The sequence below is a fragment of the Strix aluco genome, chromosome 26 (genome assembly GCF_031877795.1).
Source record: "Strix aluco isolate bStrAlu1 chromosome 26, bStrAlu1.hap1, whole genome shotgun sequence".
In the NCBI taxonomy this organism is placed as follows: domain Eukaryota; kingdom Metazoa; phylum Chordata; class Aves; order Strigiformes; family Strigidae; genus Strix; species Strix aluco.
Genome location: NC_133956.1, coordinates 8172125 through 8457684, shown reverse-complemented (window position 1 = coordinate 8457684; position 285560 = coordinate 8172125). Strand labels below are relative to the sequence as shown.

Genomic DNA, 285560 nt, shown 5'->3' with positions numbered 1-285560 from the left:
AGCTCAAAATGTTTGAGGAGTAAGTGCTGATCCAAATCCTGAGTCACCCCAGCTGTAGTAAAATAAACAAGCTGAGTAAGTTTGACCTCTGGTAAAACGAACAACCCCTGTAAGGTTGTAGATGATTTTTATGACAATACCCTTCTCAGCTAGATGGTACAAAGGTGCACTCTCCCCACAAAGTATGCACCTAAATTCAAGACAACAATTAATACAGAATTACTGCCTCCTGCTAGAGGAGATATTTCACCTATGACACTTCAAACACTGAGCCTGAACAAACAGGCAACACCGACGACCCAGCGGGTACTATGGCACTCTGGCAAAGAAGTCTGCAGTCCGCAGCTGCCGCTGGGCTGCTTCTGGCACACGCAAAACAACCACACAAAGAGGCCTCTTACACTTACTGCTCACACAACATAAAATGATAAACGGTGCAAACATCAAAACACTGTTAAGAATATATAAAACTATTAAACTATTGCTTATTGATTATGTGGTGTGTCAGCAGCTTCTGTAAAAAGTGCCGCTTTTGGTGGGGGGGGGGCGGGGTGTGCCGAGAGCGCGGCGCCGGTCTCGGCCGCAGGCAGTTAAGAGACTGAAGTCTTTCTCAGCCCACCCATCAGCACTATCATAAGTAATGTTAATGAGAAAACTAAGAAAGTCCCAAGCCCCCCAAGCCTCAGGATTAACATCAATAGCGGCATGTAGTCTAGCAATAATTTTTGGATAGGGCTCCGGGGGCCCCTGTCTTACTCCTGTAAATGCTGGTGCTGCTTTTTCCTCATGTACGGCTAAAATCGTTTTTAAGGCCAATTCTTGGGTTAACTGTAACACTTCTGGTTGAAATCTAACTTGGCAGTCGGGGCTAGCAAAAGGGCCTGCGCCCATCAGCATTTGAGCTTGCACCCTATATAGAGGATCTCCTTGCTGACGGGGTGTGGCTGCTGGGAAGTTGAATTACTGAACCAGTACATGGTGATTTTAACTCATGTTCCCCATATACTAATTCCGTAACCCAGCACATCCCCATCATTTTCCAGTCTCAGGCTTCCCACTCATTGCCTTGGGAGGTTACTGTTACCGGAAACGTCATTGGTCTAAGCTCGTTAAACTGCCCCTCAATTATAGCACCCGAATAACTCCCCGCCATCGGCTTGCCGGATTAGCATTACCACTCGTGCGTCCCAGTGCCCCCCCTCCCATTTGGGCCGACGATGGTAGCGACCCGATAGCCACCGTTTCCCTCTGACCACCCCCCCCCCCTCCCCGTGTCGCGGAGGAAGGGGTTAAAAGGAAGAGGGGGAGGTGGCGGTGCTGTGGGGGTGGGTTGAGCCGCTTGCTGCATTCGGATTTCAAGTTGCTCTAATTTTCTCGTTAGTTCTTGCAAGTGTTGATCTTGTAAATCATAACGAGATTGTTCCTGCACCGACCGGGGTGTCGGGGGCGAGGATGGGGGCAGGGCTGGGTCGGTGCCGTCCTCTGGCGAGGCGGCGGCGGCGGCGGCGGGGGGGTCGGCGGGAGCGGGGCAGGGCCGTGCGCTCCGGTGATTGATCTTTTGGGCTTGAGGGGGGGTGGGGGTGTCGAGGTGTAGTAAACCTGTTGACTTTTGCTCTTGATTTTCCTGCCGCACGGGTTCTGCGCGTGCAGCGTCCCCATCCTTCCTTTTAGGAGCCGCCTTGGGGAACAGGGATCCCGCGAGCGTCCCAGCAGTGACAGAATCCTGAGCGCCAGCGCGTTCTGCCTCTGCTGACCAGGCAGCGAAAGCGGAGGCGGGGGTCTGCCGTTCCGCTTTCAGTTCTGTCAGAGTGTCTAGGACCAATCTCCACACAGTGGAGAGTTTCCTACTGTCTTTAGAACCTGAACTAATGTTGTTCCACAGTGCCGCGCCGATCTTTTCCCAAGTAGCAGGTTCAAAGGCTGCGGTCACTGAGGGGATTAGTCAGTGCTGCCGAGCCCACAACAGCACCCTCCTCAGGTTCCCCTGATAAGATAATCCTCCCTTAGAGAGTATATGTTGGAGGAGCTTAACCACTGCTGCTTAACCACCTTGCCCCGAGGCGGGACACCTGCACGGGACACCCAAGGTCTTGGCTGCCCTTGGCTGAGCAGCTGCCCCTGGGACCTGCTCAGGGGCTTGGGCACAAGGGGCCTCTCCCAGCTCACAGACGCCTTGAGGCTCCATCGCACGCAGATCCCATCCCGGGTGGCTGGAGCTCAGCCTGCGGGACTTCTCTGCCTTCTCCCTGCCCGTAACATCTCACACTTCTCTTTCTTCCTCCCCGCACTAGATGCTGGTACGGCAGCGGACAGGGAAGTGTCAGCAGGCTCCAGGCGTGGCTGTTAGCAGAGGGGCTGCTGGAGTCTTCCCACTCCAGAGTTTCATCTGGTTTCCTGGCCTGTCCTGAGCGAGAATCGTCCCCCAAAGGCATCAGTCTCCAAGGACTCCACTCCACGGGGACCTCTCTCTGCTTGCCTTCAGACTCTTTTGTGCCTCTCAGCTGTGTTTATTGCTGTGCAGTTCTTCTGAAATAAACGGTCGGCCCATGGAGCTGTCAGTCGGGAGTGTGTCGTCTCTCCCAACCCGAGCCCTGGCGGGGCTGCCTCCGGCCCTTGCAGGAGGGCTGGGGCAATGGGCTCGGGGCCGGGGCTGTGGATTCCATTATTCGGGGGGCTGGAGGGTGCTGGGCTGGTGCCACAGCAGCTGGCTGCCTGTGCTGGCTGGGCGTGGAGGCCGGGCTGGAGGCGGGCGGGCCGGGCGCTTGTCCGGGCTGGCGAGGGCCAGGCCCCTGGGGCTCTGTGGCAGGCGGGACAGGTTTCCAGCACAGGCGATGGCTGCTGGTGTCGGGCCCAGCTCTCGGGGTGCCGGGGTGGACGGTCTGGCTGTCCAGGGGCGAGGGACGGCTGCTGGTGTTGGGCTGGGATGAGACTCAGGGTTCTATTGAACCATTTTGTTCAGTTATATCATCTTGCCCTGTTCAGGCTTAAGTAGAAAGGTCACATTTCTTGCCCAGGAATCACCCACCTGCTTAGCTATAATTATCACATAAACGGCGTCATTACCAACGTAAGGTCAGCTTACTCGCCACCATTACACCAGGTGGACATTGTGAGATGGTTATTTCACTCTATTTTCTCATCTAGATGAAGACCCCTCAAGATCTTCTAGATGTTGCATCTCAAGGGAGCCAGGAAAGGAGGAGGAGAATTTCCAGGACTAATCTCTTGCCCCTCCAGCCCACTGCTAAGTGGCTGAGTGCTTTCTAAATCAAGTCTCGCTACCCAGGAAGCCTCACCCGTCACCTTTATATTCCAGTCCCTCTGGATTTTATCACTTTGGTACTGTCATCCTGCAATTAATGACAGAAGCTCTACCATAGCTGAGAGAATGAATAGGAGCCCAGTGTTACACCTTCCTGTTATTTAATGAACTTCAGCTGTCAGCTGACACTGAGAGGAACCAAGGGTCCCTTCCAAGGGTCTGCTGGAGAGTCCCCAGCTCCACATACTCTCATTTACAGCTGTGGCTCCTGCCTTAAGTATTTACAGTACTATTTTCCCTTTCCCAGCATCTGACCTCTCTCATCCTGGCTCGGCAACTTTGCAACTCCTTATTTACTCTTTTTCTGGCATCTGGACCACATTTCATAGAACCATTTAGGTTGGAAAAGACCTTTAAGATCATCGAGTGCAGCTGTAGACCTAGCCCTGCCAAGCCCACCACTGCTTTCCCTGGATGTACGCAGGAACTGCTGCTCAGAAAATCACCTACGGAGTTCAAATGCAGGGAAAGGACAGGGAGGGGGAGTTGGCTTTGCAGTCCCTCCCAGCTAGGCCACCTGCTGCACTTTTCATCCTCAGCCTCCACAGCATTGTATAGACAGAGCAAGAAGAAGCTAAGCCCTCAGGTACACACCGTGCAAAAGAGATTCCAGGCCAAAACAGCCCAAAGGCCCTGTGCAAACCAAGGCGGGCAAGGCCAGCGGCACGAGGCAGGCAGCCCCCGTCCCCTCCACGTTTCACCCACAGCCCGCGTGCACTCACAGCGCAGCCCCGGGGAAGAAAGGGAGACAGGCCGGCACTTTCTCTCTCCGGGAGCAAAGCTTGCTCCCTGCCCGGCTCCGCTGGCGGGGAGAAGGGGCTCCAGCTCCCAGCCCCCGACATGGAAAGTGCTGCAGCCTCCAGGTGCCTCTCGCCCAGCACAAGAGCCCCCACACACTGAGCTCCATCAGTAACCCCCTCCCCAGATCCTCCCCAAAAAAGCAGCTTCTGTGCAGGGACACAGATCCTGCAGGAGGACGAGTGCAACCCCCTGCCCCAGGCACCCCCCTGCCCCAGGCATCCCCTCTCGCACAAGGGATGTCCCCAGCCCCGAGGCGTGGGGCAGGGGGTGTCACCGCCCCCCCCCCCCCCCCCCCGAGCTCCCCTGCAGCCCCGGTCCCTGCTCCGCCCTGCTCCCAGGGACGCGGTGGGGGCAGCTCTGGGACCCCGGGGACAGAGGGGACAGGGATGCTCAGCGCCCAAAGCACCCAGTGAGCACAGCAAGCAGGCCCTGATAAATTTGCTTGCTTACTTCATATAACTTTGACACATTCTTCTACTCCTCACACTGAACAGCCCCAGCTCCTTCAATCTCTCCTCACAGGATTTATTCTCCAGGCCCTTCCCCAGCCTCGTTGCCCTCCTCTGCCCTCGCTCCAGCACCTCGAGATCTCTCTCGTATTGAGGTGCCCAAAACTGGACACAACGCTCCAGGTGTGGCCTCACCAGTGCAGAGCACAGGGGGACTATCACCTCCCTGCTTCTGCTGGTCACACTATTTCTAACACAAGCCAGGATGCCGTTGGCTTTCTTGGCCCCCTGGGCACACTGCTGGCTCATGGTCAGCTGCTTGTCTATTGTAGCCGGCTCTGCATCTTTAAGCCTGCCTATCCACCTGTTGGTGGCGCTCAGGTCGCAGGGCCAGATACCGCAGGGGGTTAAGACCTTCTCGGGGACATCAGTACAGACACCAACGTGGTGGATACAAAATGTCCGTTTATTGAACTGCGCAACTTGCATATATATGCTCGCCAAGCACCTCCTCCGTGGGTGTGCCCTCGGCATTACAGGCCTACCCATTACCTTATTTAGTAACAAAGGAAAGGAGGGGAGGTTGTAACTACTCTTTCCGTACATCGCGAGATCTTCCGAGTGCCATTCCCTACACTTCCCCCCCCCAAGCTTTATAACATTATCTTGTTAATAAAACGTTAACCTTCTTAAACAACTTACGAACCATAGCGCTAATACAGGTAAAAGCAATGCAAATAACAAGGAGTACGCTACATACCCCAATGACTCCCCAAATGAGCCAATCCCAAGTAAACCAACCAGTGAACCAAGCCCACACCTTGTCAAGCTGCCCAAACCATTCCGGTTTCGTAAAGGTAGCTGTTTTCTTGATGTTCTCCAACAGCTGCGTAATTAGTACATTTTCTCTCCCAATTTTATCATAGTCTTTGTCTTGTATGCAACAAAAGGTTACGTTTCTAAACATCACACTTTTACAGCCTCCCTGCGCAGTTATGTCAACCAGCATGTTAATGGTCTCTAAGACATACTGCGTTTTTTGGAAGCGCTCTCGTACATCCTTATGCATGAGTTCGGTTCCATACTTAGATTCAGATATGGGCACTGGCTCTCTAGACCCGTTATGAAAGGCGGCTGTGATGAAGACATAGCAGGATTCCGCTCCCGTATCTAAGGGAATGCAGACGTCTTTGCGGTGACGTGCTCGCGCCCACTCCCTCCAGTGTCCTGCGTGACTCAGCAATGCACAGCCAAGGAGGGTGATTCACCACCAATGCTGTAAAACAAAGCTCCATCTCATGTTAGATCAGGTTTTACACACCGTGCAGGTACCCACTTAATTATACCATCCTTTTCCACTGCCGCGTACCCACGCCCAAGTACTCTCAGCGACCACCCCGTCTCCCAAGTTATCGAGCCTGGTTCCCTGATTTGGACTAAGGGATAGTTTTTCGTCTCCTGCGTTGGCACAAAGTGTTTCCACAGGGGAGGTGTGGATTCCTCACCCCTAACGAAATGATTTAGAGTATACAGGGCGCGTGACAGGAGAGCTTGTTGGCGGTCTACAGGTATTGTTCCTGCGTGGCCTTCCCCCTCCCCAAGCTGTTGGAGTTTCGTTTTTAGGGTGCGATGTGCACGCTCCACTATGGCTTGACCTTGACTATTGTAAGGGAGGCCGTGCACTAACTTGATGTCCCATAACGCGCACCATTCTTTTGTGTGCGCTTAGCAATGAAGCAAGGGCCATTGTCTGTCTTGATTTCCTGTGGTTTTCCTAATAATGCAATAACGCCCTCCCAATGAACAATGACGTGTCTGGCTGTCTGTTTACGACTCATCGTGGCTAGTATTGTGGAACTAAAGGTGTCGATAGTTACTATAAGGTATTTATTTGGCTTTAACAAGTCACATTCCGTTATGTCGGTTTGCCAAATCTGGTTAGAGGAGAGGCCTCGCGGGTTGACGCCTGCCTCCCACAGTGGGCCTTTTTGGCAATAGGGGCAAAGTGCCACTATATTCTTTGCTTGTGACAGGGGAGTCTGGCATGTTTTTGCTAGGGCTTTCGCTCCAAGGTGTAGGAAGGCGTGTAGGTTCTTTGCGGCGTCTCTTGACCACACACCCTGTGCCGCCTGATCCGCCTGATGGTTGCCTTCTATAATTGGACCCGGTAGGGATTGGTGACTGGGTAATAAAGGCCTGTCCTGTGCGTTGTTGTAGAGCCTCATAAAGTAGAGTCGAGGCTTCCGTTTGCACGAACCCTACTGTTGTCATTTTGTGCACGAGCTTATAGACATACAAAGAGTCCGTAACAACATTAATAGGATTTTCTGGCTGCTGTTGGAGTGCCATTTGTACCGCTTTGGCCTCCAGCCACTGTACAGATTTGTCGGTCTGGGTTCACATCCTCTTTTCCCAGCGTCCCTCAGTCTTCCACACAACTGCGGCTGTCTGAGATGGCGACGAGGTGTCTGTAAAATATGTTGTGCCCTGAAGCGGGCGCATTGATAGAGGTAGGGTAAGTTGTAACTGGAGCGTTTTCAGGTGAGTAATCCACTGTAGGCCTTTTCCTGTTGTTATGGAGCCCGGAAAGTCAAAGATGGCACATTGTAAGTCTTCAGAACGAGCAACCATATTTTCCCACATCTGCTGCTTCCAGGGGATGAGGATCATATCAGGTTCCTTTCCAAAGTGTAACAGAGCCATGTTGCGTAAACGTCCTGTGAGGTCTGTTTGCCAGCTTCCGTAGCGGCCGTGAATTCTCTGGGCCGCAGTTGTAACTGAGCCGGCATCGTTGCAAAAGCGCCCCGCCCTAATAGGCGGTCATGGGTAGGCCCATGTAAGGGGTGCTGTTGATCGGTGGCCGCATGGACTACAGCAGTAACTCGGCTTCCCCATGCCTCCTTCCACAGCAAATACATTGCCGGTTTTAACACCGCTTTCGCCAGCTGTCGCATGTCAGAGGGGGTCAGTGGCAATGCCAAAACGGTTTCTAATAGCAAAGTTGTTCCTGGGTGTCCTAAGCCGTGTTCAGCAACTGCCTTAAATAGGGTTTGCACTGCCTTCATGTCAAGCGGATACCACTCCTGCTGCCCTGTGGGGGTAACCCTGACTGGGTAGGCATGTATTGCTGCAGGCTCAAGCTTCACCGCCGACATAATGCACTCCTTGGCTATGAGTTGCCAATCTGTGGGTGTCCTCGGCACAGGGGATGGCGCCAAGCCCCCCCCCACCAGCCGCCTGTTCTCTCTAACTGCAGCGGATAGTTCCTGCACCGCCCTAGCGAGTTCGTTGTCAGCCCTTTCATTCCCTCCGCGGGCGGCTCTAACGGTGGGTGGACCTCCCGCTGGTTGGGCCGCGCCCCCCAACCTCTCTCATGCTTCCATTTTTGGTCATGTTCTGCTTCGTCGCTCTCCGATTCGCCATCCGACCCTATCCGGGTCCTTGGCTCCCGCCAATGAGCGAACGGGTCGCTCAGTTCCCTTATATGGCGAGGCTCTGCCGGCCCCACTGCACTCCATGGCGGGCACGCACGGGGGTTTGAGGAGCGCCCGGCAACCAATCAAGGAGCGGGTCCTGCCCAGGTTGCCCTCCTTGGCCCGGCCCTTGGGCGACTTGCCCCTGCTCTTGTGGCTGCCGGACCGCCCCCATATCCACCCCCGAACGCTGCATGTTCGCGCGCCCCTTTTCTGCTGATTCTTGTTTACACACTCGGTTTCCACCCTCCGCATCTCCTCCCAAGGGTACACGGGGGGGTGCCGGGGGCGCAGACGGGATCGCACCCTTCTTCCCCTGTTCTCCGCCCCCCTCTCCCCCCGATGGCTTGCCTTCTATGGGCCACGCCTCTAGTTCCCTACTATGTCTTCCCCCTCCTCATCGTCGGAGCTCGCCGTGAGCTCCTCCGTTTGGGTGGTCTCCTCCGCGAGACCCCGCAGACCCTTCTTCGCATCCCGCCACGCCTGTTGCTCCTCCTGGGTAGCTATCATCATCGCGTTTGCCTTCCCCCAAGCCACTAAGTGCTCTGGCCTTCCCAGCTTCGCCTGCTCCGTCAGCACCGCCTCTATCTGTGGCCAGAGCTCCGGCTTCATGCAGTCTATTGGCTCCGGCAACACGCCGAGCCCTATCAGTTTTTGTAGCATAGCTTTCAGTGTCTTTGACTTCATAGAAGTCTTATGTTGCTCGCCCCATCTTTTCAGTACCTGAATTATGGCACCCATGGCGCGCCGGGGGGGTCTCCCGTGCTGCGTGGAGCTCCTTCACCCCCTGCTGGGCACCGACGACGGTAACTGTAGATCACGTCGGGGTCACCACTTATTGTAGCCGGCTCTGCATCTTTAAGCCTGCCTATCCACCTGTTGGTGGCGCTCAGGTCGCAGGGCCAGATACCGCAGGGGGTTAAGACCTTCTCGGGGACATCAGTACAGACACCAACGTGGTGGATACAAAATGTCCGTTTATTGAACTGCCCAACTTGCATATATACGCTCGCCAAGCACCTCCTCCGTGGGTGTGCCCTCGGCATTACAGGCCTACCCATTACCTTATTTAGTAACAAAGGAAAGGAGGGGAGGTTGTAACTACTCTTTCCGTACATTGCAAGATCTTCCGAGTGCCATTCCCTACACTTGTCAATTAGAACCCCCAGATCCTTCTCTTCCAGACAGCTCCAGCCACACCTCCCCGAGCCTGTAGCCATGTAGGGGGTTGTTGTGGCCCAAGTGCAGGACCTGGCACTTGCCCTTGTTGAAGCCCATCCCGTTGACGTTGGCCACCGATCCAATCTATCCAAGTCTCTGTGTGGAGCCCATACGCCATATCTGGGGATGTAAGAATTGGTAAGTCTGAGTGGTTTCCTTCAGCGTATGATGGTGCAGGACAGTCATAATTGGCGTGTAGATCGTATGCTTCTAAGTTAAAAGGACACCGGGCAAACGCGATGAATTCATGTAAGAAGCGTTCAGTGCGATTCAGCAACAACGGCTTTAGCTCGTCAGCAAAGGCCTGACTGTCCAGATCATACCTGGTCACGTTACTCACGATAACACGCTGCACAACGTTTGCCAACGATCCTCGGGCACCGAGCTGGACTGTAAGTTCTCGCTTCAACCAAGGAGCCAACCTGTGAAGGCAAGCAGGGTTGCGGTGGAAAAACTCTGCTGAAACGTCTCGATAGCGGCCACCGCCCTGAATGCTACGAATCCGCCCAGCGCTGCGGTACAGAGCTCTGCGGAAGCTGATCATGTCCTCCTCCGGAATCCGCGGCAGAGAGGTGCCCTCTGCGCTCGCCTGCCTCATCCAGGCCAGAGTCCTTAGCATAAGCTGGATCTCTCCGACCCTCTCCCGCACGGGTTGGTCAGACAGCCCGTCAAACAGTACCCCGTTATCTGGTGACAGCGTCCTTGGGGAAGGTGAACTGCCAGCGCGGCGTTCCCCCGCTAAGGCAGAGCTGTTTTCTGACGGGCTGGGTATATACTCTTCAAAGGCATCGTCAGCACGAATCGTATGGAAAATGGAAAGAAAGGGTCGCTTGCAGAGGGGGCATTCTGCTTTGCTGTCTGACCACTCCTGCACACAGCTGAAACAGAACCTGTGCAAGCAGCGATCTAGATAGGCGACATTGTCACATCTGTCCAAGCAGATGGGGCATCTCGAGTCGGGAGATGCATCTGCTGGCAGCTTGCTGGTGCCACCTTTTGGCGAAAAATTGCCCTCTTCTGAAAACTCCTTATCTGCTGAAGCCATGTTCTACGAGAGAAAGACACCAAAGATCATCGCTATCTCAGAGAGACAAAAATGTTACAGTTTAGACACAGGAACCTCTAACAGTCACCTTCAAGGCTGCAGAACCCTGTGTGGGCACCGAGAGAACCGAACAGAGACGCAGCACGACCTGACCGCTCGGCTTGGCTTCTCCTCACGGTGAGATCTGGCTCTTCAGGGTTCAAGTTTTGAACAGAGCGTGACTAATGCCGGTGTGTGTGAAGGGCACAGGCAGGGCTCTGTCTGCCACCCCACTCATAAACAACTGCTTGGATGCAGTGAGTTTATGATTAACACGGTGTCCTTTGAAACACACTTCCAAGGGAGACCAGGGTTTAGATAGGAAAAAGACGAGAGCATATTTTGACAAAAGTCAAACCAAGTAATTGCGCTGGAACTAAACTCTCCAAGCTGTGCTGGCCCTGTCCTGCTCCTGCCCCCTGCCCACGAGCAGCCGCACGAGCCTCTGCCGGGCACTCGTGCTGGACCACATACGGCTCCTTGGGCTGAGCCACCCCCAGGGATGTTTTCCAGCCCAAACGAGTCTTTGTTTTCAGGAGTGAAGCAGAAGCAGCCGGGGGTCCTTCCCACCCCCAGCCTCGGGTACACGCCACCTGTGGATCTAGTCAGGCTGTCGAGCACGATTGGCCAGAAATCCGCCTATTTTGCAGTTATTTCGGGGATCCCCATTCCCTTAAGGCATTCCGCAGCGGAGATCAGTCCCCGCGCTGCTCCCAGACCCGCAGCCAGCTCGGGAGCGCGTCGTACCCGCCCGCCGGACACCGGGCACCGAGTCTGCCGTGCGGGGCAGCGAGACACACGGACAGGGACGGTCGCGCACACCCCGGGGCACACCCGCACGGACACGGGGAGGGGGGGAAAGGGGCTCCCGCCTCCCCGGGGCGACAGCGCCCGCCCGCCGCGGGACGCCGCCCCGCCCAGCGCCCTCCCCCGCGCCTCCCGCCCGCCCCGTCCCGGGCCGCCGGCCCACCCGGAGGGCTCCGGCGCCGCTCCCCGCCCCCAGCTCACCGCTCCCGTCCGGGCCGGGGCCGGGGCCGCGGCCGCCTCCAGCCCGCGGCGCGCCCGGCAGCGTCCGGAGCCGGGAGTGTCCTGCGGCTCCTCCCGAGCGGGCGGCGGCGGCGGCGGCGTTGCCGCGGGACCGACGCCGCGGGAGCCGTTGCCATGGCAGCCGCTGCCCCCCGCTGCCTGCCGGGAGCGGCGCGCGGGCGCCCCGTTGCAGCGTCACTTCCGGCGGCGGCGGCGGCGGCGGCTGGGCCTGGCCGGGGGCCGCGGGCGCTGCCGAGCGGAGGAGGCCGCGGAGGGGCCGTGCCCGGCGCGGCGCGGCGCGGCGCGGCGCGGCTCTGCCGGGGCGGCGGGAGCCGCGCCCGTTCTGCCGCCCGGGGCGTGCCGGGGCCGGCGGGAGCCGCGGCGGGGGCAGGTCCGAGCGCGCCGCCCGGGGCGGGGGGGCGGCGGGCCTGAGGCCGCCCGGCCTGGAGGGCGGGTTTCCCGCCCGCGGGCAGGCGGGGAGCGGGGCCGGGCGTCCCTCTGGGCGGCGGCAGCGGACACCGGGACCTGGCGGGTACCGGGGCGGGTCCCGGGGCTGCCGCCGCCAGCGCGCCGTGTTCTGTCCCGCCGGTGCTGCCGCCGCGGTGCTGCTTTCCTGGGGCCTCCTGCTCACCAGCCGCCCCCCTTGGAGTCGGTTAAACGTGACATCCCCGCACTTCTCCTGGCGTCTGGGGGAGATGCGATCGCTTTGGCTCCCCAGAGGCAGCACCAGGCCCACGGGCTGTGACCTGCAGTCCTGCTTCGCCTGCTGCTGCCGCAACTTGCTCGCTTTACTCACCCCAGTTCCTCCAGTAGCTGCACCCGGGACACACCTACTGGTCCTGTCCCAGCGGCTGGAGCTGAGACCCTCACTGTCACCTGTGCCCTTTGCTGGCACCCAGACCCTAACCCACTCCCACGGCTGGCACGATAGACGGGATCTGATCCAGAACCGTCCCAGCTTGGTGAACTTCCTCACTGCCGTGTGCGTGTGTTGGCTCTTAGGCGAGGTGGGATCCACCGGGAGAGTCCATCTCTGGAACTCCCTGAATCACCGGAATGGGAAGATGGAAGAAGGTGCCCCAGGCTCTTTGCAGGGGGATTTTCACTGATGAGCTGAAAAGAAGCAGTTCTGGAAGTTAAATGGCTCTGTTGTGTCAGTAGATCTCCACACTCGCACTCCTCACCTTTTTTTTCTTTTTCTTACACTTTGTCTCGCTGCTTGCTCCATTGCCTGAAAGGCTATCTTCATTTTTGAGGCAGTCACTGAATTTTGGGGAAGTGTTCCTGCCTCTGGAAAAGGAGGCTGTGAGAAAGAAAACAGGTCGTCACAACAAATGTTCCCAGCCGAGTCCTAACGTGGCTTCTGTAGCGGGGGGACAGACAAAGGAAGGACGCTTATGATTCATTGTGATTTTGCAAACAGTCTTTGAGTTCTAATTTCCATCATGTTTTTACTCTTCCCTTCTTTCCAGGGAGTGAAGCCGATTTCAGCTCTTCAAGAAGCATGTGCAGTATTTTAGCCCCTGAAGTCCACGTGTCCGCTGTTGGAAGCAAAAGATCTTCTTTTTCTCGCAGGTAAGCAAAGCAATTTTTCCTTTTTTGCTCCCCACAGGCCTTCGATGCCATCTCTTGTAACTGCCCAACCGCAGCCAACCCCCAAACCCCCCTGCCTGGACTGGCTCCAGCAGCAGAGACAGACGGGATTTTTGGAAAAAGACTGGTGAGAAAGGGGATGGCTTTCCCAGGACAAGAGGTAAAATCTCTCTCCTCTCTCACCAGCTGTGCCGCCTCCCTGCTGATGTCATAAATGCACCTTCCAGTGATGCGGACTGATGTCACAGGGGGATGCCCCACATCACAGGGGATGTCTCCCCGGTGCCGCAGCCGTGCCAGCACTTCCCAGCAAGGCCTGGGCGCTGCTGGACACTGCTCAAGGGCTCCCCAGCGCTGCCCTTCGGAGCTGCTCCAGAGCCAGCACCAGGGTCGGGAGGCAGCAGGGCTGCACTGGCGGACCCTCACTGACAGGCAAGAGGAGCAGGGGCACATCGGAGAAGAGAGGAGACACTCTCTGAAGAGCATCTTTTTACCGGAGCTGCAGACGAGCAACAAGTGCAATGGAGGGTTGCTGCACCGTGGCTGTCAGCTTTGAGCTGTGCAGCTTGTTCCCCACGCTCCTGCAGCTCTCCCCCGAGGGTAAGGTTTTCAGGAGCTCCTTCCCAAAGGACAGTGGGGCTGTCCACTGTCAAAAGCTGGGGCTGCTGGGTTGTGGGAGTGGCTGGACAGGGCTGGGGGCTGCTGCGAGAGCCCTGCCTGAGGGTCCCACCGGGCTCAGGGGACCATGTGGCAACCAGGACCCACGGTTGGCATGTTCCCCTTGTGAAGGGGGCCATCCAGGGCCAGCTTCCCCTGGGAGCTGGTACCTCTTGGGGTTCTGGCTCTGGGATGAAAAGGGGTCCTGCATTCCAGCTGCGTTAGATGGCCACAGCCCTGGTTCCTCAGCCCTTCTCACATCCCCATTTCTGCTTCAGCCCTGCCCCAGGAGCAGCGTAAGGCTGGCAGTCATAAATTGGGGCACAGCCCAGCTCCGCAGCCACGGCAGCGTTTGTCTGGGCTGGTTTTGGACACCTGCATCTGGCACCCCCTGGGCGAGGACCTTGCCAAGAGGCTGTGAGATGGCTGGCCTGGAGCCTGACACCTCTTTCCTTCCCTTGCTTTGCAGAGGTTGTGGCTACCTGGGATGCCGTGTCTGCATACATCCTGGGACAGCTGAAACTGGACAAGGTGGGCTGGCGTCTTGGTCCCCCTTTTCTCTCCCGATCCCAGGCCCCGGCGAGCAATCCCTCCCTGAGCATCATGGCAGCACACCAAGACAACCCCGTGTGCCCACAGCTGCTTCTTGGTCAGCCAGGAGAGAAAGCAAGTCCAGATCTAGTCTGAGAAAGCATTTGGCACACAGGATGCGGGCTTCCCTTTTCCTGTGATCAGAGCGACGAGACCAAGCAGAGAGAGATGGGATTATGCTGGGTCCATGCCAAGGATAATCCCTGGGAATCAGTCCAAGGGCTATTCCCTGTGCTGGAAATGCCGGGGATCTTCTCTAGCCGAAGGATGTTAGCAAATATCTTGAGGAGGGGAAGACAAGAAATGGAGAACGTGGGCTCTTCCCAAAGCTTTCACTTTTCCCATCTCTGAAGTCTGCACTCATCAGCCTTTTTGTCTTTTTCCTGGGCAGGGTGTCCTGGTCACAGGACTCGGGACCTTCGCTGTGGTCCAAGAGCGATTCAGCGGCGAAGAAGAGGTGTATGTGGTTCGAAGACCAGTCTTCCAGCTGGACATTGACGCGATATGTCTGCAGGAGCTCGCATTCCCCACAGTGGCTATCCCTGGTGAGAAGGCAGTGGCCAACCTCCACTTGCCCCCTCCATGTCTGGGGGCGGGGTGCGTGCTCTCTGCTCTTTGTAAAGGGAGGGGAGAAGTCGAGAATTGCCTCCAAGGGTCAGGGGGTGGCTTGAGCTCCCCCAAAACAAAGCACTCCCCACGAGCTGTTTCTGTAAATGGCCTTTGCTCTGGCAGTTTGTCAGGAACCTGACATGGAAATTTGGCCTGCTGTGGCACTGACGATGTTCCTCCTCCTCGCAGGCAACATTGAGATCAAGACGCTGAACTACGGGTGGCTATCGCAAGCCACCTCCTTCCCGCCGCACGTGGTGCAGGACTGTGTGCAAGAGACCATCTTCCTGTACTCTTTCCAGCTGAGGAACAGGCAGCGCCTGGCCTTCGCCTTCAAGGACATTGGCGTGCTGTCCTGCAGAGATGACGTCCTGTGCATGCGGTTTTATTACGACTGCGTCACGGGGCTGGAGAGCGAGGCCAGCCAGATCGCGCTGCTTCACACTGTAAGTCGCTCAGGTTTTGAGGGCTGCTTCAGCGTCTTCGGGAAGCCTGGTGAAGGGTGAGCCACCCAGTTGTCACTGGCCAGCCTGGACGTGGCAGGCCAGTCCAATGCCTGTCCCTGTGCTCACCCCCACTGAGCTCTCCATGAGCACAGAAAGTTTCTCCCGAGTTTCTGGGTCCTTGCCCAACAAAGAGCCCCGCAGGGTTATTGCGCAGTGTCAGTGTTTGCTGTGCAGCTCCTCCAGAGCAGAGCAAGGGCTAAAGTTCATGGGGGAGGATTTGGGAGAGAGGTTTGGAAAAGTGGCTCTCTTTTGGAGCGGGAGACAGCTCTGCTTTCTCTGGGAGCCGAGAGAAAAACTGCCTTGGAAACCTTCTGACAGCTCCGTGTGGCTTTGCAGAGGCTGTGGATGCCGAGCGGGGCTCTCTCCAGGGGAGCACCCACTGCTCAGGGGATGGAGGCTGCTCCTGCCCACGCGTTCCCCAGGTGAGTGCGTTTCCTCTGCAGCCCTCGGCAGACTGAGCCCGCGGCTTCCCAGCTCCTGCTCCGGAGTTGTCGGGGCTCGACGCTCAGCACCAAGTCAGGGATCAGCCCTGCAGTGACTGGTTTCTGGTTAGCTGGTGCTGAGCTGGGGCGAGGCCTGTGTTCTCCCGGAGTGATCGGGCACGGCGAGTGTTTCTCATGCCCAGCCTGACGTCGTCCACATCAGACAGAACCAACTGCACAGGGTTAAAGCTCCACTTTCTGGTGCTGGGGGGAGGTTGCCAACAGAACCTGTGCATGGCCACCACGGGAAAGGGATGCCATGCCTGGCACGACAGTCAGCATTAGTGCTGGGAAGCTGCAGGGGGTAACGGTCACCCTTCTTCAGGCCTGTGTCATCATTTGCTTTCCAGGTTTCGGTTCATTGTTACAGGCGGAGCAGCGGCCAAGGATTTCTCCACCTGGCACAAGAAGGCTGGAGAAAAGCACAGGCCCAGAAGAAGTACGGGAACGGGTCCGTGCTGTCCAGGGCTGACCACAGCCCAGTTGAAATGCCCTCCCCATGGGGCTGCTCCAGAGAGCTTCCTCCCAGCTGCAGAGGCGTGTCCTGGGAAGCTGCTGCAGAGACGGGTGGCACTTCCCCTGCCTGTGCTGCCAACGCAGGGGCCAGGCACCAGGCAGCAAGACACAGGCAAGAAGCCTTCTGCCAGGTGAGACCCTTGTGGGAAGGGATGAAAGGGATCCCTGCACTCACGCAGGAGAGACATCCCCTTGGGACACTCTGGCTCCAGGGACTCGGGAGGGTCCCTGGCACATGTCCCACGGTTTTTCAGAGCTTGTCTGCCCCATCGCAGGCCCCTCAGTGAGGAAGGCAGGGGATGTTTGTGCACTCTAGCTCCCTTGTCCTTACAACAGAGCGGAGGGGCACTCCTCTCCCACCCATCTAATGGGGCTCAGGAAAGGCTCCCCCCTGCCCTGGGAAATGGCCCCACCTCTCCCGCTGCTTCTGCCAGCCTGGGGAGCTTTGATGCCCAGTGAAAATGGGAGACCAACCTCCCCACGCTCATGCCTACTCCTCCCGGTGTCTCTTTGCAGTGTGCTCCCCCCATGCCCAGGCAGCTCCCCCAGGACAAAGGAGACAGGCCGGCAGGGGCCAGCTTCTCCAGACAGGTCCACCGCTGCGCTCCCGGCATCCGAAGGCTGCAGGAGAGCACTGCAGGTACGTGCCTTGCCGTGACTACCGTGCTGTTTGAGACTTGGCAGAAGCCTCTTTGTGCAGAGAGTCCTCCTGAAAGGATCCCTTGCGTTCCTTGGAACCTGTCTGTCACCTCCTTCAGGTCTTCTTCACAAAAAGGAAGGTGCTGCACACCCTCCCCGCCTGTTATTGCCCCCTGGGTTGTCATGAAACACTTTGCTCTGGCCAGGGGCTATGGAAAATGTACAAGTCCTTTCTAGGGTGTTGGCAGCGGAGATCTTTGGTCACGCAGCTGTGTTTGTCATGAGCTGAGGAGCCTGGCGTGACTCCACGGCCCCTGGCATGTCAAGGGCAAAGCTGAGGCAAGGGGCAGCAACACGGGTCAGACCCGACGGAAGCCCCTCCAGGAGCTGAGACTAATCCTGCCTGCTGCTGCATTTCTGTCCCCTCCAGGAGGTCCGGCAGCTGTCTGCAGAGTGGGAGAAAGGGCAGAACTGGTGGAAGGAGTGGCGAGAGCAAGCAAAGGCAGAATGGGAGGCAAGGGAAGCCTGGTCTGCAGGGGAGCACCGACAGCCACCCCAGGTATGGGCAGTGGTGGGCACTGCGGAGAGCAGCAGTGACTCTCTCTGTCGGGGCACCCAGGGCAGCAGGTCTCCAGGGGATGGGAGCAGGAACTAACACCCAGCTGCAGGGCAGGGCTCTGCCTGCTCATCCCTGTGTGGGAGAGATTGGCAGCAGGATCCAAGGGGCAGGAGCAGCCGTCAGCCATGATGGCAGGCACGCGGTGCTGAGTCTCCTGACTCCAGGTCCTGCTGCAGGCCCCTTTCAAGAGTCTTCTGGGAAGCAGCACCTCTGTTTCCCATCTGTTTGCTGAGACTGTCTCCTCCTTGGCAGGCACTTGGCTCTTGGACTCCTCACCCTCCAGCCCAGCCCAGGAGAAAGGAGGCCAACAAGAGGTGGAGACAGGCTGAAAACCCTCTCCCAGCAGAGCAGATGACAGCAGCAGCCGCCCAGCTGGGAAGACTCCAGACTGAGTAAGTGTGCACCAGCTCTGGACACAGCCTGGGGCAGTCGAGCAGCCGTGACCCCGCAGAGACGGCCAGGTCCTCCATCCCTGCGTCCTGGGGTTCCACAGGAGACCCTCTGATGTCTCCTGACATGGCCGTGACCTGGCTTACCCCCCTCCGGGCCAAGGCCCAAAACTCACCCCAGGGTGAAAGGGTGGGTACACGCGGGACTGGGGGGTGCAGGGGCTGGACGAGGGGAGAGGCAGAGGGGGTCTCTGGCAGAGGCTGAGGGCTGTTGTTCCCTGTTGTTGCAGCCACCTTTCCCTACGAGCGGTCCAGGTCCTCAGAAGGCTGGAGCCGTATCACCAACGGAGGGACATATTCAAGCAGGTCACTGAGAACAACAGGCGGCGTCAAGAGCAGCAGAGGCAGCTCCCCTGGTAACTGTCTCCAAAAAGGGCTGTGCTTCCCCTGGCTGCAAGGCCCATCCCTCCACTGAGGGCAGCCCTGGGGGAAAGAGGGGATTTCTCTGACACCCCTCATGAGGCAGCAGCAGCATCTGGAGGCTGGCTTTGGGCTGGACCAACCCAAGGGGGACTGCCTGGGCACCCAGAAGAGGCTTTCCATGTGGCATGTAAAAGTCCTGGCTGCAGACAGAGGGATCCCTCTGATGGCTGGCTCTCCCCTTTCCAAACCAGAGAGCGTGTCCTTCCCTGGCACAGTCCTGCCCCAAGACACCTTGCCCCGAGGCGGGACACCTGCACGGGACACCCAAGGTCTTGGCTGCCCTTGGCTGAGCAGCTGCCCCTGGGACCTGCTCAGGGGCTTGGGCACAAGGGGCCTCTCCCAGCTCACAGACGCCTTGAGGCTCCATCGCACGCAGATCCCATCCCGGGTGGCTGGAGCTCAGCCTGCGGGACTTCTCTGCCTTCTCCCTGCCCGTAACATCTCACACTTCTCTTTCTTCCTCCCCGCACTAGATGCTGGTACGGCAGCGGACAGGGAAGTGTCAGCAGGCTCCAGGCGTGGCTGTTAGCAGAGGGGCTGCCGACGCGGAAGTCTCGGACACAACTTAGACGACCAATGTGATCAAGTTGATGCCACTTTATTAAAGGCTACACAGCAATTTATCTCAAGCTTCACGCGCCACTATCTTATTGCTAATACGCTAAAGCTACTTGTTCACGCGCCCTTCTGCCCTCGATGATTGGTCCCAGTGTGGTGTCCACGCGCTGCTCTCCCCCCCGGTAGACCCCCTGTTTTCGACATTCCAACATCTTTATCTCTGGGGCAGGAATGTAGTTTCTCAGGCCGTCTCGGCCTTGTTTTTGTCCTTGAACACAGCTGCAGCTTGCTGTTACAGTGAGGCCCCTTGGTCTGGATCGCTCACAACATGTCCGTTGTTCTCCAGCGATGCCACAAATCCCCCTTTTTGTTTTTGAGCGATCCAGACCCCCCTGTGGTCCTGTGCTAAAAACATTGCACCGACAGTCCTCTGCAGGGCCCTTTGCAGAAGGCCTGTAAGGCAAGGCAACGTGGAGAGTACAGTCACTACAATCAAAAGGACTACTCCGACAGTTTTGACTAATGTTATCAACGAACCAGATAATCCCCAACCTTTAAACATCCTTGTCAGCCAGTCCAAGCCATCATCTTCTGTTAAGCGTTTGACTCCATCCTTCAATTGCTGAATGCTTTTAAAAATAGATTCTGAATGATCGGATAGATTCATACAATACATTCCTCCAAATTCAGTACAACCATGTCCTTGCGCTAGAAGCAAAAGTCAATCGCAGCTCTATTTTATAACGTAGCATGTCTGACACTATCAGCATCAGTTAAAAGACCACTTAAAGCCAAAGAAGTAGCATTAGTTTGTTTGCTAAGCCAAAACTGCAGTGGGTTCGGCCATGTATCCACAGGTATTTCTACCAAGCACGTAGAGAACAGATTTTCAGGGCTTGCGGTGGTATTTGGTTGTGAGACCACCCATCCTTCACTTTGAGGCAGGTTCCAATACAGGCCGAATACACCGAGCAGGAACCCAGCGAGAGCCGGCATCTGTGAAAACACAGACATAACCCCTGCTCCAAGTTAATATCTCATTTGGTTTCTGTTTCGTCTTTCTTAACTTCCTTTTTCCAGGGTCGCACCCATCGACTCGGAACCCATCTAGTGCCGGTATCGGTAATAACGCAGGCATAGCCTTGACCCGTCATTGTTAGTTCCACAGGTCCTTTCCACTCTCCTATAGCAACATCTTTGTACTGAGCAAAAGCACCATCTCCACACCGGCTTATATCGGATTTCAGACCCAGACTATGTATTACTACTGGTGGTTCCTCCCTGTCACCTGTGAGCCGTAAGTACTTTAACACATACACCGCTTTTGCAAGTGGTTCTGCAGCAGCCAAGACCTCTCCCCCTTTTTGTTTTTGCAAAAGCGCTTTTAAAGTTTTGATGTGCTCTCTCCACTATAGCTTGCCCCGTGGGGGAATGTGGTATAGCTGTGATATGACGTATACCCCAGAGTTGACAAAAGAGAGCAAATTTTTGAGAGGTATAGGCTGGTCCATTATCAGTTTCACGGGTCAATTGAACTAATTTCCCATATTGCCTGGCATATTCCGCCCTACCGCGATGGTAACTTCTCACAGCTTCGTACTTTTTCACAGCTCAGTGTTGCAGCTGTGCACTGTTTTTCCCTGCCACCTTGGCACAACTCAGCAGTTTCTTATCTATCTTCCAAGGCCTGTTCTTCATCAACCCCTGCAATTGCTTAGAGGCTGTGTAAGGCTGACAGGCCAATGCCTCCCACATCTCCCCTTTCTTTGTTTTGCAGCAGCACCTGCAACACTTATTTCGAGACTTTATGAATTAAGGGTTAGGCAAACTTCAAAAAATGCAGCATACTTAAAACAGTTTCACAGAATGCTAGAAACAATACAGCAGTTACAGTTATTAGGTAAAAAAGAGTAGGCTAATTTCAGTACCCATAACTAAGGGATATGACTAAATACTACAAAAATAAACAGTAAGGAAAATACAGAATAGCACACTTACTTAATGGGGCACTAACATTCAGATCCGCAGTTGCTGGAGAACCCTGGATGCAGCGAGAATTTAGAGTACCCTTCCTCGCAAACCGGAAATCCTACGCGTCCATCCGTAGGTGAGGCATCCAACATCGCTGCAAGCAGGTCCAGCCTCATTTATCTAATTCAGCAGGTCAAAATAACTGGCAATTTTCTTTGAGCGGAAACATCTGATCTCATCCTCCTCTTGGGTTCCACCCAGAGCCTGGCCACCACTCAAGGGGGAAAACCAAGGGAGTTTCTAATAAGGTTAAACACTTGGGGTCCTAATTCTTAATATGGCTAAAGAAAGAAAGTTGAATACACACATTCTTATAGCATTTCATCCTTATTAATAAGTACATTTTGTCTAAGCTACATATTTCACTAGTGACTAGTAAGCCTATATGTTTCATCAAGGAGTTGCAAGTACTGTTAGCATTTTCTCTTAAAAGAGTTGGGAACTGTAGTGTGATTAAGGACAGATATAGTGTATTTTGTCCTATTGCAGTAGCAAGCATTACCCATCCATTCTGCTTAAACGATCAGTTGAAGAGATGGCGAACTGTTGGCACAGGGGTATGTATAGCACCCACTGCTGGCTCCTGAGTGTCCACCAAAAGCTGCCTCTCACGCCTCAGGTGTGATTGCACACAGCTTGCTGGTAACCACCGGGACTGTAACCTGTGAAAACACAAGCATAACCTCTTCCCCAGGTTATTAAAGGATATGGTCCTTCCCAGTTACACTTTCCAGGACTTGAGTCTTGCCCTGGACTTCTTGTTGATCTGGTGTCTGTGATGAGAAGTGCTGCAATATTGACGGCACCTATTTTAACGATCCAAATGCAGCAAAGGGAGTGACGTCGGAGTGACGTCAGATTGCCATAATTCTGAGGAGTGAGTCCCCGAGGGTTGACACCACTGGCTGTTGAAGAGAGAGAGTCCTTCTGGCATTCAGGGCAAGTCACAATGATGTCTTCAGCCTGAGGCCTTGATAAAGAAAACTGGTTTTGTATTGCCTGGGCATTTTGGTGGAAAAATTGCATGTGAAAGCTGTGCTTACTGTGTTTCTGAGATGGCATTAGTTGCACGGTGGAGATCTTGTTTTTGCTTTCTCTGTAAGTACTCTGGGTGATGTGAGTGAAGGATCTCTTCGCAAAATATAAAGCAAGCTATGGAGATCATCATTAGTTAGGCCCAACAACAGCTGTATCCAATTTATGGTTCATAACAGTTTCTGTAAATCATTTAAAGTCTTAACATCAGTTCTAAGTTTAAGGTGTTGGGGGACAATGGTCTGTTCACAAATTCTCCACTCCAGGTACTGCCACGGTGATGATCTCTGTACCTTTTCAGGTGCTATTTGTCACCCCATTTGAGATACTGAGTCTTTGGGTAAAGCAAGAGGCTTTTCCATGATCTCCTGTGTTTCTGCTGCTATAAGGATGTCATCCATATAATGATATATAACAGTCTGGGAGACCTGCATTGTGGGAGTATTCTTTATGCCTTATGGTAAAACAACCCAGTGGTACCGTGTTGCAGGTTCACTAACATTAATACTGGGAACAAAAAAGGGAAATTTAGATGCATCATCCAGATGCAAGGGAATGGAGAAAAAATAAATCTTTCAGATCAATTATTAGAAAATGCCAGTTTAGGGGAATCAATGTGTTGGAGATCATGTAAAAGTCACCATTTACCACTTTTATTTGATATAACAAACACCAGGGGGTTCCAAGGACTGGTAGGTATGATATGTCCTGCACTTAACTGTTCATGAATTAAATCATTCAGGTGGAACAACTTTTCCACTGGCGAGGGCCACTGACCCACCCACACAGGTGATTCTGTTTTCCAAGTTAGTTTCAGGGTGGGTTTCAGGGTGGGTTGTGCTGCAGTGGCAATTAAGACAAATTTGATCTGATTTGAGTTCCCCATTGAGCCATACAGTCACAACCCCATGATGTAGCAGGGGTTTCCAATATAAATGGATGAATATTTGCTACCCAGTTTTCTGGGCCCCTTACCTGAATGAGTTATTTGGTTTGAAACATTACAGCATGACCACCAACCCCGAAAAGCACTCGCGTTACCCGAGCTAACAGCAAATCTGGTCGCAGACATTACAGTCACATCTGCACCAGTATGTAAAATGCCTGTTAGTTCAACGGATTCTTCTGCTTTAGTGAGGTTACATTTTATCAGAGGTCGACTTTGTCTCCCTGTCTGAGCTCAAAATGTTTGAGGAGTAAGTGCTGATCCAAATCCTGAGTCACCCCAGCTGTAGTAAAATAAACAAGCTGAGTAAGTTTGACCTCTGGTAAAACGAACAACCCCTGTAAGGTTGTAGATGATTTTTATGACAATACCCTTCTCAGCTAGATGGTACAAAGGTGCACTCTCCCCACAAAGTATGCACCTAAATTCAAGACAACAATTAATACAGAATTACTGCCTCCTGCTAGAGGAGATATTTCACCTATGACACTTCAAACACTGAGCCTGAACAAACAGGCAACACCGACGACCCAGCGGGTACTATGGCACTCTGGCAAAGAAGTCTGCAGTCCGCAGCTGCCGCTGGGCTGCTTCTGGCACACGCAAAACAACCACACAAAGAGGCCTCTTACACTTACTGCTCACACAACATAAAATGATAAACGGTGCAAACATCAAAACACTGTTAAGAATATATAAAACTATTAAACTATTGCTTATTGATTATGTGGTGTGTCAGCAGCTTCTGTAAAAAGTGCCGCTTTTGGTGGGGGGGGGGCGGGGTGTGCCGAGAGCGCGGCGCCGGTCTCGGCCGCAGGCAGTTAAGAGACTGAAGTCTTTCTCAGCCCACCCATCAGCACTATCATAAGTAATGTTAATGAGAAAACTAAGAAAGTCCCAAGCCCCCCAAGCCTCAGGATTAACATCAATAGCGGCATGTAGTCTAGCAATAATTTTTGGATAGGGCTCCGGGGGCCCCTGTCTTACTCCTGTAAATGCTGGTGCTGCTTTTTCCTCATGTACGGCTAAAATCGTTTTTAAGGCCAATTCTTGGGTTAACTGTAACACTTCTGGTTGAAATCTAACTTGGCAGTCGGGGCTAGCAAAAGGGCCTGCGCCCATCAGCATTTGAGCTTGCACCCTATATAGAGGATCTCCTTGCTGACGGGGTGTGGCTGCTGGGAAGTTGAATTACTGAACCAGTACATGGTGATTTTAACTCATGTTCCCCATATACTAATTCCGTAACCCAGCACATCCCCATCATTTTCCAGTCTCAGGCTTCCCACTCATTGCCTTGGGAGGTTACTGTTACCGGAAACGTCATTGGTCTAAGCTCGTTAAACTGCCCCTCAATTATAGCACCCGAATAACTCCCCGCCATCGGCTTGCCGGATTAGCATTACCACTCGTGCGTCCCAGTGCCCCCCCTCCCATTTGGGCCGACGATGGTAGCGACCCGATAGCCACCGTTTCCCTCTGACCACCCCCCCCCCCTCCCCGTGTCGCGGAGGAAGGGGTTAAAAGGAAGAGGGGGAGGTGGCGGTGCTGTGGGGGTGGGTTGAGCCGCTTGCTGCATTCGGATTTCAAGTTGCTCTAATTTTCTCGTTAGTTCTTGCAAGTGTTGATCTTGTAAATCATAACGAGATTGTTCCTGCACCGACCGGGGTGTCGGGGGCGAGGATGGGGGCAGGGCTGGGTCGGTGCCGTCCTCTGGCGAGGCGGCGGCGGCGGCGGCGGGGGGGTCGGCGGGAGCGGGGCAGGGCCGTGCGCTCCGGTGATTGATCTTTTGGGCTTGAGGGGGGGTGGGGGTGTCGAGGTGTAGTAAACCTGTTGACTTTTGCTCTTGATTTTCCTGCCGCACGGGTTCTGCGCGTGCAGCGTCCCCATCCTTCCTTTTAGGAGCCGCCTTGGGGAACAGGGATCCCGCGAGCGTCCCAGCAGTGACAGAATCCTGAGCGCCAGCGCGTTCTGCCTCTGCTGACCAGGCAGCGAAAGCGGAGGCGGGGGTCTGCCGTTCCGCTTTCAGTTCTGTCAGAGTGTCTAGGACCAATCTCCACACAGTGGAGAGTTTCCTACTGTCTTTAGAACCTGAACTAATGTTGTTCCACAGTGCCGCGCCGATCTTTTCCCAAGTAGCAGGTTCAAAGGCTGCGGTCACTGAGGGGATTAGTCAGTGCTGCCGAGCCCACAACAGCACCCTCCTCAGGTTCCCCTGATAAGATAATCCTCCCTTAGAGAGTATATGTTGGAGGAGCTTAACCACTGCTGCTTAACCACCTTGCCCCGAGGCGGGACACCTGCACGGGACACCCAAGGTCTTGGCTGCCCTTGGCTGAGCAGCTGCCCCTGGGACCTGCTCAGGGGCTTGGGCACAAGGGGCCTCTCCCAGCTCACAGACGCCTTGAGGCTCCATCGCACGCAGATCCCATCCCGGGTGGCTGGAGCTCAGCCTGCGGGACTTCTCTGCCTTCTCCCTGCCCGTAACATCTCACACTTCTCTTTCTTCCTCCCCGCACTAGATGCTGGTACGGCAGCGGACAGGGAAGTGTCAGCAGGCTCCAGGCGTGGCTGTTAGCAGAGGGGCTGCTGGAGTCTTCCCACTCCAGAGTTTCATCTGGTTTCCTGGCCTGTCCTGAGCGAGAATCGTCCCCCAAAGGCATCAGTCTCCAAGGACTCCACTCCACGGGGACCTCTCTCTGCTTGCCTTCAGACTCTTTTGTGCCTCTCAGCTGTGTTTATTGCTGTGCAGTTCTTCTGAAATAAACGGTCGGCCCATGGAGCTGTCAGTCGGGAGTGTGTCGTCTCTCCCAACCCGAGCCCTGGCGGGGCTGCCTCCGGCCCTTGCAGGAGGGCTGGGGCAATGGGCTCGGGGCCGGGGCTGTGGATTCCATTATTCGGGGGGCTGGAGGGTGCTGGGCTGGTGCCACAGCAGCTGGCTGCCTGTGCTGGCTGGGCGTGGAGGCCGGGCTGGAGGCGGGCGGGCCGGGCGCTTGTCCGGGCTGGCGAGGGCCAGGCCCCTGGGGCTCTGTGGCAGGCGGGACAGGTTTCCAGCACAGGCGATGGCTGCTGGTGTCGGGCCCAGCTCTCGGGGTGCCGGGGTGGACGGTCTGGCTGTCCAGGGGCGAGGGACGGCTGCTGGTGTTGGGCTGGGATGAGACTCAGGGTTCTATTGAACCATTTTGTTCAGTTATATCATCTTGCCCTGTTCAGGCTTAAGTAGAAAGGTCACATTTCTTGCCCAGGAATCACCCACCTGCTTAGCTATAATTATCACATAAACGGCGTCATTACCAACGTAAGGTCAGCTTACTCGCCACCATTACACCAGGTGGACATTGTGAGATGGTTATTTCACTCTATTTTCTCATCTAGATGAAGACCCCTCAAGATCTTCTAGATGTTGCATCTCAAGGGAGCCAGGAAAGGAGGAGGAGAATTTCCAGGACTAATCTCTTGCCCCTCCAGCCCACTGCTAAGTGGCTGAGTGCTTTCTAAATCAAGTCTCGCTACCCAGGAAGCCTCACCCGTCACCTTTATATTCCAGTCCCTCTGGATTTTATCACTTTGGTACTGTCATCCTGCAATTAATGACAGAAGCTCTACCATAGCTGAGAGAATGAATAGGAGCCCAGTGTTACACCTTCCTGTTATTTAATGAACTTCAGCTGTCAGCTGACACTGAGAGGAACCAAGGGTCCCTTCCAAGGGTCTGCTGGAGAGTCCCCAGCTCCACATACTCTCATTTACAGCTGTGGCTCCTGCCTTAAGTATTTACAGTACTATTTTCCCTTTCCCAGCATCTGACCTCTCTCATCCTGGCTCGGCAACTTTGCAACTCCTTATTTACTCTTTTTCTGGCATCTGGACCACATTTCATAGAACCATTTAGGTTGGAAAAGACCTTTAAGATCATCGAGTGCAGCTGTAGACCTAGCCCTGCCAAGCCCACCACTGCTTTCCCTGGATGTACGCAGGAACTGCTGCTCAGAAAATCACCTACGGAGTTCAAATGCAGGGAAAGGACAGGGAGGGGGAGTTGGCTTTGCAGTCCCTCCCAGCTAGGCCACCTGCTGCACTTTTCATCCTCAGCCTCCACAGCATTGTATAGACAGAGCAAGAAGAAGCTAAGCCCTCAGGTACACACCGTGCAAAAGAGATTCCAGGCCAAAACAGCCCAAAGGCCCTGTGCAAACCAAGGCGGGCAAGGCCAGCGGCACGAGGCAGGCAGCCCCCGTCCCCTCCACGTTTCACCCACAGCCCGCGTGCACTCACAGCGCAGCCCCGGGGAAGAAAGGGAGACAGGCCGGCACTTTCTCTCTCCGGGAGCAAAGCTTGCTCCCTGCCCGGCTCCGCTGGCGGGGAGAAGGGGCTCCAGCTCCCAGCCCCCGACATGGAAAGTGCTGCAGCCTCCAGGTGCCTCTCGCCCAGCACAAGAGCCCCCACACACTGAGCTCCATCAGTAACCCCCTCCCCAGATCCTCCCCAAAAAAGCAGCTTCTGTGCAGGGACACAGATCCTGCAGGAGGACGAGTGCAACCCCCTGCCCCAGGCACCCCCCTGCCCCAGGCATCCCCTCTCGCACAAGGGATGTCCCCAGCCCCGAGGCGTGGGGCAGGGGGTGTCACCGCCCCCCCCCCCCCCCCCCGAGCTCCCCTGCAGCCCCGGTCCCTGCTCCGCCCTGCTCCCAGGGACGCGGTGGGGGCAGCTCTGGGACCCCGGGGACAGAGGGGACAGGGATGCTCAGCGCCCAAAGCACCCAGTGAGCACAGCAAGCAGGCCCTGATAAATTTGCTTGCTTACTTCATATAACTTTGACACATTCTTCTACTCCTCACACTGAACAGCCCCAGCTCCTTCAATCTCTCCTCACAGGATTTATTCTCCAGGCCCTTCCCCAGCCTCGTTGCCCTCCTCTGCCCTCGCTCCAGCACCTCGAGATCTCTCTCGTATTGAGGTGCCCAAAACTGGACACAACGCTCCAGGTGTGGCCTCACCAGTGCGGAGCACAGGGGGACTATCACCTCCCTGCTTCTGCTGGTCACACTATTTCTAACACAAGCCAGGATGCCGTTGGCTTTCTTGGCCCCCTGGGCACACTGCTGGCTCATGGTCAGCTGCTTGTCAATTACAACCCCCAGATCCTTCTCTTCCAGACAGCTCCAGCCACACCTCCCCGAGCCTGTAGCCATGCAGGGGGTTGTTGTAGCCCAAGTGCAGGACCTGGCACTTGCCCTTGTTGAAGCCCATCCCATTGATGTTGGTCACCGATCCAATCTATCCAAGTCTCTCTGTAGAGCCTCCCTATCCTCGTGCAGATTGACGCTCCCGCTTAACGTGGTGTCATCTGCGAACTCACTGATGATACACTCTGTGTCCTTATCAAGATCATCAGTAAAGATGTTGAACAGAAATGGTCCCAACACCGAGCCCTGAGGAACACCACTTGTGACCGGCTGCCAGCTGGATTTAGCTCCATTGGCCACCACTCTCTGTGACTGTCCATCCAGCCAGTGCTTGACCCAGCAGACTGTTCGCTCATCCAGGTCATGGGCAGCCAGTTTTTCTGAAGGAAACTTGGTAGCAAGTGATGAGGGGAAGACTGAAGTACTTAATGCCTTCTTTGCCTCAGTCTTTAATAACAAGACTAGTTGTATTGAGGGAATCCAGCCCCCTCAGCCAGATGATAGAGACTGGGAGAACGACCCCCCCCTGCATTCCAGGGCACAGTCAGTGACCTGCTACATCACATAGACACACACAAGTCTGTGGGACCGGATGGGATACACCCAAGGAGCTGACTGGGGTGCTCACCAAGCCACTTTCCATCATTTCCCAGCAGTCCTGGCTTACCGGGGAGGTCCCAACAGATTGGAGATTGGCCAATGTGACACCCATCTATAAGATGGGTCGGAAGGATGATCCGGGAAATTACAGGCCTGTCAGCTTGACTTCGGTACTCGGGAAGCTGATGGAGCAGCTCATCCAGAGTACCATCTCACAACACATGCAGGACAATCAGGGGATCAGGCCCAGTCAGCATGGGTTTATGAAAGGCAGGTCCTGCTTGACAAACCTGATCTCCTTCTACGACAGGGCGACCTGCTTATTGGATGAGGGAAAGGCTGTGGATGTAGTTTACCTTGACTTTAGTAAGGCCTTTGACACCATTTCCCACAGCATTCTCCTGGCGAAACTGGCTGCTCGAGGCTTAGATGATCGCACGCTTTGCTGGGTAAAAAACTGGCTGGATGGCCGGGCCCAGAGAGTTGTGGGGAACGGAGTTAAATCCAGTTGGAGGCCGGTCACGAGTGGTGTCCCCCAGGGCTGGGTTTTGGGGTCACTCTTGTTTAACATCTTTATTGATGATCTAGACGAGGGGATCAAATGCACCCTCAGTCAGTTTGCAGATGACACCCAGTTGGGTGGGAGTGTTGATCTGCTTGAGGGTAGGGAGGCTCTGCAGAGAGACCTGGCCAGGCTGGAGCGATGGGCTGAGGCCAACTGGATGAGGTTCAATAAGGCCAAATGCCGGGTGCTGCACTTGGGCCACAACAACCCCCAGCAGCACTACAGGCTTGGGGAGGAGTGGCTGGAGAGCTGCCAGTCAGAGAGGGACCTGGGGGTGTTGATTGACAGCCAGATGAACATGAGCCAGCAGTGTGCCCAGGTGGCCAAGAAGGCCAATGGCATCCTGGCCTGTATCAGCACTAGCGTGGCCAGCAGGGACAGGGAAGGGATCTTGCCCCTGTACTCGGCACTGGTGAGGCCGCCCCTCGATGAGTGGGTTCAGTTTTGGGCCCCTCACTCCAAAAAGGCCCTTGAATGACTCGAGCGTGTCCAGAGAAGGGCAACGGAGCTGGTGCAGGGTCTGGAGCACAGGTCTGATGGGGAGCGGCTGAGGGAACTGGGGGGGTTTAGTCTGGAGAAGAGGAGGCTGAGGGGAGACCTCATGGCCCTCTGCAACTCCCTGAAAGGAGGGTGCAGAGAGCTGGGGATGAGCCTCTTTAACCAAGTAACAAGTGATAGGACAAGAGGGAATGGCCTCAAGTTGCGCCAGGGAAGGTTTAGACTAGATGTCAGGAAGTATTTCTTTACAGAACGGGTTATTAGGCAGTGGAATGGATTGCCCAGGGAGGTGGTGGAGTCCCCATCCCTGGAGGGGTTTAAGAGTAGGGTCGACATAGCGCTGAGAGATATGGTGTAGATGGGAACTGGCAGTGTTAGGTTAATGGTTGGACTAGATGATCTTCAAGGTCCTTTCCAACCTAGTTGATTCTGTGATTCTGTGATTCTATAATTTTATGGGGAACTGTGTTGAATGCTTTTCAAAAGTCTAGGTAGACAATATTGACAGCTTTTCCCTCGTCCAATAGTTGAGTCATCTTGTCATAGAAGGAGATCAGGTTTGTCAGGCAGGACCTGCCTTTCATAAACCCATGCTGACTAGGCCTGATCCCCTGGTTGTCCATTATATGACTTTTAATGGCACTCGAGATGACCTGCTCCATGACCTTCCCTGGCACCGAGGTCAGACTGACAGGTCTATAGTTTCCTGGATCCTCCTTTCTGCTTCTCTTGTACATGAGTGTCACATTTGCCACCCTCCAGTCCAATGGGACCTCCCCAGTCAGCCATGATTTCAGGTAAATCATGGAAAGCAGCTTGGCGAGCCCATCTGCCAACTCTTTCAACACCCTTGGGTGTAACCCATCCGGTCCCACAGACTTGTGTGCATCCAAGTGGTGTAGCAGGTCTCTGACCACCTCCTCTTCAACTGTGCTGACCTCATTCTGCTTCCCCTCCCCATCTCCCAGCTCACGAGGCTGGGTGTCCAGGGAACAGTCAGTTCCACTGCTAAAGACTGAAGCAAAGTAGGCGTTGAGCACCTCAGCCTTTTCCTCATCCTTTGTTACCATGCTTCCCTCTGCATCCAGTAAAGGAGGGAGATTTTCCCTAATCCTCCTTTTGTTGTTAATGAATTTATAGAAACATTTTTTATTATCCTTAACAGCTGTACCCAGGTTGAGCTCTAGCTGCGCTTTGGTTCTCCTAATGTTCTCCCTGCATAGCTTCACTACATCTTTATAGTCTTCATGAGAGACCTGGCCCCTCTTCCACAGGTCATAGATTCTCCTTTAGTTCTTGAGATCCAGCCAAAGGTCCCTGTTTAGCCAGGTCGGTCTCCTTCCCCTCCTGCTTGTTTTCCAGCACATGGGAACAGCCCGCTCCTGTGCCTTTAAGACTTCTTTCTTGAAGTATGTCCAGCCTTTCTGGACTCCCATATCCTTCAGGGCAGCCTCCCAAGGGATTTTGTTAATTAGTCTTTTGAGCAGGTCAAAGTCTGCCCTGCGGAAGTCTAAGGTGGCAGTTTTACTAACCCCCCTCCTTGTTTCTCCAAGGATCGAAAACTCAATCATCTCATGATCACTGCACCCCAGATGGCCTCCAACTTTACCTCCCCCACAAGCTCTTCCCTGTTCACAAGAAGCAGGTCCAGGAGGGCACCTTCCCTGATCGGCTCACTCACCAGCTGTGTGAGGAAGTTATCCTCCACACATTCCAGGAACCTCCTGGATTGTTCCCCCTCTGCTGCGTTGTGATCCCAGCAGATACCCAGGAGCTTAAAGTCCCCCACAAGGACAATGGCAAGTGACCGTGAGATTTCTCCCAACTGTTTATAGAAAGCTTTATCCCCCTCACTGCTTTGGTTGGGGGGTCTATAGCAGACTCCCACAGCAAGATCTGCTTTATTGGCCCTTAACCTAACCCAAACACTCTCCACCCCATTATCACTGTATTTGATTTCTGAGCTGTCACAGCATTCTCTTACATATAGGGCCACTCCACCACCTCTCCTTCCCTGTCTGTCCCTCCTGAAGAGCTTGTAGCCATCGATTGCAGCACTCCAGTCGTGTGAGGCATCCCACCACGTTTCTGTTATAGCTGCTATGTCATAGTTCTCGTGCTGCATCATGGCCTCAAGCTCCCCCTGGTTGTTGCTCATACTGGTGCATTGGTATAGATGCACTTGAGATGAGCTCATGAATCCAACACCTTTTTGTGAGTGTGGGCCCCATTCCCTACCAGACCCTTCTCAGGTGCTTCCACGGTTCCTAAACATCTTTCCCTTCTCTCAAATGAAGTGGCAGAGGGAGAGCCCTCACCAGTCCACCATCCTTCAAGCTTTGGCATGGTTCCCTTGAGCTTATTCCTAACAGGCCTAGTTATCTCTCCGTCCCCCCTCAGATCTAGTTTAAACCCTGTCAATAAGCCCTGCTAACTCCTGCCCCAGAATCCTTTTCCCCCTCTGGGACAGCTGCATCCCACCTGTCTCTTTTGTCACCAGCAGACCAGGTGTCTTATAAACCTTGCCATGATTGAAGAACCCAAAATTCCAATGGTGGCACCAGTCTCTGAGCCATATGTTAATCAGATGTGTTTTCCACCCTCTCTCAGTGGTTTTCCCTTCCACTTGAGGGATTGATGAAAACACGACCTGAGCTCCCGAGCCTTCAATTAGCCACCCAAGTGCCTTGAAGTCCTTTTTGAGTGACTTAAGACTTCTCTCTACCACCTCATCGTTACCTGCCTGGATAGCCAACAAGGGGTAGTAATCAGAGGGCTGCACCAGAGCAGTGACCTTCCTTTTAATGTCTCTGACCCGAGCCCCAGGGAGGCAGCAGACCTCTCTATGGTATGGGTTTGGTCGACATATGGGCCCCTCCATACCCCTCAGAACAGTAATACCTTATGTGCAGCTCCCTCTTGTGCTGTTTATCACCCGTGGGAACTGGGCTAAAGTTATCATATTGTTGTGCTGTGTAACACTGGTTTATGATATGACCAAAAGACTAATCTGGTATTTGTACTTGGCATTGCCATCACCTCTATACTGCAGGAGCCATTTATGGGAAACTATTAATAATTACACCTTTTACCTTCTCTCCTCGGAGACCCCACCTGTGAAGGAGATATCCTCCCAGATCCTCCCCTTCTCCACCAGGTAATTACAATAGTGTTTGGAAAACTGAAAAATTTTTAATATCCTTGACATGTTGAAACCAGCACAGTCCTATCGCTAGTAACCCTGAATGTGGTTCAGGTCCCGTTTAGAGTTAAACATCAGTACAGATGAGAGTGTTGTGTGGCTACTCCAACTCCTGTGACAAGCACTGCAGCTGCTCAAACCGCCGTGACAGGCACTGTGACTACTGAGACCCCAGTGATGGGTGATGCAGCTGAACCAGGGATTCAACCAGTGCCAGTATCGGTCACCCCCATACAGAAGAAACGGACAGAAAAGTCAGCATGTTTATAAAGGGATAAAGATGCTACTCCTAGGAAGGAAAAGGAGGAAGATGAGATGGTAATCAGCACCATCCGATCTCTATCCCTGAGTGAGTTGTGGGATAGACAAAAAGATTTCAGCCATCATCAAGGTGAGCACATTGTCACTTGGCTGCTCAGATGCTGGGTTAACAGGGCCAGTAGCTTGGATATAGAGGGTAAAGAAGCCAGGCAGCTGGGGTCCCTTGCTAAGTAAGGGGGCATTGATAAAGCGATTGGAAAAGGGGCACAAGCCCACAGCCTCTGAAAGTGGCTCTTGTCAGGTGTGAGGGGAAGAAATGCCTTCGAGGGAGAGATTACATGTAATCCAGGCAAGTGGGCCAATACAGAGAGAGGTATCCAGTACCTGAGGGAACTAGCTCTGCTGGAGCTGATTTATTATGACCCAAAAACCACACAGTTACCAGACAACTTCAGTGACATCCCATGCTCACAACCCATATGGTGTACAGAGTACACCATCATTGTATGCCAGCTCATGGCAGTACTGGATTTAGGAGGAGGCGATGAGGCACCAACCGTGAGTGAAGTGGCTACCTGACTCCAGCAATTTGAAGAGAGTCAGTCTTCCTCCCTACATGCCTGCGTCTCAGCTCTGGAGAAACTGCCAGACATCCTGGAGAAACACGTGGAGAAACTGTCCTGAGAGTTCCAGCGATTCAAGTGTAAGTTCTGCCCCACAACCTGCACAGACCAATATCTCAGCTATTAGGAACAAGCACTGCCCCTACTCAAGAGACCCAGTACACACCACAGGGGAAGCTGTGGTTTTGCCTGTGTGACCATGGAGAAGACATGAAATAATGGGATGGAAAACCTAACACAATCCTAGAAGAGTGGGTACGTGAATTGCAAGGAAAAACAATTACAAATGGCATTCTTTCAGGAGAATTGCTGCTCCAGTTTCCAGTAATCAGTTGCCCAAACAGAGTAGAAGGGTTGATTTTACTCCCGATACTATGAAAACTTCTGATTCGTATTCATGAAGAGTAACTAAGATGAGATTGAGAGCCACGCTTACCATGCTAACCCATTTACTGATGCCCGGCATTACACAGAATCACAGAATCACGGAATCATCACGGTTAGAAAGGACCTTGAAGATCATCCAGTCCAACTGTTAACCCAGCACTGCCAGTTCCCAACTACACCAGATCCCTCAGTGCTATGTCGACCCGACTCTTAAACACCTCCAGGGATGGGGACTCCACCACCTCCCTGTGCAGCCCATTCCAACACCTAACAACCCGTTCTGGAAAGAAATGCTTCCTAATATCCAGTCTAAACCTTCCCTGGTGCAACTTGAGGCCATTCCCTCTTGTCTTATCGCTCATTACTTGGTTAAAGAGACTCATCCCCCCTCTCTGCACCCTCCTGTCAGGGAGCTGTAGAGGGCCATGAGGTCTCCCCTCAGCCTCCTCTTCTCCAGACTAAACCCCCCCAGTTCCCTCAGCCACTCCCCATCAGACCTGTGCTCCAGACCCTGCACCAGCTCCGTTGCCCTTCTCTGGACACGCTCGAGTCATTCAAGGGCCTTTTTGGAGTGAGGGGCTCAAAACTGAACCCACTCATCGAGGGGCGGCCTCACCAGTGCCGAGTACAGGGGCAAGATCCCTTCCCTGTCCCTGCTGGCCACGCTAGTGCTGATACAGGCCAGGATGCCATTGGCCTTCTTGGCCACCTGGGCACACTGCTGGCTCATGTTCATCTGGCTGTCAATCAACACCCCCAGGTCCCTCTCTGACTGGCAGCTCTCCAGCCACTCCTCCCCAAGCCTGTAGTGCTGCTGGGGGTTGTTGTGGCCCAAGTGCAGCACCCGGCATTTGGCCTTATTGAACCTCGTACAGTTGGCCTTAGAGGGGCCCTGCCTCCAGCCAGGTGGAGGACAGGGACAACTGAGTTCATTGGACTGTGGATTCGATGGCCTGGCACATCTGACCGCCAGGGGTATGAGGCTCTAGTGGACACTGGTGCCCGATGCACCCTAATGCCATCAAATTATAAAGGGGCAGAAGCCATTTGCATTTCAGGAGTGACGGGGCGGGGGGTCTCAACAGCTGACTGAATTGGAGACCAAAGTGAGCCTGACTGGGAATGAGTGGCAAAAGCAGCCCATTGTGACTGGCCCAGAAGCTCCATGCATTCTTGGTATAGAATATCTCAGGAGAGGGTACTTCAAGAACCCAAAAGTGTACTGGTGGGCTTTTGGTATAGCTGCTTTGGAAATGGAGGAAATCAAAGACCTGTCTGCATTGCCCAGTCTCTCAGAGGACCCTTTAGTTGTGGGGTTGCTGAGGGTTGGAGAACAACCGGTGCTGAGCACTAGTACAACTGTGCACCAACGGCAATACCGCACCGAGACTCCATAATTCCTATACATAAACTGATTAGCTGACTAGAGACCCAAGAGTGATCAGCAAGACTCACTCACCCTTTAACAGCCCCATGTGGCCCGTGTGAAAGTGTAATGGAGAGTGGAGATTGACAGGAGACTATCATGGCCTGAACGAAGTCACACCACCGCTGAGTGCTGCCACACCAGACATGACAGAGCTTCATTACAAACTGGAGTAAAAACCAACCCAGGGGTATCGCCAAGGCCTTTTTCTCAATTCCTTTGACAGCAGAGTGCAGGACTCAAGTTTGCTTTCACTTGAAAAGGCATCAAATACACCTGAATCGACTGCCTCAGGGGTGGAAACACAGCCCCACCATTTGCATGGACTGATCCAGACTGCACTGGAACAGGGTGAAGCCCCAGAACATTTACAGTACATTGATGACATCATCATATGGGGTAATACAGCAGAAGTGTTTGAGAAAGGGAAGAAAATAATCCAAATCCTTCTGAGAGCCAGTTTTGCCATAAAGCAAAGTAAGGTCAAGGGACTGCACAGGAGATTCAGTTTTTAGGAATAAAATGGCAAGTTGGACATCATCAGATTCTGATGGAGGTGATTAATAACAGTTACATCTCCACCAACTAGCAAAAAGGAAACACAAACTTTCTTAGGCATTGTGGGTTTCTGGAGAACGCACATTCCAAATTACAGTCAGATTGTAAGCCCTCTCTATCAAGTGACCCAAAAAAAGAATGATTTTACATGGGGCCCTGAGCAACGACAAGCCTTTGAATAAATTAAATGGGAAATAGTTCATGCAGTAGCCCTTGGACCAGCCCGGGAAGAACAAGATGTTAAAAATGTGCTGTACACCACAGCCAGGGAGAATGACCCTATCCGGACTCTCTAGCAAAAAGCACCATGGGAGACTCAAGGTTGGCCCCTAGAGTTTTAGAGCTGGTTATAGAGGATCTGAAACCCACTATGCCCCAATGGAAGAAGATCTATTAGCAGCGTATGGAGAAAACTCATCAGGCAGCAGCTGTGTCTGGCTGCGTAGGTTTTGAACTAGTCCTGGTGAAAAAGCTGACCAGCAGATTGTCACTGGAGGGTACTCAGGCTGCAAGGGTATAACATCTTCCAGTGTTCACTTACCTGGAGGGAAGTCTGCTTTGACAGCCCGTGTGACCAAATAGTGCAAACTCAGCTGATTGATAAATATGTATTAAACATGCTTGCACGGGGGTTCTCATGTACATATATTCAGAAGTGAATGGTAACTGGCAATATCATGGCCAAAGCCAATAGGGTGTGTAGATTGTAAAAATGAATATGTGAATAGCCGAGAGGTACCTTTATGGGCCAGCAATAAAAAGGGGTTTTTAGCTAGTGTGAATTTCTGCTGCCTTCTCTCTAGTACACACACACAAACTAGAAGAGAAGTAAAATACAAGCAAATCCATTTCAGTAACAGTTTGGTGACACACGTGGGACTCTGCGGGTTCCCGGCCTGGCGAGTGTGGCTACCACATGACACAGCCAGCACCAGGTGAGTTCACCTGATTGTCCTTACAGGACCTGCATTCGCTGGGAAGGCACTAAAACTGGAGGCAGCAGAAGTCACAGGGGGCTCAATAGATAAGGTAAAACAGGGTTCACCGCTGGCGGAAATTCTGGGAAATGAAGAAAGCTGACAGTATGTCAGGACTCAGCAAAGCTCGAGCTATCTGTCAGGATGAGCGGTCAGCTGGGACTCAAGAGGACATGCCCTCTGAGCACTGTCCCCTTGAAGGTTCATTTGATATGAGCAATTGACCTTCTGGTGTCAACACTTGGAGGATCGGAAACCTCAGCAGATGGACTACTGGTTTGTCTTGGATAACTGGGCTTTTAAATGACATGGGGGATACGGGGATGCGGCTGAGGTAAGACAGAAGCTAGTACAACAAATGCAGGGAGGCTCAAGACTAAACGCGACCCCTGCTCTGCTTTACCCTGCGCCTGCGTGTGCTACTCCTCAGATCCTATGCTGTACCCGCTGCTTCCTCCTGAAAATCACACTGCTGCTTTGAAGTTCCTACGATTGGGATGGTGGTGGCTGATCCAGCTGCAGGAATGCCTTTGGCAGCAGGACAGCAACCCCCCTCTCCAGTATTACATCCCTATATTTATCAGCCATGGGCTCCCACAGATTTGACTCAATGGGCACCACACATGTCCCAGGTGTGAGAGGATCCAGAAATGACTGCCCAACTATTCCCTACAATATGAGAAGGACATCACCCTGTTGGGATGAATGTTCAAGCGCTGTTGCAGCACATATTTTGGTTGGGAGATAGAGATCAGATATTGGAAAAAGATAATTATCAAATTGTGATGGAAACAGCCAGCCTTGGCCAGGAACAGACCCAAACTGGGATTATAATAATGCAAACGACTGAGCTGCCTGGTCATGGCAAAATAGGATGCAGAAAAACCCAGTGGTAGCTGGGAAAGAGTTCAGGAAGTGAGGCAAAGATCAGATGAACACCCAAGCGACTTTTGGAATCACTTGTGATGAGCATTATTGTGATATGGAGGAATGACTTGGGATGATTTTAACGATAGATTGGCAGCGAGTGTATTCACTCAACAGACTGCCCCAGTCGTTCATAAATGCTTTGTAAAGCATGCTGCATGCTGGGGGGAATCTACAGACAATACTGCCTCTGGCAGCATATGTATATGATGGCAGGTCAGAGACAGAAAACAAAGAAACGGAATGAAGAATGAGAGAGGAAGTGAATATGTTGGCAGTAGCATTGGGAAGAACTCTGGCGTTGAAAGGCAGAGGAATGAATATGATAGGACAAGGATGAGGAGGAAGGGGTGTGCGAACAGCAGGAGAAACGGGAAGAGGACAATTAGACCCACACTGTTGTGCATACTGTAAGAAAGAAGGCCACTGGAAGACAAGACTGGCCAGTTTGACCACAAATAACCAGAGGATTTGGGAATGCCCCTGTTTGGAAACTGCCAAGCAGAGAAAATGCTGAGGAGCCAGCAGAATTCCCTCAGTATGAATCTCAGTGACAGGAGGTGGGAGAGCCCAGAACACTTGCAGCCTGCAGACTAGTGGTCGGAGATCATGCTTGAATCACGATAGAAGTCCATAACCACACTTCAGCATTTCTGATAGACACGAGTGCGACCTACTCCATGATAAATCAAGTGAATTAAGTCAAGAGAAAGTTTAGATGCTAGGAATTGAGTGGCACCCTGTGACAATGAGGATAACAATCCCTTTATTAGAAGTAGGTTCACATTTATTGTACCATCAGTGTGTGATAAAGAAAGGAAGGCCAAGTAATTTATTTGGATTATGTCATTTTTATTTATTATGTCGTTAGTTAGTAATCATCTCACTTGCTACATTTAAAGCAGTTTTCACCATCCAGTTTCTGAGGTTTCACAAAGACTTCCAGAGCTGTGGTGACAGATGAGGCTGCCTGAAGGAGTGAGAAAGGAGAGCCCCGAGCTCAGGGAAATGTCCCCTCCTGAACACTTACTAGGAGTTTACACAAAGACCCAGGTAGCTGAGTCTGAGACAACCCACCATGAACCCACAAGCAGTGTCCAGGGGGAGGCAGACAGAGGGTATTCTGCTGAACATTTCCCCCATTTCCTGGTGCTATCAAGAGCTGCCTCTGTGGCACTGCAGAGTCATCAATAATGAAAATACAACCCATCAGCCTAGAAGCCAGATGGGTATTGAGGGAAGCAAAAGGAAGAAGGATGAAAGTACGTCAAGGGTGCAGAAAGGACAATGCGTGCTTGTGCAGGTTAAATGCAGCACCTACAGGCAGACCACTGCCATGGCCTCTCCAGAAAGACACCGTCCATTCCACATCCCACCAACCATCAAATTCTCTTGTGTTCACCATATACATTTTTAAGTCAGCTGTGTGGATTCTGGAAAGCTACAGGGGCCCTGGGATGTCTCGAAGCACAATTACAAACCCTCTTACATTTTATATCCAAAGGAACATCCAGGAAGGCTTTGCAGCTCAAGCACGAGACTGGAATGCTGAAAAGCTCAACACCAGGGGACATCAACTGACTGTACTGGTTTCCATCCTTCATACCTACTACTCCAGTCACACGATCAGCTGTTTATCACAGGCAGACAGAAGGGCACAGACAATTGCAAGTTTAGAAACAGTTGTGGAAATGTTCCTCTGGATCTCAGAAAGCCCCCAAATATGTGATGCACAATGGTAGTTTCTTCAGAAGAGGCGTCCAAGCTGGAAATAAATGGTAATCAGAGCTCAGAAGTAGAGCAGAGATATGTCCTCCAAGAGTTTTGCCTTGTTTCTGTCCTGGTTTCCATTCCATTGTCTTTCTACAATTACTTATCTATGATGCCAGATAATGACAGGGATTCACAAATGTGTCAGAGAGGCCAGGATGCTGGAATTACCTCAGTAGTCCAGGGGTATCCTTTCTCCCTTAGGGTGGGGACTGTCCTTCTCCTCCTTGCAATGAGCCAGGGTCCTTTAGTCATATTTATTGAACCATGGCTATGCAGTATCCAATGTAAACTGCATAGATATCTTAAGTTCATACAATTTCATAGTATAAAGACTAATTGGTACAGTTAGTTTCTTTTGACTGTCAGGGTCACACTATATTACACTATTCGTTATTTTAGTCCTAAGTCAAGTGCATAAGGTAATACAGTGCTGTAAGCATATATATATAATTACAAAGCAAAACAAGAGAGTGAATATAACCCCCCAAAACCTTTTAGTTCAGTCCTCTGCCTAAGTCTGGGAGTCAAGAGGTTAAAAACCCAAATAGATTTAGGGTACATCCTTGGTTTACTTCATGTGAAAAAATTTAAAAGAGTCTTTCTCTTCTTTCTATCAGTTTCATTTTTCTGGTTTTCATTTACATAAAAAGCCCAGCAGCTATTCTTCAATAATGCACATACTCTGTCCTGTGCTGCTAAAAGGTACTCTAGGGCTAACAGAGTCTGTATTAACATTTGTGACAATAACTTGATTTCTTCCTGTAGGACTAGAATACTATCTGCTGTTTCACTAATGGCTTTTTCCAATTCTTTTGAAACAGTTGACAAACAGTTCTTTCTAGTTTTGCAACCCCAAATCATGGGCTAAAAGCTGTTACAGATAGGTGGAACTTAGTGCCACATCTTAACACATTTTAACACTTTTTCCTGTAAGTATCAGCAGTTAGAAGCTACAAAGGCAGAAGAGATCCTGGTCCTAACCTGTGTGGATGGTATTAATGCACTTAGAATGCACTTTTCAGCTCAGGTTGAGGGTAAATACTCAAATGTCCTTTCTCCACCTACCCAATATTGCCCTGGTAGTTGTGTAAATAGGGTAGTAAAATCTTCAAGTAAGTCTGTATCATGCAAGGTATTTCCTGTAAAAGGGTTAGCATGTGCCAGATTTGGTTGTTTAGATAAACCAGCAAGGTTCAGACCCAGAGTAGATGACTCAGAGCCATCAGGATCCTACAGGCCTGTAGTGGCAACCACACTTTTAACATGATCTTTAGTTTGATTATGGCTTCCTGCAGAATACCAAGTTAATCTATCTGTGACATTGTCCCAGAGCCTGCAGGGCCTGATAAACTGCATCCAGGGACAAGTTACAGCATGATGGCCTGTTAGAATAGGTTTTATGTCAGAGCTTCTGCAGAGTCTCACGCTCAGAGGCTGTGGTATATAGCAAGGTTTTGGAAGAATGTGTGGAGTAGTACCAACTGCCTTTAGGCTTAGCAACAATCTATGCAACATTCCAGGCATAAGACTCTCCTTTTTACCTGTATAGTCCTAAGATCTGAACTGTCCATTTCCATTCACTCAATTAATTTTAGTATTATCAATTTTTATTCATTTTAATTCTATTAATATATGCTCATTTCCAGTTCCCAGTCCCCACAGAGTCAGTACGTTTGTCAATAGGTTTGCTCTCCAAGCATACCCAGGGTCTCCTTTCAGACTAGTGACAAACCCTTCTTGGTAGAAGGGCGGGATCCTTCCTTTCTTCAGTGAAAATTCCTAATGTATGTGCCCATCCTTGTACCACTGAGAATTCAATGGGACAGATACCCAGGAGACTTGATTTCCAGGAGAGGATGGGCTTCCAGTGCATAGCCAACAGTCAGGCTGCCTCTGCTGCTGTAGTTTGGACTGTTGCTATGGCCGAACTATGGAATGAATATGTATAATCCACCTTCCACCACAGGCTTGTAAGAAAGGCTACAATACTGAGATCTTGGCTTCCAAATCACTGTTAACAGGAAAAACAAGCAGACACAAATAGCAAAAATAACCATCCCTTGGTTGGACTCTTGCTCTGAGTAAGGGTATGGTTGAATCCATGTGCAAGTCATAAGTATCAGATTACTTTCCACTTCCCTGCTGTTGAATTCTTACACATCAGTGGTTTCACAGACAATCCACTGGCTCTGCATAAGTTCCCAGCTGCAGGTGAATCAGTCTCTGCAGTGGTGGATGCTCCCTTAGTGGCAGGAGGGTTTCCTGGTTCTACCTCCAGACTGGCTACAGCTTTTAGGTGGGAGTGATGGATTCGAGTCAATTTTTCTTCCACCTTTACTAATGAGAAAGGTTAGCAATACCAAAAATGGTCCCTCCCATGAAGGACACAAATTATCCTTTCTTTTATATACTTTTACCCAAATGTCATTCCCTAGATTGAAGGGGTGCAGAGTCCCCTCTAGAGGCATTGCTTGTATTAGCTGTGCAAGGGCCTGACTGCATTTTAATAATTGATGAACCTTTAAAATAGACTGGGTCACATTTTAATTTCCTGCTAATAAAATTACATGATCAGGTACATCAGTTCCAGGGAGTTGTGTTAGTCTTTCAAGTAGGATTTCTTAGGGAGAGAGTTTTGTTGTTTGTTGAGGTCTTTGCTAAACATTCATGAAGGCTGAAGGCAGTGCATGCAAGACACAGTTATTTATTTGGCTGCAGCGTAAATTCCTGGCACCAGTCAATTCTTCAGCACTGTCTGGGCTAGTGCAGCAGTCCCAAAATGCCCTAGATGGTGATGCATTTTTGCTATGGCAATCAGGTATTGCTCAAGTATAATAGGAAGGGTTTGGATACCTGCTGTCCATATTCCCTGGGAGTCTTTGGTCACTTGTACATTTTCCAAGAGTCAATTTCTTCAGCAAGAACAAACATCTCTTTCAGGAGCAGGCAACAACAGGCCAAACCACTGGGCTTATAAGCCCAGTGGATGTACGGCGGTTGTGCTGTGGCTTCAGCAGCAATATCTGTCAGACTACTTCTTACTTCTTATTTTGTCCTTCCGCTGGTCTGGGCTGGCTGATGGATGATGATGGGACACTGGCACCTGAGGGGGAAGAAGATGCAGAACAGGGAGTGGAAACTGTTCTTATAACTTCAAGACTTCCATAAGGTTTTATGTTGCTATGGATATTTTGCTAAGCTGAGAAGTTTCCTTCCCTTTCTCCCTCCCTCTGTCCCTTTCTTCAGGTCGCCAGCAAGGCTTCTGCATGATGTGTGTAATGGAAATGCACATCTGCAAGGTCCTGCATTTCTCTGCCAGTGCCATCCAGCCTTGGGCTGTCAGCAGTGTCCTCACACATAAGCCATTTCAGGTGCTTTTCCATGTAAGTCACTTCAGGTGGCTTTATTTTTAGAAAGTGTTTGATTTTCAAAGAGCCCTTTGTGTAAACACCTTTGAGAGTTTAACTTTAAGGAGATCTCTTAGGAAGGAATGATTTCTTCCCTTCTTACCTGCCTGTAATAAACAGATCATGTGTAGTAGGTATGAATGACATAAACTGGCACAGTTGGTTGACTTCCCCTATCGCTGAGCATCTCGATTTGCAGCAGAATCCCACCTGGGCTCTGGCTAGGGTGAGGGGTAGGTGAGGGGTAGGTAGTAGAGCAAGTGCAGACCCCAGTGTTGGTGGTGTAGGGGCTGCCAAGGAAAGGTGACAGTGACCAACAGCTTTCACTCCTGGCCAGTTCTGTGTTTGAGCCTTAGGTGGTGCTGTTTCGTTTTAGACCTGGGCTCTGGTGAGGGTGAGAGGGTTTTTTCACCAACAGCATGACCGTTTCTAACCTCTTTCGGCATTTTCCACACCTTTGGCCCATATAACTTTGTCACAGATTTCTTCCTTTTCACTTTTGTTTTAACGAAGCTTAATACTCTTGAATGTTGTGTTATTAGCTTCTTTCATTACGATCTAACAGTTGAAAAGGCCAAACTTGGGAATATACAGGACATGGACATGGACCTGCCTCCAACATCAACAAAACACCTCGAGTGGCTTCCCTGGAGGAGTCTGAGGCTGCTACCTCTGAAATTCAGCTGTCTCCCAGGAAGCCCAAAACATTCTGGAACTGCCTGGACAGCACCAGAGGAGTTACCAGGCATGGACCTGCCTCTAGTATCAATAAAACTCCTCAGGTAGCTACCTTGAAGATGTCTGGGGCTGCTATCTGGAAATTCAGCTATCTCCAGAGGAGGCCAACACCTCCTCAAGATGGCTAGGAGAACTCCTGCAGACCTACTGGGCACAGACCTTCCCCAAACATACACAATGCTGTTCAGGAATTCCCTGGTCTCCAGAAGAAACAAAAATGCTGCTGGAGATGCCTGCAAGAAGTCCTGGGGTGCCACCAGGCATGGACCTGCCTCCAACATGAACAAAACTCTTAAGGCCTAGGAGTCATATGCGGCTTTTACCCAGGACTTCAGCTGTCTCCAGGCAAGGCAAAAACATTCCAAGAGCTGCCTGGGAGAGCTCCAGAGGAGCTACCGGGCATGGACCTGCCTCTAACATTGACTAAACATCAATAAAGGTTGCTACCTTGGAGGAGTCTGGTACCTGTAGAATTCAGCTGTCTCCAGCAGAGGCCAACACAGTCCTGGAGATGTCTGGGAGAATGTCCAGAGGGCTACGGGACATGGACCTGCCTCCAAAATACACAATGGTCTTTGGTAGCTATCTTAGGATAGCCTGGGGCTGCTGGAATTCACTTGTCTCCAGAAGAAACCAAAATGCTCCTTGACATGCCTGGGAGGAGTCCTGGGGAGCTAATGGGAATGGACCTGCCTCTAACATCAACAAAACCCCTCGGATACCTACTGTGGAGCAGTCTAGGGCTTCTACCTGTGAATTCACCTGCCTCCAGGAGAGGTCAGTGCACTCCTGGATATGCACAGGAGAATTCCTGGGGGCTTGCAGGGCAAGGACCTGCCTCCAACACGAACAAAACTCCTCAGATTGCTACCTTGGAGGAGCTGCTGGGGGTGCTACCTGTGAAATTCAGCTGTCTCCAGGGGAGGTCAACACAGTCCTGGAGATTCCTGGGAGAATTTCCAGAGACCTACTGGTCATGGACTTTCCCCAAACATACACAATGCTTTTTGGGGTTACCTTAGAAGAGTCAGGGACTGCTGCCAGGGAATTCACCTGTCTGCGGGAGAAACCAAAATGCTGCTGGAGATGCCTGTGAGCAGTCCTGGCACGGACCTGCCTCCAACATGAGCAGAACTCTTCAGGTAACTGCCTAGGAGTTGTATGCAGCTTCTACCCAGGACTTCAGCTGTCTCCAGGGAAGGGCAAAACACTGCAGAGCCGCCTGGGAGGACTCCCAGCAAGATGCAGAGAATGGACCTGGCTCCAATATACACAAAACTTCCTAGGTAGCTTCCGTGGAGGAGTCTGTGGCTGCTACCTGGGACTTGAGCTATATCCAGGAAAGGCCAAAACAATCCAAATCTGCCTGATTGGAGTCCAAGAGAGCTACAGGACATGGACCTACCTCCAACATACACAAAACTCCTCAGATGGCTTTCTTGGAGGAGTCTGGGGCTGCTACCTGGGAATTCATTCATCTCCAGAGGAGGCCAAAACACTCCTGAAGATGCCTGGGAGATTTCTTAGAGAGCTACTGCTGGGCACGGACCTTCCTCTAACATACACAATGTTCTTTGGGTAGCTACCTAAAAACATCTGGGACATCTACCTGAGAATTCACCTGGCTCCAGAAGAAACTCAAATTCTCCTGGAGATGCCTCCAAGGAGTCCTAGAGAGCTACAGGGCAGGGACCTAACTTCAACATACACAAAACACCTTGGGTAAATACCTTGGAGAAGTCTGGGCTGCTACCTGAGAAATTCAGCTTTCTCCAGGGAGGTGAAAACATTCTGGAGATGACTGCGAGGAGTCCTGGGTAGCTACTGGGCATAGACCTGCCTCCAGCATGAAGACAGCTCTTCAACTAACTAACTACAAAAAGTATGGTGCTGCTACCTGGGACTTCAGCTGTCTGCAAAGAAAATCAAAACACTCCAGCAGATGAATGGGAAAAGTCCTGAAAACAGGAACGTACCTGGCCCCCAACATACATAATGCTCTTTGGGTAGCTACCTTAAGAGACTTGGGGGCGACTACCTGGGAATCCACCTGTCTCCAGAGGAAACCAGAAGACTTCAGGAAATTCCTTCAAGGAATTCCAGAGAGCTACCAGGCATGGACCCACCTCCAACATACAAAAAAACTCTTCAGGTAGCTCTGGACTGCTAACTGGGACTTCAGCTCCCATCACAGCAGGACAAAACACTTTGTGAGATGCCTGTGAGGAGTCCTGGGGAGCTACAGGGCACTGACCTGCTTCCCATTCTTATTAGCAAACAATGATACAGTATCAATCAATAGTATGGCAGTAGCCAGTATGAGCAGCAATCAACCATATAGCAACAAGCAATCTTTTAGCAATAATCAATAGAACAGCAACAACCAAGGAGGTTACTGCAAACTTATCATTACTGAGCAATCCTATCCTTGATATAGCAGCAGATATTCTTGTGATAGATTATTCATACGGATATATAATACTGGTATAAAGTGAATTAGACAGATTTCAGAAATGGCCAAAGCATCCCAGAGGAGAGGACAAATCCATCCCAGAGGACCCAGCCATCCCAGGCATGGGTGCATGAACCTATCTGACTCCAAAAGTGAGCCCAAAGCGGGATCAACAAAGTAACATATGGAGTGTCACCTCAGATGATCCATGTCACAGAGTCTGGAGTCCCTGGTGGGAGTCTGAGATCCTGCAGAAAGTTCTTGTGGAGAGTTCAATCTGTTTAGGAAAGGAAAAGTTCATGCAGCATGGGATGTTCTCAGAGAGGCTCTATTTTGGATAAAAATTAAGTCCTTTTTATATCATAGTGACATCAGACAACATAGAACATCACCACTTTGAGCAGCCCATAGGTGTTGTTAATTTCAATTTTCCACCAACAGCCAAGAGATGATGCTTCTGTTTATTCAGACCAATTTACATTTCCTAGACTGTTTTCACTTTTTCTGATGATAATGGTCATTAACTTTTCTTGGTTTTCTGATCATTGATGGAATTTCAGGAGGTGTCCTGTTTCTTGGTACCTAACTGTGCTTCACAGAGGCCAGATCCATGTTTCAAGGACGCTTCTGGTCCCCAGGCTCACAGCTCCCCGGATGGCAGGAACATTCTGCTCAGTGATTTTGCCTTCTAACCAGCCACCTTTATGGCTGCTCACACCTGCCCTATCAGCTGCTCAGACACCAGTGACAGCACAAGCATCTGCACAGCAGGAGTGGCTTCACTTCCAACACTCCGTTTTTCACACCTCCACCTCCACCTTTATCTCTCCTCTCCCCCAGGCACCTTTCTCATGCACTCCACAACCTCTCAGTGCCTCTGTCTGCCTTTGTGTGGCAGATGCTACCTCAGTAGCGTTGGCCCAGAGAGGTCACCTGCAGCTCTTTCTCTCCTCCCTTTGCTGTCATCATGACTGCACCAGCTGTCTGATGCACTTTTTGATCTCAGAGGCCCTTCCATCCTGTTTCCCATCTGCTGTTAAATCCTGTTCCTGCAAGAGAAATCACAATCAGTCGGCGTCCCCTCTGTGGCATCTTACCTGCATCTTCCCGAGCTGGATAGCTGGTGGGAACTGTCACCACCAGCCCCAGCTGTGCCTGAAGTCTTCTCCCAGCACAGGCGCAGCTCTGGAGGCACCATGTTTCCTGAAGGAGACCAGCAACACTCAGAAGTTTCTCCTGGGCAAAGTCCTGCTGAGAGATGATTTGAAAGCAGGTTTGATGCAGGTCCCAAGGCTGGTCCAGGGGTTATCCCTGTCCCCCAGCTCGGTCACAGGTCCCACATCTGGCTCCTTCCAGCAGGATTTTGGAAAGCCCATTCCCAGCTGTGAGCACCAGGCCAAGGGCGTGGGGCAGAAACAGGCCCCCAGCCGACCTCTTCTCCAACTACTAAAACTTCCAAACAGACTCTCCCTCTAACTGAATTATATTCAGTTGTAGGAAAAGGAACAACATGCTTATGGATTAGGTAGTGTGACTAAGACTGTTAGAGGGCGAACTGGGCTTCAGCTCCAGAACAACAGAATTTGCATTACAGAATCTCAACCACCACCTCCATGATTGTCATCAGTGATCCACAAATGTTGCGTTGTAACAAAATCTAACATCTAATAAAAACTATCCTCTCTTCCCTCCCAAATCTTTGTTTTTCTCATTCCCTCAGACTACCACAGTAATTATTATACTGTTATCCGTAATTACCACTGATCTGAAACCCCTCCAAAGCATTATTTACTGACATGACTGACAGCACTGCTGATAAGGGAGAACCATCACTAACCACGCACCAACCCATTAGTCTTTTTGCCTCTGTGACTGAGCCATTCCACATGGATATCTCTGCCTGACAGAAGATTGGCCCAAAAAAGGGCCAGTCTTGGCCAATGTCTTGGCTCTAGTGAAAGCAAACAATTTATGACAGTGATACAAATAAGTTTAAGGGAAAGCAGGATAGTAGAAGAGGTGGAAAATGCAATATGTCTCACCCACCTCTATATTTCAGAGGAAGTTTCAAGGGTGGTATTTTGTGTGTGGGTTTGTTTTTTTTTTTTTTAATTTGCACTGCAAAAAAACAGGTATACACCTGTTTTTCAAGGAGAACCAAAAACTACAAGAGTAAAACTACTGAGTCTGTGTAATTACTTTTCTTTGCAGGTACATCTGACATTTTTTTTATGTAAGTTCGGTTATGGAAACAGCAAAACGTCCTCTGCAAATCTTTTAAAAGAACAGTACATAGAAGTAAAACTGTCCATATAAACTGTAAATGACACATTTCTGCTGTCAAATGCTTTATACAATGCTTCTGAGTATCTTTGCTGTCTTCCTCTTGTCTTCACTTTCTTCTGATGACACTACAACTACTGTATCTCAACATAACATTAAATTGTTCAAATGCTCTTGCAAATTACACTAAATCCAAAATGCCCTCACAGATGCCTATTGGGTTTGCTATTACCATCACATTAACGACACAAGAGATCCTGCCAAACCTATAACCTGCAAAACCTGAAGACCAATTTATTATAGAATCACAGAATGGTTTGGGTTTGAGTAGACATTTAAAGGCCACCTAGTCCAGCACCCTGCAATGAGCAGGGATATCTCCAACTAGGTCAGCTTGCTCAGGGCCCCATCCAACCTGACCTTGAATGTTTCTAGGGATGGGCCATCTACAACTTCTTTGAGCAACCTGTTCCAGTGTTTCAGCACCCTCATCATAAAAAATTTTGTCCTTATATCTAGACTGAATCTACCTTCTTTTAGTTTAAAACCATTACCCCTTGTCCTATTTAGTAGGGCTACTGGCCCTACTAAAAAGTCTGTTCCCATCTTTCTTATAAGCCTCCTTTAAATGTAGAAAGGTTGCAATAAGGTCTCCCTGCAGACTCCCTCTTCTCTAGGCTGAACAACCCCAACTCTCTCACAGCCTTTCCTCACAGGAGAGGTGTTCCATCCATCTGATCTTGTTCGTGGCTTCCTCTGGACCCTCTCCAACAGGTCCCTGTCTTTTCTGTAACTGAGGACTCCAGAGCTGGGCACAGCACTGCAGGTGAGGTCTCACCAGAGCGGAGCAGAGGGCCAGAATTACTTCCCTCCACCTTCTGGCCACACTTCTTTTGATGCAGCCCAGGATACAGTTGGCTTTCTGGGCTGTGAGTGCACATTGCCAGCTCATGTCCAGCTTTTCACCCACCAGTACCCCCAAATCCTTCTCTGCAGAGCTGCTCTCAATCCCTTCATCCCTGAGCCCACATTGATACCGGGGGTTGCCCTGACCCAGGTGCAGGACCTTGCACTTCACCTTGTGGAACTCTGTGAGGTTCACATGGGCCCACGTCCTCCAAAGTCCCTCTGAATGGCATCCTGTCCCTCAAACACATCAACCACACCACTCAGCTTGGTGTCATCTGCAAATCTGCTGAGGGTGCACTCAATCCCATTGTCTATGTCATTAATGAAGATGTTAAACAGTACTGGTCCCAATACACACCCCTGAGGGACACCAATCATCACTGATCTCCCTCCAGACCCTGAGCCGATGACCACTACTCTCTGGCTGCAACCAACCAGCCAATTTCTTATCCACCAAATAGTCCATCTACCCAATTAATCTCTCTCCACTTCAGAGAGAAGGATGTTGTGGGAGACTGTGTCAAAGACCTTACAGAAGTCCAGATAGATGACATCCATAGCTCTTCCCACTGATGTAGCCATAGATAGCCACTAGGTTAGTCAGGTAAGACTTGCCCTTGAAAAAAACAAATGGAAAGTGGGAGAAGATAACTTTTTTAAAGTATTATGGCTGCTCCAGGAAAGCAGCCAAGAGCTGCTTGAAGCTTTGTCTTGAATGATTCCACAGCGTAGCAATCCTTGGATTTAATTTACCAGAATGGTTCATCTCAGCTGTTGGAGCTGGTTTTGCTGGAGGAATTGTCACAGGAATATATACAACCAATTCTCCAGAGGCCTGCCACTACATTGCTTCTGACAGCAAAACCAATATAATGGTTGTGGAAAATTGGAAACAATTGGACAAGATAATGCAGTTTTGTTTTATATGTGATTTGGAGGGAGAGAGATTTTTATAAGTATTCTGGAAAAACATACAATCAGACAAGCCTTCTTGAAGTGTCATTGACTAAATACCAGGCTACGCTGTCATGAATGTGGAGAGAATACAAATTGAAGAACTTGAGGGATTTGATTCATACACATTTCTCTCTAGAAAAAGAAAAGACAGCTTTACCCAGCTGAGAGGTTTTTGAAAATTTTTTTTTTTTAATTTGAAAAAAATAAAATATGCAAGACACATTTCAGCACTTCTCACACCTTTCCCCTCCCTTTCCCGTCCAGCTTTCCAGACTGTGGGGGGAGTCCTCTGAGGGACAAGAGAAAGTGCCCCTTGCTGAACCGCCACGATTTCCTCCACCAAAACCACCCCGGGTCAGCACACAAAGACATATGGCAGTGGCAGCAGTTCACTCCCATTCTGCTCCCTGCATACCCCCTTGATGACTTGAATGAAGTCTGCTCCCGGGATCTTCCTCGTGCCCACACCAGCCTCTTTGCAGAAGTCCACCACTGGCCACTTCTATCTGTGCAGGAGGTTATGCAGTTCAACAAGAGCCTGGGACGCACAAAGAAGGCGGGGGGGACAGGTTGAGATACCCTTCCTCCAGGGCTGGCAACTCTCTGGTGGTGAGCACTGGAAAAGGTTAGAAAACACCCTGCGAGCGCCTGTATCCAGAGTCACTGTGCCAGGAGGTGTGACACCAGCTGAGTAAGGCAGCATAACTCTTTCTCTCATCTTCCCCTTCTCCAAGCAAGGAGAGGGAAGAAAGGACTTGGCAAATTGCAGAATAGACAGAACTCAATTAGACAAACAATCATCTTCTCCTAGGACGGAAAGCAAAACACCCCAGAGGAGAACAGTAACAACAGCAATAACAGGGAAGTGGGGCAGGAGTGCTTTCAAGGAAGGTACCTTCTGTCTAGGGGGGCTTGCTTTGGAGAGCAGCAGTCTACAGTTTCCACAATTCAAGGAGGATACCAGACACTCTTCAGTGAGCCAGCAGAGGCTGCTTTGCTAATGCTCACGATCACTGAGCCAGACCCAGCTCACTTGCAGGCAGTCCAGCCTTTGGGACCACCAGGGCCTTGAGGAAGCTGCTGTTGCCTCCCACCACAAAACACTGTCCAGAGCTACTCCTCACTTCAGCCCACCACTGCATGTGGGACATGGATTTTCACTTCTGGCCACGGGAGTATTTCAGTAGGCAACTTCACAGCTAGGAACACTGACCACCTCCAGGGCAGACAATAGCAGGAATAAAATTTTCATGTGAGCTAGTGCCTGCACTTCTCAAAGCTCTTCACAGATTCAAACAGAAGGAAAAAAAAGTACTTGCTTGGAAACAAATACATTATTAGTTTTAGATGATTTGTGTGTAGAGGGAGAGGGGGAAAGCTGTCTCTTGACCGTGTTTCTATATTAAGTCAAAAGATAACTGCTGCTCCAAGACATGGAAAACCTTAACCCAGTATCTATATATATAGATATCTTCTATACTATGAAGATGTCATTCATAATAATCTTATTTGCTGCATTTATAGCCATTTCCACCAGCCAGCTGCTCAGGTTTGTGAATGGCAAGATGCTAACTGCAATATGACTGGCTTACAAGAAAGAATGCTACCTGAGACTACAAGCTTTTACCTCAGGGTCAGTGTGACCTGATGACTCAACCTAAGCCAGCTCTTGGCAACTGAAAACACCCCAGACCAATGACAGAACAACAGAAGATTTACCCTTCAGTGAAACCAGGCATATAACCACAGCCAGAAACACAATTGACCAGAATCCAGGATAACCTCCTCACTTGCACAGGACATCAGTTTAGAACAATAAAGATGAACACACCACTGATGAACTGTACGGCCACACCACCTGCACAGGACAAGCACACACCGATCCTGGGACAAGCACGTACCGATACAAGTGAGCAATAGTGACTGATTAGCCCAACCTTTGAGTGATTTGACTGGTCTACACAACTGACCTGGAACACATATAAACCCTGCTTTTCTCTGTAGCAGGGTCCCCTATGCATTAGGCTGGGGCACCACTATGCACACAGCTCAAGTATTAAAGAATAAATTCCCTTGGTCATTCTATGCTAAGCATCCTTGTCTCGCTCCTTGGTCAGTGAAGGATTGACTGTTACAGGTTTGACAAAGTCTTCCAGAGCTCCATTAACAGATGAGGCATCCTGGGTGAGGAAGAAAGGACAGCAGTAAGTGCCTGCAAACTCAACAGCCCAATAAACACTGGGGTACCAGAGTTTTCTGTGGTGTGGTATTGGGTCTGCGGGGATGGAGTTACCTTTCCCCACAGTGGCCCTCATAGTGTTGTGCTTTGTATTTGTAGCTAGAAAAATGTTGATAACACAGCACTGTTTTGCCTACAGCTAAACAGTGCTCACAGCATCAAGGCTCTCTCCAACCACCCCCCAAAAGGCCAGTAGGCTGGGAGTGGGCAAGAGGCTGGGGGGCACAAGGCCAGGATAGCTGACCCCAACTGACCAAAGAGATATTCCATACCATATGATGTCATGTTCAGCAATAAAAGCTAAGAGGAATGAGGGGGGCATTCATTATTAATGTGTTTGTCTTCTGAAGCAACAGCTGCATGTACTGAGGCCTTACTTCCCAGACTGTGGCCGGACATTACCTACTGATAGGACATTACCTACTGATGGGAAGCAGAGGATAATTTTTTTTTTTTCTTCTACTGCCAGGCACAGCCTTTGCTTTTCTTTATTAAACTGTCTTTATCTTGACCCATGAGTTCCTCATCTTATTTTCTCTACCCTGTCCCGCTGAGGAGGGGAGTGATGGAGCTGCTTGGTGGGCACCTGGGGCCAGCCAAGGACAACCCACTGCATTTTGGAACTAATTTCAAGTAACTTTAAGCTTTCAATAACCGCTGCAAGCATCCTCACCTATCCTTCAGCTGTGCATTCTCTTCTCTACACGAAGATTGTCATCTTTCCCAAGTTGAAAAATAATTTCTCTGAAAATGTTTTCAAGTATTTTGGAATTTCTCTGACCTCTGAAGAATGGCTCCTAACAGTTCAGTCAGTTCACAGTGGTTTTACTTTTTTCAGGCTCACCTAATCTGAATACACTTCATTTTCAGAGATGCTCTGTCGTTTCCTAAGTTTTTCACCTCCTATTGTACAAAGTTTTCCTCTTTTCTTAATATCATTTATTTAGTTAAATGGAGCGCAGTTGTGGTTTTTATTTAGTGGAGCCTGAAACACAATGGCATTAAGCATTTGATTCTTATGGGAACCATATCAATGTTTCACCAGAAATAGCAGACTAACATTAATCCTAAACTCCCTGCAATTAATACACTTACAAAATGATTTCTTGTTCTTGCTGGGCTTTGGGACCTGTGCTCCATCCCATGCTTTTAGCTGATTCTGTGTTTTTATCTGATTTCTTCCTTACTTGTAGCAGTTTCTTCTAAGACCCACCATTAGGAATTTACTTACCTTGCAGTATTTAGCTACTTCCTTCTGCTGTTGAAGCCAACTAAAGCTACAAGAACATTCAGTTTTACATAGATAACCTTCAATTAACTGCTCCCACTCGTACAAAAGCAGTGCAGTGGGGACCACAGGCAAACATGCATCTCACACAGCCCAGGGTGAAATTTCACTTGGCTTCTCAGTCACTGGGGATTAGCAAAAGGTGCTGCATTATTGAGAGGAGAACTGGTTCTGTGTCGGCATCCTTCACAGGACATGGAATACTTCACTGAGATTGGTGAAGAATGGACCAAGGATAAAGCAGCTCTCTGGGCAGACATTTGGGTGCTCTGCCTCCTGTCTCATCCCTACCCCAGGCAAGGAAGCTCTTCAGGCTCTGATCTTACAAATGAGCTATTGACACTGGATGGGGAAGAAATGGTGCAGGACTTCTAATTGAAGGAGTCCCCTCCAGGCACACACCAGAGGCACAGCCCTTCTCATAGCTCCCTTCATCAGGCCTCTGCCTCCTGCAGCGATGGGCAAGGAGAGGCTGCTGGCAGGTCACTCACCACAGTCCCACAGCACAGAGAGCTTTGTCTCCCTGCCTGCCACCCCACACTCTTTGGGTGAGCACCCCCTCTCGCATGATCATCCTTTTGGATCTTCTGCCCAATACTCCTATTCTCTCTTTCCCCTAAAAATATTTGTCTTACATGTCACCCTCACAGCTGAAAAGAACAAAGCTACTTTATAACAAAATGAGAAACAAAAATGGGAAACAAAACACCTTTGAAAACCAGAGAATTTCAGAATTTTTTCTTTCCTACTGATTGTAAGCAAAGGCACAAGAAGGAACATGGAAAATTTGTTAACCTAGGTTCATACTTATTTTAAAGAATAATTTTAAGTAAGAACAGCAGCAAATTGGCTGCAGTACTGCAGCGAAGCAGCACTGGACACACATGCAGCCACCAAAACACTTAGGAGGCCACCACCCTTAGCTCTTGGGCTGGATGTCACAGACAACAGCAGAGACTTTCTTCCAAGGCAACTTTCTTTAAAGCCTCTCACTTCCTATATTAAAAATGACCCTGAGATTCCCCTTCTACTTTCTGATGAGACAGTTCAGTGCCCCAAGGAATTTTAACAGAAGTGACTGTAAAGAGTCCAGGTGCCACTTCCTGGGGGCAGGGATGAAAATGTTTCAGTCTGAGTCTCTCACTCACAAGGAGTGCCCCACAGTTAGCAGGGCAGCAGGATGTTCTTTTCTCATTTCTTTACTCTTGCCTACCCCATCCCAAAGCCCTGTCTGAACTACCAGCTGCCTCCTCCACTTTCCAGACTGAAATGAGACCCATGTCCCGAGGTTTAGTTAGTAGAGTCTGAGGATGGCATGTCTTTGGGAACTGGTGACTAGTTAGCCGGTCACCCTTCTAACCAGGGTCACAACTGTGAGCAGCTGCAGCACAGTATGGGTGTTGGGGCACATCCCATGCTATGGCTGTGGGATGGCTTCTCTCTGTGCAGGGGGAAAAGTCTGTTAGAAACTGCTGTTCTCCTCAGATTCACACACCGAAAGGGACTGATGAAAATACTCCAGAATTATATTTCTGCAAATCAGACATTGTTTCACATGTCCTCTGGGGGCCATCTCCAAAAAGCACAGAAATGTCACCTGCATCATGCTGCCCAGGAGGCAAACCACAGCTTGCCAGTCTAAAGGCCAGTCTAAACAGAGGCACCCAACAAGCTGTGGCCCACACAGTATCAAATCACTGGGGCTAGTTCTGCCTGCTGTCACTCACAAGCTCCAAGTGTCATCTGCAGACCAACCTCTCTCCCAGGGTGCAGTACCAGCCCTGCCCTTACCCACTCCCTTATCCTTTAGGCAGAGTCCAATCCAGCATGCAAAATTTTATAACTACAGTCCAATGACAGCAAGATGTCAGGGTTCACCTGCATCCTGACTTAAGGGGTAACCACATCGTCCTGCCCCTGCCAAAAACCCTAACCCTAACATCAGCACACATCCACCCTTCCAAAAGATAGGAGGACTATGGAAATTTCTGTCTGAAATCACATGCCTGGTAGCACAAAGGGCTTGGATATGTGTGCGTTTCCTGTTCGGGTAAAGATGGCAGTTCCAGCCATCCTTTCACCTGGGTTTGAGCTGAGAAACCCTCTAGGAAGGTCAGCTTTCCCACACCCATCCACAGCCCAGCAAATAGCAAAAGAATATCCCATCTGAGTATGAGTACCATTTAGACGAATCCTTGGCTCTTCAGAGTCTTCCCCACACTGTTCTTCAAATATATCCAATTGCAGTTTCAGGTCCTTTTTCTCCAGTGTTCGCAACTCCTGTCGAGGACATAAGCACACCCAAAAACACACAATGAAAACCGATGGTGTTGCAGTATTGAGAAAGTATCAAGCAGGCTACAGGCTAAGGCCTCTGAAGTGCATTGTTTGAAGATGACAAGGTATCAGAGTTCACAGTAAACCTTTAAGTAACATGGTCTGGATCAGGTATATCGATAATATTCCTACAGGTTTGAATAAGACCCTAGGAAGAGCATATAATCACATAGCTGAGCCCAGGAACAGACCCAGAAGGGAGGGCAAACTGCACATTCACAAGTAGAGATCATCATCCCAGGTTTCCAGTAAAAAGCACTACCACTGTTTAACAAAAACCCATGCTTGAAGCTGAATGTCCCTGCAAGCATGAGCAGCTAGAAAGACACTGAAAGGACTGCAATATGGCATGTCTCATCGCAGCAGCAGATCTCAGATCAGCTTTGCTTTGTGTCTGCTAGAAACACAGTATTTCTAGGTGTTTTCACACTGAAAACAGCTCTGCTACAGTTGTGGGGCCATCATACTCCACGGGTAAACAGGGAAGACAGCATCTCCTTACCTTGAGGATGCGCTGAAGTCCAGAATGCATCAGCTCAGTACAAATCTGAACTCCCAAGTCAAGCTCACCAGCAGGACAGATCATGGTGCATACATGCCACCTGAAAACAAACCACACACACGAGAAAGCTTTTGAGCATGGACTGTGTGGGAATACAACAGAAGATTGGCGAGGAGGATTGCAAATACACTCAAGTGACTTGCAGCTGGGGTGCCGAAAAACAGACATATCACACTAATTGTTGCTTAGCCCCATGTGCTTGATGGGTAGAATGTCTGCGTTTAGATAACACAGGCCTGTGAGAGATTCAGAGGCACCTTATGAAACACCTTTGAGATTCCTGCCCTGCTGTGGGAAAGATTAAAGCACAGTGGAAAAGTATGCCTGCAAAAATCCCTGATATATACAGGCAATAGCAGCAGGTTAGAGATCTTTTTCTCTCTTTGCCTCTTTCTGGCTAGCAAGGAGCAAGCTCCACAGTGCCAGCATCCCCACTTGCATGCCTCTGCCTGGGTGTTGCTGCAGAGATCCCCTGGGTCGTGTGGTAACAGGAATAAATTTACTCTTTGCATTTCATCCATTGTTTTGTGGTTGTTCCTGCGTCCTGCCTGTGCCAGTTCACAGTCTGAGATGAGGCCAGCTCTAAAGAAAAGTCCAATGGGAATATCTCAGGATTGAGAGTGCTCTGAGGAATAACCATGAGAAAACACTTGACCCAAAATCTTGTCCAACTATCTTACCCTTGTTTCTGATGGGACAGAGGAGTGACAAGAAAGGGACTGACACATCTCAAACCACACGCTGCCAGCAAGAGAAAGGCTTTCAGCAACACTTAAGACGCCAGAAGCCACTGAAGGAATGTGTGGACTTGAGAGGAAACAGAGAGTCTCCATTTACCCAAGGAGAGCGGGGAAGAGCACATACAGGGACAAGGAAGTGCCCCAGCTCATTCACAGCGAAGGGAAAACAGGTACCCACTGCACAGGAGTGTACAGGAATAAAAATTAAAACCCCACAGATGCAGAGAAAGAGGAAAAAACACTGAAGCACATCAAGCCCTCATAGATAGGTTAAGAGGCATACTCAGAGAGGAGCAGAGTAAGCCATGGAAGAGGACAGAGCAGCTGAAGTCTCACAGGCCTGGATGAACAGATGTAAAGTATTCTGTAAGTCTCAGAAAAAGTACATGATGTGACAGTAACAGGAAATGTACAGCAGGGGAAAAAGCAGAACAAGCAATGTAATGATAGCAAGGATTTACAAAAGAGCAGGAAACTTCCACCAGCATTTTCCCTGCCCATTCCAACAACTGTCCCAAGACATCTGGGCAGACACCAGGCAGCTGGAGCTGTGGCTTGTGTGAGGTCATCTTCAGACACTGGACAAGGCTTTTGCCTCATTTTTTTTTTTGCCTTCAGGCATCAAATGGTCCCTTGTCTGCCCTGTGTACCATATGAACTGTGAGGAAGAAAATCAGCAAGCTGACAAACTTTTGGAACAAGACACTTCCCCTCTCTCCTCCAGAGAGTGCTCCGATTAGCCTGTGAGAACTTCAGCTCCAACAGTCACACTGAGGTTCCACCTTAACTGACTCTTCCCTCCAAAAGACAGCAGAAAAAGCTGTTTATGCAGGAAACCACCAGACTGAATTCCAATACAGCCAATATTCACACTGCTATCAATTGCTCTGCCTACTCACAAGAATCCCTCAGCTCAGTCCCAAACACCTCCCTTGCCAGCTCCATCTCAGAATAGATCTTTTAAACCCCCAAACAAACAACTGCCTCATCCCCACACGAGAAACATGCCCTGATCCTCCTTCCTTTCCCCTCCTTCCCTGACTGTACCACACTGAATTGACATTTTGTTCCATCCTCACACAATCAGGCCCCATACAGACACAGTAATAATCCTGCCCATGAAAAATGTGTGGTTACCAGGGACCAGTCTTCCCCAGCCTCACCACAGTGTTGCAGTGTGCATCACTGATGTGGTCATGACCCATTTTCCTAACACCCTGGGACAGGATAGCCACTCTGCAGAACACACAGGGAGAACGATCACATGGGAAGGAAAAGGGTTGCCATCAGACCGTGGAAAAGTCCAGGTCTGAACCAGGTTCTCCAGGCGCTACAGTTCTTGGCCTGATCCCAGGAGTAACCAGTCCTGAGGAGCTACGTGGCAAAGTGTAACTACTATCTGGTGGTCAGTTATTGCAGTATGCGTGTTCTGTGTGATTATAGTAGTTAAATTCAAACTCGGTAATATGGAAAGAGACAGGAAGATTAAGAACACCTGAAACAGAGATGGATGCAGAGCTCCACATCTGTGGGCTGTGCTAGGAGAGGCAGGAAAAGCATGGAGCAGCAATAAGCCTTGTGGCTTTTCAGACACTGGCAGACACTCAGCAATGATGCCCCCTCGATCAGCTCCTCACCCTGCAGCATCTTTTTCTCCTCCTGGAGACTCTTAAGATCTCCAGAAAGGCACGAAGCTGTCAGGACCAAAGCTCTGCATGCAGCTGTTGGGAACAGACAAAATCATCAGCACACACAAAAACCCCAAGCAGTTTCACATGCCCCCACCCTCCCTCACCTCTACTCAGCCACAGCGCAGTTCCCAAGGTCAAAGCTCCCAGTTTCTCATTGATAGCCCCAGTTTTGTCCAGAGTCCCACCCTTTCCAGCCTCACCTGACAGGATCGCTGCTCAACCACACTCACAGAGACTCCCAACAGCCCAGCAGCTGCCATGTCCCCTTTCACCTCCTGGACACACATCACCGCTGGCTTCCAGCTCTCTGCCTGGCTAGTGCCCTGCACCGGGGAGGAAGAAAGGTCCTGCATCAGCAAACTGCAGCTGCAGTGCCCGCACACTGGGAGAGAGCTGTAACGAGGATTTTAATGGGCACTAAATACAAGCAACTTGCACATGTTTCAGCCAGTGCCTGCTCCGGGGTCTGTGAGGCAGGCGGTGCTCCGAGGGGCTCTTTACAGGAGCTGTCTGTGGGTTTACACAAGGGTTACCTGAAAGAGGGAGCGGAGCCACGTCTGTCACTGTTTTACAGGACGTCCTCTTTTGCCTCTAGCGTGGCTGTGCTGGTGTCACGCTGCACAGTACAGCACCTTCACACCCTTACTGTAAGCAAAGTATCACTCTGTCCAAAAGACCCATTCTTCTTAACTTTTATATTTAACCATGTGAGGTATTTAAATCACATATGGAAAGGACTATGGTCCTTTTGTAGCTAGAAAAAGGGCTTCATGGTGTGTTCAGAGAAATCAATCTTATATTCTGCTTCCAACAGCTGTGATCTGGGCCAATCTATGGCTTTAGTTAAAAACTAGCACAGCTACATGTCCTAAATTGTCACAGATGCCCAAATCACTCTAATCTTTTCTTTTTTTCTTTTTTTTTTCTCCTGAAAACCACAAAGTACTTTTGATAATAATGAAAGATGTGTAACAATTTCTCTGTCAAGATTAGAAGCCAGTACTTGTCCATCTCCCGGTATTCTTCCAATGAGTTTCTGTTTAACACAAAGGTCTTCCTCAAGTATGAGGAATGATGTCTGTCTCCTTTAAAGGAAGAGAAGTTGCTGCACTATGCCTGCGTGTCTCAGCATTGGCTCTGCATCCCTGAAAGCAAACATGGAAAATCCTTAAGTAATGATGCACTGAACCCCAAACCCTGAAAAAAAGAAAATACATGCTTCTGGAACAGTGAAAGAGAAAAACACCTGCCTACCCGAGATGATACCCAGCATGAGCAGCTACTGAACAGGACCCAAAAGCTGTGACCTGTAATGCAGGAGTCACATTAAGAGACAAAGTCCCAGACAAAGCCCCACTTCCAGCCAGTAACTGAAACCTCTCTCTGACTCCAGACACCATCACCCAAGCCTGGCTGGCAGGCCTTGCTCTGCTTCATGAACTGGTAGCATCAGTCACCTTTGGTGTGAAGCAGCGAGCCCCATGAATGAGATACACAGGGCATTTTGAAAATAGGCTGTGCCAGATCTCCAACCCATGACCCTGAATGGGCTCCTGGGACAAGAACACTAACTAGAGAGCTGCTTGCATGGGCTTTTCTCATCCTGTAGACACTATGAGCCAGAAGCAGCCCTCAGATTGCTCCAGAGCCACTTCAGACCTGGCTATTGATGCAGATGCTGGGGCTAGCAGTAGCTGTGTCAGGTTTAGAAAGGATGTGTTCAACAACATTTCCAACACCCTTGGATAGCTGGAACATGCCACATCCAGCAATGTATTCGTACTCCCTTGCTCCACAAACAGCAAGTTTAGAATCAGCTTTGCCATTTAAGCCTCTGCTTCCTCTTGTGCTCTTCCTCATCCCAGAGAGCTCACCGATAGCAGGGTGTTTGTTCAAGTTTAGCCCAGGCAGCCAGCACGATGAGCCAGGGAGAAGGCACTATGGCACTGACACCAAAAGAACCTACGTGCAGTCATTTTTAAAGCTGGGAAGTCAGGAGCCAGGTCTGCAAAGAAACAATACACAGAAGACAGCCAGGACTCCACTAGCCACGGGGTGAAGTCAGCTCTCGTCCTGCCTCCTCCATAACAGGACAAAACCATACTGCCAAAATTCACTGTTCTGACACATACAGTATTTTCTCCAGTAACACTGCAAAGAGCTCTTGCTTCTACAGGGGCAGGTATCTGCAAGTCCTGCTTCCTGACCCTCACCTCACCCAGCCTTGGCAGCACCTCGCCAAAGCTCACAGCTCCAATTGCATATGCCCTGCACTATGGGAAACTGCCACTAACTTTGCCTGCGTCGCCTTCTGCACTAAGGGAAATCAGAAGCGCCTTCACAGATGAAGGCAGGTGGGCAAAAAACAAAACTGCACAAAATTTTGTGGGCCCTGTGACTTTTTACATGGATCTCAAAGTGAAGAGTCAGAGCTCATATCCTGGAACCTCAATTTCCCTGTCCCACCTTCAGAAACTGGGGGTCCAGAAGTCGGATGGTCAGGTTTAATTAACTGAGCACACTTACACCACAAAAAGACAGGGGTGAGAAGAAAAAAGGTGTGGTGTCTTCATGAACATAGCACCACACTGAAATTGGGAATCTTAGCACCTTCCAGAAATCTTGTGGAGAAAAAATGATGGGATCCCAAGACAGCAAGTCAACCCCAAGAACTGCAGGACAGAGGGATGTGTGACTATCATCAGCTGCCACTAAAAACGAAACAGCCTAAGGGATGGGGTGGCAGAAGCAGCAAGAGGAGAGGAAGCACTTGCAGGAACCAAGATTACACCCAAAGCAGGGACTGTCTGCCGGACTCAAACGCAGGACAAAAGGGCTGAGCTGTAACCTGTTAAAAGAGAGCTTATAAAGGAAGAGAGTAAAGAAGTGAAGAGGGTCAAGAAAGCAGATATTTCATCCAGTAGCATATAAATACTTAGCTCTCAAATGCAACACCTCAATGCAAACTGCTCAGAGAGACTATCAAAAAAACCACCAAGTGAAATTTCAGAGAGGATACACCCAATAGCTTAGAGAATTACACCAGAAATCTTGTTCCAAGACACCTTTTTTTTTCCTCCCCGCCTCTAAAAATGATCTCTGGCTAAAGTTTTGAAAGGGTATCACAGCAGTCAAGGCTTAAACCGGTTTATGGCATAGGATATTTGCATGCAGACAGCAGATGGCTTCACCCAAATGATAACGTGTGCCAGTGGGCTTGTCATCGGACTTTCCATTTCTTTTTTTTTTCTAATATATAAAAGCTACTTAATATCTAAAAAACTTTTAAAATACTGAAATTTGAGTTTCAAGAAACAGAATTAGAAGAACCTGAATTAAATTAGCTTGCTTTTTTTGAGGGGTGCAGGGGTGAAATAGCCAGCAGAACAGAAAGCAATGTTTCCAATGGTGCCTTTAATGTTTCTCCAGGGTAAAGGAAAAGGTTTATCTTCCAGCTACTCCAATGGCTCTCATACACTTATAGAAATATAAACAGGCATTTTATCTACCCATATATATGTGTTCATTTAAACATGCATAACTAACATATACGTCTGAAGGTGTACAACACCTCTGTTACACACACCATAGACATGTAACCGCACACTGCCATCGTCCACCACGCCCGAGCCGTGCAGTGTCTGCCATTCGCCTGCAGGTGTACTCAGATCCCCACTTTTTCCCTCTACGTGTCTTCAGTGCTCTGTTCTGCTGCTGGAGGATGAAATGAAGAGGCTTTCGTCTGCCCCAGTCTCCCTCCAACAGCAGAGCAGAATCAAGACCCGGGGAGAGGGGAGAAGGTTAAAAACACCAGAGAGGAGGGATGGAAAAGAGGCCTTTCTACAAGGATCTGTCCTCTTCCCTTCTTTCCTAGTAGCTGCTGGAGACATACAAGGCTCAAAGCCCTACATACTGGCTCTCAGGTTGGCTCCTCGCTGCAGGCACTCCGTTTAACAGACGTCCTGCACGATAATGCAGCTGGCTGCTCTGCCCCAGTGCCCAGGAGCTGTCGGCATGCAGAGAGCCTGGCAGCAGGCTATGGTGGCCTATGGCTAACAGCGAGTCCCAGGTGCCTGGCAGGCTGCTGTGGTTCTCTCCCAAGCATGGGGTGAGAAAGAAACCAAGGACTAACATTCCCCAGGGACCATCACAAGCCAGCCAGCTCTACCAACTGATCTGATGACCTGGTCACTCTTTATTGACTTTGGATCTGCCATGAGTCGTCCATTCTGGCCTCCTCCCACTGCCAAAAGAGGTGTTGGCATGGACAGTGCAGGCCTGGGAGATGTCCCTTGCCTCTTCCAGCTGAGAGGAAGCACAGCGGGACATGAGCAAGGTCAGAGGGAAGGACGATAACCTCTCTGGCCACGTGCTCACCTTCTTGGGCTCCTGGCCCAGGACCCTTCTCTTAGTTTTCACTCACCTCTCCAAACGTTAAGCGTTCCACTTGCTTTGTACCACAAAGCTATGAGCTGAAATCGTACAACTTGCCTGCAACTAGGGAAAGCTTCCCAAATGGTTCCATGCCAATTCACCCTGGGTCTTCCTGATTTCTCTACTCTTCTCTCTTTCTCATTCGCCTTGCAGAGACTGAGGTGAAGCAGGTAACTCTTACCAGGTGGACAGAGACATGTTTCCCTCTCACTGTTCATGCTCGATTAGGCAGAGTATGGAAAGGAAAAAGAGAGATTCCCATCTCATTGGATGGTAGAAACCCCCAACCATATGCTCGTAAGCAAGCCAGAGATGCCCCTGGCCTAAAAAGGAAATAGCACACCCAAACTAAAACAAAAGGAAAATGTTTCATTTGTTAGTTTTTGGTTGTGGGTTTCTTGTGTTTGGCTTTTTTTTTTTCCCTGCAGAAAGAGCTAGAACTTCACTTCCTCTCCTTCCTAAGCAAGACAAATGAAGGAAGCCAAAACGCCTGTCAGCAGATTTCTGGCCTGGAAGCTCCAGATGACTGTGTGCCATCTCAGCCTCTATTTCTGAGTGGACTTCAGGGATTCCCTCCAATGTCAGATGTGGTAAAAGCAAGCCTTACTAGCACTGATCGCTTCCTGTAAAGTTTCATGACCTCCACTGCTGGCCTTGCCCTCCTGTTTTTCTGCTCTGGCAGGTCAACCTGTCAGCCAGAGAGCTTGGCAACGCACTGCGGAGCTTCCTGGCCCATGGGAGTGCCATCTTATTTCACAGGACATGCTCCAGTTTGCAAGTTCTTTGCAAACATTATTTACCATTCTCCTGGTTCCTGTGTTTGGCTGGGCATCAGACCCTCCAGGACTTTCCTTAACTCACACATGTTCTGCTTTCACCATGCCTTTAAACAAAAGATTAAAACAAGCACAATCTAAGTTAAAAAGTTGACTCTCTAGAGCGTCCATCATTGTTTTTCGGGTAATCTTGCTCTGCAATTAGCTTTATAATACACGGGTACTTAATGGTGCTAGTTCTAGGACCAGCAGCGGGCTGAAAACTTCCAGCCCCTCTCGGTCACCTTCTCCCAAGCGCCGGAGGAACCGGGGCCAACACCCGCCGGGGTGGTGCCACATTTCCGCGCCGCAGCGGGGGCAGTTGGAGCGCCTAGGGAGACGCCCCAGGGCACAGACCAGGCAGAGAGCCAGGCCCAAGCCACGGCCGGGCTCGCCCGCGCCCTGCCCACACCGGCCCGGCTGCCGCCCCGCTCCTCCCCTGCGCTCCCGCCCGCGCAGGACGGCCGGGGCCGGGGCCGGGAGCGCTGAGGCGGCCTCAGGACCGCTGAGGCGGGAGAGGGGCGGCCCCGCCCCCCAGGGCCCCGCGCGCACGCGCCGAGCTCCCGTCGGCAGGAGGCGGCCGCGCGCGGCCCCCGAGGGCGGGTCGCGCGGACAGCGACGCGCGCGCCGTGTCACGTGTGCGTCACGTGACGCCGTCCCGGGACGATGAGGTCAGTGGCTGCGCGTCACGTGATCCTTGCCTACGCGCAGTGGGGCCGGGTGCAGATGGCGGACGCTGAGGCCGAGGCGGCTCCGCGGCCCGAGATGCAGCGGCTCGTGGCGGCGCTCCGGGCCCGCCTCTGGCAGCTGCAGACGGAGCTGCGTGAGCAGGAGGTGTCGGAGGCTTCGTCCCGGGCTTACTGCCGCGGCTTCTGCCAGGTAGGGGCCAGGCAGGGCTGGGCCGCGGCGCGGGGTTGCCAGGCCGGGTTGCTGGGGTGGGCCCGGCGGGCCTCAACCGCCGCGGGGCGCCCCCAGCGCTGCCGGCAGCAAGGGGCTCCCGCTCCGGGGGCTCCGCTCGCTCCTGTGGAGCTGCCGCGGCGCGGGGCTCGCGGCGGTGTGCGCGGCCGTTGAGCGGGGACGTGCGCGCCCTGCCCGAGGGGTGCCCCCGTGGGCGCTCAGCTGCCAGCCGGGGGCCGGGCCCGCTACACCGAGGGGGCCGCTCGTCTTTCGGCTCTGGCAGCGCCTTGGGCCTGGACAGCTGGTAGCCCTTGGGAGGTTTTCTGGGGCAGGCCGGCCCCACCGCGTTTCCTCAGTGAGGACTTGGCTCGGTTCCTAGGCCTCTGCTTTTCTGTTCTTTACCTGCCTTGGGATCAAAGCTGTGTGTTCCGCCTTAATCGAGATCTGCCGTGGAATAAGCAGTGCTTGCTGGATTGTGAAGGCCTGCAGTTCGCTTAAGTCACTGAATGAGCTTCTGTGGCTCAGTGATCTTGTTTGAATACTTGCCTAATGCAGCTCAGGCTAAGGATCAGCAATTCCTGAATCGAGCCACAAACTTCCAGAAGAAGAGCTGAACTTGATTAAAGTTACAGTGATGGGGATAACTTATTTTTAAATAAACTCTTTCAATGGTTAATTAGTTTTTTCCTTCCCCACAGCATCATCAACTGTGAGCTCTAAGCTTGAATAATTGTTGTTAGGTTGCTGGGTTGGAGAGCTGTCCCTGTTGAATCTGAAGAGATTGTGGTCTCTAAAAGAAAAAATAAAAATAAAAAAATCTGGTTTACAAGATAGTTTAACCATACCTCAGCTGTATTTGAATGGTGAATTGAAAAATTGGATGCCAAATGAGACAAAAATTCCTACTGATTCATTATAGATAAATGATATTAGCCTTCACAGTCTTCCATTTTACGTCCACAGGTTGTGTACTTTGCCATACCATTCTGGGAGGATGCTTAGCTCATCACTTACTGAAACAACAGAATTTTATTTGTTAGGTTTCAAAACTCTGGCTTCTCCAACTGCAGGATGCTGCTGGTTCATGCTGTTATGTATGTCCCAAGTTCAGCAGACTGTTAAGATCTGTGACCTTGCATTTACACAGAGCCCAGTGTGATACTTTCCTTCATGTTTCAGGTTTTGCTAAAATTGTTACTAGTGTCATTCATTGCATCAGAACATTGAAACAAATATTAAGGTAACATTTAGTAGAGGTTGTTAAGATGATCAGAATATGTAGATGTCCAGTCACCCAGATTAGTTTGGTGCAGATAAAGCTTTAGAGGTACTTGATCAGAGAAATTTGATGGAAGACTGTTCTGTTGTCTAAAAGCCAAACAAAAAAACCCTCTAAACCCCATCCCACAAAAAATGTAGACCTCTCTAGATCTTTGTGGTGTCATTGAATGGAATTTTGTTTTAGAACACTGTGATAGTACAGATGAAAATGTAGAAGATCTTTCATGGGTTACCATCAGTTTGTGAGACTTGTGATTGTCATGACTGTATACCAAGAGCTACAGTAGAAAACATGAAAGTGCTAGTCTGTCATGCAGCAACTTCAGCGGAGTATGAGTTTGTGATGTCATTGTGCAGGCAAACCACTGGTTAGAATATAATTTTACATCTTGCTTTCTCCTTCTGAATGGGGATGTTTGTGAATGTTACACAGAGTTTGAGTGATAAAACTTAAAAATAATTTAAGGTCTACCCCTAAGTGAAATTTAAGGAGCTCAGCTTAATTTTTTTTATTAACGACTTGGTACCACTGATATCCTGTCACAAGCTTATTAAGCTACAGCAGAACATGCCTAGGAAGAAGCTGAATTTAACTGGCCTTAAATATTGGGAATTGACTGCAATGAAGGTAACTGAAATATTTTAGGGCAGCGCTGGATTTGCCATCCTGTGTGTACATCTGTGACACGGTGCTGAAAGATGCTCTGTTTCGCCGTGAAAGTTGCTGAGGCTGTTGGGACACAACAAACTGTGGACCAAATCAGTAGCTTTCCTGTGCTTTGAGCTGTCTGGATGCTGTGTTTTACTGCATGTAAACTTGTGCTGCTGTGTGGAGCTTTCCAGTAGCTCTTCCTGGAAGTGATGCTGGATGGTGTGATTTCCTTGAAGCTCCCTATTTTTGAGCAGGGGATTAAGATTGGTGTCCAGGATAACACAATAAAGAAATTCATGAAGCCTAAATAGTGGATTGACTCTGCAACTTTATATTGTACAAGTGTGAATGCTTTGCATATTCACCTTAGAAAAAACATGTCTGTTGGGGAGCTTGATATATATGCAAACAGCCAACTGGAATGAACAGTGTGTGTGTGTTTGAGGTTGCGCTGTCGTAAATATGAAGAACAGTCACCAGTGAAGCAGAGGTGGTAGGACATCAGAGCATCCCATCTGCCAATACCCAGCACCTGTTGGCTTCCTGGAATTATTAAAGGTGACACAGTTGAGGATTGTCAATCAAAAAAACTGGAAGATTTTTCTTAGAGAGACTTAAAGCTGTAATAACAGGTCAGGTGACTTGGACATGTTTAAGTTGGTTCTGAGCAAAAAATTGATGCTTCCGAGGAAACGCAGCTAAGCAGGTATTCCAGCATTGCTGCACACGGGAATCTACGCAGTGTTGAGGACTGAGGCTGGTCTGTAGGTTACACAGTAGGTAGATGTGCGTGGCCTCTGCTCTTCTCACCCCGCGCCAGTTAGATGTGTTACTGCAGTCAGAGGAAGGAGGACAGAATAAAGTGTAAATGGATGTGTGTTAACCAGACTAGAAAGATTTGAATAATCTCTTCAGGTAACTAGACTGTAAGGTAGTAATTGCTTATAAAATTGTTACTTGACTGTTTGTTAAGCATGTAGATTACATATTTCTGACAAGTTAAAAATATGTCAAATTTTACCTTGTATATAGACTGCCAGAAAAAGTCTCTAGTGGATACTAAAACTTCTGCGTATATTGCTTGTGAAACAGCAGAAGGGCATTTAAGAGCCTCTGTAATATTGTGTTTTGCTTATTTGTCAGTATGCTAATACTGATAGCATAATAATGTTCAAAAATACATATCTTTTAAATTCAAGTTATTAATAAGTCTCTTGCCTTGAATCTGTCTTATATGCTGAAACCATCATTGCTCATCTATTTGGGGACAAATTTCTGATTAACGGCTGCTTGATGAGTTGTTAGTACTAGCTGAAGGACTTTGATCTCAACGCTAGGATTGCACTCAGGCAAGGGTGCAGTGTTTTCTACTTTTTTTTTTTTAAAGTTAAGATTAAATAAGTTTACTTAATCTTAAGAAATATTCCACCATGTTTTATGGTTTGCACAAACCAGGTAGTTTATCTAAGTGTTTGTCAAAATAATTGAGTACTAAATTTGTCTTTTTAAATAGATTGGTTTTAATAGATATGTTTTTAGAAAAGTTTGGAGATTTGCATGTTTGATCTTCTATTTCTGTAGTCACTATAATGATAGTGTTACTGCTGGGTTTACTAAACAGATGACTTTGATAGTCATCGATTGAGCATCTCCAGGGATTGCAGCTTGACAGCATTTGAATGTAATTTAATGCTTCTAATGCCATATATAACTTGAGTTATGTTCTCAAATCCTTCATTAATCTGTTAGAGAAGCATTTAGACTGGTTAGTCATTCATTGCTTCTGATAATGATCTTTCTGATAATGATCTGCTGTGTTTAAGGATGATTTCTGTAAAATTCCAGTCTTCCCTTCCACACCCCCCTTATGTCTTTATTAATATTGTGTGGTTTTTTGGAGAGTTTGTAACTTTGATTCACCTAGGAGTTACATTACTGATACTGAATTCTGGGAGAATAATCTATGAAATGGTCTTGATTTTTATTGATTCTTAGATGTATTTTTTAATAGATTTTTTTTTTCCCTTAAATATCACACATTGTTGTGCCAGTTTAGTGGATGTCTGCTTTTTTTTTTTCCCTAGGACTAGTATTGTGTAGTTAGATCATTGACATAACACTGGACAGTCCACAAAATAGCGTGTAGCTGGCCACTTATTTCTTGCTGTGTTGGAAGTTAGGCTTCATCTTAAAAGTTTCTGGCCATTATAATGACTGCACTTGGGTTTAGTAAGCTCCTCATAGGGTCTCTTCAGCAGTGTCCTCCTTCCAGTCATAATCTGATATGATTATGTGTTTAAGGTATTAAAATAAATTGGTTGTCTCAGAGTTCCAACTTGAAGTGATTTGAATCCTGATATGATCTGATCATCCTTGTAGGACATTTTGGCTTCTATTGAATTATAGGGTGGGGTGCTCTGAACTTTTTTTCCATACAGTCTTGGCCCTCAGAGTTTCACAAAGCAATCTTTTTCATTGGTTTTTGTTTTCTTCGCAGTGGGCCTTAATCAAGATTGGTACCTTGTTTGGTCTAGGGAGGGTGCAACATGAGAGAGGGATTGTAACTGGTAAGAGCACAAACGTGACTGGTCTGGAGTTGTAGGAGGGCGTGCATACAAAGAAGGGATGTTACTTGTGAAGCAAGCTCTACGTAGAGCTACGGTGTCCTTAGTTCAGTGCCCCGCTTGCTCTCAGTATTACTTTATAACCTGTAGGAAAATAACATGGTAGCGTAGTGAAGTTTTTAAAAGGTTGGGAGATACTACTGTTGTGCCTGTGTTGATTTCTGAAACTTATTTTGATTTCTCTTAAAACTGGCTAGATTTTACTTTGCTTCTGCAGTACTGTGCCTGGATAATGTAGGATTGCTATGGTCAAGTTATAAAATCTAGAGTAATTTTGCATTTGAAAAATGACTGCGTAACGGTCTGATCTGGGTTTTGTAGCCCCTTCTAATACCATCATGTTTGGTGTATGGGTAATGCATGTATCTTTAAAATACTACAGCTGGAATACTGTTCTTAATCTTGAACTTTTTGCCTATTTTCCTGCATTCTCACTAGTAATAAAGATTCCAGTGTTACATATGTGGTTCTGTCTACATGGCAGTTGGACAAAAGAAGCGGAGTGCAGAACTTCTCCCTGAATTTTTAATTTAACAGTTCATGTTTCTGCCAATTGCATCTAGCTTGCTCCCCAGTAGCAATTCTGATAAATTTATCAAAATAATAAAATACATGAAAATATTTTTTAATAAAAGGGAGAACTTCTGTTGAGGAAAAAAGCTATCATTTTTAAATCTCCTTCAGAGTAAAAACTTCTCACTTCCATGGTATATGCTTGATATTGCATATTGATATTTGTTTTTTAGACAAAACTGTGTTATGGGAACTTCTAATGATAATTTATTTTCTTTCAGACGCTACTTCAGTATGCTGGCAGTCGGGGTGCATCGGAACATATTTTACCTTTTTTGGAAGTATATCGAATCTCCATCCAAAGCTTTGCTAATGCACGACCTTACTTGACTACAGAATGTGAAGATGTTCTTTTGGTACTTGGCAGGCTAGTGCTGTAAGTTTTAAGTTGGTACATTAATTTTTTTTTTTAAAAACCCTGTATTTTATAAATGAAACGGCAAGTTGTTGAAATGGTATAATGCTTAATTTGACAACTGTATTGATGATTTATTATCTAGTAAATGTGTTTAGTACTCTTTTAATTATACCACAAAAGTGTACTTGAGCATTTTGTTAATTAATGTGAATAAGCGGTAAGGCTTTGTTCTTCTGTAGTTGGATAATCGTGCAGGTATTGGGAAGGTTCTGTTCTTTCTTAAACATTCTGAAAATTATTATTTTCTGTAGAAGAAGCTTAGTGTGGTCCTCATTAAACAGAAGCTTTAATATTAGATGTTCATGCATGGATTGATAAACATGTATCACTTGCTCTGCAGTTGCTGCTTTGGTGTGTCCTCTCACCTGTAAGTAATGCAAGGTAGTTCTGAACACTCCCTTTCTGAAAAGGATAAGCTGTTTTATATTCATGGCAATCTTTTTTCGTGTGGGCTGTTGCTGTAGGATAGCAAACCAGAGTACTTCAACCTGAGCTCTTTGACAAGCATCTGTAGAGGTGACTTAAAGCACAGCAATTTTTGAACAAAAGAGAGAACTGTTTTATAGTCCATCAGCTAAGTTGGAATAACTTGTAGTTCCTCAAAGTCTGTTTTAAGTGCAAAGCAGCTATTTGTAATTGAAGAGTGAAGCCTGAGGGCTTTCACAGACATTGGAGTATAATCAGTTACTACCCTTAGCCTGAGAAGGATAACTTGATGCGCTGGTCATTCCTTGCTGGTAATGTTTCATTCGAGGGGGAAGGGTGACGATCTAGGTCCTTGAATATGGATATCATCATAGAATAGAAGTAATTCTGTGGCAGTTTTTCAGTGGGCTATTTTTTTATCAGTAGCTTCCTTGCTTTGTGGTTTGGAGTCAAGTGTTCTTTTCGAGAAGGGGTTTGCAATTAAGTCCTTGGTCAGATGCTTTTTTTGTAATGTACTAACTTGCAATGTAAATCAACAGCTCAGAACCAGATATCTCCATGTGATGCCTTGAAATTTTTTTTTTGGATTTGAGAAATATGTGAAGTGACTTTTTTTTTCTTTTTTCTTTTTTTTAACCTTCTGTCAAGAAGGGAAAACATATGACATCAGGAAAAGTCTGTCTTAACTTCTTAATATGGAAACTGAACGCTTAAACTGCTAAATCATTTACCTGGTACATAACACATATATTTTTGGCAAAATATCTTATTTGCTTTTGCAGACTGTCCCTCTATGGATAGAGTATTCTCTTCTTCATTGTATTATCATTAATTAGCTTATGTATTCTGCTGTTTCCTACTCATGTTGCTTAAAAAGTTTGTCTTTCAGTGTCTTTGTATGCAGGTCATCCATACTTGGAGTACTTTCTATATATTTTGCCACTGTTACATACTTCAGGGCAGGAATCCCAATTCTGTGTCAAAATGGCTTTTCTATTGAGAAAAATCAGAATATTCTGCTTCTGCTGTTTTCTTCCATCTTTCAGTGCGAGGAGTTTGTTTGCTGTTGCTTGTATATTCAGAAAACTTTGTGGTGGGACAGTAGAGAGGCTGACTTGCTGCAATCTCCCCTGTTCTTGTTATGATTACATTTGAGAGGTATCTAAAGAATGAGAAAAACAATGAGTGATGTCACAGATAGGATGAGGTAAATAGCATACCTAACTCAATTCTCCCACATTTTTCTTTAACATAAGAGTTTCCAAGGGAGGGAGAGAGAAGTTAGGGAATTAAATATAAAAGTTAAGTTCCATGACGGAGGAGGACTGTATAGGGACATGAAAGTGTACTGTCCCCTGTAACTGTAATTTTTGGGGAGACAGTGGGTTACCCACAGCTGTTGTACATGCTGTGTATTTTCAGACTTGAACCCTGATGAGAACTGAAATAAGCAGTTCCTGTTCTGAAGCAAAAGTGCTCTACTTAGTATTGAAATCCTCCTTCCCTTCCAACATCCCTCCTGGAGAAGGGGCAAAGAATCCTCAGCAGGGTGAGCCAGTAACAGCAAAACTCCATATAGCGTGGCTTTCCCTGCCACCTGAGCAGGTCAGCTGCGTGTTCACAGTACACCTGACATGCCAGAGAAACTGTACCCCCCGTGAGAAACCACTGCAGTGTGAGATCTTGTTGGTTCACTGTCTAGCCTTAGGAAATAAAAGGAAAGCTTGAAGTGATTGCTCTTGCGGTTTACAGATTTGGCAAATGATTGTGGGGGAATGGGGATGTTCTCTCTGGCCATGGCCGTGAAAGGCCATGCCTGCTTTGGTCAAGTAGAACTCAGCACTGCTTGCTTCTACAGGCACAAAGCACAACACGTTCCCCTTACCCTCCAATATTACTATACCAAAGGTGTTGCCTCTATAGAAGAATTCATGAAGAATTAGCCATATCAAAGGTGTCTGTCTTTCACCGAGATTTGGTTAGCTGTCTATCTTCATGAATCTTAGGAAGCCCCTGAAGCTGATTGTTCTATCAAGCTTCTGTGAGTACTCTTTCTCTGAGGATACTGTGTGAGGGGGAAGATGCCATTCATGTTACCATCAGTATGAAGATTTTACTTCCATATGAAAATTGTTTATATGGTCCTAAGATTAAACTTTTAAAAAGTAGCAAGACTTGTTCCTAGTTCACATTGTTTGCCAGTAGCTAATATTTGACTGCTTTCTACTTTTTCCTCTGCTGTAATGGCACTGGTTTGAAAAGGAGTTTACCATTTCTACATCTTGGAGGTGTTCTTATGCTTTTTCAACCATAAAAAGAAAAAGGAGATCTGAATGTCATCTTGTCTAAGTTGCAAAACTGGTTTCAACTGATAAGACCAGTCTATCTTGAACTTCTTGAGCTGTATCTCACTGACTGGTTGTACCTACTGAGTCTAACACATTGCTTTCAGGAAGAGTGCTTGCTTTCTGTAACACCTCTGTGAGGAGGTACATGTGACGATTCACTGCTCTGTCTGAGAAAGCATTTCTCAACCTAATAAGCTGTTGTAGTTTGATTCACTAACTTGCATTTACCACTCTGCTGTCATTAAGAGCTAACTCAATTCTTAACAAATGCAGGGTAATTCCTGGCGACAAGTGAACTATTCCTGTTGATCATCTGATGTATAATTAGTCATCTTTTTAACTCTCAGAAGCTTAAGATAAGTTTTCTAATACAATCTAAAGATTAACACAATTCTTAAAGTTTTTTAAATTTACTTTTTAAAGTTTGTCTTAAAATAAATGAATGAGATATAAAGTGATTACAGAATAATTATATGCAAATAATGTGTTGATTCTTGCCTAGAGTTATTCCTTCCAAAATAAAGAAATTCAAACCTAGGAGGCCTTCTAAAATATATTCTGAAGTTGAGTGTTTTGAGATGAATGGGGTTTTTTTAGTAGTGGAATCATTCAAGCACCCATTACATTTTATTTGCAAAAATTTGGCTAAAATTTGGAATTTAGTTTTGTGTAGGTAGATGTTGTGGTGGTACTGGTAGAGCTGGGTGGAAAGACTTGACTTCATGACGTGATCCTGGTATTTTGATTTGTGGCCTTGGCAATGATACCTAAATTCCATTTAGTTCCATTACAATAAAGAAGGAAATGGGCTTTCAGGGATAGAGGTGCATTTTGATGTATTGTATAATAAGGACCAAAAGGAAGAATTAAGCTAAATGGCCATTCCTCACCCTTGCCAGTAGGGAAGGCTGGCTAGTCTTTATGTAGCTATGTGTTTGAGTCAATTCTTAGAGCAAAAACTTAGGGAAGTAGCTTAGAATTCTAATTATTTTTCTGGCAAGGAAATTGTAATTGGAATATCCTGGATATTAGTTTTGCAGTTGTGCTGTAAGTTGTTTTATGTGGTGGCTTATACACCCAGAGCTCCAGATTTCTTAGGATTTCCAAACTAGAGTGCTTGATGTTAGGATCCCGAGGAAGACTTAAGGACTCACAACAAAAGAATTTTCAGTTCTTGGTTCAGCTCAGTCCTGTGTCACTGCAACAGACAATAACTCTTGAGGCATAAATTCAGCCCTCTTGTCCTCATAGACTGTCATCTCACTCTGTATAAGCAATGCTTTGAAAATCTAATTTCAGATTTTTTTCACTGTCCAAGTAGTACCCCAGGGGTTAAGTACATAAAAATTATTTATGAAACCTTGCTTTGCCATTTTGTTTAAACCTGATATTTTATGTAACCAATATGGCATGTATGAAAAAGTAATATTCTAGAAAAAATATTTCCAGGAATTAAGAGTGGAAGTAGACAGGATTGGTTGACTTCAAGTCTGAAAATGAGGTGTACATTAAAAGACTTTTCAAAAGCACATTGTCCATGAAGTTTGCAAATATTTTCTTTGATGAAAAGAGTCTCTGTATGACATGCATGTAAATTGGACACATACCTAGAGATGTTTTTAGTTGGTGTGGGTTTTGTGGGTTTTTTTATGTTAAAATAGAGTTCAGCTGCTGTGAGCCTTTGTGAAGTTGTTTTTGATAGTCTAGTCAAGACCCAGGTGGTTACTACGTTTGGACTAGGGGATTAATTTGTATTGCCAAGCTTGAGTACAAGGGAAAAGTCCTGATTATTTTATAATATTGTGACCTATGACAGATCTGGTGATCCTATTGCCTGCTTTTTCATGGGCATAGTAATGACTGACATTCTAGTGTCTGATGTGAATAATTACTGAATGACTCAATGAAGGCTATCATATTTTCTGCCTGTCTAATAGAAATCTATTTAAAGGAACAGGTTTGGGCAGTGAAGGCAAACTTCTGAAATGTGAAAAGAATGGCTAGATGTTAATTCAGTATTTGTCCATTTGATCTTGTTTATGCATGTGACTACTGAGTCTGGCTAAAGACTGATTAGGCACAGCATTTTGCAGGTAACTGTTCAATGTATTTGTCAAAAGTCAGGAGGAAGAGGGAAAGGAAAGCCATTCTATTTGGGTACTAAGCAGTTTTGAAACTCAAGTTTGCTTTACGCTCATCTCTTCCTTTTCCCCTTCCCCAAACTCAGCTCTTCTATCTATGACTGCATGTGTTGTCCTGTCGTTCTGCTATTTAATATTCAGGAGTGGAGGTTTTGAAGAAAGAATAGCATGAGGTGGAACTGTGTAACAATGTAGGTGTAGTTTATAGCAATTATTCAGTATATTTATTGTATGTGGAGTCTTAGACCAGTTTTCTTACCTTATATTGTCATGAGAATGTTTTTGCTGTGCATAAATCTTGTGAATATCTAGACAGTGTCACAGTTAACACATTTAGTTTGATTAGGTCAGATTGTTCTGTGCAGCAGTTGTATGTCCTGTACCAGCTTGGATAGCCCCTGCCATTGCTTTGTCTCCTAGAAAACAGTGATTGTTGTTCTTCAAGACTTTTTCCTGAAATTAGATGAAGTGCTAAATACATTCAGTTGTATCCTTTTTGTTTCTGAAAGGGGATAACATTGACCTGATGGTCTAAATGGGGGAATATCAAGTAGGTTTTGCTTTCCCCCCTTTCTGTTTTTGGAATTTGAACTTAACTGATCTGTGCAGTCAAACATGTTTCAATGCTATTGTGATTTCTTATCTGAATGATAAGTAATATGTGCCGCAAATGTTATTTAACGTAACAACAAGAGTGTGTTCAGGTAGCTTGCTTACTTGCCTCTTACTTTTCCAGGAGTTGTTTTGAGCTACTGCTTTCAGTTCCTGAAAGTGAATTGCCGCATGAGGTGTGGTTAGGATTCCATCAGTCCATACAGGTAAGTGTTCTGAATTTCTCTTTTCAATTTACTTTTTTTTTAAACAAAAGCCAAACAAAAAAACCAAAACCAAACTGCTGTTGTGCTCCTCTTCTTCTACCTTCCCCTGAATTGCACCTGTCCTGCATTGCTGTTATCCAGGCAATGAGAGTTTCTGAGCAGCAGAAGGCTGACTGCAACAACAGTATTGGCAGCCTTAGGCCCAGCACAGATTTATAACTACACAACCAATGGCAACTACGGCAAGAGAACTGCAGCAGATCTTGATCTATCTAATGATTTGTGTGAGAGAAAGATTGAGTTAGATGGAGTGGTATAACAGCTCTGAGGTATTACTTTGAAGACAACTAAAAAAGCTTTTGTTGAGATCTGAGTGGCAAGTTAGTGTCTATACCTGATTTGAGGGGGATGAAAATAGTAGGACAGGTCTTTAGTCCAGATGATTCCTAGAAGTGTTTCTTCTGAGTGTGGCATGTGCTTGGTAGTAGAAAGAAGTGCAGTAGGTACAGTTTTGATCCTATGGTCTTAGTGGTGTCAAAGATTTGTCCTTTATTTTGAGTGCTGCTACATAGTCCTGTGAATCCCTTACTGACTCTGGCAGATTATAATGGACATTGCAGCACTCCAGAACCAAGTTTGAAGGTATATCAGTTTATTTTGACAATTCCCAGCTATGCCATCTATTAGACGTAGTCTGTAGCTATTAGTCATGGTGTTGCAGAGGTTAGGTCTATTTTCCCAACCCATTCATTTGTGGGGATGCCCCAAATAAGGGTAGTGAGCCACAGGTTCGTCTTTTGTGTTTGGGCTGATGGAAGAAGTTGAAACGTACAGTTTCCAGGGTAGCCCTTAAATTCATTAACCAGTCATCATTGGATAAAGAGGAGTGACTCATAGAATCCCAGGTTGGAAGCAACCTCAAGTCTGGTCCAACCTTTCTTGGCAAAAGCACGGTCTAGACAAGATGGCCCAGCACCCTGTCCAGCTAAATCTTAGCAGTGCCCAATGTTGGGGAATCCACCACTTCCCTGGGGAATTATTCCAGTGGCTGATTGTTCTCATTGTGAAAAACGTTCCTCTTGTGCCAATTGGAATGTCCCCAGGAGTAACTTGTATTCATTAGCCCTTGTCCTTTCAATGTGACTCCTTGTAAAAAGGGAATCTCCATTTTCTTTGTAGCCACCCTTTAAATACTGAAACATAGTGATAAGCTCTTTCCTCAGCTTTATGAGCTTGTCATACACTAAAAGGCATACAGTAAGTTTGTATCTGAGATGGCCTAGACCTGAAACAAGATGTTCTCTCATATTCAGAGTATGGGAGGGCATATATAGGCTTTTTCCCCTTATAGCAGAGCTATAAAGCAGCTCTAAGAATGACTAGCTTTTCACTGGAGGGATCTGCAAGGAGAATTGTTGTTACCAAGGAGAATCATTTCTGTGATCTAACAAGCATGTGTTTCTAGGTTTCTGAAGCAAGTGATTGAGCTTTGATACTACTGTCAACAGAGCGCAAGTTTTTAGTCAGATGAAATTACTTTATTCAGGCTGAGTATGTTGGAAGGGAACTGTTAAATTCCAGGGGTAGAAGAGTGACACAAGCCCAGATATCTCATGTCAACTTTTAGAACTAAGGGAAAATTCAAGATGATTACTGCACTGTCAGGTGTAGTAATATACTTGGCGTTTTGAAACTGGCATCCAAGTTTAGCATTCATCTAATGCTTCCCATAGTTCAAACATTCAAAGATTTGGGCAAAGCTTATTAAACATGGTAGTACTCTGAAACCTTGCTGAACGGGTTTGTGGACTTTTACAAACAGGTGCTTCTAATGAGATTTTGAAGTAGCACTCTTGCAAAAATACAAGAATGAGAATGTTCGTACCCTGCCCTGGAATACAATAGGAATCCACTCTTCATCAGAGAAGAGGAGGGTAACAGAGGAGGAGTATGCAGTCGTACAGAGGGCAATATAGACCTTTAGACAGGAATCACTTGTAGGCTCTCACGTCAGGACTTGTACATTTAAAGTCTGTGATGATGTTAATGCACCAATCTCCAGGCAAATCCAGTAGCAAAGCACCGCAAAATTATATATTCGCACATGCCCCAGATTGACAGATGTGAGTGTGCTTATTCCTTTCCTAACAAAAGGGGTAAGTGTGGCTGATGAGGAATATAACTCCAAATGTAACTGGTGGTTGCAGCAAATGTGGGACAGAAGTATTTCTTTCAGATCTGCCTGCATTAATCGTTGCTCTGTAACAATCTGCATAGGTAGTGAGAGTCAGTGAAACTTCAAATACCTTTTTCACTCCTGGGGTGAAAATTTGAGGACTTGCATTTCAGAGCAGCAAGGTGTAGGGACTTTTCTGAAACTGAAAATGGAGTGTCACTGACATCAAGCTTATATACAAAATGCTATCAGAAGATTTATTTGGTGTCTGAACCTGTTTGTTCTAACAGTAGTTATACCCTGCAGTCCCCCATGAGTGCAGTTTTCCTTATCTCTAAGCAAGACCAGAGGCAGCCTGTGCAAAATGAAAACAAGTTGTGAGATTGTATGGCAGAAGTCTCAGCACAGATTTTATAGAGTGTCAACACGCAAAAGGATGTGGATGCAGGTGGGGAAGTGCTGTAAAATACGAGTGAAAGGATTGGGGCAGAATTACAATGGGACCCTTGTTACAGGCAAACTCAATTAATCTGGGGGATGAACTCAGTGGAGAGGTACTGTGGGGATGGATGTCATCTGGCCAGTTAAGGAAGATAAAACAGTGCATTCAAAGATTGTTTTAGCGGGGGCAGAGATGTATTGTCATGGGAATTGAATACAGATTATGGAACAGTGTTCCCTTCAAGCCTTACAAAGAGCATAAATGCTTTCTTTAGAGAAGTTATGTATTGAGGATGTGCATAAAACAAAAACTTTTGTGACACTGTAGTAGTTGCTGATTACCAGCATTGAAACATCCTGGTATCTTCAGTAACTGTTCCAAGGATTGTGTTTTCTCTTTAACTTTGTCCATAGGCTCTTACTATATTATCCTTTCCTGACTTCATCTAGAATGAAATGCTTTGTGTCCCTCTCTTAAGGACCTATTTATGGTGTTGTCTTAACTTAATGAGATCTGTATACTTAAATTTTGCATTAGGTTTCTTCAAAGACTTTTGAAGTATTTGTAGTAGATTTTTGTAAATATTTCCATTAATAATCAAAAATTTTCCCTTAATAATTCTTCACCAGGTCCAATAAGAAAAGGTTTAGCTAAGCATCTAGAATAGAAGTGTCTTGTCAGTAGTTAGTTACTTATGCTACATCTGTTGGTGAATTTCATATTTGATATTTCAGTATTGATACCCTCAATCTCAAACACAGTGCTGACCCAGCAAATCAGGTGACATGTATAATAGGCCTCTTTTTTCTCACCTTCTAAAGTTATTCTTTCAGCCCTTAATGCAAAGGTGCTGAAATGTGAACGATCCTCAAAACTGAACTGGGCTCTGCTAGCTCGGTACTGCATCCCAAAGCCCTCACAGCGGGGAAGAGTGGCTGTTGGGAAAACATTATTTACATTGGATGTCTGGATCACTGAATGTCATAATCTGAGGAGTGGCAGTCTTTTCAGTAGTAGTACCTTACCCTTGTCCAAACTTTGATTAATTTTTTTGTCAGCTACTGTTATGACCAGGAGAGTTGTAAAGATTCTGTGATCTGCTCAGGTTAAACTAAGGTGAAACAACACCAGACAAACACTTAAAATGTTTTACTTGTGGTAGAAATAGCTTAAACTTGGATAGTAAGCAATGTCATCTTTTACAAATCTGTAAGAAAAAAAAAGGGGGGAAGAGAAAGGAGAGGAAGAGTCAAATCTGTATCACCACTCCAGGTTCCAGTGTTGTCTCACGTCTGGTAATCTTGAGTAGTGGGTGCACACCCAGCAAAATTTTCTGCAGCCTTCTAAGTTCATCTTATCAGCTGATTAGCATACTAGATCAAGAGAGGCAGGTATTCCATGAACTCCTTTCCATGAGAGACAAGGAAAAAAGGTGGAGCATGGGTTTGGTGGTCATGCTCGCCCTCCTCCCCTTTTTTTTTTCCTCATTTTTTTGCTTAGGTCCATCTGGTGCTGGTTATTTATCTCTTATCAGTCTTTTAGCTCTTCTTCGAGGCTATAGTCGTAAATTAAGGTGCAGACATTAACCCAAACATATGGTTTTACTCCGTCTATGCCTCCCTGCTTCAAGGCTTATCTAAGGAATTTGGCTATAAAACTGCAAGGGAGTGGAGCTGTGCACCCTTCAATACACTCTGCGCTTCCCTAGGCAGATAATTCATTCCTCAGACCAACCACAAAGGCCACAATTTGTCCTTGAGGCTTTTCGTGTTGTTGAATGTTTGACCTGTTAATTCCTTCAGTTCCTCACAGCTATGTCATTCTGTTGGTGGCAGCAGATAAATGGTCTGTTTTGTCTTTCTCTGAGGCAGTGGCTTCTACCTCCTCAGAACATGCAGCTCAGCAGCAGAGGGACTTGGGATAAGTGTCACTAAGAGGCAATGAATCTCAGCCAGTGTAATGTGTGGTCTTTGGCACTTGTTGATTGGCAAGTGCTTGCTGGGGCCAGGATGGGTATAACCCTGTCCTATCAATACAGAGGGTGAATTCATACACGGAGGTGTTTCCCTCTCTCTGCCCTTCAGAACTGCATAGAGCTGAAAATCCTGTTTGTAGTTCAATCTTCTTCACTAATAAATATCTTGAAGTTGCTAGAACAGATATTTGGGTGACACCGCTATATGTAATACCTGCTCAGAGCTCTCTGTGGCTTCCTTAAAGCTCTTGCAGTACTGCAGTACATTTAAGTACAGTAAGGCACTGATAATTTAAGAGGTAATGCTTTGTCTCATGTTTGTTAAATTATTCCTCAACAGTAAGAGCTGGGAATGTCCAAGTTATATGCTTTTATTCAAATGATGCCAGGAAGTGGTATAAATTCTCAAGACTTGCAGTAAGATTGTTAATTTTTTATTGATATTAATGCTTTGTTGAAGCTCTTTGTGAATAATCTGAACATATAAACAGTACCCTCAAAGGAAGTGTAGGCAGATTACCAAAGGTCTTCTGATAACAAGAACTCTTCTGATTCGGCTGTTGTTGTGAGCTCAGTAAAGTTCATTGAGTTCAGTCTTCCAGGTGAAATTCGAAGTCATAGGCTGCTGTTAAATGCTGATGGGTTTTTGGACTTGGTCTTTGACCTGTTCTACACTTGAGACTGATAGAGGTTAAAGCTGTAATGTTAGTATATGGTAGGGGAATGCACAATGGATGTTTTGGCAACTTACTGTGTTGAAAAAACTTAATGTGTGTGCTGTACAGTTGAGAGAGGTCAAAAGTAGGGGATGTCAAAATGGGCTTGTATTTATTTTGTGGGTAAGATACAGTATCCCTTCAACCTGCACACCCGTAACTTGTTTTCTTAATCACCCAAGTCTGAGGATAAAATTACATACATAGACTTTCTATATGATCGTAACTGCCACTTTCAGAAACTCCAGACTGTGTTTACATATTTCATAGATCTAAATTTAGATCAGTTTGTTGTTTCCCACTGACATTTTTAAAGCTGTCCTGAGGCTATAACTTGAGCATCTTTTGGCAGCAGCACTGACTTAAGCATTAAGTCTGTCATTCACCTGCCTGATTCTACTGGCATGCCATTTAGTTCTGTGTAAAGTGGGGAAATTATCATGCTTTAATTTTTAAAAACGAAACAAAAAACTTACACTCCTCCCCTGAGGCTCTTTCTGTTGAATTTAGTTTCCTGATCCAGCTTGCACAGGAAGGAAAGACTTGAGAGGAGGAACAGCTGTGTAAGCATAAGGGTTGCTTAAGTGCTGTTTTCAAATGCTTAAATACAGCCTGAAACCTTTGTGTGTTGTAACTCCTGTGTAGCTCATCATTCTAAGCCTCATACTTGCCTATCTTTGCATCTGCAAATCAGCACCAACTCTTCTACTGATACCAACAACTGATTTTGAGGTGGTCTCACCGATAGCTCACTTGCTAGTTTCACTTTCTTTATAATAATTTTTAGAAGTAGCTTAGTCCTTTAATAATTGATTGTACTTAGCAAGTATGCTAGGAACTAAGAGTTGGAACAGTTACAGCAGTTATCTAAAAATAAAATCACCATTGAGGCAATATTTACAGAAAATCTTGGGCATTGCTAAGGAAGATGAGATGATTGAAGTTATCAAAACTGCTTGCCAGCTATGAGGCTTTCAACTTTAGTGCTCCTTAGAGGGTGGAAGTCTGCACTATAGTTCTGCGTTTGGAAAGAACTCCTAATGTGTGTTCACTTCTGATGTTTGGTTTTGTTCTTGCAGTCAGAGAAGAACTAGTGTAGGGCAGAAGCACTGACTCCCACTAAGTGTGCTTTCAGTATGTCCGGTAATCCTCTGAATATGCAGTCCTCTGACTGCATTGAATATGCAGGCTGTTGTGGAAGAGTCATGAGGTAGCTGGAGCTGGAAGGTAGCTAAAGTTATCTGATCCACCTGTTCACTCAGAGTAAGGGCTATCTTGAATCAGGTTGCTTAGGATCCTGCCCCACCAAGTTTTAAGTGTCTGTAAGAATGGAGATTGCACAAACTTTGGGTAGTCCTTTCAAAGTGAGGGTATTTAAACATTGATACACACACCCCTCCCCCCCCTTACAGAATTTCCCTTTGTGACTTGTCTGTTGACTCACTCACTAGACAGAGAGTCCAGCTCCAACTACCTCCTGGGGAGCATAGCAAAGATAAAGCCAGCTCAGAAATTTTCCTCTTAACCCACTCTTCCTAAGATTGTATAGGCCTTCTGGTGGCCTTTGCTGTACTTGCTCCACTCTGGCAGATGAGCAGTACAGGACAGCCACAACTGAGTGTTGTACCCCAGTGGAGTGTCAACAGTACCAAACAGATGGGAATAAACACTTCACCAACCTCCTGGTTATGTTCTGTTTGAAACCAGCATAGTCTGTCTTGTTTGCAGTAAGGGCTCACTGCTGACCTACACTTAAATTACAGACCCTAGAGGCCTGTTGTGCCGAATTGGTCACCAACCTCTGTTGATACTTGGGGTTGTGCCAGGTGCAGCACTTTGCGTTTGCCTGTGTTGAATTTCAGTGAGTCCCTGTCAGCGATGTTCTGTGACCTGTTGAATGTCTTCCTGAACGGCAGCCCTGCCCTCCAGTGTCAACTGCTTCTTACATTAAAGACTGGTTATAGCTGGAAATCCTGTTTATTTAAGTCAGCACATCATGTTACTTTAATGTCACGACTAGTGTAGGAAGAAGATCAGCCTAGCCTTGGAGTACAGTAATACCAGTTTCTGGAATCAGGAATGCATTTGGTGCTCTTACCAGCTTAAACGGAAACATGCAAAATGTGCTTTACTTTTCCTTGACTTCCTCATGCTTCTTGTAACAGCAACATCTCCTACAGGTACTCAACTCCTGTGTTGCAGAACACCAGCCCATGTTCTTGCTCATTCTCTAAAGTTTCACAATTCATTGTGTGCTACATGAGCAAGCAGGAAGGTGGTTGCTGTAACGAGCTTTGCAGGAGTATATGCATCTTCCTGTGGTCCCCTTTCGATTGTTGGAATCTTCACTTGGTACTTACCTGGGTTCTCACCTCAGTGATAGAATGCCCCAAAGTCATCTGGATGCACAGACTCCTTGAAGAGCCCCATACTCTTTGTTTCCTATTCTAGAGACTGACAGGCTCTCCAGGAGCTGGGTGGATCCCTATAAACTTGCCAATGGACACAGGCTTCAGGGGTAGAGTTTGTTCCATAGAGTGTGCAAGTATGCTGTGGTATACTTGGAGCAGATACATGTAATTGGGGAGTGAGGAGGGAAGGGTGCTGTGTTAGCTATACTTTAATTTGGGATCTACTAAGTAGCATGTCTGGTACTATGGGTTCATAGTTATTCAAGAGGAGTCCTTTAAGAAACTTGAGACTATTACTTATGACAGCTATGGATCAATGTAAATGAACCCTTCCCAGCAAGAATGTAATTTTCCCTTTGTGAATCTTTTGCTGGGAATAAAGCTTCACTCCTTAGAGTGTAGGTGCTTTACCCAAGTTCTCCATGCACAGACTTACGGAGTGCAGTTTGCAGTATTAGAAAGGACATAGTTATATCAAGAAATTGAAGTTGGTCTGAAATTAGCAACTGATACTCAACATCAATATCTGATTTATTAAATGGCATCTAATCATTAAATGCAGAGATGCCTTTTACTGTGAATGGTTAATGGGAAAGTCTTGGGTGCTTTCATAGCAGATTCACTTGAAAAACATGTGTTGCAATGTGGAATGTAGTTTATTGCTGTCTTTTGACAGCTCATGATACAAGGCTGTTTGGTTACTCTGGTATTCCCAGTGGTCATAGCATTAGCCCCATTTAATTCTTATAATTTAGGACATGGAATTGATTCTGATATATATATATATAGAGAGAGAGAGAGAGAGATAGAGATATATATATGGGATACAACAGAGGCTATTGAAAGCAAACCTGAAGTTAATAATAGTGTTAAAAGTACTGCCAACTAAAACACAGCTCATTAGAACTATGGGACATTGTCACATATCAAACTAAGTCTTAAACTTAAGATGTATTGTGACTGAGAAGCATTTTTACTGAATGTGTAGCCACAAATTGCCTACAGTTGGTTGGCCTCTGTGAGCGTTAGGAAATTATGTGCAGTGATATTAATTTTTTTAGTCCAAGTCACCCTAGATTGGTTTTCCTGCTAGGGACATTAAGTGCTGGAATCTGTTTCCAGTTGCTTTTTCTTCTGTGTTAGACTCTAGACTTCTTTCCATGTGTAATCGTTTTCTTCCCTCCTTCACTCAGATTTCCAGAAGTGGTAGGGCCTTTATCACTCTGAGTATTGTGCTATGCATGAAGGTTTTGGTGGATGAACTTCAGCTGGAGACCTGTTTGGTGTGGAGGGTCTCTGGGTCAACCTTCACAGTATCCAGACTCTCAGGACTGGAAATTCCTGGATCTTAGAGTAAATGTACTGGACATGGGTTAGTTTCTAAGGAAATGGTGTATCTGTATCCAGTAGAAGGATACATGTTCATGATCCAGTCTGGACTGTGAGTGTTGTACAGCAGTCTCTACTGTGTGTGTCGTGCTCTGCTTTCTCTTTCTTAAGTTCCCTGAGACTTCTTGCATCTCTAACCACCAGGAAACGTGCATCTTCATATGACCCTAGCCTCACCCTTTTGGTAGATGAGAGGAGTCCTTTCTGAGCCTCTCCTATTGCATTGCTTCTTGTGTAGCTTAAGGATGTTTCCCCCTGCCACTTTCCTCAGACTAGTGGGTCACCACTTTAATAATTCTCAGAGAAGTGAATTGACTGACTCATCTCCCTAGTGTTAACACTAAATGTAAAATTTTACCCTTTTGGCATTTTGTTAATCATTCTGAAAACTATTTAGTCTTCATTCCGGTTTCTTAGATGGCACTAAATGTTTTGATACAGAATAGTCCTTTGTCTTTTATACAATAATTTCTGTAATTTTATTTATATGTACACATGTACATGGAGAAACATAAAAATTGTGGAAAAGTTACAACTGCAGAATAGGCTTTTTGAATTAACTTTCAGTACTTTGAAATTGGGAAGTTTTGCTGTAGGATTAGAGAAGTGAAAGGACATTGTACTGTTAAAATCCCAGTGCAAACATGTCACAACAGTATTAACTTGGAAGAATGGTGAGAAACCATTAGAATACAGTCAAATATTAGAACATATAATGTAAAATTACATTGATTTAATTTTTAGCAAATACTTTTAATGACTCTTTTACATTTTGTAGGATTCACATGATGCTTTATTGGAATTTGGGAATAACAACCTCCAAGTATTGGTGGATATCACAAGGGAAGGAGTATGGAAAAATCCAGTTCTTCTTAAAATTCTATCCCAGCAACCAGTAGAAACTGAGGAAGGTAAGAATATGATTTTAGAGATGGTATGTGGTTATTAAGAAATTACTTGGTGCAGATTTGGTGGGGAACCAGTGATTTGAAGTCAGAAGGGACTTGTATTTTAAATTGCCTTGTGCAGTAGTATTCATGTGTTGCTAAATGATATTTATGATGAAACTGTCTCACTGGCACGCTGAACAATGTGTCCTTGCTAATGCATCTCTTCTTGGGCTATACTATCCATCGGTTTGAATATTTTGAAACTCCATTTTTAAAAGTAATTACTTCATTTCCCATCATAAAAATACAGAAATTTTGCTCCCTGAGGTGATTTGAAACTCTGTTTTTAAATGTTTTCCTGAATGCCTCACAGGGAGGAGTTCTATGTCCACACCTTTCAGAGGCATAAAAGATGCATATGGAGGGGCAACATGAGTGTGGAGGTTTCCTTTTATTAAGTTCTGGGCTGGGAATCTCATTATGGAAATAAGATCTTGAATCAGAAAATGTTGAGAGGTGAGGGGAAAAGGAGTTTTTAGTGTAACTTCATATAATTTTTTTAATGTCTTCTCTTAAACTCTCCTGTACTCGCTGAAATTTTTTCATACCTATTAGTGGTACTATGAAGTACTTGCAGGTATTTCTTTTAAGTCTTCCAACTGTGAGATCACAGTTTATCTTGGTGGTAATCTAAAGTTAAAAATATTATAGAGGGGAAGAAGAGCTTAAAATATTTTTTCTTAAAAATAAAGGAGCACAAAAAGGGATTTTAAATCAAGCTTTCTTCCATAGCAGAATCCTTCTTTCTGGCTTTCAGTAGCCTCTCTTTGAGGTGTGTTAAGTTAGTACTTTTTAATAAACAAGAAAGCACATTAAGGTTATTCAGAGGTGTTGCATTTAAGGTAATGAAATAATTTGGTAAGAGATGAATCCCCTTGCGTTCTAGCCGGTCCTCAGAGATTAGAGGGGCTGGGGGCGGCTGGATTTATCTCTTAATAGCTGTGCCAACTGAGGCCATAACTATAGGCCTGACACCAGCTGCACGAACAGCCCCTATGCTGTAGGTCCGGTTGCATTCAAGGGAAGCAGTCAGGGTCACGAATAGTACAGTTTATTCTTATGCAACATCTACAGATTCTTTAAGATTGCCTACAATAAATGCACAAACTGCAGGCTGGCTCTATAGCACTGCACACAAAAAACCCTCGATTGCAATCACACACACTTAATTCCCAGGTAATCACTTGGCGTAGCCGAGGGCCCAAATCTTACCAAAAGGCGTCCCTTTGCGGCGGGGGGTGAGGAACACAAACCCGTTGGTCTGTCCCTCTGATTTGGTATCAGATTATCGTCCTTCCGAGTTAGATACAAACTCTGGGTAGTGTTTATCTAAGTCTGCATGTGTGTGAGTGGGTGGGACTGTGGTCAACCCATTGTTTGAGTAATGACACAGCACATTCCTTGGTGCAAGGTGTGTGCTGTTTTTCGTGGGAGAAGAGGAAGAGTGAGAGAGAAGGTCTGCAGAGTACTGCAAAACAGCCCTTGAGAGAAGGGGAGGAGCAGGAGATAAATCTGCATAGTCATGTCAAATGTTCCTCGAGATAAGTGGAAGAACTGGACCACGCAGCCTCCACCTCACTTCACATTCCTCGTTGATGCCATGGCAACACAAATCACTGGATCTCCATCCAGTCCTGTGTTTCTTCTGGGCACCATGTGTTAAGGAAATGTGTGTTTTGCAGATTTTTCACTGTTTTGCCTTTCCCACACTTCCAGCAAGAGGATATGTAGCTTCCCTGTGCTAGAAAGCATTAAAAAGAAAAAGGCAGCCAAGGGTGGACTGCAGTCTTTGCTAGCCTTCACTTCAGGTATTCAATAGTATGGCATTTAAATTCCAAACAGCATTTAATCCCATCTCCAACATGTCTTGGAAAGAATTGCATTCCATGCTAAGGTCCTGTCTTGCAGTTGTTTGTTTATAGTATTGTTGGGCCATCCAGTTGCACAGCTGCTGCTCTTAGTGTACTTCTACTCAAGAGGACTTGCATTTCAAAATTGGTCCATATTACTGAAAACCTTCAGCTGTTGAAGTATCCCTTACTCGGACAGTGAGGGCTAGTGGTTAGCTAGCTTTGCAAACTCCCTTTACCTGTCACAAGCCAAGAGTTGTTCTGGAGGACTGGTATGAATTCTAGTAGGAGCAATTTCCTCTTATGTATCTGTGTGGGCTCCATGATAGATTAATTTTCTTCTTACACACATGACTGGTTTTATCAATGGCTATATTACTAAATGCTGCTACACTTGTTCATTCCTATGCAGGAGGACCTTGACGTGGTTCAGACTATCTCTTGACTTCAGCAGTAATAGCATAGAACTAGTTTGTGCACTCCTTTGGCTTTTAATTTGGGTTGAAGTTTCTGTTGAGAAACTGATTGACTGACACATCTCTGACCATGTTGAGTTGGGCTGAGTGTAGGTTCCCGTTTCTGAGGTCACTTGGCAACCCTGAAACTATTGATTTCTTAGTGTTCTTTATTGAGGACATATTTGTCTGTTTAGCCAGATCTGAATACAGGCCCAGAAGAATGTCCTCACTGATCTTTCTTGCATGTGATGCTGTTACCGAAAACTTGGAATAAAGAATTTATCAACACCTATTTGATGGGGATAAGCAAACACTTCTTTATTGACGGCCAGGTGCGTGAGTGAGTGCTCTCACTAACAACGCACCACCAAGCACCAGAATCATACAACTTATATAGAACCTATTCATACATATTCATTAAATATTCATGCATAAACATACTATTTCCTGGAAATCATTAACATATTCTCCTCCTATTTCCAATTCTGTGCGGTAGAACCCAGAAACATCTAGAAATGGGTCTGGGGTGTAATTTGGGTCAGTGGTCAACGAGTCGATGGTCGCGATCTCCCCCTGCCAGAATTACCTTTTGCCTAGTTTCTCTGTTTCTTGGCAGGAACTTACAAGTTGCTTCAGTCAACTTTCCCCAGTTCCCATTAATTCTGGATTCTGACATTTCTATGCATTACTTTAGGTCATAAAATACCTTATAAGTAAACACTATATCCAAATTATCTTGAATCTTAAGCCTCTTATCTAAAGTTCTAAATGTTCCTACTAGGTGATTTTGACCAATTCCTTCGGCCTTGGTACAGGGCTGTACAGGGGATTTCGTAGTAGCATTGGTTGCTGTATAATGTGCAAATGCAGAATAAATGTAAGCATATCATTCCCACTAAATATCTCCTATAATTCTAGTCAATAACAAATCAGTAACAATGCAAGCAGAGGCAACAGGACATTCATTGGAGCTCTTCCGGAAATTTTGTAACTGCTCAAGTGCATTGTCATATAGTCTGGTGTAGTCCACAGGCATACTTCAACAGTCTGAATATGACTTTGGAATCCCTTGTTAGACCACTCTGTCAAAGGAAGGTTTCTCAGGTAAATCATAGGGTAAAGAGTTAGACATTTCAAATAAAGGTCAATTCTAAGAAGCCAAATACCTGCCTAAAGTGTCACTTCTTACCAAGTGTCTTGATTTTTGTGGCAATCTTGGAAATCTTGGTTTGGTGGTTTTGCTTGCTTTCAGGGTATTGAAGAGCAGATAAACTGAGAAAAGTGTCGTCCTTGTGGCCTGTTGACATGCAACATAGTCCCTTAGGCATATCTAAAAAATCTTTCTACCATCTTTCCAAGCTATTTGAATGTGTCATCGTAGCACCTATCAAGATGCTGGTTGAGTGCTTTCAGCTGAGAATGCAGGGAACAGTAGATAGTAGTAGAGCTTGCATGGTATCTGTCAACGTGTAGAAAGACAGTGAGGGCACCACATGAGAGTGCTCTCCTGTTCCTGCTGTTCTGGTTTGCAGCAAATACTGTGAAAGTGGTAAATGAAAGTAGTAGCATTATTAGTAATGGAAATGGGAAAACAGGAAGAGAGGGAATGGGGATATTCAATAGCTACAAATACTATAAAGTAATGCTTCAGTAGTCAAATAATTCTGTATCCTTACAGATGATGAAGGGTTTTTTACTTGGTTGGTTTTGTTCTTGTTAGTGTCTTGGGAGACTAAGAGCATGTTGAACAGGTATTGAAGATTTGCAGGGAATTGTAGGAGAGAACGTAAGGCCGGGAAAGAGGACAAGCATAGGATTCAGTCTCCTGTAATTGTTGCCAGCTATTCAATAACATTTCAAAGAAATCAAAATGATGCATATCGTGAGTCACTGAGTCATAAAACTATAAAATGTTACAGGAAGAGAGAAGTAGATTGAGGGCATATGTAAAGTTTACTCTTTTCTCAGAAGGCAAGATGAATGTGCCAGATTTGTATACTGTACACTGTGGTGCAAGGCACAATGAAAACTTAAAGAAATCATGTTCACCATGCCAACAAATTATGGCATGGAAAATATTTTGACTCCTAAATTTTGCTGCTAATGTAACTGGTTTATCTTCTTGACATCATCAGACAAGTGTAATTCAGTGACTACAGAAGTTACAACTGAAATACCAACTGATCCATGAAGCTGTATTACACCACGTGTTATGATTAGTAAAATCTTGTTATTGTGTTTTACTTTCATTTCTTTGTTCAGTCCCTTCTTTTTTCTGCGCCAGGAAGTCAGATGCTGCTGTAATACTGTTTGGCTTGCAGAAAGTCTGTCTGGATAGCTGGAATTACTCTTTTGGCCTTCTGTAGGACATGGTTGGAGCTAGAATTAAGCAACTATCTCCAGATGTCTATTGGATTAACTTAATTGTTTTTTGCCTTCAGAATCATATCAAGTAAATACTTGTATCAGAGATCTTAAGTCAGTGATTAGTTATCATGTTTGTCTTCCTTCTTGTGTGACTTCTTTGCTCTGTGTCATGTTCTCTTCTGGCTGCTGGGCTCCATTTGATAGAAGTAGCAGGAATCAAAATGCACTTTACAGGTCACAGCAGGGATGACAATTCTACTGTTGGGCATGTTGAGTAAGGGGCTGCAGAAAGAGCTCTAGCTCAATGGTTTTTCAGTTGGTTTAGTTAAACTGCTATTTTATTCTTCAGTACAACAACAGTTTCACAAGGCTATCTTCTGAAGTGTTGTTGTAAATGGATGCTGTTTCAGTTATCTAAAACTTAGTTTCTTGTATGTCATGCTTTTTGGGTCTTCGTGGTGTGTGTCTGAAAAGCATTCGTAGTTCTTGCGCTTGGGGGCCTCTGATAAGCCAGATGTAGAGTAGTTCAACATGCCCAGCTGGAGCTTTGTTTTGTAAACTGGTAGTTCATATTAATGATCATCAGATACTTACCTGAATCAAAGATCCTGAAAATGTGACATGTTCTTTTCTCTTTTGATCAGAGTTCTTAATTATTTTTTTTAACGCACTGGCCCTGAAAAGGAACTGACATCAGCTGTAAATACAGCATACCAAATTTGTTCCAGCAAAAGTTTCATAGCAGCTTAGGTTCTGTCTGCTGCTAGGGTGGTTGTTGCTGTTTTGTACTGTCAGCTGGCTCAAGATGCTTGTTTTGGGCAAGAATATTTGCTTGAGGAAAGGGCCACAAAAAAAATCATTGCTGCTTATACCTAAATGATATGAGTATCCCAAAGTGAACATAATAGATGCTGTTCAGCAGTATGGACCTCCAGCATTTTTCTATGCCTAAGGAAGTGAGTTTTAATACTCTTATTTCAAGATATTTTTTTTTTTTGCCTTAACAAATAGTATCATTCAGGAAGAACAAAGAGGTTAGGGTGAGTGTGCAGCAGATGAATACCAACATCTTGGTATGGCTCTATGGACATGAGCTGGTTTGTAGGAAAGCTGGGAGAACTCTCTACCACACTGCTACTGTAAAATATACAGACCTCAGTGTTGTTTGTGCATACTTAGCGTACTTTACTGCGCTTTAGCAGACTGTTGTTCTGTTCCAGAGGTACTTCCAGTGGAAATGCTCACCTAAGATGCTGTTTCTGTTGAACATTTCTGATAGTGACCGCAGGCTCTTTTCATGCTTTAGAGCCATCCATGCTTCATAAAGGCTGTATTCATAATATTGTGGTATAATTTAAATTCATCTTATACTACAAGTGTTTTGGGTGAGAGGGGAATATCTTATCCTTACTTTTTGGTCCTGAAATAAAAGAGCCCTTCAGATATGTGTAGAGATTTTTTTATAGCAAGCTGTTTTAGTCCTGAGATGCTTGGTAGAACACTGGGATAGAACAGACAACAGCAGGCAGTCTAGGAAGAGAAGGAACAGAAAATCTGTTCTTAGACACGTTTGGAAACATAACAGATCTAGTATTGAGTACAGAATTAGGTTCTGTGAGGGGAAAACAACTGTTCTGAGGAATAGGCAGCAAAATGAGGTTTTGTTCCCTTTTCAGGGAAAGGGCTGTTGTTGCAGGCAGGCTGTTGGAAAGAAATAGACACCTCAGAGGAAAACTAGGTGCTAAGGTAGAAATAAAGCATGAGTCAGGTATCAGACTTTTGCTCCTACCTTCACCACTTACATCTGCATGACAGAGGAGCCCAGTTTGTCATCTACATCCTTTGCAGAGCTTGATCCAGACTTGCTGAGGTGTGGTGGAATCAGCCCAGGAGCACAGACCTTCCCCCCTGGGGGGCCGGGGGCGGGGACGTGCTTACGGGCCACTCCCAGAGATTGCAGCAAGTTGAGACCCTCTTGTTCATACCAGCAGTGAATCCACCTCCTGTATTTCATCAGCAAGTTTCTCTCATCTGGGCTTAAAGATAAAAGTGTGAATGTTAACCTGAAAACATTGAATTTTTCTGGGTGACTGCAGATACTCTTAAAACACTTCCCATGTCTTGACTAACTGGTTCTGATATATTAGTAAAAACTTAATTTGAGCAATTGTGAAGTGCATGTCTATCTGTGTAATAAGGAACAAGAGGAATCTAAATCATTCTTAGAGCAGGTAAATAGAATATCTTTTTTTTTCCTAGTATTTCTCTTACTCTTCTCATGGATCTGAATTTTTTTTTTAATTCTTCTGTGAGCCAAGAGCTGTAGGAACAGGGACTACATAACTGCTTTGACTGCTTGTGGGCACTGAAAACTATTACTGACGTGCCCATGAATGTATGCTTCACCTAGATAGATCACTTTGTTCTGAGTAAGCAAGCCTTCTTAGCATTCTTAACAGGGATCTCTTGGCCACCTTGTTGTGGTAGCAGTCTCTTACATCAAATAGGATGGGTACTGAAGCAGTGTTAAAATTTATCCTTGATAAATTTTCAAGCACAGTGTCATATACAGATGTAATTTTTAAGAAAGAGAGGAGGCTTGTTTCCTAGCAACTGGAGATCTTACCGCAGACTCTCTCTTGGTCAGACAGCTTTTTTTACCTTCTCCACTGAAGTTGCTTTAATGTGAAGTGTCAGTGTCAGCTATGTCAAGAGTTTGCTGCTCAGAGGTTTTTCCTGTGAAAAATGGAAACCAGTACCGTAGACTTGAATCTTAAAATGACCTCTGATGTGCCACTGGGCAAACTTCTGCCGAGTACGAGTCAGTCTCACTACAAGCATGTAGTGTGCACTTGGCCCCCGAAATGAGTGTTCTGTTTAGATGCACATTGTAAGCCTTCTGCCAACTAGTGTAGTGTCTGTTAGAGAATGTTTTTTTCTCTTTGGGTAATAATTTAAGTGCAGAAAGCATGAGAATTTTCTTGTTTTGTATTATGTACAGTCCTCTCTTTCAGAAATTTATATACTATTGGTTTCTTGGCTACCTGTCTCACAGAGTAATAATAAGATATTAACATAGTGAAAATATTTTCATGCAATGGCTCTTCCACTAAGTTGTCATTTGAAAGCAAACTTTCTTTTTTGACTAATCCAGAGTCTCTTGCAGGCTTTACAGGTAGCTGGTTGACTACAGCTGCTGCAGAACACTGGTTCTAATACATGTTTTATCAGAATGTCTCAGGCATTTCCATGATTTCTTCTGCAAATCATCAGACAGTTTGTTCCTTGGTTGATGTGTATTATTGCATGCAGTATAAGAATATATCTACTCCTCTTAATTCTCAAAGGTCTTTTGCAATACATACAGATCTGGAGACTAGTATCAAGCCTTTCTGTAAATGTTTGCTGAGCTGGAAATAGCACCATAGCTGTCTTGAAGCATACTATTTCATCAGCTTAGTCAAAGTGCATGTACCTTTACCAGAGCTTTTGATGCTGTCTCTCACAATATCCCTCTGGATAAGATGTCCACCATTCAGCTGGACAAGTCCATAGGACTCAAAGAATTATGGTAAATGAGGTTACATCAGGCTGGCAGCCAGTCACCAGTGGGGTTCCCCAGGCCTCAATTCTAGGGCCAGTGCTCTTTAATGTTTTTATAAATGATCTGGGTGCAGGCATTGAATATACATTAAGTAAGTTTGCTGATCATACTACATTAGGAGGAGCTGTGGACTCCCTCAAGGATAGAGAGGCCTTACAGAGAGATCTGGATGGACTAGAGACCTGGGCAATCACCAACCATATGAAATTTAACAAGACCAAGTGCTGGATTCTTCACCTGGAACAGGGTAGTCCTAGTTACACGTGCAAATTGGGGGATGAGAGGCTGGAGAGCAGCCCCATGGAAAGAGATCTGGGGGTTTGGGTTGATGGCAAATTGAATATGAGTCAACAGTGTGCCCTGGCAGTGAAAGGGGCCAACCATGTCCTGGGGTGCATCGAGCACAGCGTAGCCAGCGGTCGAGGGGGGGGATTGTCCCACTCTACACTGCCCTGGTGTGGCTCTATCTCAAGTGTTGTGTGCACTTTTGGGCACCTCAATGTAGGACATACAGGACACCTTATATAGGACATATCCATATAGAGGAGGGCGACCAAGATGATGAAATGCCTCGAAGGAGGAATTAGAAGGAGCAGTTGAGGTCACTTGGTTTGTTCAGCTTGGAGAAGAGAAAGCTGAGGGGTGGCTTCATCGCAGTCTACAACTTTCTCAAGGGGGGCAGCAGAGGGAGAGGTGCTGGTCTCTCTCTGGTGACCAGCGACAGAGCGCAAGGACGTGGAATGGAGCTGCATCAGGGGAAGCTCAGATCAGGCATTAGGAATAGGTTCTTCACTGAGAGGGTGGTTGGTCCCTGGAACAGACTCCCCAGGGAAGTGGTCACAGTGCCAAGCCTGTCAGAGTTCAAGGAGCATCTGGATGATGCTCTTAGTCTTATGGCTTAGTTTTAGGTAGCCCTGCAAGGGTCAGGGATTTGGATTCAATGATCCTTATGGGTCCCTTCCAACTTGAGATATTCTGATAAGTATCTGGGGAGAGAGTCAAACTAAATCTGTCAAGTTTTTAACAGATTAAGTAAATTTTGCTAACTGCTTACAAAAATAATCTGAAATTACATTTTTACTGTTGAATTAGTTCATCAAGTCTCATAATGATTAGTTGTATTTGATCTAGAGCATAAACCTAGAATGTCTTAAACACAGTTCTTCCAAAGTACCACAAAGATAACATTTTCACCCTCAATTTCATTTTGTATATTTTGGCATTATGTGGGGTTTTAACAACTTGGGTGGAAAAATCTCAGGTTCAAAAGTATGTAATGCTTTGTTTGAAATATTTTTGGTTCTTTAGAATATGAAGCTACAATTAAAAGTTGAAGACTTTGAATCTCAGCAAGACTACTGGTTTCTCGTTCAATATAGTGCATGGTCAGATGGGTGTCCTTTAGGCACTGCTGTGGCATGCTTATTGCATTGATGGATGCTATCATTTGGTTGTGGGGGGTGTCTGTTTTCTATAGCCCAGTACTCTCTCCCTATATAGTTGGTCTGAATTTGTTTGGGAGAAAATATTCCATTTATTGCTGTCACTTTTTATCACACCTAGAGTTTCCTAAGAAAGCTGACCATACGTACACAAGTTTGTAATAAAATAAAGTGTGAATGCAGTGGGACAATTGCAGTTAACTGTCAGCTGTAAATTGGTGTATTCTCAAAGGCTTTTTTCTTTTCCTAGCTAATAAATTGATTACACGAGAAGGGCCTTCCTTTCTACAGATGCGAATAAAACATTTGATGAAGTCAAACTGCATCCCACAAGCTACTTTCTTGTCAAAATTGTGTGCAGATTCTCCAGAAATTGCAAATGTTTCATCTTTTCGCCAAGCCTACATCACATGTGTGTGTTCTATGCTGCCTAATGAAGACTCCATTAAGGAGGTTAGTAATCTATAGTCCCTTTTTAATGTATATTTATGAAGCATTCTAGAATGTATTTCTGCAGTACTAAGAACTGAAGCTGAAGAGTGAAACTGGTGCAGCAGAGTTCCAAAAGAGAAATTATCTGTTGCAGGCTGCAGTAGGAAAGAACGTTTGTACCAGCTGCTGTTGTAGATGAGTATGTATTATATGCTTGCCTTCAAGGTTAGATGTGTTTGAAAGCTTAAAAGTTGTAACTTCAGTTCCCCTTGTAAGCAAAATATAATTGGAAAGCTGTCTTTTCTGACTGGAATACTAGTACTAGAGCAGTTACTTCTCTGCTAGTTGTTCTGACCTAGGAAAGAAAAATTAAAAACAAAACCAAAACAACCAAAAAGCCACAAAACAAACCAACCCCTTTAGAGTCGTTGCTCCAGAACTCTAAACTCGTTTTTAGCAGTTAGTCTTCCTCTTACAGTAACAATCAGTAACGATTCCACATTGCAATTGTAACAGCAGTCATACAACTCTTGCCTTGATCTCACACATCTTATTTTATCAGTCTCGCTGTTCTTGTTAGAGTTGTATGGGTTTGTAGTTTTAAAAGTGAAACTTGAACATTTTGAGTAAGCCTCTGTGAAACTGGGGGAAGCTTCACATATGAAAAAAAAAAAAGCACCTCTAATGTGTGCCCTTCCTGAGCGAGTGGCAGACTTGTTTGGAGTGTTCTTGTTATACATGTAAACTATTTAAAAAGTGTTCCTTTAAAAATACTTATTTTGAAAAATAAATGTTTGGATAGGCGTACCCTCCAACAGTTCAGTTCTGAGCCAGATTCCCCCCAGTTTGCTGTACTGTAGCAGCAATGAATGCATTCAGCAGCTCACTGCAGGCACGATCTGCGTACTGAAGGCGTTGGGGATATATGGGTAACTTGCAACATGTTCTTTAATGGGATTGACTACTAATGATGAAAGGCATGGAAATCACATTAAATTGTGTTCAGTGTTTAGTTTTGTTTAAGAGTTGTGAAGTGTAGTTTACCTGTTTTACCTAGATACTCAGAAAAATCTTTACTTGCCAGTCAAGTATTAAAACTAGAACATGGATTGATGAATTGAATCAAATTATGGTAATCACTTAATTAAGCCTTTTATGGAAAGATGAATCCACTAAGCATCAAAGCAGTATCTTAAAACAGTATGGTTTATTGGCATAACTAGACCTGTAGCCAACACTGTGAAAAGCATAAAGTCAGTGGTGTTACAGTGCCAGAAGGTTGACACCAATAATTGGCGATAGGAGGATTTGCGTGTAATGTTTCTCTGCATGCTTGGTCACAGGTATTGCGTAGTTGGCACTCTTTACAGAATTGCTGAAATCTGAGACTTCTCAAAGACTTTTGTTTCAACCTTTGTTTTCAGAAGGCAAGGATTGTGTTACATCTTTGTCTTCCTTACCTATGGTCTTCCTTGGGTGGAAAGTTATCAGCTGGAAAGCTTCATTGTCTTTCCCTCTTCCTCTTTTAAACATACAACCCAAGAACAATTCCTTATTCTGTAGGCAGTGTCTGGAGAGGGCCTCCAAAACATGACTGTTCTTCAGCTTCCCAGTTGAATTGTTTTATGAATGGGATAATGGGCATTTGCTTAAATTCAGACTTCAAGTGCTTTACTCTCAGATTTCTGAATGGTCTTTCCCAAAGAAAGTCCAGACTAAAGCAAACCCTACTTTAACAAGTGGGGAAAAGAAATGGAAAAAAGATGAAAGATAAAGAGCTCAAAGAATGGCAGCTGTTAGAATGAGAGGTGGCAATGACCAAAAACCCAGTGGGGTGAAGAGGGAATTAACTATAATAAAAGAAACAAGGGTTAAGTGACGTTTCAGAGGAAGATGGGGTAGATGGAGGAACAGGGCTTAGCTAAGAAAGTAGATGTTACAAAAAGGGTGAATATGAGTAAAGATAGCTTCGGGAGGGTTGGAGGTACAGAATTTGTTTTGGAATATTAGGATATGGTCATCCCTTCCCAGGATGGAAGTGATTGGAATGGCTAGGTCAGGCTTGGAAGTTAGATTGCTGAGCTTCTTAAAGTTAAGGCTGGTGAACTACTTCTCTCTATATCTATAGGCAATAACATACATATATATGTGTGTGTGTATATACATGTACACACAGGCACTATAGATACATGTGAGTATTTGTGGTTATAACTCTGTGTATATACATTATATATAAAGTTGTCTGTTGCATTTCTGGTACCTTCTGATACCTTGGACTGATCCTAAGGCACACATGTAGCAAATAATATGACTGTAATTATTCACCAGAATCTCATGCTGCTCTGTGAGAAACGTAGTAACAGAACTAAGAATTGCTTTCTGGCTTGCTGATTCCAGTGTTTGGCTTGAATTTGCCAATTTTATTGAACCAATTAAAACACTAATTAAAGAGGTTCTCCTACACAGTAGTTAACAAGTAGTTAATGACCCTGTTTACTATTGCAAAAAGCATGAAGCCTCCAGTGTTTCATAATCTAAGATGGCTTTCTCTGCAAGGCAGGTGCTAGCCACATGTAGCAATAAATCGGGGGTTTCAAATGAAATAACCAGTTAAAATTAAAGCCAGATTGTTTCAATTGTAACTGGTCATCTCTGTAGGATGTCAGTGTGATTGTTTGCTAGGTTGCATCTGCGTTCCATATGGCCATCTTTTATCATCAAAGTAAGGGGTTTTTTTTAGTCTGGACTTTCTTTGGGAAAGACCATTCAGAAATCTGAGAGTAAAGCACTTGAAGTCTGAATTTAAGCAAATGCCCATTATCCCATTCATAAAAAAATTCAGCTGGGAAGCTGAAGAACAGTCATGTTTTGGGAGGCCCTCTCCAGACACTGCCTACAGAATAAGGAATTGTTCTTGGGCTGTATGCTTAAGAGCAAGAGGGAATGAAGCTTGTTAAAACAGTGGGGAAGGATAGCTGCTCATCATGAGTTTGCTTGCAAAGATATTCTTAGTTACTGTGTTTCCATTGTGAAGTTAAACCAAGTGTTGTCTTACCCCTGTAATTTCCAATTTGCTTGGAAGATTGCAAGAACTTAGCTTAAGTCTTCCTTGCCCTGCAAACTGTCTATGCTGAATTAAATACTTTTGATATAAAGCATGTTCTTTTATTAAATGTTGAGGCAGCAGCTTCCAAATTCTTGCAGCTGTAGCAGCATTATTTAATGTAAATAATTTAATATGCTGCAGAAGAGTAACCTGCATTTGCAGACGCAAGAGTACGTTGTCCCAACTCGGCTAGGCGGGGATTTACAGTCTCTGAACTGAAACTAAATAGCTTTCAGTCAGTTCATGGTATAGCTCTAGCTCCTGAAAGGAGGGTAAGTCTCCCTAGATAAGCAGATTGGGTGTCCCTTTTTTTATTAACATGATGTCCTACTAAAAAACTGGTAGAAGGCTTAAGTTAGTAGTAGGAAATTTTTATTATGACATAAGAAATCAAATATCTTTGTAATATTAAAACTTTTTCTTCAAACTAAAATGACATGGAAGACAAAGACAAGATAAATACTACGTGGTTATATGTTCCATGGAATAACTTTGAGGGGTAAACTGGCATCCTTCTTGTTAACAGAACGTGAGGAGGATGACAGCATTTTTCAACAATTCTAGTTTAAAATATTTTAGTACTCTTCATTCTGTAGTCCCTGAACTTTCATTCAGCTGTTGGTCCTGTTGGGTTTCTAACAGAATAACAGAAGCACTAGTCAGCATTCCAGATTTAGTAAAGACACTTTCATTTAGCGTCTGGTTTGTCACTTAAGTAAGTGACTGGATATTGTTGGATGATTTCAAGCTGTGCATTTGGACTTTTTGCCTTAAGTGTTATTTTAAACAAAACAAAAAAAAACCCAAGGTCTGAAAAGAGATGGATCATTAACAAAGACTGAAATAAACAGGACTTGAAAACAAATTGCCTTGTTGCTTACTGAGTAGTTAATGTCCTGAATATGAGTGAGTCTGGCCAAAAAGAATCAAATCTTTGTGAGAAGGAGAGCAAATCCACTGTGCTGTGTGACCCCAGGCTGCTCCAAGCGCCAGACATGCCTGTTGCTGGAGCTGTTTGTGCTGTTCTGCTGGTCCAGCGTGTAGCAGAAGTTCCAGGTCTTGTTGCAGTGTGAGTCTGAGTGAGGAGTAACTGATGGCTGTTAGAAATGTGCTTTTTACCATTTTGCAGCCTAAGAAACCTTTGTAAGTTAGGTTTTAAGTTTATGGTTTTTAAAACAGTGGTAGTGTGGTTCAGTGATTTTTTTTTTTTTTCCTTTAATGGAACTGGGAAGCTGAGCATGGTTCCTGTCAAGTGATGCCTGGCCAAGTAGATCACAGATAGGCTGCCATGTTGTCTTCAGGTTTGTGGAGGAAACATATCCCATATTTACATGCACTGACAATTTTTGTTTTTCTAAAAACCAAAACCTGGAAGATCAGGCTTGTATCAAAGCACTGTGTGCAGCCTCTTGCATTATTTAAGAATGTTTGCTGCAGTATTGAGGAGATTATCAAAGGCAAAATTTGGGTCACATAGCTTTGTTTTTCTAATTTGCTTTATAAAACGTGCTGATGGAAATTGTAATCTAAAAAGAATAGGAATAACTGAGTGGGAAGAGGTAGTAGAATACTGAGAGAAGACTGGAGGTGCCCAGCTATCAGACACGTATTCAGCTAAACTTAGCACACAAGCTGAAAGCCTGTGTGCCTGTAGGTACCAAAGGTAGATGAGAACATAAAGGTACTGCTGGCAAAGGATGCTGGAGGGAGATGGTATGCAGCATTATCCTTTTTTTTAAAAAAAAAAAAAAATCTGTAATCTAGAACAGTGGTGTAATCTCCTGTGCAGTGATGAAGACCAGAATTCTTTAATGTGGCCATTGGTTTGGGCTTGCTTTTCCATCTTCCCCAACCTGATGGAGGTGGCACTTGATTTGCAGATATTGTCAGTGCTTATTATCTCTGACATGCAAGGAGCAATGAGGTCTGTCCCCTTAGCAAAGTGTTGTCACTTAAAACAGTTCTGAAGGTTTCTCTCTTGCCAGAGATGAGTTAGGGACAACCCCCACCCCCCCCAAAAATAATCTGCTACATTTTGCTCTTTTTCAAATGCAAAACTGACACATCTGCAAGTACTTAAAGCTTGTGAATTGCTCTAAAAATGTCTGCTGCAGAAGGTCAGTCATGGGTCTCCAGTGGAACACCAACAGTCAGAGGACCCTAGAAAATGTTGACGTTTGCTCAGTGAACTAGTGTCAAGCCTGTATGGAAAACTGGGGTAATGTAGCTGCTTCTGCTTTTCCTGCTGAATGAGATGTCTGTGAAAATTAGTTTGATACATTTTAACTTCCTTTTGTTCTTTCTGTATCATTTTTCATGATTAAGAAGAGACTTGAATTGTTTATAGTAGCAACAGCTGATTAAAATAGATGTTGCTTGAGTACAGCTTGTAAATTGGAATAGATTCAGTGGAAAAATGTAGTCAAAATAGTGTTGTCTTAATAGTAAAAGCACTTCATAATTACTGCTTGTGGTCTAAAATACGTGTCTTATAACCTGTTTTGATGCACAGATAGCCTTTAATAAAGTAGGCTTTCTAGAACTTCCATGGGCTTTGTCTCTCCTCTAAACACTTCTATTTTTTACATCATGCTTTGGAATGTGATTGCTCAAAATCGGCACTTATGGACAAAGAGGACAAGAGACTGGCTTTTTCACATCTCTTGACTTTTTTGGACCTGGGTTTTAATTTTCAAAAGGAGGATGGGGATGCCTGCAAGTGCAGAGAAGGAATGGGAAGTTTTAGATAGACTGTTGCCTGTATGTATTTTGATAAGCTGCCCAAAGTGGAAGATGATCCCAAAGAAAATGAATACTGAAAAGGGATCAGAACTAACATATGTGAATTCTCATGCCATTCTGTAGCTGAAAGGTGTGATATGAACACTGGGTATTAAAACAAGACATAGTGTTTTGTTCATGTGTTTGAGACCCGTTCCTGTGATGCAGTAAACATGCATTTCTTCTGCAAACATGCTGAGAATAAAGTGCCTTTTCGTTTTCTTTTTTTCTTTAAGATTGCAAAGGTGGATTGCAAAGAAGTACTGGACATCATATGTAATCTGGAATCTGAGGGACAAGAAAACACTGCATTTATTCTTTGTACAACATACCTTACTCACCAGCTTCAAACAGCAAATGTGTATTGCTCTTGGTAAGTAATAAGTATTACTGCTACTCTTAACTGTTCCTCACTGGCTTCACTGTAAGACAATTGAGCTAATAGAGTACAAAAATATGTAGAGAAAGAAGATACGTCTTTAAATTGAGAAGTGTATCAGACTGAGGTACTTTCTAGATAATTTGTGAAAAGATAAATAAGGACTCATTACAGCAACAGAGCAGTTGAACAAAAGTAATGTTTAAATCATTTTAAAATGAAGCAGCACTCATATTGTTGGCGTTAACAGTAATGCTTCGACAGTATAGTAGCTCTGTAAGCAGTGCTGGATCAGTGCTGTCTGGGTTGATACTAAACCCCTAAGCTCTGTGGTTCCATGAAGTATGTTGTAATTCAGTTCTTCCCTCTTGAATACTTAAACCCATGAGAGTTTTGTGCCTCTTTTCACTTCTTCCACAGAGATGTAAGTAGTAGGAGTGTGCAGAGACAGCACCCTTTACCTCCCCCCTGCCCCTGAGAACCTTTTTATATTTTTTGTAATTTCTGTAACTGAGAACTGTAGTCCTAGATCTTGGCCAGATTGTGACTATAAAACTTCTCTGCCCTCTTAAGTGGCTGGAGATACAAAGCTTTTTGCATCTCTGTTTCAGCAGTGGCAAACTGGTAGATCCAAAGCAGGGAAGCTCTTTTCTGCCCCTTACAAAATGGATTTGTAGTTTTGGCTTTCAGGTGTAGTTTTCTCCTGTTTAAATGCTGATCTGGATAAAACTTTGTTACCAGACATCTTGAGTATATCATGGGAATATGGATTCTCTCAGCTGTGGCATTGTTCATTTACTCCACATTTTAAAGCCATTAAGTTCTCATAGCACTTAAGTGTCAGCAGGATGATTGATAGTTTAGCCTGGTCAGTGTGTACCAGAAGGCCAGAAGTGTTTACATATTGCTTCTGTTGCAGGCCAGAAATGTCTTTTTGAGCAAAAGCATACCTTGTAGTGAGAAACAAACTTGTGGAAGACTCAAGAGGAGAGAGTCCACCGCACTTGGAAGTTCTAAAGGCTGACTGTTTCTCACTACTGAAATGTGTCATTAGAGCCGTGTCCAAAGAGATACGAGGCTGAAGTCCACCCCATGGTCTCTTTTAAAAGAAAAAACAAAACATACAAAAAAGCAACAACAACAAAAAATCCCCAACAACTAACATTCTTTCAGGGTGAACTCAATGATTTGCTGTTGTCCAAGGAAACTTTATAAGCAGTTCTATCTGAAAGCTGTATCCCTAGGGTGAAAATGAAGAGAGTTGGACTTCATGTGTAGCTGAGACTTTTAAACTATTGGGACTGGAGAACAGACTTCAGTGATGTAGCATTTATTGTTCCAGAATAACACCTCTCTTTTTGTGACAACTGTGGGTAGATTTGTTGCTTGCAGTATGAAGACTGAACTGAAACTAGTTAGAATTTGAATGAAACTTTCAGGTCCTGTAACTTGTGTAACTCGTCTAACCTGCGTTTTCTCCTGACTAGTGAGTCAGGAGAGATCAGTTAGAGCTGTAGGTTTCTCATCCCCATGTCAGTCTCGGCTGTGATGGGGCCTACCTAAGGCTATGTCTACACAAAACATGGTGCAGCTGTAACATGAGTAGGTACTTCCACATCAGCTTTAAAACTGGCTAGTCTAGGTGACAAGCACTGAAGGCTTGAAGATACAAATGTTAGTAGACTCTAGTAACAGGTATTTTCCTACTTAGAGAAGGTGTTAGCAGGTGTGTGTCACTCATGCTGAAGTCACATCTTTATGTCTACACTGCTGTTCATAGTGGTTGTTAGATGGAAGGTGCTGGTTCAAACAGTGCTGCTATGTCTATGCATGCCACAGTTGCCCCCCCTGCTGCTGTCTGGACAAACTCCTCAAGTTCCAGCTGCCTTCCCCCAGGGACGAGACAGGAGAATGAAGTCTTCTGTCTAACACTGAAATTGTATAGGTGTATAAATTCAAATTCTAGTACCGTGCATAGCACTCCTTGTATGACAGAATTGCACACAAAGTGGTCTGTACCCACTGAAGAGCAAAGCTTCCAGGGTGCTGGAGCCCAGATTGAAGTTCGCTTTCTGATGGACTCCTGTCCTGTGAAACTAGTGTAATACTTCTTGACTATCAGATTACTTTCTCCCTTTGAGGCTGTACCTTTAAGTCTGTTTAAAAAGTCCTGTTGCTTGAAAATAAGGATACCTTGCTGGTCTAATGGTGAACTGCTGTTTGATGGAGCAGCCTTTTTATTGACCTGCACTTACTTTCCTTGTGGCAGATGCAGATCTAGTGATTATTTAGCCACAAGGTAGATGAATTCAAGTGGCTGATAATGACATAAAACTTTTAATTTGGAGGATTACTTTTGTTAGATCAGCCAGTTGAACTGATGAGGTGTGAGATTACACATTACAGGTGTAGTGGATACTATGGCTCACAAAAAGGAAGAGGCCTCTGCTCCATACAAACTGTGGTGATTACTGAAATCATTGCAGAGCTGACTTGAATCAGTACCCTGGAAAAGAGATAAGGTAATGTTGCTTTCTCTGCATCAGTAAATTGAGTTCAGTCAAAAGCATGACAAATGTCAGAGCTGGCTGGAAGGCCAGGCAATGTTGAGATGGACTTGCTGCAATATGTGTATTTAGCCTAATCCTACAGCTAAAACTAATGTGGAGGAATCACGTGCTGGAGGTTGCTTGCTAGCCATTATATAGGCTTAAGTACAGCATAAACATACACTTAAAATACTTAGTAAAATTGAATACATAAGCTGTGACATACTCCTTTCTGTGACCAACTGCTGGTTTTAAGGGGCAGCAATTGCTTAATTCACTTCAAAGAAGGTCCTGTCTGGTTCAGAAAGACAGGATTGTAGTTGAAAGGTCATTTTATTCTGCGATGCTTGATCTACTGAGGATTTGGACTCTACTTACAATTTTTCTAGCGATGTCATTAACACCTTTTGGATTTTGATTGTTAATAACAAAATGTAACTTTTTGTTGTGTATTTAATCATAAGCCTGCATAATTATGTTTCAAGTCAATAAATTATTTACATTTTAATGAATTTTCATAGTATACTTCTAATGAGCTATGTAATTTGATAGACCAGAACTGAATGGTGACTAAAACATTTACTAAAGATCTTTGAGAGGAGAGCAGGGAGTAAGAAGATCAGAGACCCTCTGGTACAATGTTGTTTGCAGGTCAGCTTCCCTTTGTGCTGTTAGATTCGGTCCAACAGACAAGCCCTAGCTTCCAAGTACTTGGAAGTGTTCTGCTTATCTGTAGGATCCTTAAATAAAATTGTTTCCTGCAGAATTTTCTGGATCATGTCCTTGATTTTTAGAGTAGCAATACACTGATGAAACATTTTCTGCTAGCCCCTGGCTGGCCTTTAACAGGCACTGTAAGCAAGCAGTGTTGTCTAATGCAGTCCTGCTTGCTGCCAGCCAACCATTCCTATTATTCTGCTCCATACCTTGCTTTTTGCATGACGAGTGAGGCAGTGTAAGTGATCCAGACTGAAAGTATTCTAGTTTAGACAAAGAAAATAACCTGTTAACAGCTGTGAACAGCAGGTGAAAGTGAGGATGCTTTTGAGGCTCTGTTAGCCTGGATGAGTGGCTTACATGAAGATGGAGGTTTAGTGCCATACTCATACTTGAGCCAGTCCTAACAATTTTCTGCTGCCAAAAAGTCGAAGATAAATTCTAGCCATATTGTAGTGCACAAGTCTGCCTTGTCTGTTGTTCTGGCTCTGGGGCCAGCTACCTGTAGTGAACACATTCAGTCTAACCCAGCCAACACTGTGTATAGCTTTCTACAGATTAATGCTTGATTAGTTTACCACGTGGTCAGACAAGTTCTAGCAAAGAAGTGCAACACTGGTGCTTCTGGAAGCTGTAAGCTGTTAAATCTGTTCAGCTGCAACATCACTGTCAGTCTAGAAAGGGAAAATCTACCTCCCTTCCCTCCTGTCCTCACTAGCATCAGGCACATGCCTGATGGCACAGGGCTAATTCTCCAGCACAAACCTGTTATTACTGCATATTTGGAGAGGTTATGCTATTTCATTAGCTTAGCTCAGCTCATCCTGTAGCCTCAAGTCTGTACCTCCAAGAGAAGATTAGTAAACTATATATATATGAGTTAGTGCTCTTGATGTGAAGCTTCATTTCACAGCTGAAGATGAAAGCAAACTTAGGTTTTTATTTTTATTCCTAGTGAAAATAGGAAGATTTTGCAATGATTGTTTTTGGTAATCATAAGATAATGTGTAATAAAGTATTTGCTGTGTTTGGAACTTGATCTAAGAAGTAGTGCTGCTCTGGGCAGTAGTTCTGAGCTAGCCAATTGTCTTAGTCTCCAAGGAGTCAGGCAGTTCATCAATCCATAAAATAATGTAATCTTTAGCATTAACACAAGTGGCATTAAGTATGAATTGTAGCTAGGCACAACTTCAAAAAACTTCTTTCCAGTCTGATACACCAGTAAGATTTTTTTTTTTTACTTCTAAGCATTACTAGATAGATGTCTGTCTGGAGTTCTTTCTGTGCTCTGCACTGCCTCACATCCATTTTGAAATGGAAAATTGCCCAGGTACTGTGAGTTGTCCTTTCTTGCCTTTCACCATCCTTGAGGACCCTTTCTAACAACATACTTCAACTTTGCAGAAAGGAGGAGTGGGATGAGAAAGAGAACAGGGCAAACACAAAAAGCTTTTTGGTCTGCCAAAAACTCTAAGGAATAAGGGATTATCCAGAGTGAAGCCCTTGTCTCACTATTCTTCCAACTCTCATCTATGTAAATGCACTGAATAGATACACAAAATGACTGATGCCTTGATAAACTATTTTTCAAATTTGTTTTGCTTCTGTTGTGATGCTGACTTAAATCTTTTTGTAATACTTTTTTTTATATATATCCTATGCTTTCCTTGCATAAGCTTCCCTTCATACAGTTCTTCCATGTTAGTCATCCTGATGTTCAGTCAAATTTTGCATTTTGTCAGCTTCATGGAACTAAAGGGCAGAAGAAAAAGTTGCTGATATTCTGGGTGTATACCTTTTTTTTTTCCTCTCTAGTTCTGTTTTATGATTTAAAATTAAAACACCTTGAACTATACTGCTTGTACATTAGGTTCTTGTAGGCCTATCTAGCTTTTCAGCTCTCTCTTCCTGACTATGAAAGGCTGTTAATTGAATTTCTAGGCCTTTAAACAAAACAAGCAAAAACCCCCAAACAAACCTCCCCCTCAAAATGTTACCAGGAAATATTGTCCATTTTTGTGCAATAAATTATCCCAGGTCAGATCCATAACAAGGCCTCATTCCCTTTCACTTGGCTTAGGGTTCAAGAGTAGGATTGCAATAATTCAAAGGAAGAACCTTGCCAATATTCAGCGTGAAGTTTGCTTAGGTGTGTTTTTCTTGATTTTTGGTTTTAGAGGTTATGACTGACCTTGCATCTAGAAACCGATATGTATAATTTGATGGACGGGGTGGTTAAGTTAGTAAAGGTGAAGTTTGTTCTACTAAAGGAACAGAAGAAGAACTTTTCTCAAGTGACAAAAAATCCATATCCTGTCACTCTGCTGCTTTTCTGTGTCTGTGGCACTTGTGATGGCAAAGCAATGCAAAGTGACAGATTGCATCATCCAGTGGCTGTGTTGCCTTGGTTATAATAAATTGCTTAACAGCTCTGTGTTCAAATGGTACAAGCAGTAAAGCACGTAACTGTGCAAAGACAGTAGACAAAGCCCTCACCTTACATACCCCTCATGTAACACTTCACAAAGTGTGTTCTGTTACAGGTATCTTAAAGTGCTGAGTGGCAGGTACACCATTTGGATGCAGGTATCAGCACCTAAGCTACTGTGCTATCGGGGGAGAGGTGGCTACTTTACATTACAATCCATCTTACCTATTTTGAATTTCCATATGAAGTTAAGGCTCTGCAAGTGTGGTGTTTTTTTCTTGTCTAGAAAGGAAGTCTGTGCAGCTATAGATGCCCGCTTTAAGCGAGAGAAATCCCATTGCCAGTGTCTTTCCCCATTAAATAACAGGAGATACACTGTGTTTTGGTCCGATGCCTTTTTAGGAATAAGGCACAGTAGCAGTTCTCTTCAGAAACTCTTGGAGGTGGAGACCTGATTGAAGCATGTGCTGGTTTTTAATAACACTTAAATTGTTGTGGTGTCGACTCTGAACTAAAGTATGTAGACTCTGGACATTGTGTATATCTGCAGTGTTCTTACATTCTGCTTTCAACTCTTTGCAGGGAACTGACACTTTTCTGGAGCAAACTGCAGAGAAGAATAGATCCTTCTTTAGATTCCTTTTTGGAGAGATGTCGTCAGTTTGGCATCATTGCCAAGACACTACAGCATTTATTTTTCTTGATAAGAGTCATACAATCTGAAGTAAGTAAGCTGCAGTCCAGAGTCTTCGGACACAGCTAGAACTGTTTACATGAATTTATGCTTTTCTTAATTCTACTGAACTGGTATGAAATATAGCTTGTTTCGATATTCATACTTTCTGATTAGGTGCCTAATAACTTGCTAATAAAAATCTCTGAAAAATGCCTGCCATCGTAAATTTGTGTCAGCTTGACACATTAAAGTGACCTTCAATCAATGTGGAATGGTTTGTTTGTTACTCTGAAAATACAGTATGACAGTATTTTGCAAACAAAGCATAGCTGTGTTTTCATCTGGTGCCTGTTTAGCACTGAGGCACAGCAGCAATTTTCTGCAGCATCTCTAAGAGATGTAGACTTGGCTGAAATGTCTCATGTTTTTGTATTCTGAGAAAATACCTTTTCCTCAAAATATATGATGCAATCACATCTGGACTTCCACCTTCTATTCTGATGTGTATCTTTAGAAAGTTGCAGAAAGGTCCAAGAGATGCTTAACAGTAATTATTATAAATTTATAATCTCTGTTTGGGGAGTAATGGAAAGTCTTTAACTGATCCATCTAGCCAGGAGGTAAATCCAGCATGCTCTTCATAAGCCGAGCAGAAGGGATAGCTGTCGTTAATCTGGGGAGTTGCTCAGTAGGATGTTTCTGTCTTCCTTTGATGGCTACTCTGACACTTGGAATTGGTTAGACTGAAATTTGCTGTCTGGTCACTATATGAGAGTAGATTTGTAGAGGGCAATTATGAATGAAAATCAATCAGGTGCACTTTCATGGAGGAAAAATAAGATAGCTGATAATAACAGGGTTTTAACTGTTTTAGTAATAGTATTACACAGATCACAGACCTTAAATTAGCTACAGGATTTTCTCTTAGGAATGTTGCCATTTCCAAAAGATTTCAGATGTTTCTTCCTGGAAAAACAGCATAGTTCTGCACATGTAGAGCAGAGTTTGCCACATGAACTTGTTTTATGAATGTTTCAATGAATGGTGCCCTCCCAGATTTGCTCATCTTTTTGCATTCTTATATGGACATGAGTCAATTCAGAGTTAAGGCATCAAATGGCTTAAGGATAAAACAGTCGAGGGGCCTTTTCTTAATTAAATTTCTATCCAGCTTCACACTTGTTTGCCTGGGAGTCTCTTTCACTGACTGGAGTTAATCCTGGGAACCACTTTGAGTTATCAAGTGTGATTTAAAAAGAGAAGAGCAAATATCAGCCCTGTTTTAGAGTCAAAGTAGAGATCAGAAAGGCTACATGATTGTCCTTTTTGACAGATCAGAGAGGAGAGTCTGGGACTCTAGTTTGGCAAAGGTGAATTCTGGTAGTGATTGCACAGAGAAATGTTTGATCCTCGTTTCTCTAAAGTTAGCCTATTTCTACTTTTAAAACATGCGTGAATGTGTGCTTTATATATAAAAGCATAGTACATTGTTAATTATATACCGGTTCTTTCTGTGTTTCCCTATTAAAATTTCTTGTGGGAAAATAGCCTTTTTTTATTGCAATCTAGCAAATTAACACTGTTATGAACTAAAGTAGTATTGCATGACTTCCAAGAGGTGGTACACAGTGAGTATAAGAGCTTACTAATTCTTTTAACTTGTTCTTAGTTCTTTTGGATCTTTACCATCTGAGGTGGTGTGGATGGGGTTGTATTAGCCACATTTCACCTCTCTGTGCTACTCAACTGTTACTTCTCTGTACTAATAATGACTAAATAGTTACTTCATGCGTTCAGATTCTTTATGCTGAAAAGTATGCTTTTGGAACAAGGTAACTTTCAATTTGGTCCATGTAGAATTTGGAATATATAATTTTTTTTTAAATCAGCATGTAAATAATATTTGTAGATATCTTCCTGATACTATTGAGCAGCACCTCAAAGTTGCATAGATTCCTCAGAAAATGTTTGGAAGTAAAATGCCAGTTATCTTCATCAGGAATAATTTCTGCTACTGTACTGCTTATGTTGCTGAAGGTTATTTTGTTTCAGGTTATTTAATTTCCTTATTACAGAGTACTGCATGTTCTGAATTAATATCCTGTGTGGATGATGTGGGAGAAATGTATATGGAAGATTTACACCATTTTCTTTTACACATCTGGCTTAGTTACCATCTAGTGCCTCAACTAGTTCGTGTGACTCCTCCCCAGAGTGCACTAAATGTGCAGTGGCTCCCCTCACTTGAGAAGTAGAAGAGGTTCCTCACATAAAATAAGCTACAGCTTCTTAGAATACGCTCAGTGACTCAGGCACTTAACACTCAGAAGCCTGAATATGTTCTGAATGGGCTGTCGTCTATGGGGTGTTCTCATTGCATGTTTTTTTCATAGAATAGTTCTAGAGAGAATATATGTATCAAAGAAAAGTAACATTTGTTTTGTAGCTGTTTGTTTATGTTTGGTTTTTTTTAAACAGGCAGAAGAAGCAGGACTTGCTGTATCTGTTTTGTTATGTGTGAGAGCCCTTCAGATCAGATCAAACGGAAGTGATGAAATGAAGACGTCAGTATGTAAAACAATTGCATGCCTTTTACCAGAAGACCTTGAAGTTAGAAGAGCTTGTCAGCTCACAGAATTCTTACTTGAGCCAACTTTGAGTGGATTTAATGTGTTGGAAGAGCTCTATATGCAACCAGATCAAAAATTTGATGAAGAAAATGCACTGGTTCCAAATTCACTCCGCTGTGAGCTGCTGTTAGCTTTAAAAGCATATTGGCCATTTGATCCTGAATTTTGGGACTGGAAGACTTTAAAGCGACATTGCCTTAAACTGTTAGGGAAAGTAGCTTCTGATTCTGAGGATGATGCAAGTTGTAATATGTCAATCAATGAAACCGACATGTTAGAAACATTCTTTAGTGACTATGATGAGACAAAAGAACATAAATATTATGATGGAAAAGACACAGTGAGCCACCCTAAAGAAAAAGCAAGAGTTAAAAAACCAATTGGTTCGTCAGAAAGATACCAGAGATGGCTTCAGTACAAATTTTTTTGTGTCCTCTGCAAAAGGGAGTGTATAGAGGCTAGAATACTGCATCATTCTAAAATGCATATGGAAGATGGTGTTTATACGTGTCCAGTGTGTACAAAAAAGTTCAAGAGAAAGGAAATTTTTGTACCACATGTAATGGAGCATGTTAAAATGCCACCTAGTAGAACACACAGACCTAAAAAGAAAATAATACTGAAAAAAGAGAGATCACCACAAAAGACAACATCTTCCAGCAGCCCACCCCCAGTGTTTCAGGAAAAGTCACATCAGCCGCAGCTGCCTGAAAGCTTTGAAAATGACACACATGAATATGTCACATTCAGCCAACTGGAAAACTGCCAGCTGCAAGACAGAGACATCTACCCATGTCCTGGAACAGATTGTTCTAGAGTCTTTAAACAGTTTAAATACTTAAGTGTACATCTGAAAGCTGAACATCAAAACAACGATGAGAATGCGAAACACTACTTGGATATGAAAAACAGGAGAGAGAAGTGTGCTTTCTGTCGCCGACACTTCATGACATCCTTTCACCTGCGGGAGCACGAGCGTGTGCACTGTGGACCTCAGCCGTATATGTGTGTGTCGATGGATTGCTATGCCAGGTTTGGGTCAGTTAATGAGCTTCTCAATCACAAACAAACACACGATGATCTTCGTTATAAGTGTGAGTTAAATGGCTGTAATATTGTTTTCAGTGACTTAGGGCAACTTTACCATCACGAGGCACAGCACTTCAGAGATGCGTCATACACCTGCAACTTCTTTGGTTGCAAAAAGTTTTATTATTCAAAAACTGAATTTCAGAATCACCTTGCAGTGCATAATATTGAAGTGTCAAATGGGGAAGTGAAGCAAACGCTAAAACTTGAAGAGTCAGTTTCAAAAGACAAACGCAGTTATCTTCCAGAGTCCCAACTGCGTGAACAATCTGAAAATTCCAATCTGAATAACTTGGATCCCTCAGGCTCTCAGGGAATTCCACAGATTAAGGAAGAAGCTCTCTCTGACAGTGAAGACCTAGACAGTGAAAGTAACTGCAGTCTTCATGGTGGGGACCACAGCGCAGATGCTGCAGTAAACCAAGGCCAGGTGTCTCCTCTACTGATTGAAACAATGGCTCACAATCAGTCTGTTCCAGGCTTTCGCATGTCCCAGGAAGGAGTCTTCCATCCAGCAGATGTGAAACAACAGTGTTCCAATGTGGCAGTTTGCTTCGATGAAAAAAAACTTTCCTGTGGTTTTGAAGGCTGCTGTTCCACACACAAAAATTCCAGAAGTATGCAAAAACACCTTCGCAGGGCCCATCCATATAGCTTTAAAGGTAGAAAAAATATGGAAATGAAAACTAAAGACTTTCTCGATCTGTTGAGTGATGCTCAGGACAGTAAATCCCCTACAGATATTAGTACAGAGTTAGGTCATAATTCAGATACAAATGTTGACTCTCCAGAAAGCTTGTATTGTACTATAGATGCTAAAGGCAGCAATGGCCTGAAGGAAGAAACCTGTCCTTCCTCCCCAGAAACATCATTTCATGATAGTTCTAAAGATTCAAATATTGAAGATAACATGTTGGAACTAATGTTAGGCTTGAAACATCTAAGCTTAAAAAATTCTAACATTCAGAATTCTTCAAGACACAAGCCTTTTTTGGGCTCTTTACAGTCCTATTCATCTAGGGATGCCAAGTGCCCTGAGTCAGTAGATGAAACTACCTCAAAATTTCAGCTTCAAGAGCAAGATAATTTACCCAGCCAGTATCTTACTCAGCTGGCAGCTAAACCATTTTTCTGTGAATGTCAAGGATGTACGTGTGAGTTTGTGACCAGAGAAGCTCTCTTAATGCATTATGTGAAAAAGCATAACTATTCAAAGGAAATGGTTCTTCAGTTAAATATGTTCCAGCATCGGTACTCACCATTTAAGTGTCATATTTGCCAAAGATCATTTACAAGAAAAACACACCTTAGAATTCACTATAGAAACAAACATCAAATTGGCTGTGAGAGGGCAGCTCACAAGGTATGTTCTAATGAAAAATTTGATCATGTAGGTTTATGTACAGATGACATGCATAAAAATAGCACTGTTCCAACACCTGTCTGTGCAACCAACGCTGAATTCAGTGAACATTCAGACCACTCTGAACAGCTGTGTCATCCTAAAAAGGAAGACTGTAGTTCCGAGACAGATTTGGAGTCCAGTGAAGAGACAGACAATAATGTAACAGGAAAAACATCTAACATAGCTTCTCTGGACAGTCATAGGGAAGAACTGGAAGCAAGACAGGGAAGAGGAAGCAAAAGAACAGTTGCGAAAGGAAACTTATGTTATATATTGCATAAGTACCACAAACCATTTCATTGTATACATAAAAGTTGCAACTCAGCATTTACCAACCAGAAAGGTTTGATTCGCCATTATAGGACTGTTCACCAGTATAACAAAGAACAGCTCTGCTTAGAAAAAGACAAGGCAAGAACAAAAAGGGAACTTGTCAAATGTAAAAAAATATTTGCATGCACATACAAGGAGTGTGGTAAGCGTTTTCTATGTTCTAAAGCTCTTGCTAAGCATTGTAGTGACTTCCACAACGAACACTTAGATGATCAAAAACTGCTTTCTGAAGCTGAATCTGCAAGATTTGCTTGTAACCAAGCCCACTGCCCTGCTGTATTTTATACCTTTAATAAGCTTAAACAGCACCTAATAGAAGAACATGCCAATGAAGAAAAAGTAAACAAAGATTTTGAAATCCATTGTGACCTTAATGGCTGTGATCGAATTTTCACAAATTACAGTCACTACTCTCAACATGTATATTTCCGACATAGTGAATATTATGATAGTCTCTTTGGAAATCAGAAAGAGGAGGAAGATAACCAAGATAAAGATAAAAATGAACAAAGTTATGTGAAAGACAGTATTGACATAAGCAAGCAGAATGGGAAGCAGTCAAAAGAAAAACCTAAAAGAATTAGCAGGAGTAGAGAAAAACATTTGATGAATTTCAAAACAAAAGAGGAGGCCCTACAAATGTGCAAAGAGAAGTCTAACCAGACCCAGTACCCTTGCATGGTTCAGGGATGTCTGTCTGTTGTCAAACTGGAAAGCAGCATAGTGAGGCACTACAAGCGCACCCATCAGATGACCAGTATGTACATAGAGCAGCGGCTTCAGAAACTCGTGGTTTGTGTTAAATGTGGCATCATGATTGAAAAACAGTCCTGCTCCGAATCAGCTACAGACTTGAATAAAAAAGGTGTAAAAGTTAAAGAGGATAAATCGGCTAATCCTGAGTCTGTGCAGGAAAGTGAAAAACCTCTTGTTCCAAATACTGACTGTGATCCTCAAGATGTAAGCAATGAAGACCAAAAAAGATGTCCATCGAGTAGTGGGAGTTTTGATGGCAGTGCCTTTATGTATTCAGGCACTTTAAAATATAACCACAGTTCAAAGAACACCTGTTTTGAAGAGCATAGCATCAGGGAGACAGATACGTGTAAAACTGAAGATTTTTCTGAAAATAGTGAAAAAGAGAATAGCTCTTATTTCCCTAGTTTACAATTAGAGTTGCCAAGAGAGAAAGACCCAGAAGGATGTCAACATAGCGCAGTTAGTCAAAATGCAAAAAGAAACGTACTTTGTGCTACGAAAGACAAATTTCAGAAGCCTCCAGTGTCAAAACCATTTGATTTAAAGACATATAAACCAATGGGATTTGAGTCTTCATTTTTAAAATTTATTCAGGAAAGTGAGGGGAAGGATGATGATGACGATGATGATTTTGATGAAGTAGTAGAATGGGAGTCTCCTGAGCAGTTGCCGGTAGATAAAACCTTGCAAAAAGAGGGAGACAGTCAAGGGGATGCACCAGTAAACAACTTTGTAAATGACAAAAATGTAATCATAACCCAAAATAATCACGGGCAGCTAACAGAAATCCAGCCCTTGTTGTCAGAATCGTCATCTGCCCCTTCTTTAGAAAATTTGAGGGCAATCTTGGACAAGGCGCTAACGGACTGTGGAGACCTTGCCTTAAAACAGCTTCATTACTTAAGACCAGTAGTTGTTCTTGAAAGATCCAAGTTTTCCACACCCCTCATAGACTTATTTCCGACAAAAAAGGCAGATGAGCTTTGTGTAGGAAGTACGTAAGTAGTTTTGCTTAGAGCAGATTGCCTCCACTACTGCTATATGGGGAGAACTTCAAATTAGAACAGTAATTGTTACAGTACACACTGTTTAGGTTAGTTTAGACTGTTTAATTCCATGAATGTATAATATCTGTCAAAAGTATTGGCCAAGTTAATTTAGCTCCCCACTTTTTTCAATGGACTATGCTGATTTTGGTGCTATTTAACACATCAGAATTCTGGGGGCTTCCTCTTGAAGGGTAAATGTGCATGATTGTATATGGAACAAGTACTAGGGTACCAGGGTTTGGGGGGCGATGGAGTTATTACTTGACTTGAATGTGCACCCTAGGGTGCTTTGTGTAACATATTGTACACTACAGCATCTTATATTTTTTGAGTTATGAGTTTCAATAAATTACAGTTTTTCACCCATTTGTTTACTGTACAGTAAATCTTTAATGTGGTTTACTTGTAATTGAGTTTGGGACCATTCTGAGTGTGTTGGACAATGTTGCTTAAGTTTTATGCATTTGTAGATAATTTATCAGACTGATGAAACAGTATAGATACAGAAAAGTAAAGTATTACATTTTATTTTATAATATTCTCTGTGCTTTTTTCAGACTTGAAAGGATTATAATTAGTACAGGCAGAAAACACTTGCCAGTTAGAGATGAAAATGTCCTAGTTACCTTTCCCTTTAAAGGAAGAAGGTGCTTCTGAGAGTGTGTGGTACAGCATAAGTGTTGGAAGAGCATTGCCAGACTTCTGAGAGAGTTGTGTCACATGAAAGTGTCAGTGCACATTTTGGGTTCCATGCTTAGCTCTTTTGAGAATGAATAAAACCTAGCTGGAAGATTCACCAGAGGAGTAATCCAATATTTTAATATCTGTTTCTTGTTCTTCTGTGTCTCATTTCTTGCCATACTTCTGGATACATCACGAGGCCCAGAATCTGTTTCCCCTGTGAGTGGCATTTCCCAGTCTCCATGAGGATGTTAATGAGCAAGGAGCAGTCACAGCTGCTTATTGATTGAGGACTTGAGTTTTGTTGGGGTGTTTTGGGTTTTATACTGTGATCTGAAAAGTAGCAGTTGAAATGTAGAAAAGTTGGGGAAATGTTGTTTAAAACAGACCATGAATATTGGCTGGGTGCAGGATTGAAGAAGGCTGTCTAAAAATCTGTCTGGAGAACTGTGTTATGACTAAAACTAGGCAGAAATGGCATCTTCATACTACACTTACAAACATTATTTGGGCATCCTTAAAATAAAAGTTAAATTAAAAGTTGTACACCAAGCAGAAGTTGCATATCCTTCCCTGTCACTTCCTTTCTCTAAACTGTTAAGCTTCTTTTGATGAAAAGAATATGGTGCATGAATATTCTCACTAGCTTTTAAAAATGGAAGCTCGGGTCAAGAGGTTAAATACTGCAACAGGGTCAGACACCTGAAGTAGCCAAAGAGTTATCCAAACTGATTTTTGTCTCTTTAAAAAAAAAAAAAAAGTGTCTTCCTTTAATGTCAGGTTTCAGGTTCAAACATACTTGCATCTTCAGGATCTCAAAACAAAATGAGATTAACTTGTTAATTTAATAAACATGACGACTGCTTCAGGTAAGGTGCCTAGAGAGATACTGGCACACTACTGGGTTTTTTGAGTATCCCACAAAGCAATCTGTCCCCTCCCGTGCCTAGAGAAAGAAAACTGGTCAGCAGGAATATTAAATTCATTGAGGTTTTGAGCCTTCAGTTTTGGGTCAAGCAGCTGTATTTCCACTAAATAACCAGAGCTTCAAATATGACAGTATTAAACAATTCAAGCATTTAAAATACTTATTTTGAATGAGAGAACTTAGATGAGAATTCAGGAATGAAATGAGACAGAAAATATGTATGTATGCCACAGACCAGACGGGGTGAGACAAAGGCAGCGTGCAAGCTTTTGCTTTGTCTGGTCCTAATCTTTTAAAAAGGAGTTTTGATGTCACTGATGGCTTCCTACAACTTAAAATGCTGTGAGTAGAGTCAGGAAAATGGAAATGATTAAATGCACAACTGATGCTTCAGGTGGTGCTAAATTAGCTGAGTCATAAGAGACCAGTAAAGGACTTTCTGCATGGGGAATAGCAGAGAAATGGATTCCACCAAAGCAAGTGTCTACAGACTTAAAAGGTAGGAGGCAGTTTTGTGATGACTCCTGAGGCTAGCTGTGCCCTCTTTGAAGGGAACGGAAGGCTGCGTTCCTGAGAGAATCGCATCGGATCTGATGCTGCCGCTCCCATCCGTGAGCACACGCTGATGGACATTACTCTGTGCAAGGACCTGAAGTTCTCGAGGGGCCCGGGGGCAACTCTGTTTTCATAAGAAATTTGCCAGGTAGTACTTCTACATGTTTATACCAGCCAGAAACCAGAAGAAAACTTAAAAATGGGATTTATTTCCAAGGTGCTGCTTTATGATGTAGATGCAGCTTTTGGTAGATGGGGTATTTAAGGTGGTATGTTGCAAGTAACGTAATCTTAGGGGTTTTTTACAGTAGTTTTGGAGTAGTTACAATGTCTTTGCAAACCTGAAGGCATTTTCATTGGGGTAGTTGACAGTTGCTTAGCTGACAGGTGGAAATTTATTAACTGGGCTAACTGTTGAGTGTGATCTTTCTGCCTACATATACAAGAAAACTTTTCAGAGAAGATTGCATTTATTCTTTTAGACTTCATTCATACATCATTCACTAGATGTTCCTCTAACAAATACTTGAGGCTCTTGGAGAATAGAGACGTTGCTGGTTTTAGAAATGCTACAAACGGCACAGCTCCACCTGCAGCTCTGAGCTGCTCCCCCCATTGCCCATGCTCTATTTTGCACATGCGGTAACCTGAAGCTGGCTGACATTTCCCTTTGACTCCCAGACCAGTTTCCTTCTCTTTACACTTGACTGATACTCAAGTTTGATTGTACTTTAAGAAAGTTTAAGTTGTTTTCTTTCTTTTCTGTTGTTGCTCAATAGGAAGCTATGATCACAGATTCACACCTCATGGAGTTTGTGAGTTAATTATTTTTATAATTAAAAATGTTTTGGGACCACAGAAGTTGTCCAGAAATAAGGAACAAAGGAGTTTCCGCCTGGCATGGGTGAAGCTTTTCTGTGTAAAAGATAAAAACTTCACAGGATTTTGCCTAGGCCTGATGGATAAATTGCCCCATGAATGAAGGTTTATTGCCAATGTCCATCTTCTCCAGTGTCACTCCCAGTGCATCTGCCTGTTCTGACACAAACACAGGACTGGGTTCACTTACCATTGACTGCCAAAAGCAGCAATTCAAAATGCAGGTTGCTTGGAGGTACTGTGTGACCAACAAACAAAATACAGAGTGGTGCAGCTGTGCAGAGCTCTCCCTTTGGAGCGCAGCTTCCACCTTCCTTCTGTCAAGCTCCCAAATTCTGGGTCATTTTAAAACCATGACTTCGTTTGCGTTTCTTGTGTACTGCTCATATAAGCTCTGCTGCAAACTTGCCACCAAAGAACTCTACAAAATACAAAATTACCTTTATGCAATCCTGCTGTGTTTAAGCTGTGTATTAAAGTTCTTCAGTGTTCAGAGAAGAGGGGAGACAAATGAAACCACCTTGCCTTTGTCTGGCCCTGTCACATGTTAAACCTGTTCTCCCCTCAAGTTTACAGCTGGTGCCTTTGAGCCCTTCTGCTCTCCTGACTCCCCACAGCAGTATTCCCCCAATTTTTTTTCCCTATGCCCACATGCATTTGGAGGGGGTGAGGGTGGGATAGGAGAGCTGTTGCTCTTCCTTGAAAATGTCTTAAGATTTATGATTATAGGGCAGGAAGTAGGTAAGGGATTAGTCGGGCTGCAGTGCAGTGCCGGGGGGGGATCTGGCTTGTCCAGCTTCAGTGAATCACTGGAGCTTCCTCTAGGAAAGGAGAACAGTGACAGCTCCCCGAGAGGAGCACTGACTGCCTTGTCGTCTGTGGCAGGTGGAGTATTTCTTATGGGAGGACATAGCAGCTTACAGAAGAGATAAGGCTGGTTTTTCTTTTATTTGACAGGTCATTCTGCTCAATAGTCACAAATGGTCACTGATAGAAAATGAGAAGATTAAGTTGGTGTTATTTTATTAAAAGTCAATGATTAAAAATCCACAGACAAGTTCTGTTATACTTTAGACTGGTAGAAACAAGATGAATGACTGATACTGTTATTTTAAGAATTAGCTAAAAAGAGCATTCCTGAACACCCTTACTGTGTCTCTGTCACGTTAACAGAGCTGTGCTCGGCGGGGTGTGTGTGTCCCCAGTACCGCTGTGGCAAGCTCTGCACATCTCAGCAGCACCTGGGGTGTCTTCACTTAACGTTACAGGTATCAATTTGAAGAGAGTGTTTTGGCTCTATATAAATATCTGTTTCCTTGTAGGGCTCTGTAACTTTATACTTCCCAAAACATTTTTGGTTTATTCTGGTTCAGAAAGGCGACCAGCTTACCTTCAGCATGAACTGGGTTAGGCATAAGAAAGGCTTAAAGTATTTTAACACTGAGTTCTTCAGTCCTTACTACAAAACCACGTAAATGTGTGGGCACAGGAAGGGAGAGGGGGAGAGCAGGGGATTGGTGCTCTGCTTTTGATGGCAGTGCTGATACAAGGCAGCTTCAAATGCTCACAGAGGTGAGTGAGGCAGTAAATGTCTCATGGGTACCTAAAGGAGTCTCTGCTGCTCTGTTCCCAGCTGTGATCCCCTGCTGCTTCCTTTGTGCCAGCTCTGGGGCTTCTGTGAATTTCTTTAACTCTTTGAAATGTTAGAAAACAAACCAAGCAAAACCAGCATACAGTTAAGAACCTTCCTACCATAACAGCGCAAGGAAATAGGGCTGCAACTCGAAGATAGAAGTTACCAATGCTGTTGGGGCTACAGTTAGTGTGAGTTAATGTGATTTGTACCCAGCCCACTGACGCCCTTGCTTCCTTGCTCAGGCCTGCTCTTCACTTGAAGTATCATGGCATCTCGCACCTCGATTTCCCAAACTCCATATCCCAGTCCTCTAAGCAGGCTTCCCCTCTTCTATACTCTGGTCTCTGTACTCCTGTTTTCTTCCTGTGCTGTAATTCACCTCGTCTTCCTTCACTAGAAAACTCAGGCTTCATCTCCTTACGCAGAAGTGCAGGTCCTGCCCTTTGCTTACTCAGTGAGAATGGAATTGCCAAAAAATAGCAGCTCAGACTCTGCAGTCAGAGCCTTCCCGATGTGAACACGCCTGGCTGTGCTCTGCAGTGGTCCCCTCTACCCCCAGTTTCTTCCACTATAAGCTGTCACGGTCTTTCACAGGAGTAAATTACTGTTGTGTGCCAAGTTATTGCTGTCTCCGGGATGGTCTGTAGCGGCTGCTTATCTCAGTGGCAGATCTTGGTGGCTTGGCCAGAAGGGGCAAATTACCTTGAATTCTTCCTTTTTTTAAAAAGAACCCACAGATTTATAGTTCTAGGAGGAACAAAACTAGGCAAAGATGAAACTGTGCAGCTACTATACACCTATCTGTGATGAGCACAAGCTGCTGCACAAGTGTCAGCACTGCCCGGGAGTCCCGGGAGCACCTGAGCAACCAAGTGGTGCCCAACAGTGCAGACAGGGTGGGTTTTCTCTGGGGCCCTGTGCGCCTCCTCCTTCAAAAGGGAGGGTGTTGTGTCGTGTCCCTGCAGCACATACACTGTGCTCCAGTCACTGAGCTCGGCTCTCTCCAAGAGTATAATGATCCTGCTTTTCCCCAGCCTATTTATTTCTTCTGGGCTGCCAAGGTTATACCAGGTCACCTGCTGGATCTTTGGGACTGTGAGAAAACTTGATTAATAAACCTGATTAACGCCTGTGCCCTGATGCCAGGCCCAGAAGTGCCCTTCCAACTATGCTTTCCTTCATGGTCTGGTTAACATTATGTTGATGGATTTCAAGCTGATGCAAAGGGAGTAAGGCACCCTTTCTCTCTGGAGTTCACTTGCCAGATCTCTGAGAATGGGCTCCCCGTGGTCACGGAATCATTTAGGTTGGAAGAGGCCTGTTGAGATCATCTCCCTCGCCCCTACCTGCTGCTCAAGCAGGGTCAGCCAAAGCAGGTTGCCCAGGACCACGTCCAGACAGCTCCTGACTATCTCCAGAGATGGAATATCTCTGCAACCTCTCTGGACAACCTGTCCCAGTATTTGACCACTCTCACAGTAAAAAAGTGTTTTCTTGTGTTCAGATGGAGTTTACTCTTGTCCTGCCAGTGGGCACTGCTGAGAAGAATTTGGCTCCCTCATCTTCATTCTCTCCCATTAGATATTTATACACAGTGATAAGGTCCCCCTGAGCCTTCTCCAGGCTGAACAGTCTCAGCCCTCAGCCTTTCTTCATATGAAAGATGCTCCAGTCCCCTCATCATCTTCATGGCCCTTCACTGGACTCACTCCAGTAGCTCCATCCCCCTCGTACTGGGGAGCCCAGCCCAAGAGGGCCACTCCAGGTGTGGCCCCCCCAGAGGGGAAGGATCACCTCCCTCGACCTGCTGCCAACACAGACCCCTGTAGATGTAACTCTCTCTCGCTGTGGCTGAGCTCGGGATCCCTCCCGTGTACGTGCACTAACAACTCTCCAGACACCAGCTGGCACCACCGGGACTGAGCGATGCACCAGCCGGGATTTCCCCGACACCAGCCCCCTCCCCCTCTGCACCCGGGGAGAGGCCTCTGGGCAGCGCCGGGCCCCACACGACCAGGCTGCCGGGTTCGCTCCTCGCTGCCCCCCGACACCGCCCGCAGCCCCCCGCAGCTCGCCCCCGCCTTGGCCAAGCGCCGCGGGACCAGCGGGGCCGCCCGGGCTACCGCGGGGCCTCTCCTGGCCGGGGCCTCTCCTGGCCGGGCCCCCCCGCCCCGCCCCGCCCCAGCGACCCCAGCAGCGGGCTGGGCCCGGGCCCGCGGCCTTCCGGCGGCGGCGACCGCCTCAGCTCCCTCCCGCCGCTCCCGGGGCGAGGAGGCGGCCCCGGCCGCTTGCCCTGCCCGCGGCGGGGGCTCCGTCCGCCCGGCCCCCCCCGGCCCTCAGCGCCCGCCCCCCTCGCGCGGCTCCTCCAGCCGCCAGGCGGCGCCGCAGCGGGGCCGGAAGCGCGGACGGGCGCGGGCCATGGCGCTGCCCGCGGAGCTGTGGGCAGAGCTGCCGGCCGAGGGGCGCATCTTCTGCTCCGTGCTGCTCTTCTCCTGGGCCGTGTACCTCTGGGAGGCCTTCCTGGCGCACCGGCAGGTCGGCGGGGCGGGCGCCCGGGGACGGCGGCTGGGCCGGGCCAGGCCTCACGCGGCGGGCGGCGGGCCGGGCGCGGAGCGGGGCGGAGCGGCGCGGCCCCAGGGCCGGGGCCGAGCGGCGTGGGGACCGGCTCGGGCTGTCGCCTGCCTGGGGAGGGCTCGGCCCTGTCCCCGAGGCGGCGGGGTCGGGCCGGGCCGTGTCAGCCCCGCTGGCCGCAGCCGACGCGGGGGAGCGCGGTCGGAGCGGGGGAAGGGACTCGCCGTGTCGGTCGGTGCCCCCGCGGGGGCTGGGGGGGTCGGAGCCGGACGGCCGAGCCCGGCAGCTCCGCCGAGCGGGGTCCTGCCCCCCCGGCGCCTGCTCTGCTCACGCTGGGCCCTGCTCCGGGCCGCGGGGGATTGCTGCCACCCGCCGCCCCCCCCGGGTGAGCCCAGGGACCTTCCCGCGGGACACGCGGCGGTGAGTCCGGGAGGGTCTGAAGAGGGCGGGTGCGGCGGGGTAACCGGCAGCCCAGCACCCACCCGCAGCCCGATCGTTCTCTCCCAGGGCAGGTGAGAGAGCAGGAGGAGCAAAAATGAGAAAACTCCTGAGTCAAAGTGAGAACAGTTTAATGAGAGAAGGAAAGGGGAAGAAATACCCGCAAGTGCTGCAGAGGCAGTCGCTCCCCACCTCCCAGGAGCAGGCTGATGCCGGGCCTTGGAAGTCAAACCCTCCCTCCCCTTCCTTTTTTCCTCTATTTCAGTTTTTATTGCCGAGGATAACGTAATACAGCATGGAGTAGCCCTCTGGCCAGCTGAGCTGGCCTGGCTCTGTCCCCTTTTAGCCTCTTGCCCACCACCAGCCTGCTCAGGGGCAGGGAGAGGGAGAAAGCCAGGACACTGGCTAGCGGTAGCCAGAACACCGGTGTGTTATCGGCACTGCCTTGGCTCAAATGCAACGCACACCACCATGCAGACTGCTGTGAAAAAATTAACTCCAGCCCAGGCAGAGCCTGCCCAGCCGGGAGGGCAGGAAGCAATGCTGGAGGCTCCTCAGCCTCAGCTCAGCTCAGCCTGGTACTCCGGTCAGAGGAGGAATGTATTTTGGAGTGACAGAGGGTGGGAGTTTTCCCTTCGAGAAGGGATAAATACACTGAAACAAGATAAGGCAGTGGATGGAATAAGGGCTTTCAGCCTTTAAAAATTTTTAAGTGGTGAGTTCTCCACCAAAAATGAAATAGCAGCTCATTTATGCAGTCACGTCATAGCTATGTTTTGTAGTGAAGTGGCATGGTTTGCAGGGGAGGATCTGGGGTTTAGTTTCAAACTCTGCTTGGTCATTATTGTGCAGTAAGTCACATCCTGTGGAAAAATGAGTTCGAGAAAAATGAGAAAAATGAGAAAAATGAATAAGGCAGCAACCCAGTTTCTGGTTATAACATAATCATTATGCTTCATTTTTATATTTGGAACTTGATAGAAAACAGGAATTTAGGAATATTTGTAATTTTGTGAGTTGGGTTTTGTTGTTTGTTTTTTTTTAACTTTCTGTGGTGGCCCATGGGATCATGTTGTGTGTTATTTTTAAATCTTATTTATCTCCCTAAAAATATTGGAGGTAGACTTTAAGTTTCTTTTTCAATTTTTCAGAGGCGGGTGTATAGAACAACAACGCATGTACCACGGGAGTTGGGACAGATCATGGATTCAGAAACATTTGAAAAATCTCGTCTGTATCAACTGGACAAAAGTACTTTCAGCTTTTGGTCAGGCCTGTATTCAGAGGTTGAGGGCACTGTAAGTACCTGAGCGGCTCTAGCATTCATATGATACTTTTAATATACTTAAAATGTGAAATACTTTGATTCTTAGTGATCCTGTGCAGCTGCACTGTTGGCATTCTGGTGTCTTACACTGAAATTTGGAAGGCCTGGGATTCTGTGTTTCTTGTTTGTGCCTGGATTTGCCATATAAAAAGGAGTAATTATTCAGAGAACACATCATTTCTCTGTGCAGTGCTGAGTCATACTGCACAACTACAATGTATATTATAGTATTATGTTTTAGTGGCACAGCTGACCTATTATGGTTTCCCCTGCCAAATAATTAAGCAATATTATAATTATTTTAAATTATTACAAATACAGACCTTTTTCTGTGTTTGGAGGGATGCAACTACTTTCATTTTTAGATAAAATATAAGTAGAAGGAAAAGCCTGTGAGAACAGGAAGAGTACCAGTGGATACTTCTTAAGTGTAAGAACAATTATACTGGGTGAGTAATGTTTGCGTGTATCAAAAAACAGAGCCATTGAGTTAGAACAGAGTATTGACGTGTGTGATACACAAACAGTTTTACGAGGAACCTTTTCTGCTGAAATGCACAGCTGGGTCAAAAAGGAATCCTGAAATGCCTGGCATTGCAAAATATAATTAGAGTATGATCTACGACATGATGAACTTGAGGAAGCAAAAAGGTCAATTACAAAAGATAATGAAAACAGTATTGTAAAAGAGTGTAAGTCATGTATCTGTACAGCTGTGATGTGAAACCAGCACTTCAGAATTGTGGCCCCTCTTAACTTCCACATTTCCTGATCCCTTTGTGCAGCCTAACCTGTACATTGTTTCATTATGTGTGAACTTATGAAAATGTTGTTATACATGTGTCAGTACAGCTGTTACACTCTTCTTGTTGGGCTTTTTGGTATGCTGAGTAGAACTCAAGACAATTTTTTGTGTGAATTTGAAAAACTTCTGGTTTTGACTGACTTTAGAGGCAGTATTTAATTTGAAAAATGAAGCTGTCCTCCAACGGTGGATTAGTGGACAGAGTGAGATGGTGCCACCTAGCAAGTGCAACAAGTCAAAAGGTTCTGAGGCTTTATCTTGATTCCAAGAGTGTTAGCCAGAACAGCTTCCCTTGTTTTTAAGGGAAATATACACGATTGGAATGAGCCTCTTTTGCCACTGAATTTAGTGCCCTGCTAAACAAAGAGCCATATCAGCAGTCTGTGCTTATCTTCACCCACTATTGTTGTGGTCCCCCATAACATTCTGGGGGCTAAATTGGAAAGATACGGGTATGACAGATAGACTGTTAGATGGATAAAGAACTGCCTGGATGGCTGCGTCCGGGGAGTTACAGCCAATGGCTCAATGTTCAAGTGGAGACCAGTGGTGTCCCTCAGGGGTCCATAGTTGGATTAATACTATTTAATATCTTCATCAACAACAGAGACAGTGGGACTGAGTCCACCCTCAGCAAGTTTGCAGGTGACACCAAGCTCAGTGGTGCAGTTGATACGCAGGAGGGAAGGGATGCTGTCCAGGGTGACCTTGACAGGCTGGAGGAGTGGGCCTGTGCAAACCTCTTGATATTCAACAAGGCCAAGTGCAAGATCCTGCACCCGGGTCAGGGCAATCCCCAGTATCAGTACAGACCTGGGGAGGAATGGACTGAGATCAGCTCTGCAGGGGAGGACTCAGGGGTACTGGTGGACAAAAAATTGGGTATGAGCTGGCAATGTGCACTCACAGCCCAGAAAGCCAACCATATTCTGGGCTGCATCAAGAGAAGTGTGGCCAGCAGGTTGAGGGAGGGGATTCTCCCCCTCTGCTCTCATGAGAGCCCACCTGGAGTACTGTGTCCAGCTTTGGTGTCTCCAGTACAAGAAAGACATGGGCCTGTCAGAGCACGTCCAGAGGAGGCCACAAAAATGGTCAGCGGGCTGGAACACCTCTCCTGTGAAGAAAAACTGAGAGAGTTGGGGTGGTTCAGCCTGGAGAAGAAAAGGCTCTGGGGAGACCTTCTTGTGGCCTTTCAATACTTAAAGGAGGCTTATAAAAAAGATGGAGAGAGACTGTTTACTAAGGCCTGTAACAACAGGACAAGGTGCAATGGTCTCAAACTAAAGAGGGTAGGTTTAGATTGGACATAAGGAAGAAATTTTATACCATGAGGGTGGTGAGACACTGGCACAGGTTGCCCAGAGAAGCTGTGGCTGCCCCCTCCCTGGCAGGGTTCAAGGCCAGGTTGGACGGGGCTTTGGGCAACCTGGGCTAGTGGAAGGTGTCCCTGCCTGGGGCAAGGGGGTTGGACCAGATGATTTTTGAGGGTCCCTTCCAATCAGACCATTCTGTGCTTCTGTGATTGTGCCAGTGTAGGAAAAGCACCGCCTTTGCTTTCTCTTGTGACCTTTTCTTTCTGTTCTGTCCCTGTTACTGTAATAACAGGTCCACAATGATTTTGGCAGCTGATGGATCTGTTAAAGGAGTTAGTGCATCCAGCTGTCTTCCACAAAGAGCTGGATGGGTTTTGTGAGCCACAAAACCCTGGTGCTTCCTAAGCAGCAGTCAAAACCAGTTGCTAAGTCATCTTAGATTGTGTTGTTCCACTGTTTCTGATGGTGATAAACAGCAGGGAAACAGTTGTGTCTCAAGCTGCTGCTGCTGTTACTGAATTGATTGTGGTGTTCTGCTTTTTGTGTGGCAGTGACACTGATGAACAAAAGCCAAGGCAAAAAACATAGAATATGTGAGTTAAAGCTTCCAGCTAATGAATTGAGCATGGGCCTGAAAAAGCACGTCTCAGAGCAGTCAGCTGAGATATTGTATGCCCCATTCTACTGGTATCACCAGTCATTTTCATCTTCTGAAGGAGAAGTTAGTGTCCCTACTTTGACTTGGTGGGTTGTGGTCTTGGGATTCTGTATCCCTGAACTTGTGGAATTTGGGATTGTCCCAGGAGGGTTGCTGATAGGCCTGCAAGCTATTGGACGTCCCAGCTTTGCCTGCGTTCGCAGATTTGCTACAGAGGTTGCAGAGCTTCGTAGAAGCAAGGTAACGCTTGCAAGTCCAGTGGCTCCTACAGCTCATTTCTTCATTATGGCTCCATTAATAAAAGTTTTGCTTAGCTAGAGCTAAATAATCTACAACTATATAGTTTCCCTGATACCCAGTCACCACTGCAGAAGGGTTTCTTCATCAAGTTCTGTAGATCGTTTTACATGACTTCTCTTGGTGCTGGGCATTCGCTGGGCACTTCCTTCTTTGCAGCATTGCCATGGACTTTTGAAAGGCTGACACTTGTATAGTTTTCTTAAGGAATTTTATGCTAAAGTCGCAAAATTTGTGTTTGAACACTCAGGTCCCATTTGGAAGATGTAAGGGAAGTATATCATAGCCAGCTGTGAGCTTTGGAAGCTCTCCACAGCTAGTCCTCTCTGCTGCCCTTGTGTTTAGAACTCCTGTCATTTAAAACTGTGTTCCTTGTTAACACACTTCTTATCTTCCCTTCTCCCTAGGAAAGCACACCCTCAGGTTTCTCTGATTATTTTGTTCCTGCAAAGGGAAAATTACACTTGAATGGAAATTCCAACCCCCCACACCCACCCATTATCATCCCAGGACAAGAGGTTTTCTTGGAAAACTGACAGTTGGAAAACATCCTTATGGTACCTTTTTTTGGTATGTTTTAAAGATCAGAAAAAAAATCTAGGTAATAGCACTTTACAAACTGCACTAACTGGTCTAAAAAAATAGGCAATCTTGGAGGCATATAAAGCTGCTTCTGGTCAGTAATGTCAAGTACACACTGAAAAGCTTGGAATAAAGTTCAGAGCTGAATTAGCAGCTAGAGCACTCGGAGTGATAAAGTAGTCATTACCTTTGGAGTAGCCCAAATGGTAGGGACAGAGAACTAGCGTGATTGTCTTTTGAGATAATAGCTTGTGAAACATTGAGAACTTCCAGCTGTGTACAATGGATTTAGCAGAGACACTGGGTATCCAGCTCACATTAACCTTCTGTCTGCTGCTGCTGGCGACACCTCTAGGCTTGATACACGTCTTCTTGGATTTTGAGAAGTTATTCTCAGTTGTGCTGAATTCTACTGGCTTCACTTCAGACTTGAAAGAGAGCTTGTGTTTCCAAAAAAAGCTGCCTGCTTGTTCCACTTACTGTGATCAACCTAAGAAAAAAAAAAGTCATAAATATACAAACCTTTTCCCGCATCCCCTTATGCTGTCATGGCTGCAGCGTATTTCCGAATAGGGAAAATACCTCCAGTCTGAAGGCTGCAGCAGTGGTATTGTAACTAAGGCCATTATTGCTCATTAGGTTTCGGACAGCTTCTTCGTACCTTCCTCATTCCTGAGGCCAATTGTATGAGGCTCAACAAGGCTCAGGGCTGGGTCCTGCACTTGGGTCACAACAACCCCACACAACGCTACAGGCTTGGGGCAGAGTGGCTGGAAAACTGCCCAGAGGAAAAGGACCGACAGCCGGCTGAATATGAGCCAGCAGTGTGCCCAGGTGGCCAAGAAGGCCAACAGCACCCTGGCTTGTGTCAGGAATAGTGTGGCCAGCAGGACTAGGGCAGGGATCGTCCCCTGTACTCGGCACTGGTGGGGCCGCACCTTGAATTCTCTGCTCAGTTTTGGGCCCCTCACTGCAAGACAGACATTGAGGTGCTGGAGCACGTCCAGAGAAGAGCAGCTGGTGAAGTTGGTGCAGGGTCTGGAGCACAAGTCTTGTGCGGGGCGGCTGAGGGAACTGGGGGGGTTTAGTCTGGAGAAGAGGAGGCTGAGGGGAGACCTTATTGCTCTCTACAGCTAACTGAAAGGAGGTTGTAGTGAGGTGGGTGTTGGTCTCTTCTCCCAAGTAACAATCTATCCAACAACAGGAAATGGCCTCAAGTTGCACCAGGGGAGGTTTAGGTTGGATATTAGGAAAAATTTCATCACTGAAACAGTTGTCAAGCATTGGAACAGGCTGCCCAGGGAAGTGGTTGAGTCGCCATCCCTGGGGGTATTAAAAAGATATGTAGATGTGGCACTTGGGGACATGGTTTAGTGGTGGACTTGGCAGTATTGGGTTAACGGTTGGACTTGATGATCTTAAGGGTCTTTTCTAACCTAAATGATTCTACGATTCTATTGTACAATCAAGCTGATACCCGCCCTGATGTGTAGGGTACTTGCAGCTGCTTCTCTACATATATGTTCTCCTTTCTGTGATGTTGAGCTGTGTCTTTCTGTTTCTCAGAATCTGCCGTGGGTTTATCAGATTACAGCAGAGGTAAAGCGAGGTGGCCTCTGCTGTCTGGGTTTGCCACTTCCATAGAACATAAACTGCATCCTTTATTGGCTTTGGGAACTGCCTGAACTTGAAAGAGGCTGTCATGGCCAAAGCTGATGAAACTGGATGACAGTTTTTCAACATTTTGCTTTTAGTAGGTAGAAGTATGATTCATTAACCTAGCAAGTTAATTGAAGGGGAGATGCTGTGTTAGAATTACTTGTATGCTTTATTTCAGCCATTAATTATGTGGGTTTCTTTTTAACTAGTAAGTTGTATCACCATCATGCTAATAGCTGTCTTGGTTCAGGGATTGGTACTTCTGGGATTTCCAGCTCTGAAACTTACAGGTTACAGCCTGCAAAGGAGAAGCAAGCTTGCTTTGGTCCCTTCCATCTCCTGCTGGCTCTCAAAATGCACCCTAATAGTTATGTTATAACAGTAAGCCTTTTAAAAATAAGTAAGTAAATAAAAACCTGGTACTGTCCCTACTGGAACGCTGCCTACTTGGAAATGATTTTTATATATATAGTGATATATCACTTGCTAAAAAAGTACATGTGAAGCATTTGGAAGTCAAGCTGTTTAACAAACGCTACCAGCCCCTGCCTTGAACTGCAGTTGGCACTTGCTTCAGTAGCTCTGCCTCAAGCGTTTGTGTCCCGACTCGTCTGCAGGTTCCTTGGCAGCCTCTGTGGCAGGAGGCGTTGAGCAGGGCACAGGGAGGAAAGCGTGAAGCTTCTCTTAAAATGGTTGAAGCAGCACTAATACTGAAAGTGAAATTACAGCCTTGTTCTGAACGCCTTTCTTTCAGCAGGGAGTGCAGGCGAGACTGCCCCAGTGCAGTCAAGTTGCTGCATCTTGCATACTCCTCCTAGAGGTGGTATATTACACAAGCATAGGGCAAATGAGTTTTAAGGTCTTCTGAAAAATACACCTTATGTCTGAGTCAATATGGGAGCAAAGTCTGCAGTAAATAGGCTTGGAAACATTCTAGTATTTCCCAGCAAAAAAACCCCAAAACAACCTTGACCTGATCTCTACTTCTGTAAAGTAAAAATGAACCATTGCCAAATAAATATTCCAGGCTTTCTTTTTGCACTGCTAAGATCAGAGTGGGACAAAAATCCTAATCGTAAAACTTTTCTCATTCATCCTTGAAAGGTCCTTACCATGCTGAAATTTTAGTAGAATACGATGACAGTCTGTTTCATGCTGCCTCTGTGGTATGTGTTTTTGTTTTCAAGATGATTCTTCTCTCTGGAGGAATTCCTTTTCTGTGGAATCTGTCTGGTCGGATCTCTGGTCGTGCTGGGTTTGGACCAGAATATGAGGTAAGCAGTCTTGAAATTTTAGTGAAAACAGTTGGTCCACTAACTGTACTGATGTAACAATTTTTATTTTTAAGCTTGCATTTACTTAAATGGGATTTAGCTAGAGGTACAAATAGTAAAACCAACATATTTTCTGGTGAACACATTGGGTGAGTTTGAGAGCTGATAACAGTATGTGACTTTTAAATTAGCTTACTAATGTTAAAACATATGGATTTTAATGTTAAAAACATGCAAGTCTCAAAGCTGCTTGAGTCAAGTGAGGATGTGTGTTAGATTTTGGGGGGGTTTTTGTTTGGTTGTGTTTTTACTAATCCTACATGTGATCTTCCTGCACAGTAGAAGAGCAAGAAATTTGAGGCTACTGTTCAAGTTGTCTTTGTGCTGTGGATGAGGCATCTATCCAAATTCTTGTCCCAAATCTTTAGTTTTTATTTAAATCTGTTTCATCAGTATATTTTTTTCTTTAACATAGTAAACTATTCCAGTGATGGGTAATCTAATCATCACAAGCATGTTATTTCTGCGAATTTATCTAGCTTCATCTTCTAACCAGTTTCAGTTAAACCACTGAAATAAAATCTATTTTTAGCACCCAGAATATTAATGTTAGTACAGGTCAGTAAATATCAGATTATTTTTATATTTTTTTTTTTAGATTGTTCAGTCATTGGTGTTTCTGCTGCTCGCAACACTCTTCAGTGCAGTGACTGGTCTCCCATGGAGTTTATATAACACGTTTGTCATAGAAGAGAAACATGGCTTCAATCAACAGGTATTGCAGATAGCACTTATACTCACCGAGCGTCTTCAGTAGGTTTGGTTGCTTAGATGGACTGGTATGTCCATATCTGTGTCAAAGATCGTTAGTTTTAGGAACATTTCTACTCTCACTGCATAAAAATAAGAGCAGTGACAGTTTGTGACTGTTGCAGAAATACCCGTGCTGCTCCAGACTGTCTCTGCATGAGCCCATGCCTCTGAGCAAAGAGAAGTGTGTATTCTAGCCGTGAAACAAAGAACTCTTCATACCTCAGCTGTTCATTTTTGGATGGACTATTCTTTGCCCTTCATATGCCCTTCATGGGAAGTCTGGATCACTGCTTGACAGAGGCAGTTCTGATTCATGGACACCAAACAGCTGAAACAAACCTGAGAAATTACTTTCCTCCTCATTTTGCTTTGCTTATTGATTTCTCTTCCTAAGTTAGAGGATTCAGCTCTTTCATTTGTACTTCTGGTAGGTACTCACTTAATACCAGCCCTGGCTTTCTTAATTTCTCCACCAACTTAGTTTAACCTGTTTCAGTATCAGTTTCTCATGAGATGAGGTTTTTGTTTTGAGAGGAACCTCAATCTGGGACACATCAGTAGCCATTTCATGCCAGGGCATAAGACTTGTTTTCTGCTTTTGTACCTAGCTAGTGTTGTCTACAGTAGTTTTGGTTCCAAGTCTACTAGGAAGTGATCTTTTTACGGTAGAATGAAATTTGGGTGGGTGGCAGTTGTTGGATAAAGCTGTTTGGCTCATTTTAATAACGGTAGAGATGCTCTGGTATTTGCCAGGTTCATCTTCCAGTTTCTATGGAGGCAGGACCTAAAGAAGTGGAATCAGTTTGTTTCTAAACTCAGTATATTCCTGGTAAATTGATAAATTGATATTTCTTACTCCCTTTTATAAAACAAGTGAGAAAATAAGTGAGAGAAAAGGCTCTGAATGCAGTGATCCAGTGTGCAGCCTCTCTCAGTCTTTTTTCAAACAAACGTGTAGATCCTGACACATCCTGTATTATTTTGGTTCATGTCAATTATTTAGTGGCATACTGTTTTCTTTCCAGGGAAGCCCAACTACGAAAATTCTCACTACACAGTTTTGCCTTGACATCTGTGTGTATTCCTGGAAACTGCAAAGCTTGTTTGGTTCCCTTCCCCCACCCCACCCCGATGTTGTTCTAGTTAGTCATAAGCCTTGAGCTTGTGACCAACTCAGAACTCTTTTTATACTCCATCTAGCTCTCTAGTCTTATAAAAAACCCTTGTGCTTCTAAAAACATGTGTAACTCCTAAAAATCACTTTTTTCTCTCACCAGCAAGTAAATATTTGTGGGAATGATGACACACATGGCTATTCATATCCTAGGTGATTCTGAGCCATAGTCCTGGAGATCCCCTCTCTCCTGCAGACTTTACAGTCATCATACTGGCAAACTAACATCCTGCTCCTATCAAGGGAGGAAGGAATCTTCCCAAGTTTCCAGAGCATGAGTCGACCGACCTTTTCTTCGGGGAAATACCTGTTTGATGTACTTTGTTTGTTCTCTGGATGCCACTTCTGTTCTGTAGTCCTCAAAATTGTAAGGGCTGGCAAAGTCTCAATTCTTGCAATGTGCTTATGCCCTGGTCTGGCCTAGCCATCCTTTTGACATTCATAATTTTTAAATATGCATCAATAGCCATCTTTCAGTGTTTTCTCTCATGTCAATCCTGACTAGTTGCATCAGGCCTGCACCTTGATTGTCCCCCCTGCCTTAGTGAGGAATAAGTTCCATCTTGGTGCCAGATCTGCAAGCCCTTTATGTCCAGGACACAGAACTCCAAAGACTGTCAGTATTGAGACTTGTAAAGCACCAGAATTAGGGCAAACTGGCAGACTAGCTGATGGATGGAGAGCTTGACTTGATCAGGCCCTACCTCTGCAGAAGCAGCAGAGGGTCAAACACTGAACAGCCCAGGCTTCTTTACAACTGTCTTGAAGAGCTTGCAGAATCCATGTGGTTTCTTTGTGGGTTTTAAGGAGGATCCTGGGTATATCCTCTGAACATTTTCTCCTTGGAGCTGTGCTCTCTGGGTGCTTCACTGTTGTCAGTGTAAGCATTGTGCCTAATCAAATGAGAAAAGGAAGGCCTGGCACTGACACCCGTGGGGGGTGTTAAGTGCTTGACGGAGCCATCTGCATGATGTCTCTAACAAGATTTTTTTCACTGCAGTGGTCCTCATGCCAAGAACTGAAGGCTGAGTCCAGATCCAATCCAATTTGAGGTACCAAATGTCTTATGAACACAGTCAAATCTCCATCTTTCATTTCAGAGTGATGGGCTAGGTTCTTTAGTGAATGAGCCAAATTCACACCTGGTTCCAGCCCAGACTTTGGAATTTCCAACGATGATTCTCAGATGATCTTCAGGTACTCTTTTCTTCCATGGGAGTAGCTTGCTGAAAATGAGGATTTCTCTTGAAGTCACATCTGCCTTAGAAAGCAGGAAAGAGGTGGGGCAAAGATGAAAGACACCATGCAGTTTTATAGCTCTACTCCTCCTAGACTGTGGGGCTGGAAGTAAAGAAAGAGTTAAAATGAGAACTTGAACTAAATGGATTGTAGCTGATGTGTTTCAGGAAGTCTGGTGGAAACAGCACTGTCAGCACGCTTCTGTTCTTGTAGGTTGTATTAAGTGACTGTTTCTTCAGCTGTTTACTAAGCTAAAAAATGAAAAAGCTATGCAACGGGCCTTTTGCTGCCTGAGCTATGAAAGTAATAAAGGAAGAACACACCGTTTTGTATTTTGTTTTCTCTCTCTTGGATTGTACCAGTTTAAGAGTCTTGATCAAATGGAAACATTTTTTCCTTTGTCCAGGATGACCCACAGAGTTTTTCATGCTTCTCCGTACCGTTTTCAGGAAAGAAGCACTGCTTAGTGTGAATGAGAGCCACCAGTCTTGCTTTTCTAGTTACAGAACTGTTGGGAATATTAAAGGCAGGCAAGGAACAGGATCTTCTGGAGTGCTCCCTTTGTGTGGGCATGTGTTTATACAGTTGATAAACTGCTGATACTACTGGTCGCTCAGCAGGAAGGAATCACCCGAGCGCTCACTGTGTCATCAGAGTGAATATGGCTACATACAGAATAGTCTAAAATTGTGGGTTTATGTCTGATTTGTGTCTCCAATAGTCATAGAAGTCTGAGGTGCCTATCCAAATTCTTGCCCCAAATCCTTAGTTTTTATTTAAATCTGTTTCACCAGTATTTTTTTTCTTTCCAGATGAGTTCCATATCTTTAACGTAGTATGGGCTTTTTAATACAACCTTGTTGGGAAGGATCTTTACATAATAACCCCCTCACTTCTGTGCCTTGCAGATAGCTGTAAGTACTGAAGTAACAATTCCAGAAAGAGCTAGTTGGGTGTCTGATCATGTTGCAGAGTCACTAGATAAGATTCATTGAGGTAGAGGTTTGAAATTTCTGTTGCTTCTATTAAAGTTATGCTAATTTTAAACCCTGAGACAGCTACATCAGTAGTAACTGTATGTCAGTGAAAGCTTGGACTAAAATGTCTAATTTATATCTAAAAATCTTTAATAGGACTTCTGTATATTTCCAGTGAAGACAATCAGCTTCACTGAAGGTGAAGATGAATGGAGGCAACTGTTCAGAGACAAAATATTTTACAGTAACCATGTTTCTTTAAGAGTTTCCTATTCTCTGAAAATCCCATCAAGTCTAGAATGTAGATTGGCAAAGGAATTAAGGGACAGATAAGCTTAAATTTTTCTTTCCTCCTTTAATGAAGTACCTATGTGTAACACAAAGCAAGGGTTTGGGTCAGATCTTACTAAGGAAGAGTGCATCTGCGTGGGCTTGGAGTCCGTGTGGGTGTAAAGAGCCACAGCTACCAGGAGAGCAGGTGAAAAGGTTCTTCTGCCTTTTCTGAACTGACTCTTGATATCCTGATCATATCGGTCTTGCTGTTTTGCAATTTGTCTTACTTTGTTTCTGTGCATCCACTGAAGGGATCAGTTCATTAACCACTGTGGCACATCAGTATTTATATTGAAAATATCACTGATATCCTTTCTTTACAGACGCTGGGATTTTTTTTTAAGGATGCTATCAAGAAGTTTATCGTGACTCAGTGTATTCTGTTGCCAGTGACATCCCTTCTGCTTTACATTATTAAAATAGGGGGAGACTACTTCTTCATCTATGCCTGGCTCTTCACGTTAGTTGTTTCCTTGGTGAGTATGACAATATGTTTGGGTTTCTTCCAAATGCTAGCTTGCTTGCATGGCTCAGTGTGCTGAGGTTTAAAAACATAACTGAAAGGAAATGGAGAAAAATCTAAATCTCCTGGGAATTTTAGTGTCTACAAACTGTCTTGCTCTCAGTGTACTTGCTCAGGAATTGTCCATATTGTTCATATTAATTGTCCACATTAATGTGATACCTTATATTTTATCTATTTAATACTTGAATATCTTCATCACTTGAAAAATAAGCATTCAAAAAGCTTTAGAATAGATACTGGAAATACAGCAGTATGTGGTGGTAGGTTTTCCTTTTTCTTAAATCTAGAAAGGGCACAAAGACAACTGCCAGCAGTTTGACAAGACAGAACGTGCTTTGGTCAGTAATGTTTCTGTTGGGCTTTTCTTATAGGTTATCAAACACCAGTCCTCATTGCATGGCTTTGTATTGAGTCGAGGAGCAATTTTCCATTTCTGGTTCTGCTTATACAGCTGCTTTTATACACTGAATTGACTGAACTGACACTTTTATACACATTTTTGGGGCTTACATTAAAAGGATCTTTTTTTATGCATCATAAGAATTTGATGTTTTCTATTGTTACGATAAGATCCAAAGTCTATTTTTTTTCTATTTCAACATAGTGCTGTACTGTCTTTTTGCTCAGTATGCTAATTGTTGTTCACCCAAGGAAGAAATTGCAGAAGTACTGTGTATATATTAATTCATTTTTAGATTAAAAGAGCACCTTAACAAGTAAAAGAATTGTTACATTACAGTAATGTAATAAAGCCTGCCACATTAGCTTAACAATAAATTTGGGTCAATCAGTTCCTAATTCTCATGTCAAGTTCAGACTTTCTGGTTGAACTGAAGTGCATCATCAAGACAATTTTTAGGAATACCTGGGTAGGAAATCATGATTGTTTTCTTTCATGTCTTAAGTAAGCATTGCTTTTTATTTTTCTCTTTTCCTTTCCTTCTCCCTAGATTCAGACCACTTTTCTTATTGGACTTTCAATTTGTCAGCTTCCTTGCTAAAGCACAGGCATTGGCTGGCCACATTTGTACAAAAACGCGATCGTAATGCTACATGGGAGGCCATTGCAATTAACGCAGGAAGATCTTATTTCCCTCTTTATTTCCCAGTAGCTGCACTGACTTTCTCAGACATGGCAATGTAGAAGGAATTGCTCAGTTTAAATCATGACTGCAGAGTCTTTCCATGATCCTGTTTTTATGGGATACAGATCTCATTATCTGAGTTGTATTTCTTGCTTACTTGTATTTTTGCTTCATTGATGCCTTACATGTAAGTGAAGTAAAACCTGGTGGGTTAATGGATTTCTCTATGGCCACTAATTCTGGCATAGTGCAGTTACCAGGGATGTGTTTCTGAGGAACTCCATGACAATAGTAGGGGAGCAGAAGTGCCCCATTTAGGTGGTAACTCTAGCTTACAGTTGCTACTTTGGGTTCTTTCAAGCTTTTTTTGTTTGTTGGCTTAATTATACTGTGTCTCCTGTTGTTTTGTAGTGCTGGCTCCTGCTTTCTGTAGTCGAGGCATCCTTATGCTCTGACATCTTCCCTTTTTTTGTCTCTGAATGTATTCTGGAAAATCAAGTGTTAGGTCTCAAAAGTATCAGTTCACGTGTATTGAAATGTCTGTTACAGAAAGATTTGTGCAGACTCTGATCAATACTTCTTAAAAAATTGTTCTTTTTCTTTCAAGCTTTGATCAGGAGTATACTCTTAAATCATATTTCAGCATTTGAGCTACTGCTCTGTCAACCTGAGTGAAACAGTCCATACTTAAAATTATTCTTCTGTAGCCTTATTTGCAAAATTGGGGAGATAGTTCCTCATGTGATATCCAGTTCGTATTTTAAGTCTTTAGTCTGAAAGGCGTTAAAGAATTGCTTTTTCACAGAAGGATTAAGCTGAAATTAAAAAAAAAAAATTGGTAGTTTGATTGAAAAGAATTGAAAAGGATTGAAAGAAGATACAGGATTTTCTGAAATGGCCTGCCCTCATTTGTACACTGAAAGTGGAAAATTTTTTCCTTAGCTTCCTTTATACCAGTCATTGACTGCTTTTATTCCTGCCATCTTTTCTTTGAAATATATATTGTAAAAAAAGTTGTATGATCTCATATGAGAAACTTTCTGAACATCCATTTTATAGTCTTTATCGAGCAAGTTTAGTAGGAAGAAGAGATGTAGGTGAGTAGTACCTGGCACTAAACTTCAAGGTGAGAAGCAGAACATACTCAGCTGATACCACATTCCTTTCTCCGTCACTTTCCTATCATGAACTAGTAGTTCAGTTTTGCTTTGTCTCCCCCTTCCAGCTGAGCTGTCCATGTAGATTTTTCTTCCTGAGATCCTACAGATACTTTAGAAACTGATAAAACAGGGGTTGGCCTATCCTTTACACTGCGTCAGAGCTACAGACTTCTGTACTGAAAGATGATGTAGCAAGACCAAATGGCTCTTTTTGTTTTGTGGGTTTTTTTTTTCCTTCCCCCTCTCCTTTTTTTTTTTTTTTCCTGAGGATTAAGTTCATGCTCAGACAGTTGGTGCTTTTCAGACAATTGGCGTTTTCAGGTGTCTTGCAACCTCATAATGTCGTTGCAGCTTTACAGGGTGCTGATCATGGTTTGAGGCCTTATGTGTGGGTTTGAACAGTCTTTGACATGCAAAATAAACCTTAAGAGGTGTTAGATTTATCATTTAGAGTTTGGTTTAGGGAAAAATTCCAGTTGTAATCACATTCCATAACTCTGTAACTATAGTTAGAGTTGCATCCTTCTACCAGTCTGTTATGCCTGCTAATATCAAGGGTTTACACAAAGATCAGAGATGAAAACTTAAAATTAGTCCACACGTACTGCATGGTCTGAGACGTGTCTGGACCGAGACAGCTGATTTCTGCTCTATAAAATACCCTCTTACACTTGCTGCAAAATATTTGCAGAGGTTTAAACCCTTGTCTTAACAGTTACAGTAACGAAAATAACTTATTTTCTAATGGTGTTTCATATTGATGCCTTCACTTGCTATGACTTTGGAAAAGTCAGTTTCCCTAGTTTCAGATTTTATTGGACTGTTTCAACAGAACAGATACTTTCAAAAGTAAAGGTACTTGTTTTCAGTGGAAAAAAACCTGTCAAGGTAACTTCGAAGTTAATGTTGATGTCCATTTACCTCTTATGTTCTGTTCCTTTTACACTAACCAGAATTTAAACATTTCTTCAGTCCTTTTCTTTAAAATAAATACATAAAAATCATTTTGTGAAGGTTCAGAGTGTGAGGGAAGGGAGTTCAGCTTTCCTTCTCATCACAGTGTTATTCCAGTTCTGACTTTCTTATCTGGGCTGCATCTGCTGCCAGTTTGAAGAGCTGCAGGTGCGTTGTAGTGATTTTTGGGACATGGTTTTTAATTGTTGTGGACCAGAAGCATTGGGCAGTTCCTTAGCCCTGCTTACAACTGTAAGAAGGGGAAGAAAATAGGGGACGTGACATTTCTTGTCTGTTTTAGACTGTGGCTATGCAAGTTTGCAGAAATTTGAAGAAGTGGGACTTACCTCCTGGTCTTCTGCTCATTATGAAACACCTCAGAGCTTTCCAGAACTGGTGAAGTGGGTGGAAGTGACAACCTGTCACTGATAAGACCACTGCTTCTGTGGTTTGATGAACTGTCAGAGCAAAAGCACCATTTACACGAGTTCTGCTGAGGACTGTAGATTGTAGATTAATCTGCCCACACCCCCATCTTGCTGTTGAGTTGCTGACTGTCAACGGAGTAAGTAGTTGTCTTCATAGATGGGATGACCCATAGAGAGCCCTGGTATAGATCACACTTCATACAGGAATCTGCTTTATCAAGTGTTTTTTCTGAAATCATGCTCTTTTTGTACTCATGCTCCACCTTTAGTACTAAACACATTTGTATGCCTTGTTGTTAATATCTGAATGTGTTTGCAGGTGCTTGTTACAATCTATGCAGACTATATTGCACCTTTGTTTGATAAATTCATTCCACTTCCTGAGGGAGAGCTCAAGCAACAAATTGAAACAATGGCAAAGAGCATTGACTTCCCATTGACTAAGGTGTATGTTGTTGAAGGTGAGATTTTTTTAATAACAAGACTTTGTAACTTTGAATTTGTGGATTTTTAGCTTTGACTGTGGGTGCTGTAATAGGGCAGTTGCTTATGTTCCTCAGCTAGTGTAACACTTGTCAATGCCTGTACCATTTTCCTTCTTTTGCCTTGAGGTCAGGAAAGCGAAGGTGAATGTACAGCCTTAACTCAGCATCTTGTTGGAAATGTTGTCTTGGCTCTGTGGGATGGAAATACATAGCACAGTCAGAAATGGAAGCAGCAATCAAGATTCCATGTTTAGAACTTTAAACCAGAGGGAAAAGGGGTTTGTTTTTTTTAATCTGTTCTAGTCTCCGTTTAGCATTAATTGTCTCAAACTCCTCGTCCTCTTCTCTTAGGTCATGGAGTACAACATGGAGCATGCCAGCTGCCATGTCACTTCCTCTCCACTTCCATGTTCATCGAGCACTTTATTGTTTGACATTTCCACTGTTACTCATTTTGCTCCCTTCTGAATTTGATTTCAGGGACCTTCCCACATTTTCTTTTGGTTTTGTGCCCCACCTGTGAGGATCCAAGGTGTTTTTATTGCCTTGGTGGAAGCAGTATGAGATGGCATAAAGAGTTGAAATGGTAGAATTTTGTGGTAAGAGAGGGTGAGGAAGGCTTTATCTAGCTGGAAGCTGTGGCTTTCAAAACTCAGGGCTGGCCAGATCCAGCCAGTGCTCTGCCTCAGTGCAGCCAGGAACTACTACTATTGACATACTTGGGCCCCAAGAAACTCCTCTCTTTCCTAGCGAAGTTGAAGCTTTTCGAGCTTGAGAGGCAGTACAGAGGCTTGCCAAATAGGTAAGTTTTTCCCATATGCGTTGCTGGCTGTATCCTTGCTTTTAACCATGGTGAAAGTCCTGTGAGCCAATTGTTGGTACTCTGGCACCTGTGTAGTGTGCTACTGCACTGGCTTCTTCAGCACTTCTGCCTTTAGTGGCAGTGATCTGCAGTGGAGGGAGGCTGCCAAACCCCCATTTTCTTTCCTGCCATCCTTACGAGTGTTGAGCCAGCACCATTCCCTTCTGACATGGAGGACTGGATGTGTGAACATCTTTTTGCCAGTGTTTTTCTGCACTCTGTCTTGGCTCTTTGCACTCCAGAACTGACTTATTAGTAACTTGTGCAACCAAGTCCTTTTAATTTCAGGGTTCATTCTGTAACAGGCAGATTACAAAGGTTGCTTCTCTACCCACACTTAGTGAAGGATGAAGTTTTTGGATACGCAGATGACAGAGAACATTGCTACCCTGTGGCTGTTCAGATTTCTTCACTGAGAGGGGACTGGATACTGAGGCTTCATACTCTGACCAGCCTCTCCCTCTGTTGGTCTGTCTTGGTTTGGTGCTGAAGGTTGCCATGACCATACCATGGGTTGGCTTCCAGTGGAACAGTGGATATTTTGTGCCCTAAGAAGTTCATGCAGCTCATACATTTATAATGAGAGTTGAAGGCAAATGCCTTCAACTTGAAGTATCTTTCTTTTATTACAAAAACTAAAGAAATCCACCTCTTCTCTCATAGAGACCTCTTTCAGTCCTGATGTTGCAACAGCTCCTGTCCATAGGCAAAAATAGGCAAAGTTTTAACAGCTGCTTTGATCTAGACATATTTTTAATCAACTGTAACAGTCCATGTTCCATGGAAGGAGATGAGTTTCTTGGCCCCAAGTATATTGATAGTGGAAACAGTCCATGATTCACTTGATCTAGATAAAAGTAGCTGTAAAAAATTGCCTATTTCAAACAAAAATAATTTTGAGGGACTGCCTGATATCAGTAGTTCATCTCTTCATCATCTTCTTATCTGTTTCTAACATATTCATCCCTATCTGTTTCAAATCATCTTTGCTGGCACATTAGAAGAATTCTAACCCTATTCATGACAGGTCCTTTGCCAGGAGGGCAGCACATGTTCTATGCAGAATGCTCTTTCCACTCTGAACCTGAAATGGCGGTAGAAATTGCTTTTCTTCTGGATATTAGATGTTCAGTTAACTGCTCTTATGTTTTTAGTGATTTTAGTGATTACATGTTACAGATTGAAAAAATTTGGTATTGGAGTCAGTAAATGAGATCATCATTACTTAGATCATTTTAAAATACGCTTCAACCTGCGAACTCATTTGCGTGAGTTTGTCTACCGTTCATTTGGGGACTTTGAGAATTCCTTTGGAAGAATCTGCTCTGTGTAATATTGGATAGTCTTCAGTGCATGGGGTTATTCAAAACATGGTCTTTTAATGTACATTTTCCCCATCAGGTTCTAAGCGTTCCTCTCACAGCAATGCTTATTTCTATGGATTCTTCAAGAATAAGCGGATAGTACTCTTCGACACCCTCCTGGAAGATTATTCTGCATTGAACAAAGAGCCAGCAGAAGAAGACGGTGAGAATGAAGAGACAAAGTCTAAACCCAAAGTGAGTTTTGTTCATCATCATGTTATTTACATTAACTTCTTTGTGAGATATTCCTTTGTGTTTTCTGAATGTGTTTTAAAGGTCCTGACTGAGATGCTAAAACCCCAAACCTAATGATTTCAGCACAGAAGTATCCCTGAGCTGCTAATTGGAATTTCTGGTGCTGTGTGAGTGGTGCAGATAGCACCAAAGGGACTGTAGAAATCCACAGGGGTTTAGCGAAACATTGGTTCCCTGCACGTAAAACATAGGCCCTCCTTGTAATTGTTTGAATAAGGGATCTGTTCAGGGTTTTAGCTCGTGTTCCTTCTCTTGGGACTGCCACGCTGAAGCTTCCCTTTGAAAGAAATGTTTTGACTATCAGTGTGTCGTTTGTCTGCCTTTTACTACATGCAAGAATTTTGGTGCAAGAGGCACAAGGTGCACACACACGTGTACAGATTCCACATGTGCATCCTCCTCCACCCTGGTCAAGAACAGGGTGATGGCCTTTCATTGTCCTTTCTGTTGATGTGTGGAGAGTCTGCCAATGGCTTTCTGCTCTTGGCTTCAGGAGAGTGTAGGTGTGGTTAAAACTGATGGAATACTTTCTGAAGAGCCTGAAGGAGTAATTCTGAGAAGAAAGACTTGCCTCCTGCAGCCTAGGGTTAGGCCAATGTATAGATTGTTGTTCAGTCCACGTTCTGTTTCTTGTAACCATGTTGGTGGTGGGATTCTTTTCATCCATGGTTGGTGGGTGGGTGATGAGGGGAGGGGATTTTGGGCTCACCTGCTCTAGTCATAATGAGAATCATTTGTTCCATTTCAAGAGGTTCATCAGCTATGTTCTCAGTACACAAGCCCACGTGCTTGCTTCTGACTTGCTAATGTACCTTTGAAGGTACAGCTGTCCATCCTTCCTAAAAATAGCTTTAAGGCTGTCATAGCTTTTGTTGCGGAGGACAGGGACGTTGTTGTTAGTTTTTAAAGGAACAGTAGTGCCTTCAGAGGAAGGCTACGTGCTGAGTGTTGAAGGAAGTAGGGAGAGGACTTTGCTCTCAATTCTCCACTGGAAGTCTGTGGCTCTGAATGTCTGCTTCCATTGTAGTGCCTTTTCTTGAGTAAAGAAACAGGATGAGGTCAAGGGATGGTAGGAGAGAGTTTGGAAGGCAAATCTTCCAGCGTTCTTCCAGGTTTGCGTAGGCATGTCTGCATACATAGAAATAAGAGAGCACCAACTCATGGTAGAAAGCTTGTTGAACTTAAAAGTTTGTGGGTTCTTTTGTTAGTATCTTCTTGAAAAAGGCTTAATAAGAAATTATATGTGTGTAGCTGCTGGTAGAAGGGAACAGCCTGATCTAGGGACACTTAAGTGCCCGAAGGAAAAACAAACTAATAAGAAACATATTCAGTTGTGTTCAGTCATACCTGATACAACTTCTGCTTTGTTATTCCCTCAGAATAAGAAACAAGGATGTAAAAATGAAGAAGTTCTGGCTGTACTTGGTCATGAATTGGGTCACTGGAAACTAGGACACACTGTCAAAAATATTATCATCAGCCAGGTAAGTTATGAGAAACTGGTGTTTTCCTTGACCATTCTGTAATTACTGCTGTTTTTAAATGCCTGCTTCCAGATTTGTAAGTGTACGTTCACACAATATGCTCTGTGACAGGAAGTTGGTTTGATTTTTTTTCTTTGGTGTATCTACAGTGAACACACACTAGTGCCTTCTGTCCCCTCCTTGCTCCATCTGTTTGGTAGAAAGTATGTGTGCTGCCATTTTAATTCATCTCAGCAGCCTTGTGAAGTTGGGACGTATTTTTCTTGCTCTATAACACTACTTCCTTGTCTGAATCTCAGGCTCTTCTCTGAAGGTCCCTGCCTGTGTTAGGGATAGGATTGGATGGATCCTGTCTCCTGGCCTGCGCTGTTTGTCAGTGTCTCTGAGAAAGCTGTGTCTGAGCTTTTCCATCAGTCTTGTTCCTTGGAAAGCTGAGAAGGAGTGTGACTGAGCATTATGAAATCTGACACAGGAGGGCATTCTTACTTATTTAGATTGTATTCTCATACCTTGTGCACTGGTAAATGTGCCGTTCTGGGTACATGCCCAAACAGGGGTGAACATTGAAGCAATCCCTAGAGATTGCCCAACCTTGCCTTTGAAGAAAAGGATCTGGTGGTGTGTTTACTCGTGTATGTGCCTCTGGGTATTGCACAATACAAGGGAATTCCCCCCCCCTGCCCCCCAAACCTCCCACTTCAAATTCTTTTCTTTGCAAGGCACAGCTATGTGCCTTCTGTTAAATTACTGTCAGCAGTCTACTATATGCTTTGGTGTAGATCTGTCTTGTTCCCTGGGTATTGCTCATGTTTCTCTTCTCAAAGTTCCCAGCCCTTATTTTTTGTTGTTTGTTTCTCTTAGCTGCCCTCCTATGCACCATCTGTAACTCCATCACGTCTTTCTTGAGATGTGTGCACCATTCCAGGAATGCTCTTCTGTTCTTTTTTTTAAGGCTATTCACAAGCTTTTCAGGCTGTAAACATCACTGTCAAGCTCCTGTTTAAGAAAATCTCTCTTTCCATTTCCACATTGGCTTTTTCTTACCTATGCAGCTGAACACTTCAGGGAGGTCCATCTCACTTTCTGCTTTAAGGCAGTTACTTTCCAACTTCTGACATCAGTGTTGATCCCTACTAACCAGCAAGTATCATGATGCTTTTGCCACTCTGCTAACTCAAGTAACTTTTGTCTTTGGGTCCACTTTCTAGATACTATTATTTTGCTGGAATAAGTAGATTTTTATCTTCACTTCCAGAAATTTTCACAAATTTTTCTGCAATGCCTTCTACTTTTTCTCTTGTTTGTTTGCAGTTGCAGCCATCCCTCTTTTTTCTGTCTTGTGTGTTTCGATAACAAACAATAATCAGGCACCTTCCACATTACTCTAAAAAGACCAAACAGCCACTTGAATGGGTTGAAAAGTTACTAATCACCTTCTATAGAAAACTTGTAAGGCACCCAGGCAAGCACAGCGACGTACCCAGCGATGCATGGCTTAGATGGAAGGTAGATTGTTTCCAGAAATAGAAGCATGACACAGCACAACACGTTTTGTTTGGTTTTAAACTTTTTGGAACCTATACTTAATTCCAAGGAGATAGATTCTACCCTGTACTCCCTTTTCACTTATCTTACTATTTCATCTTCTTTCACTACTTAGACCTTTTTTTTAGCTCACTGACAGAAAATAGTGTTTCTTTACTGGATGCATTTACAGAGAGCGGGTAAAGGCCAGCTGTTTGTTCCTTTTTGTATATTCGTTCTAAAGTAATCTATTTGGGGTTTTTTAGTGGCATTTCTATGCAAATCTGTAATATGAATAGGCCATGTTTTAGACAAAAAACCTCATCTTAATCACAAATGTTGTTTCCTTTCTCTAGATGAATTCCTTCCTCTGCTTCTTCTTGTTTGCTGTGTTAATTGGTCGAAAAGAACTCTTTGCTGCATTTGGTTTCTATGACACCCAGCCTACCCTGATAGGCTTGATGATTATTTTCCAGTTCATTTTTTCACCTTACAATGAGGTAAACTTTTTTCAAGACATAGATGCTGAAGTATCACCCTATTTAAATGATGATTTTATCCTGACTGGGGGGAAAGTTTGTAGGGGCTCTACTTGGTATCTCATTTTAATAAATAGCCTTAGTGCTCCGTGTTGGGCAAGACTCCCAGTGGAGTGGTGTGGCCTGGATAAACCTTAGTGAGATCATTCTACAGCCACAGTGATGCGTGGATGTGGGAAGGTAGATACAGTAGTATTTACTGATGCTGTAAGGAACTTGCAGAGAGCTGAGTTTTAAAATAATTTTTAATACCTTTCTCTCCACAGGTTCTCTCATTTTGTTTGACTGTATTAAGCCGACGGTTTGAGTTTCAAGCAGATGCATTTGCCAAGGAACTTGGGAAGGCTAAAGACCTATATTCTGCTTTGATCAAGCTAAACAAAGATAATTTAGGATTCCCTGTTTCTGACTGGATATTTTCAATGTGGCATTACTCCCATCCGCCCCTTTTAGAAAGACTTCAGGCCTTGAAAGATGCAAAGCAAGAGTGACAGGAATCATTGCTGGTTCAGAGACAGTGCTTCCATCTCAGAAGCAAAGTTCAGAGCTGCTTTTTAATTTCTTTTTAAAAATGGAGAATGCCAATTAAGTGCGATGTTAACAGCACCACAGATCTGAGAATCCTGAAACAGGTATTAAATTATAAATTACTTTTTTAAACAGAAATAAAACTGTGGAACTTAATTTAGCAAAAGTACTGGGTGAAGACCTTCCCCTCGCCACTGGCTTTTATCTCCATATCATAGTATAGACTTGTAAAGGGAGGAAAACAAAATTACAGACTTCAAAGCACCTATTTCTTCAGTTTGTGTATGCCTTGAACATTGCTTTTGATCCTTTTCCCATTCTCAGCATTCTGTGAACCTTCCCAGTCTCAACCCTCTTCACAGTGAAGAGGGTTTGAGCGACTTGATTTCCTGTATATTAATACTTGTACTCGCCAGTCACTGTTTTGTGTTTTAAAAAGCTGAATGGAAGTACAGGCCTTTCTCCTGGAGCCACGTCTGTCGTAATTGAAAATGTAACTTAATAAAACCTCCTCTCTCTGAAGTGTGGGAAGAAGGATGAATTACAGCTGAGGAAACGTACCATGGCTTCCTTGAAAATGAGCATTTGTCAGTATTTAGAGGCATTGTAGTGGGATTAGGCTCCTCTTCCACTGTGCTGCTGGGCGTGTGGAAGGATGTTATGGAGAATCAGGACAGGACTCACATATTAGAAAGTTGCTAAGTATCTGTTCTTCTCCCTTTTGCCTGTGAGCAGAATGGTTAACAGCTTTTCCACACCTCAGTTCCTCCATTTCTGTTGTGCTTTGGCTAAATTTTTTGTGTGTATGGAAGTGTCCAGTTGCTCAGACAGTGTATCAGAGCCAAACTTTCATTCTGAGGGGGTTTGTCCTCCACTCCATGGAGAGTTTTCCATTAATATGAATCCAGCTGAAATAGCAGTGCTGGAATACTTAGAAAATATTCCTCGTTGTTCTGATATAAATAGCCCAAGACACAGTTTGTTCATATAGGTTAGTGAAGGACAAAGTGAATAATGGCAGCAATGGCTTCTGCACTGATTATCTCAGATGCTTCTGATTAAAGGTGGAATTAAATTTAGTTTTGAGGAAATAAAGATAAAATTGAAATATAAGTTTGTATGTGCCGTACAAATGTTCTGGACCAGGCTGAATGCACATACTTCATATAAAAACCAGATTTTATATCTGCAATAAATTAAAAAGCTCTGTTCAGCTCTGTACAAAAAGAAAAAAATCAAAGTAAATTCTCATTGTTTCAAATGTCAGAGTATTCTCAGAGACTTTACTGTTAGCTTACATTTCCTTTTCTGATCATGGGGAAAAATGCCCTATGAGATGATGTCTCAGGTGCAACAAGACACGTTGCTGGAAGCCCTTTGTATGCCTTATTCTAATTGTGTTTATACTCTAGTGAATACGCAGCTATACTGTAGATATGGACTTAGGAGACAGTTTTACAAAATGGGGAGCCTATATTTGTCATGGTAACTGCATTTCATAAATGGCCCTTAAAAATAAAAGGATTAACTTGAATCTGTCAATTCAGTGGAGTAAATAAATGTGTCAAGTTTTGAGTTTGAGATGTTGGTTGGTGTAAAACTATGGAAAACGTGTTAAATGTGCTCTGAGAGAAACATTTGTCTCACCCATTAGGTAAAACTCAAAAATGAATTTTGTGGCTATTTCAGAAATTTGGCTAAACACAAACAAAAGGAGAATAAAGTGAGATAATGAAGTATATGCCAGTTCCTATGGAAGCATAAAATACTTGGGCTTATGGGTGAAGACAGTGTTGTTATGGCAATTGCCTGTTGCTTCCTTTTCTTCCCTGTCACTGTTTGGAGCTGATCTCCGCAGTTCTCCCAGCTGGATTTCGTCATCTGACTCCTCTGAACAAGAGTTCAGAGTAGGTTCCAGCCTGCTCCAGTCCCTTCTCATCCCTGGCATTGTCAGTGTGTGCTGTGCAGACATCTGGAATGCATCGGCTACGTTTTGCAGACCTCCTACAGCCTCTAGTTGCTACCTCTGTTCCTGAGAATGGTCGAAATCACTGTGCAGCTGCTGCCTTCCCAGGTATCTGAATCCTCCTACAGCATCCACACTGCCGCATGACCAGCAAATACAAACCAGCTTGATGACAAGGTACGTCTAGTAGGATCAGCCACACATCCCTTCTGATTAATGACCAGTTTTGAGGTGAGAGGCAAGAAGATTACCAAGAGTGGGCTTTTGTTTTGTTACCTTTAGCTAATGATGTTCAAATATTCAAGGCAAGGGAACCCAGAGCAAAACATCTGTGGCAGTACGCTCCGCACAGGCGTCCATGGGGCTGGTGGGCACCGATCAGCAGTGTCCTGCCCAACGGCTGAGAGCTCCAGCTTCCCATTCCCTGCCTCACCAGCTTTTTCTGGTGCTGTAAGTAGAAGCTTGAGAGAGGACGGGTGAGGAAAAGCCCTGGACCTTGGAAGGAGACAGTAATAGTACTAAAATGAGAATGATTTATGGAAATTCAGCAGTCTTGGCACATTTCAGGGCACTCTGTGAGTCATGCTGTGGACATACTTGCATGCACACAGGACTGCTATGGCCACAGAGCTCGCTTTTCTTGGTCACAAACAGGGTCTGCCACTTTGGATTAAATGTGTAGGCAGGGAGACTGGGGGAGAGGTGTGTGCACAGGTCAGTTTGTCTGCTGGGCCTTGTTTCAGCTTCCTAAAGTCATCTAAATGGAGACGCTGGGGAGGCCTGCAGGACTCACACATGGGGATGAGCTTGGCCAGGTAACAGGGGCTCCCCTGGAACATGTCTGAGAAGAATTTGTGAACTCAAGGCAACCATTATGTGTAGGAACAGCGCGGGCTGGGGCACGCAGGCACGGCCTCCAGGGAGGCTGAGACACGGCTCTTGTGGCCTCCATCTCTGGGACCCCTGGCACCATCCCAGGAGATGCAGGTTGGAGGTGATCTTGTTACCAAAAACAGTATAAAGAACTTATCAACACCGATGTGATGTAGATAAGCAGACACTCCTTTATTAGCGGCGCTGGGTGCGTAGGGGAGCTGTCTCACCAACAACGCACACCTAATTCGTATAACACGCTGAGTATATAGAATACAGTAATACATATTAATCAAGAGCTCATACATAAACATGTCAATTCCTGTAACTCATTTTAATATCCACACCTCTTTCCGGTCATGCGCACTGGAGTCCTGAAATGAGTCTGGGGCTGCTTTTGTGAGCACCAGAGACTGTGACCCCTCAGAAAAGACCCCCCCATGTCCCTGACTCAAGGACTTTGGCTCACGTTGCAGCTTTAACATGCTTCAAGGCTCTCTTACAATATAGCCCCTAGTCTATCAGACAATAAATCACTTTTACCAAGCAGTCTAACGACAGTACTTTGACAACATAATTATCTAACTAATGATTAGTACCGGGCTGTGCAGCCTTGGTCTGGGGCTTTACAAAGGAGCTCATAGCAGCATAACTGATTGCACGGTTACACAATATTTCCATGGTTACTTAATATACAATTATTCTCTAAGTTTTATAGAACTAATATTCTTATAAACCCCAAAATCAACTTAATAACAAATCAATGACGATCAGTACCAATCTCACAGCCGGTGTCGCTCCGGCGGCCGAGCCGCTCCAGCGGGGCTTCTCCCTCCTCCCGCGGCCGGGGCTCCTCCTCCTCCTCCTCCTCCTCCTCCCGCCGCGCCGGCAGCCGGCCCGCCTCTGGGAGCGGCCCCCGGCGGAGGCGGCCCCGCCCCGGCCGCGCACGCGCGCCGGTGACCCGGAGGTGACGTCCGGAGGCGGCGCTGGCAGCCCCCGGCGCTCTCCTTTGTGCGGGCGGCGCGGCGCGGCCGGGGTGATGCTGGCGGGGGGGAAGAAGGCCGCGGAGGCGGCGGCGGGCGGCGAGGGCGGGCCTGAGGCGCCGGTGCCTCCGCCCGCCGCCGCGGGGGCCCTGGGCCCCTCCGGTGAGAGCGGCGGGGCTGCGGAGCGCACTCCCCGCAAGAAGGAGCCGCCGCGGGCCTCGCCCCCGGGCGGTCTGTCCGAGCCGCCGGCCGCCGGTGCCGCCCCTGCACCCGGCGCCGAAACCACCGGCATCGCCGAGACCCCCGAGGGCCGCAGGACCAGCCGCCGCAAGCGGGCCAAAGTAGGTGCGGGGCGGGGGGGGGTGTGCTCGGGCGGCGGGCCCGGCCCCGCCAGACCCCGCCGGCCTGGAGGCGCGGCCGCGGTGCGGCTCTGGCGGGCGCCGCGGCCTCGGGCGGGACGTGCCCCGGCCGTGGGGCTGCCGGGCCCCGCCCTGCTCCGGGCAGCTCGCGTGGCCCGGGACGGTCCCCTGGGGAGGGGCGGGTGGGGGGCCGGGGCCCCCGGGCCCGCTCCGTGCCTGGGAGACGCCGAGCTGACCGGGCTCTCCGGCCTGAGGGGGCTTTACTGGGCGGCGTTGGCGGGTGCGGGTGCTGCCCCGGGGAGGGGAGTCCCCCCCAGGATAAGGTGCAGATGTGCAGGAGCCAGTGCGGGTCAAGGTGTCGCAGTGTCACCGCTCGCTGCTGTGAGGGCTGCGCAGAACTCGGGCGCTTTCACAAAGGAGAGCGTCTGCAGCGGTCCTTGGAACCGCGCGGGGCTTCCTGGTCAGATACAGAGCAGTAAAAACCCCCAGAAACAGCTTACATTGCATCTCAGTTCTTACCATCCTGTATTTTCATGAGCACGTTCATGTTGTTACTGGGGGTGTGTGGGTGCAGCTTCTCTCGAGGCTGACGCGCCTGGAACGCTGCTGTAGCACAAGGTTAGAAAGCTGATGGCGGCACTTAGTGCTGTTCTTCAGCTCCTCCTTGGAGGGTTGAGCCAACGCTGTGTTAAGGATGAGGTTTAGGAATGAAATCTAAAGGCCTTAAATCTAAAAGGCCTTAAAAAAAAGAGGGACCTGGGAGTGTTGGTTGCCAGCGGCTGAACAGGAGCTAGCAGTGTGCCCAGGTGGCCAAGAAGGCCAATGGCATCCTGGCTTGTATCAGCACTAGCGTGGCCAGCAGGGACAGGGAAGGGATCTGACCCCTGTGCTCGGCACTGGTGAGGCTGCACCTTGATTACTGTGTTCAGTTTTGGGCCCCTCACTCCAAAAAGGCCATTGAATGACTCGAGCGTGTCCAGAGAAGGGCAACGGAGCTGGTGCAGGGTCTGGAGCACAGGTCTGATGGGGAGCGGCTGAGGGAACTGGGGGGGTTTAGTCTGGAGAAGAGGAGGCTGAGGGGAGACCTCATGGCCCTCTACAACTCCCTGAAAGGAGGGTGCAGAGAGGGGGGATGAGTCTCTTGAGCCAAGGAACCAGCGCCAGGACAAGAGGGAATGGCCTCAAGCTGCGCCAGGGCAGGGTCAGACTGGCTCTTAGGAAGGATTTCTTTGCAGAAGGGGTTGTTGGGCGTTGGAATGGGCTGCCCAGGGCAGGGGGGGAGTCCCCATCCCTGGAGGGGTTGAAGAGGCAGATGGACATAGCACTGAGGGATCTGGTGGAGTTGGGATCTGTCAGTGCTGGGTTAACGGTTGGACTGGATGATCTTCAAGGTCCTTTCTAACCTAGATGATTCTGTGATTCTGTGAAACAGCTTCCAGTAATTCAGGACTGTGGTATGTAATGTTATGTTATGTTAATGTTATGTTACATGTTATTTTGAACATCTGAGAACATTACCCTTTTTTTGGTGAAACTTTCTTGGAAATCTTGTTGCAGAAGACTTTGAAGATCTTGGCTGTGCCCAGAGCTGGTTGTGTTTGACACAGAAGCTGAAATTGCCTTTAGGATCTCTGTTGTAGTGTAGCTGTGGCATGGCTCTTCAGAGTCCTTATTTGACGTGATAGCTGGACTTTGTGTGTAGGAGCTGTTGGGTAGGTCAGTCTGGTGCATCTTTTAAACTGAAAGAGGGTAGATTAGATATAAGGAAGAAGTTATTTAATCAGAAGGTGGTGAGGCCCTGGCACAGGTTGCCCAGAGACGCTGTGGCTGCCCCCTCCCTGGAAGGGTTCAAGGCCAGGTTGGACGGGGCTTTGGGCAACCTGGGCTAGTGGAAGGTGTCCCTGCCCAGGGCAGGGGGGTTGGAACTCAATGGTCTTTAAGGTCCCTTCCAGCCCAAACCCTTCTGAGATTCTGCGATCTTCAGAGGCAGCATACCTGGGGTTTACTTGCTTTATAGTGGCCTGTTAACAAGTAGGAGTTAGCGCACTGTCTGTGTGTTGTTTTTCAGTGATGTTTCTCTGCGCTGATGATACCCATTTGCCAGGGGCATTGATGACTTTTAACACAGTATATTGCCGTGGTCAATTCGGGCTAGCACAAGGTCACCTTACTGCAAAATGTGGTGTGAACTCGGTTGGGGAGGGTATCCAGGTTGAAAATAAACTTAGGGAAAAGTTTTCTTTCATTTTTTATTGGACTTGATTGTTCTCTGAAAGTTGTGCAAGCTCAAAGAGGGTGGGAAACTGCAGAGGCCTTAGCGCAGAACGAGTGTGTTTTGGTTTCAAATGCCTGTAATACTGTACTTATGGTGCTGTGGCATCACTGTGACTTGATTCAGAGTGGAAGTTCACAGAAGATCCTGGTGGTGCCATATTTGCTCAAAAGTGTGAAAAACTGAATGTGCTGGACAGGATGGAATGTAAATTTTTTTAAAAGATGGTGGAGTGTGATAGTGTTTTACTGAATTTTAGGCTTTCTTATGCACAGGCTTCCCAATGCTACTTTGAATCATGCCCGTTATTCCCTTTCTTAATGACTGAACTCTGACTGTGGAGGATTTGTCATTCTGTTGATGAGAAGTGCAGAGTTGCTTTTGTCACCTCGTGGTAGAAGCTGACCTGTAGGATGTTGGAGGATCAGTAGCTGCTTTCTTTTTATTTTTCCTGTGGCTGCGTATTGTGAGAAGTGCTTTTTTCCTTTCCAATAGGTAGTGAAGTTTATTAGCAATATACAAAGCTTTCTTACTTTGGAAAAACATTTGGTTTATTAAACAGTATGAGATGCATCCCTTCTAGGTTAGTTCTTGGGATTTCCGTGTTCCTTTAAGTTGGAACGAGTCTTTTTAGCTGGTCATATTATTTATTTTTATTGGAGAACAGAACAAAACATATATGGCAATAAAGATTTACTGGGTTTTTATGTCTTATGTTGAGCCACTAGTGTGACCATCCTGGAGAGGAGGTGAATGTCATCCACTGTACCAGGGCAGGATTTCCAGTAAATGGGAGACTATCTTTGCAAGATACATCTCTGTACAAGGACACGGGTGGGATTTCCTCAGGAGTTCTTGTGTACAGTTCTGGTCACCCTTGTTTGACAGATGAATTCAAGTTGGAACATACGGATTGGACACAGAGGCAATTTGTTATCCCTGAGTTTGACAGGGAGGGGAAGGAAGGGAAGAAAACTAGAGAGGTTAAATGATGATATAACAAATACAAATGAACTGGGCTCGATATGAGTAGAAGGATCCTATTATTGGACGGTTGGGTGCTGAAGACATTTTTTTTTTTTAGTGGAGGTAAAACACGTGGAACTTGTTAGGCTGTTGAAGATTTTATAACATGGTAGCTGTAATAAGACTGTGGACAAGGTAACTCAGGTCTTTTCTCTGAGCTGTAAGCAATTTTATTGCTTGCAATGTTCATTTTAATAGTGACACTTACAGATGTTGTGTTTTTTACAGGTGGAGTATAGAGAGATGGATGAGAGTCTTGCGAACCTGTCAGAAGATGAGTATTACTCTGAAGAAGAGAGAAATGCTAAAGCTGAGAAAGAGAAAAAACTACCACCACCACCTCCACCAGCTCCTGCAGAAGAAGAGAATGAAAGCGAGCCGGAGGAGCCATCTGGTGAGTAAAGAGAGACCTTCTCTGACGCTACTTACCTGTTTTACTGCCAGAAATTAAGCTGGGTCAGGTGCAGCATCATGAATCCTGTGTCTGGTTTTGAATGATTGTTCTACAGTGTTTTCTTTGCTGGCCCCATATGTGGAAGGAGGGGAAAAACACAGAAGAGCAGCCTGATAAAGATGGGAATATGCCAAACCTCTCATACTAGGTTCTCATGATCCTTACTGACTTGTCTTTGGAAGCTCTTAGCTGCCACACCTGCTTGTGTACCAACATTCACTTATTCCTCTGAGAGAAAAGAGGTTAGATGTACTGGGGGGGTTGATGTGCAGGAGAACAGATTTAATCAACTGTCATTCCTTTGGCTTTAAACTATGACTCTAATCTTAAATTCCGGTTGGATACCATTTGCTTAAACTTCAGTGCTTTCCTCGTATATTTGACAGAGTTGTAAAACTTCGCTTTACATTGGGAAGTGTTTTAGTCTTGTTCAGGAAGCAGCTTTTGAAATTTATGGCATTAGCAGTACCCTATTCCTTCTCTACGTCTGCTGTGTTTACAGCTACCACCATTAGTTAGGTCTGGTGTTGGTATCACTCTACTAGCTACACAATCATGCTTTTGCAAAGTTTAGCTGTTGGAGAGATTTCACAAGATGATGTGTGTGCTGGTTGGTTTTAGAGAGTATCTGAAATCTAGTAGTTGAACTCTTGCTGGTTCATCACTGGTGTGAATAACTGTTAGTAGTCAGGTCTACTGCTCTTAATTGGCTTCTTTTTGGCGGACAGGTTTGAGAATGTAGACAACAGGACTGATGTCAGTTTGGGGATACTCACCTTTTATTGCTTAGAATTTGCCCCTGTAATCTCTCTGCAGTTGTGGATGTTGGCTTCTGGCTTGATACAGGAATACTATAGCTCATACACTTGTCTGAAATACTTGCAATGGTAAAAATCCTCCCTGCCCCAATTGTAGCTGATCTATCAAAAATGGAATTTTAATAGTTGTAATTAAGCAAGTATCTTAAGTTTGCTATTTAATTTAGCTTAGACTTTGGATTTAATCCTTGAGACCTAATATTAATACACTTTTTGTATTTCTCATTTTGTGCCTCTAAGATTGATTATTGAAATCAGTTTGAGGCATAATCAGTGAAGTACAGTGTTTTACCCATGAAGGAAGAAACATGGAAGGAAGGCAGTGATAGGCTCATGCTATCCTGTACACACAACAGTCTTTTAAGCAGTTAATTCTGCAAGTAGTGTATTTAGTCCTCTAACTACAAGCAATTTTAAAACAGGCTATATCTAGCTGCCTAGAGATAAGTAGATTTCAGGTCATTATATCCTTTCCCCATTCTTAGAAATCCTGGGATATGCATGAAGCAGTGATGTAGGAAGATGACACATTTCAGTTGTCATTCCATAGCTAGTCTTGCTGTATTTTTAAAGGCTTCTGAAACTGTATGCATTGGTGGATCTCTCTGTCTTTGTCTTTACTAATGCAGGCGTCAAGAGCATCAGGTCATCTTATGCTGGCTGTTAAAATGCATTGAAACTTCTAATTCAAACAACTGTTAGGAGGAAGAGGCATGGAGGCTGCTGTATATAGAAGCAATGTCTATAATTGAGGTTTTCTCTCTCTGTCACTTCTTCGAAGCAAAAATATGTGTTTAATAAATACTAAGTAGGACAATAATACTAGAGCAGGATTGGATATTGAGAATTTAACAAAACACAAAACATTAGCTTGTGTATTTCTGTTCATTTATTCTCATTGCAGACCTTAATAATTTCCTTTGTAAGTTTAAAGCCTGCAAAAACATAGGTAATGCAGTAGAGGTGTAAAGCTGTCATGTTACGACCTTTTGCGTTGGAAAGTCTGGTTGTGCAAACTTAAAAATGTAATAGTGACAATAGCTGGTATTTCACTAGTCTGTCCTCGCAGACAGTTCACAGCAGAAGGAGGCTATTAAGTATTGCAGTTTAGGTGACAGCGAAATGCTGGTCTTATTTGAGGTGGGTTCCATCAACGTGTTCAGCTGTGGGGAATTCCAGATGTTTTGGCTATGCAGATTGTTATAGTCTGGATTTGCAAGACTTACTGCATGTTATTGCAGAGCAATTTTAAAAGGCATAACAGTATTTCATTATTATTTCCTTAAAGTATCTCTCCTCTTTTTTACTTGAAAAATATTGTCTGATAGCAAAACGCTTCCAAACTCACTTTCAGTGCTTTGTGTTCTTGTTTGCCAATATCCCTTTTGAAATTAAGGAGCTTGCTGCTTCTGCTTTTCTCCTCTAAGGATCTTTTTTGTTTGCCCTCACCAAATTGGATTTTCACTTTTATAGCTTCCTGAAGATTTTCTTTACCAGCTCCTGTCTTTTTAGTTTTGTCAGTGCTCTTACTTTCTGGCAATCTTGTTTCTAGCTGCTGTTTTCCAAGGAGGCGAGAGACTGAATATGATCCAGATTAACGTCAGGTCAAACTTAGTGGAGCTCTGTCTCTGTCTTTCATCTGACTTGTCTGTTTTCCTAATTAAACTCAGTACTTAGTGGTAATTGTGTGCTGTTATTCTTTACTTGAAGACAGTGGATGATTGTATGGAGAGGACTCCTTTGTAGACCTTCTTCCTGATTGCAGTTCAGCTTGTGGTCCGTTATTCTGTTGCTTTGAGACTTTCAGCAGAGTCTGCTCCTGCACAGGTTGTGTTCAGCTACAATAATTTGGTGTTAACGTGGATCAGCAGTTAGATTGCTGCTTTGTTCCTTTGCAGCTGGAACACGACTTTCTCATGGGGAAGGAGAGGCAATCTGCACTAGCAGGCCTTGTTTCCACATTTCTGTACAAAGACTGGGTATCGTTTAGAATTGTGTCCAAACACGCAGTAATAGTGATGCTTTTTTTCACCTAACATTGAAAATGGTTTAGCTATTATTATTAGGAGAGGGAAATACTGATTTCTTTTTGTAAGTAAACTGAGAGTGATTTTGTCCCCTCTCCTCATTGTTAGTGCTAATTCAGGGATAATAATGCCACAGCCTGATATGAGCATCTTTTCAATTTCTTAACTTACAGAAGGCACAAGTGTAACTTTTCCTGCAAATTAATGATCTATGCTGGAGTGTAAATGTTCATGTTTGAGTTATGTTAGTTGCTTCCAGAATGGAAGCAGGTCTTGTAATGTTCGCAGCAAAATAATGTATTTACAGTGTAGGTGAAGTGAGGAATTTTCTCTTGCTATTGCAGACACGTATGTTCATATAATCCTGACTTTGGGACTTCTGAGGCCTGTCAAAATGCAGTTTTGTTGTGGTCTCTCTTGTGAGTGTCTGAACTTCCCTGCTGGTAGACTGTATATAAAAGTACTGACTATTGCTCCTCTACTCTAGCTGAGTGAAAATGTCTGTCTTGTTCCAGTTCCTATTTTATCTGTAGATGTGTAGTGTTACAATATTCCAGATGTTATCCAGGTTATTGAAGTATGGAAACATTGGTTCACCTTCTGTGTCTTGCTTTAGGGGTTAAATTTGTAGTTCGGATGAAATTCTTTTTTAAGTTAGTGTATCCTCCAAGAGCCTCAAATTGCATTCTGGCAAAATTGTCCACCCAATCCCAAACTCTAAAGAGTAATCTTAACAATTGTGTGTTCAGCTTCAGGTTAGACCTTACTCTTACGTGTTTGGAGATGACACCTTGAGCGGTTGTGCTCTAGGAAGTGACTGTTCCATTTGCTCCCTTGACCTCAGCAGTTTGTTTCAGTGGGGGGTGGTTTGAACTTTAGAAAGCCAGCAATTTGCTGACTATTGAAGCACTTGGTTGGAAGGAGCCTTGGTACAGGGGCAGCTAGCTGAACAGTGCTTCCTGCTCTCTGGAGGTGACGACTTCAGGCAAACATCTGACAGCGGAAGAATATCGCTTACGAGCTAAACTCAGAGCTAGTGTCTCCTGTGAAGATTAGCAGTGTGTGAGGTGACCTGTGTTAGCTTGGTTCCTGCAGACATCCCAGCTGTACTCATCTCTGGTCTAGAAGCACTCTGTTCCTGGGTGTGTTGTAGTCCTGTCAAGGCTGCTATTTAGGAATTACACGAAGGCTAAGGTAATTTAGAGACTTTTTCAGATCTTTGAGATGAGTGCTTTGCCTTTCCTTATGTTTCCAGCCCTGCGTACATTGAAAGACCAATGTCTTTCAGTGCTGGGTATTGATCACGTTGCTGATCAATGGTATTGACATATACTCAGCTTCAAAGCTGGTCTTAGCGTGTTAGAACAGTTGGTGTATCAAGGGCGCTGTAAGTGGTCTGAGCCTTTCAAAAACAATTTCGTTGTTCAAGGAAGGGTTTATGGCAAAAAAAACCCAAGGAATAGGCTCTCTTGAAAGTAAGATGCTTTTCAGAATGGTTCAAACTGTCGCCTTGCATATGGGGAGACTTGGGACTACCAAGGCCAAGGTTACCAAATTCTTACAGTTTGAGATCCATAGATTCTGATGGTATCCACCTACCAGATCTCAGCAGTAAGAAATGTAATCTTATTCAAATCCTAGCCATTAACGAAGTTGATCATAAGTATTTAGCCAGCAGGAATGCTACATATTGTGTACTTCTTTATTTCCCATAAAGTCTGATGTAAAGCGTTCCAGTAACATGGATAACACTTTAGAAGACCACAGAGTTTGGTGCCCTGAACCTAGGTTCCAGAAGATGGGTTTCTCAGAAAATGGGTTTAGTTAGTTGGTGAAATTTAATACATAAAACGCCAACTGCCGGGCCTTTATGTCCAGTATGGTTTAACGTATGGAGTAAGGTCCCTGAGTTCTCCTCTTTCCTTCCACAGGGCAAGCAGGAGGACTTCAAGACGACAATTCTGGAGGGTATGGAGACGGCCAAGCATCAGGTGAGGGTGGCGTTTGATGCTTGCCACTTAGTAGCAAGAGCCGCCAAGTTAGGGATTGATGCTTGCACGTGCGCATGGGTGTGGTTGTCCAGAATTTAGCAAGGGATACAGGAGTTGTTTACTCACCTGTTGAAAAAGTGAGGGGTATTTTCAAATTTCAGTTGAGGTCTGTACCAGCTGCAGAAAAAGACGCTAACCTATGTTGAAATGCCTCAGGCCGATCTCTCATCCCTCCACTCCTCTCCATGTTCAGAGGAGTCCAAATGTGCAAAAAGATATTTCTTACCTAGCCAGTTTCTACCACCTAGAATGACGCAGAAAGCCCTGGGCTTCAGCACAGTAGACCTTTTTTTCAAATTTGCTGAAGAAACATAGCCTGGAGTACCTTTTTGCTCCTTTGTTTTTTCTTCTGAAAGCGTTTGTGTTTGAGCTGTGTGCCAGTGGTTATCCCAGGAGGTTTATCTGTTGGGGAGATTCATAGTCTGCTTCTCAGTGGACTGGACTGTGAATTGCATTCACCACTTGACCTAAGTACTGGTGCTAGCAGTATGCACTTATTGTGTAATTCACTGGTGTCTTTGCTCTTAAGTACTTAGAGTGCTACTGAAAATCTTCCTCCAACTCTGCCACTTTCACTCTCACTTAAGGATTGAGAATTAGGGTTTTAAGCAAAGGGGTGGAAGGCTCCAGAACCTATTCTGTACCTCCAAGTTGCTCTTTTTGAAGCAAATATAACTTCAAGATATAATCTGAGAGTGCATCCTTGCTGTTCGAAGTAAAGGAGCCTTGTTGTGTTTTGGATCTTACCACTTGCACAGAATTTCTGACTATTATAGATTGTGGGCTTAAGAATGCATTGCCTATTTCATTTTTAGGCAGGCATTGGCTGTTTGGAAATTCTGCATATTTTGCATTTTATATATATATGCTGAGGGTATGTTTTAGCAGTTGTCCAATTCAGCAGCCAAACACTCCTTCAGAGTGTTTTTCATCTGCAGATGTTTCAGTAGGTCTTTAAATGAGCAGCATCCCTCAAGATTTCTTCTGTGGGGAAGAAGATAATCAGAACTTCAGCACATTGTTTGCTGATGCTGAATGTCAGGAAGGGGCAAGTGTGTGTGTGAATGTGTGTGAAGAGGAGATGAGGATCCAGTCTAGGCAGCCCCATTCCTACAGTCATTAAAGAGTTGCCTGCCCCAAGGAAAGGGTGTGTAGTTCTGAACTGGTCCTCCCTTTAATGTGTTGCTTTCATGAACCGCAAGCAGTGTGGGTGTGGGATGGGGGGGATTCAATCAGCCTGAAGTTGATCTGAGTCTGAGCTGTGTAGTTGCAGAAGTAAGTTCAAGGACATTTAGTTCTTACAAGATCTTCTGGTGGTTGGGCCAAATAAAACTATATATTCACTAATAATAGCTAGGCTTCTTCTAAATTCTGGTGTCAAACCCTGTTGTGTTTGTGTTGTTTGGTTTTTTTTCTAAATACCAGTGCTCATCTGGAGCTATTCTAACAGTTTTAAAGTTTGGGTATTGCCATAAAAGACATGTGGCCTTAAAAAACAGCCACAGAAAAACCCACCTTGGGAGCTCTTTCCAAGACTGTTAGGAGCGCCAGTTTCTCTGACTTCTCACTTTGAAGAAATAAATCACAAAGCTTTTCAAGAAACTGGCAAGTTGCCTTAAATCCACATGTCTGAGAGTTTCTTGGTAGTTGATCGCTGCATGACATCAACGCTTTTTGGCAAATATCTGGTGAAGGCACACTCATTTTAGCACAAGCCTGGAAGAGGGAGTCAGGTTCAACATTTCGTATCTTTTAACTGGCCATTCTCTGAGAATTGTACTGCAGAGCTTTTTGCTAACACTTGATGATCTAGAACCTTTATTAAGATTTGTTAACATTAATAAAGTATCAGATAATTGGTAACTTTGGTTTGATTTACATGCACAGTTTTAGAGAGTTCATAGTTTAGTATTTGCATTCATATGTAGATGTTTGCACAGTTGGTCCAGTGTTAGACTGAAGGACAAGGAAAAGGCTGGGGGATGTTTATTGCTGGAGAAGTTGAGGTTCTGGCAGAGCTATGGGGTTCTAATCCGTAGCTAAATATTACTGTCAAGAAGTATTGTGGGTGTGTCAACTTTTCCTATTGTTTATTTCATTTTACTTTCTTGCAGTGCTCTCTGGCCTCTGTTACTAATTTCCTCTTGTTGTAAAATTTCTGTAAATGATTATAGACAGTTTTCTTTACCTTGAGTCATCACACAGTTAGATCTTCTAATCTTTGCTTGTGAATGAATTTTTTTAGCTTCACAACCGTTTCCCTGCTTAAATTTTTTTCTTCACCTTTGGGATGTAAAAATGCTTGGAAGTTAAAGGTGTGTGTGGTTGCACCAGAGTTGAAAGAAGAGAATTCTTCTCTGCAATCCAGTGACATGTGTACCTCTGCACAACTTCAAACTTTCGAACAGTTGTCTTGGTTAAGTGTAACACACTGCAAGCTTATATTTTCTTTGATATTTATTATAATCTTTTGAACAATTCCAGTTTCAGCAAATGATCTTAATCTTGCTGCATTACTTGTGCGGTTTTTTCCCCTTGGGATATATTGGCTTATATCTTTTCAGATTGAATGTCCTCTCCTCTGTCTGTCCTGATCTTAGTCACTTCCTAGGACATACAAGATTTATATTGCTCTTGCTGTATTTCACATCTCAGTATTTCATTTTGCTCGCTGTGCCTGCAAGATTCACTTTCTGCATTGTACTTGTGCTGTAACACTTTAGGCAGCTGTGTCTTGGTTTGTTACTTTATATATAGTGTGACATTCAGGATTGAGGATTGTAGAGTACCTAACTGTATTATTCATTGCCAGTGTTTGAACTGATAGAAGTACAGGTGCCTGTATGAATGAAGTATCTCCATAGAGAAAATGTCTCCTGTGTATGTTCAACATCAGTCTTTTACATGTGGAGCATTTAGAAGGAAAAGTCAGAAATCTGTAGGTATTGATTGTAGGCAGCACTTGGGGAGGGGACACAGGAGAAATGTAAGTAGGATTGTATTTCTTTGTACTGCCTGTTGTGAATATATAAAACCTGCTAAAAGAGAGGTCAAGATGGGTTCCTCTGTCTTGAGGAGTTCAGTACAAATGAAACCTTGAAATACAGGTGAGAGGGAACTGTAGGCATTGTGTATCTTGTAGATCTTTTGGCTTTGAAGGGGTTCCAAAATGTTTTTTCATATTCTGGTAGAAACTGGAAACCACACAAATGAAGGACAGCATCTAAAGCAGTTATGTTTTATTCATATTATGATATATATGTATTATCTAGACTATATATAATATTATATATTAGATTGGTATGTGCCTCTGCCCCCCTTATTTTTCAGTTCCCCCCTGCCCTGTAGTATAGCTTTTTCACTAACCCTAGATGATACCTGTACTTCTAAGAACTGTTGACTTGGGAACCTGCATGTCTTGCAGAAGTAAATAAAGGATTAAATGAAAGCATGACGTGAAATTGGCCACCGTGTCACCTCATGGCTAGATGGACTGGCTAGGAGAAGGGTAGTATTAAAATACTTGTTTAACCGTTCCTTTTGCAGTGCCTGTAGACAACTTGTCTTTTTATTGTAGGTGTGGAGGGTGCAGCTTTCCAGAGTAGACTTCCACATGACCGTATGACATCTCAAGAAGCTGCCTGCTTCCCTGATATAATCAGTGGGCCACAGCAGACTCAGAAGGTGTTTCTGTACATCAGGAACCGCACCGTAAGTTTATTGTAAAAGTATTGATGAAAAAAGGGTAGGACATTTGTATACCTTGCAAAGACTTTTGGCAGTTACCATGTCTAACAGTTGGTAGATTTTTTGTTTGTTTGTTTTTGAGATGGTCGGGTTTCATTTCTGGCATCCTATCATGCTCTGAGTTGCTAAGGAAGGTGTTATCCAGCTCTTGATTGAGGCAATGCTTTGAAGCAGCATAAAGAATCTGTGGTATATTTACAGTATCTAAAACGTAGTCATAGCAGCAATGAAAACTACATGATTCAGCTAATACAGCTTTTAAAAAGTAAAGAGAAAGCTGGTGCAAATGTTCAATTACTTGATCTCAGTTTAAAGAAGTGTCTGTAGAATACTTAAAAATAATAATCAAATACGTTGTTGCTTAAAAAAAAGCAAACCTCTCAGCTTTTATTTTTTTACTTTGCTTATCATTCAGTTGCTGTAATACTGAGACATCAAGCTGGTCGTGTGGCTTATTCTCAGAACAGAATACTTTGCCAGCTTTGATTTCATAAAAGAAATTGTAACACTGAAGAAATGAAACTCTGCTTCTGAATGTTTGTAGCATTTCTGCCCAGTTCAAAAGTTCCGTGCAACTTAAAATCTAGAAAGAAGGGGCAATATTCAAATAATTCATTGGGGAGATCATTCACTTGACTCAGGCAAACGTGCATGAAGTTTAAACCTTAAAAAACCTTAAACCTTTAAACCTTAATAAAACTTAAACAGTAGTACTGTGTTTTGCAGATCATGCTTTTAAACTGTGACAATGCTTTTAGGTTCCTCAGCACACAAACAGGGTTCAGGGCTTCATCCTGTACTTACGAAAGAGTGTTTTAGAAAACTTAAGTCATGTTAGAAAAATTAGCAGTAGGAAAGCAAGATATATTTTGAAAATTGCTTTGTTACCATAGTTAAGAGAGAAAACACCTTATGCACCATTCTTTTCACAGACTGAAGATGATCAAGTGGCATCACAGTGTATTAACCGTGGTAGCATCCAATGCTTAATAACTTAAAGTTATTTGAAATCTATGCATGTTATATATCTTCATGCTAAGAGCATGACTTTTGCTATTCCTGTGAAATCTCCCTCTAATTAACCTAAGTTGTAACTTTTGGGAAGTCATGAGATGTATAAAAACAGAGCAAGGCAAGTCAAAAAGTTTGAAACACAGTTTGCTCAAAACGTATAGTGAGTAATCCTTTTACAAACGCATTGGAAGCAAAAAAAACCTTCCACTGAAACGAAGAAATGACTGGGATTTAAAGGAATGCTTGGAAGGGGTGTTTGCAGGATTGCACTAGAAAAGCTGCATTGCTGGTGTTTGGTCCTTATTCGCTATGGAGGAACTCAGAGCAGTTCCTAAGCAGGAATCCCTCTCTGAGGAAGACTTGAGAGAGGATCTCCTCCAGTCAGGATAGCAGAGGTTCTAGAACAGCAAGGGAAGCAAATAGTAATACAAACCCAGTGCCCAGCAGAGCTGGGGAAGAGCTGTGAACAGCAGTGTGCATCCTCTTACTCAGAGCTGGCACTGTACCAAGGGGTTTGAAAGTACTGAAGAGGGCATGAACACCCAGAGTTCCTGCAGGATAGAGGAGTCAGACTAGTAAGTCTGCTATTTCCAATTTGCCTAGTAACAAACGGAATGAAGAATTGAATGGATGACCTGGTAAGTAAAAATGTGTTTTGGAAGGCTCAAAGTAGCTTTTATAAAGGGAAATCATCATTTACGGTCCATCTGAGTTATTCAAAGGACTGAGAAAGTGAACAAAAGAGATCCACTTCTTGTGGTGAATCCCCTCTACACCAAAACACCCACCCCCCCCCCAACCCACCAACCAATGAAAAGGAAAAACCCAGAACAGTAAAAGCTCTTGTTCAATTACTGTTGGTTAAAGCAGATCATGAACATTTACAAAGCAGAATGTAGGATAAGTGATCTGTTGTGGTAGTGCTGGGCAGTTGTGATTTGAAACCTGTAAAATCTTAAGGCCTGGACTGTTCTGTATATTCATAGAGTGTCTAAAAATCAGGATTTGTAAAGAAATGGTCATTTGCTGCACATGCGAAGTTATTTTAAGTAGTAAAATGAGGACTAGAAACACTGCAAAAGATGAAGACTCTTCTGAGTAACTGGGTGTTAACATAGCAGATTAACTTAATTGTAAGTAAAAGTAAACTAATGTGAATAATGGAAGTAATTGTGTATATATGTACATATGGAGGTTTATATACATACATGGAGATGAACCTTAAGAAGTTCAACAAAGACAAGTGTAAGGTCTTGCACCTGGGAAAACATCATCCAGGAGTGCAGCACAGGCTGGGATCTACCCGGCTGGGGAGCAGCTCTGTGAAAGGGACCTGGGGGTCCTGGTGGACAAGCAGCTCCATGTGAGTGAACAGTGAGCTGCAGCGGCAAAGAAAGCCAACGGGCTGCTGGGTTACATCAACAAGAGCATCACCAGCAGAGATAAAGAAATCATCATCCACTCTACTCAGCGCTTGTCAGGCCACGCCTGGAATACCATGTTCAGTTTTGGTCCCCACTATACAAAAAAGATGTGGGTAGGCTGGAGAGGGCCCAGAGAAGGGTCACAAAGATGATCAAGGGACTGGGAAGCCTGGCATGTGAGGAAAGGCTGAGAGAGTTGGGTTGGTTGAGCCTTGAGAAGAGGAGGCTTAGGAGAGACCTTATCACCATGTTCCAGTATTTGAAGGGTGGCTGTAAAGAAAATGGAGACTCTCCTTTTACAAGGAGTCACATGGAAAAGGTGAGGGGTCATGGGTACAAGTTACCCCTGGGGACATCGTGTTTGGACACAAGAGGACAATTTTTCACAATGAGACCAATCAGCCACTGGAATAATTCCCCAGGGAAGTGGTGGATTCCCCAACATTGGGCACTGCTAAGATTCAGCTGGACAGGGTGCTGGGCCATCTTGTCTAGACCGTGCTTATGCCAAGAAAGGTTGGACCAGATGGCCCTTGATGTCCCTTCCAACCTGGGATTCTATGATCGATATTTATATATAAAAATACAGATTATGGGCTTTGTACTCTTCCACTGGAGAACGGAATCTTAGCGTTACAGTACGTAGTACTACAGAATGGTTAGTTCCACACTCAGAAATGATCAGAAAGAACATTGTTAAAAATTACTTGGAAAACAAGTGGAAGAAAGTACGATGCTAAAGATGAAATCTGCCTCAGATGGCCTCCCAAATTATATGGAAATCCTTAACTTTTCCTATTCATTACACTTGTATGATATCCACTTTAATTTGGTATCTGTGAGGATCTGTGAAGTTCAGTAGTGCAATTGTACAGAAATACCCAAATAAATTACTAATTCTGAAATATAAAATGGTGTGGAGATGCTACGTATGACCTAGATCTAGGCATTGAACAGTAAAATGTTATTTATTAACTATTGCCACCCTTGCCATGAAGCAGGAGTTCTGTTGGGAAAATAGTTGTGATTCTATTACTCTGTGCTTTTTTTTTCTAACATGAAGTGACATAATTATTACTTCACAGGCAGCTCTTCTTGCTTGATTTTTGAACTGTGACTGTCCTCTAAATGTTCTTTCTTGTGTATATGTGGCCAGTGTAGTCCATGGTAGTGTTTTATATCAGTGAGGATGGATTAGGTGATTAGAGGTCTGAGAGAAATAAACTTCACAAGGTGATAAGTACTTCTGTAGCTTTTACAAAAATAACGTGACAAGTGATGCTGAAAAGTCAGATGCTGGCTGCTGTTGCATGCCCAGTGAAAACATCACACACATCACACTTGCCATGCAGGTGGGAGGCAGGCTGTACGAATAAGCATTCTGGCGCTTCCATTTTGTAGCTTTTGTTCTTTCAGTGTATGTTTTCTTCTGTGTGTGAATAGCAGATTGCTAACTCGATGCATTTCTAGTTACTTGAAGTGGTGTGGGAAGTTAAAACTGACTGTATTGCACCTCCCAAGAACACTGGAAGGCAAAGTTCAGTGCTGCTTGGATAGCACTGCCAAAGTTTAACTCGTTAGAGGGTTTCATCATCTAACTGTATTTGGTAACAAACGCACACATGGAAAACACCTCTTTTGTATTGCTTAATGTAATGTGTCTTATTGTTTCTTTAAATACAGCTGCAGCTCTGGTTGGATAACCCAAAGATTCAGTTGACATTTGAGGCAACTATCCAACAGTTAGAAGCACCTTATAATAGTAAGTCAAGTCTTTTACTGTAGGTGTCATTGCTATTAGAAACACCTTATAATAGTAAGTCAAGTCTTTTACTGTAGGTGTCATTGCTGTTCTTTTTCAGTTTTGGTTGGGGAAAAGCTGCTCAGAATCAAGAGAGGGCTTCAGATGGGTCCTTTTGTTAGTGGAGCTCCCTGAGTGTTCGTGCACAGAATGAGATATCGCAGTATGCTCATGTTTCAGGTTTGTTAGGGTTCATTTGTCTGGTAAAGAAATATATCCCTAGCAGAATTCAAAAAAGCTGGTAAAAAGATGGGTTGTTACAGAAGTTTTCTGCAAGTGAATTCACATGCAGCTTTTAAGGTTTGCTACAATTTAATGGTGGTTTGCAGCTGTGAGATTTTCTTAATCATAAGGTTTCTGGGAGACATTAAAAAGTTGTGTAAGACTTGAATAGGTTTGCCTTGATGAAAGAAGGCAGTAAAAGAACGAGGAGTTACTGCTTGCAAATGCAGGCCATTCCACCCCTCTCAAAAAAGATCCTAATAAACCAGAAAAGGGTGGAGGGGAGCCATAAAGAAAAAGTAATTAAAGAAGAAAATAATGGTGAAATGAACACAGATACGCTGTCAAGTATTGCAAAATAGCGAATTATTGTGTTTATATAAATAAAAGTGATGAATCAGTGCTTCAGTAATGGGTTGGCTTAATACTGACAAATCTGTGTAAAGATCTCTGGATTTCTGCAGTCAGTTTCAGAAAAGGTGTTCTTCCACACTAGATAAATAGAAGCATTTAATGTCCTGGTCAGCTTTTCAGGCAGTATTCAAAACTGCAGTATAGCATGGAAAACAGCTTGCAGCTTCCAGAAAACTTTAACCTCAGACTTCTTCAGGAAGATGGGTTCTTCAGCAGGGCAGCTGGGGGGTGCAGAAGGGCACATGTTCAGTGTGACTTTGCTCGGTTGCTGCTGTGATAGGTTTGCTTGTGAAATGTTTTCAGTATGTAGGTGCTATGAACATACTCTGCTACGAAGAATAATTTTAAAACATTACGATTTTTAGGTGATACGGTGCTCGTTCACAGAGTACACAGCTATCTGGAGAGACACGGTCTAATCAACTTTGGTATCTACAAAAGAGTGAAGCCCCTTCCAAGTAAGAAACTTAAAATTGCTGGAGTTTTGTTTTATTGTTCTGTGATTTTTTTTTTTTTAGGATAAATTTTTGAGTGATTTTTTTTTTTTTAGGATTGCAGTGTTGAAAAAATAAAAAAAAAAGGCTGGAAAACCATCTGGCTCTAGATGTTCATGTTTTTTGTTTTGGCAGGGAGAAGCCATGTTTTTAAGTAAATCACCTTAAGAAGGAAAATGTTTGCAAATCTTCTGTAGATAATTCAGTGGTTGTCACTGTTCAATGAGTTATTTTTGTTCCTCATTTGAATAACAAAAGACAGAAACATGATACTGTACTTACATCTGTTACATGCTTATATGGTGCTTAAATTTACAAGTGAACTTGTCTGTCCTTTCTAGGTTTTACTTTTCTGGGGCAGAAAGAAATAAAACTATGATACTTTATCCCACAGTACTTAATAAGAATCAGTTTCTTCTTCAAACAGTTGTCCTTCAGAAGTATTTTTCTTCCTGTTTTCTTCCTTGTCACAGATGCACTACTGGTGTATTTTTCTTGTATGTAACTCATTAAGAAAAATTGTGAAGTGTTTTACTGTTACCGTATTATGCACATAATTACTTCAATTTTCTTTATGTGGCTATTTTTGTTGAAGAGTTTGTTCTGTCAGAACTACCCATGAGAAGGAAGCTGCTTTTTGTTCTTGATATCTCTTAAATGCAACTTTAACGTGACTGTTTCCAATGTATTACACATACAGAGCCTGTAGCTTATTTTTCCCTTTCTTTAGCCAAGAAGACGGGAAAGGTGATCATTATTGGTTCTGGAGTCTCTGGGTTGGCAGCAGCTCGCCAGTTGCAGAGTTTCGGAATGGATGTCACGGTTCTGGAAGCCAGGGTATAAATTTTCATTCTGTTTTACTTCTATACAGAAACTTAAGCAGAAACCACATTCAGTACTAGCATAAGGCGAAGCATCCCAGCAGCATGGCCAAGCTTCTGTGTAGGTAACAGTCAGCTGGGATGTGTTATTGAGTACTAAACCTGTCTCATTAGGAAACAAATGTGTCTGTTCTCACTGGGAGTTGGCCAATGCTTTCTCAGGGTTGGACTGTACAGCAGGTGCTAGTGTCATACACTTACACCAGTGACAACAGGCTGGAATCTTCTTCCTTTCATGATTAGGAGATGATTTTTCACTGGAAAACAGAATGCAAGTCTGTATTTCAAGAACTTGCCCATTAAATAGAATCATTGTTTGGAATTGCCATACAACATCAGGCAGGATATTTTTCTTGCACCTTTTAAGTCCATGTTACTTCTTTCCTTGTTTATTACTGTGTGCTTAACAGAGGCTTTAAACTTACCGAGCTACGTTTTGTGCTGTGTGAACTAGCTGATAGTTCTTCCAGTAATAAGGTATTCTCTTATATCCAGCCCTAAGTAGAATCTTTTTTTAAAAGTTGGAGTTTTTTTCATACAGCTGAGTCAATTGAGAACAGCTTGATGCTCATTGAAAATAAATAAATCCATTGGCCAGTTAAATTGGAATTTATCTTATGTTTTACTTTCTGAATTCCTTTTCTTTGTATATTTACTTCTGACACTTTTCTAGCACAGATTAAAATAATCAGCTTAAGTTTTTTATTAGAGTAATGTATCAAGATGTTAATTTTGCTAACTACTGCTCTCGCTGCGAGGGAGCAATGCTGGCTCTGTGCTTCACGGGTTCCATACCACCAGTGCAAAGGGGCGAACAACAGTCTAATTGTTTAGGAATCTCTTGCTCACCTGAATGTATTGTTGGTTTTTCTTGTTTGTTTGGTTTGGTTTTTTGGTTGTCTTTTTTTTTTTTTTGAAGCTGGAAGAGAGAGATCTGTGCTGTATCCTGGTTTTGTTCTATGCATCTTTGTTATAACCCGTATGTAGATCTGGCAAGAGGCTATTTAAAAATAATGCACAGTATTTTTCAGTCATTGTTCTCTAGACTGCTGCATCTCTTCTTGAGTAGTCTGGGGTTTTTTTATTTTGTAAGGCTGTGTGGTGTTTTCTTGCATTATGATTTCAGTGATTCAGGTGGTAGTTTCTTTGCACCCATTCATTTTCTGTAACTTTAGGCTATTAGTTTACATGCTTCTGAGTTGCTGATTTAATTACTAAAAATTAAACTTTACATTTTTATATGAATTGGTAGCTGTTTGGGATCTTTGCCCAATGTAATTGTTAATTCTATCTGATATCATCTTGCCAGCTGGACTGAGAATAGGGAATGGTGGCTTTTTTTTTTTCCTTACTAAATTTAAAATGGTAGGAAAACAAGTGTCAGCCTTAAGTCAGGAGTATGTGTCAAGAATCAAAAACTTATTCCTGCTTCTAAAATGGACTGTGAACTTGTGGTTTATCTTCTTGATTGATAGCTGGCTCTTCTGTGGAAAATAGATGGGAATAATTGGGTGATGGTTTTTCTAACACTAAAATTTAGTTTTCTCAAGCATAGCTGAATCATTTCCTATAGGGCTATTGGATTTTGTGGTAGGGAGGAGTATATCTAGTGTGTAACTTAATATACCCATGGACGATGAAGGATTGGTTTTTAGACTCACAGTAGATTCTACTGTAGATATATATGTAAATCTGTCCAAATCAGGTTTTTTCTTTTACTTTTTTTTTCTTTTAAATGCAACTTAAATATTTTATTCCTTAACTTAAGCAAATTAATTGAGATCAAGTGTTTGCTTGCAGAGGTTCTTGGAAAATTGTACATTCTATTAATCTGTGGATAAGAGAATACTTACACCACTTTCTGTAGAAGTTTCAGTGATTATATTTAAGTGAGATGTATTGTTGAATGTTACCAGAGGTTTAATATATTGTGCTTTTAAAAGGACCGAGTAGGAGGAAGAGTTGCTACCTTTCGCAAAGGGAACTATGTTGCTGATCTAGGAGCAATGGTGGTAACAGGACTTGGTGAGTTTTTCAAAATAAAAAGGAGTGGGGAAGAAGATTGTGGGACAAGATGTTACAAATCTGAAACCTTATGCTATTTCATGGCCAAAATAATTGGGTATTTTTAACTATTAAAAAACAGATGTTCTATTTCAGCCTCTTGGGCAGTTAGCATTTTTCATCAGTGACTCTTCAGAACAGATGGCAGCCCACACTAAAAGCCAAGATTTTTCTTGGTGCCTGGCTCTCATTGGTCACTGAAGTCATACAGGTGTTTGTTGTGTCATCAAACTGTTGTAGATCCATTTTTTTACAGTTTGCTTGTGCTTAGTGGAATTCTTTGCTCTTCCCTTAGCATGCTGTCCTTTTGTGTGTCTGTTCATTTGCCCAGTTCCTTTAAGGTGGTCTCTGCACTGGGTTCACTGCACTTGCTGAGCAAGTGTTTGTAAAGTTGCTTTACCCAACTGCCAGTGGCCTCTGAGCTCAGGTCTGCAGACTGAATTTCATAGTAACTGTCTTAGTTGTTCCCTTGGATCTTCCAAAGTATACGCTAAAATCGAACATGGAGAAGTAGGAACGTAGTGAGGGGATTAGTTGAGTAGCTAAGAGCAAAGTAAGTAAGAGCAAATAAATAGCAAAGTTATAAGGTGGGAGAGACCCCAAAGAGATGGAATATGTTTTTTCATTTAGATGGGAAAAAAAGGGAGGAGGGGGAATGAAGAGCAGAGCCATTCTAAAGTGAAAAGTCCTCTTAGAGAAGTCAGGATTTAAACCCCAAAAGCCCTTTCCCTTAAGTGATTTCAAAAATAGTTGTAAAAATAATGGCAAACAAGCCCTGTTTCTTCCTATTTAATGCTGGTTTACGGGATGTCATCAGTTATTGATACTGGTTACTCTGCTAAGATGATAGGCAGGTGTTCAGTGTGGAATACCCTTCAGTAATGCAATGAAATGATAAAATATTATAAAACCTGTAATAAAACCTAACTGAGTTTTGCGGACTGCCAAAACTTGGTGTCTGTCTTATGGCTAGTCTTTTATAAAATTGCATTCAGAAGGTGTATGTACTGAAGTTGCACATTCCTGGTAAAACAGATTTAAGGTTGCCTAGTGAAAGACTCTAATATTTTTATACTTAATTCATCATGGGTGTTTCTTTTCCAAAAGAATCTACCCTTTGCCTTGAATGAGGCACCATATGCTATGGAGAAAGGAAGATTCTTGTAGTGAAGAAGATGGTTTGAAGAGCATCCTTCGTATTTCTGAATCTGGAAGAGATGTGAGGAGGGAAGACTACTGAAGGGGTTGAGCTTGTGGTTCGGGACAGTGATGGACCGAAGTTATGGGATCTCTTCTGGTTTTGTTAGTAAACTATGGAAGAACTGAGTCTTTAGTAGGCTGTTGAACTTGAAACATGAACTTATTTAGACCTACTTCAGAACTCTGTTCTGCTTGTTCAGTCACCTCTAAAGACAAGAAGGTATTAGGATGGCTAAACTTCCCCCTCTATTTTGAGCCAAGGCTCTGGGTTTGTTTGGATTGCAGAATCAGAGAACATTGGGAAGCTAAATACGAAAAACTTTTCCCAAAGTTAATTTTGTGGAGGAAGCCCATGTTGCCTCTCCTCTCTGCCATTTTCCATTTCTGCCCCTTCATTTCATTTCCTCTCCTGTACTTCCAGAGAGGCTTTGATGTTTAGTGAATCTGGATGCTCAAAGTTGATGCTCTCTGCCTTTCTTGTGTTTTTATGTGGAATCTCCTAGATTGTGTTCTAATGTGTTTAGTTACATATCTTCCAGGTACAGTTGGTGTACGTGGTTCACCTTCATAGATAGTATTCACTTGTTGGAGTTCCACCAAGTTTTTAGGGACTGAATTCTTTGGGTTCCATCTCCATGTCACCACATTTTCAAAAGCTCCTGAAGTTACTGTGCAGATGTAGGAGCTTTCCTTGACTTTTCAAATACTCTGCTCGCAAACTTTCTGAAGATGTGTTTATAGCTATAAACTCTTAATCATACGGAGGTTTCTGCTGCCCTAGGACTCTGTTTTATAATCAGTTCTATTTACATACTGTCCTTTAAGTGTTGGTGGCAGGCTTTTTTTTTCACCACTTTGTTGCAAGAATTGCAGTACCGCCTTTGGCAGTGTTATAGTACCTCACTGGTATGCATTTTGCACTGCACTTGGTGTTTTTAGTCTCTGAAATAGCTTCAACTGTGGAGTTTTCATTTAATTGCAGACAAATTTGCAGGAGTACTCTGCTAACTGTACAAAATGTTTTCCAGGAGGAAATCCCATGGCTGTGGTCAGCAAACAAGTGAATATGGAATTGGCTAAGATCAAACAAAAATGCCCGCTTTATGAAGCAAATGGACAAGCTGTAAGTCTGATACTGTTTTCTTGAACCTTTTAAAAAAAATAGTATCTCAAATGTTTTTGTTACCAGGCTGTTGGTCTAGCAGGAGATAGCTCTAGGGAGAGGGAGTAATGAAAGTGTGTGTCCATTTTTAGGCAGTGTAGTAATATTGTAGCATATCTGCACTTATTCTTTTAAAACCTGTTCTTTCCACATGAGTTTTTAACTTGGAATTTCAGAGGTTTTATGGAAGCTGAGTTCCTGTTTGTTCTTTCCAAAATCACTTCTGTTTTTCCTTAAACAGTTGTCTGTCTCACTCCTCTTTGAAGCAATTGTCTGCTGTGCTGGTACTCTAGCTTTTGTTGTTGCTGCCACTCCTTTTCCCTGAAATTAGCTCATTCTGGCTGTTCTTCTTACCTGTTGCTTTTTAAAGAATTGATTAACCAGTGCCAGCTGGTTGAATGCATGCAATGGTTCAGCACTAATACACTAGAGCTGGGATTCACAAACTTTAATGAGCTTTACTTCTTTCCACTGTAGTGTCAAGGAGTGCTGTTAGAGGTAGAAGTGATAGATCCTAGTTTAGTGCTGAATCTCACACATGTATTGACTGGAAGTGTTTTTACCTCCTGAATCTTAAAACATGGTACTAAACATAACTTCTGAAAGAAGACACATGAGGATACTGGGCTTGCTAGAGGACTGCAGAAGCGGTCCCTGGCACAAACCTGTTGCAACCTGGCACCTGCAGCTTTTCTTACTGCACACGAGTGAATAGGGTGTTCTAATAAACTTAGGGAAAGCTACTAAGGCATTGTAGGCAGTTCCAGCAGTCAGTCTGCTCTCGTGTTGTGAAGCCAGTCCTGCATGTAACATGCTTGCACCTGCACTGCTGTGTTCCCCCTCTCCCAGCTGTTTTCAGCATCTGCCCAAGTAATGCTTTGCTATCTCGAAGTGGGGCACATGTATCCCTGTGCAATTTGAAGAGACTGCCTCTGTTTACACCACCCAATAAGACACACGGTTCAGCTACTTTGAGCTCTAGACTGTGCTTTTATTGTCTCGGTAAGCACTGTGATACCTGGAGCTTGAGCACGCAGCTTTCCTTTCTGCTCACAGTATGCGGCAACTCGATCGCTTATATCCAGCGAAGCCCCTCAGGCATATGCAGCTCCTGGGGTCTAGGAATTTCTCTTAGCCCATCAGATAGGCACTTAGAGAAGAAGCCAGTGGGAGTGGAGCGTTGGTCTGAAAAGGAATATTCCTTCCAATTACCTTGTAGTGTTTGCTGTATTGCATTCAAATGCTGCTCATCCTATGAGACCCTGTCAGGATGGAAACAGGCAGTGTGGCTGCGTGCTGCCAAGCACTGGGGTGGGGAGGAATCCCTGAGCACAGACAAGGTTCTTGCTGATCCTTTGGCTAACCTGATGGGACAGGTAACATCACCTCCTTGTGTTCAAAGGTGGTTGCTGCAGCAAGAAATCGGTGCTGTTTAGATGTGTGCATTTATTAGTGTAATGACAGGAAGTTTGTAACACTTGTCATATTTTAAAAAGGCACATCACAAAATTTGTCAGCTTACCTGACAAGCTGCAAACAAAGCTTGGTATGTGTAACTGGATATTTTTCCAGACCAAATTTTATCACTTCTTGTGTTCAGTGTTGTCTTGGTGACTACATAATGAATCAGAGTGCTCCTCCTTGGTTTAAAAATAAATAAATAAGATGGCACCTGTGTGCTGCTTGTTTCCTAGATGACTGTCATGTATAGCTTCTGGAACATCTGACTAAACTATCTAATCTGAAGCCATTTAACTATGACAGGTAATTAAGAAAAGAAATGGTGGTGTGAGTAATGATGACCGGTATTTTAATCTTCTACCACCCAGATACCATAAATGCCAATACAGTCTTGATTATGTGACACTCAGTGTCTGTGCGTGTATCTGTGATCATATCTCTGTATTGCCTGTAGCTCATGATCATCTAAACGGTTCAAGGTTGTTACTGTATGTGATAAAGAGTAAGTAAATGAAAATGGAAGCTCTAGAAAGAAAATTTGAATTTGCTTGCTCAGATGTGGTGCGGTTGTACCTGGAAAGCTGTGTGTTTTGACGTGTACTGCTCACTTTAGCTTTCTCTTGTTTTACCTTAATATACTCCATGATGCTGCTTACACCAAGGCAGTTATTTTATTAATCCTTTTTTAATGTTGCCACACTTTGTCCTTTGATTATTAGCACTGTGAAAAATTAAATGCTGATTTTCAATTTCTGCGATGTTTTCACATCTTAGTACTCTGATTTTCACCCCGCTGTGTAGAGCTTATCCTGAACTAGCTGTCAGGCTACTTAGGTTGTATTTCTTTTTGCTGCAGTTGAAAGGACGCTGTCAAGGTACTGCTTTATAAACAGTGAAAAATAAGTTTAGTTTAAGCTGAAGTAACTTTCTACAGGATATCCTTCTTCCAAAGGTGCATTCACATTGGGTTACTAACGAGTATTGGGCAAGTAACTTCTAAGTACCTTCTGGGAGCAGAAGTTTTTCTCACCCTGCCAATAGAAAGTACTAACTTGATAGTGTCCCTTTACCTTTTTCTTTCAGCTTATCCCTGAGCCCAAGTCCATTGGCCCACTCCTCAAAACCTCAAGCTGTGTTCACCATAACAGCCAAGAGCACAGCCTTTCTTGTCTCAGATAAGAGCGCTAATGTTCCACCTCTCCCTCTGGCATTTTGGTAAACATGGTGCTTGACAGAAGGCAAGTTGTAGCTTTTAAATTAGCTAATTCCCCAGCCATCTGAGGAAGTGTAAAAAAAAATCTCCTTGGAAAACATTATACATCAGCTAATTCGGATATCTAAAGCAGGGAATACATCTAGAAGTCTAGGGACAAGTAATAATTGGATGCCCTTCCTACCTTGGATACTGTCTTGACAGCTTTCCACATCTACACAAGTATCTTTTCAAAGGTTAGCTGTTCCTGCCGGTCTGTTTATGCCTTTTTCTCCACTATCTGCATTTTACTGAAGGGCAAAGTACATAAGAGTTATACACTGAGTGTATATCCTCATCTTTAAGCTCTGCACTGAAGGCATAAATCTCTCTTGCTGCTTACAACTGCATGATGACCCAAGACTGAGCAGTTTTATACTTCCAATTACCGTTCCTCTACAGTGTGGTTATTATTTTAGTCTTTGCCATGGTATTACCTAATTAAGAAAGACTTCTCTCTGAACAAGTGAAGATGGAATCAAGTTCTCTGCATATAGGATGGGCTCTTAACGATTGCAAGTTTCAGATTATTCGTGGTGAGTTGGTTTCCTCCAAAAAATTTACTGATTTAGAAGTTCTGAATAGTCTTTGGGAAGTTCTACTGCCTGCACAGCTGCCTAAGCTTGTGAATGGGGCACTGGATGTCAGCTGTGAAAAGGCAGGCAATGTGAATATCAGAATGTCACTTCTCTTCCCTTTCTTTGTGCTACCTTCACGTTGCTGGGAAGCGTGCATTTTCTAATGCTATCTTCAATTTGTTGTCCACCATGATCCTCACATCCTTTTCTTCAGAGCTAATACCCAACAGTCAGTCCTCAGCCAGTTTCAAGGCTTTGCCTTTGAATTTCATGAGGTTTTTGTCAGCCCATTCATAGAATCATGGAATAGCATAGTTTGGGTTGAAAGGGACGTTAAAGATCATCTAATTCCAATCCCCTGCCCCGGGCGGGGACACCTTCCACTAGCCCAGGTTGCCCAAAGCCCCGTCCAACCTGGCCTTGAACCCTTCCAGGGAGGGGGCAGCCACAGCTTCTCTGGGCAACCTGTGCCAGGGCCTCACCACCCTCACAGGGAAGAATTTCTTCCTCATATCTAATCTAAATCTCCCCTCTGTCAGTTTAAAACTGTTACCCCTCATCCTATCCCCACATTCACAGAATCACAGAATCAACTAGGTTGGAAAGGACCTTGAAGATCATCTAGTCCAACCATTAACCTAACACTGCCAGTTCCCATCTACACCATATCTCTCAGCGCTATGTCGACCCTACTCTTAAACCCCTCCAGGGATGGGGACTCCACCACCTCCCTGGGCAATCCATTCCACTGCCTAATAACCCGTTCTGTAAAGAAATACTTCCTGACATCTAGTCTAAACCTTCCCTGGCGCAACTTGAGGCCATTCCCTCTTGTCCTATCACTTGTTACTTGGTTAAAGAGGCTCATCCCCAGTTCTCTGCACCCTCCTTTCAGGGAGTTGTAGAGGGCGATGAGGTCTCCCCTCAGCCTCCTCTTCTCCAGACTAAACCCCCCCAGTTCCCTCAGCCGCTCCCCATCACACCTGTGCTCCAGACCCTTCACCAGCTTCGTTGCCCTTTTCTGGACACGCTCGAGTCATTCAATGGCTTTTTTGTAGTGAGGGGCCCAAAACTGAACACAGTAATCGAGGTGTGGCCTCACCAGTGCCAAGCACAGGGGTCAGATCCCTTCCCTGTCCCTGCTGGCCACGCTAGTGCTGGTACAAGCCAGGATACCATTGGCCGCCTTGGCCACCTGGGCACACTGCTGGCTCCTGTTCATCTGGCTGTCAATCAACCCCCCCAGGTCCCTCTCTGACTGGCAGCTCTCCAGTCACTCCTCCCCAAGCCTGTAGCGCTGCTGGGGGTTGTTGTGGCCCGAGGGCAGCACCCGGCATTTGGCCTTATTGAACCTCATCCAGTTGGCCTCAGCCCATCGCTCCAGCCTGGCCAGGTCTCTCTGCAGAGCCTCCCTACCCTCGAGCAGATCAACACTCCCACCCAACTGGGTGTCATCTGCAAACTGACTGAGGGTGCATTTGATCCCCTCGTCTAGATCATCAATAAAGATGTTAAACAAGAGTGACCCCAAAACCCAGCCCTGGGGGACACCACTCGTGACCGGCCTCCAACTGGATTTAACTCCGTTCCCCACAACTCTCTGGGCCCGGCCATCCAGCCAGTTTTTTACCCAGCAAAGCGTGCGATCATCTAAGCCTCGAGCAGCCAGTTTCGCCAGGAGAATGCTGTGGGAAACGGTGTCAAAGGCCTTACTAAAGTCAAGGTAAACTACATCCACAGCCTTTCCCTCATCCAATAAGCGGGTCACTCTGTTGTAGAAGGAGATCAGGTTTGTCAAGCAGGACCTGCCTTTCATAAACCCATGCTGACTGGGCCTGATCCCCTGATTGTCCTGCATGTGTTGTGAGATGGTACTCTGGATGAGCTGCTCCATCAGCTTCCCGGGTATCGAAGTCAAGCTGACAGGCCTGTAATTTCCTGGATCATCCTTCCGACCCTTCTTATAGATGGGTGTCACATTGGCCAATCTCCAATCTGTCGGGACCTCCCCGGTCAGCCAGGACTGCTGGGAAATGATGGAAAGTGGCTTGGCAAGCACCCCAGTCAGCTCCTTCAGCACTCTTGGGTGTATCCTGATCAAGGTTCCCTCCCCTCCTTTCCTGTAGCCCCTTTCAGTCCTGGGAGGCCACTCTAAGGTCTCCCTGGAGCCTTCTCTTCTCCAGCTGAACCCCCCCAACTCTCTCACCCTGTCCTCACAGGGGGGTGCTCCAGCCCCCCGAGCATCTTCGTGGCCTCCTCTGGCCCCGCTCGAGCAGGTCCGTGTCCTTCTGCTGTTGGTGCCCTCAGAGCTGGACCCAGCACTGCAGGGGGGTCTCACGTGAGCGGAGCAGAGGGGGAGGATCCCCCCCCTCACCCTGCTGCCCACACTGCTCTGGGTGCAGCCCAGCACACGGGTGGCTTTCTGGGCTGCGGGCGGACGTTGACGGCTCACAGTCAGTTTTCCATCCACTGACACCTCCAAGTCCTTCTCCTCAGGGCTGCTCTCAATCCACTCGTCGCCCAGCCTGGATTTGTGCTGGGGATTGCCCCGACCCATGGGCAGGACCTTGCCCTTGGCCTTGTTGAACTGCAGGAGGTTTGCACAGGCCCATCTCTCCAGGCTGTCCAGCTCCCTCTGGATGGCACATCCCTTCCCTCCAGCGTGTGACTGCAGCACACAGCTTGGTGTCGTTGGTGAACTTGCTGAGGGTGCACTTGATCCCACTGTCCATGTCACCAACAAAGCTGTTAAACAGCACCGGTGCCAACACCAACCCCTGAGGGCACCACTCATCACTGCTCTCCACTCGGTCATGGAGCTGTTGACCACAACTCTTTGAGTGTGACCATCCAGCCCATTCCTCATCCACCCAGTGGTCCATCCACCAAATCCACGTCTCTCCAGCTTAGAGACAAGGATGTCAGATGCTTTGCACAAGTCCAGGTAGATGATGTCAGTTGCTCTTCCCTTGTCCTCCAACACTGTAACCCCATCATAGAAGGCCACCAAATTAGTCCGGCACGATTTGCCCTTAGTGAAGCCATGTTGGCTGTCACCAATCACCTCCTTATTCTCCATGTGCCCTAGCATAGTTTCCAGGAGGATCTGCTCCGTGAGGTTGCTGGGCACAGAGGCAAGACTGACTGGCCTGTAGTTCCCCAGGTCCTCCAACTTGTTCAGATTACACTGAGAGGAGAAGAAATTGGTGAGGCCTGAGAGCAGACCTGACCCATAAAGTCTGAGGCAAAGAGGAGTTTAGTGCTTTAGCCTTTTCCATATCCATTACCATAGGTTCAGCAGCAGGTCTGCAGTCTGCATTATCCCTCCTTTTTTGCTGCTGCTGTGCATGTAGAGAGCCCTTCTTGCCCTATTACATCCAGCATCTCAGTTTCAACTCTGGCTGTCTTCTGGTTTTCCTAATGCCATATCTGCATGCTTGGGCAATGCTTATTCATTCATCACAGATGACTTGTGGTGTAATAATAGATGCTCAAGCTGAAACTTGAAAGATGAAAGTTAAATGATAAAAGTGATTACCATCATTTTTTTGGAACTGGCGTGCTAATTTTAATTTTTCAACCTTCAGCAGAGCCATCCTACACCTGTTTATCCAGAAGAGATCTTAAAAATCTGATTGTTCAGTGGAGCCTCTGCTCAGTCTTGAGGCAGTGCTTAGTAATGGCAAGTCCTCAGTTTTCCACTGAGACTTCTAATGAGGACGTGTACCAAGTTCTGTCCCTCTGGAGACGGGGTTTTTACTTAAGCCAGAAGCTGCAGCATCCTGTTCATCCCCAGGGTCTTGTCTTCAGAGGAAGAATCACTTACCCATGGATTGACTGTAAGGAAGTATCCTAGAAACCAAGTCATTTATATCATGCCTTTTCGTTTCCAGCTCTTCCTTTTTCATGATTAAAAAAACTAAAAAAGCACAGTAATATGTACCCATGCTGTTAAAGTAGTTCCTAGTGTGCAGGTGTGGTACAAGAATGCAAAGGTTAAGTCTTTGCATTAAGTGGTGGGCGTTGTCACTGGAATGTGACAAAAAAGTTTGCATTTGGGAAATGCCATTTGAAGCTTTCCTTATGCTTCTGCTATGCTCAGTAGCCTTGTTGAAGCTTTGTGGTACACATAGGAAAATAGTCTCATAATTGTGAAATACGTGTTCTACTTAGTGTAAAATCCAAATATTTTTGATTATCATGGGTACAAATTACGTTGTTACATAGGGACAGGGTTATATAATTGTTATCAGATGTGACTGGCAGCAGCTACTGTAGAGGATGACACAAGAATCTTAAGTACAGATCTGACTAAAGAGGAATAAATTTCAGCGTGTCATTCTGAAGGGGAGCAGTGTCGATCAGGGAAGGTGATACAGGTCTTTGGGACAGATTTTCAATTTTTACATGAATGAGCAGAAATGTAAGCATGCATCTACATCTTGAAATTGTAGGTTGGACAAGACTGGATATAGGGAAAGCTTGAAATACCCTCATATATAGTTAAAAAAATAATAATCTTTAGCTACGTGCTCTAGTCATCATATAATCTGTGTCTTCTCTAGTGCTGTTGTCTATAATATTCCAACCTTTGAGCTGATAGTATCTCAAAACTTTTATTATGTTTTAAAGCACATAACCTTGAGAAATAAATAGTGGATATAGTATAAAATATAGTAGTGTCAAAAATGAGATTATTCACTTTTGAGACCTAATAACCTTGAGTGATAGGAGAATTTCAGTAACAATCAACAAAAAAGGAGAACCTTGCACTGATTGCAGAGTAGGGGGTCGCTAATCTTTGGCAGCTGTGAGGTGGGGGAAGTATCTTCATTCTTCAGATCCTCTCAAAAAGGTAGATCCATCAGAAATAGGGAAATTCGTTTCATGATGCAGTAAGACTCCAGGGAGGTGCCACCTCCAGAACAGTGTGGGATTCTAAGAGATTTCCTGCAAGAACAGTGAAGAATCAGCATCTTAGTATAGGCAGTTGGAAAAGTTGGCTTGTTAAGCTTATGATGTGTACCCAGAGGTGAAGTATGACTATTAACTGTTCCAGTCTGGGAAAATGCCAGACAAGAAATATCTACAGAGCTAAAAGATGACCATTGGCACACGAATAAGTGTCCAGCTGTAAAATGGAAGAGGAATCCTGATTAGAGCAATGAGATACTACAACTTCCTAGTCAACACAGGGTATGCTTTGAGTTAGGGGTGAGTAACAGCTGGAAAAGAGCCATCTGATAAGAGTTACAGGGATAGGTTTAGCACTGTTAACAGCATCTCTCAAGCTACTTTTGTTCTGGTTAGCAGTCATCCAGGAGCTTTCCCAGTCTTTCTGAAGTGTATGCTATTTTCTCCTCCTCCTGCTGATCTTTCCATTATACTCATCAGTGTTTTCTCTCTATCCTTTGATTAACATAGACTGGGTTTAACAGATGTTAATACCATGTGATGCTTGCTCTTCTCAGCACACGCAGCTGTCATCACCTAACAGGTATTTCCACAGTGGCAGCAGCACACACTATTCAAATGAGTATCTTCACTACAGTCAAATGTCACCATTCTGGAAGTGTCCTCCATCATCTTAGAAAAGCTGGATTCGTAGTTCTTAGTCATGCTGACCACTCCAAACGAGAAGTTGTTACCTGTCCACTGAGCTATGCTAAGCCTTCTAAAGCCTTGTGATTGCATAGAGCCATCCTACCCTCAGAGTGGTCTTTTGTCCCATGGCAAGCTTCTGGAGCTTTGATGAACACACCTTCAATAAGGAAGTCCTCATGTGCCCGTAAATGGGCTGACTTTCCTCGTGCGAGAGATGTTGGTTGTCACTGTGATTTGCCAGCTCTTCTTGTGCTCTTTGGCCAGACATCCTGGCAAAGTGACTTTGTATTGTACAGACCTTGGGGTCTGACCATTTGAGAGAGCTAAGGGTATTAAATTTCTTCTTACAAGGGCTGTTCTCAGCAACTTTTTTGTTGTACTCTTGAAGTGGTGACTCTAGTTTAGGGTATGTGATACCTTTTTTTTTTTTGACCAGTGCTGTAAGAATTTATCTGCACCCTGCCTTTCTCATTCCTCTGATTTGGAGAATGGTAGCATTCCGAGTTTGTTACAAGGTGTTGTGAATTTAGACTGCAGTAGAGAAAGTCATCTTTGCTATGGTTTCTTTTAAAATTTTCTCTATGCTACTCGAGTGTCTTGTCTCTGAGACTTTGAAGTTTGGTGACCTATATTTTTTTTCTTTTTATTTATGAAGGGGTTATTAAGAAGAAAGTTTGTTCTTTTGGCTTGTAGGTTCCGAAAGAGAAAGATGAAATGGTGGAGCAAGAATTTAATCGTCTGCTGGAAGCCACATCCTATCTCAGTCATCAGCTGGATTTTAATGTTCTCAATAATAAGCCTGTCTCCCTAGGTCAGGCTCTGGAGGTTGTCATACAGTAAGTGACTTCTTCGTGGTAGACTTTCCTATTTTGTGGAGGATTTTCCAAAAGATACCTGAAACAATTGTGGTGCTCCTAGGGTAAGCATTACCCACTTCATACAGCTGTTTGGTCTCTGTTGAGTTCTCATCTGTCGATGTGTTTCTTGTTTATTGAAGCAAAATATGCTAAAGATGGTTGAAGGAGCAAATATCTTTTCTTAAAAGCCTCATGAAAATCACTGCTACGTAACTGATAGTGGATAATTGACTTAGTAAATTGGTGTACATACAGCCCACTTACGCTACTTGAAAGCTAACGGCATTTGTAATATGCCTTTTAATAATAGTAGCTAACTTCAGACTCATGTTTTAGCAAGTCAAATACCCCTTATTTACAGAAACTTGTATTAGTTTTCTAATTGCCATTTGAGTGTTTACTAAAATATCCCATGACGTGCTTTTATTGCATTACATTAATTAGGTTGCGATAATGAGTTCTCTCAGTAACACAAGGATTTTATGCTGAACTGACTCACTTCTCACCTTTTCCAGATTGCAGGAGAAGCATGTGAAGGATGAGCAGATTGAACACTGGAAAAAAATTGTGAAAACACAGGAGGAATTGAAAGATCTTCTTAACAAGGTTAGATGATGACTTTTAGAACAAGAAGATAGCATTGTGTTCCTCAAAGTGGCAAAATGTATAAAAACTTCCATGGAAAAAGATCAGGAAGTTGCTCGTTAATGCTGTTCTTAAACGTATCTGTTAATTTAAGACCTGCCTAGAAGCACTGTTATGACAAAGGAGTCTCCATTTTTGAGGAGGAACACAGAAGCGATTAGGCAGAAGGCTGTAAAACATAAATATGAGAAAAGAGAGGGAGAGGACAGACATGATACACAATGTTGTGTCATAGCTTCCTTTAGAGATGTTGATAATGTCTGAGACTTTTTGGGGGGTATTTTAAAATGTTTACTTTCTTTACCACAAATCTGATTTGTAGTGTAGAAACAGTGTTTTAGGCCAACTTACAGTGGTTTTGGTTGTGGTAGATGACATCTTTACTTGTCCATGGAAGTTCCTCAAATTAAAAATGTCTAAGTACAGCTCTGGTATCCTAAGTTATTTGCAACATATTTTGTGAGAAATCAATCATGTTGGGTTTAAGCCATGTTGTTTTGGGGTTGGTGGTATTTATTGTGGTTTCTTGAAGGTAGAATTGCATATAAGTAACATCTGCCAAAACCAGGAAATCTCTTTGGTATAATGGCATAGTTCCAGTGCATGAAATCTACCTTCCCTCATATTTTTTTTTTCCCCTTCCTTTTTCCCTTTTCCTGCTCCACCTGAAAAAGATGGTCAATTTAAAAGAAAAGATTAAAGAACTTCATCAACAGTATAAGGAAGCATCAGAAGTGAAGCCACCTCGGGATATTACAGCAGAGTTCCTTGTGAAAAGCAAACACAGAGATCTGACTGCACTTTGCAAGGTAAAGAATGACATATATGCAGCACTTCAGTCAGTGGTTTCTAAGGACTTCAGCAGCCAAATAAAATTAGCCAATATGAATGCTTCCACATATCTCACTCTGATTCAACACTCTCAAGAGAACATGACTGATGGTCACTCTGGGTTGTAATATTGGTAACAGGGCTGCATTAGCACCTTTATTTACCCATCTTTCATGGGTCATGATGGAGAGTATTAACATGTTGAAGGCTCAGTAACAGTGTGCTGGCTCATGTCAGACACCAGTTATGGTTTTGAAGGCTAAATTTTAGGTGAGACTTGGTCTTTACTACTGCCAGGTCTCACTACAGTCTGGAAATAAAATCTGCATTTGAAGAGAGATGCTCTTTCTCTAAGATGAAAAAGGCAGTTTCCTAAATAAAAGACTTCTTTTTATCCAAAGATGATAATTTACAGAGCTCTATCTTGACAAGCTGAGTTCGTTCCCCCCTCTGTATATATCTTGATGAGGAAATATGCCTTAAAAAGGAAACCTTAAAAATTGTTCTTTCTATGACAGCAAAAGACACCTTGCTAAGCCATGTCAGATAGAGCCAAGGGTCATTTTTCAGCTACTTCTTCAACAGAAGATGCATACCTTTATTTGGAAGCTCAGTGTGTTTGTGTATACATAAGTAGTAGCTCTTCTATTTTGTCACCCATGAACAGCTTTCTGCTCTTGTTGCCGTTATTGGACACTCCAAATTATTTTGCCTTAAAGGAACATGATTGTTGCCTTCGTACCTAATTCTACTAATGTTTTTTAAAATAAGAAAAAAAACCCCAAAACCCTCTGAAAGAAGCTTGAATTAGATCATGTCTTTGCCTTTTGCATGACTGCTGCTGCTTTGGAAATCTCTTGTGTTCACTATTAACTATAATCTTTTAAAAGAGAAAGAAGAATTGAAATAACATTTTGTGCAGTATGAAAAAGCTGTCAGTACCGTAGGAACCTTTAAAATACCAGGACTGTAATGGACCTTCATGTTCTTCAGATCTGAGTGTTTAAATTCCTGAAATATTAGCATACTAATCTTTTCTGCAGTGTGGCATATGCTGCTGTATATTCGCAGAAGGGCAAAATATGCTGGATTGAATGTTGAAAAACTAAAGAACTTCATTTAGATTCCACTAAAACCATGAATATTCCACTGATTTCTCTTAAGATTAGGTTTAGTCTGGTGCTACATGATGCCCTTAAGTCCTTTTACATGTAAACTGATTTTAATGTTAGCTTTAATCTTATTAGGAGTATGATGAATTGGCAGAGACACAAGGAAAGCTGGAAGAGAAGTTACAAGAACTTGAAGCCAATCCACCAAGGTAAAGATACAGACTATAAAAATGAATACTCAGGGAAGCAGTATTTTGGGTTTTTTTACTGCTGCTTTTCACTGAGTTTTGAAAATGCTATGGTATGCTTTCTTTTAATTATGGCAGCTCAAGGCATTAGGAAGGTACAAACATGAACTTTGAGCTCCCTCAGCTTTAGAACTTACCTTCCTAGGTTTTAGAGGACAAAATATGGTTCTTAGCTAAGGTGCATTTTGGTAGAAATCCTTACTGTAACCAGTGCCTGATCTCAGGAAGCCTTTGAGATTTGAAATCCCCATGAATAACGATAGCATACCAATGCTGCTTGTTTTGGCAGAATATTATTATTTTGTGCTCTGTGTGATTATGCTAGGCTCTTGGTTGTCATCTTATGCATGTTACTTAAGCCATTGTTTATGTAACTTTTTTCTATTTCTAAAGTTAAGTTTGTAGCTTCACTTAGAATATTTTACATCAACTCTACTTTGACAATGTGAATTTGCTGGGTTTTGATATTCAGCTTTCATGAAGGAGGTTCGAATGTTTGGAACAGAGTTTGCTTGTGTTCTTTTTCAAAGTTTTTTATTTCTCCACTATGGAGCAATGCATTTGCAACATCCTACTCTAGCAAACTAAATGTGTTTGTATTATGTTTGGTTTTTTTTTCTAGTGATGTTTATCTGTCATCAAGAGACAGGCAAATACTCGACTGGCATTTTGCAAACCTAGAATTTGCTAATGCTACACCCCTGTCTACACTTTCACTGAAGCACTGGGACCAGGTAGCTAATTAATGTGTTCATTCAGCAAACTGAAGCTATATTTATTTCATTATTGTGGAAGCTTCTCTATGTTAACAGTTTCTAAACACTTAAGTGCTATCTGCTCTTAGCAGATACTGAGCTCTTACATGATTATTATTTGCTGATGAAATTCCAGACAGCTTTTTGTTAGTGACAAAACAATCTCTAATGATACTGTCTACTGAAAGTTTCTATACTTATTACTTGACTAATAAACAGAAAGGATTTGAAATTCGAGTCACTCTTTGAAAAAAAGATTTTGAACATTTTTTTCTGTTGTGTAGAGTTGCTGTTTATTTTCTGTTGAATTATATGATTTCACTATAATTCATGCTTTTTATGCATCTTCATTTTAGGATGATGACTTTGAATTCACAGGCAGTCACTTGACTGTGAGGAATGGATATTCCTGTGTGCCTGTAGCCTTGGCGGAAGGGTTGGATATTAAATTGAACACAGCAGTTCGACAGGTTCGCTATACGGCATCAGGTAAATGAAGCCACCTGCTCTGGAAAACTGCACTGCGGGAGTATGGTCATAGAGATTAGCTTTCAGTGCTTCTGGAAGCAGCTGTGAAGATTGATCTCGTAAAAACCCTCCCATTATATATTTTGGGTTAGATAAACAGCCACATTTCTTACTGTGATTAATGGTGTAGGAAGCTGTTAGAAATTTATTAATCTCTTAACGGTTTTTGCTTATTGCTGTGACTGCTTTGACACTATCCTTTGTAGTTGTATTTACTGATTCACAAGTTCACATTCATTCTCCCATTTCTTCACTTCATTGATTGAAGTGTTTGGAGTAAGAGGGCTTGCACTGCTGAAGAATTGGTGCCCAGGATCTGGTATTAGAAGTATAAATGAATGTAATATAGACTCACAGGGAAGGAATATCTTTTATTGTTCTTCAAAACGTTGGGCTTGAGAAACTGTCAGCTGGGGGAGCAACTCAATGAGAGGCTCAATCTCTACTTGCTATTTAGTTATGCATATATTTAAATGTAATTTAGTGGCCTAAATGAACCTTTAGGCTTATCCCAATATGGCCTTTTTCAGATGCTGTGTAAAGTACACTTTCTGGAAGCATTCACTTGCATCCAAGTTAAGTAGTTGCTAGTGTAAAGCTGTCTCCGTAAACGAAATGTTTTCTAATGTGGATATGTTTTTATGGTAGTTTCTTTAGTTTCTATTCCAATGCTCTTGCCTCCTGGCCTATTAGATGATTGATTTTTTTTTTTTGCCTTTCTAGGCTGTGAAGTGATAGCTGTAAATACCCGCTCTACTAGTCAGACTTTCATTTACAAATGTGATGCTGTGCTGTGTACTCTCCCCTTGGGAGTGTTGAAGCAGCAGCCTCCAGCGGTGCAGTTTGTGCCGCCTCTTCCTGAGTGGAAAACTTCTGCAGTGCAGCGTATGGGATTTGGCAACCTTAACAAGGTGACTTGGGCACGGGGGGACCTGCAGCAGACCAGGGTTTGCAGGAGGTAGAATCTGAAATGTGTATGGAACAGGTATGGTGGGTGAGAGGAAGAACTTTTTCCACTGCTGTTTTGCTAGATTTCAGTGCTGAAAATTATCGGAAAAGAACTGTAAGGACCTCTTCTCTATTTCCTCCACAATTTTTAATTAGTTAACTTTCAGAAGTAGGTTGACTCAGTGTGTCTGCCGTAGCTCATTAACCAGCAAATCTGTAGACTGAGAGAGCATGCTAACCTATGGAAGGCAGCATGGCGATACACCTTTGTGTTCTGTGTATGCAGTATATATTCACCAGATTTTCCTTTCTGGTGATAAACATTAATGAGTGTAGTTGTCTTTATTTTTTCTGTGCACTGTTCCTAACCTTTGAGTCTTTTTGTTTTAGGTTGTGTTGTGTTTTGATCGTGTCTTCTGGGATCCAAGTGTCAATTTGTTTGGTCATGTTGGTAGCACTACTGCAAGCCGAGGAGAACTTTTCCTGTTTTGGAACCTGTACAAAGGTAGCTGTGGTGCATGTCTACTTTTGCCAGTGTCTTATTTGTATAGTTTCAGATCTAGAAAAGAGCACTTTTTAAGATGCTGTTAGTTAGTTAAGATGCTGTTAGATGGATATGGTAAAAAGATAGTATTTGTAGGAAGACAAATGGAAGCAGAGAGTACCACTGACTTGCAAACAGTTCTGTAGTAAATTAGGGCAGAACATGGGTGAGTATGGGTTTACTAATGCTGAATTCCAGGCTATGTCTGTTAAATTGCATTGCTGCCAATCTGCTGTAACACTTGCATTTTTATAGGCTACTTTATTGTCTTGCACCTTGGTGAAGTTGTCCTGTAATTTAGTGTTACTATGGTTGCTTCTATTAAGCACCTCTTTAGTTGCCACTGGTATTCTGAAAAACTGAACTTTTTTGGTTTTTATTGTGCTGTATTAAGAAAAAAACCACCCAAAACCTGGTCTAACATGTTCATAGTATTTCAAAAATACAGAAAATAATGTGTTCTGTTTGCAAAAGAGCAGTGTTGTCTTAATCTACTTTATCGTAATGTATTGAGTTCTCCAAGGAAAGGGTGATTTATCTCTGCAGCATTTCTGAATTAAAAGCGTTTCTTAGTTCATAAGTCTCTTTGAAATCATGCAGATGGGACTGGCATCCAATTTAGTCTTAGTTTTGAAAACCTCAGCTTCCTGGTGCTTTTGAACTGCCGGTTTGAAGGCAGACCTCTTTCATTGGGCTGTTTAATCTGGAATTATTTGATAACTGTAGATGAGTCCCTTTCATCTGTCATCTTAAATCCTTTCTGGTACAGGTGACTTTTCTGCCCAGGATTTCAAACTTAAGTGTCTAGGAACTAACCAAGATAAATTACATTTTTTTTCAGATGTAAGGGGTGCTGTTGACTTGTGTATTCTCTTATGGGGCTGAGTTGCAGAACTCTATGCTTGCAGGTTATTCTGCTTTGATTTCGCAGGGGGGTGCAGTGCAGCCTTTACAGAGTACTGAACACTCAGGTTCCAGGGGAGCAGCCTGGACTCTTCGTGATAGCTCCATCCCCCTTGCTGAGCATTGCTGTTCCAGCCTGATGAGCTGCAGGCCCGTCCGTATAGTTGCCGTATATATGCAGTGTGCCCTGCAGGAAGGGCAAGATGTGGTGTCTCTGATTTGTTGAATGAACGACTTTGTTTCCTATTTTGAGCATCAAAGCGTCTATGGCTGTAGACTGTGGGTCTCAGACTGACAGGTAACTTTAGAATTCCTCTTTAGAAAATGCTTAAGTAGGCAAAAGGTATTGCTCTGCCTGTTTCTACAGCTGGACTTTGCCATTAGTGGTTTTATCTGCAGCTGGTGTTTGCCACAAGAGGTTGTCAGAAGATACTTTTAGTAATCATACAGGTTTTGTTCATTGCTGTTTATCATACTAAAACCAAAGGTGTATATACAGTGAGCACTACTCAATGAGTTATTCTTCTTGCAGGTGACTGTTTAAAGTACCAGTGGGTTTTCTTCCACTCTATCATGGACAGACTAGGTTTTTCTTTTAACTGGAGAAAATTGCTGCGCAAAGAAGGTGCCTTCCTAGGGCATTTAATTGTTAAAATGTTTGATAAGGCTTGACGGGAGAAATACAAGTAATGAGCCTCGGATAACAAGGCTGTTCATATATCTGCTTTTGTGGCTTTAAGGTGGCTCTGTTACAGACTTAACAAGTAGTGTTGGGGTTTTGATTTAGGTGGAAAGACCGTCTGACATACAAAGGTTTTGCTGCTAGATGCAAAACCTTTCTCATGAAAATAGGCAGAGCACATAGAAATAAAATAGAAAAGCTGTAAAAGCCTATGCTAAAGCACAAGTCAGATGGCTGAAGTAAAAAAATCAGTTACTGTGGTTGTGGATAGTTAGATGGCAGTTAATGAGATTACACTGTGAAATATTAAAGTAGACTGGGCTGAACTTGTGAAGCTGTTGTTCTGTCATATTCTGTATTTCTGTAGCCATAGCATTTTGGTCAGAGACTATTTAAACTGAACAGATTGAAGAGCAATTATTAATCCGGAAACAAAAAAACCTGGAAGTATCACAGCACATGCTGTATGACCTCTGTGGAAGTTCTTTAAAGGTCTTGTGTTGCAGAGGCCAGCTGGTCTCTGACGAGTGTTTAATGGTAAGTGGGTGAATGGAGTGAAACTCAGATGAAAAGGCAGCATGTGTTTGTACTGCTGTTGGGTGACTGCTTGGAGCTCTGACAGGAGTCCCCCCAGTGGTTTAAGTCTAGTTCAGGTTATGATGGCTGAGAAGACCTGTACCCTCCGGAATGCCGTGTGTGTCCCAGAGCAGCTGGCCTGTGCTGTTGGGGCCTCTTGCTCTGCCATGCTGCTGGATTATTGTTGGAGCTGTGTACACTCACTTTAAGATGGAGATACTCCATCAGCACAGGGCAGAGGAATTCCTGGAAGAAACACTCAGGGTTTTCAGGAAGTCCTGTGACACTTAGTCTCTGTTTTCTTGCCTGGCTCTTTTGTTTTTCCTAGAGACATGTGATCAAAAAGATGAGGCCTTTTCTCTGTCATAGTTTTGTGGTTACTCACCGATCTCTGGCTAAACCCTGTTCCCTGCTTGCTGTTTGGTATTAAGGCTCCATAAACATCACTGCCTCAAGGAGAGAACTTTTTGTGGGGCAGTGACACGTGCTCATCATGCAAGAAGCTTTTCTGAGCAGCACTTTGGTATTTGTGTAGCAAAATAGTCACTGTTCTGCTCCAGTCTTCTGGCTTACTGTTACAGCTCTGAATTAATTCAGGTAACTCAATAGCAACACTTTCAAGTCTGGATAAATGCTTACAAAACAGGGTCTCTTGCCTGGAAAGGCAGGATTTTCAGAAAAATATTTTGGGATTGTCTGAATACAGGGTTTCATGACCAAATTTATGGAAGCTGCATTTCAAATATGTAGTTTTTCCATCAAGAAAAAAATACGTTGACTGAATAATTGCTGAAAAGTTCGTTGATCTCAGTTGTCAAGGATGGCAAACTAGGGAAAACTTCGCTGCTGAAATAACCAAAAAATATTTCCCAGTGCCTATGGACGATAGGAAACCAGTTTTTTGTACTTCCTTCAATTGTTTGCAAGACTAGGCTACTCTTTCAGAAAATGGAGTTTAACTAGAGGAGCAATCCTGTATCTTTTTTCTCTAATAAGCTGCTTCTAGTCCCAGAGGTCCTGCATGCTGAAGTGTCTTAATTGTATCTTGAATAGTGTAATTATCTTTGTAGTAATAACAGCCTTACTGGTCTAACTTCTTCAGAATTTTAAAAACTTTTGTTTTTAACTGGAATATATTACTGAGTCTTCCAGCCTGTGTATTGCAACTGAACTTCAGCCAGTTTTATTTAAAGAGCAGTAACTTGATGGGAATGTGTACCAGGAGATCTCCATATATATCAGGACATAAGGAATTCAGTAATCATTTTGGAAACCTGTACGAAAGTTAAAGCCAAATTTTTAACAAGGACTTCATTTCCCATTTCAATATGCTTGACATCTGTTTCTAGCTGTAGTATTTTCTTTGCTAAATTTAGGAGTTCATAAATATCTCCAGGAGGAGAAAGATCAACACAGAGATTTTTTACTAAGTAACTGCCTGGGTCTGAGTCACTTCTTGTAAATGCATGTTTCTTGCCATTGGGTTATTTTGGTAGCTCTTCAATACTTACCTAAGATTTTCCTTGAATTTGTGACTACCAAAAATGTATGTCTTACTATAGCTGGTCAGAGGTAAAATGACCTCATCTATCTGTTTGTATATCCTACAATCACATAAACTTTTCACCACAGCATCACATGGGCAGCTGAGTTATTTGATATTTGTCCATTTGAATTCTTCTCAGAATTGCTGCTTTTCTGGATATTGCTCTACTGTTCCTAGTTTCCATCTCCTCCACTGAGATTGTTCAATGTGAATGTGCATGAAGAGATCTAGATACTTCATATGAGAGAAATACTTATACAGGCAACTTAACTGCTATGCTGATGTTAATCATACCTAAATTAGATTGTTTGGAAGGTACCGAGTTCCCTTAAATGTAACGCAGATGATTGTTAAATCTCAGTGGAACCTCCTATGTCAAACAAGTGATGTCTTCACTAAGGAAAACTTTTTCCTCTTCTGCATGTTGTACTTCCTAATGTGCGTATTTAATTTTTAATACCTCAGGTCTCCTGATAATTTTAAATAGTACTATATTAATTAATTTTCCTTTTGGTAATTTGACAAGATCTTGGAAGATTTCGGACCACTTCTGTTGGGTTTGTTTAGTTTTTAATCTCATGATTTAGCTGCCTATTCAAGTCCAACTTGTCTGATTAAAAAGTTTGATTTCAGTAATTCAGTTGTTTTTTCTCTCTCCTTCCCCACCCCCCCAGCACCAATTTTGTTGGCTTTGGTAGCAGGAGAAGCAGCCGGGATCATGGAAAATATCAGTGATGATGTCATTGTTGGACGGTGCCTTGCTATCCTCAAAGGCATATTTGGTAGCAGCGCGGTGCCCCAGGTTAGTGCAGACGGCATTTTTGGGTAACTTCTCTGCTTTTCAGAAGGCACTGCAATTCTCAGTAGCTTGGCTGCGGTATTGAGCTGTTTGGTATATGCACCACCTTTTGTTCAGGGTTTTTGGGGAGGAGAGGTTCTTTGTGGGTTTGGGTTTTTTGGGGTGGGCTAGGGTGGGGTTTTGGGGGGTTTTCTGGGGGTTTGGGTTTGTGGTGTTTTTTGAGAAGGTTGTTTTAGACTGAATAAAACTCCAGCTTTTCCAGAGTATCAAATACTTCAGTTAATTTTCTACCTTTTACATTTTTCTGGGGTAAATAAATAGCTCTCCTCCAGTGGGATTTCTTTGTAGTAAAGTAATAGAAAAAATACATGGTAACTTTAATATACCAGTCTTCTCTGAACATTTGGCCAGGTGTAAATTGCTGACTTGTTTGCTATTTCATGTGAGGAACAGATTCACCTAATTGTCTTTACTGCAGAATAGTTGTAGAGCTCTTTTTGAACACGGCTTTCTCATCCCCAGTACCCTACAGCTTTGTGTAATGAACAGATCCTCAGAGCTGACTGCAAGCATGGATTTTTAGTTAATGAGTAGATGTCATGTTTTGGAAATGGTCGATTAGTTGGATTTTACGTCTCATACTGGAGAATGCAAGAGAAGGAGACCCCAGGCTTGCCTTTCTCATAAATCCACAGCTCCTTCACTGAACTCTCAGAAGACAATTTCACTTCCTAATGAGAGCTCTCTCTGAGAGGAGCTCTGAGACTCTTCTGTCTACAGGTGCTGTAGAAATCACGTAGTGTGTAGAAATCAGCCTAGAGTGAACCAAGAGCGAAGTGTTGTACTGCGGCTGTCTCTAGTAGGGTTTTGAGGTGAGAAAAACACACACTAGCAAATTGCAGAATCTTGAGAAATATGGATTCTACTGTAGATAAACATCAAATTGAGAGAACTTATTTGAACTTTTAAAATATTTCAGTGCATTAACTAATAATCCCCTGTTATGGAATGACTCCATATCTGGTCAGTCTTTCAAAAGAGAAAGCAGTTCTCAGTTGTGAAGGCAAGATCTCTGAGTGAGTCTCTCTTAATGTACTCACAGTTCACCTGCTTATGTACTATGAGCACTTGATAGTGGAGAGATTTGCTGGGGCTGTCTTCTGGACAGCCGTTATCGGTCTGGATAAACTCCACTCTCATCCCTTGTGCTGGGTGAACAGCTATAGACCAAGTGGGGCTTGCTGTGCAAGTGCCGTTCCCTGGATCTGTCCAGAACAGGGAAGTAGGAAAGTTAAACAAAAGTAACACTTATGTGAGCCATCCTCCTTGTTCCTGTGCTGCTTCTTGTTCCTGTCATATTTTCTTTTTCCAGTTTGGTTTTTCATTTCCTGATGATAGATATAACCACTTTTTCCCCTGCTGTTCTTCAACACATGGAAACTTTCAGCCTTGCTGTACAGCTAACCTCTGCCAGCGTCATGCCCTCTGTAGAGCAGGATCCCAGTTTTGTACCACTTCCAGTGTAGTACATGTTTTGTGCTCTAACCATGCTTCTCCCTGTTCAAAGGGAATCCTAATTACAGTATTTCCTTGTCAGGGTGAAAACAGATGTTGACTCCTGCCCATACGTGGGTGTGTGGGCACGTGAACACCACGGTTGCAGTTTGTACTGGTGCAGTTTCAGTACTGGGGAACTGGTACTTTTGTATCATGCTCCTCAGTTGTGTCTGGGTTAGCCAGACCTTCAAAACTGTCTCAGTGAAGTTAAATTTCTGTCGGGCTTTATTCCCTGTTAGACTGCAATGGTTACAATTAAGAAGTCTATGAAATGCCTCAAAGTTTTCTTTCTCAGACATACATGTGAAAACATAGAGTGCCATCGCAGTGGTCTCCATCCCACAAGGATGAAATGTGAGGTTACTTTTTTCTCAAGAAGCAGTCAGTGTATGAGGGCTGGCTCATTGCCCAGTTTTTTACCTTTTGGAATAAAAAAGTGCTGAAAATTGTGGTGAAGAATTTTCTTAGTTAAGTCATCAGACCATGTAGGGAAATGTGATCTCCAGCCCCCAGTGGTGTCTTACACCTTGGAACATAGCCCCAGTCCTCCTGCCTCAGCAGAAGGCATCAGATATAGCCCAGCTGAAGCCAGCCTCAGAGACATCAGCTCAGATCTGTGGGTGTTGGGGTCCAGGAGACTTCCCGTGCCATGATGGGGTACAGTGCCTGCTGGACTGGTTTCTGGATAACGCCCTTGCTGGACAGAGCCTCTTTCCCTTCCTTTGTGGGAAGGTCTGTTCAATTAGAACCAATTCCATGAAATATCTTCCTGCCCAAGGAGAGGAGATGAGGTTTCTGTCTTGATGTTTGCATTTTTACAGGGTATGATTCCTGTTAAAACTCAGTTACCCATTTGGACAGAGTCGGGGCTGCTTTAAGATTCACACCCATCACTTTTCACTGGCATGTCTGCAAGGTTATGAAGACGTCCCATTTTCTATTGACTGCTGTTATCCCTTAGAGGGATAGTAGTTTGAGCCCTGGTGATGCTCTTACTGTCACATCTTTCAGTGGAATATCTTTCATCATGACTGTTACCTTGGCAAACCAGATGGATTGGAGAAATACAGAGGTGTTTGTGCAGGTGCCCTTCGTGCGGTCCTTTTCCCAGATGAGTTGCAGACCTTATATAAGCCTACATCATAGTCAAATCAGAAGAGATCTTCAGATGAGCTGTTGCTGAAAGTAAAGGAGTACAAAGTGTGTGTTGTCATTATGTTGATAATCAGAGAAGAAACAGAGCAAACAGTACATGGTGTGCAGGTCCAGCTGACCGCAAAGCCGGAGCTCCAGTGCAGGAGTGATGTGCAGTAGGCTCTGGTGATGGAAGGAATTAAGGTATTGCCAGCAAAGACAAGTTACCTACCTTAGTATGTGTTATCGTGGAATATGAACTTGGAGTTCCACCGTTAACGTTAGCCTGAAGACTTTGTGTCTTTTATTCTTGCAATTTGCATCTTTTATATTTTGCACTAACTGTAGAACTTGCACTCTGTCAACAACTGAAGCTTCTGTCTTGTCTCAGCCTAAAGAGACTGTGGTGTCCCGCTGGCGTGCTGACCCGTGGGCCCGGGGATCATACTCCTATGTAGCCGCTGGATCTTCTGGAAATGACTATGACTTGATGGCTCAGCCGATTACTCCAGGGCCAGCCATTCCAGGTGCTCCTCAGGTGAGAGATGTCTTGATTCTTTTTAGAAAAAATGCCAACCAGGATGACTTTTCTAAGTAATTGCATACATATTCAAATGCAAGTTTAGATAACTTGCATCTTCTCATGAATGATTGAAACCTGTAAAATAATTCTGTTTTCCATCCGTGAATTCTGCATTCCCAGGTTTGGTGTCATTTGTTTACTACAAAAAGAGCTCTTTTTATGCAGAAAGTCAATTTGGTAATGTCTGAACAGAGTATTGTAATATTTTACATTTATTGTGTAATATTTCCTCATATTACAAACATGAAACTCTCCTGTCAAATGAAATGTGTATATAAAGATTTTCTTGGTAATTTTTAGGACGGATTACAATATTTTTAATGTGGACTATTTTGTATGCACCACCCTGGTGTTAATGGTGTGATTAGAGGACTTTGTAACATCCTTCTTAAAACATCTGTTTGCTGCAGAATCTGAAAGAAGGTGAACCACCCTTACCAGTGTTCTCTGTTCCCTCAGCCTATTCCTCGCCTGTTTTTTGCGGGAGAACACACAATTCGCAACTACCCTGCAACTGTTCATGGTGCTCTGCTGAGTGGACTGAGAGAAGCGGGTCGCATTGCAGACCAGTTTCTTGGGGCCATGTACACTTTGCCTCGGCAGCCTACGCCTGGGGTCCCCCCACAACAAGCTGCCAGCATGTAAGAAAAGGAGTGACATCAGGAGTGACGAGACCACGGTGCTGCTGTTGTGGACTCTTTGGGATGAAGATACTCACGTAGTCTGGAACAGCATCTGCTGAAAGGACTCAGCCATGAGTTACTGTATAATATTTCCATTAGAATGGCCTTACAAAAACTTACCTAACCTTGGGCTTGGCATCCTTTTACAAGATCTCTTACAGCTACTTGAACTGTCAGTGTACACAGAACCTTTACTGCCAAGCTGGTCAGGGACCTTTTTGACTCCGCAGATACTTTTTGAAAGTCAAGCTTATAGCTGGAGGTTTTTTAGTTGTTTTTTTTCCTACCTATATGTGTATTTACAGTTTGGTAATTGCACAAGGCCCTCTAGAAGCTGGTTGCTACGAATAGTAGCTTAGTGTAGAATTTGTGTAAACTTCCTTGGGTTTTTTTTAATTTTTATTGTTTTGAAGAATATATTTTTCGACCAATTCTATCAGGCATTTGGGAATTTGGTGCAACTGTTTCCCTACCAGTAACAGCAAATCACACCCTTCCAAAATGGTCCATTGGTTGCCACACCATATGCATCCTGTTTTAGAAAGAAAGCTGATATTACCAAGAGTGTGCTAAGAATACTGTTTTATTAAATACTTTCAACAAAAGAAATCATCACAATCGGATATTTTAAAGTTAAAAACTAGAAATATTATTCGTATTCGTTTCTATAGAAACAGAGTTGCCTAGATGGTAAGTTAGCTGACAGACCTAATCTTGACTTCTGCGTGCCGCATTAGGCATTCTGTGTACCTGTTGATTTAATTTCTGCTGGGTTGATGAGGTGATGTTGCAGCTGCTGCTGTTGTGCTCTGAGAATGGCTTTGGTTCGGCTGCTTTTCCAAATATTTTCCTTACTAATCCCGTGCATAGAGCCTTCCTTTCATTGCACAGAGCAGTCTTACTTAAACATTTAGGTCCTTTTTCCCTTTCCTCCTTTCCCCATTTAGCATTAGACTTTTCTTATTTCTTCCAAGTTTTCTCACCCTCCTCTTTCTGCCGTTTATTTCTGTCTTATCAAACCATGGTCTCTGTTCACACTGTTTTTTCTACTTTTCAGTTTCTCTGATCTCACTCTCTCTGAGCCCACATCTGTACATGTGCAGTCTGTCCCAACTTCCCTCTGTCCTGCACCTTCTGCTCTGCTGGAGGATCAGTACCTCCTCTGGCTCCATGCTGATCCCTCTACAATTGCATTGCCCACACTTCTTCCTGAAGAAAACACACACAACTGCAGCCCCTGGTTGTTTATAGCTGTATTGTCTTTGGCCAGAGACTCTCCATCTTCTAACATCGTTGCTTCTGCAGTTTTCTTGTGTCTCTGGAGCTCATTGCTCCTCCTGACTCTGTTGTCTTCTGGTGCCTTTCTCTGTAGATGTTGAAGGCTGTGAGGGGGTATCTCCACGGGCAGTCCTGACAAGCTGTGAGAAAGAGGAGGGCTCTGATGTGGCAGGGGTAACAGTCTGTGAGGGGGCACAGACTTTGTGTCAAGGACTAAGCCCGTTTGAAGCGGCTGGAGTTGGTGCCATGGGGGGGGACCCTCTATCCCAAAACTGTCTAAATTAGCACTACCTTCCCCATATCTCTAACTGCAAATGTTGCTACTTGAGCCATTCGTTGGAAGGGGTAATCCTCAGCAACACTGCTCATCCTCGCTTTCCCTTCTAGGGAACAAGACAGACTACTTTGTGATGGTTGGTCAGAAAACTGCCAGTGAAGTGGGGCAGGAATTGGAAGTCCAGCAGGGCATGGAGGAGGGGTGTCCAGAGGGTGGCTGAGAGTAAATAGTGAGTAATCGGAGACTCAAGACTCCCTGCCTCATGTTCAGGTAAAAGCCTATCGGCACTGCTACCCAGAGAAGTCCCGTTCCAGGATGAGAGGTGTGACAGGCCCTTAAAGTCCAACCACTGATCCAGTCTCTTGGCTAGTCTGGCTGCAGATGGGAAAAGGGTCTGGGAATTGGGGTGCTATGTTCTGCGACCAGGCTTCCAGCCCCTATGGATCTCTGTATTTGGGGTGTGGGTTGCTATGGGGATGGTGCTGTCTCTTGCCATGAGGACTGTCATTGCTCTAGTGAAGTGTCAAAAACTCAGACATTTCTGGCCCACTGGAAAATAAAATAGTCCTCAACCTAACATAGCCAAATGGTGTCTTTTCCAGACAAATAACCAGTCACTTCTGCATCAGCCTGTTAATGTTCTCTTCAGCTGCTTTGTTCTGCTTTATGTTTATTTTGACTGAGACGTAGCAGATTATTCAGCAGACTAATTCTGTCAAGCAGCACGCAATAATTTGTCGAAGACATTCAGATGTAAACAAACTTCCTCTTGCACGTTGCCATTGGTCTGACTGAGCGGGGCTAACCTGTCACCTGACAACCAGACTGCCCTGTTTGCCCTTTCACACAGAGCTGTGGAAGCTCTGGTGACCACTGAAACAAGAAGGTGGAGATGGAGCCCTGACAGTTCCCACCCTTTTTGAAGATGTGCAAGGAGTTGGTGGGTGTTAGCTGGTGCTGGTGTTGGGCATGAGAAAGGACTAGGAATGCCAGGAGATGACGAGAAGGCCCTGTGATTTGATGTAGCCTGTTCGTTGCTTTCTGTGTCTTCGCTGGAGTATCTGTGGCCTGCTGCTCCCTGCCCTCTTCATTATCTCTGGGGGCTCTGGAGCTATTCCTCAGCTGGTCCCTGCTAACAAGCAGGTATTAGTGAACAGCTCAGAGTACTTACAGCTCTTAAGGGTGTTTGAAGCTCAGTGAAGACACAGGTAAGAAGGACAACGAAGCTGGTGAAGGGTCTGGAGCACATGTTGTACGAGGAGCGGCCGAGGGAACTGGGGGGGTTTAGTCTGGAGAAGAGGAGGCTGAGGGGAGACCTCATGGCCCTCTACAACTCCCTGAAAGGAGGGCGCAGAGAGAGGGGATGAGCCTCTTTAACCAAGTAACAAGCGATAGGACGAGAGGGAATGGCCTCAAGTTGCACCAGGGAAGGTTTAGACTGGATATTAGGAAGCGTTTCTTTCCAGAAGGGGTTGTTGGGCATTGGAATGGGCTGCCCAGGGCAGGGGGGGAGTCCCCATCCCTGGAGGGGTTGAAGAGGCGGGTTGACCCAGCGCTGAGGGATCTGGTGGAGTTGGGATCTGTCAGTGCTGGGTTAACGGTTGGACTGGATGATCTTCAAGGTCCCTTCCAACCGAGATGATTCTGTGACTCTGTGGTAAGGCTCAGCTAGTTGCTGAACGCCTCAGAGGCGCTGTGCTGGAGCTCCTGCCCTGCATCGCCCAGTTTCTCATGGTCAGTGGAACTGGTTGCAGAGGGGAGCAGTGGTTGTGTGAAGGTCAGACTATTCCCTTTGTTCTGGTTGTATCCTGTGGAATTGCTGGGATGGAGGGGAGAGCTTGGGGGGAAGCACTTATCATCCCAAGGCCAGCTGGAGCTTGCAGACCTGGAAAAGATGACCTGAGCACGTAGTGATGAGTCAGCTTAGTGTTGGGGTTCAGCTCTGCCAGGCCACACGGTGAAACTTTCATTGTCTACCCAGGAGCAGGATGGTCTCACACTCTTGATCAGGGGGTGTAGGGATAGGACAAGGGGTAACGGGTTTAAACTGACAGAGGGCAGATTTAGATTAGATGTGATGAAGAAATTCTTCCCTGTGAGGGGGGTGAGGCCCTGGCACAGGTTGCCCAGAGAAGCTGTGGCTGCCCCCTCCCTGGAAGGGTTCAAGGCCAGGTTGGACGGGGCTTTGGGCAACCTGGGCTAGTGGAAGGTGTCCCTGCCTGTGGCAGGGGAGTGGGAACTAGATGATCTTTAAGATCCCTTCCAACCCAAACCATCCTGTGATTCTGTGATTCTCCAGGTGCCTGTGTTTTTGTCAGGTGCTAGCGTCTACTTTGCAGTTGTCATGGTTTGAGCTCAGAGGGCAACTGAACACCACACAGCTACTCTTTTTTTTTTTTTTTTTATTATGAATCTTTTAATCCAACTAGGTCTCTTGCTGTATTTCTAAAAAAGTTCAGCTGAGGGTATTATGGTCATCAAGGTGCTCAGAGTTCACCTTGTAGTCTTTAAACTATAAAATGGCTCCATAAAGTGAGGTGACTAAACTTAATTTATTTGTATACTTCAGATTCTTTTTAAAGGTGGTGATAATTCCATGAGCTACTTTTTCAAAAAATGCTTACCAAAAGAGGATTAGATGTTTTCAAGTTTGATGCTCTTACAAATGTTTTTTTGCAATTTCCCATGTGTCTCATTTCTGAAGGTGCAATTTTTTGTTCATTTGGAAGGAATATTGAAATGTAGGAAATGCTTACACTGACATTCTTCCCCAAAGCACACAGATACTACAGAACTATTGGCACGTTTCCAGGCCTTATGTTCTGGGTGTTACCAGCATCAGCTGGATAAATACTCAAAAAACCCACAAGAAGTCACCTTTAGAATGTCAGAGGAGAGTGAAAGCATCCCTTTAATTACCTGTGCATATCAGTCATGGAGTGTGTCCTATCCAAAGAACAAATTATCTTAAAATTAGGTTCTTTTCAGGTTTGCTGATTTGTCTGCTGTAAGCTGTGGCTTCTCTACAAAGTCTGTTGGCAAAGCTCCTCCAGGACTCGTGGAGTCTGTCCATTACTTCCAGGTGCTAACAGGTGTCAAGTCAACGTGGTGTTTAGAAATTCCCTGGGAAACACCAATCACGGAGGCTGAGAAATGCAGTAAAACATCCAATGCAAGTATCCACATCAGGAATGCAGCCCAGGTTTCAGAGTCCTGCACTTCTGTGCGTGCAGTGTCACCACACTCTTACCTATGCACGTAGATACGGGCAGAGTGACTGACCAGACTCTCTGTCACACAGGTCTCTTCCCCATTTCCAGCCAACCAAAGTCTGTGGTGATGTGGTACTGGGAGCTTCCAGTCCGATGAAATGTGACGGTGCTTCAAAGAAACACAAAGCAGACACGTTTTCACTGGAGCTGTAGATTGAACCTTTGTGTCTCTTGCTCCGATGAATCGCTGGCCTTGCCTCAGTGATACTGTTAATGGGCCTGTTCTTGCACTGATATACTCAGAGCAATTTTTGTAGTTTCTAATGCAAATATTGTCTAGTGTAGTAAATGCTTCATGAAATAACATGCAAAAAAATAGCAGCAGTGTGACTTGTTCACAAGCATCCAGAAGTGCTTTAGAGCTGGAGAAATCACTTGTCATATTCATGCTGTATCAGAGTGTTAGAGCTGGACTCAGCTGCACAAGTGCAAACTTCAGACCGCTGCCAAATAAAAGACGTGCAAAGACATTTCATGGAAGATTTTGCAGAAATAATTATGATAATGTTTGAAGTATCTACTTAGGGTGGGGTTTATCTCATTTCCCCTGCGCTAGTTGTCTCCAGCCACACTTCTCTAAAGAAAACTTTATTATGTCCCTCAGTCCAAATAGTTTCAGGACCTTTGAGGCTGTTAATTAGGGCTTTGAGATCTGGTAATGCAGGACCTACACCCAATCTTTAGTATGTGGCCCAGAGTGCCACGCTTGCAGACCGCAGGCGTTGAGAGTGCAGTTACATACTGGCAGCTCAAGGACCTTCTGGAGATGGTTTCCATTTACACTTCCATGTTCCAGACCCAGCTCGCAGCTTCCCACTCACAGAAACCGCTTTGGATACACCCTGTGCTTGGGGGTCACTGTCTCGTGGGGCCAAAATTTTGGATCTCTTGTTTTATTTAAATTGTTTGTGTAGTGTTAATTACACCTCTCCATGAAGGGACTTATCCTATTACTCTTGTTCTCTTTTCTAGACACTATATTACCACACCCCAATAGTTTTAAGGCTATTTCACCTGAATAAGGGTAGATTACGCATTTTTTTACACTTCATGCTTAAAAGACAGAGATATCTTGTCCTGCCAGCCCAGCCTGGATGATAAAGTATCTTTTCCATCTATAGGTTCCTGCCTTTCAGAAGCTCCTGAATGCATTTACCTTGTTTGTGGAGAGGTCCCAGGTACAGGGCTCTGCAGAGACCATCTGTTTGGACAACCACTCGTCGCAGGTTGCAGTTATCTGAGCGTAGTCCCTGTCTGTAAGCGCCTCAGGGCAGGGCACTGTAACCCCTGGTAGTGGTGCTGGGCATGTCCATCCTTCTGCACAGCTTCGGCAGTGTTCTCACACCTGCACCGAATGCTGCTCCTCTGCTCGAGATCTGGTAAGAGGTGCTAGATTTTGCAAACGGTGAAATTACTGTTTGCTTTGCTTCCAAACCACCCCTGGGCAGCTGCACTGATGTGGAATTGTGTTTGGAGTTACCCGAGGTTAGAATAGACACGTGGACCACAACCACCTGAAAATGGAAGTCACTCACCTAGGTGCTGTATGACGTAGGTACTGCACATACTCAGTACTTATGCTGCTTCTTCCTCATAGTCCCACATACCTTTTCTTCAGATTTTTTGTTAAAAAATGTGTGCTCGTGGCGTAACACATGGGGAGGTTCAAATCTCAGCCATGATCCACTTATAGGACAGAAATGTCTCCAATCTCAAGTTCTTGGGCAGCGTCAGAACTGATGTTTGGACAACATGCTCCTGTTCTTAGTAACTTTTCCTCACTCAGAGAATCGTATCCTCACTTCTGAATACCACGTCAAGCTTGTCAAACTCCTCAGTTTTAATGTTTTTTTCTGATTCACTGAGGATACTTCAGCTTGGTGGTCTCAGGTAAGCATGAAAAAATACTACTGCAACTAGCAATGTATGTATCAGACCACTGCATTCCTGTTCGCTACAGAAGCCAACTTTTTCTGTCAGTGATGATGTAATTTAGAACTGAGTGGGACTGGAGTACTCCATGTACTCCACTGGCCTTCACTAAGCCTTATGTCCTACCCAGTGTTTCATGTGTGCCCCTTAGGTCAGAGGGGCTGGAAGTCTCCCCATCTCCTCAGGACTGGAGGCAGTACACTGCTGTGCTCCAGGGTGCGCTTTGGTTTGGGTCAGCACGGGGGGAATGTGCTTTGTGAGTGGACGAGGATTTAGGACATTATTTTACTCGGGCTTCAGGGTATTCTGGTGGGTATGCTCCACCCAGCATTTCCTCGTAGCTGAAGTGTGAAGAGTTTGGGCACTGTGCCTGTTTTTAGCAGCAGTTGAGATGCTGCAGCTTTTGAAGAAAACAAGATTCCCATTTATTGGCAACTCAGCACAGTTCTGGAGGTGGCTGGTCCATTCGAGGAGGCAGGATAGCCCTCCTGCCCCTGGAATTTGGCCTGGGATGGGAAGGGCTGCAGCTGGTAAGATCTTGGTGGGCCTGAAGGCACCTGGAAAAACTCGAGCTGAGAAAACTGAGCTAACGCAGATGTTTCATAAAGGAAACAGTAAGGGATGATCTTGTCCTAGCCTTCACCTCCCTCCGGTTGTCGTATTCAGCCTGCTTGTTTTTATTACATGGCTTACCCTGTACAATCCCAGCTTTGTTGGATGCACCACAGGAGCATCCTGGATGGGAGGCTTGAAGTTAATGGCTTCAGCTTCACGGCTAATCCAGACCTTGTTCTGTCATTGCTCAGAGGATGTTGGTTTATTCTCCACAAGCACCATAACTGGAGTGATTAGCCCCAAGTATCCATGGTGCACCAGAGGAGGGAGGGCAGTGCTGTGCCCTAGCCTGGGTCACTAAGAGTTAATGCCAAGGATGTTCACTGACAGCCAGTGTCAGGGCTTCCTGTGCAGAAGGAAACGGCTTGTGCTGCCAGTAACATGGTGTTTTTTAAAGAAGATCAGAGGAGTCCTGGGTGCCCAAGTAGGGAGTGTCGCTAACGATGAGGGAAGTTTGGCTGTGGCCATCCCGTTAGGTGGCCAGGGGGAAGTGTTTGCCTTCATGGTTGTGGTACAGGGAGGTGATGGGCTCACGGGCTGTGGTAGGAGCCACATGATGCATCCTGGCCTTGAAGTCCTAAGAGAGGCTTAGAGCTGAGCTAGTGCAGATGAGTCCAGGGAGGCCTTGGCCCACGTTGGGTGATTCTCCTCCCAGCTGAGCTGTGCAGTGGCAAAGCCTCAGCCTCCTACTTATTCATTCATTTCCTCCTGACTCGGCTGCACGCTTGTGCCATGACTGCTGCTGCAGGAGGTTCCCTCCACCCCTCTCCCTCCTTGCTTTACCCTGGTCTGACAGATGTTGGCTTGAATCCTCAGCAAGCTGAGGGGAATGAACAGAGACCTTCCCTTTCGTGTGGTGTCTAGGCCACCAAGAGATACAAAATGCAACCGCTTTATCTGGTGGTGGTTTTGAAAGGAAATAGCTGTGGCTGCTGTGCCTGACTTTGTGCCATCTGTGTGCTTGGACAGTGTGTAACAAAATGTCTTCGGGGACTGAAGGGTCTAGGTATCCTTAAACCTCGTTTCCATAACCTGTGACAGCTACACAGAATTCCAGTTCAAGTTGAATGTAGAGAACTTGAAAACAATTGTGTGTGTGCGTCTGTGCAAATGCCAAAAGCAAGGAAGAAAGTCTGGGATTAAGAAGCATGTTAATACGGGTATTAAGAAGGCTAAGCCCAGCGGGAAGCGGAGGGAAGGCAGGCTGTGGGTGGGTGACAGGCAGGCAGCGCGCCCTGTGCCAGGGCAGTGATGGTGCACGCTGGAGGCAGCCGGGGTGAGGGACTGGCTCCAGAGCTGGGTTCCCTCCCTGTCTACAAGGGCATGAGCAGCAGCGCTGTTCCCTCTGCAGGGGCGGTGATGGTGGGTAGCAGATCAGTTTGCAAGGTCAGGAAACACAGGCAAGGGGAGCTGTCAGCTCCCTCTCTAGCCTGGGTAAGTACTGCCTCGGTTGTGACGCCAGAGTTACAACACAAGGTGCTGCTTCGACCTCTGTGAGTGGCTGATTGGGAACCCAGGGAGGAGAAGCAACGCTTGGTCCGGACACGGGCAGCACACACCATCTGGCTCAAAATCTCACCAATAAAGATGATTTAGAGCAGCAACTTTCTCACAAGTACAACTAAAGCAGAAAGATTTGCAGCTGGAGTAATGAGAGTATCCTTGTCTGTGGGCAACACGAGGACTATTTAAACCCACCAAAGCAAGTTGACATGACTGATCATAAAGAATAGAGTGAAAAAAGGCTTCAGAAAAAGGGTGAAGTTTCATGGCTCAGCCGCAGTGCTGTGGTAGGTGGGCCATTAGTACCTGTACTCTAATACCCTCATGTAGCACGTGGGCCTGGACTTGAATCACAAACAAGGCAAAGCAGCACCCTGTGGTACGTGCTGAAGGTGTTGGCAGGGGAGAGACTTCGAGCAGATGGGGAAGCTATGGACAGTAACTCTTCACTTAACACGTTTACAGATCTCTGCTGTCCTCAGCAAGCCAGACTCAGCAGCATTTGTGTTGTAGCTACAGTTATGGTTAAGAGGTGAAGAACCACCTCTTCAGTGATGTTCAGTAGCTGCCTACATGAACTGGGACAGAAAGGGGTCTCAGCCAAGCCAGAAGTCAAGTTTTCTTAGACAATTATTTAAGAGGGAATCTTTGTAGGACCTCACCTCTAGTTAATGAGCTCTACCAGGGAGTAGCAGCTGAAGTGACAGCTAGGGATGGCTCCTAAAATATCAGTCAGTGCTAACAACCCATTTAATAGAGCCTCTGGAAATGCATCCAGTTTTACAAATAGAATAAAGGAAAAGAGCTTTGTCTAATATAAAGTGTGGTGCCTCTTACCCGTCACTGTACTCCTCTCCAAACACCGTGGTTATGTTCACAGGGGCTCACCCTGCATGTGATGGCTGCTAATTGTGCTGGCATGTTGCAGAACGTTGGGAAGTGTGAAGGAGACTTTGCCCCTTGTACTGACCTCTGTATCCTCCAGCTTCTTCCAGGAGCCGTCCATCGGATCTGTGTCCCAGCACAGACTGCACTGGCTGAGTGAAGGAAATCTAATGGAGCGGTGGCTCAGTTCCCCTGTGAGAACGCCCTTCCTCCAACCCGCCCTCACCAGTGACACGGCCGGGCCACTCGGTCTAAGTGGAGAGTGGCCGTGTTCACCCTGATTTGCCATGTTTGCCTGCACTGTCCGTGCCTCGGAGTGGATGTATGAGCTCTGTCTGGATACAGGCAGAGAACTAAGGACGAGGCAGACTCGGCACTAACGCCCAGTGCTGCAGACTGGAGCTGCCTCAGCACCTCACCGAGGGGCGTCAGCTCCTCTGAGAAACGGACACTGCAGGGATTCATCCAGAGCTACAAACACCACATCACAAACATGTAAAAAGAGAAGAGTTTTTATTGGTTATATACTGTAGAGCTGACAGTGTTCAAGTCAGGAGAGACATGCAGATAAAGTGTGTGTTTACATTTGGCATGCAGACTAAGAGCACTGTGTAACTGGAAGGAGGTGAGCACCATCTGTATCCACTGCATGGGCAGCCTGGAGAGGAAAGAGCTGGCTTCCCTCTACTAAGCATGCTGAGACAGGGAGAGTTTTGAGAGGGTGAAACAGTGCTGATAGCTTATTGGACACAAAGTTTGTTTTAGGGAAATAGGCAAATTGGCTTAACTTGGATGAGTCTGTGATTATGAAAAGATTTCTTGTATTATTTGTCTTCTAACTAAGCTGCCCTAGCCCAAATATATGTCTGCAAATACAAAAAAATAGATTTATTCTCTTAAAAATACATTCCATGCAGCCTGGAGTTCTGCTTCCCCAAGGCAGGAGCCTGCACTGCATGCTGGGCAGCCCAGGAACATGATCCTTTGGGTCCTCAGGTCACTGACCAACAATGGCTTCGCGTTCCATCACCTCCAGAGCAGCCCTGGCGCAGCGCCCCGACGCCTGCGGCGGGTGCAAGGGGGGGCAGGGGTGAGGGCTGCTGTATTGGAGGTGACCCCAACGGGACTATTGCTTCGCTCTGTGGCTAGGAAACTGCTCGTGTCAAGTGCCTCTTGAAGCACCAAGGTGCACCACCCTGCCCTGTGCTTCCTGCCCTTCTCCCTCCCTGGAGGCCCTGGCTGCAGGACGGCGGGGGATGGCAGCCCCTGATCCCCTCCTCGGTGGCCCCGGAGCTGCAGCCTGACACGGCCAAGCTCTCACCCTGCCACGCTGCCTGAGCACTGGAGGGTTGCTCTGCGTGCTCAGGGTGTTCTGGACACAAAGGAAGCTGCTCGGTGAAGCAGCAAGCTGCTGGGCCCTCAGGCTCGTGCCAGCCGCTCTGGGGAAAGCTGCTGGCTCTCCGAAAGGGACCAGCATCTCCGTCTCCTTGGGAAAAGTGAGCACTGACACACTTCCTCTGTACAGCAAATACATTTACAACTTTGGGATTACCCGAGTGCTTGATGCACAGCCTCATGGCATCATCAAGCCCACTGAAAAGCCTGTTATATTTATATGCTAAAATTACAAATATTTCTTCAGTGATGGCAATATTTACACATAGACTATTTTACAGCTGTTCAAAAAAAGTGTGCAAGTTGAGTAAAACACATTGTGTTTCCTGAAGTCATTGCTATAAGTTTAATAATACAATCAGCTCCTATTGCACTCATGATTACAGGGCATGGCCCCTTTCAATTTTAAGGAGGGTTTTCTTTCTCAGATTTAATCTCGGTTGTGGTAAAAACAACCCAGTGTACAGTTACTGACTGACATCTGTGTTCATTATTTACAAGCAGTGAGACTGAGTCTAAAGCAAGATTTCAAGGTATGTGCTCTAAAATACTGAACAAAACACTGAGGCAGCTGGAGAAAGGAGAGACGTTGCCTGTGAGAAGCACCTGAGGAGAGCAGACAGTGCCAGGGGAGCTGCACTGCTGGGTCAGTAGCTGGGGCTCCTGCTGTGCGCCGCGAGCTGCCGAGCAGCAGGGTGAAGCCCTCCGGTTGCCCGTGGCTAAGGAAGAGCCTGGTCCTGGCTGGCAGAAGGGTAAAACCAACAGTTCTTGCTGCTGGTGGTTTCTCCCCTGCACTTCAGACATGGGGTTGTGTTATTGAGGTGGGCCGTGGGGTTGACGAGCCGGTGGGTCAGTCAGAGTTTTGTGGGTCGGTAGAGGGAAGCCTGTGTTAACCCAGCGTGTCGTATCGTCGGGACTCGGAGCTTTCCTGGGCAGGACTGAAACCAGTTCCCTTGGAAGGAGCTTTGGGAGCACCACGCTAAGCTGGATCCATGCCAAGAACATGAGGAGAGGGCTGGTGGATGTGTCCGGTGGGGTGTGGGCCGCTGTCCTGCAGCAGACAGGAGGAGCCCCGCAGCGGCTGCTCAAAGCCGTCCTGGGCCCCTCCAGCGCGTGCGCGGGCCGGCTGCTGGGAAAACTCGGCTGCAAGTCCTGGGCAGCAGCGACGTGGGGTGGGGGGGGAGGCTCCCTAAATATGCTGCTGCTCTGTGAGACAAGTGTGAGGCCAAGCAGGTTGTCAGCAGCAGTTCTATATTGTAGAGCTGGAGAGCTGCTTAGCAGCAGGGTTGGGGATGTCAATGGAGGCCAATAACGCCTGTGCTGCCCGCAGAGGCAGGGACACACCGAGAACACCCCCGAGATGCAAATCCCAGGTTAAGCAGCAGGTACTGCAGGAGGCGTTCGGGCCACTCGCTGCAGAGCAGCTGCACTGGCTCGGAGGGGTTTTTGCAACAGCGTCTCCCATGCAACAGATGGAAGAGGCCCTGAGGCAGCATATTTAGTTTTGAAGGCAAATGTTTTCTTTAACATGAAAACAAGGGGCAGAGAGTCAGAGCGCAGCATCCTGAGGCTGGCACAAGCAAGCCAGCCCCTTGAGAGCGCTGCTGAGACGTGGCACTTGCTTCTAGTCAGGCTGCAATTCTGCTTATCAGCTGTGGCAAGCCTGCAAGCTCGCCCAGCCAGGCCAGGGAAGCTGCTGCTGTTCAAACAACCCATCTCGGTAATGTCTTTTTTTGTGTGGTGGTGGGGGTGATCCTGCCAGACAGTTAACCTCTGACAAAGCAGGGTGCTCAGGGTGGATATTGTAATTTCACAGGCTTATTTTTAAAAAAAATAATCTGTTGAGATTTCAGATTGCAAAATACGCACTGATTTTCAATACTTCCTGATAAACATGGGGCAGAGGGAGGCATTTCAGAAATCTGAATTTAACTTCAGAATTTCAGTTTCTTTCACTTTTGGTTTGAATTTCGAGTTTAAAAATATTTTCCCATTATACTTGATCTATTTATCCCATTCTCTATTAACACTACCATGACATGAAATGGTAAGAGATAGCAGTTGATATAATTTATTTTAATATAATTTAATTTAAAGATTGAGCTGCCACTTAGTACTAATTTAAAAGCATTATCTTTTTGTCTTGTTATGCAACTTGACATTTATACATGTCATGAAATACAAAAGAATAAAATGAAGGGTTAAAAATATAAATTTGAGAAACCATCTAAAAATTGCAAAAGGAAACACTTTTTTCAAAAATAATTTTTCCCTTCCTCCAAACAATCTTTATTTTAAAAAAATCATGTTATTGAAACACTTTCCTTTTTATATAAATGCTTTCATAGATATTTTCCAACCAGCTCTGTTTTTTTGATTGGTTTGCCTCTCAGAATTGAGGCATATAATTCCACAGGACAGGGAGGAGGTATGGTGTAGAGCTGTGCATGTATGGATCCTGTGGAAGCTGCTCGCCTGGGAGGGGGGAGGTGGGATGAGTGTGAGGTGCAGCTCTGACACGGCAGCTGCTGGGTTGCAGCTGTTCCCACCGCACCCCCAAAGCAGAGAAGGGACTTGTCCCTCCGCAGAGAGGGGTGTCTGTTCCCAACAGGCAGCAGAAAGCCCTGGGGGAGGTCAGTGGTGGTTGTGTGCAGGGCGGGACAGCCGGGGGGCAGCCCTGCAGCTAAGGAGGGACTGGCCAGGCTCTGGCTGTGCCGTCACTTTGCTCAGGGCAGATGCTCCAACGCCTGAGGACCTCTCGGAGCTGTGGGAGTCGTGTCCCCCCGGCAGCGATGCCGCCTGCGCTCGGTGGGCACCGACAGGGGACCATGCCTCTGTGTCTGAAGCAGCCTCTGACCAGCCCGGGGCCCAGACACGGCAGATGGTCTGAAGAGGGGCACAGACAGAGGCTGCCCAGGCAGCTACACGGGAGCTCATCTTACGGTCCAATCCTGCTGTCTCCACCCTGGTTTTGGAAGGAAGAAGGACATTCTGCCTGTCTGCGAGGTTCTTTTTCCCTTAAGAGCTCAACTGCTGAGAGCGAGCAGCAGAGCTGTTGCCTGCAGAGCATGATGGTCATAGAGCTTCAGCTAAAAAAGCAACCCCAGTCCAAGTCAGGAGGAAGTTTCACTGCTGCCTGAACTGCCGTTGGTTTGGCTCAGTGGATGACTTCTTGGTGCAAGAGCTCAGTTGGCAATGAGTAGGTCATGCAAAGCTTGTTGCGGAGACTGACAGCAATAGGGAAGAAACTACTTCTAAACAACATTTTCTGCTCTCCTTCCCTCTTAATGTGTAAAGCAACCAGTGGGGAATGGTTTCCTCCTGCCTAGAGACAGAGGCTGCTGGGAACACAGGTACTGAGGTGACCACAACCCAGGCCAACAAGGGTGTATTAGGAGAATGCCAACTCTCCCTAGGAACTGAAAGTTTTCAGTTGTGGAGCCGTGTAGGACAGCTGTCATGGGCTGGTGGACTGTAGTCACAGGGATACTTCTGGGATCTTGTCTAAATGCAAGTGATTAACAAGAAGTTCTCTCTTGTCCAGGGAGTACCATCATTCAGTGCCTATGCAGTCAAGATTTCCATATGGAGACAGACCTATCATCCTATGGAGAGGATCAAGATTGCAGATACAGAGATGAGAAGTGGGAGTCCCCTGAGCAAAGTCTCTGCAGCTGCCTCTTCAGCAATGAAGAAAAATAATTCACTGGTAAAGCTCCTGTACCTTGCAAATTGCATTAGAAAACTGGTTTCAGGCTAGCTGAAGCCTCTGGTGAGGTTACAAACAGGTGTGACGCCCATGAGCTTGGTACTATCCTGCCTCTTGCTCCACTGTGCAGCGTGTTCATTGAGTGGAAGGCAATACAACTCATCTCCGAGATGTTGTCCAGCAGGCACGGGGAGTACCCTGTAAGAGACAACCCTGCAGCATCACAGACAGGCCAGGACCTGCAGCTGCCTCTGGCAGCATTTTTGCTCTTGGGGAGAGTATCAGGATTGCCCTTAGGCTGCCATCCTAAAGCCCATCAGGATCCTAGCCTGATGGTGGGGCAGGGGAGGGCAGTGGCAGGATCAGTTTGCAAGATACAGGCTCTGTCAGTGTTTACAGAGGAGTAAGCCCAAAGCAGAATGCCCCGGCCCTGCCCCACAGAGCCAGGGCCTATTATCTTTTTTTTATGCTGTAGCATACCCTGCGCCACTTCCACATCCGGCATGTGGATACTCAGAGTGAGACACACGACACCTGACAGCACAGAGGAGATGGAGCTCATCTAACGTCAGAGCACATCTCCATGTGCGCGGTGTTCAGGCTCCTGTTACAGTTGCTGGAGGTCTGGGCAAGACAGAAGATCCAAACGATGGTGTGTAAGTTACAGGGACCTGACTTTACCCAAGTTTTTATCTGGCGTTGCCCCAGTCTGTGCACACAAAGGAGGCTCGGCACAGCACGGCTTCGGGTACAGGAGCCTGCACGTGGCCAGATGAACGTCGCTGTGGGTAACACCTCCTGGTGACCACACAGAGCATCGCTGCAGTGTCCCTTTCCTCAGCTACCAGCAAGGACAGTGTCAGTTCACTAATCTCTACTGCAAACATTACCTATCTCTAAATGCCAGTCTGCAAAGCTCAGCTGGGACTACGTCTCTCTGGGCTTCACAAGAGGTATGACTGTGTAGGGCTCTCAGCTGCCTCACTGCAGTCCTGCTGCTCTCACATCAAGACTCAGCAACTCCTGTGCACACTGACAACAGGTTTGAGGCCTTAAGATATTTTCTGCTCTGGGTGATCCATAAATGGCAAGATGCACTTTGCTCCGGGCACCTACATGGGCAAAGAGGGCACGACAGGAGGAAAAGCAAGTCTTTTGTACAGACTAACCCCCAACAGCACTACAGGCTTGGGGAGGAGTGGCTGGAGAGCTGCCAGTCAGAGAGGGACCTGGGGGTGTTGATTGACAGCTGGCTGAACATGAGCCAGCAGTGTGCCCAGGTGGCCAAGAAGGCCAATGGCATCCTGGCTTGTATCAGCACTAGCGTGGCCAGCAGGGACAGGGAAGGGATCTTACCCCTGTGCTCGGCACTGGTGAGGCTGCACCTTGATTACTGTGTTCAGTTTTGGGCCCCTCACTCCAAAAAGGCCATTGAATGACTCGAGCGTGTCCAGAGAAGGGCAACGGAGCTGGTGCAGGGTCTGGAGCACAGGTCTGATGGGGAGCGGCTGAGGGAACTGGGGGGGTTTGGTCTGGAGAAGAGGAGGCTGAGGGGAGACCTCATGGCCCTCTACAACTCCCTGAAAGGAGGGTGCAGAGAGGGGGGATGAGCCTCTTTAACCAAGTAATGAGCGATAAGACAAGAGGTAATGGCCTCAAGTTGCACCAGGGAAGGTTTAGACTGGATATTAGGAAGTATTTCTTTACAGAAGGGGTTGTTAGGTGTTGGAATGGGCTGCCCAGGGAGGTCGTGGAGTCCCCATCCCTGGAGGTGTTTAAGAGTTGGGTCGACATAGCGCTGAGGGATCTGGTGTAGGTGGAAACTGCCAATGCTAGGTTAAAGGTTGGACTAGATGATCTTCAAGGTCCTTTCCAACCTAGACGATTCTGTGATTCTGTGACATAAGTACGGCTGTACACCTAGAAATTAAAGTCTGCCTGGACCCTATCTCCTCAGAAGGGAGAGGCTGGAATACACATTTTTTCATATTTCAGGCTATAAGTCATATTCACTACAATGTGGGCCGTTTTCCACTTCTCTGTGTGTCCAGGAAGATGTGGTTTAGAAGGCAGAGCAGCAGGTATGTAGCAGCAGACAAGCACCCCAGTACTACAGCAGCCAGCTGAAGCAGGTAAATCAGGGGCTCTGACTTTGTCTCTCCAAATGTTTTTTTCTTCCATCCCTGATTGTCCAATGTGTGCCAGAGGATGACTAGATGCAGTGCCTCTTACTCCCTGGAGAATGTTTTTAGCCATTAAGCTAGCTGAAACAAGTTTAGAACAGAAAAATAAGGTAGTACTTTTTTACCGGTAACGAGTAGAATAATTTACTGAGGCAATACAGTAGACACTCCACCTCTGGGCAGTGCTAATTTGAGCCTGGATTTCTCCTAAAAGGTAGGTAATTCATTTTGCACAAGTTCTCTAAGTTACGTTACTGGGAGGTTGGTTCAGATATTGGCTTCTTGCCTTGTAACTCTCTTTTCTGGATGGTCCTTGAACTCACATACCTGCTCCTCCACTTGGAGACCCAGTGGTGCGTGGGGGTTGGATTCAGGGTCCTGCAGCTCTGTCTTGGTGGCTGGCCTTTTCCCTGGGGTGTCAACCTGGGAGAGGTACTCAGAAGAGCCGTATTGTTTTCTTCTAGAACTGGGCACAAAATCTTTGCTTTCATCCTGTGTGAAGGAAAATAAAGAGGGTTGGGACTCGGGGACTATGAAGGGGTCTGGAATAGCACTAAGTTCCTGGTCCTGGGTTGGCAGTGTGAGGTGCTGGCTTGAGTCCCTTTGGCAAGGGGCCACTTGGGCCATCAGGCCAGCTCTGGCACTTCCTCACTTATGTGCTATTTCATAAAGATTTTTTTGTTAAAACCATCTAGTAATTTTAATCCAAGTTATGGATGTGGAGTCTTCTGTTCAGCTGAACGACCTGTGCACAAATCTGTGCTCAGCCTGTGTGGCTCGCTGGGCCCAGAGTGCTTGTATCCATGAGGGACTATCAGCAGAAAAATCCCACGATTTAGTGACTGAAGCAGTTTCTTAGAAGTATTAACTCTGAGTTTTAACTACCATGGGTGGGGGGTGGCCAGCAACCCGAATCTCTGATTTTCTTGGCAATGAGGATGTGATGTGGGAGTGTCCTACACTGTTTTCCTGCTGTAGGCATCTACAAGGCACTTTTAAACTCACTAATGTTTTCCTGAATGTCTGCAGAGTCACTTCTGGGATCATACCCTGGGATTCAGAGGCTGCCTCAGGGCTGGCTGGGGCACCGGGTGTTTTACTGAGGCTGCACCCTGCTGTGAGTCGCGGGGTGAGGAGTCCCTGTCACCCTCCAGCTCCCCAGGAAGATGGCAGTGCTTTTACTGTTGCTGTCACTGCAAAAACCTCCTTATCCACCAGTTCCAGCACACTGTAAGACACCATCACTTCAACAGCAGAAACAAAGCAAATCATTACAATGGTGATCTTACAATTGCAATAATCTAATCAGCTACTGGGCAAAGTGCAATGGCTGCACTGCACTGCTGAAGGCTTTACCAGAGCTGCTCACTTTGGGGATGGCATCATGGCCTCTGAGGGGGCTGTGGGCACCGGTGGAACAGATTTGGTCCCTGCCCTTTGGCAGGGAAGGGAGAGGCAGCATGTGCCTGGCAGAAAAGCATCTCTGAGATGGACTCCAGGCTTTGATGGGCTCTTAGAAAGAAGCTGTGACATCTGGTGGGTCTGGATGGGCAAACATCTGCCCTGAGCTGGCCCCACTGTGGATGATATACAGCAAACACTAGACCTGACCTCCCCCTTGTGATCCAGGCCCCACAGCTCAAGTGAGATGGCAGCAGCAGCACCTTGGTGAATAGGCACAACACAGGCAGAGGTCCCCCAGGGACCTCCAACCAGCCATGGGTGAGAGATAACCATGGTGGGCCAGGCTACTCATAAAAGCAAGGGGATAATTTTAATTTAATGAATGTCAATCATCTTGATGGACCTGGACAGCTTAGCAAGGGCTAGGCACATCTGTATTTCTGATACAGTAGTTGTCTTTAGAGGTGAGGCCACTGGGTGAGCATATAGGAGCTCCATTCCCTTGGGCGTCTGACAGCGTCAGTCCTTCTCGGCTGCCAGGCAGCATGAATTTATGACTATCAACCCAAATACACTGGTCTCAAAGAGTTTTGTAGGTAAAGAGGTGAGTCAGGGCCATCAGGCTGGCCACCCCCATGTGTTGGTGATGTAGACCAGTACCCCCAGAGCCGGGTCAGTGCAGAGCTCAGCACCCCAGAGGACAGTCAGCTGGTCACTGACAAGCACCTGGGAAGCTGCTCTGAACAGAATGTGACCCCCAGGATTTGCACAAAACCGGACGGAACTCTTGGACAAAGTTACTGAGGTCCACGCCACTGATGCGGCATGGCTGACTGCTTAAGTAGAAGCTTATGTGGAGTCAGCAAGGGTGAAATGGTGATGGATGCATTTTATATTAGTCCCTGAAGCAGAGGAGAGAAGGGGCAAGAGGTAGCACATCCCTGGATACTGTCAGGGAGACTTTTCCATGAGACCCACCCACCATGAGAAGGTAAGCATAGCTTCACTTGAAGAAAAGCCTACCTTTAGGTTTTCACCTAATTTATGCAGCACATGGCCCAGCTCCAGTCGTATTAATGTCACAGCCACAAGAAAAACTAATTAAGTGCATTCATGTTGCACTGCTGCCTGCTCACCTGCTCACCTGCTCACCTGCCTTTGGGCTAATTCGGGCATTGCAAATGTTCAGCAGTCAAACATCCCACCAAATACCGACTTCATTATCTGAAACACGAAGCTCAACAGAAGGACTGCTCGAGGTCTTGCATCTCCTCAGGTCTTCTGTGGGAGCCCGAGAAAGGCTGGCTGCGAGCACTAGAGGGAGCTGGGCCTCGGGCTGCAGCATCCATCCACCAGCACCCATCGCTTTCTGGGGCTCCCCAAGCAGCGCTCGAGGAGCTGCTGCTTCTGTACCACAAGTATTGCTAAGAGCAGCTGACACCTCCTGCAGCTTTATTAGGTTCATTTGCCTATATCAGCGGTACAAAACCGGAAGGCTGAAATTACACCTTGTGCCTTGGCATCTCCTTATTTCCAGGTGCTCAGTTTGGGTCTGTCCTGAGGGACAGGCTGGGGCAGGGGCCGAGCCTCCAGCTTGCTTTAGCCTCCTGCTGCGCTGCAGCAAATGGTCAGATGTCAGGAGTGTTCCATGGAGGAGAGGAAGATGTATTGTGGCAAAACCAGCACAGACCCCGTGTTTCTCAAACAGGATTCTTAAGGCAATCTCAGAGTTTGGATAGCGGAGCTTGGGAAGAGATGGCAGCACAGCTGAATGTGCAAAGTTAGCAGAGATCAGTGCCAAGCCTTCTGCCAGAGAAACAGCTACATCTTGAACTGAAACTCAAATCCCAGCAGAAACAGACTGCTTGTGACATGAGGCATATTATAAGCCTAAAGATACCCTTCAAAGGCAGAGATTTTGGGTTTTTTCCAAGGGCATATGCAATAATTTGAGCTGCTCAAATACATAAAATCTGGTATATCTGTGTATCTGCAGTCTTTCTGGGTAACTTCATGCTCCTCATTTACAAGCTAAAAATATACTTAATTTATGACCAAGAATTCAGATTTGTGACTATGTCAGGGTGATTTTATTTCAAAGTATGATGCAGAGAGATACCTAACTCAATACTCAACAGCCCTGTGTGAACTAACCACGCAGTCGCTTTCCTGACTGCTGTCACTGCAGACACAGGCAAGGCTGGAAGCCAGCGAATTCATCAGGGATACCCAGGATGACCACACAGAGGTCAAGTTGCTCTGTCAGGTACACTTCAACTGTGTCGTAGGCACACCACATAGCTAGCAAATGACAGTGACCCTGAGACCACCGGCAGAATGTACTGCAGAGCTCTACTCAGCCCTGGGTGGGGGGAAGATGGGAAAGAAATACGAGTGCCCACTCTTTAGGGGTCCATGACTGACCACACATGAGCCCAGCTGCAAGTGGAGACCTCTTCAGCTGTGAGACTCAAGGCTCTAAGTGCTGTGAATTCAAACTCCTGGGATAAAGGGAGGCTCAGGGGTGGATCTCCCATTTCTCAAGCTCCTATTATGCAGAAGTCATGTCAGTCCTGCCTAGATTCATGAAAGAGAAGCACAGACTGCCTGTGACTCACTAGTGACCCTGGCCAAGGAGACAATGTATTCTCAGTGTCCAAAGGTAGCTGGAAGGCCAACCTGCACTTTGTAACACCAGGCAATAGACTCTGCAAAGCAAAGCAATGGTGCAAATTCTTCTGTGCGTCTCATTGCCAGAGAAGTGGAAGAGAAGTTTTGCAAATGTAAAACTCCTTTCACAAGTTCACCACCTCACCCTTGTCAATGCCAGAGTCATTTGGCTATGAATCTGTCCCCTCTGTCACCAGCACTGTCAGCTTACTCGGGTGGGTTCCTCCTGGAGACTGGCAATGGCAGAACCTGCTTAGAGCAGCTCTAAGAGCAGAGGCAGGAGCTGCAGCAGGAACCGGCATGTGGTTTAATGGACTCGAGGGGCACTTGGTGCCACTGAACTCACTTGAAATAATACGCTGGAGCCTGCAGCTCTGGTGGCAAGTATAGCTCACCAAACCAACTGTCTGTGTGTGTCAGCCCTGCTTTGAGGGACTCCCCTCACTGGTACCAGCCAAATCAACAGGAAAACTGCACAGCCATCCCCATGGCTCTTGCTTCTTTTCAGGTGGCATACTGACACAGACCAAGGAGAGAGCAGCCCTGTGTAACCAGCCACCACTCATCTGTTTAGGAGATGCCTGGGAAGCATTTCCAGACCAGAGTCTGATTTCACATGGGGAAACCATGCAGCTCTTACCAAAAGGAGCTGTATCTCTACAGCTGCCGTTAGAGCTATAACCCTGCCTGAGGCTCAACCCTATTAAAATCTGCTCATTTCTACCATTTTTTCATTACTACTCCAAGTTGACAGTGCCATGCAAAGCCACTCTGAAAAGTATACCATGCCCTACATAAGGTGTGACTATATCTTCTCTGATCTTGGCAAGACCAAATGCTACTATATAGTTATAGACCCAAGCAGATGGATCTAATTTCAAGAAGTCTAAATTGGGTATTTCACATATGAGATGCTCCACTGAAGATAACAGGAGGTGGGAGAGGGCAGCACTTCAGGAAATAAGCTGTAAGAATTTCATATCAGGCACCCTACAACTAACAGACAACTTGGAAAACCTCATCAACTGAAAGACAAGAGTGTTTAACGTAGGATACTTACAGGTAGTGTGGTCCGGTGCCAAGTAGCAGCCGTTGTGGGATCACTTGCATAGCTCCTGCGTGTTAGCAGTTCAGATGCACTTAAGTTACTTTTGGTCCTTCGGGAGCCCAGTTCAGGGGCACTCCAGGAATTAGCCGTGGCACTGGTTCTTGCTGAGTTCTGCTCCAGGGAGTTTGTTCTTGCACTGTTCCCTTCCACTTCTGAGAGGTCCACTGAGGACCTACACGTGTTTGTAGTACTGGAAGCTGCACTTTTTTCCACTTTGGTTTGAGAGTCCTCCAGGGAATGTAAGCCTTGTCTTGTTATCCAGGAACTTCTCACAGTGACATGTTTTGTTTCAGATGAAGCTGCATCTGAAGAGCCATGGCTCTTCCAACTGACTGTCTCTGAAGGCAGCTCAGTGTTCCTCTCCGTGAGTTCAGAAGTCTTTATCACAATGCTGCTTCTGGAAACCACTGTTTCTGCTTTACTTCTCAGCGCTGCCTCTCCAACTCTATCCACCTCAGATAATTTCAGAGCACTTTTATTAATTGATATCTCAAAGGGTGTGGGGAGATTGTTTGTTATTGGTGAAGGCTCATTTGGAGCAACTCTGATGTTGCTGGTGGTAACATGCCTTTCCTTTGCTGCTAGATCTGCACTGGTCCTTGGAGCTGTTGGCTCAGAAGGGAAGATTGTGATGCTGCTTGTCATTTTATTTGTTACTGTTTTAAAAACAGACTTCTGTTTTTCTGACTCTGCCTCAGAAACAGTCCCTCCCATGACTGCCTTCATATCCTTTTCAACAATTGCAGGTTTAATGACAGCTTTTGATCTCAGAGCTTCTCTCGGGCTGAACGACCTTCTGGATTTAAATCCTCCAGTGCTGGCATCTGATGGTTTTATACACTTGGTGGAGTCTTCATCATTTACAGTGTTTTTGTCATTTTCAAAAAGTGATGTTCTAAAAACCCTGGAATTGGAGTACTGCTTGGAACTGACTTTCTTTCTTGTCTCAAAATCTGACTGAGTGGTTGGTTTTTTGCTTCTTCCCAATTCCTCATCTGAATTAAGTTTTTCCTGGTTACTCTGGATGGTTTTGGAGTCCATTTTTAAGCCAGCATTTACAAGATCTGTTGCTGAAGTTGAAGACTGCTCCGTGTCTTCTTTATCAAGACCTGTGAGAATCTGCAGAATGTCTTCCTGACTTCTGGAGCGATGGGAATGCTTTGCTAGTGTTGAAGGCTTCGCACTTTCAAGTGATGGGTCTGCAAATTCTTTTTCCTGGGAGATTATTGCTCTTTTAGCCCTCCCCTCCGAGGGCTGTCTGTGTGATGCAGCAAAAGCGTTCACCGCTTCTGCTTTAGAGCCAGTGGAGTCCGACGCCGACACATGGGAGGAGACGTGGTACCTGTATGCCGAAGCTGTGCCGTTGGAAGAGGCGTGACTGCCCCTGGCGAGCAGCACGTCCCCCGAGCAGTCACTGACTTCTGCCTGGCTTGTTTTCAGCTTCTCGGCCAAAGAAGCCACTGATTCTCCTTTGCCTGACTTTTCATCCCGTGTGTCGGCACTGGTTTGGCAGTTGCCACGGAGCACCTGAGATGGCTTTTCAGCCTTGGATCTCAGGCCTGTGTCACCAACAGGTTTGGAAGGTGCTTTCCAAGATTTCTGCTCCTGTGCAGCAGGAGGGTATCGGCTGAGGACAGATGGCTGCTCTTTTGATCTCTTCCCCTCATTCTGATTGACGCAGCCTTCCTTTTGACCAGAAGAAAAAGAGGAAACTGAAGATTTCTCTTCCAGTCTTTTTGTATCTGTCACAGCAGTGTCTGAAAGGGCAGATGCACCAGATGCTTTTCCTGTTTTTCTGTTCATTAAGCTTGGACTGGGCACCTGCTTACCACCGTGGCTGTAGCTGTCATTACTGACAGAGAAATCCCTGTTCCTCACTCTTTCCCGGCGCTGCTGCGGTGAGAGCTCCCTTGGCTTGTGCTTGGCCGCTGTCAAATCACCTGTGACACCTCTGTATTTAGGTCTGTCATGTTTTCCCCTGCTAGAAAAGCTCGTATCTTCATTTTCAACCTCTCCATTCTCCAGATCTTTCTGTTTCTTTATTTGCATTTTCATTTCTTCTAGCTGACCTGTTAAGAGTTTGTTTTTATTCTGTTCACTCAAGTAACTGTCTTGCAGGTCACTGTTTTTCGCTCTCATTTTTTTAAGTTCTTCCTCTAAAGATTCAAAACGTTTCATCTGAGTTCTAAGTTTCTCAATTTCTTGGGTGAGATCTTTCACTTTGTTGTCTTCCTGATTTTTATTCTTTTGGTTTTCTGATTTATTCCTGGTTTCATTTTCTACATGTTTCAGGTAATCCACACTTCCCTTCTTCCTGGTCTCCTTCGAGGGCAATGCAGAAGTCAAGTCATCTTCAATTCTCAAATCATTTCTGTCCAGAAGATTATTTGATGACCTTTCTAGCAAGTTGGACGCATTTCTAGTTTGATCTGCCCTAGTTAGCTTATTGTTTTGTTCTAGTTTCTGTGTTAGCTCCTGGATTATTTTTTCATTCTGCTTTTCTCTTTCATTAAAATGTTTTCTTTCAGTGATAAAGCTCAGCGCTAAGGATTTCAGTTTTTCTAACTCACCCGTTAAGCTCTGCTCTGTTTTATCCAGCCTGTCCTCAGATGCTTCCAGTTCTTTCACTTTCACTCTAAGTATTTCTAATTCTGTAGATATCTTTTTGGTCAAGTTCTTTTCTTCATTGAGGCTAAGACACAGCTGCGTACAGTCATTCTTGCTCCTGCTGAAGGCCTCCTCCAGCTTCTCCAGCTCTGCCATTCTCCTCTGAAGGTGTTCAATTTCTGACTTCAGCTCTCGGGTGAGGCTCTCTTCCTCTTCAAGCTTTTCTTTCATTAACCGGCAAAGCTCTTCAGCCTTCCTGATTTCTTCATCCTTGCCTTCGATCTTCAGCACTCTTTTCCGCAGGGCTTCGACATCAGCCAGCATGGTGGAGTTGCTGCCTTCTGCCTGGATAACTTTGTCCTGGAGGTCAAGCAGCTCATCCTCTGCTTTCTGCAGATTTTTGGTTGCTTCCTCCAGTTCATCAAGGCGGCGACTAAGACTCTGCAATTTGAATCGTAGGTGCCGATTTGAGGTTTCCTTGTATCCTGTAAATTCTGCCATGTTGATTTTTTATTCCTTTTAACTGAAAGCTTTGCTTAGTCTGGGTGAACGGTGTGGTCTTTAACACCTTGTGTATTCCTAGTACGTACTGTTTCTTTGAACAGAGGCAATCTCACCCTGAAAGAAAAAATGCTTAAAATCAATATAAAAGCTCAGAATAAATATTCTCACTGTATAAGTTAGACTATAAATGTTTACTTAAATAACTTTTTAATTAAACACACTTCTAAATGCTAAATTAGGAGAGATGAAACTGCAGATAAGAGCCACAGTCCATTTACTTTGGGTTTCCAAAAATAGTCTGTTCCCAACCGCTGAGGGAAGGAAGTGCCCTCTTCTGCTGGTCTGCACGGGCGGTGTGTGCACAACCGGTGGGCCCTTACCCCAGTGTCAGCTCAGTGTCAGCACAAGCTGCCCACGTGCAAGCTCTTGGGCTGCAGAGGTTCCTGCAGGTACAGGACCCAGGTCCCTGTACACAGACATGCCCACGCAGCAGACACCCCTCTTCAGCACTACACCAGTCTCCTGAAAATGCCTTAAGAGATGAAGATTCAGGAACCATAAACAAGACCTGGGAACTAGAAAATGCAACCCCCAGCCATTTGGTGGCCACTGAGGAGGGGGAGGGGACAAGCCCCCACACACCTGGCTCGCTGGTGTGACAGCTGCTGCCAGTCACCAGTGCCCATTGTTGCCGGTATTTCTCCTGCAGCCCAGGCTGCTTGGTTGAAATTTTCAGCTGGGTTGTAGTCACATCCTGAGGACACCGTGCTAGTGGAGTTTTAAGTTTCTCTCTCCTGTTTCAAAAGCTGTCATTGCCCTCGGCTGCCACCCACTCGCCCACCCAGGAGATGAGCAGTTGCGAACGCTCACGCCTCTCCTTGCCGCTGACACTGAGCCGTGATTGTAACACATGGGCACGCTCTCACGCACTGACTGCAGATCTCTTCCCAGCTCAGCTCAAAGGCAGCAGGGCTTTTTTTAAACAGCCCCTCTGTGCTCGGCAGGGAGGGGCACCTGAGCAGGCCAGAACGGCTGCTGGGAGGATCTGAAGTCTCTCTGGTGCTCAGCATTAGCATCATCCTGTCCTGGGCCTGAGGCACGTCCCCAACCTGCGCGAGGGCTACTGCAAACTTGAGTGGAGGGGGGTGACTGCAGCTTTCTGACCTGCACCCTTACTCAGGCTGTCTGCCTTGAAGCAGGACTTGGCTTCCAGCATTTTTGTGGAGCTCCCTGCAGAGGAAACACTCAGGAGTTTCCTGTTTTACAGCGCCAAGAAGCAAAGAGCAGGATGTGGGGAGGAGACAGTGCCAGTAAGGGAGACTGCAGCACCCCGACGTGAAGCCTTTGACTGAAGGTGATTCACTTCCTGCTGGGAATGGGGGCCCCGGCTGCCAACAGGCACCCGCCGTGCACACCGGGCACCCTGCGAGCCCTCTCCCGAGGGACCTCCCTCACTCTGGGAGGGGGTCCCCAACCTATCTGCTTGGTCTCACGTACCTCAGGCAGCTGAAAGGAGCACCCCAAAAAGCACCCAGAGAGGAACCTCTGCACCCCCTGCGCAGTGGTGTGCCTGGCCACAGCCACACGCCTGTCCCCTCCCTCACCACCACGATGCCATCCTGCTCCCGTGCCACCCCGCCTCACGCTGCCCACAGATCATAAAGGCCACGCAGACCCCGGTCCTGCTGTGTGGCTGGCTGCAGGCAGGAAAGGCTATTCAGACCCGGCAGGATCCCCCTCAGAAACGTCACCAGAGTGTCACAGGAAAGGCAAAGCGAGCGGTGCCCTGAAAACAAAGCCCTGTCCCCGGCAGGCCTCAGAGCAGGGAGTTAATGGTTAACCTGGCATTGGCCACTGGCTGGGAAGTGAGAGCAGCCTCTTCCCCAGGACACAGCTGGCGAAGCGTGATGCCGGGCATGCTGGGCATGCTGGGCAGCACTGGTTTTCAGGCCACAGCTCCTGCAGGTTGTTACTGCAGAGCTCAGGGGAGAGGGCTGTGTGTGGCCCGTGAGTGCCACACCAGCCTGGAAGGGGGCAGCTCTGGCTCCCCAGTGACAGGCTCCTTGCCACAGTGAGACCAAGCTCTGCCCATGGGATCAGTCCCGCAGCCCTCTTCGTGGGAAGGGGTGGAAAATGGAGAGCTACCGCCACAGCCGGGTGGGCAGAGGGGTGAGGCTGAGGGGCCGCTCTTCCCTTTCCTCCATCTTCTTCTACATCCCAAATATTCCTGCAGCATCAGCTGCCCCTTGGATGGAGTAGGAGACCCGCCCCTCACACACTCAGCACCCTGGGGAAGCCCCACCGTGGAGGCCAGTAGAGGCTCACACTCAGTGAGCAACTGGGTGCAGAGAGGTGACCTTGCCCTGAAGACAACAGGCTTCTGCAGACAGAAGAAACAATCACCCCAGGAGGGGACCTGGGGTGGTCCAATGCAGTATCCACCAGGAAGGAAGGGGGTTATGGGCACAGATCCCTGGGAAGGGACCCAGTACTGCTGGTGAACCACCCACCTTGTTGCTCCACCAAATCACACTGTTAAAGTTGGTTCCTACAGAGTCTGGAACGTGACTAGTAACACACCTTTATGTCTGCACAGGATAATGCTGGGTGGAGAGCTCAGCGTGAGCCATGAGTCAGGATTTAGACCCTCCGGCTACATTGTCACAGCTCATGGGTCATAAAGAGCAGGAGAGGGATGTTGGGACTGAGTCACTGATCTCCTCTGTGGACATCAGAGGCTGCTCAGAGGCCCAGAGGAGAACCTGATTTAGGAGGAAACACTCAAATCTTTGAATGAAGTAGAAAATTGAACTAAGCAATTAATTGCACAAATGAATTACTAGTGTCCCTCAGGGGCTAATGATGTTTAATGTCTTTATTAACAACAAAGATCATAGGATGGAGCATGCTCTCAGCAGGTTCATGGATGATACGCTGGAGGGTAGGGCTCCTTGGCAGGATGGAGAAAGGGGTGGACAGCATCCTCAGCAAAAAGAAGCCCGAGTCCTGCTCCTGTGGCACCAGGACAGACTAGGGATGATGGCTAGAAAGCAGCTTCACAGAAAAGGATCTGGGGAGTCCTGGAGGATGAAAAGTTGAACAGAGGTCAGCAGTGTGTCCTTGTAGCTAAGGCGGCCAACCACAGACTGGGCTGTGTCAGCAAGTGTGCAGCCAGCAGGTCAAGGGAGGTGATCCTTCCTCTCTGATTGCCTCTTGTGAGGCCACATCTAGAGTGCAGTGTTTGAGACTGCCCGGTACCAGAAAGACACAGATGTACTGGGCTGAGTCCAGAAGAGGCCACCAAGATGGCCATGGGCTGGAGCAGTGGACATACAAGGAGACACTGAAGGAACTGGAATTACTCAGCCTGAAGAAGAGAAGGCAAAGACATCTTGGTGCCTGCAGCTACTGAACAGGAGGGTGTTGAGAAGACTGAGTCAGGCTCTGAGGCACACAGTGAAAGAAGCAAAAGATACAAGCTGAAGAAGAAAAATTCCAAGTAGATATTATGACTTTTTTCCTTCCCCCCCACTGTGAGAGTGGACAAACACTGACACAGGGTTCCAGAGAGACTGTGGGACCTTCATCCATGGAGATACTCAGAACTCTTAGCAGAGGCAGCCCTAGAACTTCCCAATACCTCCCCAGCTGATGTGATTTACCCCAAGACATGAAAGAGGCTCAATCTAATGAGCTAATAAGGAGAAGAAGCAGACGTAAAGCAACACCTTCTACAAACAAGTATGTTGAAATTATTCACGAGAAGTCTTCCAGCAGAAGGTCCGTTAACTTCTTGGCATAGCCAGATCTAACCCCAATGCTTGGAAACAGAAGCTAAACAAATTAGTATTACAAATAAAGTGCACATTTATAAGATTGAGGGAAATCAGCCAGTATAAAATATTATCTTAGATGTAGAGGCTGCTTTAAGCTGGTCATGCTTTGAGTGAGGGCTTGGACCAGAGACCTCCAGGGGCACTTCCAATCTAAATTACTCTGTCTGTTCATGACTGTTCTTCTCCAAGCTGTATCAGAAGGAATGGTGCAGGATTCAAACACTGGCACTACTACTAATGCTAATTAATATTGTTGAGGGATGTTTAAACAGAAATTGTTAAACAAATCTGATAAGGCAATAACTTGCTTCACTTGTAAAGGTACTGAACAATCTGACATGGACGTATGGACTTCAGATTTTTCTCTCTCTCTTTTTGGAAAGTGAGCAGTTCTCATCCTAGCTCCATTTTACATTTTTAGCAAAAAAAGGAAGAAAAGATGATGATAATTTTCACAAATAGCAAAAAAACTGTGGCAGTAGCAAATATAATAATAATGATAGTTCAGTTAAACAGAGACGTCTGAGTAAATGATAAAGTGAGATCAAAGACTCCGAAGGGCTGTATCCTGGAAACACTTAAAAGGCTTAGATGGTCACAGCAGAAATCTCACCTACAGAGGCAGCTGATGTACTGCTGCAGTTCAGAGGCAGACCTTCTTGGCTGTATCAGCAGGAAATAGAGTAGAAGTATGACAGTAGAAATCCCATTATTTTGTGTGCAGTACTGGACTGTGTGTTTACACACCCAAGTCTGACACATCTCAGTTTGCTTTAGTAGTGACACAGAGAAAGAGACACCTACTAGTTGCTCTTGAGTCTTCTAGATTCAAAGAGAAAAAGACGCTCAAGTGTCTTCATCTGACCTTCCCAAGGAGACATGACTTTGCAGAGGAGGAGAGGAATCACCCTTTGAGGGACTGTATTCTGCCCACTGACAATGAAGGGAACCTCGACACGGGCTCAGGCACAGATAGCTGGATGGCAGCCGTCTCCCCTAGGAACGATGCCCCTCTCTCTCCAGGAGCCATGCATCAAAAACACAAGCTTTGGGAGAAGCTCAGAAAAGTAGTAATGAGTGCTTTGTTATCCTTTAAAACTCTAAGAAACCACTGATGTCACCTGAACAACATCGGCAATCCTGCATTAAGCCAAGAGCCACAATAACATGTTTGGATTTGAGTTCTTGAAAAAATGCCCTTCCGATGAGGCATGTGGGAAGCCTGGGGAATCTCAAACTATCTGTTATTTAAAGCAAATATCAAGGCAAAATGTGTGGCTGGTAAATACCTAAAGGGAGAAAAGATTTTGTCTGATCTAAAAGGTTCATTATTATAGCACATTAAGCCAAAACTCAATTTTCATAAGAGAAACATGGCACACAATTTAACTGGTTCAAAGTAGTAACTTAGTACCAAACTGCAGTGAATTTACCAGGATTCACTATTTAAATGACTCATTCTGATTCTACTTTTCTGCATGGATTTGCCATTGGGTTTTCTGGTCTTCCTCAATAAATGCATGTACCTCCTAACTTTATTTACATTTATCATTATCAGTTGCATCCTCCCCCTGTTTAGTACAGATTGTCTTTCAGGGGTCTTCTGACTCTGCATGGTTTTGGCCACAGCATCCTGTTAAACAGCTGTCAGAATTCAGAATTTGGGACATGTACTAGAGTACTTTCATAACTGTCAATTACTTTTCATGTTCTTAAATTTAATTTTTTCTGCACACTCAGTTTTACTCATCATTATCTACAGTTTTATGAAAACATTTCTTCAGCAGCATCATTGGATATAACCTCCCACTGGGATGATGTTACCTTGTCAGCTCACAGCTGTGCACGGAGGCAAATAACCTCTAGCTAGAAACATTTGTGCTGGCTGAAACACTTTACGAATTGGGAGATAACCATCTTTTATTCCAGGAACAGCAATTAAATGACTACTAGTTGAGACCTACGTAGATAATCTCTGCCAGAAGTCCTTACAACCATGATGCTGTTCCTCTCCAGATGCACAGAAGCACCTTACCCTACATGTCATGTTCCTTGCTCTGATTTGGTTGTTGGTCAGAGTCCCACAAGCACCCGCTGTTCTGGGTTTCAGGATGTCCCCAACACGCCCATGTGGGAATAGCCGTTGGGCCCCACTCCTCCTGTGCTCTCTGCTATGACAAGACAAAAATGCTGCCAGCTGCCATGTGTGTCTGTCAAGTGCTAGAAGACTCTGCTATCTCTCAAGAGCATATTTTGCACTTAATCTTTGGGTTTTTATCCTTTTGCTTGTGCTTTTAAACTGATAATGAAACATCCCTCACTGTGGTTGGGGGAGCCCAGGCCTCCAGTGACAACAGACCCATTATCAAAAGGGTAACATCACACAATATATGTTAAGTTTCAGCCTTACCCAATCCTAAAGATAAAAGAGAATTATTGATGCCTTGGCCTACAGCCACTTTTTATTCATTTCTTCATTTGCTCCTGAAGCTCTAGGGGTTTCCAGCAGACCCTGGAGAGCAGCACTCACCACAGGCAATAGAAAATCAACAGACTCGGACACAGTTATAATCATAGAATGGTTTGGGACCTTTAAGGGATCTTAAAGATCATGTAATTCCAAACCCTGCCCCTGGCAGGGACACCTTCCACTAGCCCAGGTTGCCCAAAGCCCCGTCTAACCTGGCCTTGAACCCTTCCAGGGAGGGGGCAGCCACAGCTTCTCTGGGCAACCTGTGCCAGTGTCTCACCACCCTCACAGGGAAGAATTTCTTCCTCATATCTAATCTAAATCTCCCCTCTGTCAGTTTAAAACCATTACCCCTTGTCCTATCCCTACCCCTCTCATAAAGAGTCCCTCCCCCCTTTCCTGTAGCCCCTTTAAGCACTGGAAGGCCACTAGAAGGTCTCCCTGGAGCCTTCTCTTCTCTGGGCTGAACCCCCCCAACTCTCCCAGCCTGTCCTCACAGGGGGGTGCTCCAGCCCCTGAGCATCTCTGTGGCCTCCTCTGGCCCCGCTCAAGCAGGTCCACATCTTTCTTATGTTAGGGGCCTCAGAGCTGGACCAGCACTGCGGGGGGGGTCTCATGAGAGCAGAGCAGAGGGGGAGGATCCCCCCCCTCACCCTGCTGCCCACACTGCTCTGGGTGCAGCCCAGCACACGGGTGGCTTTCTGGGCTGCGGGCGGACGTTGACGGCTCACAGTCAGTTTTCCATCCACTGACACCTCCAAGTCCTTCTCCTCAGGGCTGCTCTCAATCCACTCGTCGCCCAGCCTGGATTTGTGCTGGGGATTGCCCCGACCCATGGGCAGGACCTTGCCCTTGGCCTTGTTGAACTGCAGGAGGTTTGCACAGGCCCATCTCTCCAGCCTGTCCAGCTCCCTCTGGATGGCACATCCCTTCCCTCCAGCGTGTGACTGCAGCACACAGCTTGGTGTCGTTGGTGAACTTGCTGAGGGTGCACTTGATCCCACTGTCCATGTCACCAACAAAGCTGTTAAACAGCGCCGGTGCCAACACCAACCCCTGAGGGCACCACTCATCACTGCTCTCCACTCGGTCATGGAGCTGTTGACCACAACTCTTTGAGTGTGACCATCCAGCCCATTCCTCATCCACCCAGTGGTCCATCCACCAAATCCACGTCTCTCCAGCTTAGAGACAAGGATGTCAGATGCTTTGCACAAGTCCAGGTAGATGATGTCAGTTGCTCTTCCCTTGTCCCCCAACACTGTAACCCCATCATAGAAGGCCACCAAATTAGTCAGGCACGATTTGCCCTTAGTGAAGCCATGTTGGCTGTCACCAATCACCTCCTTATTTTCTATGTGCCCTAGCATAGTTTCCAGGAGGATCTGCTCCGTGATCTTTCACAAACAATCAAAGATAAGAATAGCAATTTGCACCATTGTAGTTGGAGTCCTTGGGGTCCTCTCCACTGTCAAATCCACACAGGCTAAGAGCTCTGCATTCCTCAGCAGACAGGTGGTCTAGTTCCAGGGGAGGAGCAAAGTGGGGCTATTGTCCATGCTCTTGTGGATGGGGCATACATCTGGTACTACTCCTTCCACCTCCCCAAATGCTGGGCTGAGCTTAGCTCCTCCCTGTTCTGTTTTCTGCTAAATTATTACTTGGACTATCCGTGGGAACCGTATTTTTGCACTGAGCACACTGCTGGGAGTGTTTGCGCACACCTGGGGAAAGGGAGCCTTAGGCAAAACTGTGTATTCAAATTGCATTAGGAGGCTGACAGTCACTTCAGGCATAAGGACAGCTCTAGAGACATACATCAGCAAAACCCGGGGTAGCAAGGGGGTTCCTCTATCAGTCCCAGATGGCCAAGCAGGTCAGGAAGGAGTTGATTACGCTCTGGTTCTAGCGCATACTCTTCCACCTGAAGTATAGGTTAGGCGTGTTTGTTGGGCTCTGCCCTGTGTGCATATACACCTGCAGTTCTAATTAAAGGCTTTCTGGCGGTGCACACGTATCCAAGGGAGCGTGAACATGTCATGCTCAAATGCAGTAATGCTGCTGACGATTCATGCTTGTATCACAGCTCAACGTGGTGAGAGCATCAGCAGGATTTTTCTTCCCTGCCCCAGGGTGGAATGGGCTGGGAGGAGTCCAGCATGTCATTCTTCATTTGTAAAGCAAAATTTCTCTGCCATTTGTATAGAAAAAGGACATGGGTGTCACAAATTGCAGCAGATGAGGACACTGCAGCCAGAGCCTTCAGTCAGATAAAGAGAGACGGAAGGAAAGTTTTTCTTAATTTGATTTTGCCTTTCATGAGCTCCTTCCAGCACCTGGTTCTTGACCTCACACAATGATACATAGTCGTGGGAACAGGAGAAAAATACTCCGGAAAAAAAAAAAAAAAAAGGATATAAACCAAGATATTCAGACTAAATAAGAGCCTGAGTCTACTACATGTCATCAACCCTGCATGCCACCTGCAGGCACCTAACAACCTCCCGGGGCAGCTGAAGAGAGGCAGGCGACGTGTTTGCTTACTCAGGGCGTGGAAAGGGGCACCCTGACCCCACTGAACACAAAGGCAAAATGCCAAGTGACTTTTAGGGATGTCTGTATTTTGAGGGATGAACTGTCTCAGAAACATCTGCATCTAGTGGGAGAGGAAATTCTCTAAGTCAGAACAAGCTAAACAATCTGGAAGTGGTTTGAGTATTGACTAATACAATGCTAGACTAGAGACATGTGAAATAATGAGACAGCAGCCAAAAATAACCACAGCAACCACAATGTTCAAGGAGACTAAAACAAAGACACCAAACAGCATCTACAGCAAGTGTGGGAGACTGCAGCAGGCTCTGCAGATGCAGGAGAGGATGTGGCACGTCACCGAGTCACACCAACCCTACACCAACACTCCAACTACCCACCGAACCCCTCAGTGCTGCTCTGCTCCTGGCAGAGTTTCTCTACATGGAGCTGGCAGGGCCAATGTGAAAGAAGCAGAGGATGAAGTTGCTCACAGCAGATGCTTTGAGCAGCACTGGGGGTTTGAGCAGACCCAGTCACTGTTGCTTTACTGTGCACAACAGATTTTTCTCTTCTTTACAAAGCTGCTATTGCTCTCCTCTGGCTCCCCTCCGAAATCACTGCTTGCCTCACACTAGAAAGACTCCCAAGTAAAGGCTCACTGAGACCAGGTCTGGGCATTCGGTGACTAGGTGCAGCATCTTCCTTCCAGCAATACACAATGGTGTTGACCTGCACAAGCGCTAAACAGAGCCCTGCAGGTGGTGGAATCCTTGCCCTAGGAACCCCATGGCAAGGAGGATGTTACCTGTAATCTGGGGCTCCTGATCAGAAATGGATTGATACTTTCAGTGCGCCTCAGCATGCTGCTCCTATCTGCCAGGTATCAAAAGATACCTTGTACATGCCGCAGACAAGTTACTTATTTTGACAAGTTCTACATTTGCTTTATATTTGAATTCAGCAACACATTTTTATGTATTGTAGGCAAGCAGAAGAGTTGGTGGGACAGCTAGGGACTTCATCACATCATAGACCTCAAGAATGACCTTCCTGTCTTCATGCTGTTTCAAGAAAAATGCCCCATCCTGCACTGGAATCAAAGCTGAGGAAGATGTTTTTCTTCTCTGACTCATGTCTCATGCTGCTACTTGTACTGTCCTCAGAAACAGATTTTACTGTCACATTTGATTTCACAAATACTATGCAAGTCACAAACTTGGCAGCATCCCGCAGATGGCATGGGAAAAGCATCCCCAGCTCAGTGGTGCCTTTGTAATATTTATTGGACTTGGAGGTCTTCCACCTCCTTCACCCCTCCATCCTCCCTCCCACCTCCAGCAGGCTCAGCATGGCAAAGGCTTCAGGGACCACGGCTGTCACCATCACTTCTCTTCACCCCCATAACATCTGCTAGCGTCAAGGTGCCACCTGGAGCTGAACAATCCATGGGCTGGCTGAAAGCCACAGGATCCAAAGTTCAGGAGAGCTTTAGACTAACTGAAATTTCCCAACTGTCCTGCCACAAGGCCAACATTTTGTCTGTTGCTACTGTCTACTTTGTACTCAGTTGTCATTGGTTTTTATCTGCAACTCTCCAGCATTGTCCCTTTTGAGGAAAGGGGCCTTGGACTCAGGGATACTGCAGTATTTGTGAAGACACTGGTTCAATGTTAATAGCAGTACAAAACCCAGAGTATTAGAGGAGGAATGTAAACAAGGAGGGAAAACTACTGCTCTGTCTCAAGTGCTGTGGGCTTCTGGCTTGTCTATCTCAGAAAGGCGGCGTGTAAGGAGACTGCCCAGGATCAGCCCCTCCAGCCTGAAACAGAGACAGCTGGTGGGGGAAGGACATACTAATACAGAGCCATAAAAATCAGGAGAGGAGTAGAGGAAGTTGATGTTTGCTGCCATCCATAAAACACAAACTGATGTGTATCAGCTGGAATGACTGCAGGGAGGTTCAGAGCAAACAGCGAAGCCATGGAAATCACTACTTGCAGGGTATTGTAGGTGCCAAAGTTTATACAGATCCGGAAAATTATTAGAAAAATTCATGGAAGAAAGTTTCAAAGATTATTGAATGCAAAGAACACGAAGTCCTATGACTCAGGAAATCCCTGGAAGTGGGCGGGGGGAAATCATACTGTATTTTAGCTATTCTCATGCTCCTCCCCAACATCTGCTTTTGGCCTCTGGTGCAGGTAGGATGCTGAGGACGGGCAAGTTAGTCTCACCTACAGTGCCCTCTCCTCTGTTCCTTTTCTTCTCTCCCGCACCACTTCAGTCTACCTCTTTCCACTTCTCAAACTTCCATTTTCCCCAGATATTTAGCACAAGGTAAAACACCTTCTCAGACCTACCTTCCACACTGTCCCTTTAACAAGCTTGCCTCCTACACTTGCTCTTCTGACCTCTTCATCTGGTCACCACAAATCTTGCCCTTCAAGCACAGCTCTATTCCCTCCACCTTCTTCTGTCATGCTTGTGCTGAAGGCTGGGACAGTCATACCGGCTCCAGTTCCTGCTGGTGTTTTCACTCCCTCTTCCCATCCTGTTGCCTTCTCATCTCTGGTTGGGCTCACTCTGATCAACACTCTGCTTCTGCTTCTATGTGGTGTTACATTGGTAACTTGATGCAGGATGTTGTGGAAGCTAAAAGTCCTCATAAAGCAGCAACTAGACAAATTCACGGAAGAAAAATCCCTCAAGGTCATACATACAGGGACAGGGACCTAGCTCAGCAAGTCTCTGAGCCAAAACTTGGAGATTGGGAGAATTGTTTGGCCTGCATTGTTGCATACTTCCCCTATGCCTATCCTCCTTCCTGGGAGTCCATTTCTAGCCATTGCTGGAGATGGGATACATTGGTAAACCATTGCTCTCATCCAGTAGAGCTCTTCTCATCTTCTTGGGCTCCTGTATTGTCCTGTCCCAAACACCTATCCAGGTCAGGCAGGACTAACACTGCACATCTGACAAGCATCACACTACAAATGGGCTAAGTAGGCAAAAGCATAAATCCACACAATTGATAATCCAGCAACACCTGCAGAGCTGGCAAAGGCATCCCTGGTACAATACACCTAGTAAGATCAGCTTCAAGCACTCATAACCATCTCTGAATCATTTTGCTCATTAGGCGTAGGCAGCTTTAACCTGCACATTCATCCTAGCATTATACCTGAGAGCCACATGGGCACTGATACATCCCTGTTGGCATGAAAATGATAGGGTACTGTGTGTTTCTTTGCACCCCATCTGATACAGTGTATGCTCCGCTCTCCTAACAGAACGGTGGAAGGACATCGGAGCCAGCTTCTTTGCAGGAAGAGTCCTGTGACTGCTGTGAGCCTTCCTGGCCAAAAGCCTGGCTCAGCCATTCAGATGTTTCCACATGGATCCCTACAAACCCTGCAAAAATGGGGATTGCTCCAAAAGCCCTCCCAAAAAAATGAGCTCATGGACCCGGTAGCACAGAAAAATGGTTATTCTTGCAACCTTCTTCCTGGAAGAACTCAATCAATGAAGTTTGTAAGTGCTAAAACGAAAGCTTTCTAGCTCCCTTACACCAATCACAAGAACAGCTTGGGGAGTTGCCATAGCTACTGACTGCCCTGAACTACTACAGCTACTGAACCATCTGTTTTCTGCCTTGGACAGGCAGAAAATGAAAGGACAGGCAGGCAACCAGTCTGTGTGTGGGTGCCTGCCCAGCCTTGGCACAGAAATGCAATTCAGCAAACTCCCAGCAAATCTGAACAGCTGGGACAGAGCAGAGTTTCAGAAAAAGGAAGCTTACAGGCCCAAAAGCAGCTACACTTCACGCCTGCACCAGAGCCTGGAGGCCAAGACAGCAGTGTGGCTGCAGGGCAAAGCCATGTGGGGAGACTAAGCAGAAAACCACCACCTAACATCTGGCGTGCTGTTCAACAGTGCAATTAGAGAACAAGGGGATGCACCTCTCAACCCCCCCCACAGGCCCAGCTATCCCCAGTGTGACAGTGTGCACTCCTAGCTGTCCAACGCATGCCCCAATTTCATTCACCCAGAAAAGGCTGTAGGCATCACACTGAACCCCAACCCACTGCTATCTGGCTTCCCCAGCAGCCCTGACTGGTCTTTTGATGCACTGTGGCACAGCTAGTCCCATGGCCTATTTTCAACATTGTTTTGGACATCCCATCAAAATAAAGCAGCATTTGAAAAATCCGTTGCCACAGCAATGGTTCTCTGGCCCTCAGACCATACGATAACACTCCAGAAGGAAGCTGGCACTTTCCAGGTTTTTTGAGCTAGTCTACCTGAGCAGGTACCCTTTGACAGTATTTGTTCAAGGATTCCCCCAGGTCCTCTTTCTTCTGCTACCCACTTGCCACAAGGTTTACAAGCTGTCTTTCTCGAGGCCCGTGCTCTGATGAAAACACAAGTATCCTTGCTTGTGTTGCAATTTGGATTCCTCCACTTTGCTCTGCTTCAGCCATTTAAACAAGTACTGGGTCTGTCGCTGCTTGCTCAGAGATGTCCCAAACAGTCCTACCACTGCAGCTGCTGGAGCAGTGCGTACTGGCTGAGCTGGATCTGATGCCTTCTCACTCCCACCTGCACATTCCCCCCTGCTATGCACTCTCACACACTCCCATCCCAAGCATTCATGCAGGACTTACCTAACTAACCTCATTAAGGTAAGAAATAGTGGACAGAAAAACGTTTGGCCCAGCACAAAGGAGGACAAGGTATGAACAAGGGCAAAAGTGGAGCAAGGAAGGAAGAGGCAGAAGGAGGCACCATTTCTCCATCAGTGAGACTTGTGACTGCACACAGGTGCCAGGAGCATTTCTTAAGGAAAATGGTGAAAAAGCTCTTATTAGCTTCCACCTACATAAGCACTTCAGCAGAAATGGGTTTCTCTCCAGAAAGCTTCCTAGATCTGCACTTCAACTTTGCACTCACACCTTCCTGGAGAAGCCTGTTCCCCCACGTGCCACTGGCAATGCAGGACCTGCCCTCGCTGCCACCCTGCATCAACGCATTCTTCTGCGTTAGTGAAAGCAGCTGAAGACACTCTGAGCTCAGGGTCACAGAGGCAAAGGCTAACTCTGAAGATCTACAGAAGGACCTCCAAGTCTCATCAGGGAAATGACAGATGACATTCAGTGTAGATCAGCATTAAGTTACAGACATGGAAAAAAACATCCTAGCTTTATATGTAAAATAACAACCGGTCAGGAAAATACCAGCTCATTGTTCCACAGTGGTCAAAAATCAAGTCTATTACTATGAGTTACTAGGAAATAAGTACAGCACAAAAAAAAGAACACATTAATTTGCCACTGTATCAACCCATAGTGTGCCAGCATCTCCAAAGCTGTTTGCAATTCTGGTCCCATCTCAGCCTCTGCTGCCAGCTAGAAAAGATATGCAACAAAGATGGTCAAAAGTATGATTTCTGCAGAGGAAATCACTGACAAACAAGAACTACTCAACCTGGAAAATGAAATGACTCAGGAGAAATATGACAGATCTATAAAATTATGAATAGTTTGGAGAAGAGGGATATGATCAAATGTTTACTGTCTCTGCAGTCACAACAAACAAGGAGAGATGCTGCTCCTCATGACATGCAGATAAGCTGCTGGACTCTGCCACAGGACACTGTGGACGCTGAATGGGTTTCCATGGGTTTGGGGCAAACAGATAAAGTAACACCATGGATGTCTTTTGAGGGTTAGTAAATCCACAGAAGCCACATTCAGCTCTGTGTGTGTGCCACAAGGGGCCAGAGGCTGGGAGAGCACGCAGGAACTATTTACTGCATGTTTTCCCTGCTTCTACTCTCCTCCCTAGGGCCCTGTTCTTGGCCACTGTAAAAATACTGGGCTAGATACACTTGTGGTCTGATCCAGGACAAACGTAATGGCCTTGGGTAGGAAAGTCGAACCTAGCTTACAATCACAAAAGAAGGAAAAGATCTGTCCTGCTACATTTACACCAGGAGCTGGGTGAAACAAGGACTATGGCAGAGATGGAAACCCCCGATAGCAGCTCTTCATTGACAGGTCTCTGCCCCCTCTGGCAGGCCAGGCAAAGCAGCAGCTATGATTTGCTTTATGTCTTTGACCAGATGTAAAGACCTTGGATCCCACATTACACAGCGGCGTGGCTTAACAGTAAGGGTAAAGAATGGGTTCACCTCATCCACATGGCAGCCTTCAGCACGCTGCTGGCGGCGGGCAGAGCTGTAAGGTGAAGCCACAGCAAACCCGCATCCAGGTCTGCTGGTAAATCCTCTGATCCTGAAGCTGACACACAGGTGACCGGCTCCCGTCCTTGGCATTTTCAATCCCAAGAGGACTGTGCACACCTAAGCAACTCAAACACACGGTCTGGGGTTGGACATGGGTAGCTCCAAGCTCGCTTCCGTGTTCAGCGTCTGCTGTTTCACAAGGGCTTTGACTCCACATATGCCTGGAGGTGGAGGCCCTGCAAGGTGGTGGCAACACATAATTTCACAGAGGGAATGTTCTGGTCTCGTGTCACAACCCAAGACAGAGCTGTCAACATATTATTTAACAACCTAATTTGCATATTTTTTTAAGTAGGTAGTTTTGTGCCAGCCTCAATGAACAAGACTGCTCATCATCAAGAGCAGCACATATTCCTGCTAAGTAGCCTAAACTCTGATAAAGGAGACTGATCCCAGGTTAGGGAGGTTCTTATCTCTAAAACCAAGCTGAAGGCAGAGTCTGAAGTATGAAGAACATAAGTTTGTGAAAATGGAGAAAGAACTGGGACATTCAAATTCATAGCTGTGCTGGAAACTACTTTAACCTTTGTTAAACTGGGTAAGAGTCACACTTGAACAGCTGAAGCAGCAGTAGATAGAAGGTATCTTGACTTTATTAAGGCTTCTGACACTGTCTGCCACGTGGATTCCCATAAGCAGAGTAGGGAAACACATGTCTAGCTGAAACCACAATGAGCCAGAGAGCCCAGGACTCTCTGAAACTGTCCCCTGATTCAGTGTGAAAATGAGAAGCCTTTTCAATAAAAGAGAGATGGTAAGAACTCCTATGGGAGGTCAGAAAAAGGTCTGTGCAGCCCAAAATCTGTCTCTGAACATTGCCAGCAATGGTTGTTGGGGGAAGAATATAATAAATGTGACAGACAGTGATCTTTCTTACGTTTTCCTAGCACAGTCCCTCCACTGGGTCTGTTGAGCAGTCTCATTAGCAGCATGGGTAGCAGAGCCTAAAGGAGACTGAGACAATGTAGAGATGCCACCAAACTGAGAGCAACGGTGAGCCCAGAAGAGAGAATAATCCTGACACACAGGAAAAATACTTCAGAACCCAAACCAAAACTCACCCCAGGCAAGTGAACCAGAGAATGGGCGGACTCAGAGCAGAAAACAAATACAGATGTAGGAGTGAGCTTCCACCTACCTACAAGGGCATCTTTTGTGAAAAAGGCAAGTCATACTCTGGACACCGAGAGAAGAGCTGTACACGCAGCAGGTGAAGTAACTTTTCTGAGGACTTTGGAGCCTGAGACTGTCTTCAGGGCTTGGCTACAGGGCTGCACTCTGGAATACACGGCCACACAAAGGGATCACCAAGACATCGCCGTGTTATCCAGGAACGGGTCAGAGACAGCAGGCAGCTCCCTGCTGCACTGAAGATGCAACCGCAGCGCAGCGCAGGGCTCAGAGGCTCAGCTCTCCTCAGAAGCCGCCTGTGCTGCTCCTTGCTGGCTCGCTCCCACCTCCTGCTCAGAGCCCAGCTGTGTGCAGGGCTCAGGCAGCCCCGGCAGGGAGCACAACCTCAGCACCAAGCGCCCAGCTCAGCTGCAGCACACACCGTCGCAGGCAGCCAAGCAGGTGCTGAAAACCAAAGGTGAGCAGGGCAGTCCTTAGGCATCCCTTCTAGCTCTCCTGCACTGGGAAATCCAACTGCCTGCCTCAAGGTCCTACCCAGCCCTACCTTTGTATGGTCCGAGGAAAGAACCTGGCTTAGTTCTCAGCTTGAACGGTCCATCTCCTTGGACAGTGCCTGTGTCCCCAAAATTTAGCCTTCCGAAGCTCTGCATTCGCTCCAAGAGTCCAGGCACCCTCCACAGATAAAAAAAAGAAATTGGACAGCACTGTCAGATAATTCTTCACCTGATCCCAGTTTGCTGCCTAAGGCTGGGTGGATAAATGGCCCCTTGGAGGCTGCACTGTCATCCTGCTGACCAAAGAGAACATTTAAGGGTACACCTATATCAGTACTAAGCCTCGCTTAGGTCCATCCTCTGCCCCAAGGCCAACTAGTATGGAGCGAGCTGCCCTGCCCTGCTCCCTGCTTTGCCTCCAAACAGGACAGTCCTTGCTAAATCCTGAGCCATTCCCAGGAGACGTCTGGGAAGGTCCAGGCCATGCCATGCCAAGAACTCTATAAACACAAAGCAGCGTTGATAATGGTGATCCATGGCTCAGGATTGTCCTCTAGCACTCCTTAGTACAAGTAGGGAAAAATCTTTTGGGAACAGCTTAGACAAACAGCCAACTTTTAGCTACATTTTGGGAAAGGCACCCTGTCCTCTCCGCACACCTTGCCCTGCACCTCCTTCCACTCCGTGCACACAGGAACTCGTTCTGAGCAGGCCTGGCAGGCACCGGCAGACCCTCAGAGAGTTGGCACGGCAGCACAAGGAAATAAAATGTGACCCGAATTAAAAATGATCATTCAGATTTAAATAAATGTCTAAATTTTAATTTTTCATTAATCTTTACTAATAGCTCTTCAACTCAATAACCCTCAGCGGACATCTAGGACTAATTATTCTGATAAAATTAAATATTCAAGCATAAGCCCAGTTCTAACTGCTCTCTTGTAGGTCCAATTTATAAACCATTAGCATTGCTATCCACCCACTGAACAGAACAGCCCTGCCACTAGAAAAAAAACCATTATCATCAAAATCCCCAAATTCAGTAAAGGTTTTACCCCAAGTCTCTGGAAAGTTGCTCTTGCTGGGGGGATCCCTCTTCAGGGTATGCTGCTCATCTGCGAGAAGCTTGCCCTGGCCTAGCTGACATCTGACACAGCCCCCCCGAGGCAAATTCAACACTTGTCCTGCTTAGTGCAGATGCAAAAGATGAAATTGCTGGCACCATTATGGATGGATGGACAGCAGGGCTTCTGCAGGTGAGCTCAGCAGCCTGCCCTGCCCTGCGCTTGCAGCCAAAACGCACAGGGCTGAATGAAGGCTGCAATTAGTAGCAATTCAGACTTGTGGACGGGCCCCCAAGGAAGCCAGGGAAGATGAATCAGGTTACAGGTGCCACTGCTTTTGCTTCCAGAGTAAACCAGGGTTTAGACTTGAACTGCAGACTTCCAGTGACAGGCTGTGTCTTTCCGGGAGCCTGCAGAGCGCTGTGTGCATGCATGCTGGCAGTGGCAGGGCTGCAGCAGCTGACACGCGTGCTGGAGCCCAGTGCAACTGCAGCTTTTGGACAACAGAGACGGGAGAGACTAGCAGCACCCTTCAGCTCAGCTGGCTGGGGAACATCAGGGGTTAACGCTGCTGGCATGAAATGCCTCTGGCATGAAGGCCTGGGGCTCCAAGTGAACCTGAACCTTTTGGTGTAGGGAGGAGACTGTCTCCTATCTGCTCTTTTTGCAATCCATGAAATCCACACTCTGCTCTAAAGCAAGACCTTGGGTGCTGTTACTAAACCAAGGCTCCATCTCCAGCTCGGGGTCTCCCCCAGAGGTGCCCGGGGTGCTCTGCGGGGAGCAGCCAGCTGAGGAGCAGGAGCTGGCAGGCAAGACGAGGCACGAAGCGCGGCAGGAAGGCTGCCGCTACCCCACCCACGGCTCGCCCTGACTCACAGGCAGGCAGCAACGCAGCCAAAGCCTCTGTGATTTCCCCCCGAAGTCATTGGAACTAGGTGGACCTCAGGTACAGCGTTTCACAAGGACTTGCACAGATAAATGAAGACTGGCAGTCTGGCTAAGGCACTGCCAGTAATCTCCACATGCTTCATGGCCTCCCAGCATAAGCTCTTGGCAGCCCTGTCCCCTGGCTGTACCACAGATACTGTGATCTTCGACTCCCTTATAACAACATGCATTTTTTTTCCCTCCAAGCTCCCACCCTGCAGCTTCAGAATATATCTTTTTTGTTCACTGGCAAGCGTGGAATCAAATGAAAGGAGATATTCAGCAGCTATGTCACTCTCTTAAATGTGATTTACTCAATGAAGACAGCTGAGTGGACTGAGACTCTAACAGAGACTTTTGTGTTCAATTTATTGCTGAAAATACCCTCAGGTAACAAAAAAGTAAATCAAATAACATTTACAAACAGATCACAACCTGGATCTTTAAGTAACACGCTGCCTTTCTGAGAGCACACTTGTAGCTGTGGGGACTTAATCACATTAACCTCAAAATTAATGCTCCATGGACATTGGGGAGGCTCCAAGACAAGCTGCCAGGATGGTGTTATGACACTGTGCAGTTGTGCCACTGAAAACAGCCCACTCAAAAGCTGTGATGAATTTATGGACATAATACTTTCACCCGCAGGCTGAGCCTCTCAGGAGAACAATGGGCATTTCACACATGACATACAGCATTGCACCAGAAGCTGGACAAAGGGGCCAGAAAGGTGAGCAGGTCTCACCGCACTGCAGGCAGAGACCAGTCCCATGCACTGCACTACAGACTCTGCTCTGGGCTAAGAGCTGTGAGGGGTGACTTGATGAGTTAGAGGTCCAAGGTCTGGTGACTGGCCACCATTGGGATTCTCCTTAATGCAGAAAGAGATGGCAGAGGGACACCTGGTCTCTGCTGCCTCTTCCCAGAAACGGGCCAAAGTTGCATAAAGTGACTCCTTTGACTAGGGTAGGCACTGACACAGCAGAACAGCCATAGCTTCCCAGGGAGAAGATCATCCTGAGCATCCAGCTGCCTCCTTCAGTACACAGCTAAGTTGTCTGGGGTCAGAAGTGTGGGACAGGATTTCCAGCAGGAAGGTGCTCAGCAGTACTCCTCCCACTGACAGAACATCACCAACTTCAAAGTTTAGCCAGTTCCTACCAGCATCTTGTCCATAGGGCACAAAAGGGTTAAAAGATGCCCACTAACTCATGACTATCATGGGAAAACTTTAATCCAAATACTCAGTTTCATGCTGCTAGAAAACCAACAATCTTGAAATACCCTATATTAACAAGAGGCAGTTCCACTGGGCAGCCTGCATTTGCTTTTAAGTCCACTGCTATCTAACAGCCAACGGACAACAGGTACTCTGGACAGAAGGCAAACAAATTCTATTGCTCTTGAAGCACATGTATTCCTGCAAGTATTACACAAGATGGTAATGAGGAGATCTGCAGGCTTAATGCCAAACATTAATTTATCTGAATCCCATCCTAAATGAAAATCGGAGACAAGAGGGCATATGCTTTTCTTACAGCACATTTAAGAAGTAGAGAGTGAAAAATTGAGCATAAGCCACAAACAGCAGCAGCAGGTGCCCCTCCAGCACTTTTCCAGGGCATGGCTGGCTAACCTCGCTCCCTCGTGTTATTTATGTGCCCTTTTTCCCCTTGTACTCCCTGGACTGAAGGAAGGAAGGATGTTTCACAGGAAGGAAGGACTGGCTCGGTTGTACTGCTTCTCCTACCAAGCTGTTCCTTTCTACAGAGGAGGGAACGAGTGAGAAATCCACATTTTCTGTCTCATCCTGGATGCCAGTAAGTGGATGAAGTTAACCCCAAGTGTCACAGAACCTAATCCAGCTCTCACTTCAAGCATGGTTAGTGTCAAAAGCTGGAGCGGGTTGCTCAGAACTGCATCAAGTTGTGAAAATCTCCCATGTTGGAGATGCCACAACCCCTGAGGCCCTGTTCCCACGTGATGCCAATCTCACAGCAAAAATTATTTTCCTTTACGTCCAGCCAGAATGTTGCAACTTCCTGCACCCGGGTCAGGGCAATCCCCAGTATCAGTACAGACCGGGGGAGGAATGGGCTGAGATCAGCTCTGCAGGGGAGGACTCAGGGGTACTGGTGGACAAAAAAATTGGGTATGAGCTGGCAATGTGCACTCACAGCCCAGAAAGTCAACCATATTCTGGGTTGCATCAAGAGAAGTGTGGCCAGCAGGTCGAGGGAGGGGATTCTCCCCCTCTACTCTGCTCTGGGGACACCCCCCCCTGCAGTGCTGTGTCCAGCTCTGGGGCCCCCAGAAAGATTAGAGTGCGTCCACAGGAGGCCACAAAAATGATCCAAGGGACGGAACACCTCTCCTGTGAAAGCCTCGGAGAGTTGGAGCTGTGCTGCCTGGAGAAGAGAAGGCCCTGGGGAGACCTTATTGGGGCCTTTTAATATATGAAGGGGGTTTATAAGAAAGACTGAGAGAGACTTTTTACCATGACCTGTAGTGACAGGATGAGGTGCAATGGTTTCCAACTGAAAGAGGGTAGGTTTAGATTGGACATAAAGAACATATTTTTTATGATGAGGGTGGCGAGACACCGGAACAGATTGCCCAGAGAAGATGTGGATGCCCCATCATTGGAAGTGTTCAGGGTCAGGCTGGACAGGGCTTTGAGCAACCTATTCCAGTGAAAGATCCACCCAACTTTCACGACACTTCAGACACCACCTCACTAGTACTAGGGAGAACAACCTTCTCCCCTGACCTGCCCTCGGTGCTGTTATTCATGCACCCCCCATGCAGTCACTGTCATGTCCCTGATGCTTTGCTGACCCCGTCCAGCCTGTTGCCGCCAGACCTGCCTTTGCAGAGATGTGCTCTGTGTGCCCCACCAGCTCACACACACAGCACAGCTGGGCTCCAAGGCAAGGACTGTGCTGAGCACTCTCAGCCACATGCTCCAGCAGCCACAGCAGTCACTGGAGTCACACAGGGTAGAGATCTCTAAAAAAAGGAGAAAAAAAAAAAACCAAAAAAACCAAGAGCCCCGCTCTGCAAATCAGCTTAAAATGTAGGCAGCAGAGGAAAAAGTGAATGGAGATGATCTGTGGGTAAGGGCTTGGGAGTACATTTCTGTTGTAAGACAGGGAAAGAAAGCTAGAGAATGGGGCTTGCCACTACTGCTGCTCAGGGGAGATGCAGGGAAGGTGACCCAGGCTCAAGGAGTGCCACACCGCAATGAAGGTGCCACGGCAATCAAGGCAGTCAACAGGGCACAATCGTTTTTCTGCACTCAGCAGTTGCTGTGCCTAGAGCCAGCCTCAGATCCGCAGCTATTTAACACTCGGCTATCAGGAGCTCCTTTGCTGTCTAGGCTCTGCAGAGACTAAGCACCCAAAAAGCCCTCCACATCTTCCAATCACAGCAGGAAAACGGTCCCTCCGCCTCCACAGCATTGCTCCCGCATTCACCTTCAAACACAGCTTCACAGCTTTCCCAAATACTTGCTCTCTCCTTCACAGTACCTCTGTGACAGTTCATTTCAGACAAAAAGAAATGACCTATTCCAAACTCTGCTTCTTGTTACTACACTCTGCCCAATGCAAAAAGCTACCTGAAGGCAACATCCAGAGAATTAAAGAGCATATGCAAGCAGTTTATAATATAGTACAGCCAAATCTCACACAGAAACATCAACATCCACATGTTACACAGGATACCTTTATGCTAAGACATTAATCAACACTCAACAACACTAAAAACAACCCCAACCAGCAGCTATACAGAATGGTATACAAACAGTGGAGGGAGAAGCTTCACTAGGATTTCTCGACTGCTCCAAGTTCAAATTCTCACCACAACGCAGTACTAACAGTTATTATCACACAGGAATTATTGTTCTCCAGTAAAAACAGACATATTTCCAAATGATTCACACTACCTGAGGAATTAATGTTTTTGCAGCTCTGTTCCAGATCCTAGGTCAGGAATCTCCTTTCTATTCTGGTAAATTCCACTAAGATATCACATGTAACAACAAGTTCTTGAAGCAGTTTCATCAGATTTTCCCTTTAAGGTAACCCACTGCACTCCCACGTGAGGCACAGGCACCTCAAAGGCACAAGCAGCTGAAAGTGCTGCAGTGGAATCAGATGATCAGCACAAGCTTGAAGCCTCTGCAGCCTCCTTTCAGCTTTGGAAACATACCCTGTGATTTTCAAACCAACCTAACAGGGAAGGCACAAGCCAGCGCTGTAGCGTAAAACCCACATAACGCATATAAAAGCGATTTATATAAAAACAGTTCTGAGAACGAAGGTGAAAAAGTCTGACAGATTCTGCTGCAACACATAAGGAGGGTGCAGCACTGCAGCAAAATCTGTCATTCCCAGCCGTACGATGCCGTGCTGCATGCAGCACGGTGTGGCAGAGCTGACGACACCAGGAAGCAGAGCTACGCTGCCAGGAGCTCACGCTCACAGCCTTGAGCTGGTTTACCTTTCTGCGAGCATCTGGATGGCATGCGACAACAGAGGCAAACGCAAAAGTAAACATTCTCGGTAAAGAGAGACATAGATAATTAAAGAGTTGCTTGAGCTTATGTTCACTATAATCAGTCACGCAGAAATGCACATTTTCAGATTAGGATGAAGCTACCACTTTAGAGGTCAATGAGAACACTGCAACACATATACGGGAAGTATGGACAGAGGTCTGACCATGTCACACAACAACGTGCTCACTGTCGTCCCTACCCCGCCCTTTCCTACCATGACACTTGCACTTCCAGCACAGCGTGCCTGCTGTGGCCCGCGCCTGCACCCCTGGAGTAGACGTGAGCACCTGATGCACAGGATGACCTGCTACATGTCGCCTGTTGGCTGCCAGGGTGGGAGAGGTGGTGCCCTGCAGCAGAGGTGGTGTGCCACCAGAAAGCACATCTCCCACCCGCCCAGTGGGGCTACTGTGCTCTGCTGCAGGTCAGGCAACCCTCTCGCATCACCTGCCTACAGAAGCAGATGCTTTTCTCTCCTACCGTGCACCCTGACACATGAGCCCCAAGCTTCAGGAGTTTTGTAATATTAACCACCAAGCCGATTCCTACCAGGGCTAAGAAAGCCTCAGTTCTCATCTCCTCCTGCTGCTCTGCTTTTTCAGATCAAGGATGTGTTCCTGGTCTTGGCCACAACGCTGTTTGCAGGGTGTCCAAATGAAATCCGTCCTGCTACTTCTAAGCCAAATGATCACAAATCCAACCAAGGAACATGGGTTTTCATGGCAAAAAAAAATTATTTATATTCACCAACGCCCCCTCAACCATCAAGTTTGCAATTTGAAATCACAAACCTCAAAAATGGCTAAGTTAATGAGTTAATTTGATACTAAGTGAGGTTTGAAACTATGGCCTGAGCTGTACGGCAAGTCAAACTATGACTTAACCTATGACTTAAAAACCAATTAGCTAAATAAATTCAGAACTATAAATGTTTACATGCAGTGGCTAGTCCATGCAGTACTGATTCAAATCGTTAAAGCCTACACTTTCCCCTTCGTGACTGGAAGGGGCAAAACCACCACACATTCCTCCCAAAGCAGGACAGGTGGCGAGGGTCTGGTGAGGAAGCACCCATGCTTGCCCACGCATGTCCCCCTCTGCTTCATCCTGGAGCACCCAGAAGATCATCTGTGAGAAGTGGGATCTACCCACAGAGCCAGGCCAGCCTGCCCACGCCTGCTGCCAAGGGAGGACGGGGATTGGCACCGAGCATGGCTGGACAAGTCATTCCCCAAGAGCCAGGGCAGCACAGGGAATGAGGCCCCTCAGGATGTCTGGTGTTACACTGCGGGGGGCCAAGGAGCAGAAATACTGAAGTTTCCAGCTCACACAAATTATTTACAGTGCATTTTGCTGGTTCAATACAGCTGATCAGAGCCCGGATGATACGGCTCAGAAGTTACTTTGAGAAGAAGGTATTTGAGGTTTACCCAATCTAGGGAGGCTCTGGCAAACAGGGCCAAAATTGTTGGGACTTCATAAATACAGGAACTTTTCCACTGAAGTCCTCTAAATGTGGCGTCTGTACTCCTGCTGCCCAAACCTGGGCAGTGTTTTGTGCGAGCAGGAACTCTGCAAGGGCAGCACATCCAAAGTCACCACGAAAGCAAGGCAGTGGCAGAGATACAAACACAGGTGGTGATGCTATCACTGCACAAGTGACCTCACAGACTTTGGACCAGATCCTCAGACTGAAGTTTTACAGTCTTTTTTAGGTAGCCCTGCACTGGACTTGCCCCCTTCTAGCCCTGCACGCCCCTGTCCTGGCCAGACAAAAGCAACCCTGCAGCCAGCCTGGGAATCAGGCACCGTTAAAGGGGGTGGGAGGGAGGCCGATGGTTAATTTGCACCCAGATCACCTCCCTCCACATGGCTGCACGGAGTTTGTGTCAGCTGGGGTAGGGCTGGAACAGGTTTCCAGAGGAGAAAGCATCCAGGACCAGGGGAAAGGCAAACCCACCTCCTTCAGTCACAGTGTCCTGTACTGACTAGTGCTTCCCAAAACTGTGACTGAGAGGATGTGAAAATCCCTGTTTCTCATCCAAGTTGACAGAGTTGCAGCAACTCTCATTTGCCTGCTGTCACACAGAAACAAACTTATCAGCTGATGTTTCCTTATACTTTATAGCTGTGTATTTTGGCAACTTTGTTCCTAAGTGAATAAATGACCCATTTCATTCCTGGGGCTATCAGTGTGGATCCTAACAGGTTCCACCATCAGCAGAGCTTATCCAGCTCTCATGGCAAAAGGCTGCATAGGAGGCTGACTGCAAAGTATAACACTAAAACTCGTATTTTCTAAACATCCTCTCTCCTTTCAGCCCTTTACTGTAACAGTGCATTCACCTTTCTGGACTGCGTTTCTGTGAGAATCTCAAACGTTCAGGAATGCAAACATTAAATTTGCTGCACAACCACTGCAAGAAAGCACCAAAATAGTCTCAGCTGTTTTACAGAGAAGGAAACAGAAACTGCGCACACATGGTGTTTATGCTCCTGTGCATACTGCCAGCGTGCTTAGGTAAGGCTGCTTGTTGCACCTGAGTATCTTACTCCACCCTGGTGAGGGTTAAAGAACACAGGGCTGAACTGTGCCTTACAACCCCTTATCTGCTGAGATTAGAGCCTCAGCAGGGGAACATCTCTGCCAAAACCTAGGAAGACAAAGCCAGAGACACAGAAAGATTAAGGCCTAAACTGCCACATTTTGGTGGCTGACATCCAATGCCACACTTCATATTTGATCATCTAAAAAAGCGCTCTGATTTTCAGGCTGCTGAATCAAACCCAAACACCACCAACTCTGCAGGAATGGCACGCCCCCAGTGCCTCCTCAGAGTCAGGGTGGTTATGAAGTCTCCCAAATCTGGACAATTACAGGCAAATGGTTTGTGGGTTTTCCACCAAACTGGTTCTGTCACCAGCTCTAAACCCTCAAATCCAGAGAGCTGTGACTGTCCACAGTGCCTGCAGTAGGTGGCCACAGTCACCACCAAGGGAAGGCTGCCCTCCCCTGTTACCCTGGCAAACAGCTGAGCTTGGACAGGAGGATGAATCCCACCTTTGGTGACTACGGAGAAAAGAGGAGATCAGGTTAAAGGACTCAAAGCCCTCCAAAGATTCAGCCTGCTTAAAGTGGAGGGAAAAACAGTATGGAAGGATGAAGCCCACCAGCAGCACCAGGAATGCAGGAAGTGCTGGCAAGCAACACTTGCCCATCAGCTGTCACCAAGTATTTGAAAACACTCGTGCTTTTCTACTTCACATGTGCAGATCCAAACATCACCCAAGGCAAAAAGACTGTACACCAGGCCTTAGACTTGCGAAGATGTAGCTAACAAAGCCGTAACCACCACCAGTGCTCTCCCTTCCAATGTGCTTTAAGGGTTCCTATGACCTGCATTGCACTAGTTAGTGCAAAACATATTACTGCTACTGATCAACACCATCATGTGAGTCTTCCAATCCAAATGGCCTCCTGAAAAGATTATTTGCTTCATTTTAGTGTGACAATTGTATCAAAATCATACTATTTTGTCATTTGGCTCAGTTACGACAGCCACACTTTCTGAAAACCTTCCATGAGGAAGGAGGCACATACCATCTGGTTCCTCACCAACCACAGCCCTCGGTGGGAAGGAAAGGTTTTGCGGAGGACAAGCATGACCTCAGAGTGCCTGTGTAGAATACTATGGTAAGGTCATGCTCAAAGATGTAATCACCAACCCATTTTAACAGACAAAATAACGTGGTCTAGATTGTAAGGCATACCAGGCTTTTAAACATTACCATTTCTGGTAATAGCCACATTTGAAAGTACTCTTTTTTAGCAAGAGCTATTTTTGTCTACACTTCCTAACTCACATTAAATAAATAAATTCAGTAACTTATTCTCAGTTGGGCCAGATTTTCAGAGCACAGAGAAAGCCAGAGGGCTAGTGAAGAGCCCACATTGTTATAACTTATTTTGACTTCCTAGAAGTAGAAAGTAGTCAGATTGCCCTGTCCTGGAGTAAAGAAACTTTACCATTTATAGGATTATGGGGAAGCTGAGGCTGAAGGGCTGCTCAGACTAGAATAGAGGCATAGGGGTTAGTTAATGGAGACCTGCCTGCTCTTGAATTGCTGTTCTCCCACACCCCCTTACCCTGATTCACTTCTGCCCACAAGAACTTTCAGCCGTATGTCCAAAAGAAACACATCAACCAGCTCTCCACGTCCTGCTCCTCCCTGCAGTGCCTGGCCTGACACAGCGGGCTGGCTGTCCCGACCAGCCCCGGCTGCCAAGGTGCAATCCCAGCACGGGGACCCCAGGCCCGAGAGGGGTCCTGCACCATCCTGACCATCGCTCCCTTGGGCCTCTCGGCGCCCTGGGGTGGGGAGGGGTCAGCCTGGCAGGCAAAGCTGATAGTTTTCTGCTGTCCTTACCGCTGCGGAGCTGACACAATGGAGGAATCATGCTTCTGTGAGTGCCACGGACGCAGAATGGGCACAGAGGACGCTGCCCCTGCTGAAGCACCTAGCTGGCCAAGGGCTGCATTAACTGACCAGAGCACAACGCTGTCGGTTTTGTACTCACACAGAGAACAGAAGCACTGAGTAACACTGTCCCTCCTCACTATCCAGCAGGCCAGGAGATGCGTATCTCTGCCAAGAGACTGTAGGCATGTGGTAAGTAACTGCATTTTTTCCCTAAACTCTGAATGCCTGAGACTACTCCAGGGTTGTAAAAATACTTCCCTCTTTCACTGTCATCGCTGCGTGGTACCACTTGGAGAGGCGCTCGCCCGCCCAGGCGGCTCTCAGCTAGAGACTTGATAAGAAACAACCCCAACGCACGCTGCAACGGCTAGCACTCCTTCCTGTGATTTTTGTGGAAGATTTTAACAGAATTAACGCACCAATTAAAATCTAATCCCACTGCGCCTAACTTGAATGTGGTGATTAGTTGGGACGGTCACTTTAACTTGTGTTTAATTGGTTTAAAGGCTTCAGATGTATCATTAGAAGAAGAAAAAAAAAATGCAGATTTGCAGTGAAAGCCTGGTCACCAAGGACAACCACCAAAGATCTGCTATTCCACTTGTTTCGCATACCAGCACGTGGGACACCTGGCAAAGCCAAATGCGGTACTTTTAAGAAATTTTATGAAGAGAAAAAGAAAAGTTTCGCAACGTTCCATCAATGAATTCCCTCACGACGGGGGAGCAAAGAAGGCTAAAGTGATTAACAAAGGCAGAGCATCGGAAAAGCTCACATATAAAAGCGAGACCATTATTAATTATACAATAAATGTGGGTGGGCTGGGGAAAGAAGGGGGAATTCTGAAAAAATAAGCAACAGGAAAGGGAGTATGTGGCTGCAACAAGGGAAAAAAAAAAAAAATGTTATTCGCAGAAATCCCATGCTTTCAGCGCCTGGAAGCCTCCAAAACCTCAACTACACCAAAAGCCAACGCTGCACACCGGCGGGTTGAAGACCTTCCCCGAAGGCGGCTGGCAGCAGCCCCGGAGGGACCGTGCCCTTCCCGGGCGGGGACCGGGCGCTGGCGGGGCCGCTCTCCGGTCAGGAAAGCGGCTGTTCCGGTCACGTCGGAAGGAGCCCGACGGCGGCTCCATTTCCGAGCGGGAGCCGAGGCCCCGGCGGGCGCCGCAGGGCCGGCGCGCCCGCGGGGACCCCGCCGCCGCCACACCGCGGGCGCCCCGGCCCTGCGGCGCCCGCCCGGGCAGGGCAGGCGGTCCGTGGTCCGCGGAGACAAAGCGGATGCCTCGAATTCCTCCCCGCCCCGCCGGTCTGGCGGGGCTGCGGCACCCCCCGCCCGCACCCTCGTCGCCCACCTCTGCCTACCTGGGCAGCGGGAGCGGCCGGGCCTGCCTCCCGCCCGCGGCGCGCTCCAGCCGGCGGGACAGCCCGGGCTCGGGCAGCCGCAGCCCGCGGGGGGCTCCGGGCTCGGGCGGCGGGTGCGGGCGCTGACAATGAGGGGAGGGACGCGGTACCGGGCGGTGCTTGACGTCAACGGGAGCGGGGCGGGGGCTGCCGGGCCCGGCCCGGACGCGGTGCGGCTCCGCGGCGCCCTCCCCCGGCTCTCGGAAAGGGCGAGGAGGGGCCGTCGGCCATTTTGGGGGGGAACGGGCCGGGCCGCGCTGGGCGGGCGGGGGCGGTGACCGTGCGGTAGCGCCCGGGGGCCGCCGCCTCCTCAAGGGCTCCCCGGGGGGGGAACGGGGAGGGGGCGAGCGGCTCGCCGGGGGTGGGCGTCGTGGGGCGGCGGCGGGGCGGAGCGCAGGGGGCAGGGGACGGTCTCTGAGGAGGGGTCTCGCGGCGGTTCCACCGGCCCGGGCTCTGCCGCCGCCTCAGGGCTCTGAGGGGCCGGTGGCGGGGTGGGCGCTGCCGGTGCCTTCACAGACGCTCGCTCCCTGCCCTTGAACGCGAGCAACCCGTCACCTCCCTAAAAACCGGGCAGAGGGCCGCATGCCAGGCGGCGCGGAGAGGTTTGTCCCGCAGGGCCTTAGTTGCAAGTCGCCTTCTGTGTTCATCTCGGCGAGTCTGGGACTTGGCGTTGAATCAAGTAGGGACTGTGGTTGTTTCCACCTCTGGTATGTGCAGCCCAAAGATGTTTAGATGGAGACAAGAGACCTTTCAGCACTAACTGGGGAGAGCTGCTCGAGGTGTTACTGGGCTGTAAGCAAAGCCCCAACACTCAGGTGATGGTGACCTGGCGGGTGGGACAGTGACAGCCCCGAGCAGCGACGGCTCAGGGCTGCGGTGAGCTCGGGGCTGCAGCTGCCCGGCTGAGTCACCAGAGGATCCAGTCAGCAGCCGGGGAGCACTTCCAGCCTTCTGGCCGTGCAGCTGGACGCGGCAGCCTTAAAATGCATCGTCCCCTTTTGCCAGGAGGTACATTTGCTAAAATTGTATGTCCAACGCTGTTTTATTTCAGACAACGCCAAAGGAAGATGCTTCGAGCACTGGGTGATTGGGCTGGTAATGCTCTGATGGAATATTGTCCATGCTGTCATACTGAGCTAAAATATTACTCTTTGATCCCGTTTCCATAGGACCGTCTGAAATATACTTGTTCTGAATGAAGTATAAACACTTCAATTTTATAGGTTTACAGCTAAAATCCAAGCTTACACAAAGATACAGAATGCACAAGACCTTACCTGTAGGCAAACTGAGAAAGGCTTGTGTACAGTCATTCTAACAGGGGAAGGTATTTGCTTTCCTGAAACTCCACCTGCACACCAGGATTCAGCAGCGGAGGCACATGTTACATGCGCTCTGCGGTGCAGCCACGTTCAGCAGGTTTTTTGTTCTCTGCTTTACAGATACTACTTCTAATTTCCAAAGTAGTATGAGGGAGGTTTGCTAGTACAACGCTCGCTCTTGAAATCCATCTAGCAATGGCATAGCTGGGTGTAACTGGGAGATGAAATGGGAAAAAAAATGTTCTTTATTTCAGCATGTACTAAATGCTCCAAGCTTGCCAGGAGTTGTGTACGTTAGAGCCCAGGGTGCCTTCCATGTGCTTCTTGGATTTGCTGTGCTGGGAGAGGAATGGGGCTCTGCTTGGATACTTTTTTGTAGAGAGTTTACAGTGAAACTTTGCAGCATGATATTGGCACCAAAGGTTTGTAAGTGTTTCCAAAAAATATGAAACAAATGAGGGGAAGAAAATTCTGTCAGGAGCTGCCAAGGGATCACAACGATGCCTCCTCTGACTAAAGAAGAGCCTGGAGAGGTTTTAGGAAAGTTATATGTTTGGCTTCTTTTTATACCCTTAGGCATAATCTACTTGTGGTTGTCCTCATTGGTTTGCACAGTGAAAACAGCTGAAAGTGTATCAAAAGCCTGAATGCCCTCCTGAATATGGATGGGTGCAGCCAAATAGAGAACATCCAACTCCGTATCAAGTTCTCAATATGGAGAACATGAAGGAGTTTAGAGCACCAAGATGTTTGGGGGCCAAAACCTCTTGTTGTGAGGCCAGAGGTGAAGGTGGCTCGGGTGGCATTGCTCCTGCAGAACCTGGGAGCAAAATAGGGGATGTGAGACACACTCATCTTCTGGATCGATTAGTTGAGATACTGTGGGTGGACCGCCCCATATGCAAAGTCAGCATAATGGGATCTACTTGATCTGTCTGAGTGTAGTTCAGGAAGTATGCAGTGTTGCTGACACTGGCCAGGTCCAGCGTCAGTCTTCCAGGGACAACCACCACTTGTCTATGAAGGTAGGATTTTATAACGGGGATTTTTCAAGAAAATCTCTCCATCCCATTTTGTGGCTGTAGTAAAACTGGACCTGAAGAGTACTTCAGCATTCTGAGGAGGTCTGAAAGGATGGGTTCTTGGGACAGGTCTTTCAGGTGGATGCAAAATGTCTGCCAGGCTCTGGCGTGTGGTTAAAGAAAAGCATACACCAGCATGCTCCATCCAGGCTGTCTGCAGCACGTAGATGTTTATGGCAGTGTCTGAAAGTGTAGACCTGATGGTGACTGCAAACACAGCCTTAGTGAGCCCTGGTCAGAAAAAATCCAGCATTTTCTTGCTGGATAGAAAGAGCAGTGTGCAAAGCTCATGATTTTCAATGGCTTTAAGTGCCAAGAGATGGCACCTGTCTGGCCTGAGGTTACAGCAGCCTTTGTGGGCACCAGGTGGGGACCATGACACAAGCCACCCTTACACTAGGGCGGTTCAAACATCTGCAAGATGTTTAAACTTAAAACTCCAGTTGGTAGAAAATGGATGTGTTTCTCTCCATCCAAACACAGGTGTTCAAGTCTGGTTAGGCCAACGTGCCTCAGAGAGCAGTCAGCCATGAGAGATCCTGAGTGTGCAGGGGCTGAGCATTTCTCCCCCAGTGCAGTTCTGTTGACTCACCCTGATAAAACCCCTGTGCAGGTTCCATGTGGATCCAAACATCTGTGGAAGGTGGACACCTGCTGAAGCGCATGTACCATGGGCCTAGCATTGAGGTGCAGGTGTGTAAATAACAGCACAACTTTGTCCCTAGGTGTGAGGAAAACATGTTCTCCACAGAGATTTTGGTGCAAGTGGCTTCTCTCACCCTCCAGCCTTCCCCTTGTAGGCTCAGGAGCAGCACTGACATTGGTGTCCTGCAGGATTGCACTGCTGAGAACATGATAGTGATGGGACATATCTTGTTAGTACAAAGAATTGCCTGAGACTCTGAGGTGTTTAGTGACGTTGGTTTTTGACATTTCACGTGACCAGGAAAACCATTCAGTGATCTGAACCATTCCCCAAGGGCAAGGAAGGCGTTGTGAAAGCTGTGTGCCTGCTGCTCCCTGCCAGCATGCCCTGTGTTGGCTCTCTGCTGGTGGTGGGGTGAGGGGGATCCATCCAGGCTAGGACAGGGGCTGGGCAAAGGGCCTGTCTGCCACCAGGCTCAGCACCACCATTGCGTGTACCAGGTGTAGAAGGCTGTATGGAATGAGCAGGACCAGCAGCAGGGCTTGGTTGTCACCCTTAACCATTGGCAGGCTCAGCTGACATGTGCTGGATGCTCACTAATACACTTCACCATTCAGGGACATCCTAAAGGCCCAGAGCTCTGCCCTTGGGCCCTGGCTGCACTATCAGAAGTTCCCCTGGTTGGCAGAGGTCAGACTGGAAATGGCAGCTCAGTCACTGCTCCTGAAGAGCCTGGGGGTGAACCCTGTTCCAGCACTCACCAAGGATTTGGAGACCTTCTGCTCCATGGCCTCCAGGAGGGCGAGGACAGTGACCTCCTCACAGCTTCTCTCCTGATACACTGTGGAGGAAGCCTTATCCCAGGGCAGAAGGGAGTCATGCGTCTCACGGTGCACGTTCATCATCCTTGGTCATAGTTCAGCCCCATCATTATGAAGATGGAAGTTTGGGTGCTGGGATGGACTCAGGGGCTCCAGGGGACAACATTCAGGGGAGGATGAGATGAGAAGGGACAGAAAAGGGAATGTGTCTCCCCAAGGCAGGCCATCTTGATGTATCCTCCATACCGTCTGTGTGGATCCCACCGGATCGCTGTCAGTAGCAGTGTCTGCTGGCTGCAGCAGTCTGTGCAGGGCTTTTCCTGGCACCCACGTGGGCTCCTCAGCAGCCATTGAGGGGACATCTGGGGAAGACAAGTTTCTACCAGTGGTGCTTTGGGTTTTGGAAACCCAGCACCCATCCTTCCAAGCCAAGAGAGAGCCGTTGCGACCGTGGCCCAGGCCTTGCCGAGAACTCGTCATGCAGTAATGCCCTCAGGAGTGGAATGCTCGCTATGGTCTGTGAAGGAGGCTCCTCAGCCGCCTGTGCCACAAGATGCCAGCAGCTTTTGGACAACGAACTGCCGCTGGAAGGAAGGCACAAGGCAGAGAGTAAAGTCCTTATCACCCGGCACGAGTGATGGGAGGCAGATGAGGGAGGTGTTGAGGAACAAACTATGCTGAGGGGAAATAAAGGGGGAGAAAGAAGCCCTTCACCAAGGCGGCATCTGATCCAACTTTGAGGGGGGAACTCCAGTGTGAGGAAGAGAGAGTGAGTGGAAAACAGGGAATGACAAATGCCAGACCTCGGGATCCATGTGGGACACACCCCCCCTGCTGTGGGTGGTGGAAGTGGCATGGCTGCAGCTGTGGCAACAGGGCTGCAGCTGCCTAGGCAGATATCTCAGAGAAAAAAGCTTAGTGTTGTGAGGCTAGAGAATTAGAAAGTTCTGTCCTGGAAAAGGAAATGTGATACATAACCTAGAGGAAGAGGAGAAATAAAGAAGGGGAAGGAGGAATTTTTTTGTTTTTTATTCATGGGGACTTAGTGCAGTCAGTGGGAGCACCTGACAAAAGGACAGAAAGGGACAAGTGGAATGGGGGATGTACCAAGGTGAGGAGGCAAACCCAGCTCTTGGCTGGACTGGGGAGGTGCTGAACAAAAGGTATAGGATTGCCAAGGAAGATGGGAGCAAAGTAGGGCAGTCCAACTCACCCTGAAGAGTAAAGGGGACCAGGAGGGGGGAAAACTACACAGGGGCTGGAATGGGAAGAGGGAGCAGAGGCACAGGGGAGCAGAGGAGGAGGTGTGCCAGGTGTTACACTGCTGGTGGTGTCCACTTGCTTAGGGTGGGCTTGTGAGCAGATGTGAATGGGTGGGTTAAAGCTGGGAGGGAAGCAGCGACCTCTTTCTTTCCTGGAAGACTATCACTGCAGAATGGCAGCTTCCTCTTCTTATGGTACTTGATAGAAAAGGTTGTTACGTTCCAAGGGTGCAGGGTGTAAGTCATATGGGCAGATGTGACCAGAGATGACGGCGGGAGGGGAGATGACAAACACCCATAAAATCATGAATAATATGGGGAAGCAACAGAAGCTGTCAGCATGTCTGACAACAGAGGACCTATATGGGTGTAGTAGGTTTAAACAAACAAAAGTAGCTCATGCAGTTTATGCACAGCTTGATAACATGAGAAGTGGATGGCCGCAGGATTCCACGAACACTAGAGGCATGAGGCTGAAAAGGGATTAGACAAGCTCACAGAGAACAGATTTCTCAGTGGCTATTAAAATGTCTATCATCTGAGTCATCTTCCAGTTCATGAAGTCCCTGAACTGGCTCTTCAGATATTCTTGCTATTCTATACTTGCTCTGTTTCTATGGTGAATTTAAATGAGGTGTCTAAGTTGGTCTAACAGCTTGCTGCTGCTGATACATGCAGTTCTGCTTCCCTCCTTCTGAAACTACTCGTGAGTCTGTGCTGCTTCTGTTGCACCAGGTCTGGCATTTGTTCAGTTCATTAAACTGGCATAAAATTAACACAGAGTGAATACTTTTCTGCCAGTTTAGTGAGTTCAATCAGCCCACTGTTTTCTGAGCCAGTGGTATCCATCAAATCAAAATTTCTTTCTTCTCTCTACAAAGACTAGAATTTTTTTTAAAATGGAAGTGGAGATTCTCCTGTTATTACCTGATTCCAGGTATTCAAACTTTAAGTATTTATAACATCAGAGTCATGATAAGATCCTGATATTTACTGAATTAGTTTCTAAAAGCTCCTGGCAGAACTGGAGCTTTGGCTGTGCTACGTGCCACGCAGAGTTTAGGAATGTTATTAAGCACAGTAAGCAGGAAAAAAGAAACAAATGGATGCTTGTGTGGGCAGCAGTGCTGCATACCTTGCTAGTCTTACGTCATTATCAGCGCTCTATATGGCAATCAACATAAGTTTTGTTGAGTTTGTTTGTGTGTGTGTGTGTACGTGTAACTGTTTCTTGTTCCTAGGATCAGTAAAATACCACCGTTCCCTCCCCGAGGAGCCTGCAGCCTTATCAAGGTACAGTAACAAAGGCACTGAGAAGCAAGCAGCAACATCAGAAGTGGGTCAATGTCTTATTCAGTTCATACTGCTGCCATCTTCCTCTTGGTCAAAAAGCAGATGCTGTGGCATTACAGTGAGAGTGTTGTGTCCTCCTCAGACCGAGGATCTTCATATACTCTCTTCACCAGCTTCATAAGGAGTCAGAACCTGACATATCTGGAGAACACCAGGATGGGGAGTGGCACTTGCTGGGAATAATAAACAAGATTTGCACACAATGAGAGAAGGGTTTGTCTGAATACATTAGACATCTCCACTATAGATTCTTCCATACAAGTCTCATTTCAGTCTTCCTTCCTAGATAGTGGAAATATTGTCATTAAAGAGTTTAGGGGGTGTTTTGCCCCTTCCTGGAGCACATGTCTTAAAAATGTCAGCTGAATTAGGCCTACACATGGGACCAGAAGGGTTGCATTTGAGGGTGCCAAGGGTGCTTGCCAATGTAGTTTCAAGATTGCTTTCTATCATCTTTGAAAGGTCGTGTTGATTGGGAAAAGTTCCTGATGATTGAAAAAAGACAAATGTCATATCTGTCATCAAGAATGGCAAGAATGAGGATCCAGGCAACTATGAGCTGGTCAGCCTCAGCTCAGTCCCTGGGAAGACCGGACAGCACATCCTCCTGGAAGCTATTTCTGAGCACAGGAAGGACAAGAAAGTGACTGGGAGCAGCCAGCAGGGACTTACGAAGGGCAAGTTGCACCTGAACAACCTGATTACCTTCTACAATGAGACAACAGCCTGTGTGGACAGCAGGAGGGCACTGGATGTTGTAGTGATTGATTGTAGCATTGGCTTTATCAAGGCCTTTGACATGATCTCCCACGGTCTACTTGTAGGCAAGCTGGTGAGATTTGGTCTGGATAAGTGGAGTGGGAAGTGAATGAAAACCTGGCTGGACAGTTGGGCTGAAGGGGTCATGTCCACAGTATGAAGTCCAGCTGGCAACTGGTTACTAGGGACATCCTAGGGGATGCACACTGATAGGTTGATAGTGTTTAATGTCTTTATTAATGGCCTGGAGATTGAGCTGTCTTGCACTCTGAGCAGGTTTGCAGACAATACCAAATTGGGGAGAGCTATTGCCATGCTGTAGGGCAAGGCTGCTACTCAGAGGGACCTCGGCAGGCTGGGCAAAAGGGCCTCCCTCTCAGTGACAGATGCTGGCAGCACAACTGTGAAAATGTGACTGTTGTCACCAGAAGCTGGAGATGACGTGTACATGAACAGGGCGGCTTAGGGGGAATCTGGGTGAGAGGGCTCCTAACTTCACTACCTACTAACCTACATTTCTTCCTTCTGTTTCACCAGTGATGAAATATAAATGCAAAATCTGTTATTGACCACAAGTGTATGGCATATGTGTCGGTCACTGGCATTTTCAACAGAAGCATCTTGGCTGTATTGAAACAGAATTCAGAAAAGTTAAATGAATTTTGCTGAAGCTGTTGGGAATTCCTCATCTCTGAGTGACAAGAGCTACTGAGCACCTGTAACCAGATTGTCATAAAGGAAATTGCAGGGGAACCATAACTACAGCCATCCCTCGTGACATTCCTTCAAGGGCTCTCAAGGTTTACTGCAGAGGAAGAGCCTTACACATACAGCATTTGTTCCTCCCTACCCTCACTCACAAGGTAAGCATGGCAGCACTGCTTCAACGCACACACTTTCCATGACCATCTTCCCTTCACATTGCAAGATTCAGGCTTCTCCTGGTAGGAATAACCTGCACGGAAATTTAATTGCAGGGTACTGCAGCAAACATACATGCTTTGACTTTTATTTAGCTATTTCTTCTGTTTTCAATAAATTCCACATTATCATTGAAATAACTGTCTGTGGGGGCAACCACAACATGTACTTCTATACAAATAAAAAAATGTGTTTTAACTTACCGGTGTGCTCAATATTGCAAGAGCTTCACTGAAGAAACACTTAGAAATCATGCAGCCCTCATGTACCTTCTGTGAAATGCATTGGTGTACTCTCGACTGCGATCCACGGAGCATTAATGACATGGTAAATATGGACATTGATCTCTGTGACATGATAGCTTCCTCCTTTCAACTCAGAGGCTATGGGGTGTTAATTTATCTTTCATTTATGATCCTCAGCTAGTGTTTTCCTGTGCCACTTCCATATCATTGCTTTTTCCAAGTTGAGTTCCTTCAGGACTGTATCAAATATTTACCAGCATTAAGAATGGTGTAATACTAGACCATGTGCCTTTTTTAATTAGCCTATAATCTAATCAAAGAAAGAGCCTAGTTTGTTTGCCCTTGAATTAAAGTGTCTTATAAAAGCCCAAAGAATAGTAGTGGATCATCTTCCTATGCTGTATTTTGCCATTCTGTTCATCATTGGAAATCTTCAAGAGTAGGCAAGACAGGAAAAGGACAAAAGCATAGTCGAGCCAGATAGAGCAATGGGAGTGGACTAGCAGGTCTCTCAAAGGCCCTTCCAGGACCATTATCTGGGGTTTCATGATTCGCATTGGGCAGGTGAACCATCAGGAGAATTCTGTGGAGACGTTTGTCCTCCAGATCCCTGTGCACAAGTACTTACTGCCCCAGGATTCTCAGCTGGGAACTTTCATTGGTTTTGGGTACTGATGCCACCCCAGCTCTTTGCTGGAGATGCGAACTCCTTAAGTCAGTGACCAGGATACTCTGCTGGGAAGCCTGTTTTTAAACAATGTCACTCCCCTATATGGAGGACAAAGTTCACAGTTTCACCTGCTGAAGTAATTCTGTTGTGCATAAACCATCTACGACTTACTAGAGAACAGACTTGACCCTGTGTCTTCTGCTTTCTAGGTGTGTTCTAACCACTGCACTGTACTGTCAAGGTCTTACTCTCCTTTCCCTCTTCCCAGCTTCATTAGTGTATATAGGAAGAGGGCAAAGTTTTCTAACTAGGAACTGTCATAGGGCTGGGGAAAGTCAAGCAGCTCATGATGCAGGAGTTATGGGAAGGATGGTGGGTAGAAAGGTTCCAAATGCCCATCTGAATAGTGGGAAGAAACAGAGGACACCAGGCCCTTCACAAAGAGCAGGCTCAGGACATTGGCATGGAAGCAGAGATAATATCCCTCCATCCAAAGGGATGAGATGAAGAGGAAGCCTTTTTCCCCTTAAGGACTTCCCTAAGACTTGGGTTTCCACATACCCTACCTCCATTTGCCCATTGTTCTTTAATCCATTTGAGCCATCTTCTCTGGGACTGTTTGCAGTAGTGAAGGAATCTCCATCAACTGGGCACTTAGAACCAGCAAGGAAATATTATCTATTAGAATCCTCACATCATAGCAGACATAAACTATGTGCTCCCCTCCTTGTCTTGGTCTCTGAGACACTTTTCCCTGTGGTCTGTGGTCTAAGCTACAAGCTGCTGCAGAGGTCACTCAGACTGACCTTTCAGACTCCTACTTCTGTGCCATCCTGCCCAGGGATTTTTTCTAACCAATCCTGCAACATAGTCTGAAAAAGAATGACAAAGTTGCAGCCTTCAGTACTGTCGTGGGAGGCTGGATCTGAGCAAGAGCATAGTGCAGAAGAAGGTGAACGGTCAGCATGGATTTGCAAAGAGTAAATCATGCCTGACCAGTCTGATTGCCTTGTATGATACATTTACTGGATTTGTGCATGAGCTGAGAGGACAATAATTTACCTTGACTTTAGCAAAGCTTTCAACACTAACTCCCACAATATCCTTGTATCCCATTTGGGATGTTGTGGTCTGGATGGGGGGACAGCCTGATAACAAGCAGAGTACTGGAGGGGGCTATTGCAGAACCTGTCCTGTTTAACATCAGTGGCTGGGAGGAGGTGACAGAGTTCACTCAAGTCTGCAGATGGCACTGAGCTGGGCGTTCCGTGCATATGCTCAGGGACAGAGCTGCTATTCAGAGTGACCTAGACAGGCTGGAGGAAGGGCCTAACAGGAACCTTATGAAATTCAACAAGGACAAATGCAAAATCCTGCACCAGGGATGGAAAAACCCTTTGCAGTGATACAGGTTGAGGACTGGCTGGCTGGGTAGCAGCTCTTCTGGAAAAGACCTGGGGGTCTTGGTACACAGCGAGCTGAACAGGAGCCAGCAGCATGTCCTGGCAGCAGAGAAGGCTATATTAGCAGAAGCATAACTAATAAATCAAGGGAAGTGATTATCCTGCTCTACTCAGCCCTTGTTAGACCACATCTAGAATACTGTGTCCAGTTTTGGGCCTCTTAGTACAAGAAAGACATATCTAAACAAGAGTGAGGTCACTGTATGGACACCAAAATGGTCAGGAGTCTGGAGAACTTGCCCCAGGAACAGAGAGGGAGAAACTGAACAAACTGGGCTTGCTCAGCCTGGAGAAGAGAATGCTGTGGGGGAACCAGCTCCCCGGGATCTATGAGGAAGTGATTGGTGGGAGGCTGCGAGACAACAGACAGAAGTGAAAAAAGAGAGGTTCAAACGGCATATAAAGAAAATCTTTTTCACCATGAGGACAGTCAGGCACTGGAACAGGTTACTCAGAGAGGTTGTGCATCCTTATTCTTGGAATGCTGAAGAAAATCTTGAGTAACCTTGTCTGATGTCACAGCTGGCCCTGCTTTGAGCAGGATTTTGGACTAGTGACCTGCAGAGGTCCTTTCCAACCTGAATTACTCTGATTCTATGTATTGCATGTCCCCAGATCTGAGCAAGGACTGACACACTTGCTATCATTGCCTCTCTCAATATTTCTAACAAGGTGTTGGCATCAGCTGCTCTGAGGCTCTGATTTCAAGGTCAGAACCAGGCATCAGGCCACCTGAAGGACACTGTGGAGAAGCTCTGAAGTGAAATGCAGGCCAAAATTCAGCATCGTTTGGACAACCAAGTGACAGCCTTGCTGCCAAGTTTTTGCAGGAACACTGTGGCTCTCAGCAGAGGCACCAGCACTATGCTGGCCAGGCAGCTGGAGAAGAGGCAGAGAAACCATCTTCGATTCTCTTATTCTAGTCCCTGGAGAACCCAGACCTTTGTTCTGGGCTCTGACTCTGACCTTGACTATTGTTTACTTGGTTTGTCCTTTATCCATTTGCCCTAGTGGGGTCTTTTTTTTTCAAGATGTAAAACAGGTATGTTTGTGCAGTTTAAGCTGTGACAGGGCTGTGCCAGATGAGCACAGTAGACAAAGGGAACAGGGTGCAGGCAGAATGGAGACCATCAAAAGGCATCTGGGGAAAAGGAGGGGGAACTGCAGAGACACCCAAACCTTTGCCTGTAGTGTGGAAAAGGAAGTCTGCAGAGATCCCATGACTTCTGGAAGTACACACTCTTCTGGCTGTGACTGTCTGCTAGGTTAAATTGTTGGGGGACAGGAAGGATTCCTGAGGGGATGAGGGGCTGTCATATCATAGGCACTCTTACACTAGTGCTTATGCTATATGGCTGCAGGAAACTTTCCAGGGTGCTCTTTGTTCTGGGGGTCAGCCCCTGCTGGCAGTGCTGCTGGGTCATTTTAAAAGCAATCTTGTCTTGCTGTGTCAATGTTGAACCGAAAGGCTCCTCCAAATCCTTGTACAGCTGGTAGAGGATGCAAAGAGCTCCAGTGATGGGGACCCAATAGCATAAAGCCTATCGTTAAACATCAGCTCTTTAAATACATGAGCTTAATGGCTGAAACTCTGATGTGGGACACTACTGTCCAGGAAGACCTGTGTCACCCAGACCCACAATGAAAAAGTTTATTCTAAAATAACACAGACTGTGTCCTCTGAGGAGGAATTGACTGTTTGTCTGTCTCCTTTAGAAGATGCCAGTGTTCTGGAATATGCAAAATCCTGTGTTAAGCTAGGAGACAATCCTGCAGTCTCCACAATGGTTCTTTGAGTGACAAGACCCTGCAGGATCCTGGAGTTGTATCTCTTTGAATTCATGTAGTCACATAGGTCCCCTGCCACAGGCCCAATATGAGACTGTATATCCCATTATTCTAGCAGAGGTGGTTATACCAACCTTTTGTGATGCCTACATACTTCAGCTACCACCAGACCAACACTGGACTGGCGGTGCCATACCATCTGTCCCACTATGGTAGAAGCTGTGAGTGGCCTGGACACTGCCCAGAAGGCAGCCTGGAGCCCCAAGTTGTACACTACCTCTTCACACAGGTTATGTCTCTAACAGAAAATTAAATAGGCCCTGGCCTGGCCTCAGGCGTGAGAACTCAGTTGTCCACACTAGTTAATGGTTCGTGCCTTCCCCAGTGTGGCTGTGGCCCGTGTCAGCTCACACACCCTCAGGCAACGCACCAGCTCAGTTCAGGAGTGAGCACAGGCAAGAGAACCACCACTGCCAGTGGGCACTCAGGACACGCTCTGGAAGCAGTCTGTGTGGACATGGACAGGTGGTGCCACCTTCAAAATCTCTTCAGCTGGAGTGAGCTAGCTCAGCTCACTCTTGGGAGGGGAGAGGAGCTGTGTCCCAAACAGGGCAGTCTTAATTGCCCTCGGTGTGTATTGTGGGAGGACTACAATTCTGTGACCTACACAACGGCTCTGCCTGATTCTGCAGCGTGTGGGTGGTCCTAGGGCATTACTTCATGGTCCAGTCCTCAGCAGAGGCACCAGGAACAGGAAGAAGCTGCATGACTGCAGCAAATGCAAAGGAGAGGCTGAAGAGCTGTGGTGGACCTGGGCTGTGGTGGAGTGTGTTGGGATGGCCACAGCAGTGGGTGGTGGAGATGAATTTGGGCAGGCTGAGAGATGGCAGGGCAGTCAGAAGGATGATGGGATAACTCTTCCAAAGCAATGCATGCTGTTCACATGCAGTATGAACATGACCCTTCTGCTGTAAAATGCCCAGAGACTAAAAGTTGAATGAAATTTGGGTGACACCACTTGGTGTACTGTCCTGTCTGAGACTTCAACCAAGACCTCCATGTGCCAGCTTCCCACCTTGCCAAACGGGGGAAATAATCCCAGAGACAGAGAAGTGCAGGTTAGGGGGGACCTGCTCCACTGTCCACAGCCCCAGAGGGAGGGTTCTGACATTGTGATCTCTGACAGATGTTTGTCTGACCAGTTCTTAAAGACTTTCAGAGACAGTGATGTCACATCCACCTCAACAACCTTAACTACTGAGAAAGTTTTCCATGATATGTCACTTCATTGCTAACTCCCCATTTCTTTCACCAAGGAGTGAACCTTCTGGGTCTTTTTTGAGGTCCCAGACATTCCACACTGGCACTAAACATATTTTCCTATTTCAGTTTGTGCATGAAAAAAATTAAATAACAGAAATGTAAGATCAAGGTATTTTCAATAATTTTCATGCTCTTTATTTGGTAGTATTTCTGCACTGGCTAGTCTATTAATGATAAAATGTGTAAAAGTTATTTCAGATAAATTGTCGTCTTTCTACGGTTCACCAAAAGCATAGCTTCAAAGGCAGTATTCGTGAAACATCCACAGAACTCACATATGCACTATGTCTTCTGTGCCCTGCTGCTAATGGTCAGGCTGTGTCACACAACTTCTGAAGACGTTAGAGGTTTTATCAATTTCAAAAGGATAGAATACATGCCATAGAAAATGTAGACATCAGATCCTGTTCTCCAGAAACTTTCGCAGCCTACATAAATTGTTAATAATATACAGCAGAAATACTGATGTGCTGCAAATAGGCCCTCATTTTCCTCCCATCAGTTACAAAGGCATGACAGAGTTGCGTAATACGTGTCATCTCAGCATACAAACTCATCTCACTGGTTCATACTCCTTCACTCGTTACAAAGCTTCATGTGTTGATCTTACATACACAAATGATCACTGTAGAGACCACAGACAAGTTCTGTTATGGGATATAGAATTCCAGACAGAAAGTACCAAATTGGCAAGAAGTCCCCAGTTACATGCACAGCACAGGGTAGCAGCGGAGATGGCAATTACCACTCCATACTTGGGAATAAAAGCACAGGAAGTTTCCAGGTAGGCTGCAGGATTGCACAGGGGTCAGTAACACAACAGGAGAGGCTCAAGACAAACACTTTTTGAAATGTATTAGTTTTTGGAAAGCCTGTTTAAATTCTTCATTAAAAGCTGTGTAAATGACTGGATTGATCAATGAGTTTAAGTAACCTAACCATGTGAAAAAGTCCAGCAGGATGGGATGAAACCAACAAGCATCTTGGCAGATCGGCAGGACTAGGGACATGACAAAAAAAGGCAGCCAGCAGAAAATGAAAGCTCCCAGAATAATGCCTAAAGTTTTGGTGGCTTTTCTTTCTCTTGCAGCAGAAATTCTTTTCCTTTCCAGGACACTGTCTGCAAGTTTTATTTTAACATGATTGATAAATATTGGGGATCCCCCTGAATGGGAATGCCCCTCTTGAAGGCTAGCATTAATGGAGCAGAGGGAAGACCCAGCAGAGCCGGTAATCAGATGTGCAGTAGTAAAACGTTTCCCGTATAATGAGGGTGGCTTCAGAATCCTGGATCGAGCTGCTGCATAAATTCTACCATATAATATCAGGAGGAGCACAGTTGGGATGTAGAAAGCTCCACAAGTGGAATAAATTGTGTAGGAAATTTGATCTGTGTTGACAGTACACTTTGCAATTTCTTCATGAGCTTTCACTTGCCTCCAGAAAAATGGTGGCACAGAAATACTAATAGATATCATCCAGACCACGGCAATCATGAGTGCTGCTCGGCCAGCAGTCCGGCGTTTGGCATATTCCAAAGCGTCTGTGATAGCCCAGTATCTGTCCAGTGCAATAACACAGAGGTGTAGGATTGAGGCTGTGCAGCACGTGATGTCTGAGGATAACCAGATATCACACAACACTTGGCCGAAGGCCCATGTGTGGGTGACAGTGTAAGCAATACTGATGGGCATTACTAGGACAGACACCAAAAGATCAGTCACTGCCAAGGAGCCAATGAGGTAATTCGCAGGTGTGTGGAGCTTTCTAGTCAGAAAAATTGTAATAACAACAAAAACGTTTGCAAGGATTGTTGCCAAAGTTATAACAGACAGAAGGACTGACAGTGAAATCTTCAGCCCTAGTAGGGTCCTTTCATCCAAAGCCAGTGGTGTTTCAGTGAAATTTAATGACCTATTTGCTGAGCTCTGGAGAGAGAGCTCTGCTGAATGGTTATACTGAGTCATCCTCTGCTCTGATTTCACTTTTCACTTTCCAGTGTAATCTTTCTGGGACAATGAAGAAAGATGCTTACTTTTTTGCTGAAATAGAACTTTTCAAACTAGAGTCCAACACTGAAGAAATATTAACTTGTTGAAAACTTCAGCTTACACAGTAGATGAGGTATTCTCCTAAGCTAGATCTTCCATCACATCAATGACTTCATTGTTAAAGCAAAATGTTAACATAATCATCCAGACACGATTCTGGTGTATGGCAATACAAGCAGTACTGTAAGTGGTGGGAATTTAGGTGTTTTACATTTTCCTCTTGTGGATGACTAAATCATTCTTTATTATCTTTTATTCACACCTCCTTTCTGAACTAATCTCTTGCAAAGCTGCATAAATCAATACTGAAGAGTGAGAGGCCTAAAAAGAAACATCTGGGCATGTAATTGATGCCCCAGTGCCTGGGACAAAGCTGTCCTCAAGAGTATTTTCCCTTCCTCTCTAATAGCTGAATGTCATGTTTTTGATATTTATAAGGGACACTTTATTAGTAGAGTGCCCAAGATATAAACCAACACTGTCTGGATTCCTTCTGTAAACATAATTTCTGCCAGAGTTGTAAATCAAGACCTCTTTTTGAAAAGCGCAGAGCTCTCCTTTCATTTATTCCTCCAGACCATTCAGGTTTTCGATTCAACATTCAGCCTTCAAATGCTGAAGTCAGGTGTTGGGCACCAGAATTCAATGCACGGGTGCTGAAGCTCACAGCACGTTCCAAGTACTGAGACGTTCCTGATCGTGCACATGGTGAATGATTGTCACGACTTAGGGAGTGGTGATTCCCTCAAGAGAGGAAGTATAGACTGGTTCAGGGATCTGGAAAAAGAAAGCGCATGTTTTAGTCCAGAATGGTGATACAAGAGTTGTGGAAGTTGAGGTATCACAGTACACAATCTACAGGCTTTCCATGCATTTCTTTAGATTCACTTAGTGTAACCTGAAATCTTTACAAACCTGAATAAAACATCCTAAGAGAGATTTTCTTGAGACCTTTCACTCGGATCCACCCACGAGTACCAGAATGTCACTTACATTATGCCAGCCCAAGTTTTCTTGAAAGGGATCCTGAATACGGGTCATGAATGGCTTTGAAGCATGCTGTGAGGGCTAAGAGAGACGCCAAACTTCTCCAAGAAGATAGTCACCAGGCCAGCCTCCTCCCAACCACCAAGGAAAAACTGGTACAGTTTCATGCCATCTGACACAGAACCGAGAGTCATTTGGTTAGGAATCTGTGGAGCAAGAGCATTGTATATTCTAGGTGAAACACTAACACTTTGGTGTCAAACAGCCTCTCTTGAGCTCCTGAATCCTAACACAAGAAACAACACTTTTCAGTTTTGCATGTTTGATTTTTTTATGAACATTCATCACCTGTGAGTCAAACTCATTTTTAGAGATGCTTTTTCTTTTGAGGTGTATTTTTCCAGTAAGGCAACCTAGAAGAATCTTGTATTTCACACTAGACTATTACTTTCTTGATTTTATTTTTCCAGAAAGGCTAACCTCTCTTCCTAATGACTATTTTTGTGACACTGAGCAAAGGTTCAACTTACAAGAATTTTTGAAGATAAGAATGGCCATAGTGACCGAAGGCCATCAGATCCAGTCACCTGTCTCCGACAACGACCCACACATTCAGCTCAACCCTGTGGCCTTTTTCTGATGCTTTCCCAACTCTGATACATTCTTTTTGAGACAGAGGGACCAGAACCACAAACAGTGCTGAGGATGTGGATACACCATAGGTTTATACTGCAGCATAATGGTATTTTCTGTTCTCTTCTCAATTTCTTTCCTAATAATTCCTGAGATTTACTTTGCTTTTTTAATCATTACATAGCCCTGATCTGACATTTCCACAGCACAGTCCCAATTAATATAATTCTGAAGCCATGAATGGTAACGTCAGCATTTTTTCCTATTTGATCACTTTTTGCATCTGTCCGTATTGTATTCCTTCCCCCACTTTTTAACTAAGGTTCTTTGCAACTCTGCACAGTCAGTCCTTGTCTTTATTACCCTGAAGAGCTTTGTTTCATCAGCAGATGTCATCACCCCGCTATTCATGTACTTTCCAGATCACTTAATACGTTGGGTAGTATGAGCCTTCTTTATTTACCTTCTTTAAGAGTCTCTGACAAAGGGCCTTGTCAAAAGTCTGTTGAGAGCCCTAGTAATTATATCAGTTGGACTTCACCCAATCCATATACTCATCAGCTTTTCTTAATTACTTCAACAGATTTGTGATGCAGAACTTATCACTGTACTATGTGTACAGTGATACTGTTTATTATAATTTCTGCAAACTGGCTAGGTACAGACAGCAGGCTTATGGATAGGCAGTTGCACAGATCCCTTTGGAAATTGGTATCACAGCGGCTTGCAGTTGGCAAGTGCAAAGGGAGTTTTAAGTAGAGGTTGACTGACAGCCCCTGCTGACCCCGCTGTGCTTTGGATCTTGTGTTGCATCAAACTCTTTAGCTGAGCACTGTCTGATAGTGAAGATTTGTTGTTCACTTTGGCCAGAAACAAAGGTTCCACTTGTAAACATCCTCCAAAATCTCTTTTGTGAACAGGGATGCTAAAGTTAATCTAGTTTATCCATGAGAAATTTCCTTTATCTTCTCCAGGGTTTTCCCATCCCCTTCCCATCCCTTTAACTCTCTGACTCAGTAATAGCTCACTTCAGAGCTGTCACCTTTAGAGTCTAAGAAATCTCTTTACCTGAACACTGAGCTGATCACACATTCCACGCAGGCGAAAATCTAAACCAAAACCACCAGACAGACTGATTAGCAATATTAAAGACAATGACTGTATTACTTAAAAACTGAAGCCAAGTCCAGTCTTGATTTCAGTTACTGAGAAAAGTCACATTGAGCCTTTCCCATATGTTGCAAGTATCGGCCATTGCTCAGCACTAGAACAATTCCAGCAATGTGAAATAAAACAAAGTGCACATCACGCACCCACCTGTATACGAACAAGCCCATTAGTAGTCCTGTTGCTTCCAACAGCTGTCAGTCACTGTGGAAAAAAAAAATCTGATGTGAAACATGGTATTTGCAGTGAAATGAACTAGTCTAGAGTTCAAATAAGTTATTAATCTTCAACATAGCAGTAAACAGGACAGCCTGACACTGGGAGAAAGTCTTACTGAAACCAAACAATGAGTCAACTGAATTAATTTTTATATATTTTTATATATAAATGATGCTTTCCTCTGATGTGATCACCAAAGGAAAAGAACCATTTTTTTACAAAAATGCTCCAAGTCAGGTGTTTATCATGTGCTCAGAAAGAGTGCATTGGCTGTTTCCTGCCCTACAAATAAGGCTACCATGACTGAAAGTCATTTTCAAAAGTAACTCCAGGTCAGGTTTCTGAACCCCACGACAGACGTATCTTGTAGGATTTCTGCTGGGGTCCTCAAAACCTTAAGTAGCATATATTAAGTTTAATAAAATCCTGCACTTGTGAATACATACAAAGTCTTTTGATTCTGTGTCTTTCACCATGAAATACATACAGCACGCTGAGCAGCTGTGATCCATTCTGACTGGCAGGGCGGCGTCTATCAGAGATGTATCAACAGTCGTGCAAGGCAGCTAGTCAGTATTGCTCATTGTTTTCAGAATAAAACAAATTATGAGAGTGTGTGGGCCTAACAGAATTTTTGTTCCCTGTTTAGAGCTTTATCCTGTGCTGACATTAACATATATTCCCCATGTGCTAAATTATCACCAGGGGCTATATACTTACGCAGAATAAATAGTCAAAATAATCCTTCCCTTACAAGCAGTAAGGTGTCACTATGCAGTATAATATATGGAACTGTAAAATATATGTGCATAATTTAAAAAAACTAAACACAATGTAGTATCTAACCAGAACTGTGAGCCACTTCAGCTTGGTTAGAAGCTCTTGGGCTCCGTGAACAAAACCTGCAGGCAGCGCTCTGCTTCAGGATGTGCACGACGTCAGACAGGATGGTCACAAATGGTTCTTAAAATCTATAGCTCCTCTCTTGCAATGATATAATTTCATATACTATAAATAACCATTACATTCAATGGACTATGGAAAACACACAGTTACATGCTTACATATGTGTTTAGGAATCAGGGACTCAATCTACTTTTAAAAGTCTCTCTGAATGTACTTCCCTGCGATGCCGGTTCCAGACACTGTTACTGTGTGAGTTGGTGACCACTACCATTGACATAATAAAAAAAAATTAGTAATGGGACTCCAGTTAGAATTAGTATATAAGGATGTAATGAATCTTAGTTACCATCTAGCTAAAATGAATGCCTTCCCAATAATTTTTCAATTAAGTTACCTTTTACTCAAGAAAAATTCCTGAATAGAGGTAAATGATTTTCCTGTTGAAAAAAAGAAAAAAAAAAAATCATTTGCTTAAACTACACACACTGAAGAAAAATAACATTAAATCTCAAACAGTCATTAAATCACATCAGGTACAAGGTCATATATATAGTTACATATTAAGGAAAACAGAACGCAGATGCACAGGCATACCCATCCTGGAACACTGGGAGCCCAGGAGGAGGAAGAGGCCACCCGGCATGCTCAGCTGCGAGCAGCCTCCCCGGGGACGTGTTGCCCAGGCGGGGTTTGCATGATCTCCGGAACAGGAGGAGTACTGGGTAGAACCCCATGATGTTATCACCTCTAGATATTATTGTCGACTTCAGTATGTGCAATTTACAGTCTGGGGAACTGCAGGCCACAGCTGTGGTGCCTGAAGTTATGTTTACAGTGCTGAAGGCAGCAGCCTGCTGATGCCTCTGGCCCCCCAGCAGGCAGGACATGGTCGGGTTTTCACCCACACTTCTCAAGGTGGAAATCCCCTCAGGCGAGTTGGCTGCATCAGCAGTGCCCTTGGCCTGTCTCTTCTTGGGCTTCACCTGGTGCCCTTGGCCATGGGCTGTGGGTATTTTTGCAGTTCAAAGTGCCTGAAATAAATTGAAGGTGATGTCACAGTCTACCAGAGCGAGGTTTTCAGCGCACAGCATGTGTGACACACAGTGCTCAGCTCGGGGCAAACCGCAGGGCTGTGCTGGGTGCTCGCAGGCAAGGCTTCCTGCAAGAGCAGTCGGGAACAGCAGAGAGGAAAGGAGGAGGCCAAACCTGTCCTCGGTTTATCCACGCCACTGTCCCCAGAGCGGTGCGCGGGTTTGGATGTCGAGGGAGGATGGGGCAAACGTAGACCCGTGCAGTGAGGATGATGAGAAACCGAGGCACAGAGTGACCCTGGAGTGAAGATATTTGACAGTGATGCTACAACCACAGCAAAGAGCACAGCCACCAGAGCCTCTTCTGTAGCCAGTGGAGAGCGACCAGCTCTAAGCTGCAGGACGAGAAGAGCCCAGGACTCTGCCACGGCCTCTCTCCTGCACCCCAGGTGTGATCGGGGCTGGCCGGGTCAGCTCCTGTGTCCACACCTTCCTAGGAAAGTCCAGGAGGTGAGATGTGAATAATGTCTTGATACCCTGGAGAGATTGGAGACATTCTTTTTCATTCATCAAAATGAATGAAAAATAATTTAATCACAGGAAAGAGTATTTCAATGGAGAGACAATTTGAGGCAGTGCAGTGCTGTTTCACTTAGCAGAAAGCTCAGTTCAGGTCTGGAAGATGAAGCGAGGCACGTATTCAATGTGAAAAGAGAACACGCTTTAGCTGTTGGTGATAAGCACTGGGACTGCTTCACACTTCTGGGTCCTTACTTAGAACCAGTACTTCTTTGGAAAAGATGCTTTGCGTTCCAGCTCTGCAGTTAAACTAACGCAGCAAGGGCGAGGCAGCAGGGGAGGGTCTCTAGCCTGGTTAAGTTGGAGGAGAAACCAAGCCCAGAACTGTGCCAAGGCAGGTAAAGCGGCAGCAGGAGCTGCCTTAGGCCAGGGTGCCATCCTGTGGGCTCTGCGGGTGCGGAGCTGCGCCCTGCACCGAGACACCCCAGGGCTGCCGGGGACACTCAGGCCAGCGTGTAAACGAAGTCATGACACCTTTCTGTCCCTTCTGGAGCACAGCTACCATCTCTGGAGAACAGGGTGATGATTCTTGCTGACAGCAATTTTATGGTGCAGCTGACAACAGTTTCTGACAATGCTCAGCTGCAAGGAGAACGCTTCGGTGCAGCCCTGCAGATCTGTGCTGAAGTGAGGTAAATGGGGCACACAAAAATGAGTACGTTGAAATGAAAATACAGAATTTGCTCTTTCACCGAATAGAACAGGAAAACAGAAGAACAAGATGAAATGCCTTTTAGTAAGTTGAATGTTTCCTTTACATTCACACTGGAGTTTGAGGACTTAGGGAATTCATTCTGTCCCCTTGTAGCTGGGTAACAACCAGGGGAATTGCAAAGGGAGGGCTGAGAACAGAGCTAAATTTCAGCCAACTACTGAAAACCCATTTGCTCTCCCATCTTTTTGTAACTGATTCTAATTTTTCATTTGAATGTAGAAACTGCTATCTCGCCTAAATAAAGCAGGTATATTCTATCATGCTGAAACCCTGACCAGTAATGAAGCTACTCCCTGTGTGAGCTGACAAACACCAGATGGCACTAACAGGAATCACACCTTTGAAAGATACATTTCATAGAACTCAAAAAAGGGGGAAATTTTTTAATAAGTTCTTGCATATTTGGGACAATTGACTCAAGCATGCAGCATAAGAGTAACTGCGGAGTCCAATCTGGAGACGAGAACCCTGTTCAAACATCATGAGACACATTTAGAATAAGCTAGAGGAATTCGCCAGTCTGTAGATCATAATCAAGCCAGGATGCAGCTCCTGGGAGAAAAACAAGACAATGCAATAGTGGGTTGCACTGAAAGCAATGAGATCCACAGAGAAGGTACAGTCTGTGGAAAAATCAAAAAATTGGTAAAATCTGTAAAATGTAATGCTAGTAGGTTTGTATGCATCAGTATAAAGTACTGGATATGCTGCAAAAGTAACCATAGTCCTAACCAGTTTCCGAGCTTTGGATTAAGCTGCCTGAAATACATAACATTTTGCAAAAGCTATAAATAAAACAGAATAAACCTGACAGGAAATAAAATATGCATGTGCCTTGCACAATAAAGTAGGATCAGGCTGCACTATGTACTGAAAAGACTGTCACGTTGCCATCACAAAAAAAGAATAAAAATTATGGGGGGGGGGGGGGGTGTTTAGTTTAAGAACCGTAATGGGAGCTTGGTACTTGCTGTGCATATGCCTGAACTAAGGTGCCATTGGAACTTACAGTCAGCACCTGACCGCAAAGCAGAGTCACATATATAGAAGCAAGTGTCCTCACGTGATGAGGAGATGATTCCAACATTGGCTACACAAGCTGAACTCAGAGCAAACCACGGGGAATCTACAGAAGTGTCCCTGTTGGGAGAGAGGGATGAGCACAACTGCAAGGGCTCATTTGTCTTCTGCGAGGATGGCGAGCTGGGGGGACGCCATGGGTTTGGGGAGAAGCCAAGAGCACCTGCAGGAAGCAGCAACCCTCAAGGCCCAGGAAAGCCACGCAGCACCTGCGGCCAGGTCTTTACTTGCTCCTCTGCTCTCACCCACTGGTGTGCGTGGCAGAGCGTCGGGTCCTACACCTCTGCTCCAGCTCCTCCACCGTCCCATGCTCCAGCCGAGGAGGACTGAGCAAGGCTCAGCTTTGCAGAGCGCAGAACTGCGTTTGCTGGCAGGAGGAAACAGGTACTGCTGGCAGTCTCAGCCTGCCCTCCCTCTGCCACGGGCTGGAGCCAGGGCTGTGTGCTCGGGGCTGACAGCTCAGGGCCCTGCTGGAGGTGAATTCCCACCACCCTCGTCCCAGGCACTGCAGGCACCGGCCAGTGTAGGCGTGTGCATCCGGACACATCCCCAGCCCTGCTCACACCTCTGTGCATCTGGGGAGGGGTTTTCACTTACTGATTTGACCCTGACATTCTACACAGGATCCTGATTCCTGATTTTTGCAGACACCTGTGTTAGGAGAATAAACGATTAAAAATTCTTCAGACTCTGAGCTGAATCAATAAGACCATGAGTTTGCACCTGAATTTCTCATGTGTTTAGGGAGTAGCAAGGCCACTGTTACCGGCCAGACTGGTTATTCTGATTATTCAAGATGCTTTTGAGATCTCAGGTGTACTTCGCATCATCACCAAACAACTTTTTAGTACTGGAACATATTTCAAGAAGCAGAGCTCTAATACTCCAGTCATAGCTAGTTTGCACCCTCCTGACCTTTGCCCCGAGATGTCTTCACCGGTATTTCTGAAGTCAGTGGGCTGTTGCACTTAATGAGTTGTCCAGCCAATGCAGGGAAATTACAAACCTCAAATACCATAAGTATAGATTAACTGTTGATCAATAACACTGCATTGTGTTGGTCATAATACAATGAACTGTACATTTTCTAAGCTTTTTATTAGAAAAAAGTGTTTTATTTGCTTTATTACGTTAGATCTATACTGATGTATGACTTCTGTTTGCTACGGATATAACATTTTCCACTGGTTATAAAATCAGTAATATGAGCACTGTTTTCAACATTCCTCTCCTTGCCCCCTATCACAAAATAAGAAAGTTAAGGCAGGATTCATCACAGTCCACTCAGACATCTAAAACTCAGTCAGAGCTGGTGAGCCCTGACAGGCAGCTGAGCCCTTCAGGCTGAGCATCTCTCTTCACTGACTGTAAGGGGAGCTGGTACAAAAGAGTTCATGTTTCTAGAGGAGCATACATGACACCGCCGATGTTCACTCCAGCGTGGCTCATGCAGCACCACTAAATCTCTAATGCTAGGATTACCGTGACTCTTTCAAAACAGATATGCCCACTTTGTTTCTTTGATATAGAGAACAGTACTCTACATGAAATTGTATACAAAACATTTCCCATTTTAAACAAGCAATTGTGATAACTGACAAGCAAATATTGGCAATATTTAACACCTTCTCTCCCTTCTCCCCACCTTCTATTTTTGCTCAGCTTTCAACTAAGTATTGATATTTTTTCTCTCTTGCCCTTATAGATAGCCAACATGTATTAGCTATCCAACCCATTGCTAACTACCAAGTTACAACTTCTGTTACACCTTATAACTAAGTATTACTTACCAAAGAGAAAGGTTGGGATTTAGTGGGCAGTGATGCTGGCAAATACTACACTGCAAAAATACACCCTACAGTATGGTATCAGTAATTTCTCTGGAGGAAGCAGGGGCTAGAGCACTTAGCTCTGGCATTGCTTAGACTCCCTCAGCCATAAAGTTTCTGATGACAAACATGCACAATGCAGAATCTCCAATAAACTTTTTCTTTCTCATATTTCCTCTCCCATTATTATTCGATGTCATACAGTAAGTGGAATTGTAAGGGCCAATGAAATACAGTGCGGTGTGAGATTGTAGTGCAGACTGTGTCCAGGTGCCTGCGGGGTGGGATCTGGGACAACCAGAGTGACACTGACTCTGATCTGGATGGTCTAACTGATGCAGAAGGCCTGACCTGGCACGTCTGACATTTGAAGAGTAGTTAATCATCTCAGGCTCCCTCTATGGAAATTACTTTCCCCTCCTGTCCTAGAAGCCTGGTTTAGGTGGTGCCCATTTCTCTCCGTTACCCGCAAAGGAAGCCTGCAGTGACTCTGGCACTTAAAAGCCCAACTCGAACCCAGCAGCCTTGCTGGAGTCTGGAGGCAGTGCTGGACAGCAGGAGAGCTGGAGCAGGGATGGGAGATTGGCCAGGGGTGGCCGGAGTACCTGCCCCAAAGTACTGGAGCCTGTTTAGAAAAGGATGGGGAATCACTGTTACAGCTTCCTACAGAGTGCCTCTAGACTGCTTTCAGACTCAGGGACTCTTCCAAGTGTTTAATGATGTTCTAATTCCTTTATTTTTAAGTCAACAAAATGTTAGCTTTCATTCAATGGAGCAATGGGAATTAGGCTCATACTGAGGGCTCTGGAAAAGCCCAGTGCATTCAAAGAAGTCCACAGTGCTCAAACCCTGACACTTTCAAAATCAGCTGGAATCTCTAATGATAAATGCTGGAAAGAGATCCAGAGAGGGAAGAGTTCTTGCAGGTCTCATCCAAACTATTCTTGCTCAGTTCAGCACTGCACTGTGCTCTGCAGATCACCCATTGATGCTTTATTTAACTTGGTTTCAGTGTGCTCAGCCATTCCCATGAGACTTCCCCTCTGAGCACAGTGGTCCACTAGAATTTCCCAAGGCCACCAAGTCTCACTTTTACACTTTAGCCATTTTTCCTTGCCTGACCTTTCCCCCAGTCCAGAAGTCAGTAAGAATTACATATTTTCTGAAAAGTGTCCTACAGCTTTGTCTGTAGAGGGATTTGTAAAGCATTGGTTGATATGCTAATACTTGCACTTAAACAGTCAAGCCTTAAAAATACAAGCTATGATGGTAGAATTGATCTGCCCAACTACAGACCTTCGGTTAAATGAGCATACCCCCTTATCGCCAACATAGAGAATGAGGTAGCTTCAAGCACATTGGCCTGTCATGCAGCACTTCCTCACCTGCTAAATAAATTCAAAATGCACATTTGCAGAAACATGGTCTTACACTTCCTGGAAGAAGCACTCACCCACCCTGCTTCACCTTACCCTCTGTCCTGGAGACGTTTCAGGAAGAAACTGGGAACAACTTTTGCTTGAATGACCTCGAGGTGGCAGCCAGATGTGTCAGAGAGCACACAGGGGTTTAATCTACACACATCCAGAATGAAACACGCAGCAATTCTACTGTGATGGGAACAAGGAGGCCCAGTGGTTTCAGTAATGGTTTGGGTGATGAAGTGGATGGCATGCTTCATCCAGTAAAATGACACCGGAGGGGTTTCAGCATACTAGGGAACAGGATAAAGAAGGTTAAAACTCGAGTTTAAGAACATGTTCAAGGAATTTAGTTCAGGTAGAAACGAGCAGCTTCCCTATTGTGTGATGGAGAGTAACCAGCGAGGTAAAAGCTTTGCACCATGTAGGACCAACATGCGCTGTCAGCAGTGTCAGTGATATTGCACCTTGGCAAAATGGCCAAGACGCTGGCAGGGTGGAAGTAGGAATAAGACCTCAAACAGATCTTGTTCCATTTACCTTGGACAAGGCCAAATGGGAGCCCTGTGTTCAGCTTCGGGCACAGTTCCCAAGAAGATACCGACCACACAGAAAGAGATCAGAGGAAAGCGGTGAGAATCATCTGAAAAGTGAATGTATGGGAATAAACTGAATGAACAGCGATGTCTGGGCTAAAAAGGACACAGCTGAGGGAGATGTTCAACAGCCTTTATATGCATGAAAGCCTGCTGCGGAACAGGAAGGAACAATCCGTTCCCCATGGCTGTGACTAATATCACTGAAAGGAGAGGGATTTAACTGCATCGAGGAAGAATGAGCCATTAGGAAAACCTTGCAGATGGTAAGGGTAGTGAACCTCGCAAAGTATCGCTTGGGGACACTGTGACATCTCCATCCCAGAAGCCTTTAAGGACAGGTCAAACAATCTTTCTGGAATGTGATTTCCAATAACCAATTCAGCACTGGGGAAGCAAAATGAATTAGACGAGTCTACCCTGTGTAAAATGGTACAAAAGACAGGAGTTTTTTTCGACTGAAATACAGTGTAAACTTAGCCAATTCAAAATGAACAAAAACCCAAGACAGTGCAAGCTTTGTAGAACATAACATCACAGCTCAGATCTGGAACTGGCTCAGGACTCAGCATTGTGGTACTGTGGTGCTCTACACGGGCAGAGGAATTAAGACAATTTTCATTGCCTTCAAGCACAGACTGGTGAGGAATGACACAGCTGCTTATAACAACTGTCACTGGGTGTCAGTGGGGCACCAGAGCCCCCAGCCTCCACCATTTCAGAGCATGAGCAGGAGGAAGGAACTCCCCATGACTGTGCCAGGTAGGAGCACTGGACCAAAATGTTCTCTTGATAGACTACTGCATCAAGCCCAGCAGCGTTCTTCACAACCCCCTGGCTTTCTGAGTGTTGCTCCCTACTAATTCTCTACCCCCCTCTCTCGCTGCACTCTGAACTTTGTTATACTCCTCTGCCTTCTTACTCACTTTCTAGGATACAGACATAAGATCCCCTGAGACACAATGCTTTTTCCTTTTATTCCTGAACATTTGTAAGGCGCTATGAAGTAGCATCCCCATATATGACCTGTTAAGAGCTCTCCAGCTATAGAAACTGGGCAAATAAGCTGAACAGTTATTGCTCTGACTACAGTGATTATGGCAATGATGCTGCTTATTTTTTCCCTGGTTTAGAATAAACTCCCCTAGCCACCTCGATTTCAGTGAGGTCAGAGATGGTGAAATTTCTAAATTCTCCTCTGCACAACGTTTCTGTGCTCATATAGGGTTGGTAATGGGCAGGTTGGGAACTGGCAGGACGGACAGAAGGAACATCTCAGACGAGTCCTGCACTGCAGCTCTGGGGATCACGGAGGGGGGATTACAAACTTGTGTGCACTCCGAAGGATGTCTCTCATTACATGCATCTGAGTGCATCGCCAAGGGGGCAGAAAGGGATCTTTACTCAAAAGGCAGAGGAAAAATCAGTCAATTTTTTATGCTAACTTTTTATATCAGGATGGTTCCTCTCAGAGCTGTATGTAGGACAACTCTAGCTAGGCAAACGGCTCCAAGACGACTGCATCGCCTTGCTGCGTACATGCCAGAAGAGAGTGATCTTTGCCACTGGATTTTGTTCTGCATTTAGGTGAGGACAATGCACAGCCATCACACTTACTGTGTGTTAGACACTGAAAGAGCCAGGCCCCTCACATCTTCCTGCATTTTGATATGTCTCAATTTAAGAAATATTCTTCCCAGATTTCTGAGAAAGCTGCAAACCAGCATTGTTCACACCACAGAGAAGGTTTGGGATTTTTTTCCATTTCCTTATTCTCTGCCATTTACTCACACATGTCTGCATTACACATGCTCAATTTTTATCTCCTCCCAGCCCATAGGGAGTGACCATCAGCTGCAAAGGAGACAGAACAATCTGTGATTTCAGGAAAAATGGATGAGTGATGACTGGTGAGGATGGTGGTCTGAGACCATCAGCATCTGGGGGTAAATGGGAAAACCTGAAAATGTTACAAGCAACATGAAAAAAAATGGATTGACAATTTTTTTTATATTTGTCATTTTAATATTTGAGAAGCATGCATGATGTACAGCCTGAATCCTTCGCTATGATGCCACCTTAACTTTGGGAAGAACAAAAGCAAATTTGTCTTGAGAAACCTCACAGATCTCAGCCACTGCTTCCTGGAATAATCTGTTTAACACTCCTTCGACAGAAGTTCCTGTGATGAGGAAGTTACAATTACTGGCAAGCTATTCCCACCACTCTGAGGTCCGTTGTCCACTTAGTTATGTGAAGGAAGTTTCTTCCTTGGGGTTTACATCAGGCTCACAACTGGGAAAGGGACTGTCTTTGTCCTCTGGGGAAACGTTATTCTCCTTGAAGTCCTTGTTCAAGTCTCACACATTGCTGCCCAACAGTATCCTGGAAACACCAGGACCACCTCATGATCTCGGGGCAATGCTGGCAGTCCTTGTCCTTGAGTGGCTCCTGCTCTTTGCTGCAGGATGAAAGCTCATCCCCAACGTGTTTCACATTCGTCATTTGCTGCCACACATGACATGATGGCAGCGCATCGGCTACAAGCGAGAGAACGGTGTGCTTTGCCCTGGAAATCCTGGCATTCACCCCAGCAGGTACATAAGCACGGAAGGGTGAGGGCTTCAGGAGTACAACATTACAGTGGAGGCTCCTGGCTTTGTGTGAGCACCTAAAGGGAGGTGACATTTGGTCACCATCATAACTGAAGCAGGAGTGAGGAAGAAGCCAGGCAGCGGGGTCACTGTGGCACACAAACCAGGATGCTTCGGGATGATGCTGGGACAACCACAAGACAAATTGCAGAGCCGTGGTCACCCAAAGCTTTCCCCAGAGCAATCCACATACATTTACACCTTTAAAGTGGTCTCTTCATTTAGCCAATACCACCTGGGGAAGAGACCTGCAATAGCCATTTAAACCCCTGAATTCCCTGGGCCAGCAAAGCCTCCCCCTTCAGACGAACGCGCACGAGAAACGCCCGTGTCCGGCGCCGCTGGGACCCGGCTCCCCGCGCTCAGCCAGGGCTCGGGAGGGCGATGCCCACGAGGGAGCTTTGCTCGCCACATCCACCGGCGCCAGCGGGCCGGGGCGATGCCACCGCAGGCCCCGGCCTCCACCTCCCGCCCCCCGCCCCGCTCCCCGCGCTGGCACCGGCCTCCGGCGGCGGGTCCCGGGGCGGCGACCAGCCTGTGCCCGGAGCCGCCGGGGCGCGGGCTCGGCCTCGGCCGCAGCGTCGGGGCGACCGGCGGGGCAGGACCCGAGCGCCCCTTCCCCCCCCGGCGGGGCGGCGGCACAAACTTCCGCCGGGACCCCGCGGGCGCCCCCCCCGCCCGGCCGGGCCAAGCGGCGGCGGGAGCCCGCCCCGTCGGCGCGGAGGCAGCGCCCGGCACCCCCCGGCCTCGCCCCGGCGGCCCCCACTCACCGGCCGTCCCGTCGCCGCCGTCCCGCTCCCGCCCGGCTCTGCCAGCGCCCGCCCTAAATACCGGCGGCCCCGGCTGGGCTCGGCTGCGCCGCCGCCGCCGCGCGTCCCGCTCCGCTCCGCGCCGCTCCGCTCCCCCGCGGGGCCCGGCCGCTCCTCGGGCGCGGCGGCGGCGGCGGCAGCGTCTCGCTCAGCCGCGGGGGCCGGGCCGGGGCTGAGCCCGTCGGGCTGGGTCGGGGCGAGGGGCCCCCGCGCCCGGGACGCGCCCGCCGCCGCCTGCCGGGGGAGCGCCGGGGGTGGGGAGGGGGCTCGCACCCTCCTCCGGGGTGATCCCGGCACCGGACCCCGCTCCGCCAGCCCGGGCCTTGTCCCCGGTGCCGGGAGACATCGCTCCGGCAGCCGGCGGGGCCGCAGCCCCTCGCGTTATTTCGGGCGATGTGGAGAGAACGGGGATGCCCTGAAAGGCACCGCAGGCACCAGCCCTGGCCAAGGGGGGGCTGAGCTGGGCAGGATGGGCTCCACCGGGCAGCGGCAGGGACCCCCGCACCGGGCCACCGCCGAGCCGGGGCTCTTGGCCCCCCGGCAGCACCGACCCAAACCCGGGAGAGCCGCAGCGTCAATTCCGGCTCTTCTGAGAGGGGCACTTAGTGGGTTTTAACTGGTTTTAGTCGCTAATGAGAAACAAAAGCTGTTTTTTCGGAGAAGCAGTCACTGTGCACACTGGACAAAACATTTATATAAAAGCGACTCAACTAGAGCCAAGGTCTTGAAGGAGCAATGCTGAAGTCACAGCCCCTCTGCGGTATCATTTAGCCTTACATAGATTTTTAATTAGCCATTGCCAACCAGCTGTCTCCATTCCCCTCTGGCAGCTAATTTACACGTTGGATTATTTTCAAAAACCAGATAATCTCCTGATTTCTGAACACTTAGGACCACTGATAGCCAGGCTCTGCCGGCTGCGCCACGTCGTTCTCTGTGTGATGGGCTGAAACTCATTTGTGGCTGCGCCTGGGTCTGCCCTGAGGTCAGCCTCGGAAGAAATTTCATGCTCTCTCCAAATATTTCAGAGGGTTTTGTCCCAAGTTCCAACACCTCAAACAGCTGGCTACTCCCAGGAGCAGCAGCATTTCAGCTATTCTCCATTGCC

At 45.7% G+C, this 285560-nt stretch overlaps 6 protein-coding genes across 16 annotated transcripts; 4 read left to right on the top strand and 2 right to left on the bottom strand.

The window, feature by feature from the left end:
• The first annotated feature begins 11613 nt into the window (after positions 1–11613).
• LOC141934980 (uncharacterized) lies at positions 11614–19089 on the top strand. 3 transcript variants are annotated; one of them, XM_074850842.1, is made up of 13 exons: positions 11614–11767; positions 12849–12951; positions 13156–13569; positions 14096–14157; positions 14609–14762; positions 15016–15272; positions 15669–15754; positions 16165–16461; positions 16847–16970; positions 17400–17528; positions 17841–17980; positions 18268–18393; positions 18934–19089. In XM_074850842.1, coding segments are annotated over exons 3-13 (1455 nt in total). In that variant the 5' UTR covers positions 11614–11767; positions 12849–12951; positions 13156–13490; the 3' UTR covers positions 18935–19089. The 3 variants fall into 3 exon arrangements, with proteins under 3 accessions (XP_074706943.1, XP_074706944.1, XP_074706942.1); XM_074850843.1 differs by lacking the exon at positions 18268–18393; XM_074850841.1 differs by lacking the exon at positions 18934–19089 and having other exon boundaries at positions 18268–18923.
• A 46452-nt stretch (positions 19090–65541) lies between these two features.
• Positions 65542–117692, top strand: RLF (RLF zinc finger). 3 transcript variants are annotated; one of them, XM_074850662.1, is made up of 8 exons: positions 65542–65744; positions 71114–71268; positions 76962–77043; positions 86931–87063; positions 97074–97276; positions 103379–103515; positions 109798–109939; positions 112370–117692. In XM_074850662.1, exons 1-8 carry the CDS (start codon positions 65592–65594, stop codon positions 117107–117109), a joined length of 5745 nt encoding a protein of 1914 aa, XP_074706763.1. In that variant the 5' UTR covers positions 65542–65591; the 3' UTR covers positions 117110–117692. The 3 variants fall into 3 exon arrangements, with proteins under 3 accessions (XP_074706763.1, XP_074706764.1, XP_074706765.1); XM_074850663.1 differs by lacking the exons at positions 65542–65744; positions 71114–71268; positions 86931–87063 and having other exon boundaries at positions 76964–77043; XM_074850664.1 differs by lacking the exons at positions 65542–65744; positions 71114–71268; positions 76962–77043 and having other exon boundaries at positions 86976–87063; positions 97115–97276.
• Positions 117693–124169: 6477 nt separating this feature from the next.
• Positions 124170–150070, top strand: ZMPSTE24 (zinc metallopeptidase STE24). The gene is made up of 10 exons (XM_074807350.1): positions 124170–124370; positions 125996–126142; positions 132673–132759; positions 133418–133534; positions 137619–137771; positions 141768–141909; positions 144197–144354; positions 145794–145898; positions 147779–147922; positions 148228–150070. Exons 1-10 carry the CDS (start codon positions 124254–124256, stop codon positions 148450–148452), a joined length of 1395 nt encoding a protein of 464 aa, XP_074663451.1. The 5' UTR covers positions 124170–124253; the 3' UTR covers positions 148453–150070.
• Positions 150071–150345: 275 nt separating this feature from the next.
• Positions 150346–201699, top strand: KDM1A (lysine demethylase 1A). Of its 3 annotated transcripts, none has more exons than XM_074807349.1 (20): positions 150346–150632; positions 156197–156362; positions 161199–161258; positions 164896–165029; positions 169187–169265; positions 170306–170398; positions 171165–171271; positions 173259–173340; positions 175608–175702; positions 185330–185472; positions 186009–186099; positions 186813–186947; positions 188217–188290; positions 188952–189063; positions 189441–189573; positions 190336–190523; positions 190951–191065; positions 195486–195613; positions 198693–198839; positions 199344–201699. In XM_074807349.1, the coding sequence occupies exons 2-20, from the start codon at positions 156212–156214 to the stop codon at positions 199527–199529; spliced, it is 2253 nt and encodes a 750-aa protein (XP_074663450.1). In that variant the 5' UTR covers positions 150346–150632; positions 156197–156211; the 3' UTR covers positions 199530–201699. The 3 variants fall into 3 exon arrangements, with proteins under 3 accessions (XP_074663450.1, XP_074663448.1, XP_074663449.1); XM_074807347.1 differs by lacking the exon at positions 150346–150632 and adding an exon at positions 152333–152652; XM_074807348.1 differs by lacking the exons at positions 150346–150632; positions 161199–161258 and adding an exon at positions 152333–152652.
• Positions 201700–209825: 8126 nt separating this feature from the next.
• LUZP1 (leucine zipper protein 1) lies at positions 209826–254204 on the bottom strand. 3 transcript variants are annotated; one of them, XM_074850830.1, is made up of 4 exons: positions 254082–254204; positions 221751–225023; positions 216944–217108; positions 209826–214631 (listed from the first exon to the last, which is right to left on the bottom strand). In XM_074850830.1, the coding sequence occupies exons 2-4, from the start codon at positions 224904–224906 to the stop codon at positions 214593–214595; spliced, it is 3360 nt and encodes a 1119-aa protein (XP_074706931.1). In that variant the 5' UTR covers positions 224907–225023; positions 254082–254204; the 3' UTR covers positions 209826–214592. The 3 variants fall into 3 exon arrangements, with proteins under 3 accessions (XP_074706931.1, XP_074706929.1, XP_074706930.1); XM_074850828.1 differs by lacking the exon at positions 209826–214631 and having other exon boundaries at positions 216745–217108; XM_074850829.1 differs by lacking the exons at positions 209826–214631; positions 254082–254204 and adding an exon at positions 247620–247759 and having other exon boundaries at positions 216745–217108.
• A 13683-nt stretch (positions 254205–267887) lies between these two features.
• Positions 267888–284524, bottom strand: HTR1D (5-hydroxytryptamine receptor 1D). 3 transcript variants are annotated; one of them, XM_074850713.1, is made up of 6 exons: positions 284414–284448; positions 274945–275067; positions 274133–274175; positions 272764–272817; positions 270820–271019; positions 267888–270603 (listed from the first exon to the last, which is right to left on the bottom strand). In XM_074850713.1, exon 6 carries the CDS (start codon positions 269740–269742, stop codon positions 268606–268608), a length of 1137 nt encoding a protein of 378 aa, XP_074706814.1. In that variant the 5' UTR covers positions 269743–270603; positions 270820–271019; positions 272764–272817; positions 274133–274175; positions 274945–275067; positions 284414–284448; the 3' UTR covers positions 267888–268605. The 3 variants fall into 3 exon arrangements, with proteins under 3 accessions (XP_074706814.1, XP_074706813.1, XP_074706815.1); XM_074850712.1 differs by having other exon boundaries at positions 270820–270985; XM_074850714.1 differs by lacking the exon at positions 274945–275067 and having other exon boundaries at positions 270820–270985; positions 284414–284524.
• Between the last annotated feature and the right edge of the window lie 1036 nt (positions 284525–285560).

Excerpts from the sequence above, each read along its gene's own strand:
- LOC141934980 (XM_074850841.1), top strand. The coding sequence starts at position 13,491 with ATGGAGGGTTGCTGCACCGTGGCTGTCAGCTTTGAGCTGTGCAGCTTG. Across the intron at positions 13,570-14,095 it reads CCTGCAGCTCTCCCCCGAGG|AGGTTGTGGCTACCTGGGAT; the intron begins GTAAGGTTTTCA and ends CTTGCTTTGCAG. Across the intron at positions 14,158-14,608 it reads GACAGCTGAAACTGGACAAG|GGTGTCCTGGTCACAGGACT; the intron begins GTGGGCTGGCGT and ends TTTCCTGGGCAG.
- RLF (XM_074850662.1), top strand. The coding sequence starts at position 65,592 with ATGGCGGACGCTGAGGCCGAGGCGGCTCCGCGGCCCGAGATGCAGCGG. Across the intron at positions 71,269-76,961 it reads GTACTTGGCAGGCTAGTGCT|GAGTTGTTTTGAGCTACTGC; the intron begins GTAAGTTTTAAG and ends TTACTTTTCCAG. Across the intron at positions 97,277-103,378 it reads ATGAAGACTCCATTAAGGAG|ATTGCAAAGGTGGATTGCAA; the intron begins GTTAGTAATCTA and ends TTTTTCTTTAAG.
- ZMPSTE24 (XM_074807350.1), top strand. The coding sequence starts at position 124,254 with ATGGCGCTGCCCGCGGAGCTGTGGGCAGAGCTGCCGGCCGAGGGGCGC. Across the intron at positions 124,371-125,995 it reads CCTTCCTGGCGCACCGGCAG|AGGCGGGTGTATAGAACAAC; the intron begins GTCGGCGGGGCG and ends TCAATTTTTCAG. Across the intron at positions 144,355-145,793 it reads AGACAAAGTCTAAACCCAAA|AATAAGAAACAAGGATGTAA; the intron begins GTGAGTTTTGTT and ends TTATTCCCTCAG.
- KDM1A (XM_074807347.1), top strand. The coding sequence starts at position 152,368 with ATGCTGGCGGGGGGGAAGAAGGCCGCGGAGGCGGCGGCGGGCGGCGAG. Across the intron at positions 165,030-169,186 it reads TGTACATCAGGAACCGCACC|CTGCAGCTCTGGTTGGATAA; the intron begins GTAAGTTTATTG and ends CTTTAAATACAG. Across the intron at positions 185,473-186,008 it reads GCTCTGGAGGTTGTCATACA|ATTGCAGGAGAAGCATGTGA; the intron begins GTAAGTGACTTC and ends CACCTTTTCCAG.
- LUZP1 (XM_074850828.1), bottom strand. The coding sequence starts at position 224,906 with ATGGCAGAATTTACAGGATACAAGGAAACCTCAAATCGGCACCTACGA. Across the intron at positions 217,109-221,750 it reads GGCACCGGACCACACTACCT|GATGAAAGCAAAGATTTTGT; the intron begins GTAAGTATCCTA and ends TCCTTCACACAG.
- HTR1D (XM_074850714.1), bottom strand. The coding sequence starts at position 269,742 with ATGACTCAGTATAACCATTCAGCAGAGCTCTCTCTCCAGAGCTCAGCA.